General features: G+C 48.4%; 1 protein-coding gene and 1 non-coding gene across 4 annotated transcripts; both read right to left on the bottom strand.

Moving 5' to 3' along the window:
- Positions 1-10959: 10959 nt before the first annotated feature.
- On the bottom strand, positions 10960-235566 carry Pax5 (paired box 5). 3 transcript variants are annotated; one of them, XM_045142335.1, is made up of 12 exons: positions 235524-235566; positions 229926-230091; positions 223306-223503; positions 211154-211206; positions 207155-207325; positions 185068-185091; positions 171006-171059; positions 166784-166941; positions 117944-118073; positions 61616-61717; positions 22786-22872; positions 10960-16128 (listed from the first exon to the last, which is right to left on the bottom strand). In XM_045142335.1, exons 1-12 carry the CDS (start codon positions 235564-235566, stop codon positions 16052-16054), a joined length of 1263 nt encoding a protein of 420 aa, XP_044998270.1. In that variant the 3' UTR covers positions 10960-16051. The 3 variants fall into 3 exon arrangements, with proteins under 3 accessions (XP_044998270.1, XP_044998271.1, XP_004658371.1); XM_045142336.1 differs by lacking the exons at positions 171006-171059; positions 185068-185091 and having other exon boundaries at positions 166784-166959; XM_004658314.2 differs by lacking the exons at positions 171006-171059; positions 185068-185091 and having other exon boundaries at positions 166784-166959; positions 207155-207283; positions 211142-211206.
- Positions 147381-147508, bottom strand: LOC123457884. Its single transcript, XR_006635242.1, has one exon. It is a non-coding gene; the product is annotated as a small nucleolar RNA SNORA33 (small nucleolar RNA).
- Positions 235567-288358: the final 52792 nt, after the last annotated feature.

The raw sequence follows: 288358 nt of genomic DNA on the forward strand, positions 1-288358 counted from the left end.
AGTGGAGTTTCAAAGGGGAAAGTAGAGGAGGGAATTATCATGAGATTGTTTACAATTAAGGAAGTTGTCAATAAAAAAGAAAAAGAAAAAGAAATAAAAATAATTTTAGAAAATAAAAATAAAATAAAATACAGGTCCAGCCAGGCACAGTGGCACAGACCTGTAAACTCAGTGCTTAAGAGGCTGAGGCAGGAGGATAATGAGTTTCAGACCAGCCTGGGTTATATATGAGACAGATGGTCTCGGAGGGGGCGGGGGGAAGCAACACCCAGAATGCAGATCCTGACAGCATCCTGGGCCACCCAGCTGATTCATGAGGTTGACTGGAATTTTCTATTTTCCCAGAGTCAGCTGCATTAAGGAGTACTTCAGGGAGGAGCAAAAGAGTGAGCAGAGCCCCCGGGACTCGGCCCGAGGTAGGGTCAGGGTGCTAGGAGCTCTCGAGCGAGAGTGTGCTGGGTCACGTTCAAGTCTGGGCCACACTGAGTGACTGTGAACTTGCTCTCCAGTCTTAGGTGTCCTGCTCTGTAAAAGTGAGGGTGATAATTATACGTGAAGTGTTTGTGTGGATTAGATAAGACAATGCATGTGAAATCTATTTATTTATTTTAAACTTTATTTTTATTTACTTATTTGAGAGAGAGAGAGAGAGAGAGAATGGGCACACCAGGGCCTTCAGCCACTGCAAATGAACTCCAGATGCATGTGCCCCTTGTGCATCTGGCTTACGTGGGTCCTGGGGAATCAGACCCAGGTCCTTTGGCTTTGCAGGCAAACTCCTTAACCGCTAAGCCATCTCTCTAGCCCAAAATCTATTCATTTAGCAGCCATAACAATTTGGGTTTTTAAACATGACATGAGCTAATGCTCCTTTCCAGCTTTCCTAATGGTACTACATAAAGCTGTTCCTTTTCTATTTCTGGTGAAGTGTTGGGACCCGTTGCAGTCAGGTTCACATTGCTGGTAGAAATCACCCAACCAATAGCAGCTTATTGGAAAAGAGGTTTATTTTGGCTTACAGTCTCAAGGGGAAGCTCCACGATGGCAGGGGAAAACGTTGGCATGAGCAGAGGGTAGACATCACCCCCTGGTCAACATAAGGTGGACAATAGCAACAGGAGAGTGTGCCAAACACTGGCATGGGGAAACTGGCTATAACACCCATAGCCCACCCACAACAATACACTCCCTCCAGGAGGCATTAATTCCCAAATCTTCATCAGCTGGAAACCTAGCATTCAGAACACCTAAGTTCATGGGGGACACCTGAATCAAACCACCACATTCTGCCCCTGGCTCCCATGAATTGATAACCACACATGATGTAAATTACAGTGCATTCATAAAACTTTAAAAGTCCCCATAGTTTTTACCAACAATGTTCATACATCCCTATAGTCCAAGATCTTCTAACTGAGCCATAATACCAAAAATTCTCCACCCCCCCGCAAAGTCCATAATGGCACAGAAATAACATTCACACTGCAAAAGATGGCACTGGGCATAGCAAAGAAACATTCAACCAATACAAGATTTAAACAGGGCAAACATCAAACTCTGTAACTCCAAGTCCAACAACTCTAGCCAGTGACAAATCTGCAAGTCTGATAATTCTAACCAGCAACAAGTCTCTGGCATTCCAATTCCACCCCTCCAGCTAGGCTACTCACAGTCTTGGAAAACTTCATCGGGGCCGGCAGCTCCTTGGCAGCCATCTCATGGTCCCAGCATCTCCACTGGGTCTCCACTGCAAGCCACGGTTCATCCTCATGGCCCTATGGGGTCTCTATGCAGGCAACCAGCAAACCTGCTTCACACTGCCCATGGCCATTTCCAAAAAAGACCATGTTGCAAACTCAATGACTCTCTTTCCTTCATTTCTTATACTCCACGATACCAGGTAGGGTGCCAATTTGTTAATCCAGGGGGGAATAAAGCAGACTTTGAAGAACAGGACACTCCTTGAGTACTCAGACACCTTCAAAAGAGTCTACACTCTGCCTGTTGCCCTAGTGCAGGTCAGCTGGTCCAATCTCAATGGTCGTAATCTCTCAAACAATTTGCAGGTGAATGGGCAGCTGTTTAAACTAAAGATTTCATTTTTTCTTTCTGTGCCGTATCCCTCTGTTCACACCAGTCCATTTCTATGCAGTGCAACCCAACCCAACATCTCGGGACACAGACATAACAGCAAGCCTCTTAAACTGCTTCTAGCTCAGTCTAAGCAAAAAGCTCTTTCTCACCCTCATAAGCCAAATATCACAGTCCTTAGTTCTTACTGCATTCAGAACTTTCAACTCTGACCAGAATAGTACATCAAGCTGTACTTACAGCTTTGCAAGGCATCTCTTAGGCCAAGGTTTCAAATCCTTCCATAGTCCTCTTGAAAATCAGCTCCAAAAGGCCAAAGCCACAGTCAGGTGTCTAGCAGCAATCCCACTTCACGGTACCACTTTACTGTTGCAGTCAGGTTCAGCATTGCTGGTAGAAATCACCCAACAAAGAGCAGTTTGTGGGAAAAGAGGTTTATTTTGGCTTACAGGCTTGAGAGATAGCCCCATGATGGCAGGGGAAAACGATGAGCAGAGGATGGACATCACCCCCTGGCCAACATAAAGTGGACAATAGCAACAGGAGAGTGTGCCAAACACTGGCAAGGGGAAACTGACTATAAAACCCATAAGCCGGCCTCCAAAAATACACTCCCTCCAGGAGGCGTTAATTCCCAAATCTCCATCAGCTGGGAACCCAGCATTCAGAACATCTAAGTTTATGGGGGACACCTGAATCAAACCACCACAGGACCTTTATTGACACTAGTCAGATTCCAGAATGTTTTAGTAACTTCCAGTTTTTAGAAACTTAATTTTGGCATTTAGCACCTCAGCCTTGTTCTTTTTAGAACATAATTCAAAGCTGGTATTCTTTCCCCTCCTCAGAGCAAGCTGGGTTTTTTTTGTTTGTTTGTTTGTTTGTTTTTTTTGTGGCCGGGAGCCCTGTAGAGAAACCATTCGTAATCCTGGAGGCTGTTGACATTCCTTGTCACGTAACCCTGTCCACAACATGACACTGTTTCTTTAAGGTCAAAATAAGGCATCTACCTTTCTGATTCCTAGATCCCCTTTTATAAAATGGCTTGTTTAGGTCAGGCTCACCCAAGATTATGTCCCCTTCGATAAACTTAAAGTCAACTGATTGGGGACTTTAATTATACCTGTAGAATCTCTTCACCTGTGGTCATATGATAATCCCATTTATGTCTCCCTCTTCATACCTGTACCCCGTTCCTGCATGGTGGGAGACCTGGCTCCATTCTTCTGTTCCTTCCTCCAGCCCCCGCCAAAGGCAGCTTCCACATGCCCCACTGCCAGGGAGAGGCTCTCTGAGGTGGGGCTGTAGCCTGGCAGTATGAAGGTGGTGGTCACCAGTAGTATCCTCACTGCCCATACGGTATTGGCTTATACTTGCCCATCCTCCTTGCCCTTGCTTGAGTAAACCCAAGGGCAGTTCTCCGACTCCAGGTGGAAAAGAACATGAAGGAATGGAATTCCAGTCTGGCTGGGAGACGGCTAGGTGATCAAAGGGATTTGCATGCAAAGCTTGCTGAACTGAGTTCAATTCCTCAGCACCTACGGTAAAGTAGTCTCAACAAGCAGTGTATTTGGTCTGATGATCCTGATGTTCTTTTGCAGATGCAAGAAATCCTGGCATGACCCCCCGCCCACGTACAACTAAATTAAAATATTTCTTTTTCAAAAAAGAAATTCTGTTTTTTTTCCCCTCTTGAAACTACCTTCCAAGGAGTTCTCTTGAAGTCTTTGTCTCTTAGCTGATGGAGGGAGGAAGGATCTAGTCTCTCATGACCCCGTGTCTTTCCCGAGCTGTCCTCTCCTTCCCCGTCAATCAGCGTCTATTTGTAGTCAGTGGTGGGTGATGAAGAGGGCAGGTGGGGTGGCATGCTCTTGGGCAGCCAGGCCCAGTGTCCGAATTATGCCCCCAGTACTATAGGAGCTCACTGGATTTAACCTTTTGAAACTCCACAGACTTCATTGCTGGGCCTTGGTTCTGAAGTTCCAGGAGAACTGGTCGAAGTCCACTAAGGAGCAAGTGCCGGGCAGCAGTTGCAATGGCGTTCTTGCTCACCGCTCAACCCAGAGCCCTGACTGCAGGAGCAGAGAAGGACCACGAGCAGGCATGTTGTCGACAAGCCCTGAGACCCCCTTGACGCTCTTGGGGACAGGAATCAACTTGCTCTTCCAGCCTGGGGCTGCATGAGTTGAGCTTTGCACGGGGCAGCGGTGAAGCCCGGGGAGGTGGGCAGGGCGTGTGTGGGCCCTCTGTCTTTCAGTGCCAGAGAGTTGGAATGGAGTGAAGTGGCAGTGGAAATGCTCGAGAAGCCATGGGTGTTAGGAAGATACAGCTTGCATTATCCTTCCTCCTCACCACACAGCTAGCCTCAGCCTCGCTTGCAACCATGTGTGACTACAGGTTCATGTTCTGGCCAATAGAACGAGAGTGGGCATGTGTACCCCTTCCAGCCTTGAGCGCAAAAATCTCCTGTGGCATGATCGCCCAGGCGGCTCCTATTTTGGACAGCTGATGTTCTAAAAATAAATAAATAAAGAGGCGGATTTGGAAACTATATGGTAAAATAGCAGAGCCAAAAGAATAAAGGAGCTTGGGTCCCTGAGTCGCGTTGTGGAAGGCTATCTATCTGCCTTCCAGGAATGCCAGTTATATGAGCCTAAAATAGGTTTCTATTGTATTGACATTAAATTGGTGGGCTCTGCTGGTTACATTAGCTGGCATCACCTCACCCAATGCACAGGCTCACCCAGTGAAGGAGGAAAAGCGAGTGTGTCTCTGGAGTCCGTGGAAGTTTCCAGAGTTTACCTGCCATGCTCTATAAAGTATGCACGATGCTTTAATTCTACCTCACAGAAAGATTTCTTTTCTAAACCCTCTTTGGGGGCCTTCCCTATTAAAAGAGACCCATTTATAGAAACTACTACTTAGCGTTTTTGGAACTTGTTATCCTATTCAGCAGAGTCTAAGCCAGGAGGCTTTGAACTCGGACAATTACTGCTCTTGATTAACAACAAGAACTGATGAGCTGGCCTTTCCAGTGTGCTAAGCAAAGTCAGCCAAGCAGAAAATATCACTGAAGGAGAAACAACGGGAAGCGATTTTCTTGGTTACATTAGAGCTGTTGCGATATTTACACATGTTTGTGTATGATGTGGGAATCTCTGCCGCTTGCCCACCCTTCCAGGTGGCACCACTGGGCTGCAAACGCCTCCCTCCCAACCTAGACTGGACGCGTCATCTAGGACTGTAGGTAGCCAGTTTCATAGACAAACCATATATCTGGAGAGGGGGTGATCAGCTCACGTGAGTGATCCACATTTTGCCCTGTCAAGTCTTGCTCCTCCAGGTGACCCGGGGAGCAGCATCAGGCCTAGGGACGAACAGGAAGCTTTGGGCTCACAGTTGTACAGCTCGGTGGCTGTGTGGCAGAATGCCCTATCTCTGTACCCTAAACAGCATGGGTGTTCATTTCAAACATCTCTGTGGTAGGCAGGGCAGCTCATGCCTGTAATGCCAGCATTCTGGGAGGCTGAAACAGGAGGATTGCCATGAGTTTGAGACCAGTCTGGGCTAGAGTGAGGCTCTGTCAAAAGAAAAAAAAAAAATCACTGTAAAGTTAATTAAGTCTTAATCATGGGTTGAACATAAGCTAACATCTAGCATGTGTCCATTTATGATCTATGAATGTCCTTCATTAATTTCTCTGGGGAGGAAAGTAAGATTTTTCATATATCAAATACAAAATTTTTACTTATTAAGGGCATTGTCTCTTCTCAAATTTTTTTAGATTTATTTTTTCAGTTTATTTGCTTTTTTATACCTGTAAATAATACTGTCATGAACATAGACACACAAATATTAGTTTAAGCTCCTGCTTTCAATTCTTTGGGATAGATACACATGTGACAGCTAATCTTCATTGTTGGGGGCTGGAGGAATGGCTTAGTGGTTAATGCGTCTAAAATTCATGTGTGGAAGTCCTAATTCTTAATTCCTCGGACTATGATGGTGTTTGGAGATAGGGCATTTAGGGGTAACTTAAGAAAAAGAGGTCATTAGGGTGCATCCTGATCCAGAAGGTCCAGTACTCCTTTAAGAGATGAATGAGGACACAGTTGAGGGAAGACTGTGAAGGCATGGGGAAAAGGCCTCTATGGTAGGCCAAGGAGATGCTTCAGAAGGCTGTAGCCCAGTCCATACCTTGATTGTGGACTGGGAGTCCCAAGAATTGTGAAGAAATAAGCCTCTGCTATTTAAGCAAGCCACCCAGTCTGTGATGCTGCATTACTCAGCCTTGAAAACTGTTACGGCAGGGGTGGGGGGTGGGGAGAGGGTGCTTTGCTAGACGCCTTTAGGCTGGCCTAGAGCAAGGCTTGTGAGGCTCCATTCTAGTCTGCTGGAGAGACCACGCAAAGAACAGTTTTGTTGATTTTTTTTTTCCTTTTTAAAAAATATCTTGGGCTGGACAGATGGCTTAGCGGTTAAGCGCTTACCTGTGAAGCCTAAGGACCTCAGTTCGAGGCTCGATTCCCTAGGGCCCACGTTAGCCAGATGCACAAGGGGGCTCATGTGTCTGGAGTTCGTTTGCAGTGGTTGGAGCCCTGGCACGCCCATTCTCTCTCCCTCTCCCTCTCTCTCTCTCTCTCTCTCTCTCTCTCTCTCTCTCTCTCTGTCTCTTTCTGTGTGTCTGCGACTCTCAAATAAATAAATAACAATAAACCAAAAAAAAAATTTTTTTGATCTTATAAAGGGGCTGAAGAGATGGCTTAGCAGTTAAGGCACTTGCCTGCGAAGCCAAAGGACCCAGGTTTGATTCCCTAGGACATATGTAAGCCAGATGCCCAAGGTGGTGCATGCATCTGGAGTTCAGTTGCAGCAGCTGGAGGCCCTGACATGCCTATTCTCTCCCTCCCTTCCTCTCTCTCTATCTCAAATAAAGTAATATATATAATTTATTTATTTATTTATTTTCAAGAAGAGGGGAAAAAGAGAAAAAAATGGAATGTCAGGGCTTCTTGCCACTGCAAACAAACTCCAGATACATGTGCCACTTTGGGCATCTGGCTTTACATGGGTACTAGGTAATCAAGCCTGGGCCATCAGGCTTTGTAGGCAAGTACCTTTAAGGCACTTACCTACAAAGCCTAAAGATCCAGACTTGGTTCTCCAGGTCCCACATACATCAGAGGCAAATGGTGATGCATGTGCCTGGAGTTCATTCGCAGTGGTTAGAGGCCCTGGTGCACCCATTCTCTCTCCCTCTTCCCCCTTCTCTTTCTCTCAAATAAATAATAAATATATTTTTGAAATTCGGTCTATTTATTTACATGGGGGGGCATGGCAGTGTTTCTTACTACTGCAAAAAATGCTAGATGCTTACATCCCTTTTGCCTCCAACTATGTGGGCGGCTTGGGAATTGAACCCAGTGCTGGCAAGCTTTGCAAGCAAGCACCTTTAACAACTGAGACATCTTCCTCAGCCTCCAGTTTTGTTGATTTTTTAAAAATTGTTTTAAAATTGTGTACAATTGAAAAACAATAGGATATTCCAATAAGAGGGGAGAAAAAGAAACCATAACAACCTTACCTAGAGGCTTTGTCCCTCGCCTTTATTTGGCTGTCATGTGAGGGCTGCACCTACCCCGGTTACCACAGACATTGCTGCTCCATTTCTAAGGAAGGTAGGTAAAAAGCTTCTGTCCCCGGAAAGCCAAAAGCGAGGGCCTTGGTGGCTCCTGCCCTGCCTTACCCATTCCTGCAGGTCTGGGACTTGATTTTAGTTTCAAACACAGCTGCTCGTCTTTGAAGTTTGTGTTCTAAGTGGAGCATTGGAAAGAAAGGGCTGAGCTCTGGCTCTGGCGCTCTCCCTCTCTCTCTGTCTCTCTCTCTCTCTCTCTCTCTCTCTCTCCCTCTCTCCCCCCCCCCGTGTCCCTGGGGAATCATCTTCATCGTCACCATCTATTGCAGAAATGAATGGAGGCTGTGCAGCCGGCTTTATTAAATATGAATGAGTCGCAGTCCATGGCCCCCATGCGGTCACTTGCCCACTCCATCTCTGGCAATTACTGTGTTGCACACACTGTGCCAAGGGGAGCAGTGGTCCCTGCCTGCCCTTGCAGACTGACATCGCCCGGCAGGGGCAGGGCTCAGGTCTGTAGCTGCCTTGCCCCCTGATGAAAAGCCATCTCTGCCTTCCATGCAGTCCAAACACTTAGCTCTACAAGCTCAGGGACAGGGCTTCCCCCACAGGATGGTGGATCCTGGGCGCTGAGCTCAGGCCAGGATAGAGCCTAACTTTTAGAGCTCAGGGACAAGGTCCACTGGCCCGAAGTGACTTCTGTGTTCTGTCAGTATCTGGGCACTTTAGGTTGCAAGAGGCTTAGTCTTGAACAAGGTGAAAAGCACAAGTACAGGCAGATACCATTCACAGAGTATTTTACCTGTGTTAGGTCCATGCTAAGAAGCCACTAGACTATAGACCTGATGCGTCTTTGATTGCCATGGTAACTGCTATAATCCTCAGTGTTGGGGACAAATGTTCGGCCAATTTTCTGGATGAATGGATGAGTGAATGAATGAATGAAATGCTTATTACTTACCATTTGAGAGTTGAAGAAGTTGAGGTTAAGGAACTTGGGCAAAGTTTCTAAGCTATGAGTGTCACGGGAGATAAGTATGTATAAGGTCTCACCTGTTGTGCACCTTGCCAAGCTAGGGGGCAACTGGCCTGGGACCCCCCCCCCCCAGAGATGGATTGTACCAACTACACAAGTCAGAGTCCAACACATTGGATGACCAGATTTGATTTTGACCCCAATTTAAGTAGGAGCCATCAAATTCCTCACCACTCTATATGGCTTAGCCAAAGACTGTATAAGAATAACAAATGACATATAATCCTTTTCTTGAACTTAAAAAATTACTTTATTTTAGGAACCAATAAAATTATGGCAAATATTTACAAATAATTATCTCACATAAAGGTTACATAAAATCAATTCTTCACAAGTAACAGTCACTCATGAAAAGACACACAGATATTGAAACTACACCAATCTTATTGCATGTTTCTCCAACTAATCTAAATTAAAGGTGTTGCAGTCAACCATTTAACTTAAAATAAAACCACAAATTCCAGGTTTGACAAGAAAAAAAAGTTAAAAATTTAAACCAGTATCCCATCCCAGTTTCTTCCCAAGTCCCACCCCCAATCCCCTGCCCTTTCCCCAACAAAAGAAAAAAAATATGTCCAACATCTTTGGCAAATTGGCACTGCTGTAATTACATTCAAATATTATTACACACAAAAAGCAACACACGTCACTAAGAGAGAAAAAAAAACCACCAATATTTCAAGTCAGTTGTTTTCTACTAGAAAAAAAAAAGAATACAAAACATACACATTTTTAAGAAGCTTTTTTCTTTTTCAATCTGTTGGAGACAGATAATCTCCCACTTTCAAAGGCAATTCAATTGTGGTTTTTTTGTGGGGTTTTTATTTATTTTTTTTAATAAGTAAGCGTCTATGCAGGCATCACAAACTTTGGCGGATACAGTAGATATGTATGTTTTTGATTCTGGAAGGTCAATCCCTAAGACAAAGTCAATTGTCTCAAAGAATGACAAGCAAAATCCATGTGTCTTTGTGGCAGAGTTCCATTGGCAATGTAGTCTGCATTTCTACAAATACTCAATGCCCAAAGGCCACTAGTGGGTGAAAAACCAGGGCACCATCTTGTAGCAGGAGCCAGGGCCACACCAGCGTCAGAATTCCTTCCTCTACTCAATGTGGGGGCACCCGACAGCTGGACTGAGAAGTGGGGTACCGGCCAAGCCGGGCCCTCACTGCCCATTACTCACACTGTGCTGGTGGCTTGGGGACAGGGGCCAGCTCTGCCTCTCTTTGAGCCTCAGGCCAGATGACTGCCAGGTCTGCTCACCTGCTGTGAGCAAAGGTAAGGAAAGCCAGGGTGAACTGGCACAAGGAGATGCGGCCGTTTTTCCGAGTTTCAAGTATGTCCTCGTTTTCGGGGTGCGTGGGTGTGCATGTGTGCACTCACCCCCTGCACATGGCCCTTTGCACGTGGCATGGGAGGGAAAGTCAGACTCGGGAGCTCTTAGCTTTGTACAATGTTTAAAGACGATTTGGGATTTATTTATTTCCTTTTTAGCTTTACAGCAATTAATTGGCTATTGATTGGTTGGAATGTTCAACTCTCCATTTCCTCAAATACAATAAAATAGTTTCATTAAAATGTATTCATGCTTGAAAATAAGGGAGTCATTAAATGGTTTCCTTTCTGTTCCACTCCAAGGGAAATGCACCATTTGTAAATCAAAAATCCATCATCAAAAAAAAAAAATCACTTATTCTTAATGGTGCTTTTGGAAAAGATGAGGGATTCGCCACAGGGCAAGGGCAGCTCAGCAGCCATAACTAGGCCAGTGGATCCAAGTTGGGGCAGATAAGGCTGTAGCAAGGCCTCCCCTAGCTGGGCCTTAGAGTCAGGGGAGGGCATAGGACTGTCCTGTGCCCATCCCCGCTCCTGCAGTTTCACCTGCTCCCCTTTGCGCCCTCTGTGCAGAGCTGTCTAAGGCTGAAGGGCACCAGCTGAGCCCTGCTCCCCTGAAGAGTTACTGAGATTTCCCCAGTAGCGATGGGTGCAGTGTTCTCCTTGTGCAACTCAGGGATCTAAGACGGGGACAGAAGACTCTCAATTGACCAAAGGCTGGCAGTGTTGATTCACAATTTGGAGATAAGCTAAGGGGAGCCCCTGAATTGAAACTTTCAAGCAGCAGTGATTCCAAGGTCCCCTTCAATCCTGGGAGCATCCGGGAACTGCACCTCAGTGCTAAGGAATTACCAGAGAATGAAAGATGGCTGCCGGCCTGCTCCCAGCATGCAGCCTGCTCCAGAAAGCTGCATCTGCCTCAGGAGAGCGTGTGTGGAAGGGACTCACAGTGTCCTCTGTAGCTGGTCCTCAGGGACCTAGCCACCACTTTGGAGCAGCCTTAGTTGACAGTGGGGAGGTGTGGATCAGCGCTGTGGCTCCCTCATGACTATGCAAGAGGGAGTCCTGAAGTCCAGGGACAGCAGAGGGCACAGGGAGGAAGGGGCCACTGGGAGGTAGGGCAGGCTGCAGGTGGAGTTGTGGCCTGCCTGTCCAATTTTCCAATCACGTACTTTGTTACCTTTTAAGAAACACACTTGCCTTGGACTTACCAGAGGCCAAAAGCACCAGAGGAATAAACTGATTGGGAGCATGAGCATGCATGCCCCAAACCATCACAGACAGACGGAAGGTGGGTGACAAGGCCAGCTGGTCCAGCCCCAAAGCCTATGGGGTCATCCTGCTCGAGCCTGGACCTGTCCTACCCAGAGACCTTGGGTTTTTTCCTCCCCTCCTGGGCAGCTGCGTGTCAAACACCATTGCTTATTTCCAAGCATGTGTTGGGAATGCTTGGTTTGTCTCTTGGATTTGCTGCCTGAGGGTTGGAGTCAAATTTTAGCAGGAACGTCCTTTACAAGGAGGTGCTGGAGGGGGACAGTCACTCTGGGGTCAGACCGTCTCGTAAATGAATTTCACCCCTCGGTGCCCTCTGGCTGCAGTTGGGACTCTCTCCTATGTGAGAAAGGCCCCTAAAGTGGTAATTTCCCCTTAAAAGCCACCAGCTGCCCCCAACTCCCCACTAGCCACTTCAAAATCCAACCTGCCAGTGGCCTGGGTGAGCTCTGGGAGCATGGCAAGGCCAAGGTTGGCACAAAGAACATCTCACTTCTCTCTCATCTTTTCCAAATTGCAATGAAGGATGAAGAGGAGCAGAAAAGAGGGGCATTCAACGAAGATTGGAGGTCGTAAGCCAGTGACCACGGGTCAGATTTGGCTCACAGACATCTTTTTCTTTTGGCTGACAGAGTGTTTTCATGAAAGGTTTTCACTCTTGGATGTCATTTCATGGGCCAATCTTGCTTCTTGGGCATCTGGGACTCCCCACCCCACCACACCCTGTTGCTCTGTATCGTGACCAGGGGGTAGGGTCAAACCACTGGCTGACCAGGAGCTACCTTATATTTAGGGCCCTTGGGATTACAATCTGTGTTTCCTGGGCCTGTGGGTCCCCCAGGGCCTCGTGTATGTGGTCACGGTTGGTTCCAAAGCAGAATGGGCAGAGAGAAGAGGAGCAGGTAGACAGCTCGTGACATTGTCACATACCCCGAGAACCAGAGCCAGTCCATGTCCAGGCCCTCGTGGGGATTACAGGGTGGACTTCAACTGGCTCTGACCCCTTTTGAGCCTCAGAGTAGGGAAAGGATAAGGTGAGAACTTAGAAGAACTGTTGTGAATTTGGACAAATACTGAAAGTTTTCAGTGTTAATGGGAATCAACTGGGACCAGCAAGGCTATCGACTCCCAGACCCTTCATTAGGATAGAATTCAGGTCTGGGGGTTGCTAAAAGGCCGAGAGGTAGATGTTTTCAAGCCATACACTCCAGAATAGGGCCTCAGTTCTGTGGACAAATCATGGTGCTCAGGGATCTGGGAATTCATTTCATCTTCTAAATCAGCTGGTGAGCCCCAATGTTAATTTCCCCATCTATGAGCTGGGTATTCTGATCTTTGCCCCATAGGATGATGGAGGATTTCAACACACTACACGATGTCAGTTATGAAAGTACTAACTCAAACCAGAGTGTGCTGGGAAAGGGGTGGTTGGTTTGTTATATCATCAGAATTTTCCATGAAAATGTGTTTTTGTCTTTTTCCCCCCAGAAAGTCAGAGTTGGACTATGGGCCTGAAGTGCCATGGAGGAATGAATGTCCCTGGCCTCCTGCCAACGAACCAGTGGAGCCCCAGAATCGCGTTTTGCATTCTGAGTTCTTTGTCATCTACCCAGCTGCTAAGGACTTTGGGAATGCTCCTCACAAAGCCCCCGCCCCCCGTAGCTCTTCTGGGAAGCACATGGGTTCCAAACTGGCGAGAGCAAGTGTGCATGTGAGAATATCCGTGTGCTTTTGCTGTGTGAGTGCTCTGAGCTGCTCAAAGCAGGTATGCGTGTGACAACATCCACGTGCATCTCAGAGTGAGAGCTGAGCTGGTGAGAGCAGGTGTGTGTGTGTGTGTGTGTGTGTGTGTGTGTGTGTACAACCACGTGCATCTGCAGAGCTAGGGCTGAGCTTGTGAGAACAGGCGTGCGTGCGTGTGTGCACGCATGCACGCATGTGTGAACATCCATGCACACGTGCATGTGCTTTTGTGCTTCTGCCAGGCAGCCCAGGAATGATGTGGTCATCTAATGAACACAGACCCGATCCGAGGCCTGGCAAAGCCTCAGGTACAAGAGAGAAGTATGGAGGGAGCTCATGAAAGGGGCTGGGCGAGGTGGGGGACCGCTCTGGTGCCCAGCAGGCTTTTCTGAGGAAGAAAGGTGTGTGTTTTAAGCAGTCAGTGCAAATGAAGCTGCCCCCTCCAAGCAGCCTGACAGCACAGAGGACCAGGATGCACATCACAGCAAGAGAACGGCATGCAGCAGAGGACTGCACAGAAGACCTCAGTCCTGCCGCTTCCTGTGACAGGGTAAGGGAGGAGCCCCATCACATGCCTTGTCCTACCTTAGCAATACGTGGAGGCTGCAGCCAGTTCAGCTCAGCTCCTGTAGGTGGCCTCTGGCCCCATCCACCTTCCTTTTTGCACAGCAAGTTCCCTGGGTGCTATGCCTGCTGTGAGCTTGCTGGGTCCTACTTCGGGCCTGGTGGCTGATAGTCCACTGCAGTTTCACCAATGCAAACTTTACCCAGTCTGGAGTACTGGGCCCAGAACCACATCCTGTAGCCCTTGATGTTGACTCCTCTCTAGGGATAGATGCTGGGGATGGGGTGAACAGGGATCACTATATAGGGGTCCGGAGCCCAAGTCCCAGCACTATCTCTGCCAGTTAAGGTCTGGGGACTCTACTTTACTGAGCCTCAGTTTCCTCTTTTGTCCACCACCCCGTGGGAGCGTTGAGGCACAAAACACTTAGGGAGGAAGTCTGCTGCGTTTCCCTACCTGGCCCTGTGTTTCTCTGAGCTCGGTCTTGGTTTCTGTGGAGAATCAAGACTGAGTCTTTCGAAAGGCTCTCGCAGTTCTCATCCCTCAGGATGATGTGCTTGTTTTGCATTTGATCCAAACATTAGCAAGATCCAAGTGCCCACCCCTCTGCACTTGCTCAGAAGTGACAGTCTGCCCCTCTCTTCCCTGATAGATGACTCTGTCACTGCCCGACTCCCAGTGATGGAGGAAGAGGCGAAAGTGGTCAGGTGACCCTGCTGTACCAGGGCAGCCGAGGCTGAGAAAGTCAAAGGGTTTTGTTATGCAGAGGTGTGGTCAGGACAAGACCCGCCAGGCCTGATGAGCCCAAGTCCAGGTTCTGTCTATGTCAACTTTCTGCCAACCTAGTGATCTACAGACACCAGGGACACTGTCATATGAGCTGATCAAATACACTGTCATTGCTATAATTAAGCCCAGGGTTAGACGGGGGTTGTACATGGCTGGTCTGAGATGGCAAGAGAGGCTGTGCAAGGAACAGAGGCCCCAAGTAAAGAAATGTGGTGCCTGGCAACCCAAACTCAAAACCACCCCCAGGTCACACACCAGGTCCTCACTGCTTGTCCTGTCCCTCCCGCAGGTCTTCACCTGTCCCCTGAATGTTATTCTGGCCAGTCTTGCAGTGAGCTCCCCAAATGCCCTCTCTAAGTCCCCATGGCTCCTGGCCATCTCCCTGGCCATCCCAGCCAGTGCCTTGTGTCAACAGGTGAGCCTGCATAGCGTGACGTGAGGCACCTGCCCCGAACCCCAATACCTCTATGCCAGCCACACACTCGGCTCCCCGAAGACAGGCAGGGCTGCTCTGAAAGGATGTGCAGGTTCTAGCTGATGCCTGCAGGGTGTGCTTGTCCTTTAGCACAGGGGACAGTCCTTTCTGTGAATCATTGTCTATAGCACTGGGACAGGCTCCAGTTGTTAGACAGAATCCAGTTGTTAAGAGTCCTGGAGAGTAGGTGAAGTGTCCATGGCTGGTGTCCAGAGTGATTTGAACCTGGGCACGCCCCAGGAAACATATTCCAGTTCAGTTCTGTGGTTCCATGGGCCGAGGTGGCCAGGGAAGCCTTGGGCCCCTCACTGACCTCATCAGATGATCTCTTGATCCTACCAGCCCTGACATGCAAAGTCACGTTGCCATCAGCACTTGGATGACCTCCTGTGTTAAAACAGCAGCTGAGGAATGTCCCAGACAGTTCCTTTGGAGTCTTTTGATCAGGGAAGGAACAAGCCAGGTGTCTCCCCAAGCCGTACTCCTCTTGGGGGAACTCACAGGGAGCTTGCAGCATGATCGCCAATGTACATTAGAGAAGTCGAGGCGAGGAGGGGGCTGGGTATCCTGTTTCAGAGGCAGCTTTGAGCTACCTGACGGGGGCACCAGAGCAGAGGGCACTCGCGTTGCACGCACAGCTAGAAAATGTCCTTGACGAACTGTGAGGACAGGAGGCATCATGGGGCGGGCTGTCTGCTCAGCTGGACCGTGGGGCCCACAGAGAAGAAGCAAGTAGGTATGTACATGGGCATTGTGCAGCAACGAAAGCTAGCTCTCCTTTGCCAGCCTGCCATGGCTGGGACACACAGCTGGTCAGGTGGCTGGGCCGGGTTGCAGAACAACCTGCTGGTTTGCGTGACCCCCAGGGCCACCGGGCGAAGCTCACTGATTGAATCTTGAAATGGACAGGGGCCTGCAAGTCCAACAGCCCTATCATAGAACCTGGGCTCCAGGAGGAAAATGAAAAAGAGGGGACGGAGGATGCTTCAAGTGCAGGGGAGGTGGGGTGGACTTGCTGGGCCCCTTGGACTGTCTCGTGGGGGCCGGGATGCTCGCTCCCTCAGTGATATGTGTCATAAGTGCTTGGCGCCCGCCTGACTCTGAGGGTCAGTGACGGTCATAGGCAGTGGCAGCAGCAGGCGGGGCGGCTCCTCGGGCCGCAGCGCTGTAGTAGTACGGGGAGCCTGGAAGAGATGAGAAGACATGGACGTCAGGCCCGGGGTCCCCTGTCCGCCCATTTCCCCACCTCTATCCCTTCCATTCCCTCATTTGACTCAGGCCACCGTGCCCTCTCCACAGGATTTTTGCCCTGTTCTGTTCCCTGAACTTCAAGTCCCCTCGGGGCTGTCAAGGTCTTAGGGATGCTTGCCACCTGGAGCCGGGACGCAGACTGGGGTCCCTGTCCCAATCTTCCCGGCAGATCCGTGCTGCCCTGCTCACTCCTGTCGCCTGTGTCTGTCACCCCCGCTGCTGCAGTGGAACTGAGTAGTTGCCACAGAGACTCTACCTACCACCCGTGAAGCCTAAAATAGTTCACTGTTTGGCCCATTGTAGAAAAGTCTGAGGCCTGACCTAGAAGAGAAGAAAGCATCTTGGTCTTTATTCAGCTGGCAGGTACCTGGTGCTTGAGGCCAGCCAGTCGGCATGGGCTCACCTCCCACACCAACTACCGCTCTTGCCCACCCTCCATGTGACACGGAATTACAGCAGTCTCAGTCGCTCCTTAATGCCAACAGCAACCGCTGGCTAAGAATTCACCTGTGCCAGATACCGTAACCTTGCAAGGATCGTCCTCAGTTAAACATACAGGCGGGAACGGTGACCCCAGTCGATCAGATTCTTGGGCCTCCTGCCTGCAGTGTCAAGCCTGTGTGCTCGTCCTTTCTCCTGTCTGCATCTATCTAGCTATCATCTATCTATCAATCATCCATCTATCTATCATTATTTATCCATCCATCCACTGCTTCATTTGCTGCTCTTTTCCTGACTCTATTTGTTACAGTGCTGGGCAGTAATGGGTAACCATAGGCCCAACGCAGGCTAGTGTTTAGCTAAGATGGTGATCTGAGCCAGTCCTGTAATCCCAGCACTTGGGAGGCTGAGGCAGGACGATCACCAAAAGTTTGAGGTTAGCCTTAAATGGTGAAAGAAGCAAAAGAAAAGGAAAGAAGAGGAGGAGGAAAAGGGATCATCTGCCATCTGCCAGCTGGGGATCTGGGAGCAAGCTCTGAGGAGCACACCCCTGCTCTGGTAGAAAGTAGCATGGGGATGGAGGGCATGGCGTGGCAGGCTCTGCCTATGTGGCAGAAGGACAGATACGGGCCCCTACCTGTGACCTCCCCCTCTTCGGAGTTCCCCCCACACCTCTGGCTGCTCTGTTTCTTAGACATTCTCTGCACAAGCCTCCCACAGGCCTCTCTACACTAAAACTCCTTCCCAGGGATAAAAGGAGCTGCCCACCTTCCCCCAGCACCCCCCCCAAAACAGGTCAGAGTTGCTAATTTTTTACAGGTGAGAAACTGAGGTTCAGTCAAGCAAAGTTACAGAGTCCCTCAGTGCTGGAGCCTGGCTGAGGGCTCAGACTCCCCGCAGGTCAAGGCCCATCCTGGAGGGACCTGGCTCAGCACAGCAGGCAATAAATAGCCAATGGCCGGTGAGATTGTTTCACTGGGGGCGGGGCTTGCTAGCTTAATTCTCAGGTGTGGGGGCTCAGATGGGTACTGAAGTCTCCCGCAAATCCAAACCAATTCTGGCAATTCTCCCAGATACCCCTAACTGGGGACTGAGATGTGGAAGCTGCCACATACATTCTACTGCTTCTTGGTGGTGGATTGCTCTCCTGATCCTCAGGTTTTTCATCTATAAGGCGGTGGGGGGGTGGTCCACAAAAGAGCGATTGCCAGTGCACCCCAAAATAGAAATGTGACAGTGCTATGCAAATACAGCAATCCTATCAGGTAGGAACTGTTACTATCTCGTTTATGAATGAGCAGAACGAGGCACTGAATGCAATGGGGACGTGGAGCAGTTTAGAATTTGCTGCCACCCCTCTGTTACAGTCCTAGTCCTCCTCCCCCAAGAAGGCACCACGGCCTCAGACAGCACTGCCCATGGTACCTGCCGTGCTGCTCTGGCAGCTGTGTGGGGGGGGCTGTTTCAGCACTAAGGATGCCCACACACAGAGTTCCTCTGCTACCTTTAAGGTCACAGCACATCGTCCCTCAGCGCCACCCCAGAGACCTCTGTCAGTCTCCTTGGTTCTTTTCTGCAGAGGGGTGGGACGGTACCAGCACCGTCACTTCCAGAGTGGCTGCCATGCCTGTGTGTGAGGGAGCCCGGCCCATGCCCTTGCATGGGCATCACACAGAAACATGAAAATCACTGCGGTTATGTGCACAGAGGGGCTGCAAAAAGACAGGAAGTTGGGGGCTGGAGAGATGGCTTAGTGGTTAAGTGCTTTTGCTTGTGAAGCCCAAGGACCCCGATTCGTGGCTCGATTCCCCAGGACCCACGTAAGCCAGGTGCACAAGGTGCATGCATTTGGAGTTTGTTTGCAGTGGCTGCAGGCCCTGGTGTGCCCATTCTCTGTCTCTCTGCCTCTTTCTTTCTCTGTCTGTTGCTCTCAAATAAATAAAACAAACAAGCAAACAAACAAAAAAGACAGGAAGTTGAAGGCAGGGTCCCTAGAAGCACTTTGCTGGGCCATCCAAGCTCCCTTTTCCCACCCGCAGCTCCCTTCACCCGGCCAGCACCTCTGCCGGACCCTGAGGTGGCTTCCGCACAGGGCTGGCATTTACCATGAAAAATGAAAATATCACTTCGCAAAGCACTCTGTCTTCCCGGCGCCTATTAGACCTCCATCTAGAATAAACGTGTCCTTCCTCCTGTCATTTTTCCTCTCTAATTCACATTATCATCAATTTACTTCTTGACACAGTCGCTCTGGGCTGGTTCCCTCTCTAATCCCTTCCCAGCAGCCATGGGCACTCCCACTCTCATCCTAATGACCGAGGTCTCTCTTTCCATCCACCAGCCCTGCCTACCCCACCTGCCCCTGATGCCAGCCTAGGGGATAGGAGATCCCACAGGGTGAGAGGCTAAGTCGCAGCTGGGTGGTATCGTCACTCCACTCTCTGTCTGAGTTGGTAAAGGAGGCCTCAGCCATGCCTGTGAGGATTTTGGGGGGTGGCGTGAGTGGGGGCGAGCAATGATGGGATGAGCTATGGGTGCCTTCTGGCAGCAGTTCCGTGTGTCTATCACGCTCCTTGAGCCACCAGGGGCGTCACACTGACCACAGGACAGGTCTCCGCACCTCAGACTCCTCCACCCCAGATCACAGACATCATCAGACTGGGTGTGCCTGGGCTGAATTGAGCCAAAGCCCTGAAGGACGTGTGGCCGGGCGGCCCGAGTATGGGCCTAGGGCAGTCTGCAAGGCTGCGGTCAGGTCAGCCAGACATCCTCATCTTCAGGTAAGTGAGATTTTGGGTAAATATGGATTCTGAAGTTATGTGCCTCAAAAACTTCATACTCAAGGCCTGCTGGAGAGACTAGCGTAGGGACCATCTTCATTTTACTTCTGAGCCATTTCACACATGGCCAGGGTGAAAGCCTGCCAAATTCTCTAGGCTATGTACCCAGGCCATTTTTAATGCCTGCGGCCACCTCACAACACTTCTGCCCATCTATGTTGGTGTGTCCCCGTGGCCTGTCCCTAGCTCATCCGCTGGCTTCTCTTGCTCATGTGTCACCTGGATGCTTCCCATTGACTATCTTTCATATGACCTGATGGAGAAGGGAGCTGGGGAACTCCATTTGTTGGGAGTAGCTGTCACAGGCCCCCATGTCTGAGTAGGGTAGAGCAGAACTTCCAATGCCTGGACTCAAGCCCTCTGGGGAAAGCTGCATCATGAAGGGAATGTCTGCAGTCACACACTGCAGCGTGACCCGGGTACGCTCCCAGCTCTGTGTCCCATGCTGACCTCCTGCAGCATCCCAGAGACTCTGGAAACCCTGATATCCCTTAATAAAATCTGTCCACTGCTCAACTCACTCAGTGGACTCTGTTGTTTGCAACTAAAAATCTAAGATGCACCGTTAACCCGGTTGTCAGAAACAAACCACTGGCCTCACCACAGACAAGGTTTGAGTGCAGAGAACTCTCGGGCCCATTGCTACAGAGCGTGAGGCCTCCATCCCAGCTGCAGCCCTGTTCAGCCAGGAAGAGCGAAGGAACTCATGCGCTGCCTAGGGATGCAAGCTGGGCAGTCAAGGGGAGCCCCTGTTCTGCGCTTGCCTTCTGTGTGACCTGGGGTGAATGAATTAACCCTTCTGAGCCTCACTCCTTGTCTGTATAAGAGAGATAACAGAATTCTTCCCACAGGGCTTTTTAATTTTTTGTTTTTTGGGTTTTTCAAGGTAGGGTCTCACTCTACCCCGGGCTGACCTGGAATTCACTATGGAGTCTCAGTGTGGCCTCGAACTCACGGCAATCCTCCTACCTCTACCTCCCGAGTGCTGGGATTAAAGGCATGTGCCACCATGACCAGCTTTATTTATTTATTATTTAATTTGAGAGAGAGAAAGGAGGAGAGAGAGAGAAAGAGAATGGGCAACCCAAGGCCTCCAACCTCTGCAAACAAACTTCAGATGCATGTGCCACCATGTGCATCTGGCTTACATGGGAACTGGGGAATTGAACCTGGGTCCTTAGGCTTCACAGGCAAGAACCTTAACTGCTAAACCATCTCTCCAGCCACCCCCTTCATAGGGCTTTTGATAGGGTAAAAGAGTCTCCAGTGCCTGGTCCAATTAATGTGTTGATACTGCTTCCTTTTCCCCAGAAACTTTCCCCCTAAAGGCCCTGAGCATTCCCAGCATAGAATGCCTCCCCATAACATCCTCATCCCAGCCTGACAATGCGCTGTGAACTGGACTTCACTCAGACTCAGAGCAGCAAAAGCCTCAGACCTGGCGCAGTCACGAGCCTCCCCTCGCCCCTCTGGACACCCTGGGAAGTCAGGTCCCCACCTCTCTCAGCCTCATCTGTAAGCACTCCACAGACCACACAAACTCTTACCCTATCCCTGGGCTACTCCAGCTTGAGCAGTTTTCCCAGAAATGAAGGTTAATGTCAACCTACAGGACATCTTCGGAAGATTAGAACAAGGTGCTCTTCTAGGCAGGGCTTTGTGCTGCACATGGCCAGGATTTCAGCTCGTTCTTGTACTCCTTAGACAGGGCGTTCCTACAGGGACACTCTGGCCAGTGTGGTCTCCTTCGAGCCACATCCCCATGAGAAGGAACCTCCTTTAAGCCATGTCCCCCATGGGTCTCCCAGCAGCACTGGGACCAGGGCTTTGTCCTAGAGTGATTTCCAGGGAAGGACTCTTGGGCTCTGACATTATGACCCTGCCTTGCTGGGCAGTCCAGGGAGATGGTGGCCGGCCATTCCTCCAGGTGCTTACTGATGGACAGCCGGGCCAACTCAGAGAGCTCGTGTAAGGGAAGATATCAGGTAAGTGGAGACCCTAGTTCAACCCTTAGAAATGATTTTTTTTTGTTTTTGTTTTTTTGAGGTAGGGTTTCACTGTAGCCCAGGCTGACCTGGAATTCACTATGTAGTCTCATGGTGGCCTCAAACTCACGGCAATCCTCCTACCTCTACCTCCCGAGTGCTGGGATTAAAGGCATGCGCCACCATGCCCAGTGAGAAATGATTTTGACCAAACCAAAAGAGAATAAAGGAGACCAATCCACAGATTCAGGCCCTCTGAGAAACCACAGATGAGAACTTAGGAGTCTTCTGTAAGGCTAGAACGCGCCCTCACATAGGACCCGGACCTCAGGAATCCAGGAGCTCTTACTTCACTGTTCTAGACGCCACACTAAAATACCTGGGGTAACCCAAGGCCCCCCAAAAGCAATAGAGATACCGCTTCCATATTGTATGCCTTAATCACCAAATCAGGTTTGGGAAGGGGTCGAGGCTGAGACTTCATAGGCCCGAGGCTTAGCAACTTGATGTAAAGACGTCAGGTTACTGCTTCTCTAATGAAGTCTATGGTTCTCAGTCCTAAAATAATTAAGGGTCCAGGGAATTAACAGACTCACTTAAGGAGGCCTTGTTAATGTGGTCAGACAGGCCAGAGTGGTCTCAGGAAATTCCTTAGCTGACTTGGGGGCAGCGTTGCTCCCTCCAGGCTAATTGGCTGGCTCCACTCCACAGGTGGTGACCTGCGTGACCCAGGCTCTCTGCATCAGGTTCCTGTAGTGGCAGGTGCCACAGGTTTATGCTAGCAAGACAGAAGGCTCCTCTTGGACTTTGGAGGTTGATGGAGTCCGGCATGGTCACTGATGATGTTCACAGATCAGGCTGGCACTGGCCATGGGCACTCTGCCAATTTGTGGCTTGGGCTAAAGCACAAGCTGAGCCCAGCTTGGTATGCTTTGGCAGGCCTTCAGCCACAGGGCAGCCAGTTCCCAATGGGGCTGGCACCAGTGACGTCCACAGAAGACATCATTAATCAATCACCGGGCCCCAGAGCCCCTTAGCAAAATGGCTTGCCAGACAGCCACCACCAGTCAATCCATGTTGGTGTCTTCACCACCTCTTCTTTAGAAAATTCTCATCACACTAAATGGCTCTTAAGCCGGGCAGTCACTCACGGCAGACACTCTCCCTGTCTTCCTCCTTACCCCACGTTCCATGTGCTTGAGACAAACTATCCACCTTACCCAATAACCAGATGCCCAGATGTTGAGGGACCTTGGCCCAACGTGGCGGCCCAGGGAAGACGGCTGATACGGCAGGGGCGCCACAGGCGTCTGTGAGTACTCACCAAGCAGCCCCGGGTTGGGGAACCTCCACGAGTCGTTGTACGAGGAATATTGAGGGTGGCTGTAGGGACTCCCAGAAAACTCGCTCCCTAAGGAGGAGAGAGAAACAAAGGACAAACGTCAAGTGAGTTCAGATCATGCCCCGGGTTCAAGTCACCTTGAATGTGAATGATGTTCACCTCCTACGTGAGCTGCGGGTACTTTTGTAACCAATAAAGGCACATGGGGACACACACTTGTTCGTGAGTCACTTGTACTGGCACTGTCTGCGTCATCCTAAAGCTCTTCGTATCTATGGGTGAGAAGCCACACAAGCAGGGTGCCACCGGCTCATTTGATCAATGAGGAGATTAGTAGTATCCGGGTCTTATTTGGTATACCAGCCCAAGTCCAAAACTTTGGCCTGCTGAGTACTGCTGAGGTCCTCGGGGACCAGAGTGTGGATCAGCTCCACTCCTGTGACCTCAACTGTAGTCTCCCTTCTGGGTGTGAATGCGGGCGTGGCTGTGCCTGGGGCCTCGGGCTTGTCTGGGAGATGAGACTCGAACTCAGACCCAGGACCTGCGCCTGGAGGAAGCAGGCATAAAGGGACAGGCCAGAGGGCTAGGGAAGCACAGAAGAGGGGTGGGCTGAACTGGCACTGAGGAAGGCACAGCTGTCCATGGCTGGGGATAAGCTCAGGCAGGGACTGTGGGGTATGCCAGGGTGCAGGACAAGGTGGGCTCCCACGACAATTCTTTCTGACCTTGCAGCTTAGAGAGATGTGCCCTTGTCTGTGGCCCTTCTCTGGGCATGAAACATCCTCTGGGGAGTCTCTTTATTGCCAGCCGGGTCAGGGGCACAGCCTCAAGTCCTGACCCCTACACCCTTGCTTCCTGGCTCTTACAGAAGCCAGGGTCTGCCTATTCTCCTCCTGTGCCCCAGAGCGGCATCCACCCCCTTCTGTAGGGTCAGTTGGGGCTCTGAGTCCTTGCTGCATCCCCCAGAGCCTAGGGGAAGGTGGTTCCGACAGAGGGCCTGCAGCAGGGCGCGGGAAGCCAGTGGGGCGTTGAGGGGTTTTCTTACACCCCCAGGTACAGCGTGCACGCAAGGGGCTTGCCTTGCTGCGGCTGACAGGAGTTATACAGCCCCAGGAGACCACCTGTGGCCAAGCATGACTCCACGATCCCTCCAAAGGAGGCGGAGAAAGGCCAGAGGGCAAGAGGGTTTTGGAAGGAACCAGCCCTCCCACCTCCACAGGTGCAGGCAGAGTGCGCGCGCGCGCGCACACACACACACACACACACACACACACACACACACACACACACTCATGCACGCTCCTGCTCAGGCCTCTCTGGGGGCCACTCCCAGCCTGACAGGCTGAGCCTTCCAATTCTCTGTTTTTTATGCCTCAGTGGTCAGGGTGTCAGGTTCCAGCGCAGGAAGGGAGAGCTTGGTGACAGTGCTGGGCCGCATAGCCAGCTCCGGCATATCCATCAGTGCCATGGTGCCTCCTCCTCCTCCTGGGGGGAGTGAGCAGACAGGGCAGCCTGGAGTAGGGGGACAAAGCCCTCCTCCCCCCCAGACTCTGGAGCCTGTGAGCCGCCCTATCAGAGGCATTTCCTGACAGCGCCCTACCTGGGCCGTTCCAATTTAGCCGTTTCACTTCTGCTGCCAGGCCCAGCTCCAAGGTCATTTCTTCCAGGAAGCCCCTCTGGAGCTCCAGTCACTAGTGAGTCAGATCCCAGGGCCACTCAGCTGAAGTGAGTTGGCCTTGACCCCTGGAGGCCCATGAAGGCTCCTCAGCAGCACCCAACTCCTCTAGAGGGTGTGCCTGTCTGTTTCTGCCTCTGCATGGCTTCTGGGGTACCTGTCTCCTGAATCATTCCCAGAACCATAATGGCCCTATCTGAGTGAGAGCCACCCTCTCCCCCCCCCACACACACAACACGGGCATCTGGCTCTGTGATGTCTTTCCGCAATCTCAATGCCATCTCTGCTCCAGCATAATGCCCTATCCCCAGCAGAGTGGGTGCCCAGTAGATCACTAGTTGCTCCCTGTGACATAAAGGCCCTAAGGCTCTCTCCTGGCCTTCTCCTGGGCTTCAGTCAGGTGAGGCGTCTTTGGGAGGCCCTCTTGCCCAGCCTAGCCCTGTCTTGCCATGTTTTTCTCTGGAGTATAGCACGCAGCAGCCTTGCTCATGCTTGCTCTTGCTGCTCTTGGTCATCATGCTTGTCTAGTTCACGATCTGTTTCTTCCACTAGGCTGAACGTTCCTCGATAACAGAGTTTTGTAGGTGTATGTCTCGCTCCCAACCTTTAGCACAAGGCTGGCATTTAGTAAGCATGCGTGACTAGTTGTTGAGTGAGCGAGTGAATGAACAAATGAATGAATGAGCTCGGCATGGTGGCGCACACCTTTAATCCCAGCACTTGGGAGGCAGAGGTAGGAGGATCACTGTGAGTTTGATCTGAGACTATGTAGTGAGTTCCAAGTCAGCCTGGACTAGAGTGAGAACCTACCTAACCCCCACCCCAAAAAAAGAATGAATGATGGGAACTCCTACATCTAACAGGCACATCACTGCGGTGGACCTCTACCTCAAAGGGTGGCCACTGCTATTTCTCTTAGCCAGGGGTGTGTGGAGCACCTGCTATGGGCTAGGGTTCAAAGCCATTTCAGATTCATTGTCTACCACCACATCCTCTGCTCAGTGGAGGGAAGGAACCCACCAGGACGCCCACCTGTTGTGTGCAGAGTTATGATGGGGTGGGCACCTTCAGCCTGGGGCCCTTGTCCTTTGAGATGCCCAGTATGAGTGGTACACTTTGGGTAAGGGGAACTTGGCCTTCTGAAGGGCATGGAGCTAACCTAGGGGCTGGTCTGGCCAACTGTCGAGGACTCTGCAGTGGTGCCTGATTAACTGAAGTTACCACATCAAAAACTAGCAGAGTGTGAAGAACCTTCAACCCATGGGATATGGGGAGGCCAGATCTTCACTACCAAGTAATCTGACAGTCTATAAACTCAGGCTAGCCAGCCCCAAAGCTAGTAGGGAAAGAGCAGACTAGCCAGGTTTAAGCTGACATGCTACCATTGCACTCAGTGAAGTTGGCACAGGGTCTGGGACCGAGGGCTTGGAGCCAGACTGCAAGAGTTCAAATTCTGGGTCTGCTTCTTCATGGCTCTTGACTCTTGAAGATCACTCAACCTTTGTCTCAGTTTCCTGCCCTATAAAGTATGTGCAACTGACAGGTTCTCCTTAAGCCAGTGCAGCTGTAGAAAGCACATGAACTGAAGCACAGAGAAGCACACAGAGAACCCTCCTCAGAAAAATGTCAGCTACAGGGGCAATGATCCTCTTTGAGTCATCAAGCCCTTCTCAGCATCCAGAACGTCGTTAAACCTCCTGGGCATCCTGGAATGCTCACAAGGTGGGTCCAATTGCTCATGTTGCAGATGTGAGAAATCAGAGGGTGGAGGACTCGCCCCGGCTGGGACATGACTCGGAGGGCAGGTTTCTGTCTCCCAGTCCACGATGTGCTTTCCTCTAGAAGTCTACTTGCCTACCATGCCCGGGCCTCTATTTCCTATCTGTAAAAGGTTGGGGCAGATTAAGTGCTGTCCTCAAGTCCTCCCTGTTTGCCAAGCTGGGTCCACTCAGGAGCATGGGTGACACTGTTCTTCCAGTCCTTGGCTGTCTGGGGACTCTGTGTGACCCTAGGGTCCTTGGGCCTGGGACCTGATCCTTCATGTCTTCCCTTTGCTCAAACTCACCACCATTCTCACACATCTCCCTTCTTTGCTGGAATCTCCCAAAGCAATAGCTTTGAAAAGTGAGGTCTGTCCAGCCTAGAGAAGGGCCGAGTCACCTTCCGGCCCACTGAAGGAAGCAGAGGGCCTGGCCGTTATAAGGACTCTGACAGCAGAGGGAGGCAGGCAGTCCAACCCACGATGAAGGTCAGAGCGGGAGTAGGAAAGGGTATGTCATTCAATGACCAGGCCTTCCCTGAGGACCCAGGAGAGGCAGCCACAGGGCAGAGTGTGCAAAGGCCGGGATGAGGAGTGTTTCTCCCCTTGGCACTGGGATCTAACCAAAGCTGGGAGGAAGGTGGAGTCAAAGAGATCTGCCAGGCAGTGGCTGCCTCTGCACAGCAAGACTCAAAATATCCTCCAAGACAGGAGATTCTTCAGAGGGTAGCAACAAAAGTCCCTGGTTTGGGCTTTCACTGGGCCTCCATAGACAGTCAGTAGGCCCAAGATCAAAGATCACACAATAAACCTATTTCCCAATGACTTTGCCAACTAGAGGACCGAATGGGCCCTTTGCTTCTTCCTACTAACTGATCCATGCTTTGGATACCTCTTAAAGATGTTGATCCTTAGATTGGAACCATTTTCCTTGTCCACTAATAGGAACGTTCCTGTGGGTCTAAGGGGCCAGTTAGAACCCGGGGGCCTGCCTCTCACTGAGCACTGAGACTTCATTCTGGGAGGTCAAACACACATGAGCTCCCCTCAGAGGCAGCTCTAGAGTGGGTCACATGGAAACCCCTAAAAAATAAGTCTACTGCAAACAGGTGTCACAGTCCTCTCCATTCTGGTCCCCTTGGCATGGTGGACTGAGGGCTGTAGTCGGTGTGGAGAAGGGAGTCCCATGTGGCACTGGGGGAGCAGAAAGCAGGTGGGGGCGCAGGGAGGGTGTGTACATGGGGAAGCAGCATGCCTGTGGCTGGCTCAGAGCCAGCTTGCTCAGCAGCCCTTCTAGCTGTAGCTATGTGGCTTTGGGCAAGTAACTGACCCTCTTTGAAAAGGGTCTCTGTATCTTGAATATGGGTTTAATAAAAGCAGCTATGGTTTCAATCCAAACCCCCACCTCCAAAGTTGAAATTCAATCTCCATTATGAGGAATCAAGAGGGCAGACACTAAAGCCTTTAAAGGAGGCCGTAAGAGTAGGGTGTCAACACCACAGGACTCTGGCTTTATAAAAAGAGGAATGTGCCGGGCGTGGTGGCGCATCCCTTTAATTGCAGCACTCGGGAGGCAGAAGTAGGAGGATCACCATGAGTTCAAGGCCACCCTGAGATTACCTAGTGAATTCCAGGTCAGCCTGGGCTAGAGTGAGACCTTACCTTGAAAAACCAAAAAAAAAAAAAAAAAAGAGAGAGAGAGAGAAATGAGCTGGGTGTGGTGGCACATGCCTTAAATCCCAGCACTTGGGAGGCAGAGGTAGGTGGATTGCTGTGAGTTCAAGGCTAGCCTAAGACTACACAGTGAATTCCAGGTCAGCCTGGCCTAGAGTGAGACCCTACCTCAAAAAACCAAAAATCAAACAAACAAACCAAAAAAAAAAAAAAAAAAAGGAATGATTTGAAACTAGGATGTCTTGGGCTGTCATGTGATATCCTATAAGATCTTGGGACTCAGAAAAGTCCTCACCAGCAAGAACTTCACCAGATTCAACTGCTTGACCTTGAACTTCCCAATTATCAAAACTGCGAGCTGAATCAAATCTTTGTTCTCTACAAAGTACTCAGTTTGGGGCTGGATAGATGGCATAGTGGTTAAGGTGCTTGCCTACAAAGCCAAAGGACCTTGGTTTGACTCCCTAGGACCTATGTAAGCCATATGCACAGGTGGTGCATGCATCTGGAGTTTATTTGCAGTGGTTGGAGGCCCTGGCACATTCTCCACCCTCCCTCCCCCCGCCATTTTCTCTGCCTGTGTCTTTCTCATAATAATTTAAAAAAAATTACTCAGCCAGGCGTGGTGGCGCACGCCTTTAATCCATCATTCAGGAGGCAGAGGTAGGAGGATCGCCATGAGTTCAAGGCCAGCCTGAGACTACATAGTGAATTCCAGGTCAGCCTTGGCTAGAGTGAGACCCTACCTCAAAAAAAGAAAGAAACAGACAAAAGTTACTCAGTCTGTGGCATTCTGTTACAGCAACAGGAAATGGACTAAGACACCTGTCTACATCATAGGACTGGTGAGAAGTGATGATGCAATGCTACCAGAAAAACAAAACTTCTCTTCCTTTTCCCCTTGCCAAGGAAGTTGGAGAAAAAGGGAAACAGAAAAAAAAAAAATCCCCTCTAAAAATGGAATCAGGTTCTAAAAGGATTTTACAGCTTCCGCTGAGTTCTGGGATGTTAATAAGGAAGCCAAGATTGGGTTTTAGGGATAAGGGTGGAAAGAGCTGAGGGTTGTGAAGAAGTTGGAAAGACTTGACCTGAGGGAATTAATCATGCACATGCCCCACGTGGGGCAGGTGGTGTGTGTGTGTGTGTGTGTGTGTGCGCGCGTGTGTGTGTGGTGTTTGTGTGCACACTTCAGTGCAATGTCCAAGTTCTCATTGTAAACTATGCAGGTAGGAGCTTACCCTACTCCCTGCCCGTGCCCCACACTACACACCTACTATGGTCTGCACATGGTTTGCTCCCTCAAAATTTCATGCTAAGGTGTAATGGACATGTGGCTGTGTTGAGAGGTGGGCCTTCATGAGGCATTGAGGACTGATGTCCTCAAGAGAGTAGGGTGTTAAAGAGCAAGCCCAACCCCCTTTTGCTTATCTTTTCTTCCTCCATGTGTGTACCTGATCTTCCATCTCCCACCATGTTAGCGTCCCCTGGCCAGATGCCACTGCTATGCCTGTAGACTTCCCAATCTTTAGCATATGAGCCAAAATAAGCTTCTCTTCTTTATAAATCACCCAGTCTCAGGTGTTTTGTTACAGCAACAGAAAACAAACTGAGACAATATTTTGATGAATTTAGTGCTCCCCTCTGCCCCCCCCCCCACAGCATGGATGTCAGAGGTGTCAGGGTGGCCAGTGAGATGAGGATGAAAGTACATGGTCAAAGAACAATACAGATCATAGAGACTCAGGCCACGATGGGAAAGAAGCCTCTACCTGGAAACATTGTAAAGACCCCCGAGAGGACATCGGAGTTTTGCATCAGCTAGTAGATGAGGCTTTGAGTCCAGGAGCTAGGGGAGAGAAGCTGGCTATTGCCATTTATTTGAACAAGAGACAAAAATGGTGAGGCAGGAGGAGCAAAGGTCGCAAAGAGAAACCAAAAGTGGTCCAGCACAAGCCTCCAGGCATAAGCCTGCTTCCCTTTCTAGCCAGGCTAACAGGTTGGAGAACAGAGGGCTCAAGACCCTTCAGGCCGGCACTCATGGTCACATCCCATTCTTAACCAGAGCTGCCCACCACGAATGACATGAAAATGGTCCTTGGCATCACACAAACCCAGGCTCCAGGCCAGGCCGTGTCACTTGAGTCTGTGTGGCCTTGGGCATATGGCTTTGATCCTTAAGCTTCAGTTTTCTCCTCTGTGAAATGGAAGGAAGGGGAACCCCAGCTTCTTAAACTGGTGGAGAAGCTCAGGTTCATGGTTACAGACAGACGAGGTGTGCCAGCCCATAGGGGTTCATGGCTACTAGAGAAAGCACGCACAGCGAGGAAGCAGGAGCCTGGCCACCCACCCGCCCCAACGCAGCAGTGGGCAGCATTTTAGGAAGATGTCTCTGCGTCGTACCTCTCTTGCCATCAGCTCTGTCTTAGGGTCATCTGTCATGTATCTCTCTTCCTCCCTCTAACCTTCCCTATAGCTTATCATTTTTGAATTTTCAGGTAACTTGTAAATACCAACATGTTTTCCCTTAAGTACTTCAACAAGCATTGTACTAACTGAAATTCGTTATGTGTTTAATGAACGTTATTCCCCCCCCCCTTTGGGTATAAAGTTTATCCATAATGAACCAAACAAAGTTAAGCGTACTACTGCTGTGGTTTGACAAATGCATGTGCTCAATGGTATCTGAGCCTCAGCAGCACCCCACAGAGAGAAGGTTCTGTCTGATGAAGAGGGCTTGCTGACCATCTGAGGACCCAACAGTGTGGGATGTAACCTCCTCCGTGAGCTCTGCTGCGGGACAAGGCTCCTTATAGGCAGACGGGAGCCCTGCAAAGTCAATGACCAAGCTGGGGACAGGTGTTCCCTCAGAGACTCAGAAGCAGAGGCTCAAGAAGACAGAACAAGCCAGGCCTGTGCAGTCCTGTAATCCCAGCTACTGGGGAGGTGGAGACAAGAGGATCAAATTCAAGGACAGCCTGAACTCCGAAGCAAGTTCAAGGCAAACATGGGCAGCTCAGTGAGCCCCTGCCTCAAAATAAAAAGTAAAAAGAGGGCTTGAGCGGGGGCTGGAGAGATGGCTTAGTGGTTAAGGCACTTGCCTGCAAAGCCAAAGGACCCAGGTTCAATTTCCTAGGACCCAAGTAAGCCAAGTGCACAAGGTGGTGCATGCATCTGGAGTTCATTTGCAGCAGCTGGAGGCCCTGGTGTGTCTATTCTCTCTATACATCTGCTTCTTTCTCTCAGATAAATAAATAAATAAAAATTTTAAAAGAAGGCTAGGAATATAGCTCAGTGGTGGAATGTTCTAGGTTCAAGCTCTAGTACTGACCCCCCCCCCAAAAAATAGAGTACACGTGGCATTTCCTCCAACAGTGGTCTTCCAAAAACAGACGCTATGACTAAAAAACCAATGAGGTAACTAGAAATCCTATCTAAAATCAAAAGTTTTGAGGGGGCTGTACTAAATGCATTTCTTGGGGCTGCATGGGTTCCTGGGGCACGAACATTGGCCAATGGTAGGTGGGTTCATTTTCCCTTTCGCTCAAAGCTCGAAAATGGCAAGGAAGTCAGTTTCCTAAAATTCTCAGAAGTGACAGGTAAACGGAGCTCCATGTAGCTCTTAATTAACCTAAACCGACACATGCCAGATGATAGGGATTTGCGAGCGCACTGGGGGCCGACCCCGTCTGCAGATGGCGGGCTCCCACCTCTGCTCCAGACCTTGGCCGGCTGCAATTAACATACAGAAAGTCTTTCAAAGTGACTTCACAGTGAAGTTCTGTTTCTGAAGGAGTCAAACTGGGCTGGGGGAGAAAAATCTTTGCACAAGAGGAGAAAGAAGAAAAGATCTGCAAAGGGCCATGAGAGACTTCCTGGGCTCCTCCTGGTGATGTTTTAGACCAGCATGATGTGTGGTGGCTCAGGGATCAGCAGGTGCCTGTTCCAATGCTGTGCAAAACTGTGATGCGAACCACGGCATGGGGCTGGGGAGATAGTGCAGTCGGTAAAGCGCTTGCTGTGTAAGCACGGGGACCTGAGTTCAGTCCCCAGCACCCACAGTTAAAAAGCTGGACATGGGCTGGAGAGATGGCTTAGCAGTTATGCGCTTGCCTGTGAAGAATAAGGACCTCCATTCAAGGCTTGATTTTCCAGGACCCACATCAGCCAGATGCACAAGGGGGCATATGCACCTGGAGTTTGTTTGCAGTGGCTGGAGGCCCTGGCACACCCTTTCTCTCTCTCTCACACTCACTGCTTCTTTCTCTCTCTGTTGCTCTCAAATAAATAAATAAAAATAAACAGAAAGATTTAAGCAAAAAGTTGGACATGGTGGTGTGAATGTATAATTCCAGCTCTGGGGAGGCCGACACGGACAGACTCCTGGGGCTTGCTAGTCTAGCCTACTTGGCAAGCTCTAGACCAGAGACCCTGTCACAAAGAAAAGAAGGAAGCAGTCCTGAGTAAAGACACTTGAAGCTGTCCTCTGGCCTCCACATGCACACGTGCGCACATCCAACCCCCCACAAACACACCCACCTATATGTGAACATGCACACACTCACAGCCTATGCATTATTATATCACAGAACATACATATTACACACAGGCAAGATACATAATACATGTATACACATTTATACATGCAGTAGTATGCATGACACATACATAAATATGTGTGGACTCTGGGACTCTGTCAAAGCTTCTCTGAATGACCCCCAGTAACTCACTTCTCTCCAGGCCTCAGTTTGCTCATCTGTGAAAGTGGTGCATGTGCAAACGCCCTCCAAGAGGCTTCTCTTTGCTGTCTCTCCTGCTCAGGCCACAGGTGCCCACACTCCCTCTCCACAGCAGACTCCCTGGGCTCCCAGCAGGGAGGCAGAAACATGAGCTCGGTAAAGGTCAGCCTTGTCAACAGGAGCAGCCCAGCCCAGCACACATCGATCCACTGCTGGGAAAAACCTCTTCCCCTCCAGCACAGGCCAGCCAGGAAGGCGTCAGAAACACAGAGAAAAGAGAAAAACCCAGAGAGGGTGAGCACGAGGGGAGAATGCACAATGCAGTGGATCTCTGGTGCTCCTGGAGGGCTGCACGGAGCAGATGAATGACAAGGACAGAAGGCCACAGAGACCAGGCCTAAACCCAGACTCCGCCACTGGCCAGCCAGGAGCTAGTTGAATGACCTATCTGGGCTTTGGATTTTTTTTGTTGTTAAGCTTTGTAACTTTATTTATATATTTTTAATTTTTAAAAACATTTTACTTATTTATTTGCAAGGGGAGAGAGAGAGAGAATGGGTGCGCCAGGGCCTCTTGCCACTGTAAACAAACTCGAGATGCATGCAGCACTTTGGGCATCTGGCTTTATGTGGGCACTAGAAAATCAAACCCAGGTCATTAAGTATTGCAGACAAGTACTTTAACCGCTAAGCTTTTTCTCTAATCCTTTATGTTTTTTAACTTAAAGAGTATGGATACTCTAGAGCCTCCTGCCAGTACAAACGAACTCCAGGTGCATGCACCATTTTGTGCATCTGGCTTTATGTGGGTATGGGGGAATCGAACCCTGGCTGCCAGACTTTGCCAGCAAGCGCCTTGAACCGCTGAGCCATCTCTCCAGACTTGGGCTTCGTTTTTTTTCCTGATGAAGAAGAGGCTGGGGCTGGAGAGATGGCTTAGTGGTTAAGGCACTTGCCTGTGAAGCCTAAGGACTCATGTTCGACCCTCCAGGTCCCACGTAAGCCAGATGCGCAGTGACACAAGCATGCTATGTCACACATGTGTGCAAGGAAACACACACATCTGGAGTTCGATTGCAGTGGCTGGATGCCCTGGTGCGCCAATTCTCTCTTACACATAAAAAAAAAAAAAAGGCCAGCTTATTGGTCTTGACTCAGGGAAAAAAAAAAAAAAAAGGCAGCTTGGGACCCCTTGCTGTGTTGATACCTACACAATGTCAAGGCTGTTTTGGGAGACTCACTGTTGCATTGCAGTGCCTCCACCCTAGGCCACAGCATACTCCAAACCTCTGCTGGTGTCCATCAGAGGCAAGAACAGGCTTTGACATGACACAGATTGATGAGCTGTCCTGTTTCCAAGGTGCAAGTGTGTGTCATTAGCCGTAGGACCAGCAACTTGGGCCCATTGTCTCTTCTTTCTTTCACCTGCCTGTCCTGGTAGGCATTGCATGTGAAACCCTTAGTTATGAGACATTTTTACAGTTCTGGTCCATTTTTAATCTGCTTTTTTTGTTGAGGTCTTATGCCAAAAGTCTGTTCCATTTTGCCTTTATAAGCAAACACTGGTCAAGACAATATATATGGATATCCTATAGCCTCACCAGAATGCCAGAGAACACTTGATTTGTGGGTATGAGTGTAGGCCAAGGGAACTCCTGGCATCTTGATGCCTGGAGCCCTGCCATATTCTAGCTGGATGTGCTTCTAGTCTGCTCACTTGTGGGGACCACCACCCCACAAGCCCCAGGCAGGCAGAACTTCCAGCCACGGTTTCTGCCACAAGCCATGTTCCAGGCGCCAGCACTACCTTTCTTGCCCTCTTCCTGTTTAACTCCCCCAACTCACCAACAGCCAGCTCGCGTCACCTCCTCCAGGAAGCCCTTTCTGCACCAAGCCCTGCTGAGCGCATTCTGCCTCTGCTCAGTCCCAGTTCCCGGCCCATCATTGCACTTGCTGGCCGGACTCCGTGAGTCTATCCCGCTTCCTCTACTGTTGAGTCTCTGGCTCCTCTTCAAGACTGACCTTCAGTGACCAACAGATTCCCGCAGCCCTAACCGCCCCAACAAGGAACTTACGCAAGCATGAACCCCAAGTGCGGTCCACACTTGTCTTTGAGCCAGTCCTATTCAGAGCCAGAACAGAAATAAGTCCTGAAACTTGTGCTAAAAGAATTACTGGGGGCTGGAGAAATGGCTTAGCAGTTAAGTGCTTGCTGTGAAGCCTAAAGACCCCGGCTTGAGGCTCGATTCCCCGGGACCCACGTTAGCCAGATGCACAAGGGGGTGCACACTTCTGGAGTTCGTTTGCAGGGGCTGGAGGCCCTGGTGCCCCCCATTCTCTCTCTCTTTCTCTCTCTATCACTCTCAAATAGATAAATAAAAATAAACAAAGTGGTGCATGCATCTAGGAGTCCATTTGCTGCGACAAGTGGCCCTGGCGCTCCCATTAAAAAAAAAAAAAAAAAAAAAAGAATTAGTGAAACTGGGTAGAAGCTGGACATAGAGAAGCAGAGGAAGGGAGAGAAACTCATGGAAAAGAGGCGTGGCTTTGGCTTGCCTCAGTTCCACAGTGCAGAACCGTGGGTGCAGAGGGCTCTGGATGGCTGCTTTCCATCCTACACAGCATTCACAGCGGCCTCCTTTCTGCGCTCCATGCTAGCTCCCCGGGGCGCTATGTAGAATGAGCCCAGATCCCAGTCCTCAGGGTATTCCCTGAATCAGAGGAGAGTCTTACACCCTAAACAAGATACACAGGCACCAGCAAAAGGCAAAGTTGATTTAGAAGCAGAGTGGGCACTGAAAGTCATCCTTGTAGTACGCGGCTGTCATCTGGACCTCAAAGGACATTCGACCGCATCATTCACTGGGTTTCAAGGTATGACCCTGTCCACTTGCCAACCCACCTGCACTGTGAAGAGCCAAAGAGCATGGAGGGGCCTGGGGAGATAATTCAGTGGTTAAAGGCACTTGCTTATAAAGTTTGCTGGCCAGGGTTCAATTCCCCAATATCCATGTACATGCATAAGGTGGCACATACATCTAGAGTTTGTTTGCAGTGGCAAGAGGACTTGGCGTCCCCCTCTCTTTCTTTGTCTCTCTCTCTCTCTTTCTCATAAGTAAATAAACTAAATAAACTTTTTAATAATTTTATTTTTATTTATTTATTTGACAGAGAAAGATGGGGAGAGAGAGAGGGAGAGAGAATGTGCGCACCAGGGCCTCCAGCCACTACAAACTCCAGATGTGTGTGCCCCCTTGTGCATCTGGCTAACATGGGTCCTGGGGAATCGGACCTGGGTCCTTTGCTTTGCAGTCAAATGCCTTAACTGTTAAGCCATCCCTCCAGCCGCCCCCCTCCCACTTTCCTTTAAAAGAGCATGGAATGAGTCCCAAGCTCTGCCCAATCAAGAGGCCAGTGCAGCAGGGAGCAGCGTGTTCCGGTGCTATACTTTGGAGATTGACTGACCTTCCAGAGGTGCCTGTGGAGGTTTGAACGTCAAATGCCACCCCATAGCCTCCCGTGTTTGCGATGACGTCTCCTACTTCATCCCTAGCTGGTGGAGCCTTTGGGAGGAGCAGCCTGGCTGGAGGCATGTCCCTGGGCAGATCTGGAGGTCTAGAGCATCCCACTGGGCCTTCAGAGCTGGCTCACTTTTGCTGCTTCCTCCCAGTGCTGTGACGGGAGGCGATGCCTGTCATGCTTGTCCTGCCACGGTGAAATTCCCCCTGAAACTGTAAGCTGAGATGAAGCTTCCCTCCCATAAGCTGCTTCTGGTCAGGTGTTCTGTCCAGCGTTAGAATGTAATTGCTACCGTGGCCTATTGGCACTGTTAGGAGGAGCCATGGGCCTCTAAGAAGCGAGCCCTGCTGGGCATGGTGACACATGCTTTTAATCCCAGCACTCGGGAGGCCTCTAGAGGTAGGAGGATCGCCATGAGTTCGAGGCCAGCCTGAGAATACATAGTGAATTCCAGGTCAGCCTGGGCTAGAGTGAGACCCTACCTTAAAAAACAAAAACAAAACAACAACAACAAAAAAAAAAATGAGGTGAGCCCTAATGAGAGGTTTTTAGGCCTTTGGGGGTGTACCCTCAAAGAGGGTTATAGGACTCTGGTCCTATCCTCTTTCTCTTTCCTGATTCATGAATTGACCATTCACTACAATACAGGCCCAGACCAGTGGGGCTTTCTGATCCTGGACTTGAACATCCAGAATGACAAACCCAAACAAACCTGTTTCCTTTATTAGATAGCCTGTCTCTGGTGTTTTGTTGTAGGAAATCCAAACTAAATTTTATACCTGGCATAAATTAGGCCACAGAGCACCCACTCCTCTCTCTTTCCACTCCCCACCACTGCACCCACTCAGGCTTAAGACCCTGGCTGGTAAATCCAGAGACACTGACAGCTCTGAGTCACATTGTGGGTTTTGAACTAATTATAAAAAGGTGAGTCTGGTTTGTAAAAAATATTTTATTTATTTACTTGAGAGAGAGAGAGAGAGAGAAAGAAAGAGGCAGAGAGAGAGAGAGAGAGAAAGAGAGAGAGAATGGGTATACCAGGGCCTCTAGCCACTGTAAACAAACTCCAGACACATGTGCCACCTTGTGCATCTGGCTTGTATGGGTCCTAGGGAATCAAACCAGGGTCCTTAGGCTTCATAGGCAAGTGCCTTAACTGCTAAGCTATCTCTCCATCTCAAGTCAGTTTTATTTTTTGTAATAATAAGTTTTGAACTAATTAGAAAGAGGTGAGCCCATGGCTAGAGAGATGGCTTAGCAGTCAAGGCACTTGCCTGTGACGCCTAAGGACCCAGGTTCAATTCCCCAGGTCCCTCATAAGCCAGATGCAAAAAGTGGCACATGTGTCTGGAGTTCATGTGCAGTGGCTAGAGGTCCTGTGGCACCCATTCTCTCCCTCTCTCTCTCTCTCTCTCTCTCTCTCTCTCTCTCTCTCTCTCTTTCCCTCTCCCTCTGTCTCTAATAAATAAATAAATAAATAAATAAAAGTAGATCTAAAACAAAAGAAAAAGGTGAGCTTGTGTTTCTGCTCAGGTGCTAAGTGCACAATGACTGCCTCTCTGTGATGGTGACTGAAAGGCATGGAAACGCCTGGACTCGGTGCCAGTTAGTCCTGCTTTAAACCCCATTGGCCTTGGAAAAGTCATTGTGACTCTGAACCCAAGGGCCTTACTTGAAGTGTGATTACCATAATGCTCTCAGGGCTAAATGATATTAGCACATTTCAAAGTCTTTTGTGACTTATTGTGACATGAATGTTAGGGGCTGTATGATGTTTAACTCAATGCTTGGCATACACCACGTGTTTTGTGTGAGTCTTAAAACAGTGGATGTGGGGCCGGGCGTGGTGGTGCACACCTTTAATTCCAGCACTCAGGAGGCAGAGTCATGAGTTCGAGGCCAGCCTGAGACTACATAGTAAATTCCAGGTCAGCCTGAGCTAGAGACCCTACTTCAGAAAACAAACAAAAAAGAAAGAAAGGAAGGAAGGAAGGAAAAGAAAAAAGGAAAAGGATGTGCTGGAACATGCTATTCTTTTTTTTTTTTAATTTTTATTTATTTATTTGAGAGCGACAGACACAGAGAGAAAGACAGACAGACGGAGAGAGAGAGAATGGGCGCGCCAGGGCTTCCAGCCTCTGCAAACGAACTCCAGACGCGTGCGCCCCCTTGTGCATCTGGCTAACGTGGGACCTGGGGAACCGAGCCTCGAACCGGGGTCCTTAGGCTTCACAGGCAAGTGCTTAACCGCTAAGCCATCTCTCCAGCCCCGTGCTATTCTTTTTTTATGTTTAAATGTATTTCCAGGGGCCGGGGAGATAACTCAGTTAGTGGCATGCTTACTGTGCAAGCACGAGGACCTGAGTTTAAATCCCTAATACCTACATAAAACGCCAGGCGTGGTGATGCACACCTATAATCCTAGCACTGGAGATAGGAGGATCTCGAGAGAACATTCTGGACTGCCTGCCATTCTAGCCTAAATGGTGAGCTTTAGGTTCAGTGAGAAAACCTGTCTCAAAAAAATAAGATGGAGGGGCTAGAGAGATTGCTTAGTGGTTAAGGAGCTTGCCTGTAAAGCTTAACAATCCATGTTCAATTCCCCAGTGCCCACGGAAAGCCAGATGCCCAAAATGGTGCATGTATCTGGAGTCCATCAGCAATAGCTGGAGGCCCTGGTATGCCCATTCTCTGTCTTCCTTCTCTCTCTCTACTTGCAAATAAAGTTTTAAAAACTTTAAAAAGTAAGATGGGGGCCGGGTGTGGTGGTGCCTGCCTTTAATCCCAGCACTCTGGAGGTAGAGGTAGGAGGATCTCTGTGGGTTCGAGGCCAGCCTAAGACTATATAGTGAATTCCAGGTCAGCCTGGGCTAGAGACCCTACCTCAGAAAACCAAAAACAAAAACAAAAAATTGAGATGGGGCTGGAGAGATTGCTTAGTGGTTAAGGCACTTGCCTGCAAAGCCTAAGGACCCAGATTCAATTCCCCAGGGTCCTCATAAGCCAGATGCACCAGGTGGCACATGCATCTGGAGTTCGTTTGCAGCGGCTAGAGGCCCTTGCTCTCTCTCACTCTCTCACTCTCTCTTTCTCTCTCTCTCTCTCTCTCTCTCTCTCTCTCTCTATATATATATATATATATATATATATATATAATAATAGTGTCAATAAAATAAATAAATTAAAAAAATAAGATGGAGGGTGATTGAGGAAGACACCCATCATTGACCTCTGGCCTCCATAGACATACGCACACACGCACAGACACACACACACGCACAGACACACACACACACGTGCCCATACAAACCTACATGTGCACATGCTAATATATACATTTCTCACGTTTCAACAAGTGTCTTGAGGAAGCCTCAAACTAGAAATTGGATGCCCTAACCTCATGTCTCTTCTACACTCTAGCTTTGGGCATGTCTTTTGGGTTCACTTAGCCCCAGATGGGCGATGGTGGAGCCAGAGGAAGATAAGACCATTGTCTGATCTTTCTGCCACTGAGGAATACTCCGTAGCCCCCAACTCCTGGCCGGTGGCCCTGTGCTTGCTTAAATCATGGACCCGACCTCCGGCTCTTTGAAAGTGTTCTATGAGGTCTTTTAGCGGGTTGACTATAAAGCTGAGGTGAGGCCCCAATTCCCACCGCCAGCTCCCACCCTCAGAAACACAGCGCAGGCCTCTCTAACTCAGGGACCCTCTAGGCCACTGAACTCCTGGCACGTTCCCAGGCCTGGCAGGAACTCCCGTGGGCCCCATGCAAGCCCCAAACAGACTTACTTTCCTGTGGCCTTGACCTGGCCTGTCCTTCAGAGTAGTGGGGTGCGGGGTGGAGGACTCCTCAGAAGCAAACCCCTCCTCAGGCCAGGCTGGGCTGCTGCTGAGGCCTGAGCACCCTGAGGCTGACTAATGAGACTGAGGTGAAGGTGCTGGGAAGTCACAGAGCTAGTCCCGACCCGCACCGCCTGCCATCAAATTTTAATGCTGCTGTTGACATATTTATGGAATGCCTCCCCAAGTGTTTGCGAGGAGACCAGACAAGATTTACCTCCACAATTACTACCACGTTGTGAGGCTTCGCTGTGCACTGGGAACTCAGCTCACAGAGCCCTGAGACCCACTGTGCCCTGAAGAGCACACTCAATTTTGCACACCTCTCCTGCCCCTCGGCTCCGAAGGGCCTGGGACTGGTAGGTGGAGATGAATCAGACACGGTTCCTGCCCACGGAGAGCCCACCGTCTGCAGGAGGGGGCTGCGCACGCATAAATTACCTGCATCCCAGGTGGCCGGGGCCCAGCGTGATGAGACAGGTACTAGAGGAGGGCTGGGGCCGAGGCGGGGGCGGGGGCATGGGATCAAGAAGCAAGGGAAAGATCAAGTCCCTCCGTGGCCATCCAGCTGCTGTGGCTCTTCTAGTCATTCCTCTGCTCTGGGCGGAGGGGGCTCCTGGGGCTCTCCATCCCTCCCCAAACCCACCTCTGCAACCCTTTTCTTCTGTGTTGCACCCGCCCCCCGCGCACAATCCTTTAGGGCTCTCTCTCCCAAAGGAGGGAAGGGGTGCGTTTCTTTCTTGCAGCCCTTGCTGCCTGCCGCTGCGTCAACAAATCTCTTTCAGCTCTCCCCGTTCTCCCTGCAGAGCTGCCCGCACCCCCTCCGGGCAGGAGCGGTGTTCAGTGAGGCGGTGACGGGGTGGGGAGACTTGTGCCTACCTGAATGCTAGAACTACCTGTGGAGCTTTGAAACCCCAACCACAGGTCACACCCCGGATGGGGTCATCTGGGCCTCCTGAGCAGGACGAGGCGTCAGGATTTCTCTTAGTTGCCAAAGTGGTTCCAAAGACCAGCAAATTTGAGAGCCAGTGGGCATGGCCTGTCCCCAGAGGGGTGGTGCTGGTCCCTCCCAGCTGGAGCTGTTGGAAATGCAGCTTCCTGAATTAGCAAGCCAGTCTGCCTGGGAGATGTGCCCTTGACTGTGTGCAATGGAGTTTGAGGTGCACTGGTCCATGCTGAAGAGTTCCCCAGTGTCCTCAGAGGCACTAGACTTCTGAAATGGGCCCCTAACAATGCTAAGCTCTAAGAAGGCTGCCCTGCAAGCTATCCTCCAAGCAGGGCTGGCCATGTGGGAAGCCCACAGTCAGACCCCGGGGCACACATTCTTCAGAGAGCTGGGTAAGACACAGGCTCTGTGGTGGGTGGTCCTCACAATTCCCTGGACTGGTGCAGAGATAGGCACATGGTGGGGTCCTGTATCCACCCCACACTCTCAATGTCAGCTTATGAAAACCTGTTCTTTCTTACATGCCACTGACACTTACCTGTGACTTTGTGACCAGCCTATAGACCCAACTAAGGGGCAGCTTTGTGGGAGGAAGCAGGAGAGGAGAGGAGGGATATCCTTAGGAGCCAATGAAAGAAGAGTGGAGAAGCTTCCTATGAGATGAAATAACAGAGCAGGTGGGAGATCTGCCCCAGGTGTGTTGGGGAGAACCCAGAGTAAGGCCAGTATACTGCATAGGGTCAGATCTCATGCTCTGTCCATGAGCCAGGCACTAAGGGAAAGCCTGGGACTAGACATCGAGGTCACAGCCATGGGCTGATCAGATGGCACTTCTGACCAGCTAGCTTGCATTCTGGAGGAGCAAGTGACTAAGGAAGGAACACCTGAAGGAGTGGCACAGGAAATACTGAGGAGGAGGTGAAACGGCAAACACTGGGTAGGGATGGGTTCCTTGAGACAGCATCTCTGAATAAAGGGCCAAAGTAAGTGGAGTTAGTCAAGTGAATGTGGTAGAAAGGTCAGCGGGGATGGGGGGCTGCATGGCTAGAGAAGTGAGAGGAGCAGAGGGGAGGACACTGGGGAAATGGGCAGACCTCAGCCTCTGCTCTGCAAAGGAGGCCAAGGCTGACTCGGGCTCACTGGAACTGCTCAGAGGGAAGAAGCATAGGTGGGAGGAGACGTAGGGAAGCCACTGCGACTATTCAAGGGAAGTCTGACTTGTTCACAGAGAGGAAATCTCTGGGCTTTTGGGCCTGATGCCACAAGGCTAGGAAGTATCAGGTCATGTGGCCATGCCAGTGGATGGTTAGTTGGCCAGAGCCAAGTCCAGAATTGGTTTCCAGGCCAGATGAGGGCTGCCAAATGGAAAACAGGTGGCCTCGAACTCACAGTGATCCTCCTGCCTCTGCCTTTCGAGTGCTGGGATCACAGGTGTGGGCCATTGTGCCAGGCTGAGTTTGGATTTTTGTCCTGGCTCTACATGGCCCACTCGCCCTCTCTCTGAGCCTAAGAAAAGAACAGTGCAAAAGGTACCTATGAGGTTGTGGTAAGAATCCCAACAGAACATAGGTGTCGAAACTGGGTAAACCGAGGCAGGTGTGGGCCAGGTAGGCAGCCTAGAGCACTACACAAGAACACAGGGGACGAGGCGTCCCACTTGTCCACTAGGGGGAGCTTTGCAATCCTTCCTCCCGTAGAAATGAAGTTTGCAAGCCTCCATCCCAGCACATGCAGGGACTTCTCTCCGCCTAGGTAGGATGAAGGGAAGAGGACGCATGTGTCCCTGGGATGTCCCCACAGTGCTAGGGATCCTGTAGTTAGGCGGATGTGGTTTTCTCCCAAACGGCATTTTAAACAGCTCTATCAGCAGCTATGTGAGAGGTCAGTACATACAGCCCAAGGTCCCATTAGTCTTTTCCCGTGACCCCAAAACAACCTAGCAGAACAGGTGGGAAAAGGAAGGCCCCTGTGGAAGAGAAAAGCTGCCCTGGCTCTGGCAGCTGGGCTTTTTGTACTCATTGCCTGTCCTGGTCCACAGGTTATTTAAATGTTTCCTTCAGACTGTGCCCTGTGCCAGGCTCCGGGCTGCATGCAGAATATCCCTGGGACGTGGCAGTAACCCAGGTTCGTGAGCTCACTCCTGACCCCTAGAGAACCAGGTGCATCTGAGATCCTGGAACTTTTCTGGGTCTCTCTTACCTTGCCATTTATCTGAAGGTTTAAAAACCCCAATAATGGGCTGGAGAGATAGCTTAGTGGTTAAGGCGCTTCCCTGCGAAGCCTAAAGACCCATGTTCAACTCTAGATTCCATGTAAGCCAGACGCACAAGGTGGCACAAGTGTGCAAGGTTACACATGTGCACAAGGCGACACATGTGTCTGGAGTACGACTGCAGTGCCTAGAGGCCCTGGAGTGCCCTGGAGTGCCAGTTCTCTCTCTCTCTCATAAAAAACATACAAAAAAGAAACTTTTTTAAAAGGCCCAATAAGGGCTGGAGAGATGGCTTAGTGGTTAAACGCTTGCCTGTGAAGCCTAAGGACCCCGATTCGAGGCTCGGTTCCCCAGGTCCCACGTTAGCCAGATGCACAAGGGGGCGCACGCGTCTGGAGTTCGTTTGCAGAGGCTGGAAGCCCTGGCGCGCCCATTCTCTCTCTCTCCCTCTATCTGTCTTTCGCTCTGTGTCTGTCACTCTCAAATAAATTTAAAAAAAAAAAGGCCCAATAAGATGTCTTGAACCAGACAGTGGTGGCAGAACACCCGTGTAGGGATGACTAGGTCGGTCACTGGACAAGAGCAGCCAGTAAATGAGGAGTGAGACCTAGGCCACTCTCCTCTCACCAAACTCAGAACCTCCTGGAATGAGGTTCTGCTGCCCGCGAGAAGGAACAAGGTTCTCAGAAGCAGCTTGAGGACAGCAGGGGGAAACTTTGGGATAAACCCATTTGTAATATGCATTTGTGTAATATGCATATGTCTGGGTCACACTGCCAGGCAGAGGTGTGATTTGATTAAAGGGGGGAGGGGCTGAGGTACCAAAGGAGTTAGCACATGGAAGTTCTCAGTTACTGCTGCGACCAAGGCCACCCTTCTCCCTTTCACTTATATTCCCAACCACCCTGGTAGAAAGATCAGCCCAGCCGGAAGGTGCAGACTGCAGACCTGGAAGGAAGCTGAGCTGCCCCACAGTCAGGATGAGAGGAGATGAGTCCCTGTCCTGAGAGTCCCAGGCCACCATTGTGGCCTGAAGTCCTGGTTTGGGAGGGTCCAGGCACCAGGAGTGAGAAGAAAGATGTCAAGCTAGGCCTGGGAGACAAAGAAGGGAGAGCAGGACTTGAACTTGCTCCCTGTGGACGTACAGGTGCAGTAGGTACCCCCAGAGTCCCACAGAACCATATGGATCCTACTGCTTGGGAGAGTTCCTGTGTACTCACTGGGCCTTGAGCTAGGGGACACCTCTCCACTTTCACTCTGCCCCCCCCCCCCACCATTGCCCCAAGCCAGCCAAAGCCGGTGGGTCTGAGTGCGGGCCATCCTCCCCCGCAGCCCACCCGCCAGCCCGCCTCAGGCCAGCATGGTGGCTGGCCCTGCCTGCTCCCCGGGGAACCTGCCGCCAGGCCTGATGGCGCTGAAGAAAGGAGGGAGGCCGCCAAGCTGTCAGTCTGGAGGTGCCCCTCAGAGCCCCTCCTGGCTGGAGCATGGAGGGTGGGCCGGCTCAGGAGCCGGGCTGTCAGGGCCTTCACAGAGATGAGGCTGGAGAGGCACTGCCTGACAGCTCGCCCACCGAATTAGGACCATTTGCATGCTAATTTCTAGCGCTCTAACGGGCTGGCTGGGGTGTGTGGAGTGCGCAGAGAGGCGCGCACCTCCCAGCCCGCCCGCGAAGGAACAATGCTTGACTGATCTAGCTGCGTTAACGAGCAAATTATGGTAATTTTGTTATTACAAATGCATAGAAATTTCTAAAGCAGGCAGCCATTCAGGGCAGCTCCCTGCTCCTCCCTGCTCCTAAATATTGTGGACCCTGTTTGTACACACCGGCAGCCTTTGCTTTCGAGACTCTGACATTTCCATGGGCCAGGCTTCCCTCAGAGCCTTCCCAGGATGAGCTGGAATGGTGCTGACCACCAGTCACTTTGTACCTCCCTGAGGGCAGCACAGCCCCCTTCTTTGTGTAGCCCCACATGGTCCCTGGGTCTCTCATCCAGCCAAACCAGTTCAAGCTGGCCTCTCTGGGTTTTGAGCAGGAATCACAGGGAATTCTCCTCACATTGGGTCATCTATGAGCCCACACTGAATTGGGCTTGACACCAGTGAGGAGCACAGGGGTTGCCTGATAATGATGAATGAATGAATGAGAGTGAGGGAAGGGGGATGGGGGAAGGGAGGGAGAGAAGATGCAGAATAATAAGGAAGGAGGGATTGAAAGAGGAGAAAGAAAGAAGGAAGGAAGGGAAGGAGGGAGGGCAGAAGGAAGGGAGGTAGAGAGGAAGGGAAGGATAGTCAGGACTTAGCTCATAAATAAGGACAGTCAAGAGTGATCCCACCCACTTGGCTTAATGGCAGTGTAATTAAGCCAAGATGTCACCAGAGGAGGTTACATGCCAATTGGCAACCCCTTCTGGTGTTTTTTAATTGTCCACTGTAGAAATGACAATTTGCCCCAGTGCTCCTGGAGATCTTTTTGGTTGAAAGTGTGTTCTGGAAACATGCTCTGGAACGCATCCAGAGAGGCGCTGTGAGTGGCTGCTGGTTCCCAGGGAGAGCCACTCCAGACACAGGGTTGGGCACCCAGGTCTCTGCGCCACCCGTCCTCCTGTCAGAGGGCAGTGAGTTAGCTCCTAGGAGCTGGTGGCAGTGTCCGTTCCCCAGCCTCACGTGGAACCCTGATAGCCCTTCTGTTCCGTGATGGGGATTTCAGGCTGGCCTGACGTGGCTGAAAGGTCAAGAAGTTGCCTCAGATCTATTCTGGGAGTCAACAGGGAGTGAACGGTCAATTATGGAGGAAGCCTGCAGCGAGGAAGACCCACTCCTTGCAGCAGAGGCGAGCTAGGCTGGGAGCTCTTGTGAGGCAAAGACCTAGACAGAAACAGAGGCTCTGTGACCTCAGCTCAGCTGGGCTATGGTCCTTGTTTTATATTGGTCTGCCTTTCAGATTGGATCACTATTTCAAGGGAGAAACTAAACCCGGGAAAAGAAAACAATCATTGCTTTTGGTCTAACTACCTGAGTGGGAAAAGCATAGGATGGGAAGGAACTGGCACCCAACAATCCCTTGGGTCATAAGTCCTCCTGGGCCGGCTTGGGAAGGCCACCACCTGCAACCTCTGGGGCAACAGAGCTGAGGTCCATGAGTGAGGGCTCTTCAGCTGGCCAGGTCTCTGTGTCTGGGTAAGGATCTGAGCTCGGGAGGAGCACAGTGAAGGGTGGCTGGGGCAGAAATTGCCTGGTAATTTGTCTACAAGCTGAGCGCCTGGGACCATCCCATAAATACCAAGTCTACGTGACTTTGGGAGTCAACACACTTTCTTCCCTTGCTTCAGGGGAGATGGAAGGAGGGCGGGGACAAGAAGGTAGGCTGACTTTTTCATTGACTTTCCTGGTGACCCTACCCTTGTCCTTGCCCTCAGCTGCACAGTCGTGGCATGTCCATCTGTTATGGACAGTGAAGTTTCTGCGAAATGTACAATGATCTCGATGCCCTGGGGATGCATGTGTTAGAAAAGACACCCTCTCTGCCCACCCACATCCATGCCAACCACTTGCCATGCTTCTGCAGGGTGGACTCACCCAAAGCTGGGGCCTCCCTTCAATCAGCACCTTTGTGGGGCCTCCCACCTGCTTATGCCCCCATAAAAAGATCCTGGGAGGTGGTGGCTGCTACCTGTTGTAAGAGGCAGACACCAACTTCTTTGTATCCATTAACCCCCCCTAGAACCTCCCCCCAACATTCTTCACTCTGTGGGAATCTTCTACCCAAAGTGCTCTTGGAAAGGATGGACAGTTCCCTGAGTCCCAGAGTGTGATTCCAGGAGGCCTGGGCATTTGGTTGGATCCAGGACCCCTTGGTGCACCTCGCCTGTCTTCTCCCAGGTCAGCTCCACCCACCCCGTTCCCTGGTGCCACGTGGAGAAAAGCCATTTCTAGATGTGAACACAGTATGTCTAGTTAGGTAAAGTCCTTCCCTGGTCACTACTCACTACTCGCTCAGATCACTGTGTGATCTGAACAAGCCTGGGCCTCAGTTCTTTTCTCTGTACAATGGGGCTAATACCAGTTCTGGCCTCAGGCTAAGGGGAGGACCTACTCAGAGAAGACACAGGAGAGGAGAGGTTTGGGAAGGGTGAAGCCCTGTGCAAATGGGGCCCATGCTCTTAGTACTGAGGTAAAGGAGCTCAACACGGCCACAGCTGCACCCTGCTCTGGTAGGACAATGTCCGGGGCATTTCTGAGCTGTAATGTTCTTTAGACAAAAAGACATGATAGCTCAGTTGTCATTTAAATTTTTGCTTTTATCTCTCTTGCTCTTCCTTCTTTCTTTCAACCCTGGATTTAAGTCTCCTGTTCTGGGTTCTTTATTTGTGCCTCTGCACATAGACTCCTTATAAAGAAAATTCATTTGTTCAGGGTCACCGCGTGGTTTTTCATTAAAAACAAATTACCCGCATTCAGGGAGGACATCTGGGCTTCACGGGTCCCATTAATGACTATATTTCCAGCCTCCCCAGCCCGGTTGGGCTCCCCTTGCCTGTCACCCCTCGTTCCCGGCCCCCAGAGGACAATGAAGTGACAGTCAAGTAAAAGAGGAAGCATGAGGGATGAGGGCGAGAGGCGAGTCCCCTAGGAGGAGAAGGAGGGAAAGTGAAAAAAAAAAAAAAAAACTCAAACAGAGGGTAGCATGGGCCATTGTCTCAGTGTCTTCCAATGAGAAGACAGCAAATATTGGGAGGACCAAGGGAGCTTTTAAGTGGCGTGCAGGCTCTGTTTAATCATACCCTGAGCCCTGAGCCCCTGACTCCAAACAAACCAGCAAGGGAGGGGCAAGCGCGGCATGCAAATAAACGCCACCTATGAGCACCTACTGTGTGTAGGGACTGGGTGTGTTGGGGGGGGGGAGTTCCAAGCAGGACCTGACCTCAGATGCAACCTGGAGAAGAAACAGTGTGGTCACCACAGCCTGGGGAAGCAGACCATGGGCAGAGGCCTGGAGTGCATGCAGCGGGGGAAGTGAGGCCCCTACTGGGAATCAGACTTTCTGAAAGAGGAGGTATTAGACTTGGGACCTAGGAAGACAGGTCCAGCATGGACAGGTGAAGACTGACGGAGAACAGAATGTGCCACAATCTGAAATATGGTTCCCTTGTGTCCCAACGGGAAGAACCGCTGGGTCTGGAAGGCTATCTGCAGCCCCAAAGTAGCACAAGGGAAGCCATGTCTTTCCCCTGGACTCATCATCCATCAGGTAGGCCCCATGCCCTCTCAGTCTCCAAGGACACCTGGGTGAACTTGGGACAGGAATCTCCAGGCCCAAGCCCACACCTCCCGGCCTGCCTGCGGGGCGTGCTGCACAAGGCGCAGCATTGCTTCAAGCTGTTGGCTTGCCTCTGAAATGGGGGTGAACCTTCCACCCTCATAAGGAGAGGTAACTTGGAATAATAGGTACGGGCCCCCTCTAAAAGCTGTAAAATTCCATGCCGGTGCACAGGTGGGCCGGGAGGCTCTTGGTAGACTTAGCTCATGAGCATGTTGTCTTGGCTTCATTTGAGAATGCTCTGCTGGCAGGCAGGAGCCAAACCCCTCGGGATCCCACTGCCCCCGAGGGCTCTGGACTCTAGACAGAGGAGTCCCAGTTGCAGTGAGCTTCGGGGTGAGAGGTGGTGGCTCATCCAGCTGAGGGCTGACAGCTGGCCTCAGAGACAGAGAGAGGGCTGCAGACGCAGCACACAGGGCCAAACACTCATCCAAGTAAACTACTAGAGCCAATGTGCAAGGACCCACGCACAGAACCTGTCTGTGTGCCATTTTGTCCTGGCCCTTTCTTCATCCTCCCCCCCCCGCTAGCATATGTTTTTCCTTCAACAACAAACCTGAGACCGGTCTCTTGCTAGGTCCCTCCCCTGCCCCGGGGCAGCACGGGTCTTTCAGAAGGCCTTGCTGTGGCTTTCAGCTCCACATTCTTGGATGTGGACAATGGTGCATTCTCAATCTTAGCACAACTCTCTGAAGAAGCACCTGCCCCCCCCCCGCCCCCGCCAAGCCCCTTTACAAAAGTTCCAGTGCCTTCTACACCTGGGAGCCCCCTGTTCTCTGTACTCTTAGAGTCCCTGAGCTTACCGGTCACCATACTGGTTATCCTCCGAGCCCTCACTGACTTGCATGACCAAGTATCTTAAGGCTTTTGCCTGGCACATATAGATAGATGCTCAATAGTTTAAAAGAAGGAAAGAAGGGAGGGAGGGAAGGAGGGAGAAAGAGACAACTTGTGATACCTAATTAGCTCGATGCCCTGCCATTATTTACTATGGTCAATAGGGTTTAATAGGAGATCTGAGTTTGTCCCAAGCTCTTCTTCCCCAGCCACAAGGTCCCACACTATGGAGGTCCCCTTTGCCTTACAGCACACTGCATGGATCATAGTCATTTCTGTTCTAAAAGCATAAAAAGCTTATTCTTATGATCTTGCTTTTGAAATTAATTGGCCACAAGCCATTTGGTGAGGGATTAGCTGTGAGTTCTCAGCAATAAGGAACAGAGTTGGGAACTTTTACAAGGTGTGGAAATCTAACCTAAAAATTATTTTTTGAATGTGATGAAATTTTCATGAGCCCTAAATTTCATAGTCACTGAAGTTAATGCTGCAATGTGTGGACATTTCATATAACGTTCATTGATGCCAGCTTGTCAGTTTCCTTGTTGAATTTTAGTAGCAAAAAGAGGTTTGGGTTTTTTGTTTTTGTTTTTCATCAGATGTTGTAATTTCTGGAAAAGCAATTAAATCTTTAGCATGGGGCCTCTCTGGGGCCAGGTGCCTCGGTTTATGGTTCTGTGGGCCATCTAGGACAGGACACCAACTTCTTCCTGTAGGAGCTCAAGCCTGGCAGGGGCTAAGACACATGGATAATGTAAGGAAATGCAGCGGGGAAGGTAAGAGGAAGGAGTGAGCTGAGCCCTCTACTTCCAATGGGAAGACTTGTTGATGCCCAGTGGCTTATGAGGCTAGTCTAAGCCCAGTCTCCTGTGACCTGGGGAGCGCCAGTGGGGATGAGGGGGTTGTGGATGCTGGTGTGCTGCCTGGCCTGGCTCCTTCCAGGGCCCTAGCCTCTCTTATCTCACCTCAGCCCCAGGTAAACTAGACTTGTATCAGCTTTTCCTCATTTGCCCCCAGCCAAGACTCAACCAGGTAGCCAGAGAGAATTGACCCAGGCCCTCTTGGCTGACTTTTGGCAAGCAATGGTACTGGGAAACATTTGTAGCTGAGTGCCTGAAGTCTCGGGCCGACCCGGAGTCAAGCTGCCCTGCACTGCCTGTGGGATCTAGGCTGAAGAGGCCATCGTCCAATAGTGGGTTCACGTCCAGTCTATCTCTGGTCAGAATCTGAGTCAGTCATCAGGACTCAGGAGAACATCTGTTCTGCACAGGACTCCGTGTGCCTCCCACGATCCTCTCTGTAGAAACTAGACACACTGACCTCTCAGGAGGGAAGACCTGTAAGGCCCCGAACCTTTTCCTTATCTACCAAGTGTGCAGGCCTCCTATATTGTTTCTGTTTCTCTAGAGCGAGCCCTGACTGTAGTCCTTTGAAGCTCCTAAAAGGCTATGCAATCCAATCACTTGTTTTCAAGAGACACCACCAATAGAGAACAATGGATGGAAAATGCCAGTCAGGAGCCTTCCCTCCTGAGAGGTCAGGGTGTCCATTTGGCACAGAGAGGATCATGGGAGTCCTGTGGAGAATGGATGTGGCCCAATTAGGCCTTAGGCCTTCCTTGTCCTCCTGAGTCCTGATGACTAACTCAGATTCTGACTGGAGATAGACGGTCTCTCCAGCCCAGACCCCACAGGCAATGCAGGACACCTTGACTCCAGGTCGGCTGCAGACCTTAGGCACTCGGCTGTAAATGTTTCCCGGCACCATTGCTTGCTGAAAGGTTGGGAAAACACGTGACCTGGACTGATGGCAGTGCCCATGATGAAGGCATCCTCAACTACCAGCTCCAAGGTGCCCCAGTGCTGTGCCCTTTCTAGGCTGCCCAGGGACACAGGGCTTTGGGCAGGGCACTGTTTGCCAACCTCACCCCCTGATTGCATGATGACAATGATACAGTCTGTGAGCTTTTCCACCTCTCTTTTTCTAAGTTCCAGATTCTTAGTTTCTGGGAATGCATCCCAGGTGCAGAGAGCTGGAAGCCAGTGGCTTGCACAGCAGTTTCAGGGGGGTCTTCCTGACGGAGCCACAGGACCAGCACATTCTCAGGATCTGTCCTTCGGTGCCATCTTTGAGTTTCTTACCAAGTCACATAAGATGGCCTGGGGCTGCCCTTACCACTTCACAGCCCTAAATCTGAAGGGAACTTGGAAGCATTTACCGCCTTCTTTGAACACAAGTGTCAGGGATCCTGGTACCCTGCAGTCTAGTCAAGAGGTGACACCATCACCAGTTTCCCCAGCCAGTGTCTCCTGTCTAAAGAGTAGGGAGTTCCAAGATCATGCTGTAAGGTCACCCTGTGAGTGTCTGGCGGCTAGAATCAGAACTGGGCTCTCCTCAATTCAAGCAGGCCTCCAGCGTCCTTCCTACCTCGCAGTCTTTTCTTTCGAAATGCTTGGCCTGCACGGTGTCAGTTGCACCCCAAGCTCAGCGTCACTTTCAGGGACTTCAGTTATGCAGCCTGACCTGATAGGCTCGGACTCTCATGCTGTGCCCTGTGATGGAATGTAAGCTTCCGCTCTCAGACTCATGCCCCCCGCAGAGCCTGCCTCTGGGCAAGGCTACGGGGATTTCCAGGCAGTGAGCCTGGTACCCACGGAAGCCTTCCCCATTAGGCCTAACCTGCCCTTCTTTCTCTTCTCCAGTCCTCCAAGGCTTCATTCACTCTCAGCTCCTGCCAGATGCTCATGATCTCTCTTCCCTTTGGGGCTTCTCACACAGTGGTTCCTCACCTACTGTTGTCATCTTGGATTGACAAACCCACCCTTGAGCTCCAGCGCAAATGACCTCTTCTGAGAATACTTGGACCCCTCTCCACCAACAGACTCAGCAGCTCCGCCCCTGACTTCCTGGCACTACATTCCTGGGGTTTAACTTTTTTTTGTTGTTGTTTTATTTTTATTGATTTATTTATGTAAGAGTGACAGACAGAGAAAGAGGCAGAGAGAGAGAGAATGGGCGTTCCAGGGCCTCCAGCCACTGCAAACGAACTGCAGACGCGTGCACCCCCTTGTGCATCTGGCTAACGTGGGTCCTAGGGAATCGAGCCTCGAACCCGGGTCCTTAGGCTTCACAGGCAAGCGCTTAACTGCTATGCCATCTCTCCAGCCTGTGGGGTTTAACTTTTAACTTAGCACTCAGGGATGGCTATCTATCTTTCAGACTAGTCCAGAACTGGCACCCCATGTTTCTCAGGAAATGTTTGAAGAATAAACACACAAACAGGTCCCCTGCAGTTTCTTGCTGGCTGTGTGCTCCATCCTGTAGTCCCGGCCTCACCCTGTTAGGAGTGGAGGCCACGAGAGGGCAGCAGAGAGTCAGGAACAAGCAACAGGTGTGTACTGGGGAGCCCAGTGCAAGGCTGACAAGATAGCTTGGCAAGTCCCCCGACCTGCAAGTCAACAAAGTCCCAGTGAGGACTTAGGAAGAAAAATAGGGTAGGGGAAGAAAAAGAAAAAACAAGCCAGTGGTTCTCTGAGGAAACACTCGGAGCCTGATGTTTGGGCCATGGAGGCATGTAAAAGGCAGGGGTCCAACTTCTCACTGGGTGCTCCAGTCATCTCCACCAAGTTCTCACTGGCTTCTGCTCGCCCTTTCTCAGTCTTCCCATTCCAATGGATTCCTTTCTAATTGTATGAAAGGTTCTGTACACAGGGCTGAAAAAGTGCCCCTCCACCTCCCTTTGCTGGTCCCATCTACACGGTACTATGGACCTGTACAGAATTCATTTTGACCTCTGATAAAATATCAAACAAGTCCCATAGAACGAAAAATGACACATCGGACCACACAGAAGTCCCTGGATCCGCCAGGCAAGATCATGCCTTGCATTGCCCCCACTTCCCTACCCTTCAAAGCCTCTTGACCTCCACAAAGCAGGTCGGTTAAACAGGACTCAGAATCAGGGAGAGTCTTGCTATGGCCAGAAAAAAAAAATCTTCCCTTCTTTCTTCTTGGACCTCAAAATCCCGCCCACCTCATGTGGCTGTGGCTGTGATCTGCGTCACTATGCAGCCATCGTTTCCAGGGCTAGTACAAACAGCAGGCGAGGTAGGCTCTGAGAGGTCACAGAGCTGAGCACATCACCCAGCTGCTGGCACCTCAGCCATACATTCTCTACAGTGCCCTGCATTTCACTTGGCACATCACATATCTTGCCAGACCAGACCTCACTAGCTTGCTTCCTCGCTGTCAGCAGGGGGCCATGCTTGAATATCTGTTTGGTCTTCAAAATTTGCCAAGTCAGGCTGGAGAGGTAGCTTAGGGGGCTAGGGCACTTGCCTGAGAAGCCTAAAGACCCAGGTTCGATTCCCTAGCACCCATGTAAAGCCAGATGCACAAGATGCCACCTGTGCCTGGAGCTCATTTGCAGTGGCTGGAGGCCCTGGCATGCTCATGCTTCCTATCTGCCTCTTGCTTTCCCTCTCTCTCTCTCTCTCTCCAATAAGTAAATAAACAAAATATTTTTCTAAATTGCCAAGTCTACATCCTAACTTTGTCCAATTCAAAACCAAATCTAAAGTCTAACTTCATTAAAGTCTCTCACCTACTTATCAGCTTTTTCTCCAATTAGCTCCATTTCCTGTCAATCCATTTACTCATTAGACAGACAAACACACACTATTCCCAGACCCACTCAAGCCCCTCCCCCCCATACACACACGCCTTTGCCAAAATGCCTTTCTCAGCCCTACAGACCTAGGTGCCTCTTTGTTCTCTCTAGGCCCAGGGCATTCACAGTGTACACAGCCACCCCTCCTGTGTGACATTTCCCCACCAATCCATGGAGTATGTATGGGTTCCTGATGCCAGGCCAGCCTTGCTTGGCATGCCTGTGAGGCTCTCTTCACCACCAGCTCAGGCCTCTGCGTAAGCAATCATAAGCAATGATGAATTCTGATAGGGCACTCAATGTGTGCCAAACACAGTTCTCAGAGTGTTCATGTATGTCATATCATTTAATACTCACATTTATTACCATTGTTCCCATTTTACGCAAGGAGGAAAAAAGGCCCAGGGAAATTATGTACCTTGCTCCAAGCCCTAGGGCTGCTGGGAAGCAGAGCTGTGACTCCGAACCAGGCAGTCTGGCTCCACAGTCCGTGCTCAGAACCGCCCAGCCTCCTGCCACTTCACGGCGAGGCTGTCTGTCACTCCATCACCCTGGGGCTCCCCCTCCTCGGTGAGACTCAGCATCCTTGGCTGTCTGGCTACTGCCTCAGACTCCTGGGGACCACAGCAGATTGTGCCCGGGGCTCATTGACAGCCCGACCTAAAGCTCTCTGTCCCCATTTCAACTGCTGCTTCCAGAATGCTAGGAGGCAGGTGCTGGGCACTCTGCAGGAAGCAGGGACGTAGCAGTGAACCCGGCCCACAGAGCCTTGAGTGCTATCCAGTCCTCATGTACTACACAGCAGGGACAGCGACAAGAAACCCGCCTGGTGGGCTTGGGACAATACGCAATGACAACAGGATGCTGCAAGAGAGGAGTGCTGGGGGTGACCCGTTATAGCAAGGTGTAGTAGTCAGAATGACATATCTGCCACCAAAAATGTTCAACGTCCTAATCCCCAAGGCCTACGAATGTACAGGACTCCATGAAAAAGTGAAATGGACGTCTCATTAAGAATTAAGGCTGCTCACATGTTCTCTCTCATATGTGGATCCTAGCTACAGATGACTGGGCTTCTGCGTGAGAATGAAAATACTTAGTAGCAGAGGCCAGTAAGTTGAAAAGGAGACATAAAGGGTGGAGAAAGGAAGGGAGAAGGATACTTAATAGGTTGATATTGTATATATGTAATTACAATGATTGTAATGGGGAGGTAATATGATGGAGAATGGAATTTCAAACGGGAAAGTGTGGGGGTGGGGAGGGAGGGAATTACCATGGGATATATTTTATAATCATGGAAAATGTTAATAAAAATTAAAAAAAAAAAGAATTAAGGCTGCTAATGAGGGGCTGGAGAGATGGCTTAGTGGTTAAGTGCTTGTCTGTGAAACCTAAGGACTCCAGTTTGATGATCAGTTCCCCAAGATCCACATAGGCCAGATGCACAAGGTGGCGCATGTGTCTGGAGTTCATTTGCAGTGGCTGGAGGCCCTGGTGGGCCCATTCTATCTATCTTTCTCCCTCCCTCTCTCTCTCTCTCTCTCTCTCTCTCTGTTGCTCTCAAATAAATAAATAAACAATTTTTAAAAATCTACCACTGGGCACTTGGTTTTAAAACCTGAGCTAGAGTGAAACCCACACCTCAGAAAACAAAAAACTCAAAAAAAAAATTAAGGTTGCTAATGAGCCTTCCCAAAGGCAAGGAGATTAGCTAGATCGTGCAGGTGAGCACAATCCTTCTGAAGGAGTCCTTCTGAAAAGAGAGGGAGGCAAAGGAGAGAAATATAGCAACATGATATGAGATGTTCCAGTATTTTCAGCTTTGAAGAGGGGCACAAGTCAAGGATGTGGGCATCATATGCAAGGTATGGAAAGAAAAGAACAACTCTTTCCTCAAGCCCCCACAAGGTGCCCAGCCCAGTAGACATCTTGACTAGAATTGGAAGGTCATCAATTTCTGTTGTTATAGCAGCAACATGAAACTAATACATTTAAGAAGAGCTATCTCTGTACATCCCCCCCGGCAAAGTGTGTAAGAGCCAGGCAGGCTGCCACAGAGGGTCCCACGGGTGCTGAGGTGGAAGGAGCAGGTGTCTCACTATCCTGCCGGAGTTCAGCAGGCCCCTGCACCTGCCCCAGCCTTGAAGCTTTCCAGACCTCACCTCTGGCTCCCACTTTGTCCCTTTTCCTTACCTCCAACTTCCCCAAGAGAGTAAAAGCTATTAGTTCCGTAAGCATCTTAACGGCAAGGCATCTAGAAATGACATCCGCCCCACCCGTGGCTACTGGAGTGCGTGCCTGGCCATAATCTTTTGTAAACAGTGCTCTGCTCCCATCCATTGCGCTGTCGGGACCTGGCGGTACTTTGGCCGAAAGCCCCAGAGCAGGAATCAAGAGGCTGGGGAGGAAGTCTACCCTTCCTCGACTGGTTCTTCTCAAAGATGCTGCCAAAGGGCAGTAACTCCCTTCTCTTTGCCTCCAGCCTGGAATTTTTAAGAGTTTCAAATGCCATGTCAATATCTGTTAGGTTGCACAAATATCCTCAGGCAGGAATCAAGTAGTTATACACCCATCAAGACACTGGAATCTTTGGTGCAAAACTTTTGGCATTTGCTAAGGCTTGACGAAAATAAGATCTGAAAACTGTCTCCATCCTAAGCTGATATAATATGCGGGGTTTGCTTTCCTCAACATAGCTGATAGGTGAAGGGCTATACAGTTTGCAGCCCTGCAGGAATCTTCAAACGCCACAAAGGAGCAGGAAGCCATGTTCTCCGATGGTGGAGAAGATCTGGAGCCTGAGGAGCTGACCACACCCCGATGGTACCATCAGGGTTCCAGGTAAGTAGGAGTCCATGTCAGCACGGAGCTCATGCTGCTACTCAATGTGGAACAGAAAAGCCAGAGCTTTGTTCAAGCTTCAAAGTTCAAGTGCCCCTTGGCGGCAGTCTCTTTTGGCAGTCTCTTTTCTATGGATCCTGAAAGCGAACACTACACTAGAAGCCTCTGCTTCCAGACGGAAGTGGTAGCAGGTGTTTCCCAAAGCCTACTGTGGGAAAAGAGCCTTGTGTTGCAGTTTTCCTATAGCTTAAGCTTCCAGCCTGCCTGGGACAAGAGGGGAGACTGTTCTACCTGGTAAGACCCACCATCCGAGTGTGGCTGGAAAATGGAAGAAACAGCCAGCTCCTCTGGAGCCTTGCCTGTTGCTTTCTCTGTGAACTCAGATGCACAAGGGGTGAGACATCAGAACTCTAAATAAATGCCAAGTCACCCCCCCCCAACAGGGTGTGGTATAGCCACGTCCTATTCCCTAGAACAGGACACGTGAAGTGTAGACTGTGACTGTCACCTCGTAGGACCAAAGAATGGGGTGTTGGCAGATGTGTTAACATGGTATACTAAGATGAGACAACTTTCCTCCATGACCTGAGTGGAACCTAAATGCACATGGCCCTCACGGGGGAAAAGAGGAGGGAGGTTTGACACATGGAGATCTGAAAGACTTGGCCTTGGAGGGGCACAGCTACCGCAGAGACTGCTGGGAGCCATACAAAGCTAGGCCAGAGGGGAAAGCTCATTTCTTTTTTGCATATGTGTAGCATATGTGGTGGCGGTGGCAGTGTGTGTGTGTGTTGTGTGTACACATACATGTCCAGATGCAGCACGCTGTGCGTATGTGTGGAGGTTAGAAGAGAATACCAGGTGTCCCCCTCCATCGCTCATCTCTGTGTTTCTTTGAGATTGAGTCTCTGATTACAGAGCTTGTCATTTTTGTGAGCCCCAGTGATTCTCCAGCCTCTGATCTCCCCAGGACTAGAATTACAGACACGTGCGGCCTTGCCCAGCTGTTTACATGGGTGCTGGGGAATCACACTCAGGTGGTCTCCAGCCCTCTCAGGCCCTCATTCTTGTGTGGGAGGCACTCTTACTCACGGAGGCATCTCCCCAGTTCCAGGAAAAGATCATTTTTAGGGCCTCATAGGTATCTTGCTATTGCTATCCTGCCAGAGCTAGGATTTTGTCCCAGTGAAACTGATCTCAGATGCACGTGCTGCCGAACTGTGAGGATGGTTTTCTGTTGTTCGGAGGACTGAGTTTGGAATGGTGGGTTCTAGCTGTCACAAGAAACTGCACAGGTCCACATGCTGGCCCTGCCTCCATCTCCCAGCCAACATCCACAGAAACAGCTTAGGACCTGCTAGAGACTGAGATGGTGTCCAAGGTTGAGAAGGTCCCAGTGAGCGCAGTGGGCGCAGCACTGACGGCACATAAAACATCAGCCTTCCGCAGGAAACCACTTGGAAGGCGTCATGAAACAAGGGTGCTTTCCCTCAACCCAAACATGAGGTCACGTCAATGCTGGGAGTAGTCCAGTCCAGGGTTCAGAATGAGGAGCGTCACTGACAGGTAAGAGTCCAACGTGTGCTGGGAACCAGTGAGCATTTGGGGCTGGGGTAGACTAGAAGAGCAGGTTGAAAAGAAAGCTAGGGTCAGACCATCGCAATGCCCGAAAGGGAAGCCAGCCCACAGCACACCGCTCTCTTGAGAGTCAGACCCTCACTGTGCTAGGGACACAGACTACTGGAAAAAACAAAACAAAGCAACAACAACAACAAAAAAAAAAAAAAAAAAAAAAACAGGTTTGGAAATAATGTTATAAGTAAGAGTCCCAGGCTGGAGGGATGGCTTAGCGGTTAAGGTGGTTGCCTACAAAGCCAAAGGACCCAGGTTCGATGCCCCAAGACCCACGTTAGCCACATGTACAAGGTGGTACATGCATCTGGAGTTCATTTGCAGTGGCTAGATGCCCTGACATGCCCATTTTCTCCCTCTCCTTCTCTCTCTCACCCTCTCTCTGACTCGCTCTCTCTCAAATAAATAAAGAAAAATAAAAAGAAAGCAATAAGAGTCCCAAGAATGTGACATCAGTAGGACACTGAGGAGCAAGAACTAAGGGCTGGTGGTTGTGTTTGAACCCCAGATCTGGAGTACAGGAGGAAACCACCAAAGGAGATGAGAGGAAGAGGTGGAAAATGGGGAGGAAGAGGAGAAAGAGATACAGAGAAAGGAAGGAGCGGAGCCACAGAGAGAAGGAAGAATTCAGGGGCCCTCAGGCAGTAGGCTCTCCAGCCAAATTTCGTTTTGCCTCACCCCCACCTCTGTGCTAGGGGACTGAGTCCCAGGGGTCCTGTGACTGCCTCGTCCCTCTGCTGGCAGACTTGGCTAGGCTATGCCCTTGCTTGGCTACTGTGATTCTTGCTGCCACTGTTAAAGCATGGTGGCCACTGCTAGGCCCATAGCCATTTCTATGTGGAGCCTGGTGATTGGGGCTGGGGAAACATGGCTAGCTCTGTTTGGATGAACCTGAGAAAGTTCACCTGCTTCTCTGAACCTGGCCTCACTCGGGTTTGTCATGGGTTGCTAGGGAATCCAGAGTGGCCTCCCTTTCACCTGAGAATGTGCCCTTGGGACCCGGCTGGGGCTGAGGCTGCCTCCCCTGTGAGAAGCCAGGATTGATGGACTCAGACAGCCCACGTCCTCCACAGAGAGTGAAGGTTCGGGGGAGGGGTGCCTTAGCAGGGATCAAGGCCAACAGCTCCCTGACTTCTCTGCATCTAAGCCCTTTTGAGAAATGAGAATTAGACCCCTGAGCTAGCCCACCCACAGGGTTGCTATATCAGTGAGTTCCAAGAAACTCACTTCACATCCTATAAAGAGCTGTATAAACATGAGGAGCTGTTCTTGGACATGGCTTCAGATCCACTCCAGATCCTAACAGCTGGCTGAGGACCAAAGACGTGTATTATGTAAGGAACTGGGGAGGGCAATATGTCTCACCACTTCTGTTTGTCTCGTGCATGGCATTTCCCTGGCAGTTACCACAGCCCTGTCCTTGCAGCAGAAACGGCAGAGGTTTCCTCACGGAACCTGGCAGACCTCCCTGGCATTGAAAAGGCCCATGGCCAGAGTGAGCACGGAGGCCAGTTCCCGTACGCCTCATAGTTAAAAGGCATAAATCAAGCTAACAAACCGTTAAATGAAATATGCTCCATCCTCCTACCTTGTTAAATACATCTTCCACACAACCTGGAAGGCCAGCGTGGCATTTAGAATTCTGGGGCTCCTGGCTCTGTGTCAGGCTACATGGCGTGGGAAAGTCCACCTGACCATGACCTGACATGCTGCTTTCCCACTACCTGGCTTCCCTCGTCAGCAGGAGGGGCCTTGCCCGCACACACCTGCGCGATATTGGGGCCACATGCCTGAGCTCTGTCCCTATCCTCATCAAGAGACCATTCTCTGGCAGTGACCTTGGGATGACTCAGAAGGCACCATGGTGCTTGAGAAGTGACAGAGGAGAGCTCAGCACCACTGAGACATCTCTATCACACCTTCCAAGGCTCAGGGTCCATTGCGGAAGAGGTGGCAGAAAGAATGTAAGAGCCAAGGGAAGGGTAGGACTCCTTACAACATGCTCCCCCCAGACACAAAATGGCCTGGATATCCATGACGTCACAGTACCTGACACTACCTACACAAGACTATCATAAGAGGAGGAAAAGATCATGACATCAAAATAAAAGAGAGACTGATTGGGGTGGGGGAGAGAAATGATGGAGTTTCAAAGGGAAAGTGGGGGGAGGGAGGGAATTACCGTAGGCTATTGTTTACAATTATGGAAGTTATCAATAAAAAATTAAGTTAAAAAAAAAAGAGCCCGGCATGGTGGCACACACCTTTAAGCTCAGTGCTCGGGAGGCAGAAGTAGGAGGATCACTGTGAGTTTGAGGCCACCCTGTGACTATATAGTGAATTCCAGGTCAGCCTGGACTAGAGTGTAGAGTGAAACCCTACCTTGAAAAACCAAAAAAAAAAAGAGAGAGAGAGAGAGACCATCCTCATGGGTGCATGGTCCTGGCTCGTGGAGCCTGGTAGGTGGGCTCTCTTCAGGAAGGCGTTTGATGGGGAGGAGACTGAAGAGACTCAGCTCTGTAGCGCTGGGCTCACGAGGCCTCTCGGAGGGAAGGGTCTCTCGGTTCTGTGGACTCAGCCTGGTCATGGGGCAGGCACTGCAGAGCAAGGCCAGAGCTGGCCTTCCAAGGAGCGCTGGACTCTGTTCCAAATGTTGGAAACTGGCATGTTTGTGGAGGGATCGGGTTTCAGTTTAGAACTGAGTATCAAAGCCCTCAGCAGCCAACTACGTGTCTGTCCTGAAGACATCATCCTCAACCTCGAGAACAAGACCACCCAGAGCACCCCAGAGCCTTCCAGCTGGTTTGTGTTATGCACACATAGGGGTTGGGGAGAAGGTTGAAGGAGGGAAGGAAGGTTAGGGGGACCCTCCTCACTGGCTGGCCCTGCACCCCTCTGTATTTAGATGGTCCATGGGGCAAGCGAGGGGGTCAGACAAGGAGCGTTTCTCTGACGTCCTTCCCAGTGTGGCCGCTACCGTCCTGGCCCCACTGCCAACCCAGCTGCGGGGATGGGCTGAGCCAACCTCTGCTGCTGATTTATTCAGGTCCGCGTCTCCGAAGCGTGGAGGTCATCTGGGCTGCTTCGGAGGGTGCCCCCCCACCGCAACCCTGTCCACTGCCTGCTGGGGAGACGCCGACGGCGCCGACTCACCAGGCACCATCCCTGTCAGTGTTGGTGCTGAGTAGCTGCCCTGTCCAGCGGGGGGGACGTGCGGAGGGTACCCGGGGAGGGTCGTGCTCGCCAAGTCGCGGCCTGAGGAATCAAAGCAACAAATCACAGGGTGAGCATCTCTGCAGCCAGCTGCTCGCCCACAGCTCCCCGGACACGTCTCTACATTTGTCATGTCTGGTCACAGAATGCCAGCGTGCCTCCAGCTCTCTCCCCGTCCCCTGTCACTCAAGCATGCATGCGTGCGCGTGTGCGCACACGCGCGCGCACACACACACACACACACACATGCACGCATGCATGCACACACACACACACACACACACTGCCCTGTTTTCATTCTACGAAATCCAAGCCAGGACTGTGACCTGTCCCCAGGAAAGTAGCATCCCTCGGGGAGGTGGGATGAAGCAAGTACACCCACTGGGCTGTCTACTCCTCTGTGGCTTCCGGCTGGCTCCCAGCACCCACTCCACCTTTCTCCAGCTGCAAGCAGGGTCCCACCACTGCCCTTCAAGGCAGGCTCACAAGCCTCCCTCTCTTTTCCCTCACAAGCTCAGGGTGGGTGCCAGGGCATTCCTGCTTTCAGACCCTTCATCTCTATGAGTTCTCCCTTGGCCCATAGCTGTTATTCATCAACGTGGGAGGTGACTCGATACCAAATGCTGTCTTGGCAGTGGCACATGGAGGCACAGGTCCTGTTCCTCCAGGGGTGGCTACTCCAGTGGCAAGAATCCAGCTCTTTGCTGGCTCCCAGTTTCTCAGTGGCAGGGATGACCTCACCTCCATCACCGCGGCTTTGCTAGGGAAGTGGGCATCTGTGACAATCTTTCACACCCAACTCTAGAAATCTATGTAAAAAGGGCTCTAGGAACTCTACCTGGCCAACCTCCAACACGTTTTGCAGCCGAGGAAACATACCTCAGATGGAGGAAGGGGAATGACTGGCTCAGGTCCCACAGGGACAGGAGGCAGAGGTGCCTCATGGCACACAGTAGGCTCTTTGTGAATAAATCTGTGCTGTAACCCAGCACTCAAGGGGCTTCTTGTCAGGCCACATGAAAGGAACCGGATGTTGTAAGTAAGGAGGGACCCACTGTGGTCTGTGCCTCTTGAAAAAACCCTCCTGCCATTTATATGTAACAGGGTGATCACCAATACAACCCATCATCCAGACCTAGGGAAGGCATGATGTTGTGTGGTTAGTGGGCACTTAGGGGAAGACCCTGCCCTTGAGGAAGGAAGAGGCCTGGGGAGTTGGGTATAGACACTGCTGATCGGGAAGAGGCAGGGGAGCCAGAAGGGACCCAAGGCCATGGATGAGTGACTGCAGACCACGCCAAGCCAGGCTGAGTCTCTGGAGCACCTGGAAGCCTCTCCTGAGATGCTGGGCTCAGTCCAAACCAGCAGGTGGCTATGGGAGAAGGGCCATCTCTGGCCAGGGTGTGGTCTGAGCCCATAAGCAGGCCCTGGATGAGTCGTCATTAGCCCTTTAGTGCCATTGTTCAAGGACTGTTGGGGGGGATGCCCCGTCTCACAGTTTTGCTCACTTTCTAAGCCCTTTTGGACTATAACGCAGCAAGAGAGCCGTCTCTGCCCACCACCTCCCTGGCTTTGGCCTGGCCACGTTGGCTCAGGTTTCTACACATGGGGTATTCCTGGATGGGTACAAACACCCCAGGATTAACTTGGGGCCTCTCCTGTCCCTCAAGTGAACTGTATCTATCAGGGCCATTATGACTTTCAGTGACAGCCAAGATGAAATATTAAACAAAGTCAGCAGGACTGACCACGCTCAGGACATGAGCTGAGGTGATCCACCCTGACTCGGCATCCCGTGCCAATGCTTCTGCAGCCCCCAACATCTGCAGGCTGGGGTAGGGGGGGGCAGCTCCTCTCTCTGCAGAGAGAAAGTTTCAAGTCAGGTATTTGGACCCCAAGGTCGGAAGGGCAGAGACCTACCATTATTTCCTACGTAAATGAAAGACATGGCTCTTCCTTCTCAGGATTCCTTCACCACTGTTAAATAGTCAATGAGAAAAGAGATCCTGGAGCTTTCTGACCAGCCTCCTTGCCATTGCGCAGAGGGAAGAACTGAGAGCTATGATTGGGGGAGGGGAGGAATCGGTTCTGGCCCAATGAGGGACAGGTGGCAGAGTGGATACCTCAGCCCGTTCCTTAGTATCAACCCAGAACCTATTCATGCTCACAGACTTCTCCACAGCCGCTGGAGTCAGTAACCCTGGGGCTGCTGGAAAGATAGCTCAGCAAGGAGACTGGGTGCTGCTCAAGCTACTCAGCACAGGGCTGAGATGTCATGGGGCAGACTGTGAAACAGGGAGGGAAGACAGTCAAAGCCAGGGGTGCTTTAATAAGCATCATTCTGACCAAGCAGAGGAGCATTCCCTACCCTGGTCCTGCCTCCATCCTTCATCCTGATGATGACAATGCAAGCTATGCAACCTTGCACAGAAATTATAAAACGCCAAAAAAGAAAGAAATTATAAAACACCAGATGCTGCCCTAAGGATTTTTCTGTTAATTTATTTATTTTTTATTTGAGAGTGACAGACAGAGAGAGAAAGAGCGAGAGAGAGAGAGAGTGGGAGAGAATGGGCACACCAGGGCTTCCAGCCACTGCAAACGAACTCCAGATGTGTGCGCCCCCTTGTGCATCTGGCTAACGTGGGTAACATGGGTCCTGGGGAGTCGAGCCTTGAACTGGGGTCCTTAGGCTTCACAAGCAAGTGCTTAACCGCTAAGCCATCTCTCCAGTCCTGCCCTAAGGATTTTAAATGGTTAGCCCATTAGCCCTCAACAACTCTATGAGACAAGGCATGAATGGATATACAACCTATTTTGTAAAAACAAACAAAGAGAGAGAGAGAGACTTGGGGACTGGAGAGATGGCATAGCAGTTAAGGCACTTGCCTGAAAAGCCTAAGGACCCAGGCTTGATTCCCCAGTACCCATGTGAGCCGGATGCACCAAATGGCACATGTGTCTGGAGTTCGTTTGCAGGGGCCAGAGGCTTGCCCATTCCCTCTGTCTGTCTCTATTCTCTTTCTCTCTTCTTTCAAATAAATAAACATTTAAAAAATTTAAAATGAGACATCAAGTCAGGCGTGGCGGTGCACGCTTTTAATCCCAGCACTCAGAAGGCAGAGGTAGGAGGATCACCATGAGTTTGAGACTAGCCTGAGACTACATAGTGAATTCCAGGTCAGCCTGAGATAGAGTGAGACCCTACCTCACAAAAAACAAAAAAAAAAAAAAAGAAAAAGAGAGAGACATCACAGGTTTCAGCATAAGGATTAGTATTTGAGGCAAGCTTTCCAATGTCAAGGCCCACATGTTTAGACACTCCATTCCACTCCCTCGCCCATGGTCCTGTCTATGCTTATGGCCATGAGTTCAGAGGCCCCACTCTCTCTCAGCTGTCACCATGAGCATCTTCCAGAAGAAAACTTAACTGCACGGTTTTTATAGTATGTTACACTGGAGGGCACAAGAGGGAAGTCCAACTTGTCTCCTGAGAGATGGAGGGTGGTATGGTTATAGAGCCCACCTGGTACAGGTGCTTACACACTTTCCAGCTACCTGGGACGGAGCAGAGGATCGTGAGAGGGGAAGAACGTGCCCACAAAGCCAGCAGATCTAAGTAAGGCTCGGCCCGGATCTCTAGCACTTCTGCCTCCTGGGGTCTTGCTTGCCCTTCAATGGGGGCCTGCCCTTTGGGTCATGTTTGGTCAACGGTTTCTGCCACTGGTACACACACTTAAAACCTTGATCCCTCAAGCAAAGGTTCTGAAAATCAGAGCCTCACCGAAGCGCTCAGCTCAGAAGGCCAGATAAAAAAAGCAATAAAAACAAGTTGAGGAAAGGTGGAGGAAGGAATCAATAAAGGAAAGCAGAAAATAATGAATTAGGAAACAGAAAAAGCAGACACAATAATAAGTACAACCAAGAACCGTTATTTGAAAAGACCAATAAAATAGACAAACCTATGTCAAGATTTAAAAATACACACAGAAATATTATGATAAGGAGAAAGGGAAGATATAACTGGAGACGGAGAGGCAATATTGAAAAAAAAAAAGCAGGTTGTGGTGGTGCATGCTGATAGGAAATTGCTGAAGAAGCAGAGGCAGGAGGATCAGGAGTTTGAGGACAGCCTGGGCTACACATGAGCCAGGCGTGGTGGCACGCACCTTTAATCTCAGCACTTAGGAGGCAGAAGTAGGAGAATCACCGTGAGTTCAAGGCCAAGGCCAACCTGAGACTACATAGTGAATTCTAGGTCAGCCTGGACTAGGAGACCCTACCATGTAAAAAAAAAAAAAAGAAGGAAGAAGAGGAGAAGGAAAATAACTTCACACTAGTAATATGGAAATGTCAACAAAAGGTATAATTTTATAAAAGATAAGCATAATACTATGATTAATGCAAGAAACTTGCCAGGCATGGTGGTGCACACCTTTAATCCTAGCACTCGGGAGGCAGAGGTAGGAGGATCGCCAAGAGTTCAAGGCCAACCTGAGACTACATAGTGAATTCCAGGTCAGCCTGAGCCAGAGTGAGACCTTACCTTGAAAAACCAAAAAAGAAAAACTAAACAAGAAACTAGAAAACAGAAAAAGTAAATGCCTTATTCATTTAGCTTCTTGAGAAAAAATCTATTTGTTTTTGTTTGGGGCAACTTGTTTCAAACCTTCAAGGGGTATATTCTTCCACTGTTAACTGTTCCAGATATATTAACCCAAGAGACCCTTCCTAATTCAATTCACAAAACCAGCATAATCCTCACATAAACATTTAACAAAGGCGGCACAAAAAATTAAAAGCTAGCCTAATAATTTAATAATATAGTATTAATTTATTTAACTTCTTTATTCTTACTACTATGAATAGCAGCAGAAAGTCTACTATTGGGCTGGAGAGATTGCTTAGTGGTTAAGGGACTTGCCTGCAAAACAAAAAGACCTATGTTCACTTTCCCAGGACCCATGTAAGCCAGATGCACAAGGGGGTGCATGCATCTGGAGTTTGTTTGCAGTGTCTGAAGGCCCTGGCATGCCCATTCTCTTCTATCTATATGCCTCTCTCTCTCTCTCTCTCTTAAACAAATAAAATTTGTTTTAAATTTTTTAAAACTATCACAATGATTAAATATGCCATGTCCAAAGAGATCTATTCCAGGTGTGCAAGGATGATTCAACATTAAAATACTGGTCAGGACTCCCTAATGATGTAACAAGGAAGACACAAACATATGTTTGTATCAAAGATATAGAAAAGGCATTAGCTAAAAGTCAGTATTTATTCCTTATGATATATCTTAGTAAATAAGAATTAAAGTTCCTAAATCCTGCTGGTATCAGCCTACCCTCCATGCCTTTGCTCAGGCTGCTTCCCTTTCAAAGTTTCCTCTCTCATTCTCACCAGTTAAGCATCCCCGCCCCCACCATCTCCCAGGCCACCACCCTGCCCATCCCTGGAATCTGCTCCTCTGTGGGGCCCTTTCTAGGCCCTTGAGGTCCTTGTGGTGTCTGCCTCTTCCAAAGGTGTCCCCTTCTCCCCCCACCCCGCCATCCCAAAGCAATAGGAGGGTCCTGCAGGGGAACGGGCAAGGCAGAGGTATGCCCTTGTCATGATAAAATTGCTTGTATTAGACACTCGTACAAACATTAACTCTATCTTTCTAATGACTCTGGAGGGTTCAAAAAACCAGGTGTGTGTGTGCGTGTGTGTGTGTGCGTGCGTGTGGTGTTTGTGGGCATGTGTAAATGTATGTGTGCACATCTGTGGAACTAGAGGTTTGTGTCTGGTGTCTTCCTCAGTCAGGCTTCACATTATTTTTTTGAAAAATAAAAGGGTCTCTCATTGAACCTGGAACTCGCAGCTCAGCTAGACAAGCTGCCCCGGGATCCTCTCATTTGGGCTTTCCCAGCACTTGGGTAACAGGCATGTACTGCCACACCTAGCGTTTTATTGTTTTCATTTTTATTATTGACAGCTTCCATACTTACAGACAAAACCCATGATAATTCCCTCCCCTCCCCCACTTTCCCCTTCACAAATCCACCCTCTATCATGTTCCCTCCCTCTCCCCATTAGTCTCCCTTTTATTTTGATCCTCTTTTCCTCCTACTACGAGGGTCTTGTGAAGGTATTGCCAGGCACTGTGGGGTCGTGGATATCGAAGCCAATTCCTATCTGGACAGTTGCATTGTGAGGAGTCCCACCCTTCCTGCGGCTCTTACATTCTTTCCGCCACCTCTTCCGCAATGGACCCTGAGTCTTGGAGGGTCACACGTAGCGTTTTACACAGTGCTGCAATCCGAACTGGGCTCCTCAGGCTTAGCTAGTTAGCACTTTACTGAACTGAGCCTCTCCCCAACCCTCGTGAATGAAGAGGTTAAATAACCTGCCCATGGGACACAGCAGGGAGACAGAGCTGTGCTTTGAACCAAGGGGACTGAGCCTGGATTGATGGCACAAGGTACGGGGTATGGGGTGGGCAGGGACTTGAGAGTAGATGGACAGGTGACAACTAAAAGGGCAGTAATCAGGTGAGCAACAGAGTGAGCAGTTGCAGCCAGAAAAAGTGTGAGATCAGTGACAGGGCACTAGAAACAAAAAGAGAGGCGGCTGTCAGGTTCACTCAGGAACACTCTGAACTTGGTGGGACAGGGCTGGGCACCAGGTACACAGCCACACTCAGTAACTCTTTGAAGGGGGCAGTAAAAGAAGGCCACCCAAGGCCCTCTGATCCCAGTGCCACATTTGTTTCTGGGCCGCTATGGGACCCAAGTGGAGGCAAGTCACACTATCCCCTCCTCAGCCTGTTTCGCCAATTTAAAAAAAAAAAAAAAAAAGAACTCTCTGCTCAACATTCTCCCAGAGCCCACGAAACTGCTGCAGAGCTAAGTGTGTGCTCAAATGAAGGACGTTGGCTGTGATGTCACCTTGCAGGTGCCTGCAGCCTTGGGCCCTTCCTCAACCTCCCTGTGAATGTGCCATGCCTAAAGGGCTGCTGGCCTGCCCCGGGCCGATGACAGCTGGTTCTCCCCACAGAGTCTTAGCGGGGCTGTGTACCAGCTCCAGCCTTGCTCAGGACCTGACATCACGCGGAAGCTCATTCATGCCAGCCACCAGGATGGCCGTGTGCTCTGTGAGGACCTGATTCTGCCCCCGAATCCCTCCATTCAGGGGGCTCCTTTTATGTTACCCACAGCTCCTTTTATTTTTAAATCCAGAGAACGTCCCTAGAACGAGAGGCTCTGTTATGTGGCTGCATTTACGACCCATGTAGACCCAGCTCCCACAGTGTCACGGTGGGAGAGGAAGTTTGAGACTGGCAGATCCCTGCGTCATCTCAACTCCCTGTACCGCTGCTGGTGCCGGGGACCTCATCACGCAGTAGGTTGTTGGTGGACCACCATCTTATCTTCATAGATTCATACAAAAATCCCATGAAGGAGAAGGCAGAGACGGACTGCAGCTGAACCCGGGGGGCGAGGGTGGGGTGGGCAGGTAGCAGAGCAGTGCCAGGTTCCCATCCCGGCTTACCACTAACCTCCCAGCTGTGTGACCTTCAGAGAGACCCTTCAACAGTCTGAGGCTCAGTTTCCTCGACTACAAAAATACAACACTTTCCAAGTATGAGCTACGAGCCAGGCACATGCATATTCATTTAGTCCTCACAGTAATCCTGTTAGATAGCTTGAGCTCTCCTGGTTTTCCTGAGAAAGAGTGAGGCACAGGGAGTTTAATGGCTTGTTCAAGGTCACACAGCTGGTAAGTGTCAAAGCAAGGTTTCAAACCCAGTGTGGCCTGTGAGTCTGCACTTCCCACCTCCATGACCCCAGCAGTGACAGCCTCTCTCTGGCTTCTGGGAGGAATCCAAGAGAAAATTCCAATAAAATACATGGTACAATGTGGAAGGTGGAATGACACCCTCAATCCAGCCCAACCTTCCCACTGTCTTAAAAAAGAAGTGGTGAGGGGCTGGAGAGACAGCTTAGCAGTTAAGGCTCCTAAGGACCCAGGTTTGATTCTTCAGGTCCCACATAAGCCAGATGCATATGGAGTACATGCATCTGGAGTTCATTTGCAGTGGCTGGAGGCCCTGGCGCATCCATTCTCTCTCTCTCTCTGCCTCTTTCTCTCTCTGTCTGTCTCAAATAAATAAATAAAACAGATAAATAAAATGTTTAGAAGAAGAAAGAAAGAAAGAAAGAAAGAAAGAAAGAAAGAAAGAAAGAAGGAAGGAAGGAAGGAAAGAAATGGTGGGCTGGAGAGATGGCTCAGCAGTTAAGGTGCTTGCCTGCAAAGTCTAATGACCTGGGTTTGATTCCCCAATTCTTATGTAAAGCCAGATGCACAAAGTAGTGCATGTATCTGGAGTCCATTTGCAATAGCTAGAGGCCCTGGCACACCCATTCTCTCCCTCTCTCTCTCTCTCTCTCTCTGCCTCTTTTTCTCTCTCAAATAAATATATAAAGTTAAATTTAAGAAAAAAAATTCAGCCAGGTGTGGTGGCACATGCTTTTAATCCTAGCACCCAGGAGGCAGAGGTAGGAGGCTCACTGTGAATTCGAAACCACCCTAAGACTACATAGTGAATTCCACGTCAGCCTGGGCTAGAGTGAGATGGTGCTTTGAAAAAACAAAAATAAAAATAAAAGAAATAATGACACCAAAAACATAACATTAACACCCTTCCCCCCGCCACCAAGTAGAGTCTCACTCTTGCCCAGGCTGACCTGGAATTCACTTTGTAGTCTCAGGCTGGTCTCCAACTCACAGTGATCTTCCCACCTCTGCCTTCCAAGTGCTGGGATTAAAGGGGTGCTCCACCACGCCCAGCGAACCCACTAACCTGTTGTCGTTGTTGTTTAACCAGTGAATTGTGGGGAAAGCCAAAGGAGCCTTTCTAGCTCTCCCCCAGAAACACAGCTTGCTCCCCGGCCCCTGCGGGGATGCAGCCACTTCCCTACTTTGGCCAGCTGAGTGTGAGCCTGCAGCCGCAAGCGGCCACTTGACGTGGGTGTTGTCTAGGTGTGGCCCTTTGCACTTCTGTTGTCTTTGTGACACCTTGCCCTGGCTGGCCTCTCATCCGAGGAGGAGGTAAACAAGGAGCAGAGATGGGCCTTCCTCTGGGTCATCCCATCCTCAGCCAACCCCCAGAGGTGGGGTGAATGACCGCTGCCGTGGCTGTGAGTTCCCGTGTAGTTTGTTAAGTCATCACTGATTGACATAAGGCTTAGAAAGTAGGGCTCATTCTTGTCTTTCTTTTCTTGACATGTATATGTGTGTGGTGTGTATGTGTGTGTGTGTGTGTGTGTGTGTGTGTGTATGCATGCGCGTGTGTGCATTGTGGAGGCCAGAGGTTGAGGTTGATATCAGATGTCCTTAATCCCTCTCTATCTGATTGTTTTTTTTGTTTTTTTGGTTTTTGAGGTAGGGTCTCACTCTAGCCCAGGTTGACCTGGAATTCGCTGTGTAGTCTCAGAGTGACCTTGAACTCACAACAATCCTCCTACCTCTGCCTCCTGAGTGCTGGGCTTAAAGGCGTGCACCACAATGCCCGGCTTTCTATCTGATTTTTTTGAGACAGGGTCTCACTAAATGTAGAGCTCACCAATTCTGCTAGGCTGACCAGCCACTAAGCCCTAGGGATCTACCTATCTCTTCCTCCCCAGCACTGGGATTAGAGGTGACAGACATCTTATGTGGATTCTGGGAATTCAAACTCAGGTTTGTTCAGTGAGCAAGCAGTTTAGCTCCCTGAGCCATCCCCTCCGGCCCCGGGGCATGTTGTTGTCAGTTTTCTCTATTACAAGCACACTTCCAGGGGTCAGGCACAATCCGGGCACAGGAGGGACACCTGGAGGAATTCAGCCTTGAATTTGCTTTGATGGGCCTGAGCTGTGGACTTCGTGATTTCAATGAGTTTGGGCCTTTTCACCTTCTCATTCTCTCTGTAGCATGTCTAGGCTAGTCATGATGGCTAGGGGTGTCAATACAAGGCAGCCAGGGAGGTCTTATAGCAACCCCCCTTAGCTGACTCTGGCTTAAGGTGCTGAACCCGAAACAATACTTCTAAACCCAGGAAGAAATTATTTGCATCATTTCAATGACAGCTAATAATACTGATAATATATAATGAACTTGGAAAAACTAAATAAAGTGAATTGAGTTGGGATCCCAATGTAATTCCTCCTATTACAGCCCAGAAGCATATCTTGTCCAACTCACATGCAACCTCCTCTTTCTAGAAAGACCCATACAGCTAAGCCTTGCTTACTACTAGCAAGGAGTTCAGGAGTTTGAAACTGAAGACAAAAACGCAAACATGAGTTTACTCTTTTTCATCCTGGGGTGAGGGAAAGAATTGGCACTCACCCCTGTGGTATAGCAGAGGAAGATAAGGTCCAAAGAAGAGTTGTGACTGGTTCAAAGTCACAGACACCTCACATGTTATGATAGCTAATTAAATGCTATTCTGAAGGATTATTCACAATATCACTGTTGTAGTTGGGTTCGCATTGCTGGTAGAAATCACCCAACCAAGAGCAGCTTGTGGGAAAAAGAGGTTTATTTTGGCTTACAGGCTCGAGGGGAAGCTCCACAATGGCAGGGGAAAACAATGGCATGAGCAGAAGGTGGACATCACCCCCTGGCTAACATAAGGTGGGCAATAGCAACAGGACAGTGTGCCAAACACTGGCATGGGGTAACTGGCTATAATACCCATAAGCCCGCTCCCAACAACACACTGCTTCCAGGAGGCGTTAATTCCCAAATCTCCATCAGCTGGGAACCTAGCTTCAGAACACCTAAGTTTATGGGGGTCACCTGAATCAAACCATCACAATCACCATTCAAGGAAACTAGTTTCCCAGATGTTAGAACATTCTATCAGTCTTTGTACTGAAAACCACAACTTCACGTGAGTAGGATGCCAGTGTAGAAAGATGAGAAAGACCCAAGCATGGAAATCCAGCCTTGGTGTTGGACAACTGGCCAGCTGTCTCCACATGGATATGAGAGATTAGTATAAAAAAAAGAAAATGAGGCCGGGCGTGGTGGCGCACGCCTTTAATCCCAGCATTCAGGAGGCAGAGGTAGGAGGATCACCGTGAGTTCAAGGCCACCCTGAGACTACATAGTGAATTCCAGATCAGTGTGAGCTAGAGTGAGACACTACCTTGAAAAAAATAAAAATAAGAGAGAGAGAGAGAGAAAGAAAGAAAGAAAGAAAGAAAGAAAGAAAGAAAGAAAGAAAGAAAGAAAGGAAGAAAGGAAGAAGGGCTGGAGAGGTGAAATTTGCTTACAAAGCCTCCTGGCCCTGGTTCAATTACTCAGCATCTATGTAAAGCCATATGCAAAAAGTGGCATCACTTGTGTTCATCTTCAGTAGGCAAGAAAGCCTGGCACCTCCCCTCATACACATACTGTGTGTGTAAATATATATCTATGAAAGACGTGTGCCACCATGCCTGGCTAAATAAAATATTTTAAGGACTTAAGTATAAACACTAAAACTATACAATTTTCAAAACAAAACCTAGGCATAAACAGCATGATCATGGATTAGGCCATGGTATTTTAGAAATAACACAAACAATGAAAGAAAAATAGGGCACATTAAAATTTTTTAAATTGTGCTTTCAGGGCACCATTTAAAAAATCAAAAGATGACCAAAAACAGTATGGGAGAAAATATCTGCAAATCAGGTAACTAATAAAGGGCATATAGAAGCCAGGCGTGGTGGCGCATGCCTTTAGTCCCAACACTTGGGAGGCGGATGTAGGAGGATCGCCGTGAGTTCAAGGACACCCTGAGACTCTACAGAGAATTCCAGGTCAGCCTGAGCTAGAGTGAGACCCTACCTCGAAAAAACAAAAAAAAAAAGTGTATGTATGTATATTTCTTTGGGTTTTTAAAAATTATTTTAATTTATTTATTAGAGTCAGAGAGAGAGAGAGAGAGTGAGTGAGTGAGAATGGGCACGCCAAGGCTTCCAGCCACTGAAAACGAACTCCAGACGTGTGCACCCCCTTGTGCATCTGGCTAACATGGGTCCTGGGGAACTGAACCTGGGCCCTTTGGCTTTGCAGGCAAATGCCTTAACCAGTAAGCCATCCCTCCAGCCCTGTATATTGGTTTTTCAAGGTAGGGTCTCACTTATTCCAGACTGACCTGGAATTAACTATGTAATCTCATGCTAGCCTTGAACTCATGGCAATCCTCCTACCTCTGCCTCCTGAGCACTGGGATTACAGGTGTGCGCCAGCACACTGGGTTTAAGAACAGATCTTAATAAAAGAGACCAGTCAATTAAAAAGTGAGAGACTTACTGGAGAGATGGCTCAGTGGCCATGTGCACTTCCTATGGAAGCATGAGGGCCTGAGACGACCCAGACTCCAATCTCCAGATCCCACATAAGACAGCTTGGGGTTGGCCAAGCAGGTGCTGGTCACCCAAGTCCTGCAGGAGAGCAGAGATTCAAGAATCTCTGGAGCCCTTCAAGCTTCCAAATTAGCAAAAGGAGACTCCAGGTCAAAACAAGACCAGGCGGAACAGAGATGAAGCCTTTCAGCCAATGTTCCTCTCTGGTCTCTATGTATAGGGTGTCACAAGGGCACATACATGTGCATATAACACACACACACACACAAAAAGGTGAGCACAGGACATGAATAGGCATGTGTGTAGAGAAGAATGAGTGAAACGTCCAACAAGAACATGTAAAGATGTTCAACATCATTGACCAATACAGAAATGCAGATCAAAGCCACAATGAAGCACTACCTTACAGCCACTAGGATGGCTCTATTAAAAAGATAGATCAGGGGCTGGAGAGCACTTGCCTGTGAAGTGTAAGGACCCTGGTTCGAGGTTCGATTCCCCAGGACCCATGTTAGCCAGATGCACAAGGGGGCATACATGTCTGGAGTTCATTTGCAGTGGCTGGAAACCCTGGTGTGCCCATAATCTCCCTCTCTCTCTCTCTCTCTCTCTCTCTGCCTCTTCCTCTCTCTGTGTCACTCTCAAATAAATAAATAAAAATGAACAAAAAAATTTTTTTTAAAAGAGATAGATCATGAACTGGGAGTGGTGGCACATGCCCTTAATCCCAACACTCGGGAGGCAGAGGTAGGAGGAGTGCTGAGAGTTTTCAGCCACCCTGAGACTACTCCATAGTGAACTCCAGCTCAGCCTGAGATAGAGTGAGACCCTATCTCAAAACAAACAAAAAAGACAGATCAGGGCTAGAGAGATTGCTTAGTGGTTAAGGCACTTACTTGCAGTGCCTAAGGACCCAGGTTCAATTACCCAGTACCCACATAAGCCAGGTGCACAAGGTGATAGATGTGTCTAGAGTTAGGGTTAGGGCTCTGATATGCCCATTCTTCTTCCCTCCCTCCCTCCCTCCCTCCCTCTCTCTCTCTCTCTCTCAAGTAAATAAATAAAAATATTTTTAAAAGACAGATTACAACCATCTTTGGTAAACATGAACATCAGAATCCTTGTGTCCTGCTGATGGGAATAGAAAATGGTGTAGTTACTCTAGAAATGTCTGGAAGTTTCTCAGAAAGTTAATCCTGGACACATGTGACCCAGCCATTCCATTCCTAATTGTATGCCCAAGAGAAATGAGAACAGAGGTGCCCACTAAAACTTGTGCATGAAGTGTTCAAAGCAGCAGTATCTGCTAGCTGAGAAGTGGAGACAACTCAAATATCCATCAACTGGTGAATGAATGAATGGATGTTCATACAATGGAAGATCTGGCAATGAAAAGGAATGGAATGTCAATCCATGCTGCAGCACAGATGAACTCAAAATCACTGTATGTTCAAGAAGACGGTCACAAATGTCAACATGAATCTATCCAGATGAAGGTGCAGAGTCTACCAAGATGAAAACACTACTGGTTGCCTGACAGAAAGGAAGTGACTGCTAAAAAGAATGGGGACCTTCAGAGGGAAGGGCTACAATCCTTGTGTATCAAAACTGACAGGGCTTCAAGTAGCTATAGCCACCTGATATTCGATAAAAATGCCAAAAATACCCATTGGAGAAGAGACAGCCTCTTCAGCAAATGGTGTCGGGAAAACTGGATATATATCTGCAGAAGGATGAAAATAGATTCTTCTCTCTCGCCATGCACAAGAATTAAGTCCAAATGGATTAAAGACCTTAACATCAGACCTGAAACTCGGAAACTGCTAGAGGAAAAAGTCGGGGAAACCCTTCAACATATTGGTCTTGGCAAAGACTTTCTGAATACAACCCCAATTGCTCAGGCAATAAAACCACAGATTAGCCACTGGGACCTAATGAAATTACAAAGATTTTGCACCGCAAAGGACACAGTGAAAAAAGCAAAGAGGCAACCTACAGAATGGGAAAAAATCTTCGCCAGCTATATATCTGATAGAGGATTAATATCTAGGATATACAAAGAACTCAAAAAGTTAAATAATAAGGAATCAAACAAGCCAATCAAAAAATGGGCTATGGAGCTAAATAGAGCATTCTCAAAGGAAGAAATATGAATGGCATATAAGCATCTAAAAAAAATGCTCTACATCACTAGTCATCAGGGAAATGCAGATTAAAACTACTTTGAGATTCCATCTCACTCCTGTCAGATTGGCCACCATCATGAAAACAAATGATCATAAATGTTGGCAGGGAGTGGAAAAACAGGAACCCTTCTACACTGCTGGTGGGAATGCAATCTGGTCCAGCCATTGTGGAAAACAGTGTGGAGGTTCCTAAAACAGCTAAAGATTGATCTACCATATGACCCAGCTATAGCACTCCTAGGCATATATCCAAAGGACTCATCTCATTTCCTTAGAAGTACATGCTCAACCATGTTTATTGCTGCTCAATTTATAATAGCTGGGAAATGGAACCAGCCTAGATGTCCCTCAACTGAGGAGTGGATAATGAAGATGTGGCACATTTATACAATGGAGTTCTACTCAGCGGTAAAGAAAAATGAAGTTATGAAATTTGCAGAAAAATGGATGGACCTGGAAAGGATTATACTAAATGAGGTAACCCAGGCCCAGAAAGCCAAGCACCACATGTTCTCTCTCATATGTGGATCCTAGCTACAGATGATTGGGCTTCTGCGTGAGAATGAAAATACTTAGTAGCAGAAGTCAGTAAGTTAAAAAAGGAGACATAAAGGGAAGAGAAAGGAAGGGAGGAGGGTACTTAATAGGTTGATATTGTATATATGTAAGTACAATGATTGAGATGGGGAGGTAATATGATGGAGAATGGAATTTAAAAGGGGAAAGTGTCAGGGGGGAGGGAGAGAATTACCATTGGATTTTTTCTATAGTCATGGAAAATGTTAATAAAAATTTAAAAATTAAAAAAAAAAAACCCTTACAGGGCTGGAGAGATGGCTCAGCTGTTAAGGCATTTGCCTGCAAAGCCAAAGGACCCCGGTTCAGTTCCCCAGGACCCATGTAAAACCAGATGCAGAAGGTGGTGCATGTGTCTTGAGTTCAGTAGCTGGAGGCCCTAGCATGCCCATTCTCTCTCTCTCTCTCTCCCTCCCTCTTTCTCACATGCTCTCTCAAATAATAAATAAATAATTTTGGGGGGGCTTTCAAGGTAGGGGTTCATTCTCTAACCCAGGCTGACCTGGAATTCACTATGGAGTCTCAGGGTGGCCTCGAACACACAGCAATCCACCTACCTCTGCCTCCTGAGTGCTGGGGTTAAAGGTGCACCACCACACCTTGCTAATGAAATATTTTTTAAAAAACTAGCCAAACTTGAAAAAATGAAAACCCCACAAAAAATAAACAGGAAAACAATACATGAATGTAAAACTCACCATAAAGACGAATATAAGTGTTCATAAGGCATCCTTAAATGAATTGGAAAGATATTCAATTTCATTCATATACTACAATTAAAAATACAGTACATCACAGCCCCACAAGGAGGCAGATTTGGTAATGCTTAGCAAAACTACACATGTACTTTGAGAAAGCAATTTTCTAGGGATGAACCCTGAAGACGCACGTCCCTTTAGCAGTGCATAAATGAATATGTGTACAAGGTTACTTATTATGACGGTGCTAGCTAAGGAATGCTGGGAACCATTTAAATGTCACGACATAAGACGCGGGTTGAATGAACTGTGTCATCAACACACCATGGAGTGCTATGCAACTATTTAGGAAAATGAGGGGTCAATGCACCTCAGCTTAGGGCAGGTGATGCCCAGGAGAACATGCTGGCCTCCCTGGTCCCTACAGTAGTTGTCACTCTCCACACGATCCCAAGTCGGAGCTCTTAGGGAAGAATAAGGTCGGATACTAAAGAGACAAAGGCAGTTGTGTGAATTTGGATAACAATTAAGGGGAAGGCTTGACCTTTTGGGATGCATCTGTGGGAGAAGGTAGGGCTGGTCAAAACAGTAACTGACCCTGTGGAAAACGTGACCACCAGAGGGCAGCCTCGCCTTCAGGGAGGAAGATGCTGGGGCCAGCTCCCAGAGGGTCCGGCTTGAAGAGGCTCTCTTCCTCAAAGGCTCCTGTGCCTCCGCAGCACAACCTAGACCCCAGAGCCCGGCAGGGAGGGGCAGAGTTTGGAGTCACATGATTCTGGGTTCAAATCTCATCTCCACTACTTAGGTTGTAACTGTCAGACTTACGGCAAGTAATAAAATCATCCGATCCCATTCTCCTTTTATAATTGGCCCAAAGGGTATTTTTAGGGAGTGAAATAATGACACTCTGTGTGTTCAAACATATACGCAAATGCTTTGTCATCAGGGGCGGGGTCTATGTCTTCTCCCTTGATCCTGGCAGCCTTGGTCAATCAACAGAACCACATTTTCCTTGGAGGTTTCTGAGAGCCACACCTTGGGCCAGGCACTTTTCCTCCCTGATTTTTGTGGGGGTTTTTTGTTTTGTTTTTGAGGCAAGTCCAACAAATTGGACTTTTAAAAAATATATTATTTATTTATTTACTTGAGAAAGGGAAAGAGGCAGAGAGAGAGGGGGCAAGAGAGAGAGAGAGAGAGAATGGACCTGCCAGGGCTTCCGACCATTGCAAACGAACTCCAGATGCATGCGCCACCTTGTGCATCTGGCTTACGTGGGTACTGGAGAATTGAATTGAGGTCCTTCAGCTTCACAGGCAAGCACCTCAACTGCCAAACCATCTCTCCAGCCCCCATTTTTTTTTTTTTTAATGAGAAAGAGCAAATGCAAGAGAGAGAACTGGCATGCCAGGGCCTCCAGCCATTGTAATCACAGTCCAGATGCACGCACCACCTTGTGCACATGTGCAACCTTGCGTGCTTACATCACCTTGTGCATCTGGCTTACATGGGATCTGGGGAGTCAAACATGGGTCCTTAGGCTTTGCAGGCAAGTGCCTTAACCGCTAAGCCATCTCTCCACTCCTGGTCCCTGATTTTTAATAGCAGACCCAGTTCTATCATAAGACCTGTTCCACGTACCACTTACTGAGCTTCAGAGTCACTCATTTAATCCTCAGAACCCTGCCGGGTAACCTCTGTTCTCTTCCTCATCTTACAGATACAAGAACAAGGATGCAGAGATTGCCCGAGTTCTCAGCACTGACCCGAAATGGGGCCCTATCTAGACCCAGGCATCCTGGCACCAGACCCTTCCACACGCCCTAGCGCCCTGGGCTCCCATCCTCCTCCTACCTCTGGACTGGGGGTCCCCAGAGACCAACAGCTGCTCTCACCCCTCCCTCCCATGCCCTGGCCTGGCATGCAGGGGGGGTGCTCTGAAAATGTTTGCCAAGATGATGCTGAGTGAGTGACATGGTCTTCTTCATCTGAAGAGGTTCCCTCGCCCGCGTCTCGGCTAACTCTTCCTCATGAGCTCCACAAAACAAGTAGGCCTGATTTATTAGCATCTCCTTAGATGCAACTTTCTCTTTTTCCGACAGCCCATTTCTAGGTAGGCTGTATGTACACTAGTGGGGAGGTGAATCCAATTAACTTCAAATTTAGCTCATAATGAACTTATCTCATTTTGCTACCAGCTCAGTTCTCATCCTGTGGCAGTAATTAACCACTGGGGGTTGTCACTCCCAGACACATGACACAGAGATCCTCCAGCCCCTCGCTTCAAACCCTGGCAGAATTCATTTTCCTGACAGTATGCAAACCCTTCACTTGGAATGCCACGGGACACGGGCTGAACTCCCCCCCCCCATCTACCTGACTTTGAGTGGGAAGCAAAGAAAGGACAGGCACACCACACCACTCGCCACTCCAGAGGCCAGCAGTTAATTGTGAATGAGATGAGGGGGAGGGGCAGGAAACTCAGGATCGCTCCCAGGCCAAGGGAGGGGCTGCTGTCCTTGGTTCTGACATCTCCTGGCTGACGGGAAGTCCTGCACTAGAAGGGACTGTGTGCAGGAGCTGGTTGGGAAAGACAAGGTCCCTTGAAACTGGTGATCCTGTCTGCTGAGGACTCTTCATGCCCAGGATGCTTGCATATCTTGGGCAACTGCTTCTTGCTGTGTGACCTCAGGTAAACTCCATCTCCTCTCTGGCTCTTGGTTTTTCCCACCTGAGCATTCGCACGGTGGAATCCAATGGCTCCTGAAGGTTCTTCCCGCTCTAACATTCCATGAGCTGGTGGCCCATCACCCCATGGGGACAGAAAGGAAGGCTGGGCACCGGGTGCTGCAGAGTTGGACTCATCAGTGCCTACCAACTCTGGCCTTGGCACGCCTGACCACAGCACCCTATTCCTGGGGGGCCCTGAGCTTCATTCATGCAGTTTGTCATATCGCTAAGAAAGAACATTCTAGAAGGAGATGGAGCTGTTGACCTGCATGTCATTGCCACAGGCCTTGTCAACAAAAGTGGGTACTGGTGAGCAGTCCCCTTTTCAGCGAATTTTGAAGAGAGTGGGAGGGGCTGAGAGAGAGCTTAGTCAGCAAGTGCGTGCCTCACAAGCAAGAGGGCCTGAGTGTGATCCCAAGAATCCAGGGTGGGTTTTGTTTTTTTTTTAAGCCAGGTGTGGTGGTGTGTGCTTGGAGGCAGGTAGATCTCTAGGGCTTCCTGGCCATCCAGTCTAGCCTATTTGACATGCTCCAGGCCAGTGAGAGTCCCTGTCTCAGAGACGGTGGGTGACGCTCCTGTGGCACGACACCCTCCATAGTCACATATGTGCACAGGCCCCTGTGTACACACGAACATGCACAGACACACTCACGCTCACAGAGGAGAGAGGCGGGAGCCCAGGCTTTCCCTCAGTTTCACCTGGAATCATTTCTGTCTGTGAATGTTAATTTCAAACTAGCACAGTTTGAAAATACACACTGAAGGATGAAGAAAACGTGCTCCAAGGCCATGCTTTAGCCCTCAACCTGACAATTTTCCACAGTCAGTCACCTGTTCTCAAAACCTTTGACTGTATTAGATCTGCATATCCATGACCTCACAGTGCCTGACACTACCTACACAAGACCATCATAAGAGGAGGAAAAGATCATGACATCAAAATAAAAGAGAGACTGAATGAGATGGGGAGGGGATATGATGGAGAGTGGAGTTTCAAAGGGGAAAGTGGGGGGAGGGAGGGTATCACCATGGGATTTTTTTATAATCATGGAAAATGTTAATAAAAATTGAGAAAAATAAAACCTTTGAGTCCCATGCCAACCACCTACTGGCACCAGCGACTTCATCGCCACAGGCCTGGCTAAGGGCAGACGTACTGCCAAAGGGGTCACCCCCACCCTTGCTGGTGGAGCAGGCCTAACGCAGCAGGGGGTCAAAGCACCAGGGAGGATGGCTTCTTGGAGACAGGGGCAGGAACACAGCCAGGTTTCTGGAGTCACCTGGCACCTTCCTCATTTCTGTGGATGACACCCTCCAGCCTCCTGGTCACTCTGACTCCAAAGCACCCTTCCTTCTTCATGTCCAGTCATTTTCCATGTCACTCCCAAGTCTCTGTCCCCACCTCCGTGGCACTGGTCTGCCCTTGGTCACACTGTCCCTTCCTTCCTCTATCATCCTGGCAACTGCTCCCTCCCCTGCCCAGGTCCAGGCTCACTGAGAGCTCCTCAAGCAACACATGCGACTCTGTTCCATCCAGAACTATAGCTGCTTCTCCTCCTGGTATGTTCACGATATCTCTCTGAAGACTCTTTCTCACAGTCTGAGAGCCATAGACACCTTCCTACAAGTTAAGAAACACTCCTGGACTGGGGGGATGACTCAGCAGTTAAGACACTTGCCTGCAAAGCCTAACAACTGGAGTTCAATTCCCCAGGACCCACGGAAAGCCAGATGCACAAGGCGCACCTGGAGTTCATTTGCAGTGGCTAGGGGCCCTGGTATACCCATTCTTTCTCTCCCTCCCTCTCTCTCTCTCTCCCCTTCTGTCTCTCTCTTTCTCTCTGTCTTACTCTGCTTGCAAATAACTAAATAAAATAAAACATTCCTTACAAATTAAGAGATCATAAAGGCGGCAGCTAGAGCTGTTCAATGTCATTAGCAGCACAAAGGGTCGTGTCTCTGACAAAAATGAGTTCTTTACTGTATGTGAACATGTTAATGTGCAGATTTCTATCAGGTAAGAATAATCCACAATGTTTGGGCTAAAATGTCTTGTAGGACATTAACCAATTTTGTCACTATTTCAATTGTAATACTCTAATATTTGTATACATGCATGTGTGCATGTTCACATAGGGGGTGTACATGTATGTACAGGCATGCAGAAGCCAGAGGGCAACCTTGGGTGTCATTCTTCAGGAATATCATGTACCTTTTTATTTACTTTTGAGACAGGCTCTTTCATTGGCCTAGAGCTTGCCCATTAGTCTAGACTGGCTGGCCAAGGAGCCCAAGGATTCACCTGTCTACATCTCCCCAGTGCTGGGATTACAAATATGCCACCTCACACGGCATTTTTAACATGGGTTATGGGGATTGGACGCATGCTTGTGAGACAAACATTCTACCAATTGAGCTATCTCCCTAGCCCCAATCTTTTTTTTCCTTCCTTCTTTCCTTCCTTCATTCCTTCTTTTCTTCCTTCCTTTCTCCTTTCTCTCGTTTCTTCCTTTCTTTTTTTTTTTTAGGGAGGGTTTCAGCTCAGGCTGACCTGGAACTCACTATGTAGTCTCAGGGTGGCCTTGAACTCATGGCGATCCTCCTACCTCTGCCTTCCGAGTGTTTGGATTAAAGGTGTGCCACCATGCCCAGCTCCCCAGTCTTATTTTTAAAGTATTTTTAAAGTTGCTTTTTCTGAAGGACTGGGGATAGGGCTCAGTGGTAGAGCACTTGCTAAGCATACACAAGGTCCTAGGTTCAATCCCTAGCACTGAAAACAAGAGCATTTCCTGATGTAGGATATAACCCCTATTCCTCAAGGGCTTGGGAACCAGTTTACTTTTTTTTAACAAATAGAGTTAAGTCTTCAGTTTACATACTGTTCGTTTTATATTTGTACAAGCATTATGCTGTGCTTTGGATAAGTGTCTATCAAAGGTGCCTATATTGAAGGCCTGGTCCCCAGGGTGGCACTATTGGGAAGTAGTGGAACTTTAGGAGGTGAGGGGCCAAGTGGGAGGTCCTGAGGTCTTTGAAACAGACTGTGGGACCCTGGCCTTTTAGCTTTTTACTCCTGATGAGTACTGTGTTCTGCTACACAGCCCACAATTGCCATCTAGCACCTCCAATAGAGGCCCAAAGGTATGGGTCATCCCATCTGAAACTGGGGACTCCAGAACTGGGAGCTAAACACACACCTCTCTTTAGAGGTTAATTAATAAAATAGGGCTGGAGAGATGGCTTAGCAGTTAAGGCACATGCCTGTGAAGCCTAAGGACCCAGGCTCGATTCTCCAGGTCCCGCATAAGACAGATGCACATGGTGGCGCATGCGTCTGGAATTTGTTTGCAATGGCTGGAGGCCCTGACGCGCCCATTCCTCCCTCCCTCTCTCCCTCCCTCTCTCCCTCCCTCTCTCCCTCCCTCTCTCTCTCTAATAAATAAATTTTTGAAAATTTAAAAATAAAATCAATAAAATATATAATAAATAAATAAAATGTGTACGTTAATCTAGTATCTTGTTACAGCAATGGAAAGCTGACAAACACAAAATGGAATTTGAACAGTTTGAAAGTCTATTTGACACCTGCAGGAGCCACACACAAGATGGACGTAAGCTGAAGCAAGTGCCAGAGCAGATGGAAAACTGCCACCCTGGGGGGAGAGAAGCAAAAGCACACAGTCCCAAGGACTTGGGAAGGGGCTCCGTCCCGCTGCACAAACCTCTCTGTGTGTGCACAGTTGAGCAACTGCTAGGCCTGCCATTGGGGATGCCTGGATGGGGGGTGCTCTGAAGCGCCCCTTACGCTCTAGTAAGCGGTGTGCAGAAGTCACGCTGCATCTGCCCGTCTCTACCTGCAGCCAACGGTCACGCTGATTGCAGACGAGCCACACCCGGTCATCGCATCAGATCTGGCAGGCTCCTCACGAGAGACTCGCTGGCTGTTAGTTTAGGGAGTGTTGTTTACTTAATAACAACCCAAAATTTCTTTGGCAAGAACTAACTCCTCGTGTGTAACTGATGCTGACTGGCTTCCCTCTCGCTGTCCTGAGGGAAGATGCAGCCAGGAAGGCCAATCTGAGCACTCAGTCATTGGATGCTGTTTACTTTGTGATTGTCAGCAACTTCCTGTTCTCTCAACTGAGAAGACCTCATCTACTTCCCTGGAATTACCAGGAATTATCAGATACCATTCTGCTTCAGACCTTTTTGTTTTGTTGTTGTTTTGATTTGATTTGATTGAATTTGGATTTTTTTTTTTTTTTTGAAATAGATTCTCAGGCTTTGAACTTACTATGTAGCCATTGAACTCTTGATCCACCTTCTACCTCCCAAGTGCTGGGACAGCAGATGTGCGCCACCACTCCTAGCTAGAGGCGTTTGTGTGTGAGGTACAGGGGATCAGACCCAGCCAGGACTTACACGTGCTAGATGAGCCCCACCACTGAGCTGCATGCTTGGCCCTTGCGTTTTGGTTTTTGAGCTTGTGTTTGAATTGCATCTGCTTGGCATTTTTGAGCAGATCCTGGGGCTTAGTCAGTATTTCCTTCTTCATTTGTGGCATGATCTTGTTGAACAAGTAACTGTGGAATCAAGGCAGTAAGAGGACAAAAGCAGCTCTGTCACACCAGTATCGCTGGGTCTTCCTGCCAAGATGGGCCCTGGTCTAAGGACAGAAGGAAGGCAGTGTTTATAACAGGCCTCCTGTGGGTTCGCTCGTGTTTTCATTCATTCAGTCCCTCATTCGTGCTCTTACCGAGGGCTTTGTGTTACACATCACTGTGGCAGTCATAGCCACTGTAGGAGATATAAATCTTACAAATTTTAATTTGCAAGTAAGATTTTCTGCTACAGGGAGCAAGGGCTGGATGTCAGGTGAGATTCTGGCTTCTGAGCCTAGACTCCCCTGCCTTTGTCATGCGCCTCCCCTTTGCCCAGCAGCTGTGCTTCTAGAACTTTACCTGTGCAGAAACACAGAAAAGCCCACCAAGACTCATATTTAACAGGAGAAAAGGATGGAAGAAGAAAGAGTGGGGAGAACCTATCCATCATAAAGGATAGAATAAATAAACTAAGAAACTTCTGTACCATAGAATATTATACAGTTTAAAGAAAACACTGATTTAGGCTGGGGATGTGGCCTGGTGAATAAAGTACTTGCCATGCAATCCTTAGTACCTGAGTTTCGATTCCCTAGACCCAACATAAAACCCGGGAGCTGAGTTGGAGAGATGGCTTAGCAGTTAAGGCACTTGCCTGAGAAGCCTAAGGGCTCATGTTTGACTCTCCAGGTCCAACATAAACCAGACACACAGTGATACAAGTGCCCAAGGTCTCACATGCACACAAGGGGGCACACACATATGGAGTTTAATTGCAGTGGCTGGAGGCCTTAGTGCACCAATTCTCTCTTCCTCTCTCTCTCTCTCTCTCTCTCTCTCTCTCTCTCTCCCTTACATAAAAAAGGCAATCTGTTGGTATTCCCTCAAAAAAAGAAAGAAACAAACAAAAACAGAAATAAAGCTGAAGCTAAGGGGCTCTTCTGTAATCTCAGTGGGCAGCATGCAGACAGAATTTCCTGGGTGCTCACAAAGAGAATGGAGAACAGCAGCAGGAAGGAAGCCCTGTCTCAAAACAAGGCAGAAGGCAAGGAGTGACCCCAAAATTGTCCTCTGACCCCCACACACGTGGCATAGCATGTGTGTGCCCAGATTCATACGCATGAACATGCACACACACTAAACAATAACTAAATTTAAAAATGGGCGATCTAGATTTGGATATGGGATTGTGGGAAGATCTCCAAGCTGTACTATTAAATGAATAAAGCAGAGTGCAATACACTGATTCCAGTTGTGCAAGGAAAAGAGGAGATAAAAATCTATACTGCTAAGAGATGAACAACATTACTGAAAGTGTACGCAAGACGCTTTGTTAACTTTGGGGGAGAGTGTGAATGGGAGGGCTGAGGTTGGGGGAAGGAGATTTATTTTTCATTTTATATTTTTCTGTACAGTTTGAATATTTCATTATGTGCATGTATTATCTTTGATTCAAAATTAACATCTAATTTTAAATTAACATTTTTTCCCCTAAAGAACTAGGCACAGTCTGTACCCTTAGGGGCTCACTTACAGACTGGAAGGAGAGATAATATTGAATCTGAGATGCATGAGGAATAGGGTTCCTCCATGCCTGCTCTTGAACTAAACTGTCACAGGAGAAAGTTCTTGCTTTCCAAGACAGCGTCACGATGACGGGAGTGTCTTGACTGAGACACACGGGCCACCAGGCCTCCCCAGGCCAGCATCTAGCTCTTGGTGGTGACCTGTCATCTTTCTATAGTGTCCTACCCAGCAATCTCAGTGCCCCCTGTGTGGCTATAAGCAGCCAAAAGCAAGGCACAAGATCTGTCCCAGAGTCCCTCTTGGTGCCAACTCTGGCAAGTCTGCTCTTCGTGGGCATGCACTGCCAGCAAGCTCAGTGGCTTTGCTTCCTGGGGTTCTATTGGTATATTACAAACATCAAAGGAAACAGTTGGCACGAGACTTCTAGATCTTGACAAAGTGACATTAAGAGAGGGGACAGGTGAGCAACAAGGGTGGAGACAGGAAAATAACAAAAGCAGACATAGGAGTCCATGCCTCAGCAGTCAGGGTGCTTGGTGGCAGCGCCAGTACCTGTTCACAGACCCCCCCCTAATGCTTTGCCACTCTACCAGGAGGGTCAGCTATGCCTGCTTGCATGATGAGCCTAGGCACTATCATCAAAAAGGGATGCTATGTCCCTCCACCCTGATTCTGTGCATCAGTTATTCAAGACCGTCAGATGACAAAAGATAAACAGATGTAATTGCAATTAACAGGTGGAGAAGAAAACAGTTGTCCACCTGGGTCCACTGGTCCTAAGGACAGTCCCTGCATAGGGTGTGGAGACACACCATGCCCCTGTTCCTCCTTGTTTACCTGCCCAGACTAAGTGTCTTCATGACAGCTAGATAACATCAAAGATTTCTTTGACTTTGTTCTTTTGTCTGTTTGAGACAGGGTCTCATATAGCCCAGGCTGGCTTCCAATTCATTACATAGCCCAGGCTGTCCTTAGATTCCTGATCCTCCCACCTCCACCTCCCAAGTGCTGGGGCCACAGACATGTGCCACTACATCTGGCTCATCTTTGTCTATTGATGTTTCTGATTTCTGGAGTTGTGGGCCTGGTCTGAAATGTGACGGTTGCCCAGTGCTTTCCTATCCCGGGCTGACAGTACGGCTATCTCCTGTCGGTCTGTGTGGCTGTTGCTAACAGAGAACACGCTTCCCAAGGGTGCTGTCTGGAACAACTCACCTGCCTCAGAGATGGAGTCCATCTAGCATATCTGACCTCTAAATGAAGGAATGAATGCTAGAGAGCATCAAGCTCTCCAGAAGGAACCTTCTAGATTTGGGGACATTCCATGGTACTTAGGGACAAGGACCTAAGAGTTTGTGGTCTCCATTCAGATTCTGGCTTCGTATTCGCTAGCGGTGTGACCGTGCACAAGTTGTCTCTCTTAGTTTTCAGATTCATAAAGTGAAGGGTAACCCTACCTGCCTTGTCATGTTGAATGCAAGGAACAAATGCATGTAATGCCCCTGACGCTGGGCCCAGATCACTGCGCGTATTCGGTAAGGCCGCTACTGTGAACTGGCTCCCTGGCTCCACAGCTACCTTGGTCCATCCCGACAGCACCGCCAGACTGGTATTGCAAGTGTGCCTCTGTTCACATCAAGCCACTGGCACAGTCTTCCACGGCTACCCACTGTGCATACGGCAAAACGCACGCGAGCTAGAGTATGGACGTCAGAGCCCGTCTCTTGGGGTTCAACCCCCAGCTCTGCCCCTTACTGCCAGTGTAACAAAGAGGCAACTTAGGCTGAGACTGGTTAAGCGACTTGCCCCAGGTTGAACAAGCAAAAATGGGCCATGATGAACGCTATGGGGACAGGATTAGGGACCTGGCAGCTTTTCTTCTTAGATCCTAAGGCCTTTGCCAGAGCTCCAATCCAGGATGGGTCAAGCATGGTTGGAGGGTCTTATTGGTTCTTTCCAGTGAAGGGGTGAGTTCAGGGGTAGAGGATCCAGTACAAAGGTCACTGAGGCACAGCTAGCCTGTGGGTTGGAGTGAGAAAGTTCTTAGACACATAGCCCCCTTTTTAAAACATTTCATCTTGGAACTTGGAGCCCAAGGCCGCCCACTTGGGACATCAAGTAATGTTATAATAGAGGACTCAGGAAAAAGCCAATAGTCAAGTGCCTATAGCTTTGGTAGGCTTTGATCCCTTGCAAAGGGACTTGAGTCCATCATATCCTCAACTGGATCTGTGGCCAGTCTGCATCTCATCCCACTGGTCCAGGTGTCAATGCCAGAATGTGGCCTAACGTTGAGGAGACGCAGCCAGGCACACTGATATTTAGCAATGCTGACTCCCATCCCCAGCTCTTTCCCAAACCATATAGCGAGGCCAACGTTAGTATCTAACCACTGAGGAGGCCTCCGTGCAAGAGGAGAACTGGGCAGGTGTGCTGCTTGCCAGAGAAAACCAAACCCACACTGCAGAGGAGTGTCCCCAGGGTGCTCAGCAAATGCATGGACTGCAGAAAGCAGGCTTTAAATCATGCTGGTGGGCTAACACGACAGGGTTCGGGGCCCCCTCCCCTCCTGGGGAAGCTGGTGAGAGACAGGGGCTGGACTGTCACAGCAACACAGGCCACTTCTGAAGGCTCCAGTGTAATGCTAACTCTTGCTGCAAATCCCTGGCAGACTTCTCTTGTAAAAGGTCACTGACAAGCTCTGCCCTGCTTTCCTTGTGGACCATCAGGAGCCCCAAATGGGATTATAGAAGTCACACTGGCTTGTGCAATGCAGGATGCGGACTCTACTGAACAGGGAGCAATCGCATGGGAAAGGAGTACATGAGCCGACTGGCCTGGGTTCCATTTGCTGGCTGTTCACTATCTTAAGGCCCACAGCGGAGGAAGCAGGCTCCAAGAGGCAGAGTCCTGCCCGCTCTCCTATGTAACAAAGAGAGGACCAGTCTGATGCGGTGGGGCACACCTGTGATCCCAGCACCTGGGAAATTGAGGCACAAAGGTCAGGAGTTCAAGGCCAACCACAGCTACCTATTTATTTGGAGGCCAGGCTGGGCTACATGAAACACTCTCCCTTTCTCTCCATACACACACACACACACACACACACACACACACACATAAATTGGGAGGGGAAGAGCTGAAGTTGGGCATGGTGGTGCACACCTTTAATCCCAGCATTTGGGAGGTAGAGGTAGGAGGAGCGCTGTGAGTTTGAGGACAGCCTGAGTCTACATAGTGAATTCCAAGTTAGCCTGGTCTAGAGTGACATCCTACCTTGAAAAAGAAAAAAAAAAGACCCTCAACTGATGAGTGGATAATGAAGATGTGGCACATTTATACAATGGAGTTCTACTCAGCGGTAAAGAAAAATGAAGTTATGAGATTTGCAGAAAAATGGATGGACCTGGAAAGTATTATACTAAGTGAGGTAACCCAGGCCCAGAAAGCCAAGCGCCACATGTTCTCTCTCATATGTGGATCCTAGCTGTAGATGATTGGGCTTCTGCGTGAGAAGGAAAATACTTAGTAGCAGAGGCCAGTAAGGTAAAAAGGAGACATAAAGGGAAGAGAAAGGAAGGGAGGAGGGTACTTAATAGGTTGGTATTGTATATATGTAAGTACAATGATTGAGATGGGGAGGTAATATGATGGAGAATGGAGTTTCAAAGGGGAAAGTGGGAGGAGGGAGGGTATTACCATGGGATAATTTTTTATAATCATGGAAAATGCTAGTAAAAATTTAAAAAAATAGAAAAAAGAAAAGAAAAAAAAAGAGCTGGGTATGGTGGCCTATAGTCCCAGCATTTGGGAGGCTGAGGGCAGCCTGGGCTACAGAATGAGTTTCAGGCCAGCCTGGACCAAAGTGAGACCTTGCCTCAAAATGGCAACAACAAAAATAAAGAAAAACAAAACAAAAAATGATTCAAGGTTGATTCTACCAGAAGAAGACGCCAGGCCAGGCCTGGGTGGCCACCCCCTTTAGGGAGCCCGAGAGGTCTCTGATCCGCCAGCTCCCCGTCGCTCAGTGGCTGGTCCTGGGAAGCAGATGCTCCTGAGGCTGGGGGCTGAGTGCTTCCAGATGCTGGCAGAGGACTGGGAAGGTGGCAGCTGGGTATAAGGTTTGAGACTGGCAGAAGGGACCTGGGGGACTGATATCCAGGTGAGAACAGACATGCGCATCCTCTTTGCCATTCACTGTGGCTCAGAAACCTCTGCGGAACCAGGAGGCATCGGAGCCCAAAGGACGCTGAAGGTCAAGCCAGGCCTCATCCCACTGCCCTGGGCCTCCAGGGCATCTCAGGCCTCAGATTCCTTCTCTCTGCCTCTGAAGCTTACTTCTAGCTCGTTTACCTGGAGCGTCCCAGGAAGGTCCTAGCTGAACACAAGTTTCCTTGGTGACAAAAAAAAAAAAAAGACAGAGCTGGAAATGGTAATATATTCCTGTAGACCTAATTATTTGGAAGGATTCCTTGAGCCCAAAAGTACAAGACCAGCCTGGGCAGCATAGCAATATCCCATTAAACAACAACAACACCAGGGCTGGAGAGATGGCTCAGAGGTTAAGGCACTTGCCTGCAAAGCCTAAGGACCCAGGTTCGATTCCCCAGTACTCATGTAAAGCCAGATGCACAAAGTGGCGCATACAAGTGGAGTTCATTTGCAGTGGCTGGAGGCCCTGGTGTGCCCATTCTCTCTCCATATCTACCTTTCTCTCACTCTCAAATAAATAATTAAAAAAACACCCCCCAAAAAATTAAAGGCTTAAGCAGTATGTGTCTATGTGGTAGGCAGTGAAGAAGACACAGCAGGGCAAAGCCTTGTCCAGAGAGCTGAGCAGAGCCAGGTCTGGTCCCAGAGCCACGCATACCTCGCTCCACATCACCCTTCCCTTGTTTTCTCTCATCCTTCCTGGATCCCTCCTGCCACCTCCCCTCACAGAGTACTACTCAAGATCAAGAACACAACTTGGTGCTTTCTTCCACTAGTCTAGGGCACAAATATCCCTGATGAAATGAACCACAACACATGTTGTTGGGAACAGCTCAAAGAATGTTGGCATCTTCTTGGGCTCTTCAGGCATGGCCCAAGTCAAAAGGGCCCTGGGGCTGGAGAGATGGTTTGGCAGCTAAGGTGCTTGCTTGTGAAGCCTAAGGACCCATGTTCAACTCTCCAGATCCCACGTAAGCCAGATGCACAAAGTGACATAAGTGTGCAAAGGTTGCACATGCACGTTAGGGGCACACACGTCTGGAGTTAGGTTACAGTGGCTGGAGGCCCTGGAGCTCCAATTCACTCTCTTTTTTTTCTCTCTCTCTCTCTCACTTTCTTAAAAAAAGGCCAGTCTGGGGCTGGAGAGATGGCTTAGTGGTTAAGCGCTTGCCTGTGAAGCCTAAGGACCCCGGTTCAAGGCTTGATCCCCAGGACCCATGTTAGCAAGATGCACAAGGGGGCGCACGCATCTGGAGTTCGTTTGCAGTGGCTGGAAGCCCTGGCATGCCCATTCTCCCTCTCTCTCTCCCTCTCTCTCTCTGTCTGTTGCTCTCAAATAAATAAACAATAAAAAAATTTTAAAAACCAAAAGGCCAGTCTGGCCAGGTGTGGTGGCGCATGCGTTTAATCCCAGCAGTTGGGAGGCAGAGGTAGGAGGCTCACTATGAGTTCAAGACCACCCTGAGACTACATAGTGAATTCCAGGTCAGCCTGGGCTAGAGTGAGACCTTAACTTGAAAAACCAAAAAACAAAAGGGGGGTCTGTGGGTTTTTGTTGGCTTGCTTGTGTGTTTTGTCTCATGTGGTGTGTGTGTGTAATATGTATTGTAATAAGTGTGCGTACCTATCTGCATGCCTATAGAGGCCAGAGGAGGACGCCAGGTGTCCTGGATCCCTGCTCGGCTTTATTCTTGGACACAGGGTCTCTCACTGATCCTTAAGCTCTCTGTTGTTCAGTTAGACTAGTTCACCAATGAACCCCAGCAACCTTTTGCCTTAGTCTCCCCTCAGTGTTGGGGTCACAGGCATGCATGGCCATGCCTGGCTTTTTATGTAGGTTTGGGGTGTTGAATTCAGGTCCTCATGCATGCAAGGCCAGCACTTCACTGACTCAGTCATCCCACCCCCCAGCTTCTCTGGCCACCTTCACACCACTTACATGGTCACGAGCAGGTCAGTTTCCACCCTCAGTTTCCTTGGCTCCCAGATGGAGCAAACCTCATCACAGGGTTTTGAGTCTGTGCTGTGAGGGATCTGGACACACAGGCACAAAAGCCATTTCTTTTTCCATCTGGCCTCCAGGCCCTAGGCCTGAGAGGGCCCCTCCTAGGCAAGCTCCTTTTGCTCCAGCGATCCCCACCAAAACGAACCTCGCCGGGCAGGAGGACGCAGAGAATTAAAACATGCAATCAAACAGCTTCTTGACGGGAAATGCTTTGGAAATTTTCGGCTCCATTTACTTCTCAATCTAATTTTGTCCTCGGTTGCACATTATGCGCGAGATGGGATCTCATGTGGTTTGCCCAGCGCTCTGCACACCAGCAGGAGGCACCCGGAGTCTCAATTGCTGCTCCTGTCTCTTCCCACCACATGAGAGGCATAATGAGGGCACCCAGCAGGCACCGGGAGCGCTCCTGGACAATAAGGGCCAGCCTGGACACCCCAATGCCCACCAGCCCCACCTCTCCACCAGCTCCCCTTGCTGTGACTAAGGCATCATCGCAGCCAACTCCAGTCACCATGTAAATGCCCGCAGCTGCCCGCCCGGAGACATCCCTGTTCGCCTCCCGCCTTTCCCAATTGAACTCTGCCTTCCTCTGCTCCCCACTGCCTCTGGATCATGACTCCCACACCCCTTTCCCAGCCATTTTCATTGAAGTTGTATGGGGGCACCCTCTCCACGACAACTTATTCTTCCACGATTCACCTCTATGTCTTAACAAATGCTGCTGCTGCACCCCAAGCCCAGGGCCCACCCTGCCATTGTCACCACCTGCACAGACTCATTCCCAGGAGCCCTGCCCCCCGTAGGCCCATGTCACCTCTGAAGTACTCTCAGAGCCTTGCTAACATGCCCATGTCCTATAGGGCACTAGCCAGGCTTCCTGGACAGCTCGTCATCAGGACACACTGGCCTGGCACCCTCAGGCACAGAGATGGTGCCCCATTCGTTTGTTTCCTAAAGGTGCTGGCTCACTGCTTGGCACGGAGGTGGGACTTTGTGCTCATTATCTCAAAGAACATTTCCCAGCCATCCTCTGGGCTCAGCCCGAGTTACATGCTGCAGATTGTGTGAGCGTGGGGACAGGTAGCTTTTGTTTTATGCCCAGTTAGTGCCGTTTCCCATCTTCTCACCCTACTGAAGAAAATCCATGGGCTGGAGACCTGGCTCAGGGGTTAAGTCACTTGTCTACAAAGCCTAATGACCTGAGTTTGATTCCCCAGTACCCACATAAAGCCAGATGCACCAACGTGGTGCATGCATGTTTACAGCAGCTAGAGGCCCTGGTGTGCCCATTCTCTATGTCTGTCTCTCTTCTATCTCTCTCTTCTTGCAAATAAATAAATAAATGATTTGGAAAAGAAAGAAAGAAAGAAAACCCACCAGCCCAAGCTCAAAAGCCACTCAAGTCTAGTTTAAAAACAAAAAAAAATCCACTCCTACTCCGTAACTCTGGAAAGCCCCCAGGACTGAGACACGGCCACTTGGTCCTGACTTCCTATCGTCCATGTGCTCACTCCCAACCCCACAGATCCTAAGAGAGGGCTGTCCTTGAAATTCAAGGCTTAGCTGCTACACACTCCCGCCCCAGGGCAATCATCCACCCTCCTGCTTTGAATGTTTCTTGTCTACGTGTTTCTAGCACTTGTTAATCTTGGAATCAAATTCTTTAAACATTTTTTAAGGTAACAGAAATAGAGACCATTTATTAAGAGAGAGAAAAACAGCTGAAGAGGTGGCTCAGCAGCTAAGGCACTTGCCTACAAAGCCTAACAACCTGGGTTCAATTCCCCAGTGTCCATGTAAAGCCAGATGCACAAAGGGGAGCAAGCATGTGGAATTTATCTGTAGTGGCTACAGGCTCTGACATGACCATTCTCTCTCTCTCTCCCTCTCTCAAGCTGCTTGCAAATAAATAAATAAACAAAAATGTTTTAAAAATAAACAAATATTGTCAGGTATAGTGGGGCATGCCTTTAATCCCAGCACTTGGGAGGCAGAGGTAGGGGGATCACCAGGAGTTCGAGGCCACCCTGAGACTATGTAGTGAATTCCAGGTCAGCCTGGACTAGAGTGAAACCTTACCTCAATAAAAATAATAATAAATAAATAAATAAACAAATGCCCAGCAGGCAAAAATCAAGTCATGATTTTCCAGCTTCTCTTGCAGCTAGGCCGCGACATTACTGGGTCTACCAAGAAGACGCGTGTGAGTGTTTAATTCAGAAGCTAGTGACATTAAGATGCAGGCACCACGTGCAGTCTACCTGCTCAGCAGAGGGTCTAGTGGTGGGCTACAGTGCCCAGTGACCATTATGGATACTGGAGGGTCTGCGGCCACAGACCACAAAAGCATTCCTGCTGTATGACTCGGGGTTATCTGGCCATGAGGCTGTGGGCCTGGCTCTGTGGTCCACCCAGAAACCCTAAGTACCCTGATATCCTTCTCTGCTCATGTAGTCAGAGTTCTGCTGCTTATAAGCAGGATCAGGACCATGTAAGCTTCTGACATGAATAGCAGTTATCATCGACTTGACCTGTCCAGATTTCCCCTACTTCCTCTTTCTCCAGCCATGTTTGTCCCCCAGAATCCCTCCCCAGGTGTCCCTCCTCTCCATCTTCCTCATATGCATCTTTACTGAATGACTCAGAGCCTCTCACAACCTCTAAGTCCATTGCTTCTGAATCTAAGTCCTCAGCTCTGACCCCTCTCCCACTCACTGCCTCGCTCTTGCCGCCCTGATGGCTTGGACTTCTCTACCTGGGCCATCTCCACCTGGCTGTGCCTGGAGACTTCAAAGTCAAAACATCCAACCAGCTCTGTTGAAAACCTCAAAGGCCTTTGCCTTGGTCAGTGGCTCCATTATCTATCCAGTCCCCCAAATCCAGCCAGGGAGCACCACTGATTTTAGCCTAGCTCTTTTTTTTTAAATTTTTTTTTCCTTTTTATTTGTTTGAGAGCGACAGAGAGAGAGAGAGAGGGAGGGAGAGAGAGAGAGGCCTCCAGCCACTGCAAGTAAACTCCAGATGCGTACACCCCCCTGTGCATCTGGTTAACGTGGGTCCTGGGGAATCGAGCCTCGAACCGGGGTCCTTAGGCTTCACAGGCAAGCGCTTAACTGCTAAACCATCTCTCCAGCCCTTAGCCTAACTCTTAACCACAGCTGCACCACAACCAATTCTAGCCCTCAACACTTGTCCTCCAACCACGCCCTCACAGGCTAGTCTGGGCCCTCACTCTTTTGGGGAATTTTACAACTGCTTTCAGTGGATCAGGGCTTCTCAATGAGTCTCATCCTCAGTACATTGCCCCCTCTGCCAAGACTCCCCAGAGACTCACGGGGCTGGGGAGATGGCTCAGTGGGTAAGAACGTGCGCGACACAAGCATGAGGATCTGAGTTCAATCTTCAGCACCATGTAAGAACCAGGCCTGGCTGCCTGCCCGCAACTCCAGCGCCGGAGATCAGGACTGACACAGGAAGGTTGCCAGGCCTCCCTGATCAGCCAGGGTAGCTGGAAAGCAGAGTGCTCCAGACTCAGGGAGAAACTGTCACAGGCACGGGAAGGAGAGTGGTGGAGGAGGGCGCTTGAAATCTTCCCCTGGCCTCCACATGCATGACACGGAATGTGCACCATCAAGACACACACATGCACACACGCACACACACCAGAGGCGGGGAGATGCTCCTTAGTGCTTATAGGACTTAGCATCTCCCCAGCTTCTGGAAGTTCTCCCCCAGCTCCTCTGTGTTCCGTATAACCTGCTCCTTCTTCACCCCTAGCTGCTTATCTCTCTGCTTTGCACATCACCTCACCCAACCATATCATGCTGTTCCCACTTTTATTTAATTTTTTTGTTTGTTTGTTTTTCGAGGTAGGGTCTCGCTCTAGCCCAGACTGACCTGGAATTCACTATGTAGTCTCAGGCTAGCCTTGAATTCACAGCGATCCTCCTGCCTCTGTTGGGATTGAAGGTGTGCACCCCCATGCCCAGAGAACACTGTTCCCTCTTTCTGGAAGCCTTCTGTACCTCTCTCCCCAGCCGGGTTAATTCCTACCTATTTTAGTGCTGGACTGCAGTCTCTTGCAGGAAATCTGTGTATCTCCCTCACCTCCTCAGGAAGGTGGAGGTGGCTTTCCTCGTGCTCCTGTGGCATGTCACAGGCCTCTCTCCCTGTTGTCCCTGTTTTTTTTTTTCAATATAATTTAAATATTTATTTATTTACTTGAGAAAGTGGAGAGAGAGAATGGGCATACCAGGGCCTCCAGCCACTGCAAAGGAACTCCAGACACGTATGCTACCTTGTGCATCTGGCTTACATGGGTCCTGGGGAATCGATCCTGGGTCCTTAGGCTTCACAGGCAAGCACTTCAACCACTAAACCATCTCTCCAGCCCCCTGTTCCTGCTTTCACAAGTACTTCCTGAGCACTTTTGCTGGGCCAAGAGCCTTACTAAGAAATGACCATATATGACCCCATTTAATCCTCCTAACAGCCTATGAGAAGAGCTCTCTTCTCGTTTCTAGGTAAAGAAAGTGAGGGACTTGGCTAGGGTCTGTTGCTAAATGGGGGGAGGGGCAAGGACCAGAAGCCAGGACTTCCTGGATGGAGATATTCTGTGACTTCAATCCAGGGAGTTCCTCTGCATCCGCCTGGTGCTTGAATAACACTTTACTTTCCCCTTCTATAAGGCAAGGGTGGATGGAGGTAGAAAAGCAGTAGTTAAACCACCACGTAAACTACGAAGGGCAGTGCCAGAGGGTGGAGTGAACTTTTAGGAGCTGCCCCCTGGGGAATGTATTGCTCACCTTAGAACCCTAGACCTGTTCAGCTCCTTCTTCTAGGGGGAGGGGCAGGGCGAGGAGCAGATTCCCGTTCAGGGTGTCCCTGGGATCTTTAAAGTCGCCACTTAACTGTTCCCATCCCCCCTCCCTAAGCATAACTGTGACAGTCAAGCAAGGGAAGGCAAGAGAGGGAGGAAGAAAAAAATCTATAAAGGCTCTGAAAAGCAGAGGCCAATGGAATTCTGCAGCTCCTGACCACCAGTTAGTGACGTCAGGATTTATAACTGTATTAAATAGCGTGACAGGCAGCCTTGATATATCAGTTCCCCTTCTTCCCAAATCACAGACAATAAAAGCTTTGGCAGTGAAAGTCATTCATCATCATAAAGACCCGAGACATCCCAGTCATCAATTTCACTCACACCCTTAATACACTGGAGAGAGCGCAGGAGTTGAGCACCTCGGAGGGGGAGGGGAAACCACAAGGGAGATGGAACAGGAATAATTACAAAGGTCACAGAAGGGACCCGGAGGGCTCCGTGGTGACGGCCGCTTCCTGCTGGAGGTGAGCTCGGGCCATGAAGAGACTGGACATTTGGGAGGGTCAGCCTCAGGCAGCGGGTGGGAGCAGCCGGAACAGGACCACAAGACCAGAGTGGAGAGTACTGGGGGAGGGGGAGAGGCACATCTGGGGTCCAGGGCCTTAGGCTGGGTCCTATCCATGCCTTTTACTCCATCCAGAAGAGATTTTAAATAATAAACCAACAGGTATTATTTTGTCCACAACCTAGCCCCACGTTCGCCCAGTGGGCCACCTGTGTGGTCTTATCTTCAACACTGACATTCCCAATAGTAAAGGATTTCAAACGACCTCCAGGCCATGCAGCTGGCCAACCCTGCCCTCCTGAGGCACTCTGTCCCCACCTTACCCCCAATTCCAGCCACCTTGGTGGAACATGGAGGACAGGGCTCCAAAAGAGAAGAAGGGACGCTAAAGGCTCCCATTAGAGCGGCCAGCTCTCCCACCCACTCCATCTTCCTATGGCCTAGGTGCCTGGCTGGGGTTCCCCACCCCTCCCTGCCTACACCAGCACTTGGCCTCTTTTGTACTTTCAGCCAGGCAAGCAATAAAGGATAAGAAAAAAGAAGACCCCCCCCCCCGTGTGAGGATCAAAAGCTAAAGACAGCCTGGGTTATCTGAAGAGAACCACACTTTGAAGGCATGACCCTTCCCCAGGCCAGAAAGTTAGAAGAAAATGGTAACAATTATTTCTCTCTAGCTTTCTTTTCTTTTTCTTCCTGAAGACAAAACTACAGAAGAAAGCTTGAGAGCTGGAGAGATTGCCTGATGGTTAAGGCCTTTGCCTTGCAAAGCCTAAGGACCCAGGTCTGATTCCCCAGGACCCATGTAAGCCGGATGCACAAGGTGGCGCACGCATCTGGAGTTTATTTACAGTGGCTTGGAGCCCTGAAGTGTCCTCTCTCTCTCTCTCCCTCCTTCCCTCTTTCTCTCTCTCTCCCTCTCTCTCCTTCCCTCTTTCTCTCAAATAAATAAAAGAAAAGAAAGTTTGAGTCTAGGTGGGGAGTTGCTCATTGGGCCAGGCTTCCTACACTGGATGTCAAAGAGCCTATGGGTTGGGGAGTAACCCCAGGATTGCTCTGGCTCTCCCAGTAGCCTAGTCCAGGCACAAGCCTGCTGGAATGGACAGGGCCTAAGTTTCTCTATGGCTTGAGTCTGAAATGTCCCCCACAAGCTCATGTTTTGAGGTCAGGTGTATTCAGGATGGTATAGCCATAGCAGGCTGATGGCTTCAGTACTTGGGCCCAGCTTTTGTGACATTTTCTGAAGATTGTGACACATTTAGGATGTGGGATCTACTGGTGTAAATAGGTCACCAGCAATAGAACTTTCTTTTTTCTTTTTTTAGTTTTTTGAGGTAGGGTCTCTGGCCCAGGTTGACCTAGAATTCACTATGTAGTCTCAGGGTGGCCTCGAACTCACGGCGATCCTCCTACCTCTGCCTCCCGAGTACTGGAATTAAAAGCATGTGTCACCATGACTGGCTAAGAATAGAACTTTTGAAGGGTCTACTCACCCTTGGTTTCAGCCTGCATTCTGTTTCTTCTCTCTCTTTCTCTCTCCCTCTCTCTGCGTGTATGCCTGTATATTCATGTGTGTGTGTGTGTGTGTGTGTGTGTGTATGTGTGTGTGTGTGAGTTCACATATATGCAGGTGCATGTGGAGGCCAGAGGTTGAAGTAGATCGTCTTCCTCTGATTTCTCTCCACCTGATTTACTGAGAGAGAGTCTCTCTTTGACCCAGAGCTCACCAGTTCAAGTAGCCAGTTAGCCAACATGTCCCCAAGCATCCTGTCTGTGCCTCCCAAGCACTGGGGTCCTCGCGCTTGTGAGGCAAGAAGCATCTCTCAAGCCCCTGTGCTTTTGGCTTTCTCTTGGCTAGCAACATGTGAGGGCTTCTAGCACATTCTTCTGCCACCAGCGCTTCATGCCCTCCCCTCCATGCTGGGCTGAAGCACTCGTGAGATAATGAACCAAAATAAGAATTCCTCCCTTAAGTCACTTCTATCAGGTATTTGGTCACAAGGGCCAGAACAAAGTGGAACCGAGCCCCTTTCCCAAGAAAAAAGGCCCATCTTCTGCTGTGTCTGCCCATCTGCCAGGCAGACGTCTCCTAAGGCCTGCCGTGCATACAGCTGGGCTGGACCATACTACCTACTGGACTAGGAAGTGGAGTTATGGGTATTATGCCAGGTTAACTTTGGCCCCATGCAGGGCCGGGGAGCCGCCCATCCCTTTGTGTTGTGCTCTGCGCCCTGGATCAGGTTGTGCCCTACTTAGAACCCCTTTACCAGACTTCCTACCCACCCCAGGCACAGCAGGCCTGGCGAGAGCACTGTGGCTCCGTGGGCAAGTGTGTGGCCCCGGGAGGGCGGCTGCCTGCACTTGGACCCCGACTCCACCACTGACCACTGTGTGACACCCAGTGGTTTCTCTGCCCAACTCCCTCCTCAGGTTGTTATGCAGATCTGACAAGTTGACATAAAATAGCTCAGAACACTGCACGGCACAGGGCAAGTCAGAGACAAGCATGAGTGATCTCTCCTGCTGCTAGTGACTTTTGGCTGACTGGACCCTAGCTTAGACCTGCCTTGGCTGTTCAGGATAAGACCAGCTTTCTGGGGAGAGACCTTATTCTACAGGCCACCTAGATATCCACTCTCTCCAGATAGGCTGTGCAGCCACCCTGTCCTTGAGGTGGACAGGTGATGGCACCTGGTCTTGGAATAATAGAGGTGCGCAAGAGGGACCAAAGGATCTGAAAAGTAGACATTTCTCTAGATGGCCCATCCGGACAGGCGGCCAGTGTCCTTTAAGCCTCAGGTGGCTAGCAGCCTCAGCAGACACTCACAGACCTCAGGCTGGGAGGACAGTCCTACGGCCTCTCAGATAATGCATATCAAAGCTAATAGAGATAACTTAGAGAGGCTTTTGCCTGGGCTGCGAACATGAGCGGCAAGGAGAGGGCGCAGCAGATAGTAGAAGCCAATACATCTGGGAAGAAATAATAATTATGATGATATCTTAAAATCAAATGTGCCTCTTTGCTCACCAAAGATTGTATGTGAGTGTGTGAATCATATCAATAACCTTGACAATGACCTAGAAGGGTGGAGTGTATGGCGATTAGTAGCAGCCAATCATAATAGCTCATGCGTCCGTCTTGCAATCCTAAATTCCTACTGTAGCTGGAGCCCCACGAGAGGCTCAGTGGGAGGGCGCAGAGAACACTGGGACTCTCCCAGTCTAAGGAGGTAAGCGGGTACAGAGAATCCTAAGTCATAGCACAGTGGGATTACAGGCATAATGGTGCCCTGACTCAGACTCCAGAAGAGGGGATGTCCCTTCTCTCCGGGCTTCCCGGACGAGGCAGCAACTGGACACTTACTCCCAGGAGATGTGCTAAAAGCTTGTGGAAAAGGCTTGGCGAGATTGGCATGGCTACTGGCTGCAAGATCCTTCAGTAGGTGTCACGAGAGCCTTTGATAGGCAAAATCCTGTACCAACGTCCCTAGGAGGGAAGATCTGAGCACCTGGCACAGTCAAGGTGACAGGCTCTCTGAGTTCACAGACAAGGACACGGCCAGTCTAGTTCATGGGACATCTACCCATGCTTTCAGGTGTGCCTCACCACAGCCTGAGAGGAGGGGATGAGCCTGGATTCTAATTCCTTCTGGGCAGATGGGGCCACGAGGCTCAGCACGGGGAGGGCATTCTCAGAGTTCTCGGAATTTCTGCAGACTGGGGAGAAGCGCTGATCTGGCTCCAGGGCACGCAGTGCTCTCCATTTCACAGCAGGCAGCCGCCACCTCTGAGCAAACCACAGAAGTACCCCAGGCAGAAGGCCCAGCAGAAGCAAAGGCCTGACTTCAGAGTCAATGTGGCCAAGTGAGCAGGGGTCACAAGACAGGCCTGGATGGAGGCTTTCGTGGGGCAGCTCCATAGATGAGGTAGACACCTGGCAGAGGCTCTGGCAGGCTGAGAAGTAAGGACAGGAGAAGGAAGCCTCCACTTTGGCAGGACAAAAGCTTGGGCGAGGGCGATGGTCACTGGGGCAGCAGTCAGGGGTGAGAGGTCCAGAGTGTCAGTTTGGGAGGACTTGAGTCCTCCAGCGTTAGTAACCCCATCTGCTCAGTGATTGCTGCATGAGGTGATAGTTAAAAGTTGTCCATAACCAATATTCCAAAGTCTGGACCTAAGGAACCTAGGAAGGCCACTACATGTCACATGGGTGGAAGAGCCAGGGTGAGGACCATTAGGAACATGAAAGGTTCTCCCATCACCTCACATATGTTGCCCCTTCTCCAGGTACTATGGGACACTGAGTACTGAAGGAGGTTCTCTATTGGGTCCTGGGGGACATGGTTTCAGAATGATGACCCCCCCAAAAGACATTTACATCCTTATCTCCAGACCTATGAATGTGTTATCCTCCATGGCAAAAGGGACTTTGTAGATGTGATTAAGGTTGTAGAGGTCATCTTGGATAGGCCAGGTGGGTCCAGCCTGAGGGCACTTATAAAAGGGAGGCAGGAGGACTGGGGAAATGGCTCAGCGGTTATGGCATTTGCTTGGGAAGCCTAAGGACCAGAGTTTGATTCCCCGGGATACACCTGAGCCAGACGCACAAGGGGATACATGTGTCTGGAATTCGTATGCAGTGGCTAAAGGCCCTGGCATGCCCATTCTCTTTTTCTATCTGTCTCTTTCTCTCTCATAAATAAATAAATAAAAGATTTTTTTAAAAAAGGGGGGGGGAGGCAGAAGAGCCAGACTCACAGAGAGTGGATGTTTTAGCAGAAACATAGGTCAAAGTGAGGAAGAGGTTGTTGTGCCAGCTTTGAAGGTGGGGAGAGGGGCCAGGAGCCAAGGAGTAGAGGAGACCCCTGGAAACTGGAAAGTGAAGAAATAGAAACAGACAAAGAAAAGCAGTACTACAGATACCTTGACTATGGATCTTTGCACCCCAAACTAAAAGGTAAAAAATTTGTGCTGTTTTAATTGCAGAGATTGTGGTAATTTGTTACAGCAGCAGCTACAAACCGTGATACGAGGCTGATCGCATGTCCAGAGCAGGAAGTTAGCAGGCTTGCTCCACCCTGGTGCAAACGCCACCTTTGCCAGCTCTTCTGCCACTCCTTTGCATGAGGACCCCTAAGTCTGACTATGCCTCAGGCTATTTTCCTGAGGTCTAGATTTTCAAAACAACATTTAAATAGCCCAAGAGGGTACTTCATTTTTATTTATTTATTTATTTTATTTTTTTTTTTTTGAGGTAGGATCTCACTGTAGCCCAGTCTGACCTGGAATTCACTAGATAGTCTCCGGGTGGCCTCGAACTCACGGCGATCCTCCTACCTCTGCCTCCCAAGCGCTGGGATTAAGGCGTGCGCCACCTCGCCCTGCTACTTCACATTTTTGAATCATTAGCTTATTTACTCCACATGTGGTAGTTAATCTTATCAACTTGATGGGATTGAGAAATACCTAGAAGATTAGTAAAACACCTCTCTGGGGTACTGTGATGGTATTTCCAGAGATCATTAGATCCTGATTCTAACCTAATAAATGTGTTAAGCCCTTGCTGGGTTCAGAATATGATGACATTCTAGGAAGGGGTAAAGTGTAAGAATCGGGGTTTAGCTGGGTCATATCCTTGGGGGATATCTTGCCTTGGGTCCTTCCTATATTTCTTTGCTTTGCTTCCTGGCAGCTTGATAGGAACTGTTCTGCTCAGTCCACTCTCTCCCCACCATGATGGAACGATAGCTCGGAAACCATGAGCCAAAATAATGCTTCCTCCCTTCAGTTTTTCTCTCAGGTAGATTGATCACTGTGAAGAGCGGTTTTCCTAACACATCATATAACAAGGTGCTATCCCCATTTTCTAGATGTGAAAATCGAGGCTCACACAAAGCAGCTGGAAAAAAGGAGGCCACCCAGTCCTAAGCTGCAGAGCATCAACCCAAAGCCAGGAAGACTGGGCCAGAGTCTGGACCAGAGATTGTGCAATGGGAGCAGCTCCTACAGCCGCCAGAGGCCAGCACAGCTGTGCTTCAGACCAGGAGAGCTCTGCCTGGATTCCTGATGTGATGCATAGCTCACTGCTGACAGAAGAGGGGCAAGGAGGAACCTCTTCTACTTACCAGCTGAGTAAACTCAAATACTTTCCTTAACTGTTAGCAGGACAAAAATGCGCCAGTGTTTCGAAGAGTAAAGGATTAATGGCCCAACGCACATATCAAATGCTCAATAAGCAGCAGCGGTCGTGTTATTGGCTCTGGAGGCAGCCTCTGCTGCTTTCAGAGAGCTCAGGCTATTAGGAGGCTCTTTGAGGTGCTAATCTAAACCAAGCCTCCCAGTGACTCCCCCCCCCGCCCGATGGTTCTAACAGCTCCCCATCACTCTACACACACACAGCCCTGAGCTCAGGGAGGTAGCTACCAGGCCCTAAGTCCCAGCCTGGGGCCTCCTGAGAATGTTAAGGTTCCCAGTTGTCTCCCGTTCCTGGGCCTTGCCTGTCTGCAGCTCTGGGGGTCAGATATTAAGAGCTGTTAACTCCATAACCCTGAGGATACAGGCTGAGCCCAATGTATTGTTAGAGAAAAATCCACAGTGGTTCATCCGCATCATTAGACATTAGAATTTCTTTACTTACACGTAGGTTAGGGTCTCCATAAAAATATAAAGTGTTAAGACTTAAATAATATGCAATATGAAGCCATCTATAGGAAATCAACTAAGTGTGTGTAATGTGGTGTCCACTTCTTAGGCACAGAAAACATGCCAGAGGGAGACATTCTACAGTGCCAGCTCTGCCAACATCTGCAGGACAAAGTAGGAATGACACAAAGGGATCTGGTCACGGGTTATGAGCTTTCATACCGCTGAAATTCATTTTATTATGAGTTTCTATTGGGTTTTGGTTAAAAATGAATTATTTTTAAGGAAAGGGGATGATGAGCTAGATGTGGTGGCACACACCTATAATTCCAGCACTCAGGAGGTAAAAGGCAAGAGGACTGGCCAGCCTGGTCTACATAGTAAGTTCAGGCTAGCCAGGGCTACACAGCAAGACCTTGTCTCAAGAGAAAGGAAGGAAGGAATAAATAAATAGAGAGAGAAAGAGGGAGAAGAAAGAAAGAAAGAAAGAAAGAAAGAAAGAAAGAAAGAAAGGAAGGAAGGAAGGAAGGAAGGAAGGAAGGAAGGAAGGAAGGAAGAAAAGGAGGGAAGAGATAATGAAAGATTAAACCAAACTTCAGACCAGAGAAACCAGGAGGCCATGTTAAGCTTCTCTTAAACATTATCTCTTCCATAAAATTTTCCCCTCCTTATCATGGACAAAGAGAAACCATATTTCCCTCTGTCATTCCTTCATTATATGTGGCTTCTTCCAGGGTACTAATCATTTTCTTTCTTTTTAAAAAATATTTTATTCATTTATTTATTTGAAAGAGAGAGAATGGGCACACCAGGGCCCCTGTGACTGCAAATGAATTCCAAATGTATGTGCCACTTTGTGCATCTGGCTTCACACGGGTGCTAGAGAATCATACCCAGGCTTGGCAGGCTTTGCAAGCAAGAGCCTTTTAACTGCTGATCCATCTCCCTAGCCCACTGATCATTTTCTTTTCAGCTTTGTTTTTGCTTGCCTTCTACAGGTCTGTATTAGACTCCCTCCATCCTCATCAGACTGAATGTGTTGAGGGTAGAGACTCCACCACCTAGAATTGTCAACATGCCTAGCAAGGGCGACATACAAGAAGAGCCCAGTTTTGAGGGAGAGATGAGTGAGTGAGTGAATGAATGAATGAATGATGCATGGTAGCATCTCTGCAAACCACCCAGGAGCATTTTCCCCCTCCAGACAATGAGAAGACATTGGAGATCCTCTGACCAGGAGAATCAGCTAATGAAATCGCTATTTTAGGAAGATGGATCACAGCAGGTGGGTGGGAAGCTGCAGGCCCAGAGACCTGCTCCAAGGCTATTTGGAAAGGTTGGCTTCTTAGCTGCCTGCAAGTATAAAAATCTATGAGTGTATTACCAGGAGAGCCATCCAGCTCCGTTTATTTTTATCCTAACAAATACAAGGTCAGAAACAAGTAGAGCACTTTCTGCTGAAATTATTTTTTTTAATTGACACCGTACTTTACACAAATATTAATTCATTTATTCAACAAATAGTTCTTGGGAACACTGGGGCTAGCCTGAAAGCAAATCACCGTTTCTCCGATGTGCATTTTAATTATGGAGACACTTGCGTTTCATTTCAGCTTTCAAACGATCAGACCTCCGGCATCTCAGAATCTCTTGAGTACCCAGGCAAACTGTAAGATACTAAACTTCCAAGTGTCTAGGAATCTAAGAATCAATTGTTATGAGTCCCCTTTATACTGTGAAAAATATTTCAGGGCTGGAAAGATGGCTTAGCGGTTAAGCCCTTGCCTGTGAAGCCTAACGACCCGGGTTCCAGGCTCAGTTCCCCAGGACCCACGTTAGCCAGATGCACAAGGGGGCACACGCGTCTGGAGTCCATTTTCAGTGGCCGGAGGCTCTGGCGGGCCCATTTTCTCTCTCTCTCTATGTCTCTATCTGCCTCTTTCTCTCTATATCTGTCGCTCTCAAATAAAAAATATTTCAAGCAGGGCGTGGTGGCACACGCCTTTAATCCTAGCACTTGGGAGGCAGAGGTAGGAGGATTGCCGTGAGTTCAAGGCCACCCTGAGACTCCATAGTGAATTCCAGGTCAGCCTGGGCTGGAGTAAGACCCTACCTCGAAAAACCAAAAAAAAAAAAAAAAAAAATTCAAACCCCAACTGTATTCACCCCAAATTGTTTTGGAATGTAAACAGCCCTGTGTGTGGAGGGCACTTCCAATGTTGGGTGTTGAGTTTTCTTGCAATAGTGCTGTCTTGGCTTCATCTGGGACATGATGCCATAACAGGCCATTGCAATTGTGAAAGGCTTGCCACATTCTGTGTGGACAGAGTGGGATGTGTCACTGCATTGAGATGGAATTCTGCATTTCTACGTGATCCTGACAGCTTTGCCCATGGTACCCACAGGTCCTCCCACGGGCGGTGTGCATGCCCAGCTGGTCCTGAGGAAGTCCTCTCCAGGCAGGGAGCACCCTGAGCAGTCTTGAGTTCAGGGACAGACAAGGCCAGCTGGGCGGTGCGTGGCAGCCCTGCCTTGGTGCAGGGGGTTTCTACTGGGAGGATTAAAGTAAGGGGAAACCTGAAGGGCACAGCAATAGGGCTAACACAGGCCAGGACACCTGATGCCCATGGGTGCCAGCAGGCCAGGTAAGACAGAAGGCTGGGCAGGTGCTATCTAGGGCATTTAAGGAGAGCAACCACTTCTCAATCTCCCTAAGCACGGCCACATGGGCATGTTTGAAGAGGGTTCACTATGTTTCCAAGAGTGGCATTTTAATGTTTAGGTCAAATTCTCCAATGTTTAAGGAACTTTTAAGTTACTGTTTTGGTAGTTGGTAAACTGACATGGTTCAAAAACTTGTAAATGATATGCAAGAAAATGAGCTCTTCCCACATCCAGCGCCTAAACATGGTTCTATTCCTGAGAATTCTTCCAGAGTTGCTTTAAGTCACACAATACAGTATGCGCCCATATTGTCCAAATACACAGGGAACATGAAAGGCAGCCTGCTGTACGCCACTCTCTACCCAGCGTTTTTCTTTTCTTTTGGTTTTTCAAGATAGGGTCTCACTCTAGCCCAGGCTGACCTGTAGTCTCAGGGTGGCCTCAACCTCACAATGAGATACTCCTACCTCTGCCTCCCAAGTGCTGGGATTAAAGGCTTGCGCCACCGCGCCCAGCTCTACCTGGATTTTTTCATTAATAATAAATAATAAAAACAATCTCAAGTGGCCTGACATGATGGTGCACGTTTTTAATCACAGCACTCTGGAGACAGAGGTAGAAGGATCGCTGCGAGTTCGAGGCCTCCCTGAGACTACGTAGTGAATTCCAGGTCAGCCTGCTGAGTTAGAGTGAGACTCTACCCTGAAAACCACAACCAAAACAAAACAAAACAAAACAAAAAAAGGAATAATCTCAAATGTCCTTTCTCATCAGGCCATAATGAGCTGCCTCATTCTTTCCCACGGCCATACACCACTCCATCATATAGATGACCCTTTCTTTATTTTACAACCCCCCTCCCAATGAACAAGATGAGTCCTCTTATCTTGAAAATGACGGGTCTACTTTTTTAATATATTTTTTAAAAGTTTTCAGGCTGGAGAAATGGCTCAGCAGTTAATGGTGCTTCTTGCATAGCTTGATGGCCTGCGTTTGATTCCCCGGTACCCATGTAAAGCCAGATGCACAGAGTGGTGCATGCATCTGGAATTCATTCGCAATGTTAAGAGGCCCTGGCATGCCATGCCCATTCTCTCTCTCTCTCTTTGCTTGCAAATAAATAATATATTTTTTAAAATTTACTATGCAGAGTAAATAGTTTTGGGGCTGGACCCTTGGGACACATGCCTGTCTGAGGACACAGTGGTTAGTGCCTGAGTCATGAACTGCCCCAGATCCAATTTCTGTGGTTTCCACCAACTCTGAGAACCCCAAGGGTCTGTGTTATGGTCTAGGCCTGACTGGCAGTACAGACTTGACGGTCTCACTCTTCAGCCACTCATTTTTTAAAAAATATTTTATTTTTATTTATTTATTTGAGAGACAGAGAGGAAGGAAGAAAGGAAGAAAAGAAGAAAGAAAGAGAGAGAGAGAAGTAGAGAGTGAGGCAGAGAGAGAATGGGCATGCCAGGGGCTCCAGCTTTTGCAAGCAAACTCCAGATGCATGCGCCGCCTTGTGCATCTGGCTTACGTGGGTCCTGGGGAATTGAACCCAGGTCCTTTGGCTTTTCAGGCAAGTGCCTTGACCGCTAAGCCATCTCTCCAGCCCTCACCCACTCATATTTAAAGGACACTTTCTGTGACTACATCTTCTGCCAGAAATCCCTTTCTCCACATGGTCCCTAAACCTCTTATCATTTCAGATCCAATGCCGCCTTTCTAGAAAGGCCCCACTTCACCTCCTCTCCTCCATCACACCCTTACCCCTCCTCCACCACTGTTTCTTGCTATTCTCCCTCTTGGATTTTTTTCCTCAGAGCACATGCCATTATAAAATTATACAAACTGTCTCTCTCTCCCCAGCAGACAAGCCCAGAGAGGGTAAGAGCTGTGACCTGGTGTTACCACTGTATTGCCAGCCTGGCACAGAGCGATCCCAGTAAACAGTAGCTACTGATATTACCCAGTGTCTTCCATGGAAGCTCATGGCCAAGCACTCGGTTCTGGCTACCGCGCTGTATTATAGCTTTTACTGTCATTTTTCTCAGAACCTTCCAGCAGCCTGGGTACACAGACATCTCTCAAAGTCCTGCTTTCATTATTCATTATGACTTCACTCTGAGGGAAGAGGTATTTAGTTGCATCTGATGAGCCTCCAAAAGGCTCATAAAAACTGGGTCAAAGGAGGTGTTCCCGCGCAAAGATGAACAATTGGCTGTTCCCGAGCTGCCTGGCGGCAGGCCAGGGGAAACCAGAGCCAGAGGCAGAACACATCTGAGCAGGCGGCCGCCTCAGAAACCCCAGATTCATTCAGCCAGACGTCTCCCACCAGACAGCTGAAACTGGCCCTAACCCCGAAGACTATCCCAAGGTCTGGAGGCCTAAGTTCACAGGCCAAAAGCAAGTCCACGGACAGGTTTTGAGTGTGTCTCCAAATTCTCAAGTCACATAGCAGATGTCACTGGCCCCTGAGTGTAGACATGGGGACTCATTTTGCAGGGGCCACTCGTGCATGCCTCACAAGAAGCCGATATAGACCTCATCTGCTGGCCCTGCTCCACAGGTGGGGACCAAGGCTGGGGGTGATACACACCCAAGCTCAACTAGCTGGACTATGTGACGTTGGCTTTAAGCTGAAGCAGACTGGCATTCCTGATGACATTCTCAAGTAAACATTAACAGAAATGCCTCTGGAAGTTGATTGGAATCTCTTTTTTTTTTTTAATTTTGTTTATTTTTACTTATTTGAGAGTGACAGAGAGAGAGAAAGAGTGAGATAGAGAGAGAGAATAGGCGCGCCAGGGTCTCTAGCCACTGTAAGCCAAACTCCAGATGTGTGCACCCCCTTGTGCATCTGGCTAACGTGGGTCCTGGAGAATCGAGCCTCAAACCAGGGTCCTCAGGCTTCATAGGCAAGCGCTTAACCACTAAGCCATCTCTCCAGCCTTTGATTGGAATCTCATTCACATGCATCTGACCACATGACCACAGTGGTCTGTGAGAACCAGAGTCCGAGGGAAGCCCAGTCTTTGTTCTAACTTCCTGGGTGTGGCCCTAACCTCGTCTCCTCCCTCTCTGGGCTCCAGGGTCTCCTTAGCTGTGGAGTGAGTTGGGCACAGGCATCTCCCCCGCTGCTACTGTGTGGTTCGAATGTTTGCTTTGAGGAAAGCTGGGAAGCACTAACAATGGATCCTCAGTCCCTCCAACCTCCTCCCACTGTTGCCCCCCACCACACACACACTCAGATGCCCCTTGGGAGCACTCAAACCCTGCCTTCCAAGTGACCCATCTTGTTTTGTTTATTTAAATTTTTTATTTATTTATTTATTTGAGAGCGACAGACACAGAGAGAAAGACAGATAGAGGGAGAGAGAGAGAATGGGCGAGCCAGGGCTTCCAGCCACTGCAGACGAACTCCAGACGCGTGCGCCCCCTTGTGCATCTGGCTAACGTGGGACCTGGGGAACCGAGCCTCGAACCGGGGTCCTTAGGCTTCACAGGCAAGCGCTTAACCGCTAAGCCATCTCTCCAGCCCACCATTTGTTTTCAAAATAGCCAAATGAGGGGCTAGGGTGTAGCTCAGTGGTAAAGTATGACGTCCTGGCTCAGCCAATAGGATAATATCCAATAGGATAATAAAACAAACAAGAAAACACAGCCAGCTAAGGCAGGCACTTCAGAAACTGCCATTCCCCAAATTCATAGCGAGAAAAACTGAGGCTTTGAGAGGACGCTGGATTTGCCCAAAGATGGGACTGGCTGGGTGACTTAAACCCGCTCCTCTGAACCCTGTTCCAAACCCTCTGCCACCGTTCAGATCTTGGGCAGCCAACTTTGGGATACTGAGGCTGCGCACACTGAATCCAGAGCTGGTAGGCTCAAGGCGTCTGTGGACTCAGGGACTAGGCTGCCACTCTTTTTTTTTTTTTATTATTTTTTGGTCTGTAAGTAGGATGAGGAGGTGTATGCACGTGCACAGACGTGTGTACATAGACACGCACAGGTGAGGAGGTCAGAGGAGGACGTCAAGTGTCCTCCTGTGTCGCTCTTCCACGTTATTCCTTTGAGACAGAGTCTCTCACTGAACCCAGAGCTCGCCAGTTTTCACTTTCACTGACTGACCGGGAGGTCCTAGCAGCCCGTCTCCTGTCTCTGCCCCGTGGCGTTCCAGGCAGGCACAGCCACATCTGGCTTGTTACAGTGGATGCAGGGATCATCTGGGTCCCTCATCCTTGCCCAGCAAGGGCTCTGACTCGCTGAGCCATATCCCCAGCCCCCACTTTGTCTTACTAGGTCTCATCCGTCGCCCCACGGAACAGGTCTCTGTGACTTCAGAGGGACAGTATCCGGCAAGCATTAGACCCCAGAGCCCGGCTGCTGCCAGGTCAGAGTCTCCCACACTTGTTGGGCCAGAGGAGGCCTGGCTCAGCTTCAGCCTGCTAGTCCAGTTTGCTGCTGTAAAGATATGGCTCCCAGGAAAATCCATAAGGACACAGGCTGGTCTCACTCTTTTGTTCTCCCAGGCAAAAGGCGGGGGGGGGGGGGGCAGCTGGGGGCAAGACGGCCAAGTCCTTGGCCAATGGGGAAGTGGGCAGATGCTGGGAGCTTGGTACCCCACCCGCTGTCCTTTCTGGCAGATAGACCCAATGGCTGCCCCATCAGCAGGCCTTCGGCCCAAGGAAACACCTGCAGCTAATTTGTCCCAGTCAGGACTTGCCCAAACTGCTGACAGTGCTGAAGTTGGCTGGCCATGTCGCCGAGCTTGCAAATGGTGAGTTTCCGAAGCATGGCCCCAGCTGGTACAGCAGGGGTTAGCTTAATATTTAACGCAGCCTATGATGGTGCAGAGCAATCGGCTCACTCTCTAATGAGGTTGTTCCTGGGTGGCCTGGAGTGTGGGGGCAGCTTGGGGACCCCACCTGCCCTGGCGGAGCCTGCTGGAACCCGGAGCCGGACTCTGAGTTATGTGGGAAGGATGGGGCTAGGTTGGAAGACTGACTTTTCTCCAACAGTTCAGGACCTTATCAGCCAGCCACTGACACAGGTAAAGCTAAAAGAATGTCCTAGAACAACAGGGAGCTCGCAGCAGCCCTGAGGCACTTCCTTCCAGGCGGTCTAACAAGTGCTCAGTGGGGCGGTAACTGCCCCCTAGAGGGTGCTTTGAACATCGGAGAGGAATTAACTGGTTTACCATGGAACAGCCCACACAAGAACTGTTCTGCATCCCTCACCTTCAGGCAGGTGACAAACCTATTTACAGAATCTAGAACTGAACTTCGTTTACATATAAATGTGAGCCTGCAATTCCCATGGTCTCCACATTGCAGTTTCTAGAAGGCCGCTCCTGTGTAAACCGAGCAAACCTCACACTGTGTTTGCTGCTAAGCCATGCCCACAGGATGAGTGGGAAGGAGGACTGGTTCACACCGCTCACTGAGTGGGCTCAGGCCGCTACATTCCCCCTGCTCTGTGCATGTGAAAAGGCCAGGGCCAACTCATTATGCCCCACAGCATGCAGAATATGTACATATCAAACACGTGCCATTTATTTGTCCTTTCCTTCAGAATTAGGAGATTATTTGGATTTTATTTGCAAGTGGTGTGAAGATAGGCATAGCATGAAGTAGATGTGAAGGCAGGCAGAGCTCTGCAAACATTTGTTATTCCAAAGACACGGCGGGGGGGGGGGGGGAGGGAATAGGGTGGAGACCCTCTTTGACGCATTTCTACCTAGTACAGGGACTCAGTGCCTGTAGAGCAAAGGAAGGTGTTCAGAGACTTCCTACTGCTTGAGCAGCTGCTGTACAGGAGTGTGTGTGTGTGTGTGTGTGTGTGCGTGTGTGTTTCTGTCTACTAGGTCAATTCATTGGTTCCACTGACTACAATATAATTTTCATATTGTCTTATAGTTTGCATTTGTCTGTGTTATAATAGTATATTACATGTTAAATAAATGTGATCACACATATCTTTTTCCACAACTTTTTGGTCAAATGTATCTTAGACGATCATTCATGTTGGTATTGACAGCTCTACATAGATACATATATATATTTTAATATCTTTATTCTTATTTATTTGACAGAGAAAGAGGAAGAGAGAGAGAAAATGGGCATGCCAGGGACTCCAACTACTGCAAATGAACTCCATATGCATGCACCCCCTTGTGCATCTGGCTAACGTGGGTCCTGGGGAATTGAACCTGGGTCTTTTGGCTTTGCAGGCAAACGCCTTAACTGCTAAGCCCTCTACTTATATTTTATGGTTGCAGAGTGATGTGTTGTGTGAAAGTGCATAATTTACTTGGGCAGTTCTTATTGATAAAGGCTGGTTTGTCTCTATTTGGTTACCATTATAAGTAACATACATAGGCAACATTGTGCACCTAGCTAGATGTGTCTGTGGAATCATTTTCTTAAAGTGTATATGAAAGTTCTAGATCAGAAGGTAGGTTGGATGTATTTAAAATCTTGATAGATATTGCAAAGTTTCCCTCCATAAGAAATTTCATTAATTTATATTCCTATTGCAATATATGAAAATACCTTTCTCGTGCCATTTCCAATGCCACGCTTTAATCGTCAATAAGTTAAGAGTATTATTGTAGGTCTCTTGTGATTGTTTTAATTTACAGTTTTAAATTATGAGGCAAGTGCACCTCTTTTCATACACTGCTGAGGCATGTGCATTTTTGTCTAGTGAACCATGCATTCACATCCCTTGTCTAGTTTTTCTACTGATTTTTGTTCATTTTAAAGCCTTTTATTCATATAGCATTTTGTTTATTATTATTTTATTTAATAGTTACTACATTTAATATTGAATTTTTAAAAATTTTTATTTATTTACTTATTTGAGAGAGAAGGGGAGAAAGAGGCAGAGAAAGAGACAGAGAGAGAGAGAGAATGGGCACACCAGGGCCTCTAGCTGCTGCAAACAAACTCCAGATGTATGCACAACCTTGTGCATCTGGCTTTATGTGGGTAATGGGAAATCAAACCTAGATTCTTTGGCTTTTCAGGCAAGAGTCTTAATCACTAAGCCATCTCTCCCCAGCCCTTAATATTGAATTTTTGAAATGGGGTCTTGTGTAGTCCAGGCTGGCCTCAATGTATGTATGTATGTATGTATGTATCTACGAATCTATGTAGCTGAGGATGATCTTGAACTTCTCATCCTCCTGCCTCCCACCCCTGAGTGCTGGGATTAAATTGTTGTGCCACCGTGCTTAGGGTATGCTGTGCTGGGAATGGAATCCAGGGCAAGCACTCCAACTGAGCTACATCCCAAGCCCTCTTGCTCATTTGTAAAAGCTCTTGATGAGGCTAAGGAGATGGCTCAGCAAGCAGAGCCCATGCATGTAAGTCTGAGAGCCTTATCTACTCTGAGCTCAATTCCCCAGCACCCATGTAAACAGCTGGGAATGGCTTCACACATCGGTAACCCCAGCCCTGAGGGGCTTGGGGAACACAGGGACTCTAGAGAACTGTCTTGGGCTGCTGCTACTGAGCCTCAACCTATCAGACCTTGTGGGAAGCCAGTGGCCCACTAGGGGCAGCTCTTCTGATCTTTCCAGGGAAGTCAGAAATATATTTTTTCATTTTAAGCATGGGATCAGAATTTCTAAATGCAACATGTGGTTCAGCTATGCTTATCTGTGGGCTAGATCGGCCTTAGCTAACTAGCCACCGGCTCTCCACAGACAAGCGTCTTAGGAAGCCGACCGCAGCATTGTGTAGGCAGGCGTCTAAGGAAGCATGGGCACACGTGGGTGTGAACCCCGTTGCCTACACCTGTTTCCTAACTCTAGTCCCAGCTCCTCCCTCTGCAGTGCAATCTCCTCCTGGGTCTTGTTTGACCATCACAAAGACCCCGCCACACAAGGACCATTTCAGCTGAGTAAACGGAGGCTCAGAAATGTGTTCAAAAGCAGACAGCAAGAAAAGTGCCAACAATGGTATTGGCTCCCCAATTGTCTGTGTGGCAACGTGGCAGCGGCGTGGCCCTGGTGCTTGAATGTGGCACCATCGCTCACAGGCTGTGATGTTAGGCAATGAGTACTCTTCACAAGCCTCCGTTTCTTTACTTCCCAGATGGACGTCATCATGACGGCACTCTCCTCCCCGGGTCCCCCCCCCCCCCGCCGCCCCTCCCCAGAACACAGGAAAGACCCAGCAAAGGGACGGTGGCTATGACCATGAGCTGGTCCACACTGGTGTCACTCACCACCTCCACCTCCAGAATTGTCTGTGGGTCCTCAAAAAGAATAAGGATTGGGCTGGAGAGATGGCTTAGCAGTTAAGCGCTTGCCTGTGAAGCCTAAGGACCCCGGTTCGAGGCTCGGTTCCCCAGGTCCCACGTTAGCCAGATGCACAAGGGGGCGCACGTGTCTGGAGTTCGTTTGCAGAGGCTGGAAGCCCTGGCGCGCCCATTCCCTCTTTCCCTCTATCTGTCTATCTCTGTGTCTGTCGCTCTCAAATAAATAAGTAAATAAATTTATAAAAAAAAAAAAGAATAAGGACTCTGTAGACTAAGGGGGGCTTTAAGTCTACCTCTCACCCTGTGGAGTGGGCAAGTCTGGGCTGGGCTTGTGCATCTGTAAAATGAGGGTACTATCGGAGGTCTCTCTATGGACCCAGGGAACAAAGAGGCGCTCGGGGGACATCTGCAATGTCAGTAAGAGCTCACTGAGCTGGAATTCTGGTTCACACCCCATTGCTCAGAGTTCCCTCTGTGGGCTCAGCTGATTGAAGACTCTGCCCCATCTCAGATGCAGAGGGGACCACGTCACTCTTAGTCTGTCTGACCGCGCCCCCCATGCAGTAAGTGCCCAGAAACAGGGCCCTTCTGCTTCGGCCTGAGGACCACTGCCGACCTAGTGGCTCAGGTCTCACAGCCAGGCCTATCATTGGCCTGGCTACTAAGTCCTCCAGGGATTGAGCTCTTGCCCCATCTCCTTGAGTTCTAACCTGAATCCGGGGCTCTGCTTCCCTGATGCTCCCCACAGCCCACACGCATGTCTAGTTCTACTTGCCAGGTACTGACTACCAGTCTACAGGGCGTCCTGTCAAATCAACCTGGACTCCTGCATTCAATCTAAGTGGGGCCCACTAGCCACTACTACATGTGTACACCATATTCCAGAGGGCTTTCCACCTGCCAGGTGGGACACCCTCCTAGAGCTGGCTGCTGAGCCTGCCCGAGGCTTCCACAGTGCCCAGTGCAACAGGCACAGAGGAGGAGGAGGGTCCCTCTATAGCAGCAAGTCAAGATAGCTACGTTTGTTGCATGCCTACTGGGTGCTAGGCAACAGTTTAAGCTCCTTCTGTATGGGAACCTGGTCATGCTTACAACAGCCCCGTGCCAGAACTGCTTTGCCATTCCCCATTGTACAGCTGGAATTCTTGTGGGACCCATCTGAGATCACACCAGCACCCAGTAGGTTCAAACCTGGGAGGGAGTGGAGGCCCACCATGGAGCTGGAACCCAGGTCTGAAACATGCTGGTCAAGCAGTCTGCCCCTGAGATGTGGCCCAGCCTAAGGGCTCACATTCCTATTTATATACATACATACATACATACATATATATATAATATATAAAATAAAGTATATATATATATATATATGTATACTTTATTTTTATTTTATTTATTTGAGAGAGAAAGAGGCAGAGAGAGAGAGAATTGGCACACCAGGGCCTCTAGCCACTGCAAACGAACTCCAGACACATGTGTCCCCTTGCACATCTGGCTTACATGGGTCCTGGAGAATCGAACCGAGGCCCTTCAGCTTTTCAGGCAAATGCCTTAACTGCTAAGCTATCTCTCCAGCCCCTTTTCAAATATATATAGTTATTGACAACTTCTATACTTACAGACAATAAACCATGGTATTTCCCTCCCCTCCCCACTTTCCCCTTCATAACTCTGCTCTCCGTCATATCCCCTTCCATTTCTCCATTAGTCTTTCTTTTAATTTGATGTCATCATCTTTTTCTCCTATTATAAAAGGGTCTTGTGAAGGTATTGCTAGACACTGCGAGGTCGTGGATATCGAAGCCAGTTTCTGTCCGGACAGCTGCATTGCAAGGAGTGGTCCCCTTCCTTTGGCTCTTGCGTTCTTTCCTCCCACTCTTCTGCAATGAACCCTGAGGGCTCACATTCTTAATCAATACACTGGTAGTGGCAACCAAGACTGGCACTGGGACTGCCTGAAATGAAGCTGCTTGGCACATACCCAGTGCCTCTCAGCCCCTTCTTTCTGAACATTTAGATATACCTGCAGGGATTTAGTATAGTCTGCAAGGAGCCTCACTTCTCCATGGAGCTCTGCCAACCAGCAGATTTGCCCTGCTCCTGGGATAGAGGAATCCCAGACTCCTGAACACTTGGCCCCAAGAGGGCCCCACTGACCAGAGAGGCTCCCTGTCAGTCCTCCCAACCCATGGGCATTTGTTCTTCTCTGGCTCTATCAGAGCAACGCAGAGCCAAGTTTCTTGCCAGCCATGACCTGTGGCCCCAGCAGGCTGCTACTTGACCTGACGCAGGTGCTCATAACCTCATTAAAGCAGAAACAGCCAGTTATGACCCAGTGCAGCCAGCAGAAGAAATTCACGTGCATCGTCTTTCTCACTCTCCCAAGTCCCCACCCACCAGTCGCCCTTACCTGTGACAATGGGGTAGGATTGCGGGCCTGGCACACTGCTCCCAATGTCGGCAGGGGTGGGGCTGGTCAGGTTGGCCTTCATGTCATCCAGCCCTCCGGCCAGCGAGGCCATGGCCGAATACTCGGTGGTCTGAAAGAAGAAACAGACATCTGAGGGCACAACTCAGAAGCATCCCACTAAAACACACACCGCCATTCTCTAGGTTCAACACCACGCTGGGCCAGGTCATTCCTGGGCTGAGATCTCCAGGGCGCTTGGGAACATCCCATGTTGAAAGAACAGATTCAGCTGGAAGAACAAGACCGGTGTCCAGAATCGACCACCGGCCCTAGGCGAAGAACGCGGACAGGAGTCCGGGCAGCTTCTTAAGAAGTCAAACTTGACTCCATGGTCTAAGGTTCTCTGCTCAGCGCCAGGGGTCAGGGCAGCTGTCCTCCTCGACATCAGGAAGCAAGGAGAAGCAGCAATACAAGTCTTGTTGTCAAGGAGAGGGACAAGATGGCTCCTGACTTCCGGGCACTTAACTCACAGATAGAATCACGTTAGCAAGCCTGGAAGGGAACCTGAGAGATGAGCCCCTCATTTCACATGTGGGGGCTGGGGCCCACGGGCAGGACGACTGTGGGCCCAGCAGACCATGCAGGGGGTGAGCAACCACAAACTCTCACCCTAATTCAGTACATCGAGCCAAAGGAGTCACGGTGTGGGGGGTGTTTTTGGATTCTGGAAGCATGTGAGCACCCGTATGTGGAATAAAACCAGGTGCAAACCTCTGATGGAGCAGACCCACACCAACCAAGTGGCCCTGGGCTGTGGGGCACACCCTTTCTTTAAGGCATGCATGCGAGGAGTCATTGCCTTGCCATTGAAGCCACTGCAGAATGGTCTCCAGAAAAGATGCTATCTTGACTCTCTCCCTACTGAAGGAAAGGCTAAATTATAAGCATGAGCCACGTGTCTCTTCCTTCCACTCAACCCCGTTTTACAAACATTGAAGCCAAAGAATGTGGTCGTGTATGCCAAGCTTTGGTGCGCAAGGCACCTCAGGATCCTGGTATTGCCAGTAGAGGACACGCCCCTGTCTGTCTCTAAGTAGGCTTATGTCCTTGAAAGGCAGAGGCAAGGAGGCATGGAGGCTTCCGGAGTGAGTCACCAGTACCTTGAGTAGGGTGCTGCGGGCTGAGCCACTGTGGGGAAACCGAAGGAGCCACTAGGCAAGCGGCCGGCTAAAGGGCTCAGGCATCTTCCTAGCGCTCTCCTCTGCATATCAGAAAGTACTTCCTGGGCTGTTTCATTGCCAACTGGGGCTGACAGCAGCAGTGGGTCTGAGAACTTCAGTCCCAGGGTTCTTGAGATGCCACTCACCGAGGACAGCTCAGCCACAACCCCCTGGGCATATCCATCACCTTCCAGCAAGACAGATTCTGAGACATGCAGAGAAGAGCCCAGGCCCACAGCAGGCCCAAGCACTTCCAAGGAAGCCAGGCTGGGGGAGTCTACCTGCACCAGGGACCACTCTAACGCCGCAGTAATTAACAGGGTGGTATTGGCATGGGGACAGATAAATAGACCAATGAAACGGAATCTGGGCCAGAAAGTGATCCGTGCACATATGGAACCTTGATATATGGACAAAGAGACGTACAAATCAGCAGGAAAAGATGGGCTCCTTAATAACCAGTGCGGGGGCAACTGGTTATCCATTCAGAAACAGGGGAGAAGGAAGAAATTGGATCTTTACACAAGACACAAAAATCAATCCCAGGTGGATTACAGACCTAAATGCAAAAAGCAAAGGTATCTAATATGGTCGGCTCTGGGTCCTGCCCAAACTCGCTAGGCATAAGTGTGTCCTTCCTGGAGGAAAACAACGAGGGCTTTTTCTTTCTTTTCTTTCCTTGTTTTTTTAATTTTATTTTTTGGCCACCAATGCTCATACGGGACAGGAGTGAGTCACAGTCATCCTCTAGCCCTGCCTCGGTGCTTCCTCCTCCAGGAAGTCGTTTCAGACTACCATTCTCCAGGAGGCCCGAGTCCCACTCTGCACACTGGCCCTGCCAAGTGATGCCTAGCAGCCAGCCGCCACAGATCTCACAAGGGTGAGGGCAGCTCCCACTTGGCATTTACCTGCGGCTTCCCCTCTTATCCCACAGTCAGCCTTGCAGTAGGCTATTATCCCATTTCACCAGTGCAGAACCTCAAGACTTCCATTGTAGAAGGGAAGATCTGCCTGAAGCCACAGCTTCCAGGACCCACAGCCAGGATTCAAATCTGGGTCCATCTCCAATCTGTTGACAGTTACGCTGATGATTTTCTACCGTGGGTGATGCCTATTAGCAGGCGATGAAAGCAATTTGCTGGTTCCAAACCACTGTTAATGGAACCAGAAGGAACAGAACGGAAGCCCTCCAGGAAAACCACCTAGAAAAAGCAAGTCCTGTTTACATACTTCTTGCCATAAGCCATAAACAGGAGTGTTCAATAGTTGCTCACAGATTCTCCTTACTGAGCCTGCCTGCTTTTTCTGAGTTCTAACTCAGAAAGCATAACTTTGGGGCTAGACAGATGGCTCAGTGGTTAAAGGCACTTGTTGCAAGGCCTGATGGCCTGGGTTTAACACCCCAGTGTCCCTATAAAGCCAGATGCACAAAGTGACGCATGTGTCTAGAGTTTGTTTGTAGTGGCAGGAGGCGCTGCCGTGCCCATCCATCCACCCCCACCCCTGTCTGTCTCACTCAAATAAATGAGTAAAATACTTTTTTAAAGCGTAACTTTATTTTTAACCTTTCTTTCTGTTCGGATGCTGGCCCAAATCCTAAACATGCTTGTCCTGACACTTTAAAGCTCTCCACCTTTGTCTCAATAAATCTCTTTTGCCATAAAATAAATAAATATACACACCAACAAATAAACAGATAGGCAAACAAACAGCATTTGAAGAACACTGCCTGCATTCCATGCATCAGGGAGATGTTGGGAAGAGGTCGTTGTGTAAAATCCCTCCCTGTGCGGTTGGACTGGTCACGGCCTCAGCCTCTGGTTTGCTAAAAATACACTCACGAGTGAAGTCCACTGGAGACAGCTCCTTCAGGGCGCTGCTGTGCCCGCCTTCCTCGGGGTCTCTCCCATGACAGCATCTGCTAGTTTCTGGGTGCGCAGACATCGATCCCAGTAGGGGCCTGAGCACAGTGGGTATGCATTTGTCCCATCTGGTGTGGGTACTGGCGCACGTGTGTGGGGGTTGCACGCATGTGTGTGCACATGCATGTGGAGGTCAGGAAACAACCTCAGGTGTTGTTCCTCATGAATGCCTCTCCTTCCTTCCTTCCTCCTTCCCTCCCTCCCCCTTCCTTCCTTTCTCTGGTCTTTCTTTTGAGATAAGGCCTCGCACTGGTCTAGAACTCCCCAAGCAGGATACGCTCACTGGCCAGTAAACAGCAGGGGGTCGTCAGACTGTCTCCACCTCTCCAGAACTGGGATCCCAAGCACGTGTCACCATGCCCAGATTTTTGATATAGATACCAAGGATCAAATTCAAAGCAAGCACTTAACCAACTGAGCCATCTCCCCAGCCTCTCGTCCCATGGTTAGCAAGCCCTGCTGTATGCAAGACGGAGCGTGAGACCAGGCCCATTCACAAGCCCCCAGAGAAAAGGCCAAGGCCCCAGAAATCCAGTCCCAGAGGGAGAAAAGCACAGAGCGTTCATTTTCAGGAAAAATTACTTGAAGCAGGCACTAAGCAAGCCCTGCCCCCAAGCTGGAACAACTGAGGGACGAGCCAGAGGTGACTGTACAGGAGGAGCCACGCCAGGATGGGACCGTAGCTGAGGGAAAGGAGGCCCAAAGCAAAGGTGGGGGCTGGGATGCTACAGGGCCTGGAGATGGTTCCAGTGGAAGCTTCAGTGGTCAAAGACACTTGCCTGCAAAGCCTGCTGGTCCAACCCCCCAGTACCCACGTAAAGCCAAACGCACAAAGTGTCAAGTTTACAGCGAGAGGAGGCGCTCTCTCTTTCTCTCTCTTCTCCCATAAATAAATGAAACGATTTTTTAAATTTTTGTTTATTTTTATTTATTTATTTGAGAGCAACAGACAGAGAGAGAATGGATCCACCAGTGCCTCCAGCCACTGCGAATGAGCTCCAGAGACATCGCCCCCTTGTGCATCTGTCTTACGTGGGTACTGGGGAATCAAGCCTCAAACCAGGATCCTTAGGCTTCACAGGCAAGCGCTTAACCGCGAAGCCATCTCTCCAGCCCAGATGAAACTATTTGTAAAGTGAAGGCATCAAGGCATAGCAGCTGGAATTGGACCGTGAGGTGCTGCCTCCATGAAACTGAGGACGCACAGTGGACATGCGCTTCTTCTAGACCCTATTGCCTCCCAGCCAGGAGCCCCAGTGCCCCAGCCCCAGCCCTGGCCCTCAGCTGGCAGCTAGGTCTGTGAGGGAAAGCCTAGAACTCCCACAGGCAGCAAAGCCACAGTGAGGGGAAGAGAATAGCAGAAAGTGTGACCAGTGAAGATTTCCTGCCTCTTCGTGCATTTAAACTTCTATGACAAGCAAAGTTAATCAAGTCATCCTGACAGTTGGATTTAAATCATCTTTTCAAGACTTGGAATTCTCGACCCGGGTGACGTATACAGTGGGAGGAAGCCCACCATGGCAGTCCTTCAAACAACACGGGCTTCCTGAAGGCAAAGCAGATCTCTGTAGAGTTGGGCTTTGGGGACAGTGGAACTCAGAAAGCAGGCCTTGGCTGCCCTTTGTCGCTTATGCCTCCCACTGTCGCTACCTGCCAAGGTTTGTGGGGGGCCCAGCCACTCTTCTTTGGTGGGATCCCACAGCTCTTGGCTTGCGGTGTGTGAGTCAGAGGATGCGATTACTAACGGGTAGTTCTCCCCGAGTCTCTGAGCTGCCTGTGATGTTTTCTAAAACACCTGTGTTTTCTCTAACCTTCTGGGTCCCTGGCTAAGCCTCCTACGGTCTAGACGCCTCCCAGCCTCTGCCTGCTGGGCCCCGCTCAGTCACTTAGAGACCCAGCTCAAATATCACCTCCTCAGTGAACATATTCTTGGTGCTATACCCTCCAAAGAAATACTAATCTCATGAGTGGATAATGAAGATGTGGCACATTTATACAATGGAGTTCTACTCAGCGTTAAAGAAAAATGAAGTTATGAAATTTGCAGAAAAATGGATAGACCTGGAAAGTATTATACTAAGTGAGGTAACCCAGACCGAGAAAGCCAAGCGCCACATGTTCTCTCTCATATGTGGATCCTAGCTACAGATGACTGGGCTTCTGTGTGAGAATGAAAATACTTAGTAGCAGAAGCCAGTAAGTTAAAAAGGAGACATAAAGTGAAGAGAAAGGAAGGGAGGAGGATACTTAATAGGTTGATATTGTATATATAATTACAATGATTGTGATGGGGAGGTAATATGATGGAGAATGGAATTTCAAATGGGAAAGTGTGGGGGTGGGGAGGGAGGGAATTACCATGGGATATATTTTATAATCATGGAAAATGTTAATAAAAATTAAAAAAAAAGAGAAATACTAATCTCTTCTCTAAGCTTCCAGACTCAGTGACTTTTTCGGTAGACCTCTGTTATGTCACTTCTCATCACATAGAGCAGCTATTTGGCCCTCCCCCTTCAGGTTACCTTGAGAACACAGAACACGGAGCATCCCAACTGCCTCCTAAGTGCTTGTTGAATGAATGATAGAAGCTATGCTCAAGAACTGACTGGGGTTCAGACATGGTGGCACGTGTCTATAACCCCAGCACTTGGGAAGCTGAGGCAGGAATCCCCAGAGTTGTAGGCCAGCCTGAGCTACACAGTGAGACACTACCTCTAAAAGCAGAACAGGGGCTGGAGAGATGACTTAGCATTTAAGGCACTTGCCTGTAAAGCCAAAGGACCCAGATTCAATTCCCCAGGACCCACGTAAGCCAAATGCACAAGGTGGCGTATGCATCTGGAGTTCATTTGCAGTAGCTGGAGGCCCTGACGTGCCCATTCGCTTGCTCGCTCTCTCTCTCTCTCTCTCTCTCTTTCCTTCTCTATGTTAAATATTTTTTAAAAGTAAAACAAATAACTAAAAGAACTAACTGGAGAGTGTTTGAATAATAACTTCAAGTGACATGCTGACCCCACCGCCTTCCTTTTACATGTGCCCTTCCTTCACCAAGCCAGGTGACCAGAAAGCACAGTCCCTTTCCACCAGTAGTTCAATCCCCTGAGAAAATACTTCTGCTTGATGGGATAACAAGCGCTGGCTGCATGTAATACGGGCAGTGGAAGAAAAGGGCCTTAGAACTGATATGTTTAAAACCTCTAGAGACACTGCTCATTAGTGTCTCCAGAGGTTTTAAACATATCAATTTAGTGTCATTAGAATATTCAAATTCCTTGTCCATCTCTAATTTCATTCATTTCCAGGAAAAAAAAAAGGGGTGGGGGTTTCCCATGATGAGTTATTAGTTTGCCTCTGACTGAACAACCAGAACATCAGAAACCATTACATATCTCCTTTTACTTTGGCTGCCAGGAAGCTCAGTCAAATTCAGGGTTCAACCACATCATCGCTGGCTCCTGGTATATGATCTTCCCTTTCTCTACATAATTTCTGAACTTTTTTTTTTTTTTTTTTTTTTTTTGGCTTTTCAAGGTAAGGTCTCACTCTGGTCCAGGCTGACCTGGAATTCACTATGTAGTCGTGGGGTGCCCTCGAGCTCACAGCGATCCTCCTACCTCTGCCTCCCGAGTGCTGGGATTAAAGGCATGTGCCACCATGCCTGGCTCTCTGAACTTTTTTTTCAGACTTACTATGATATATCTAATTGTTTACTTTGCAGGCCACCATGAATGCTTTGTAAACAATGAAGTCAGGGAGCAATAGACTGATATACAAAGGAACATGAAAGAGCAGGTAAAGGAGATGAGAGAGAGAGTACTCCTGAGGACGCTTTGCCTGGCCACAGTGACCTCTTCTCCTGTTTCTCATAGCTACTTGGGAAGCCAAGGACTAACCAGTTCAGGACACAGAGTCACCCAAGTATGTGCCTACACCCTGGGGTACATTGTTCATCCCAGACGCCCCCTACCCTGCCCCACCCCTACCCAGCCACTGACAGTCATAGACAGCAGATTCTCCAATTCCTCTTTCCCTGAGCCTTTGGAGGTGTTTCTTAGGGTGTCATTTTAGCCTTCTTCTCCCTCCTCATTGGGGCCCCTGATGTTGTCCTTGCCCATGACCCAAAAGAAAACAAAAATTGAAGTCGGTCAGCAATTCAAGTTGTCCACTCCCCAAAAGCCAGCTAGGATAAGACCCCCGGCCTGCAGCCACAGGTTCCAGTAAAGTCTCAAGGTCAAGACCACCCTCCTCAGTTCATGGAAAGCCTCGCTGTCTCGAACATCAGTCAACGTTATCCAACCCAACGTGAGAACCCTGAGGATCACGTGGGGCGGTACTGCCTGCCGTTTTGCCCGTGTCTTTTAGAGTCTGGCTCAGTAGCAGAAAGAAACTGAGCTGGGAGCGGTCACACAGGGTTCTCGTCCCAGCTCAGCCTCTTGCATACCTCTATGGCCACTGCCAAGCCTGGCCAGTTTGGGTGGAAAGGGCGCACTGGTGAAACAGCGTGAACAGGGGTTTTAGGCCTAAGCCCTGGCTGCCTCCCTGCCCAGCGCTCATGAGCATCTGAGGGATGGGGAGGGAAAGCACCATGGAGACCGAGTACCAGGAGGTTGAAGAACCCTAGCAATGGACTTGGAGGTAGGTGCCCCACAAGAATGTGGACTGGGCATCATTTGGGTCCCTAGGAAATTACCTGGAAAAGGACTGCCTGGGGCTGCACCAAGTATTGTCTCATCAGCACGGGGCACCACTGCCATAGCATGGAGGAGAGAAGAAACAGACACGTGAGAAGGAGGGCAGCCTGAAGCAGGGCACAGCATGCGGGCAAGTCTGTCGGGCTGGCTACTCAGGTGGCCACCTCGGGTCAGGAGGCTTCCCTGTCACCTGCTGGTCTCCTCCGGGCCCACTACCAGATCTCAGAAGACATCAGGAGCTCAGCCAGACCCAAGGTACCCATTCCCATCCTGAATGGCTAGATGGACACCTGCTGACCTCCATGCCTACTCAGAAGAAGATGGAGGCTAGAGTGGGGGAGGGAAGTCCCCAGGGGTCTGGCCTGAGGATTGAGATAGGGGAAGTGGGGGGGGGCGTCTCTGGGGACTTCTATGCGGGGGACATTCACTCCATGATCTCTAAGTCCTTTTTACTGCTGACACACTTTGCAACTATAGCTGGCCCATAAGACGAAATGCAATTTCCTTTCTCAACAAATGAATTTTGAAGTGAGAAAAAGCGTCAGGAGTAGCAACAAATGAAAAAAAAAAAAAGAAAAGAAAAAAGACTTAGGGACACATCAGTTGATTGCAGTGTTCACCCTGGTTCAGACTATGAAATTCATAGCTTAAAAAAAGTGGCATGCGGGCTGGAGAGATGGCTTAGCGGTTAAGTGCTTGCCTGTGAAGCCTAAGGACCCCGGTTCAAGGCTCGGTTCCCCAGGTCCCACGTTAGCCAGATGCACAAGGGGGTGCACACGTCTGGAGTTCGTTTGCAGAGGCTGGAGGCCCTCGCGCGCCCATTCTCTCTCTCTCCCTCTATCTGTCTTTCTCTCTGTGTCTGTCGCTCTCAAATAAATAAATTAAAAAAAAAAAGTGGCATGCAATGGAACTATGTATGATACTTGATCACATTAAGGAATTTACTAACTTTTAGGTATAATTGATGGTATCAAATATGCTTTATTTAATGTCTCTAAAAGAGATCTTTGAAGGATTCATTTAAAAATATTTATGGATAAAGTGATTCGGCATCTGGAGTTTGCTTCAAAATGGAGTGGAGTGGATGTAATGGAGTGCACCTCTGTGATGCAATCCTACTTACAATATAAAGAAGCCATGTGGTGGAGGTGGGGGACTCACAAGAATTCTGCTAAGTGAAAGAAGCCTGGTAGGAGAGACTTATGTGAAATGTTCAGGAACCACAGATTTGCCAAAACAGGGACCGTCTGGAGCAGGGATTGACTATGAGCCAGCACGAGAGATCTTTCTAGAGAGATGAAATTGTCCTATGACCAGACTGTGATGAAACGCTCACTCACCACGACTGAATAAAATTATACTCCAATAAAGTTGTTTAAAAGTAGAGGGAATATGGGGATCTGGATGAAGTAAGACTAGAATGAGTTTATAACTGTCAGGACTGGGTGATGGGGCTCAAAGCTGATTGGACGATTCCATCTACTTTGCAAGCGTCCCGAAAGTCAAAAGCACACAGCCGGCTTGTGCCGTGCTTGACAGCTGTGATGATTAATCTTTATTGTCAACCTGATTGGAGTTGGGACCACCTTGGTGACACATCTCCAGGCATGTCTGTGAATGGTTTAACTGAGAAGGGTGGCTTCATACCATGGGCTGGGGTCCTAGACTGAATAAAAGGGGGGAAGGGAGCAACTGAGCTCACCCCCAGCATTCATCCCTCTCTCTCTCTCTCTCTCTCTCTCTCTCCTTCCTGACTGAGGACACAGTTGAATTCTTATGCCATGTCCTCCCCATCATAACGACTGCTGCTCTGAACTTGTGGCCAAAATAAACCCTTCCTCCCTTACATTGCCTGTATCAGGCCAGTCGCAGTAGCAAGAGACGTTAACTGACACCCCAGTTCTTACTAGTGCTCCCTGAGCGCTTGCGGAATTAGAAGAGCGTCCCAGAGGCCAGGGACAGCCAAGCGCCTGCTCTCTGCCTCCTGTTCCTTGCGCCCAGCCCTCTGGCTCTTGGGCCAGCCTTCCTGCGTCTTCGGGGGCTGTGTTGCTGCAAACGCAGGATGCACCACACCTCTGTGCGCCTGGCACTTTCCTGTTTGCAACGTCCTTGTAGGTCTGTTATGTCCTTGGGGTCCTGGGGTGTGAGCAGATGTAGAAAAGATGCTCAGGAGGGGAGCCCAGGTGTGCTCGTGCCAGCTCAGTGCCAGTCCCCAGCCCCAGAGGTAGAGTTCGAATCAGAGAAGACTTTACTACCAGGCCCAGAGGAAAGGCTCCGACACTAACCCTAGCTCCCCCTCCTACAGCTGTGGTCCTCAGGCCAGCACAGTCCTTGGTGCTAACCTTGAGTACGTAATACCTTCATCCAGCAAAGCAAGTGTTGACAAGGAATTCTGCATCGCAGGTTAGACTCACTGGCAAGGAGCCTAGAGACTGGTTCTGCCAGGAATCCTGTGCAGCCTGGGGCAGAGCTGTTCCCTCAGCGACTCCATCTGTCAGGAAGGACCCAGCTGGGAACCATCAGGACCCTCCTGACTCTGCATCCCCCCCCAGAGTCTGTGCCCTGTGAAGGCCGGTACCACCAGGCTCTCCTTAATACAGCCCCAGGCCAAGACCAAGATCAGTGAAGGCAATGCCCATTCTATGCCAGGCCCCTAAATCCAGAGGCCTGGCAGCAGTGAGGTTAAGAAGCCCACCAGGTTTAGAGCCAAAAGGATCAAGCTCATGACTTAGCCAAGTTCTTGCCATGTGAAGCTAGGCCACACGCTGCCTGTTCTCCTCTTCTTTCTTCAGTTGTAACTTGGGGACATGTGACCTATCTTGAAAGGTCATGTAAAGATACAAAAGAGGGCGATGAGAATGCCAAATCCTGGAGGGCAGGCATTTTTCTATTCATTTTTTCAGTCCCTGGGGCCAGATGTAACAAAAAAGAAAATCAAAGAGGAACAAAGAAGGAACAGGAGGAAGGAAATAAGGAACTTTTAAAACACTTCCTGGGGCTGGAGAGATGGCTTAGTGGTTAAGACACTTGCCTGCAAAGCCTAAGGACCCAGGTTCAATTCCCCAATGCCCATGTAAGCCAGATGCACAAGGTGGCATATGCCTCTGGAGTTCATTTACAGAGGCTGGAGGTCCTGGCATGCCCATTCTCCCTCTCTCTCTCTCTTTCTCCTTCTCATAAATAAATAAGTAGTTAAAAATATTTTAATAGCTGGGTGTGGTGGCACATGCCTTTAATCCCAGCACTTGGGAGGCAGAGGTAGGAGGATTGCCTTGAGTTCAAGGCCACCCTGAGACTACCAAGTGAATTCCAGGTCACCTGGGCTACAGTGAGGCCCTACCTCAAAAAAAACAAAACAAAACAGAATTTAACAAACCACTTCCTGAGAGGACTGCAGTGATAATGCAACTGTTCTGTCCACTGAGTCTTTTGATGCCAATGCCTCGGTCATACTACTGCACTATAGTGTTTTTCATTCTTGATTTTTTTTTTTTAATTTTGAGACAAGGACTCACTATGTAACCCAGACTGACCCCAAACTCCAGATCCTCCTATCTCAGACCCCCAAATGCCAAGATTATAGGTATAGGCTACCACACCCAGTTGTATGTAGTTTTTCAAATTGACATCACTGTGGAAAACTAGGAAAGGATACATGAATTCCTTCGGAATCATCTTAAAATAAAACATTAAATATTTTTAAGTAACAAACCAAAGCCAACAAGAGTTTAGCATGGTCTTACTCATTAAATAAAAATGAATCAAACTTGGAAAAACACTGAATGGAGGGGCTATGGATGGCACTTGCAAAAGTACCCTATTTTTTATTGTGGACTACTCTTAGTATTGACTAGGGGAACACAAAAGTACTCTCTGTTCTACTGTGGATTGCTGTTGGTATTAACGTGGGGAAAGGATTGTCAAGGGTTCTGGATAGCCTCCTCTTCCAGGATGGCCTCCCTCATTCCCGTCCTCGGTGCTCCTGAAACATCCGTGTGTGCAGATCTCTGCCAAGTGCTTATCAGTCTGTGTTGCACACCTCAGTGTGCAGAGTCCCCTCCTCCAACTACTGTGTCAGCTTTACATGCAAAAAGTGGATCTCCTTGGTCTCTGTGGTAAGAGCTCCTGGCCCAGTTCCTGGCTTTAAAAATCGGTGACCCAAAAAATGAGTCAAACGAACTGAAACAGGTACCACAGCCTTGCCCTGCCGACGGTGCCAATGGAGCTTCTCAGGGTCATTGGAAGATACCTGACGCTGAGGTCGTCCCACTGGCCTGAAAGCACTTGCTGGGGCCAGAATGGGCTGCAGCAGAAGCGAGGGGCTCCCAAGAAGTATGGGGAGTTTGGTGACTCATCTCCCATAACCTGCCAACCCCCCTTTGCACACTCAGAAGGCTTGTGGGTGGTGTGGGACATAAGGGACACCCCAGGGGGACAGTGAGGTCATGCAGCATGGCTTCTGTCCCAGGGAAACTTTTCTAGCAATGACTAGTTGTGAGAATTTTGGTGAGGCCCAAGTCTCAGGACCCAAGTATCAGAGGCTGATCTTTACTGATGCTCAAAACCCACCAAGTGCACAGTGTCTGGGTGATGAGGAACTTGGGACTTCCTGGTGGAGGAGGCAAAACACTGCCAGACGGTGGGCTGAGAAGTGCTCCCTTGCTCCCCAGAGGCCTCCATGGTGGCCTTAGGTGAGTTCTCCTGCTCTAGCTCCAACAAATGTCCACTGAGGCACCCTGAGTGGCCCAAACCTGGTCCGAGCCCTTGGGCACACACTCTGCTCTTTCTGGAGCCCTTCTCTACTTGAGACACAGAATACTTGCTTCTGCTTTCCTGGTGGCCTTGTCATCTGCCTCACTTACACTGTTCTCACTCCAGTCCACTAGAAATAGAAAACCATTATGCCCGTGATAACAAAAATAAAGAAATAAGGGGCTGGCCATGCAGGCTCTTCTTTCTGCACTCCACCCACCTCAAGCTGCTTCTCTGCCCCTTCTGCTCTCTGTCAAAAATGACTTTCTAATAGGCAACATTCTGCAAACACAAGCTCACACAGTCTGGGAGAGAATGCCCTCATCACCAAGATTCCCAATGTCAAGTATAACCTATAGGGAAACATCCAGAAAACGAAGGCTAAGAAGGGCAAGACCTGTTGTGGTGGTGAGCTCAGACTCCTTGGTCTGCAATTCAGAGGGTCTGACCACCAACGGTCAAGTCACTCTCCCACACCTTCCAAATGCTGGGACTAAATTGCATTTACTGCATACTTCCTACACACTGGGGACTCTTCCAAGTTAAAATGCATTAATTCCCTAGAGCTTCTTAACAAACGAACAGGATATTACTTAACCCTCCCCCCCACACACACCTTAACAAATGATGTAAATAAGCACAGGTAGGGTGGAGAGATGGCTTAGAGGCTAAGGTGTTTGCCTGCAAAGCCTAAGGACCCAAGTTCGATTCTCCAGTACCCATGTAAGCTTGATGCACAAGGTAGCACATGTTCGTTTGCAGTGGCTACAGGCCTTGGTATGTCTATTCTCTCTCTCTCTCTCAAATAAATAAAAATAAATTTAAAAATTTTAAAGGGACTGGAGAGATGCCTTAGTGGTTAAGGTGCTTGCCTGCAAAACCTAAGGACCCATGTTCTACTCTCCAGATCCCACATAAGCCACATGCACAAAGGTGAGGCAAGCACAAGGTCACACATGCCCACTAGGTGGCACAAGTGTCTGGAGTTCAATTACAGTGGCTTAGGCCCTAGCACACCAATTCTCTATCTCTCCTCTCTCTCTCAAAAAACAATAAAAATTTTTAAAAAAGAAAATAGGCACAGGGGCCAAAATAAGGCGAATATGTGAAAATCATACCCTAAGATCATGAACACCACCAAAGGTGGGCCACTTATCAGCCTCCTGGTGTTACAGATGACAGCCTGGGGTTGAGGGACCCTGAGTAAGTCACAAAGCAGGGAGTTCAACTCGGGTTCTGAGTCCAAAGTTTGTGTTCTTGTGTGTGTGCACGTGCGTGCGTGTATGTGTGTGTGTGTGTGAGTGTGTGTGTTGAAAGACAACTTCAAGTATCATTCCTTGCCTTCTGCCACGTTTGAGGCAGGGTCTCTTGTTCACCACTGCATCTGCCAGGCTAGCTCACCTGTGAGCTTCTGGGCAATTCTCCTGCCTCCTCCATGTCCCCTTGCCATAGCACGCTGGGAATCACAGGTGCTATAGCGCCTGGCTTTCCACAGGTTTTAGGGATCTAAACTCAGATACTCATGCTTGGGTGGCAAGCACTTTAGCCACTGAGCCACTTCCCAGCCCATAGTCTGCATCCTTGACTCTGATTCTCAACTGCCTTGTGATGAACCACCGGAGCTCCAAGCAGGGAACACAGACACATCTTCCCTGGGCCCATGGCATCAAGCTACTGCTGATGAAATGTTCACCCTGCTCCCTTCTCTCCTCCAGTTCTATCTCTGGGTCCCTCAGTTCCTGTCCTAACAATGATCTCTTCTAGTAAACATGCTGCTAACTCTGTCCACTATTCTTCCAAGTGACACAGACGCTCCTATGCAATAAACTCAGAGGACAGGCATGCTCAGACTGAATGTCAACGTAAGGCATTAATCTTAACACTAATGGGAAACAATAGAAAGAAAAGGTGTGGTATTCTTAGCATCATTAAGGAAAAGCCAGGCATCTGCCTGTTGGCTTGGCTCACACTCTGTTTTTGTTTTGTTTTGTTTTAATATTATTTATTTATTTATTTGAGAGAGAATATGGAATGCCAAGGCCTTTTGCAAATGAACTGCAGATGTGTGTGCCATTTTATGTGTCTGGCTTCATGTGGCTACTAGGGAATCGAACCTGGGCCATCAGGCTTTACAAGAAAAGGTAGTTAGCCGCTGAGCCATCTCTCCAGCCCTCCCTCGGTTTTTCTAGAGCATGAGCTGCTGGCTTTTAAAAAGTTGAGAAACTGAAGGAAGAAGATGCTGGCCTTAGGTTTTGGCTATTCTGGGTAAGCCCAAATTTGAGCTCATGTTAATGAGTAGAGAAGAGCTTGGCGTGGTAACAGTGGGGCTTTGCTTATGTGTCTTGTGTTGAGGTTAAATTTACTTAAGAGCCTCTGCTTTTCACTATGGAATTGTGCTTGTATTTTGCAGTTGGGTTTAATTCCATGAAGCTTTCATCTCAGAACAGGAAACAAAGCATGATCATCATTTTGGTGTGAATACCTACAATTCACTTAAACAAGCAAGCCATGTATTTGCCTTGAGACTGCACATGTAAACAAACACACTTCTGAAGGCTCGGCTGGAGCATGCTCTTGAAACATACCTTCCCCTCCGCCTGCCTCTGTGCACAGGGACATTAAATTAGCTTCCTGCTTTTCTTTCCTTCACCTCTTTCCCACAAGTGTACCCGCAGATAACATAAAACACACTAGCTAGAAACAAGCTTCACACAAACAAACAAAAGCTATCAAGCTGAAAGCAACGGAGATGGTCGCATCGCCCGTCCAACCATCTCATGTGTTGGTCCAACACAAAACAGCCTCCCTGTCCAGCTGGCTTAGAAACCTCCAAAATATGCTTGTTTTCACCACTGTGAGGGGAAGAGGTCTGATCCCCAAATGAAAGACAAGTTCAGTGTAATAGGGTGCTGGGAAACACAGGCAAGCTTCTTCTTGCTACCCTGTGTCAAGCTCACAAAGAGAAAAATCACACCATCCGACATGGTTGGGGGAGTTTAATCCAAAGCACTGCTAATTAATATCCCTGGCTTTCCAGAAGCCAGCGCCACATGCAGCTGCGAGGGCAACGAGGCTGTTCTCCCTTCAGTTTTATGGGAAGAACATTTTCATTACAAAGCCCCCTCCAGGCCCTCCTCTCCCCGCCAGATTAGCCTGGACAAGGAGGCAGGGATGATCCATCTCTCAGAACTCCTTCACTCCTCATTCACTTTATAATTTATATCCCATCTGAAAAGTTTATTGGTGCAACTCCCCATGTACCTGGCCACAGCCCTTCTGACAACAAACATTAGTGCCCTTCCTGAGACACCCTTGTCAGGGGGAGTTCGTCACTAGAATGTACCAACTCTTTGAAATCTGCCTTAGAGACAAAGCTGACTCTAATGACTACCACCTTTTCCCCCCAGTAAATATGGAAGATTTCGATTCACACTCTTTTGTTAAGTATGCGTTTTGTGTGGTCCCCAGGCCCCAGCGAACCCTGGGGGGGTGGGGTGCCCCTACCTTATTCCTCCACTCCCAGACAGGTGTCCTCAGTTACTTGGGCAGGTATGATCCTTTTTTTTAGTCCAAAACTGCCAGATCCCAGGCAGAATCTGGTGAGGCCATGTGCCTTATCATTTTATTCTCAAACTCCACGTGCTGCAGGCTGTCTCTTTCCAGCCTCCTAGAGGGACCCCAAATCCAATCTAAATGTCTTGAATTTACCTGTTTGTCTTTTATACATATAAATAGCTGCATTTCCATTCTCTCTTTGTTTCTCATTTTCATTTGGTTCTAATATCTGCATGTAAATGTCGGAAAATAGCATCTGTAATTGGAGATTATGAAGTATGGCCAGCTCCTGACAGGCTGCTAAGGAAGATGGATTATCCTCATTTTTCTGTAAATTTTGTCAATTTTGGAATTCATAAGCTATCAACACTGATCAAAATGGGACTTCACAGCTGTGTCAAAAAAGAGAGAGAGAAAGAGAGAGAGCACACACAGGCAAGAGCGCAGGAGTCTGCGTTGTGTGGGCACAGCAGATTGGATGCCTAGCATCATCGTTGCCACCCTTGCCCTTCATCCCCTCCCTTCTGTACTGGCAGCTCCCTCCGTGCGAGCTCCACTCCCCTGGCTAGATCAAATAGCTAAATCAGGAGGCTGGAAGGCCGCAAATCCTCCAAGGCGCCCACTCAAACCCGGACTTAATTTATTGCTGGGCGCTGCCTTCCTTATTTATCCCGAGGAGCCGGGTGGCTCTCTCTGCTTGGGCCTCGGAAGTGTCCCACTCCTTCCAGACCATCACGGCCCACTTGAGGCAATTGTGTTGGTCTCTCTCTCTCAATTTTCCCATTACTGGGAGTAAGTACTGTTGGGACTCTGTAATAGCCCGACTGCAGCCCATATCAATAACAGATGAGGTTTAATCGTCCAACACAAAAATTATTTAGGCGCAGTAAGGACATTCAATGTCATTTGCATAATGGCATTTCTATCGCACGCACCTAACCCGTCTTGCATAAACAAGGCCTTGGGACCATAAATAATAATAAATCATGACGTCTGCACGCCTCTTGTGGTAATAGGAGCCACTCTTTGTGGAAATTATTTCAGCAGGAAATGGGCACTGTAATTTTAAAGACATGTGGCGCGGTGAGGCGCGGTAAATCACGTGCGTTCGCACATGAGCCCCAGGAGCAGCCTGGGGACCTGCCTTGAGCCCAGAGTGCCCTCCTGGGGTGGCCAGAGGATACAAGGCATCCAGGGCGAAACATCCAAAGCCTCTAGAACTGCCACTAGAATGTGACACTGTCCCGGGAAATAGCGGGTGAGAGAGGCGGCATGCTCAGAGCCCAGCTGGAGGAGACCAGGGTTTGGACCTGCAGAGAGCTCCGAGGCCTCCAGGAACGCGGTAGCTCCCTGAGGGTACTGACTTTCGTGTGCCCTGTTCCCTGCTGTCCCCTCACTAGCTAGTGTCCAGAAAATGGCCCTGGGAATATCCTCAAGCTATGTGATGACAGGAGAGGATCCAGAGCTTATGTGCAGCGATGATGAGACAGGGTCTGAAACCAAGGTAAGGGGGTGAACAGAGGCAGGACCCCGAGGAGGAATTAAGATGAAACTGATCTTGCACTGAGCAACAGAGGGAAAAAAACACCTAGGACACTCTCAAGCTAAGGGGTGAGAGAAAGCGCGTGGGTAGGTGAGGGAGCGACCAGCAAAGCAACCAGGCCCGCAAGCTGGGGGGCCCTGTCGGGGTGTTCACATGCCTGGTAGCAGGGCTTGCTCACAGAGCCATTCTGAGCAATGAGCCAGACTGCGTACAATGTGACCCCATAGAGCTGGGCTGCCAGGGCTACTTTTCAGGGAGCACCAGACGCGTGTTCAAGTGCGAACCCCTTTTCTACATCTCAGCTCCTTCCATCCAAGAAGAACGTAATAAGGAGGTCCCTACCTACTCCCCAGAGCTGCTGAGACATCTGGGATGGTGTGGTGAAGAGCCTTGTCAATAGAAAAGGTGGGTTGCACATGTCAGATGAATATTAGCTCCTCCAATAAGTTAGGGGACAGGAAGGAAAGCTTCCCCACTCCTGCCCCGTGCCCTCTCAGCACTCCCAGTCCCTGGCCCGCACCCTGAGAAGTTCATGCTTTCCAGAAAAAAAAAGCTCTAGCAGGATACATACCCAACCAACCACAGGGTATATCTGGGAGGGAAAAGAAAGGACTGAGAGGGCCGAAGGGATGGCTTAGTGGTTAAGGCGCTTCCCTGCAAAGACTAAGGACCCGTGTTCAATTCCCCAGATCCCACGTAAGCCAAGAACACAAGGTGGTGCACACGCCTGGAGTTGGATTACAGCGGCTGGAGGCCCAGCATGCCGCCAATTTTCTCCCTCCCTCTCTCTCTCTCTCTCTCTCTCTCTCTCTCTCTCTCTCTCTCATTAAAAAAAGGCCAGTCTGTTAGGCTTGCCTCAAGAACAAGAAAGAAAGAAGGAACTGAGGCTGGAGTTATTAGCTGCTAGCCCTCCCTAGCTGTCATGAGTTGGGTTCACAAGTGGAGAGGTGCCGTGGTGTGACCGCGCTTGTGTCGCCAAGCTTGCTTTAAAGCTGGTGAAGTGGAACCGCTGTGCCTTGGCCCTCACTGTTTCTCTTCCACCGGCTACGAAAGCACAAAACACTGACAGAACAGCAACGAAGGGCCTGGGCAGAGATTTAACAGTAAAAGGTGCATTTAGGCTGGAGAGATGGCTTAGCAGTTAAAGGTGTTTGCCTGCAAAACCAAAGGACCCCGGTTCGATTCTCCAAGACCCACGTTAGCCAGAGGCACAAGGGGGCGCACACGTCTGGAGTTTGTTTGCAGTGGCTGGAGGCCCTGGCACGCCCATTCTCTCCCTCCCTCCCTCTCTCCCTCCCCCTCTCTCTCTCTCCCTAATTTTGTCTCTCTCTCTCAAATAAATCAGTAAAATAATATTTTTTAGAAAAGCTGCATCTGCTGGCATTTACCATGGGCTTGTGGGTTATGAGTCGTGAGAGCAGCAGTGGGGTCAGGGAGGAGGGAAATGATGGTGCCAACACGTGCTGTGTCTACAAAATGTTCCTACTGAATAAAAATTAAGGAGAGAAAGAAATAAGTAGCCGGGCGTGGTGGTGCACGCCTTTAATCCCAGCACTCGGGAGGCAGAGGTCGGAGGATCGCCATGAGTTCAAGGCCACCCTGAGACTCCATAGTGAATTCGAGGTCAGCCTGGGCTAGAGTGAATCCCTACCTCCAAAAACAAAACAAAATAAAACAAAAAAAGAAGTATAAATTGCATTTGTATTCGATGTACATTAAAAAAAAAAAAGCTGGGCTGGAGAGATGGCTTAGCGGTTAAGCGCTTGCCTGTGAAGCCTAAGGACCCCGGTTCAAGGCTCGGTTCCCCAGGTCCCATGTTAGCCAGATGCACAAGGGGGCGCACGCGTCTGGAGTTCGTTTGCAGTGGTTGGAAGCCCTGGCGCGCCCATTCTCTCTCTCTCCCTCTATCTGTCTTTCTCTCTGTGTCTGTTAATAAAAAAAAAAAAAAAAAAAAAGCTGTGTTTGTCTCTCAAAGGAGCCAAGAGGCAGTCAGTAATCGTTGCTTCGGAGCCCCACCTTTCTGGCTGAGGAGGCTGAGAGCAGAGCACAACGTACGGGCTATGTCAAGTCCGTAAGCGCAGCAGCCGTGACCTCTGGAAGCACGGGGGCGTCCAGCATCTGCAACCTCACCTTCAGCTTTATAGGCACACCCTGTTCTCACCAAAATAAGGAGACTTTGCTCCAAGGCCAAATGAAGCCTGGAGTTTAACTTCCAGTATTGTACTAACATTTGCTTCTTAGTTTGGACAAGTGGGCTGTGGTGGGTAAGACATTAACATTAGGGAAAACTGGGTGACAGGTATATAAGAACTCACTGATCTATCTTTAAAGGTTTTCTGTAAATTTTCAATGACTCCAAAGTTAAAAGTATATGAATGCCCAGGCATGGTGGTACACACTTTTAATCCCAGCACTCAGGAAGCTGAGGTAGGAGGATCACTGTGAGTTCAAGGCCAGCCTGGGTCAGAGTGAGACCTTACCTCAAAAAACCAACCCCCCTCTATGAATAAAAACTAGAGCTGGAGAGATGGCTTAGTGGTTAAGTGCTTGCCTGTGAAGCCTAAGGACCCTGGTTCGGGGCTCAACTACCCAGGACCCACATTAGCCAGATGCACAAGGGGGCACACGTGTCTGGAGTTTGTTTGCAGTGGCTGGAGGCCCTGGCGCGCCCATTCTCCCTCTCTCTCTCTCTCTCTCTCTCTGCCTCTTTTTCTCTCTGTGTGTCACTCTCAAATAAATAAATAAAAATAAACAAACAAAAAAACTAAAGCGGAAAAGAGACCAGACCATAGTGTGAGAAGAACAAAGTAAAACTGCATGCATCATTTTTCATCTATCAGACACAAAGGTTGAAATTGTACTATATAAAAGCAGGCCTTTCTCACTTAGGAGCATGAACCTCTTTGGCGAACAATTTGGCCCTAGGTTTAAAGTTCATAATACATGAGCTAGAGAGATTGCTTAGCAGTTAAGGTGCTTGCCTGAAAAGCCAGAGGACCTAGGTTCAATTCCCCAGGACCCACGTGAACCAGATGCACAAAGCCGCACATTTGTCTGGAGTTCATTTGCAGTGCCTAGAGATCCTGGTGCACCCGTTCTCTATCTGCCTCTCTCTCTCTCTCTCTCTTTTTCTCTCTCTGCTTCTTCTTATCTCTCTCTCTCTCCAATAAATAAACATATACACACACACACACACACACACACACACACACACACACACGTACGTACGTACGTACATACATACATACATACATACATACATACATACATACATACATATACATATTTCACAATACACATACACGGAGCCAGCAGCCTTTCTACTCCCAAGGAGTCACCCTGCAGGTACAGTCTGTCCTGTATATAAATAAATGTGGGAAAGGACTCTCGTTACAGGCAATTTAGAAAATAGAAATACTGGAAGCAGCCAATAGGAGACTTACTAAATAAGCATTAATACCCTACATAGTGAGATGCTGTTGTAGCTGTTAAAAGAACGAAGCAAAGCCGGCTGTACTGATGCATGGCTCCCAGCACTTGGGAGATAGAGACAGGAGGAGCAAGAGTTCAAGCCCATCCTTGACTACATAGAGAGTTCAAGGTCAGCTTAGGCTACATGATACCCTGACTCAGAACAAAACAAAACAAACAAAAAACCAGTAGCCCTTTATTTATATGGCACTATTGCCAATAAATGCTCGTTAATAGAAAATGGCAAGAATAGAACAATAGTCATATTATGCTAGCATCTGTGTTTAAAAGGGAGGAGTTATAGATAGATGGAGTATATAAATATATTTTTTCACATATGCTTTGCACTCACCAAAATATTTTATATAGCTACTACTCAACTTATGATAGATGTCCATCCCAATAAACCCACTGTGAATTGAAAATAAATGCATTTGATTGGCTGGGGAGATAGCTTAGTGGTTAAAGACACTTGCTTACAAAGACAACTGGTCCAAACTCCCCAGGGCCCATGCAAAGACAGTGGCTAAAGTGGTACATGTGAATGCACTTCAGTCGCAGTGGCCAGAGGACCTGGTGCGTCCACATGACCCTCCCCCTCTCTCAAATAAGTAAATAAAAACATTTTTTAAATGCGTTTAATACCTCTCATCTACCAAACATCATAGCTCAGCCTAACTCACTTTAACTGGGCTCCAAACGGGTGCCTGTGCCTACACTTAGGTAAAATCATCAATCACAGAACCTATTTCACAATCAGATGTTGAATATCTAATGTACTGGAAGTGGAAAACACAGTGGTCATCCAGGCATGCTTTGGCATTATAGACTTGATTAAATGTAAGTCAAACCATGGTAAGTTAGAGACCATGTGTGTCCATATACACTGCAGACCTATTGAAAAACAACTTAAGAGCTGGAGAGATGACTTAGTGATTAAGACACTCGCCTACAAAGCCCAAGGACCCAGGTTCAATTCTGCAGCACCCAAGTAAACCAAATACACATGGTGGCACATGCATCTGGAGTTTGCAGTGGCTAGAGGCCCTCGTATGCTCATTATGCACCCACCTCTCTCTCTCTCTCTCTCTCTCTCTCTCTCTCTCTCTGTGCCTCTTTTTCTCTTTCTCAAATAAATTTAAAAAATATTTTTTAAAAAATCTTAAGAGTGGCTGGTCAGTTGAAAGCACTTACTTGTGAAGCCTGCTGGCCCAGGTTCAATTCCTCAACACCTACATAAAGCCAGATATACAACATAGTGCATGTGTTTCTGTGCTGTGGCAAGAGCCCTGGGGTGCCCATTCTTTATTTTCTCTCTCTCTCTCTCATAAATAAACATCTTTTTTTTAAAAAAAAAACAAGAAATATAGAAACAGGGCTGGAGAGATGGCTAAGTGGTTAAGGCGCTTGCCTGCAAATCCTAAGGACCCTGGTTCGATTCTCTAGGTCCCACGTAAGCCAGATGCACATGGTGGTGCATGCATCTGGAATTCATTTACACTGGCCAGAGGCCCTGGTGCACCCATTCTCACTCTCTGTCTCTCTCTCTTCCTCTCTCTTTCTCTAATAAATAAATAAAAATAAAATCTTTAAAAAAAGAAATGTAGAAACAACTGGTTATAGGGCTATCTTAGGAGGGGAACGGGGACATGGAGAAAAGAGGGAGGAGACCAACTTTGTGTTACACACATGTGGCAGCATTTGAACCTTTAATCACTTTACACATACTGCCTATTCTTTATTAGTATTGGGGGAAATCCTCCTGCCTTAGTCTCTCTAGGATTACAGATGCACACTACCACACCAGCTACAAATTTTTTCATGAGGGCTAGAGAGATGGCTTAGCAGTTAAGATGTTTGATGGCAAAGCCAAAGGACCCAAGTTTGACTCCCCAGTACCCACATAGAGCCAGATGCACTAGGTGGTACACGTGTCTAGAGTCTGTTTGCAGTGGCTGGAGGCTCTGGCATGCTCATTCCTTCTCCCTCTCTATCTGCCCCTCTCTCTGTCTCTCTCTTTCTCTGAAATAAATAAATAAGTAAAATATATTTTAAGAATGTTAATGAGAAATAAAAGTATCACATAGGTAAGTGGCAATGCGCAAGCACCGCTTGGATTTGAGCAGGGCCATGACTGCATCTGTGGGCCCCTCAGACCCCTCCTGTCTTTGGGGTGCCCTTCATATCCCTGCATCGCCAGCCTATCTGGCAGGCAGGCGTCTCTAGGACAGCATGCTCAACAGTAGGCTGCAGGCATGTGAATCCATGTGACCAACTGTGGGCTTAGGAACCTGCTCCATGACCCAGCCCGGGGAAGGGAGCCATTAGCACAAGGGGACGCAGCTGCAAACGGTGGCTGGGCTGGGAGAGACCTGGGAGTGTCCACCCCCCATCCTGTCAGTTTTCACATGGAAGTTGAGGGGGAAGACTTGCAGAACGACAGGTGGCCCCACATCAGGACTCACTGAGAGAAGCAAAGAGATGCTCCTGGATCTTCTCCCGTACTAACCCAACAGACAGAAACGATAGCTTCTGGGCTAGTGAGATGGCTTGGTGGTTAAGGCACTTGCCTGCAAAGCCAAAAGACCCAGGTGTGATTCCCCAGGACCTATGTAAAGCCAGGTGCATAAGGTGGCACATGCATCTGGAGTTCGTAGAGTTTGCAGAGGCTAAAGGCCCAGGAGCACCCATTTTCTCTTTTTTTTCTCTCTCTCTCTCAAATAAATAAATAAAAATCGAAATATTTTTTTAAAAAAAAGAAATGATAGCTTCTGGCAGTCCTCAGATCACAAGCAGGTTGGTGGGAATGCGGCAAGGTCACCGATAGGAACGCAAGCAGGAAACTCCCCGCACATTTGAGGTACGGAAATGGAAAGGCCCCAGACGTGGGTGGCAGCACTTGAGTAGGCACAGAGTGGCTGGCATGCGAGACGCTGCTCACTGCAGGACGCACTTAGCTGCTTCCCGGCTTCGGCACTGGCCTTCACTCCAATTCAGTCAGTAAGGTGCTGCCTTTCCCCTGAGCGCAGAGATGAATGGCGCTTCCCGTGAGCACACAGTACAATTCGTTTTGTTTTGCTTTTTGTTTTTTGAGGTACGGTCTCACTCTAGCTCGGGCTGACCGGGAACACACAGTGCGATTTTGACGAAGGTCCGTCAAATGCTGCAAATGCCGACGCTGGGGGCAGAGGTTCCAAGAGAGAAGATGAATACGGCGGAGACCTGCTTTCCCCGAGTGCATGAGCGCAGAAGGACCAGACCATAGGAGGTCATCCTCGCCTGCCCTCTGCCCTGGCTCCTAGCCCTCTTTCCCTGTACCCAGCCTCAGTTTCCCCACCGGGGCCTTCGTGTCCCCTTGTGCTGACCCACTTCCAGTCCAGGCTCCCCGAGCCTTGCCACTTTCATCTCAGTGGTACCTGTGCCAACCCCACTGCTTCACACTCTTTCTCCCATTCTCTTGCATCATCGGTTTGCCTTGTGGCCTTCTGGTCTGTTTATAGGATAAGCAAGTGTGCCTCTCCAGAGACATGGCCTTGAGGTGGGTGCAGGACAGGAAGGTGCCCACCCTGCTGGTTCACCCCAGCATCCCACAGAAAGTGGCTCCAAGCCGGTTTCCACCTTCTCCCATCCCGCACGTCAAGAGGCTGTGCCTGACCTCCAGGGCTTGAGCCTCATACACCTGGGCCTACTTGAGAAGAAGCAGAGCGCCGTGGTCCAGTGCAGCTGATCTCGCTTACTCCAATGCTACCGAAGACACTGGCTCAGAATTTGTGGGTTAGTTCAACACTCACACATGAGTGTGAGCACACACACACACACACACACACACACACACACACACACACAGAAAGAGAGAGAGAGACCATATCTCGGCAAATGAGTTAGTGCTAGGAAAGAAGACCTATGATGAGACAATCAGGATAGAATAATGTTGCCACAGAGGGTTTTGTTTTGTTTTTCAAGGTAGGGTTTCGCTGTAGCCCAGGCTGACCTGGAATTCACTAGTCTCAGGGTAGCCTCAAACTCACGATGATCCTCCTACCTCTGCTGGGATTAAAGGTGTGCACCACCACGCCCAGCTCTGCAACAGAGTTTTCATAATGAAATCGGAAAAGGCACAAGGAAGATGTCAAAAGGAACAAACAAGTCTTCAAACTCTTCAGAGTTCATAATCCATTGGGTTTTTTTTTTCAAGATAAGGTCTCACTCAGCCCAGGCTGACCTGGAATTCACTATGTAGTCTCAGGGTGGCCTTGAACTCACAATGATCCTCCTACATCTGCCTCCCGAGTGCTGGGATGAAAGGTGTGCGCTACCATGCTCAACTTTTTTTTCTTTGTCACTCACTCTCTTGATTCAGTTACTCATTCTTTCATGCCTCACTGTTTTCCAGGAAAGACTGAAGGGAACTCATGATGCAAAAGCATATATGGAGATACAAAGGGAAGAAAAGAAAGCCAAAAGAACATAAAACGGAAGCAATAATAATCAACTGTAGCCAACAATGAGCATGTATGACATGCTGGCATGGCCCCCAACTTCAAGAGGACCCACAGTTAATTTCAAACAGTCCTAGAAGGACAGCACTCATTATCCCATTTTTACGGACAAGAAATTGAGACTTTGCAAAGTCACATAATTTGCCTATGACCATGAGGCTGGTAGGTGATGGAGCTGGGATAGAACCTGACTCCAGAACCCACTCTCTCAGTCACCCTGCTTCCCACCACTCAAAGCCAAGGTCAAAACCAGAAACGTATGTACTTACTAGAACAGGGGATACACTTGGTCTTCTTAGCTGCCACATGGACAGGAAAGCCGATAAGTAATTTCAGAGTCCGTGAGATGCTAACTGCCCATTACTCAGATTCTGCAGCTGACTCTCAGTTCAGGTAGCCTTTCTCCCAGGTTCCCCCAAAGAAGCATTCTACATGCATGGGAGATTTCCACAGAGGGTGTCTCAGATATCCTTCATCCAGGGTCAGGCATCACCACAAAACACAACTCACTGGAAGTGACACATGGAAGGGGACCACCCAGATCATCCCAATAGCTCAAGGGATGATTTGATTGGAGAATAACATTGGAGTAATGGAAGACGCATTGGTTACATGTTGCCTAGCAGCCATCACCAGATATCACATCAAAGCCGGGCGTGGTGGCACAGGCCTTTAATCCCAGCACTGAGGAGGCAGAGGTAGGAGGATCACCATGAGTTCGAGGCCACCCTGAGAGTACATAATGAATTCCAGGTCAGTCTGGACTACAGTGAAAACCCTACCTCCAAAAAAATATTATATCTATAATCCAAACGAATGTCATCAGTGGGGAGCATCCTGAGTCCTGTCAAGTAACAAGAGGGAAGTTTCTCTGTGTCTACAAGTAATTGCAGACCCAGTTGGGAGTGGCACTGACACCCTCTGGTGAAAGCCAAATGGTCAGTGGGGGCGCTGGGCTGGAGGTGCAGAACTTCCAGAGGACCACAGGCGGGGCCAGGTGTCTCCCTTGAAGATCGTTGTGGATCCTTTCCACCACAGACAGCTGTGGATGATGAGACCCTAAAGTTCTTTTCCATTTACCACAGTTACAAGGTTTGGATGTGGAAGACACTTGGGGCAGCTATAACCACACTCCCATCTCTGTCATTAAAACAATGAAAAGAAATAAAATTCCCTTTGGACAACTAGCTGTGACCAGTGCTGCTTTAAAGTGAAATTTATGTCAAGATAAATCAAGCAGAATGTCAAAAGGGATCAGTTCAAACAGGAAACAGGTCCTAAAAATAGTAACTTTTATGCTAGAACATTGGATTCATAGCTGTTCTTTCTGGCAAACAGCTGTCCCAACTAGCTTGTGCAACTGTCTTGGGCACTCCTGGAATGAGAGAACACAGTTAGGCTTTAAGTCCTCATCATCACAGCCTCCCAGCTTCATGGGCCTAAAATGTTATTTGGCTGTTCTGGCCCTCCATTTCCTTGTCTGCAATAAGATATTAAAAGCCCACGCCTCAGGGGGCTGTTGAAGGCATTGCAGAGCGTGCACAGAGCTGGGACCGGTGCTTGGCACATTGTAAGTGCTCAGTTACCGCAAGGCGACACGGGGAAGTGCTAGAGAGCCGTTCACTTTGTTCTCTACATGGGGCAAACACTCTACACCCTAAAAGAGAAGCATGCCGGAAACTGCACTGCTCCACCCGGAACTGATTCCCCCAGACCTGGGGCTCACAGGGGGTGTGGTATGGCTTCATGGAGCTTCAGAATTCCACTTGGCACGTGGGGCTGTTCTAAGCATTCCTGAGGTACAGATGGACAGCCGGAATATTTAAGCCAGAAACTGGCTCCTGGGAGCCAGCCAGAAATCTAGAGAAATCCAGGTAGTTGAGTTCAGTTAGTAGCGCTGGGAAAATGTCCTTCCAGAGAACCTGTGTCAGTCTCACTTGATTGAAACTTCTAAGCATGATCACTCCCAAATCTGTCCTAGATCTAAGGGCCAATGTCAGGTGCCATATGGTTTTCCTGCAGCTAAGCTCCTGGGGCATGTGGTGATCATCTTTCAAGGTCTTGTATGTCCACAGACTTAGGCGCTGTTTTCTGATTGTCAGGGACTGGAACAGAAGGCTAGGCATTGGTTTACAGGGACCCTTTATGAGTCAAGGGCATTTGAAACTTACAGGAGATACTGAGGCAACACTGTCAGGCAGGTCCACAACAAAAATTGAAAACCAGGAACCGGGCATGGTGGCGCACTCCTTTAATCCCAGCACTTGGGAGGCAGTGGTAGGAGGATCGCCATGAGTTTGAGGCCTCCCTGAGACTACATAGTTAATTCCAGGTCAGCCTGGGCCAGAGTGAGACCCTACCTTGAGAAACAAAAAATAAATAAATAAATAAAAATAAAAACCGGGCTGGAGGGATGGCTTAGCAGTTAAGGTGTTTGCCTGCAAAGCCAAAGGACCCAGGGTCAATTCCCCAGGATCCACGTTAGCCAGATGCACAAGGGGGGCACAATGCATCTGGAGTTCGTTTGCAGTGGCTGGAGGCCCTGGCGTGGATCAGGCTATTTTCTCTCTCTCTGTCTCTCTCTCTCTGTCTCTCGCTCTCTCCTTCTTTCTCTGTCAAATAAATAAATAAAAATAAAATAAACATTAAAACATTGAAAACCCATGGCCCCACTTTCTGTTTTTCGTACCTAACCTCCAGAAGCACAGTGCGTAATGACAAGTCGGCTAAACTCAGGGTTAACCCAAGAACAAAACAGGTAATGTTTTCCAAATTCCAAATATTTCATATTGATTTTTAATTTCCTTTTTCTCTCATTTTACCCAGTACCGGGGACTGGTGCCTGCGGGGCGCACTCTCTCATGGCGCTACTCCCTCAATCCCTGAAGAGGCCCAGAAGCCAAAACAGGGTGCCAGCAAGAGAATTTGCTGTGCTGCCCCAGAGCACAGACGGCATGGGACTTCTCCAGACTTACTCCATATGCTGTAATTTGGCACCCAGATTTCACTCATAAATGAGTTAATATAAATTAATATCCCTATTCCTGAAAGTGGGTGTCCCATAGGGAAGAACTACTCCTCAGAAATAGCCTCACAAAGCTGTCAGTCTACATTCAAACATTCAGAAGCAATGACTGCTAAAGTTTAAAAGATGCTAAAGGGGGCTGGAGAGATGGCTTAGCAGTTAAGGCGCTTGCCTGAAAAGCCACAGGTCCCAAGGCCAATTCCCCAGGACCCACATAAGCCAGATGCACAAGGTGATGCATGCAGCACACCTTTCTCTCTCTATCTCTCTCTCTCAAAGAAATAAATAAAAATTTTTAAAAAAGTTAAAAGGTGCTAAAAATTATACTGTATAGCCTAACCTAAGTTCAGGAGACAAACATAATGGGAAAAAAATTTAATTTTTTATATTTTATTTATTTATTTGAGACAGAGAGAAAGAAAGAGGCATATATAGAGAGAGAATGAGCATGCTGGGGCCTCTAGCCACTGCAAATGAACTCCAGATGCATGCGCCACCTTGTGTATCTGACGTACGTGGTGGGTACTGGGGAATTGATCCTGGGTCTTTGGGCTTCAGAGGCGAGCGCCTTCATGGCTAAGCCATCTCTCTAGCCCCAATGGGAAAAATTGTAAACTGCTGTGTATCAAATATCATCCCCTAGGTTTTTTCTTCTTCAATAAAAAAGACCATGCAATTTATTAACTCTTAGCTTTCATTAAACTTAGAACAAGTTACATTAGAAGTAAATCTTATGAAAATGCTTCAACATTAACGTATTGTAGCCAGTTTCAGGGACCTTAATGACCTCCACTGTCCTTAGGCTCATAACATGCCATCACTATTGCCAGCTCTCTACCTTTCTGCAGAGACACATTCAGATAAGCAGACCAATTGGCTGGCTTTTCTTTCTTTCTTTCTTCTTTAAATAAGGAAAATACTTTCCTAAAGGTATTTGTTATGGGATTGAATCAGATGGTGCAAAGTATCTAATTATATGCCCGGTCCAGATTTTACATATATGTGTGTGTATAAAACATTTCTTCATGTTAGGTATATGTATATACACATACATAAATAAAACAAATTTTCTAGAGTCATCCTCCATACTGCCACACCTTCCGCCCTGGCCACCCAGAACTCCCCCTTTCCCAGACAAAACACAGATACGAATGCTCTGGCTCTTCCTCTTTCCCCTCGCTCTTCCTTACTCAGGGCCCTCCCCACCTAGCTCACATGCAATTCTCTAGGTAATAAGTATGGGGAAGGAGTCCTGTCATTGTCATCCAGACATTCTCTGAGGATGTAAACAACATTGATCAATAACATCTCCCAGGTGTTTCCCAAGTATCTACTCAAGATTGGACCTGGTTTGATTCAGGTGTCTCCCATAAACTTATAAGTGCTGAATGCTAGGTCCCCAGCTGGTGGCAATTTGGTAATTGGAGCCTCCTGGAGGCAAGGTATTGGGGTGGGCTTGTGGGTGTTAGAGCCAGCTTCCCCTTGCCAGTGTTTGGCACACTCTCCTGCTGCTGTTGCACTGCTGGTGTTGGCCAGGAGGTGATGTCTAGACTCTTGCTCATGTCATCATTTTCCCCTGCCATCATGGAGCGTCCCTGCGAGTCTGTAAGCCAAAATAAACCCTATCCTCCTACAAGCTGCTCCTGATTGGGTGTTTTCTGCCAGCAACATGAAGCTAACTGCAACAATCAAATGGATGCCAAGAGTGGGATTGCTGCTGCTAGAAACCTAACTGTGTGGCTTTTGTTGGCCTTGAGGGACTGATTTGAGGGAGGAATGTGGAAGGACTTGAAACCATGGCCTAAGAGACAGCTTGAAGTGCTGTAAGTACAGCTTCATGGACTATTCTGGATAGAGGTGAAAGACCTGAATCCAGTAAGAACTATGGACTGTTAGGTTTGGCTTATAAGGGGAAGAAAGAGCTTTGCCTGGATTGGGCTAGAAACAGTTTGTGTGAGAGGCTTGCTGTTATGCCCATGACCTGAGAACTTGTGCAAGATTGCATTATGGAGAAATGGACTAGTGTAGGCCAGCCGGCTTTGCAAGAAAGAGCCTTTAACTGATGAGTTATCTCCCCCACCCTTGCATGTATTTTATCCACAAAAGCACAAATCATTATTAAGCCTGATACTAGCACACACATACACATACGTGCATGTTTTTCTCTCTGGCTCTTGGAAGTCGTAGCTACTTTGTCAAATCTGTCTTTTAAAACACGAGAACAGAAGTCACCATGTCAAGCCAGGCATGGCAGCTCAGCCCGGTAATGCCAGCACTCAGTGAGACAGTTACAGCGACCTCTTCAGAGGAGAGAATAAGGGCATAGAAATGGACTAGGTAGCTGAGGATCACAGGTCCCCCAAAGTAAATTTTTTTTTTCTTGCTTGGATCAAAGCAGTAAATGTCCTTGAGTCTGTAAGGAAGGGAGGGGGAAGAATTTGTTTTGTTTTATTTTATTTTTCCTTATCTCTTTTTATCCTAAAACCTGGCCAGAGGATGTGAACAAGATTTACTAGGTGCCCAAATATTTGGCATGGGATCTGGTTTTTCCTAATCTCTTCTTCCCTAAAGGAGTTCCCCTTCCCTAGAAATCTGATGAGAAGATGTAAATAAGGTTACTGGGCTTGGGACTAGCTCAGCCCCCATTCAGTCAACGCCCATAAAAGACCCCAAACAGGCTTACCAGGTAGGCTTTCCCACTTCCCATTTACCAGGTAGGCTTTCCCACTTCCCATTTACCAGGTAGGCTTTCCCATTTCCCATTTCCAGGTAGGCTTTCCCACTTCCCATTTACCAGGTAGGCTTTCCCATTTCCCATTTACCAGGTAGGCTTTCCCATTTCCAGGGATGGGTTTCCCCTTCTGCCTTACAGCAAGAGTTCTGTCTTTTTTTCTGTCTTTTAAGCTCTATAATAAATAGAATAAAATTGTCGTAAACTTCACCCTCTATGGTCTCTGATTTTCATTCATCAAATTCACAAGACAAGAACCCGAAGACCACTGACGCAGTAGAAGTTTTGTGTAACTGACCCTCTGGCACCCTGACTCCTGAGTTACAGCCCAACCCAGAGCTGAGAAAGGCTTTGTTGCCCTCAAAGACACCCCAAGTTCTCTTATTATCAGGAGGCAGAGAAGAGGATTGCTGCAAGTTCAAGGCAAAACTGGACTACATAGAGTCCCAGGCTGGTCTGTGTTACCTGAGACCCTATCTCAAAACACTAAAAAGAAATATATGAAGGGAAGAAGGAAGGAAGGAAGGAGGAAAGGGAGGAGAAACAAACAATGGTCCATATCCAGGAGCTCATTGTCTACATGGGATGCATCATACTGTCCCACTGCTCATTAGAATGACTAGAGGAGATCCTGGCCCAGGCAATGGCTTGAGCATCTCTTACAGAAACTTCTAGAAAAACTTCTGCTATGGTTTGAATGCATCTCCCCAAATTCACTGGTTATAAACTTAATCCCCAAATCCATACATTATTGGGATTTGGACGAAGAGTCTTTGGCGGTGATTAGGGTTTGGTAAGGTCATGAGAGTTGGACAAGGTCATGGGGAGGGGCGTCCACGGTGGCACTGCCATCTCTGGAAGAACGGGCGAGACTCCAGCTGGCACACTTGCTGTCTCCCCACGTGCTGCCCTCTGTCTTGCTAGAGAAAAAGAACTGATCACAGCCTCCAGACCTGTGAGCGAAACAAACATCTGTGCAAATTGCCATCTCGGGCACTTTCTTCCAGCTGCAGAAAACATAAAAAGATGCCACCCCAGTGGTTCCTCCAGCCTGCCCACTGTTCCCCCGGCCCGGGCTGTGTTCCTGCAGCCACACCGCACCCCACTCCAGCCCACAGGCTTGAGGCCCACCTCTTCCTGCGCTCAGCAACCCCACCTCACTTGCAACCTTGTCTTGGCCCCGTGACTCCCCGGGAACCCAGCTGTGCCTTGAGAGCTTCATGATAGCTGAGAAGCCCGCATCTGATATGAACAGAGCAGCTTTATGTCAATAGTGATAGTCACATACTGCGGTTGTTACTCAATAAAACCAATAAAGAAAATGAAAAAAAAAATGGACTGGTGTGAGCAGAGGGGTATAGCACAGAAAGAAATGAAATCTTTGGGCCAAAACTTCTGCCCATTCAACTGCAATTGTTTGAGAAATTACAACCATTGAGACTGGGCCAGCTGATCTGCACTGGGACAATAGGAAGAATGCACTTTTGAATTAAGGGGCCTGAATGCTGAAGGGGTGCCTGTTCTTCAAAGTCTGCTTTATTCTCCCCTAGGTTAACAAATTAGTAGCCTACCTGGTATTATGGAATATAACAAATGCAGGAAAGAAAGGGTGATTGGATACGTAACATTGTTTTGTATTTTGGAAATGACCATGGGCAGTATGAAGCAGGCTTGTTGGATTACCTGTGTGGAGACCTGACGGAACCATGAGGATGAACTGTGGTTTGCAGTGGAGACCCAGTGGAGATGCCAGGACAATGGGATGGCTGCCAAGCAGAACTGCTGGCAGTGAATGAAATTTTCCTGGACTGTGAGTAGCCTAGCTGGGAGTGGTGGTAGAATTGGAACTCCAGAGATGAATCACTGCTTAGAATGAGCAGACTTGAAGACTTGGTCACTGGCTAAAGTTACCGGACTTGGAGCTATAGAATTTTATGTTTGCTCTGTTTGTTTTAAATCTTGTCATGGTTGAATATTTCTTTGCTATGCCCAATGCCATCTTTTGCAGTATGGATGTTTATTCTGTGCCATTTTGGTTTTTTTTTTTTGGTATAACAGCTCAGTTAAAAGACCTTGGATTATGGGGATGTTTGAACATCATTGGGATTGATCAAAACTGCGGGGACTTTTAAAGTTAGACTAAATGCATTGCATTTTACATCATGGATGGTTATCAGTTTATGGGGGCCAGGGGCAGAATGTGATGGTTTGATTCAAGTATCCCCCATAAACTATGTGTTCTGAATGCTAGGTTCCCAGCTGGTGGCAATTTGGGAATTGGATCTTCCTGGAGGTGATATATTGTTGGGGGCAGGCTTATGGGTGTTATAGCCAGCTTCCCCTTGCTAGTGTTTGGCACACTTTCCTGCTGCTATTGTCCTGCTGATGTTGGCCAGGAGGTGATGTCCACGCTTTGCATATGTCATCCTTTTCTCCTGCCATCATGGAGATTCCCCTCAAGTCTGTAGACCAAAATAAACCCTTTCCTCCCACGAGTTGCTCTTGGTCAGGTGTTTACTATCAGCAACGAGAAGCAACAGGATTCAAGGGTCAGGATGACTCCAGGACGACTTCCCTTACAGCCTTACCATGTTGTGAGCCACGTGTGGCCCGTGCATGGGTGACAGTGGTGAATACCTCTGAGCCATGCGTACCTCCTTCCTGTAGGAGAGATGTCCCAAGCTCTACCAGGCTGCTCCCTCAATTTTTTTTTTAATTTTTTTGTTCATTTTTATTTATTTGAGAGTGACAGAAAGAAAGAAAAAGAGACAGAGAGAGAGAGAAAGAATGGGAGCGCCAGGGCTTCCAGCCACTGCAAACTCCAGACACATGCATCCCCTTGTGCATCTGGCTAACATGGGTCCTGTGGAACCAAGCCTCAAACCAAGGTCCTTAGGCTTCACAGGCAAGTGCTTAACCTCTAAGCCATCTCTCCAGCCCAGAATTTTTAAAAATATATTTTATTTATTTATTTGACAGAGAGGAAGAGGAAGAGAGAGAGAGAATGGGCGTGTGAGGACCTCTAGCCTCTACAAACAAACAGATACATGTGCCACCTTATGTATCTGGCTTACATGGGTCCAAATCAAACCTGGGTCCTTTAGCTTTGCAAGCAAGTGCCTTAACCACTAAGCCATCCCTCCAGACCCCTCAGAATTTTTTTTTCTCTGAGTCTGGGTTTTAATACCTCCTCTCTCTCTCTCTCTGAGGAAAATCTATGGGACTGGCCATCTCCTGTCTTGTCCTCTCTTTCAAGGTAGGGTCTCACTCTAGCCCAGGCTGACCTGGAATTCACTACGTAATCTCAGGGTGACCTTGAACTCATGGTAATCCTCCTACCTGTGCCTCCCAAGTGTTGGGATTAAAGTTGTGCGCCACCACACCCCACATATTTGGATTTATTTCTTTTTTAAAATAACATTTTATTTATTTGAGAGAGAGAGAAAGATGCAGAGAAAGAGAAAGAGATAATGGGTGTGCCAGGTCCTCCAGCCACTGAACTCCAGACGCATGCGCCCCCTTGTGCAGTTGACTTACATGGGTCCTGGGGAATTGAACCAGGGTCCTTTGGCTTTACAGGCAAACGCCTTAACCGCTAAGCCACTTGCCCAGCCCTGGACTTATTTATTAACCCATGGATTTTTTTTTTCAGAAGGTTCACTTTGTGTTTAATATTCAAACATGTGAGATTTGAAGACTGTATTTTGCTTTGGGCTAGAAGGTTTTAACTTTTTGCACAGCCATCAAAGAGCACAGTCTCTCATGGGGACTTCTGGGCTTGCTCAGACTTGCTTTCTCAGATGACGTCTAGTCACTCATGTCCTGTCCGTGCGTGTCTGGAGAGGCTGGACATCCTGTTATTTTGTCCTTGCATACGTTTGTTATGTTATTAAGCTTGTTCATTATGTTGTGCAAATCCTCTAAATATCCTTGTCAATGTTTTGTCTGCTGGAGCTGCTCATTAACCAGAGGGAGGGGTGCACAAGTCCTCAAAGTATCACGGGATTTATTGGTTGGTGATTTTTGCCATAAATATGTTGAAGCTCTTTTGCTAAACATGTATAAATTCAGGATTTGCTACATCGTCCTGTGGATCATTCTTGTTGCCATTCAATAACGATCCTCAGTCTTTGAGTACAGCTTAGGCCTTGGGGCTTATGTCCTCTGATGGTGACATTAATCACAGTTTATTTTGTTGTTTATTATTTTTATTTATTTATTTGAGAGTGACAGACAGAGAAAGAGGCAGGTAGAGAGAGAGAGAGAGAGAGAATGGGCACGCCAGAGCCTCCAGTCACTGCAGACGAACTCCAGATGCATGCGCCCCTTATGCATCTGGCTAACGTGAGTCCTGGGGAGTTGAGCTTCAAACCAGGGTCCTTAGGCTTCACAGGCAAGCGCTTAACCGCTAAGCCACCTCTCCAGCCCTAATCACAGTTTTGATTAGCATTGACTAGTCTGTATTTTCTGTCTCATTCCTTGCAACTTTTCCATATGATCTTGTTTTAAGTTATTTCCTATAAATAGCATATGTATAGGTTTTGGTTGTCTTACATATCTTTTTTATCATTTGGAAATTTTTTTATCTCCATACTTTTTAACTTTGATTTAATTAGTTGTGGAAAGACAGAGATAGAAAAGAGACATAAAGAAAGAGGAAGAGTGAGCACACCAAGTCCTCTGACACTGCAAACTCCCAACACGTGTCTCTTTGTGCATCTGACTTTATGTGGGTACTGGGGAATTGAACCCAGACCAGCAGGCTTTACAGGCAAACGCCTTACCTGCTGAGCCATCTCTCCAATCCATCAAATATTTTTACTTTTTCCTTCTACTATTCAATTTTTTGTTTATTTTTTTCCTGACCTCTTTTCCTTTTCCCCTGACTTCTGGTTTTATCCAATATATCTCTTTTTGCCTCTTTTGGTTTCAGAACTAAACATTCTATTATGTATAGTAATGGGTAACAGTGGGTACCCTTAATTTAATCACCTGCATCCTGGACTGATCCCAGTCTAAAATTCATTAACATATCTACCCTTTTCCTGATCAACATGAGAATGCTAGAACATTTTAACATAAATCAGCCTTTTCCCAACATTACATAGTATTGTTATTATATCTCTTTTGCTACTTGTTTTTAAATCCCCAAAACTCATTATTTTCACAGTCAATGTACTTTATTAGATAATTCTATTTAGAGTTTCTTTTATGTTTCAACATATTTGGTTATCATGGCTTCTTTGTTTTTTAACTTTCATTGACAACTTCCACACATTTAGACAATACATCATTATCACAGTCCCCTCGCGCCACCCTCCCTTCTCCCCGCCTGTCTGAATCTGCCCCACGCCGAGTCCCTTCTTCTTTCTAACTAGTCTCTTCAATTTTGATGCCATCGCTTTCCTCCTGTTATGCAGGTCTTATGTATGTAGTGTCAGCCACTATGAGGTCATGAATATCACGGCCACTTTGCGTCTGGAGGACAGTATTGTAAGCACTCTTTCCTTTCCTTTGGCTCTTAGATTCTTTACACCACCTCTTCCACAATGTATCCTGAGTCTTATGGCTTCTGAAATCCCATTCTCTCCTGCATTTGTACACTTCTTGCTGGCAAAACAGAATGGGACACAGAGTCTTGTGGTTTTTCTTTTTCTTTTCTTTTTGTTTTTTGTTTTGTTTTGTTTTGTTTTGTTTTTCGAGATGGAGTTTCACTCTAGCCCAGGCTGACCTGGAATTCACTATGGAGTCTCAGGGTGGCCTTGAACTCATGGCGATCCTCCTACCTCTGCCTCCCGAGTCTGGGATTAAAGGCGTGCGCCACCACACCCGGCTGTCTTGTAGTTTTTCTTCCTTTCTTTTTTTAAAAAAAAATTATTTATTTATTTATTTATTTATTTATTTATTTATTTATTAGAGAGAGAGTGAGAATGGGCACATCAGGGCCTCCCAACCACTGCAAACGACCTGAAGAATCAAACTGGGGGGCTTAGGCTTTGCAGGCATGCACCTTAACCACTAAGCCATCTCTCCAGCCCTGTCTTGTGGTTTTTCTTATGCACTCTGACAATTGCTGTTCTTTGATATTTAAGTCATTCATATTCAGGGTAATAATATATAATTGGATTAATATCTATTATGCTTATAACTTTCTATTTGGCAAACTTGTTATTTGCAAGTTCTCCCTCCCCCTTTTTAAAATTCCTTTACTGGCTTTCTTTTTTAATTTATTTATTTATTTGCAAGCAGAGAGAAGAGAGAAAGAGAATGGACATGCCAGGGCCTCTAGTTGGTGTAAATGAACTCCAGATGCATGTGCCACTTTGTGCATCTGGCTTTACTGTGAAGACTGGGGAATCAAAATCGGGTCCTTAGGCTTTGTAGGAAAGCACCTTAGCCATTGAACAGTCTTTCTCCAGCCCCCATAATTTTTTTTGTTTTTGTTTTTTTGAGGTGGGGGTCTCACTCTAGCCCAGGCTGACCTGGAATTCACTATGTAGCCTCAGGGTGGCCTCAAACTCATAGTGATCCTCCTACCTCTGCCTCCTGAGTGCTGGGATTAAAGACGTGCACCACCACACCCAGCTATTTCTGGTTTTAAATGATAATACACTGTATGATTCCATTTTGTTTCTTCTGTTAGCATTTCACTTATACTTCTATTGTTTATAAGGTTTTAATACTTTAATATATATTTATGACTCCAAGCCTACCTCTAAATAACATCACTCTTCTTAAATGGGAATATAGGTGCTTTCTAATGTTCTCACTTCTTCCCCCCTGCATTGTTACAATCCACTTCCCTTAGTTATATGCATTAATCACCCATACAGTGATTCTGCTGATTTACACAAATTGTTACCTTTTAGACAAATTAAGAATAAGAAGAATCGTGGGTTTTACTTAACCTTCATCATGCCTCGGACTCCCTCTTGTCTCCGAATGGAGCTGAGTTTCTCTGCACCTCTCCTCCTGGAAGTGCTTCTCTGAACACTTCTTGTAGGTCAAGTCTTCTGGTGAGTTCTCTCAGTTTGTGTTTGTTGGAGAAAATTTTTGTGCTGTTCTTCCATTTCACAGGATGATTTCCCAGGATCTAGATTTCCAGGTTGGTGGTTTTTGCTTTCCACACTTTAAATACTTCACTCATTCTCCTTTTGCATAATTTCTGACTAGAAATCGCTGCAATTTTTAACCTTCTTTCTCTCTAAGGACTGTTTTGTTTTGTTTTGCCTTGGGGTTCTTTCGAGAATTTTCTCTGCTGACATCTAACTATCCACATAGATATTTTGGTGTTTAATCTCTGCTTACCTTCATTTCCTTACTGTGGCTTGGGTGTTCTAATTGGGAGCTCATATTTAGTATTTATGACTTATTCTGTAGGCACATGGTACATACTAGATTGTGAAGAATCAAAGTGAGTTTTTAATACACTTCTATAAAACATCTCTGGGATTTTACTTATATAAATTCAATTTTAGCCGGGCATGGTGACACATGCCTTTAATCCCAGCACCCAGGAGGCTGAGGTTGAGAAGAATTGCCATGGGTTTGAGGCCACCTTGAGCTACAGAGTGAGTTCCAGGTCAGCCTTGGATAGAGTGAGACCCTGCCTCAAAAAATAAAAAAGTTGGGCTGGAGAGATGGCTTAGCGGTTAAGCGCTTGCCTGTGAAGCCTAAGGTCCCTGGTTCGAGGCTTGATTCCCCAGGACCCACGTTAGCCAGATGCACAAGGGGGCGCACACATCTGGAGTTCGTTTGCAGTGGCTGGAGGTCCTGGCGCACCCATTCTCTTTCTCTCTTTCTCTGTCTGCCTCTTTCTCTCTCTGTTTGACACTCTCAAATAAATAAATAAATTTTTAAAAATAAAAATAAAAATAATAAAATAAGCCGGGCGTGGTGGCGCACACCTTTAATCCCAGCACTCGGGAGGCAGAGGTAGGAGGATTGCCATGAGTTCAAGGCCACCCTGAGACTACAAAGTTAATTCCAGATCAGCCTGGACCAGAGTGAGACCCTACCTCGAAAAACAAAAAACAAAAAAAAATAAATAAATAAAATAAAATAAAATAAAATAAAATAAAATAAAATAAAATAAAATAAAATAAAAAAGTTCAGTTGGGCGTGGTGGCACACATCTTTAATCCCAAAACTCGGGAGGCAGAGATAGGAGGATCACCATGAGTTTGAGGCCACCCTGAGACTACATAGTGAATTTCAGGTCAGCCTGAGCTAGAGTGAGACCCTACCTTGAAAAACCAAAAGATAAAATAAAATAAAAATAAAAATAATTACGTTCAATTTTATATTAAGTTCCATTCCTAGGTTTCTTACATGTAGTATACAATGAGGCATCACCCCTGTATGTGGTACAGCCTTTGATTTCCACTTCTCACGGAAAACTTTATTCTACTTTGAGTGCCGTGCAGACTGCTTCTCTCAAGGCATAGGCGAGGCTGCCTTGTGCCCACTTCACAGGCAGCGCAAGTCTTCCGAGTATCGAGTTGTTGGCCAGTTGCTTCAGTCCCAGTTCTCACATCACACAGGTCTAAGACCACCGCTGTCCCAGTGTCCGCAACAAACTCCAACCCTGCTCACCAGGACTGTACTCATCTTTTTTGTTTGTTGATTTATTTTTATTTATTTATTTTAGAAAGAGGCACATAGAAAGAGAGAGAGAATGGGCGCACCAAGACCTCCAGCCACTGAAAATGAACTCCAGACGCGTGCGCCCCCTTGTGCATCTGGCTAACGTGGGTCCTGGGGAATCGAGCCTGGAACCAGGGTCCTTAGGCTTCACAGGCAAGTGCTTGACCACTAAGCCATTTCTCCAGCCTTATTGTTGCCTTTTTAATTTTAGCCCCTGGGATTTACTTTTCTTTCTTCTACTATCAGACATACACTGAAAATATTCTCTTCTTATACTTGATCCAGCATTTCTAGTGTTTGAAATGGAAAGGGAACCTGAACTAAATTAGACCTTGCCAACAGAATCAGAAATCCATGTTATTTTAAAAAAATAAATTGCAAACCAATAAAGGTTTGTGTTTCTTTGGGTTTTTTTTGGGTTTTTTTTGTTTTGTTTTGTTTTTCTAGGTAGGGTCTCACTCTAGCCCAGGCTGACCTGGAATTCACTATGGAGTCTTAGGGTGGCCCACAAACTCATGGTGATCCTCCTACCTCTGCCTCCTGAGTGCTGGGATTAAAGGTGTGTGCCACCATGCCTGGCTAGGTTTGTCTTTATTGTTGTTTCAAAGAGCATTGTTGGAACTGGAGAAAGATGGCTCAACAATTAAGGCATTTGCCTGCAAAGCCTAATGATCTGGGTTTGATTCCCCAGTACCCATGTAAAGGCAGATGCACAAAGTGGCACATACATCTCAAGTTTCTCTCTCTCTCTTTCTCTTTTCTTCTTCCTAATAAATAAATAAATGAAATATTTTTTAAAAGAAAGAGCTTAGTCAATAGCCAGACTCCTTCCAGGATACCCTCAAGATTAAATAAGCTGTAATACTGGAATTATCTGTTCTTTTGTACTTTTTATGTTTTTTCTTATAATGTTTTTGACGTAGGGTCTCACTGTAGCCCAGACTGACCTGAAACTCACTCTATAGCCCAGATCCTTCTACCTTGGCCTCTTGAGTTCTGGAATTAAAGGTATGCACCACCATGCCTGGTTCTTTTTTTTTTTTTTTTTTTTTTCAGAAAGGTTCTCATGTAGCCCAGGATAGCCTGAAACTCACTATGTAACCAACCAAGGATGATCTTGAACTTCTGATCCTCCTGCCTCCACCTCCCAAATGCTGGAACCACAGGTGTGTGTGTACCACCACACCCAATTTAGACAGTGCTGAGGACTGAGCCCAGGGCTTTGAGCTCGCTAAGCAAGTTTTCTGGGAACTAAGCTACACCTTCCCATCAGCCCTCTAATCCTTCGTTAATTGCAGGTATTGGCTGGCTTGTTTGGGGGTGGGATGTCTCTGCCTACATCATTTCTCACACATACCTTTGGCTGCATCTGCTACTGCTTTGTGCCACACAGCACAACACAGGTGGTCAATATCACTGACAAACATATCTATAAAAATTTCTTGGATGAATGAATGAATAAATAAATGAAAGAATAACCAAGCAAGGTGCAGGCACCTCTTTGACAATTCACTTGTAATCTTTAACCTCCCCCCCCACACACACACATGGAATTTGCCTGTCATCAAAAAGAATAAAATGGACAGGAGGAAAAACTGTAAACATGTCAAAACAAAAATAAAGAGATGGATTTCCATTTGGTTTTCTCTCTCACAGAATGTTAGAGCTGGGACAGATCCCGAGGATGACCCAGACCGGTCCAACACTACAAAAGCAGAGGCCAGCTCAGGGAGGACAGCCGAAAACAGTCACTGAATCTTGGGGCCCCATGCTTTCATACCACAACACCTCCCTTGGTGATTCCTCAAACATTCCCCCAACATATGAAGTGGGTGCAGTGAGTTGGGGGAATTCACCCTTGGGCTTGACCCACAAAAAGACAGAAACGCCCAGTTGCGTAGAAGATATTTTCAAAGTTTCCAAGGAACAAATGGGCATCCCCAAGTAAATCTGCAGGCTGCGAAGTCAAGAAGGCTGAAGCCCTCAGAGCCCATGTCATCTCCTTTGAGCCTCTTTGAGGTGATGGCAAGAGAAGGATAAGGGAGAGCAGAAAGTTCCAGAATCATGAGTGTCAGAATCTTGTTCCAAAGAAAGATGATATCCAAATGAACTAATTTCAAGCGAAGGCATGTGCACCCCTCTTTCCTCATCCTGGGAGAAGTGGGGTGAGAATTCCTGCCCCCTTCCTACCCAGCCATGGAAGGCCATTCCCTCTACCCTCTAGAAGCTCTCTGCCCTGGAGTGGTCACTTCTGATCCAGGCTCCTCGCTTACTGTGTGCTCTTGGCTATGGCACCGTACCAGTCTTACTGTCCTGTCCTCACAAGAATGACAGGGCTCGTTGTGGCCTATTAGGGATGTGGGTCTCCTCAGAATCCAGCCGGCACATGACAAACAGTGAGCGCACAGTGGCTACATTGCTACAGTGATGATTGACACTCAGTGTGTCTGTGACTTCACACAGGAGACAAGAGGGTGCAGGCCTCACAGAATGGGCACATTGGGTGGGGGAGGGGGCTGAGACATAGGCTGATGGAATATTCCATGCAGGAACCAGTGAGCAGCGATTTAGAGTGTGAGTAACATTAAGAAAGTGGTATTGCCAGGCGTGGTGGCGCACGCCTTTAATCCCAGCACTCGGGAGGCAGAGGTAGGAGGATCGCCATGAGTTTGAGGCCACCCTGAGACTACGTAATGAATTCCAGGTCAGCCTGGGCTAGAGTGAGACCCTACCATGGAAAATTTAAAAAAAAACAAACAAGTGGTATTAGGGCTGGAGAGATGGCTTAACGGTTAAGGCACATGCCTGTGAAGCCTAAGGACCCAGGTTTGATTCTCCAGGTCCCACGTAATCCAGATGCACATGGAGGCACACGTATCTGGAATTAACTTGCAGTGGCTAGAGGTCCTGGCGTGCCCATTCTTTCTTTCTCTCTCTCTCTCTCTCTCTCTCTCTCTCTGTCTTTCTGTCTCAAATAAATAAATAAATATCTTGGAAGGAAGGAAGGAAGGGAGGGGGGAGGGAGGGAGGGAGGAAGGAAGGAAGGGAGGGAGGAAAGGTGAGGTAGTAGGGCTGGAGAGATGGCTTAGCTACATAAGGCTCTTGCTTGTGAAGCCTAAGGACACAGGTTCAATTCCCTGGTCCTCACATAAGCCAGATTCACTAGTTGGCACATGTGTCTAGAGTTTTGCAGTGGCTGGAGGTCCTGACATGCCTATTCTCTCTCTCTTTCTCTCCCTCCCTCCCTCTCTCTCTCTCATAAATATATATATATATACACATATAATTTCTGTTTCCCTCTGAAATAAATAAAATATTTTTATAAAAGAAAGTGATAGTAGAGCATGCACAAGCCATCCCTGGTGCTCACATGTCAGCCTGGGGAGATATTGTCAGCCCTCTTGGACACAGAAGCAGCCCAGGCCAAGTAGGTCTGTGGGAGCCAGGCCTAGCCAGAGCCAGAGCTTCTGCTGGGCCCGCAAAGGGATGTGCGCCAATGAAGATCGTGAAAGCAAACAGGGAGTTCCGAGGAAGGCTGCGAGGGTTTCCTGTGCGGGGATGGGCTACAGGTACAGGGAAGAAGACCCGGATCAGCCCAGTAAGGACAGGGCAAGAGGCAAGAGGGCCCAGAGTAGGTGGCTTCCAAGGTGGACAGCATGCCACAGCCCCACAACTCTTTGAGGCACCCTGACCCCAGAGAAATATTAAACATCCTCACCTTCACATCCCAGCCCTTGGGAATAAGGGTCTTCTCTAGTGTCTCTGCTCCCTGACTCGTCACTCAGCTCATAGTTCGACTGCCTGCAGTTTCCTCCCCGGCTGGCATTCTTTCAGGCCATTGCCCCTACCATTCCTTCTGCCTAGACCTGGATCTGCCCAGCCCTCCAAGCGCAGCACAGGCCACCTCCTCCAGGAAGCCTTCCATGCTTCCATCCCGACATGGCTATCTCTCCACCCTCCTCTTCCTTCTCCATTTCCTCATGGTGGAACACAGACCCCCCTGGAGAGGAAAATGAGCTCCTTAAAGATAGGAAGCGCCCCCAGAGCCACCCCTCATGCTACAGTGGCCAGCCCTTCTGGCTCATGGGAGCTGCTGAAGCCATCCCTGAAGACCCAGTGTAGACCTGCTGGGCAATGCCAAGAAGCCAACCCCTTGCTGATTGCCAGGATGCCCACAGAAACAGGCAATGCAAAAAACCCCATTTCACTCGCCAGCCTGGAGAAACACCACCATTCAGGGGGCAAAGCCACATAACTGGTGGCTTTCTCTGTTAGACAAGGAACAGGCCTTCTCCCGGTTTAACCCCCCATGACCTTTGAACTTCCCGGGAGGTCAGCAGCACGTCCCCCTTCCCCAGCTGTCTCTGTGTCTCTGGCCCAATGGGAGGGAGGGCCCTGGGCCGGTTCCATTTTGTGCCGGTATTGATCTGCTGGCAGCAATGGGCTGGATAATTAGCCAGGAATTAGGGTTTCTATTACAGCCAGGAGGCTGCTCCAGCTGATTTATCACCTGAATAATTTACTGTGATTGAAAGGAAATTAAAATGAACTCCATTTGACAACTGTGAGCTTTTATGGGCTTTAGTGAAGGCTCAAAAGCCAGATTAATAGCCTGGTGTTGGTTAATAGTCTGCCGAGGGTAAATACGGCCGGCTACGATCAGCGGCCTTCCCGTGGTGGACAGAGGAGGGACTCCCTCCGCCACAGCCAGCGCCCGTGACAGCCAACAGCCAACAGCCGACAGCCTGCATCAACATGAGTTTTACTGAAACAGATTCCACTGCTGGACAGGTACACGCACACATGCGCACACGCACACACCACCACCACCACCATCACCACCAGCAGCAGCAGCAGTTTCTGGGTTTTCTTCCCCTCCTCTGCTCCTCCAAGGTGATTTTTACTCACTCCACATATAAGGAAAACGGAACTGCTTTTTCAATAACCATTTTGAGAAGGAAGCGTTTAGTTGCCCCAGGAGTGGATCTCCATTAACCCCTTCCACCGGAGGCAAAGGGTTTTCTAAGTTTTCCAAGCCCCGGGCAGAACTTGGCAAGAAAAGCCACAAGACAGGGCAAAGGACTCTGAACCCCTGGGAGTGACCAGGAAGACCTCAGTTTGGCACTCTCAGGAGTGGGGTGGCTAGTCTGCCCAAGCTCCTGGAATAGCACACGGACTCTGGCTGAGGAAGGCAGCTGGAATACCAGCTGCTCCAAGGACTACTCCTTGAGCCCTCACAGAGGCACACAAGTCCATGATCCCACCTTGAGCAGCATGAGACAGATCCTGCAGTCAGGGTCCAGCTCTGTGACCCCCCAACAACCCTGGCCCTAAAAATGGGGTGAGCACTCTGGAGGAAAGTTCTGATCCACACAGTGGGGCTCACAAGTCTTGCCCAGTCTGCTTAGCAGGCACACATCGAAGGTCTCATCAAGACTCCATGTAAAAGACTTTACAAAAAAAAGAATGCTGGGCTGGAGAGATGGCTTTGTGGTTAGGGCACTTGTCTGTGAAGCCTAAGGACCCAGGTTTGATTCCCTAGAACCCACACAAGCCAGATGTACATGGTGGCACATGTGTCTGGAGTTTGTTTGCAGTGGCTGGAGGCCTTGGCACACCCATTCTCTCTCTCTCTCTCTGCTACATAAATAAATAATAAAATAAAATGAGTGACTGCTACCATGCATAGGTAAGGAAGTCTTCTGTCATCACTGTTGAGTTGCTGTTGCTGTTATCAATTGTGTTTACTAGGACCATAGACTTGGAAACTGAGGTCTTAAAAAGATCAGATGGGCTGGAAAGATGACTTAGTGGTTAAGGTGCTTGCCTGAGAAGCCTAAGGACCCAGGTTCAACTTCCCTGAACCCACGTAAGCCAGATGCACAGGTGCATACAAGGTGGCGTATGCATCTGGAGTTCTTTTGCAATGGCTAAGGCCGTGACAAGCTAATTCATTCTCTCTCTCTCTCTCTAAAAACAAAAAAGAGTTGCTCAACAAGGCAGAAGTGGGACTTATGCCAAGCTTCCCTAAGCCCAAGGCCAGTAGATGATCTTTATTCCCCACCAGGCTGTTCAATGCAAGTAGCAGGAAGTGTTCCCCTCCCCCCCCCATACACACCCAAGCCACTATGATACAGAGACGCAGACTCAGGCAGTTGACTTGCTAGCAAATGGAAGAGATGGTCAGTCTCCATGGCCAGCAGCTCAGGGACACCTTTTAGGCACTGCTGCCATGCCACCTTGAGGTTCACAGGGCTGGGCATTCGTCCAGCAGACAGCAAACAGGAGAGCATTTCAAGAAACCAGTACCCTTGATGCACTGCCTTCCCTGGACACGGGCCCTTGCTCAAGCTGTCGTTTGTCCATAGTGATTGGGAATGGGATGCAAGGGTATGTCATTCATAGTCCAGTGCCCACGTGTGCCGGGCGGCCCCGCGGCCTCACCTTCCATCTCTCCTCATTACGGCATGCTACGGGGAGGTGAAGCCGATTAACCAGAAAACACTGAGTCAGTCATTATCCCACCACTGCCAGCTCGCCTGCTGGCCCTGCCTCAAATTGCATACGCGCAGGCCAGCTCCAGGCCGCAGCCTCCTGAAGGGCATTGCTGGGAACAAGTCCCCACACAGCTGGCAGTTCGGGTCTCCTCCTCACCAGGCCCCAGCCCCACCTGAGCTCGTCCCTGTCCTTCAGACCCCATGACATTCCCTCCCCAGTACTATTGCTGTTGAAGGCCCCGCCAGAGGCCAAACCCTTGTCTCTCGTTCACTCGGCAGGACCCGTAGAACCATCTCTCTTGTCCATGGTCCCCGACACTATGTCACATAGCCCCCGGGAGACTGCGCAGCGCTAACCCTTGCTTCATGACTCCATCCCTGTGTACAAGGCGCTGCAGCGGCCACAGCCCACATGCAGAGAATTTGCTGCACGAATAAGATTCTGAGCTGAGTGAATGGACACGCAGGCAGCCTCGGGTGAACCCCCGTGATGAAGCGCCAGTCTTGGGCCCCTCTTCCCAGGCATCCTAAGCAAATGAAGGGAGACCCTGCTTCGGGGCTCCTGGGAGAATCGTATGAAATGCACAGGGGCTCGCTGACACCCGATGTCTGCCGTGGTCACCCTGGCTTCATGGACGTGCCATTTGTGTGGGGAAGCTAGGTGAAGCACAGAGCGCTAGACCCTCCCCTTATTCTCTCACTTACTCCGTCCTCTCTCTGGGTTTCTAACAAACAAGGCAGTTGAACCTATGCCTCCTCTTTCCCTTCTAGTCCTGCAACTGTGCCGTGCTATCAATAGGTAGAAGGTAGATTTTTCTCCTGAAGAACATTCTGGAGGGACAGGCCAGCCTCACCTGGGATGTTTCCTCATTGAGGGTCCCTCTCTCCTGTGTCAGAGGAAGTGTGACTGCCGCCACCTCTCAGAAGCACTGGAGCGACGGGGAGAAGCCGCTCGTGAAGGAAGCAGAATCTTTTCCCTGAAGCCCAGGCAGGTGGGGTCATGCCTGGCTCGCTCAGCGTCGGCGCACAACTCCATCAGTCCCAGAAGACGTGTCATTCGGTGTATAAGAGAACGACCCACATCCTCCCACAGTCTACAAGACCAGGCCCGTCTCCCCAGCATCATCTCCTCTCTTTCCCCTTCCGGTCCCTCTCCTTGCCTCAAGGGGGTCTCTGCCCTCGCAGTTCGCTCTGCTAGGCACATTGACCCGAAACACATGTCCCTTGACGTGTTCCCCAGCACCCACAGAGTAAGTATGTTTCTACTGTGGCCTCCAGGCTGCCTTAACCTCTGCTCGGCCCTAGGCTCTCAGAGGCCTCAGACGTCTCTCCTGCTCCAAGCTCATGTGAAATCCACAAGCCTTTACGTAAGTCTTGTGAGCTGTGATTGGCCTACAGCCCTGTGGGCTTCCGGAGGGTGGACCCAAGCCTGTCTGTTCACTGACCGCCCCCGCTGACTGGCTCTGTGACCTGCGTCTGCGAGGCAGTTGTCAGTGTTTGCTGAGTGAATACGTGACTTGTTGGATGGCCTAGGTTGGATGGCAGCGGCCCAGGGAGGGTGTAGCACAGAATGAGCATCCAGAAACAGCATAACCCAGAATTGAAGGTACGTTAGAGGTACTACTTGGGCCCTGAGACTCTCTTCCTGGAGAGTTGTCTGGTCCCATCTGTACAAACACAGGCAGCGAGTCTCTGCTGGCCCAGGGACAGCAGGCTGGCTGCTCAGCCAAGTGACTGTTGGGAGTCCCTTCCCTTTCTCCCACTACCAGGTGGGACTTGTCCAACGAGACACATCTCTAGTCCCTTGGATTTGGCCTCCCGCAGCATGGCAGTGTCCTGCTGGGGGCTGACAGAGCCATGGGCGCTGGCGCCATCGTCACACTGTTCGTGGCTGTGTAGTGAATCCATGCAGTGGGTCGATATTTGTACCACGATCCCGACTGACGGGATGACAAGACCACCTCCAATGGCCCCGAAGACCATCACACCCCCCCACCCCCGTCCCCAGAGCCCTGGCAAAAGGATTCAGCAATTGCGGAGCTGCCCAACAAGTCACATGGCCCCCAATGGCCAGGGCAAGAGGCCTCAGAAACCCCAAGCCAAGTCGGCCTGGGGCCGCGGGATATTGTGAGCAAGCAAGCTTGGCCAAGAACCGTGGAAAGCTCACCCTGGGTAGAACGTGGTGTGCTCTTGTGCCCACCCTGCCACGTGCCTCTCCCCCCAGGAAACTGATTCAGGCCCGCCCCGTGGTGGCAGGTGTGCTGGACAGGAATCGTGGGACCTACCTGCTCTGGCTTGATGGGCTCCGTGGTGGTGAAGATGTCTGAGTAGTGCTGCCTCTCAAACACACGGTCCAGTACCTCCAACTGCTGCTGCGTGAAAAGGTCCCCTCGCATCTGCTTGCGGAGGAAATCTCTGCCCGGAAGTGAGTGGCCATTTGGCACTGGAGACTCCTGGATACCTTTGATGAGCATGAAAAAGGAAGGGTGAGTGGAGGCTCTACAGCCACTGTGGAAGATAAGCCAGACTGAGGCCAGAAAGCAGGTGTGAGAGACCCTCCAGGCCAGCTTCTCCCTGAGAGCAGAACCAGCAGGGGTTCTGGTAGGAGACTGCCTGGTCAAGGTCGCCTGGTAGCTACTGCAAGGCCAGCCTCCCATAGCCACATGCAAGGCGCTTTTTGTTGTTTGTTTGTTTTTGGAGGCTGGGTCTTGCTCTAGCCCAGGTTGACCTGGAACCCACTCTGTAGTCCCAGAGTCCCAGGCCGGCCTCAAACTCACAGTGATCCTCCTACCTCTGCCTCTCAAGTGCTGGAATTAAAGGTGGGCACCACCACGCCTGGCTGCCAGGCACTTTTTATAGGTGTCATCTCATTTAATACAGTGACACCCAGTGCATGTTATAGTCTGGATATGGTTTATCCCAAGGGTTCATATGGTGGAAGCTCAGTCCTCAGTGTTACTGTTAAAGACAGGACCAAGGGTTGGAGAGATGGCTTAGTGGTTAAGGCGCTTGCCTGCAAAGCCAAAGGAACCACGTTCAATTCTCCCAGGACCCACATAAGCCAGATGCACAAGGTTGCGCAGGCGTCTGGAATTTGTATGCAGCAGCTGGAGGCCTTGGCATGCTCATTCTCTTTCTATCTGCCTCTTTCTCTCTCTCTCTCTCTCTCTCAAATAAATAAATAAAATATTTTTTGTGGGTTTTTGAGGTAGGGTCTCACTCTAGCCCAAGCTGACCTGGAATTTACTATGTTTTTTAAAAATTATTTGTATTTATTTATTTGAGAGCGACAGACAGAGAGAGAAAGAGGGAGACAGAGAGAGAATGGGCATGCCAGGGCCTCCAGCCACTGCAAATGAACTCCAGACGCATGCGCCCCCTTGTGCATCTGGCTAACGTGGGTCCCGGAGAGTCGAGCCTCGAACCGGGGTCCTCAGGCTTCACAGGCAAGCGCTTAACCGTTAAGCCATCTCTCTAGCCCTGGAATTTACTCTGTAGTCTCAGGGCAGCCTCGAACTCACAGTGATCCTCCTACTTCTGCCTCTTAAGTGCTGGGATTAAAGGCCTGAGCCACCACACCCGGTTTATACATATATATATAAACTATATATATATGAACTATATATATGTGTATGTGTATGTATGTGTATGTATGTATATATATATATATGTATGTATGTATATGTATATATAGTTTATATATATATTTGGTTTTGCAAGGTAGGGTTTCACTCTAGTCAAGGCTGACCTGGATTTACTATGTAGTCTCAAGGTAGCCTCAAACTCATGGTGATCCTCCTACCTCTGCCTCCTGAGTGCTGGGATTAAAGGTATGCGTCACCTCGCCTGGCTTAAAATATTTTTTAAAGAAAATGAAAAAAAAAATAGAGCTGGAGAGATGGCTTAGTGGTTAAGGCACTTGCCTGCAAAGCCAAAGGGCCTTGGTTCTATTCCCCAGGACCCACATAAGCCAGATGCACAAGGTGGCACGTGCATCTGGGCAGCTCTCTTTCTCTCTCTCCCTTCCTGTCTCAAATAAATAACATAAAATAAAATAAAAATAAATGAAAAAATACAACAACTAGAGGGAGATCACAGAATTGGTCCCCTCCCTCTTTCTCCTTCCCTCTTTCTCTCCCTCCCTCTCCCCTCCTGCTCTACTGTCCTCTCTCCTCTCTCTCTCTGTCACACACGTGTGTAACCAATTCTACGAGTCTTCAGCAGAGTTGGGGCAATGCCAGCACTGCAGCCTTTAACTTCCAGGACTGTGCATTAGATAAACCTCTTTAGAGACTTACCTGACCTGATGTATTTCACTATACTAACAAAAAATGAACTAAAAATGAGATGTTATTATTTTCCCTACTTCGCAAATCAAAACTTGAGACCCAGAGAAATGAAATGGCTTGTTTGCCAGAGGGTCTGAGTTCGGGATGACTCCCCCCAGTGCCGACCCCGATCCTCAGACCTTCCCTGGAGGTGGTCTCTCCTAGAGCGCGTGTCCTCACCTCGCACATGCGCCGTGGTATTTTGTGACCCGTCAAGCAAACACCACTCTGGGAAGTGTTCAGGGAGACAGATACTCTCCCAAAATCTGATAGGAGTGGTCACACACCGGTGGCAGACAATGTGACAGAATCTCAGAATCGCAAGTAAATATTCCCTTTGACAAAGTGATTGCACATCTGGGAATTTAGTTCACGGACAGACTTGCACATATGCTGCAACTATGTGATGTGTGCACCAGACTTCTGCAGCAAATGCTTAAAGCAACCCAAGTTTATTTATAGGAGATTGTCTAAATAAGCTATGGCACACTTGCATAGGAGAAAGGGAGGAGGACTCCCTCTGGAAAGCAGGATGCGGAGTTCTCCGAGACATGTCGTTTTGTGGAAAATGGACAAGGAGCAGCATTCTAACGTAACGCACAGTGTTTTGTGTAAAAAGAAGACTATATTACATGTTCTTACATATATTCAGATATAGTTACATAGTCTTATTTTCTACTACATAGAATATAATCAAAATGTTATATGTAACATTATATATGGACATGATTGATACACTAGAAACAGTTAAAACACAAAGAATGGGCTGGAGAGGTGGCTTAATGGTTAAGTGCTTGCCTGTGAAGCCTAAGGACCCTGGTTCGAGGCTCGGTTCCCCAGGTCCCACGTTAGCCAGATGCACAAGGGGGCGCATGCATCTGGAGTTGGTTTGCAGAGGCTGGAAGCCCTGGCGCGCCCATTCTCTATCTGTCTCTTTCTCTGTCTGTCTGTAACTCTCAAATAAAAAATAAACAAAAAAAAATGCTTTAAACACAAAGAATAATAGCAGAGTGAGAATGCAGAGGGAGAAATCCTGCCACAAATGAGGTGAAGAGTTGAGGACCACCCAACCTGGAAGATGTCCTCTGACCTCCACATGCACGCTGTAACATTCTTTCTTTCCCTTTCTCTCTCTATCTCTCTCTCTCACACACACACATAAATAAATAATAAAATTAAAATTAAAAAAGATTAAATCCTCTGCGTTCTGCAGTGCTAACTCACAGTCAGTTTCTGGGGCTGATGCTTATATTTCAAAGAAAATACTATGAATTTTCAATAAAATAAAATGGGGGTAAACTGTCTTTCATCAGTCTTGGGTTTGACCTGTTCAAGATGAAGGCAAGCATGAGGGTAAGAGTTGCCTGCAAGGAAATGGCCTCAGGCGACCCTCATTGCCCAGGGTTCTCTAGGACCAACTGTCCCTGAAGGATTGACGGGAGGCACTGCAGAAATGCAGGCTGAAGGGGAGCATCTGCCTGCACTGTCAGGAAGTCACAAGGGCACCAGCAAGGATCAGCCCTCCTATTGAGAGGCGCCCTTGTCCAGCCTACCACCCCAAGCAGCACACAGCTGCCCTGGATATCATCCATCATGTCGAAACCCCACCCTTGTGAGCAACAAGGCCAAACTAAGGAGCAGTGAGCCCTGGGGTAGAATCTCGGGGCCTCAGCCACAAGTCAGTGCTCCAACAACTACAATGCAGAGCTTGAGATTGGGACAGATACCAGCCTTGGGTATTCACCCGAGTGCTGGTCTTCAAAGTCCCCAGCAGGCCCAGAGCACCCACCATGCTTTGCAGGAAGAAACTTCAGAGGTTCCAAGCCACCCGAGAGTTAATATTACATCATTTTATTATTATTATTTTTAGAGAGAGAGAGAAACAGAGAGAGGGAGAGAATTGGTGGCCAGGGCCTCAGCCAATGCAATCAAACTCCAGACACTTGTGTCACCTAGTGGGCATGTGCAACCTTGCGCACTTGCCTCACCTTTGTGCGTCTGGCTAACGTCAGATCTGGAGAGCCGAACATGGATCCTTAGGCTTCGCAGACAAGTGCCTTAGCCGCTAAACCATCTCTCCAGCCCCCATCATTTAAAAAAAAATTTTGTTCATTTTTATTTATGTATTTGAGAGTGGCAGAGAGAGGGAGAAAGAGGCAGAGAGAAAGAATGGGTGCACCAGGGCCTCCAGCCACTGCAAACAAACTCCAGACGCGTGCGCCCCCTTGTACATCTGGCTAACATGGGTCTTGGGGAATCAAGCCTCGAACTGTGGTCTTTAGGCTTCACAGGCAAGTACTTAACCACCATCTCTCCAGCCCCACTACATCATTTTGTTTTGTTTTGCTTTTGTTTTCCAAGGTAGGGTCTCTTCTAGCCCAGACTGACCTGGAATTCACTATGCAGTCTCCGGGTGGCCTTGAACTCATGGCAATCCTTCTACCTCTGCCTCCCAAGTGATGAGATTAAAGGCGTGCACCACCACACCCGGCCCAATTATATCCATTTTTATGAGTCTTCTGGGCTGGAGAGATGACTTAGCCATTAAGATGTTTGCCTGCAAAGCCAAAGGACCCAGGTTCGATTCCCCAGGACCCATGTAAGCCAAATGCACAAGGTATCACATGCATCTGGAGTTCATTTGTAGTGGCTGGAACCCATTCTCTCCCCCCCCCCACCTCTCTCTCTCTCCTGCCTCTCCCTCTTTCTCTTTCTCTCAAATAAATAACTAAAATATTTAAGAGACCTTCCTGTCTACTTATTGCCTTTTAACTCTACTGCCTGCATCTTTCCTGAAAACTCTGAGTGAAGCCAGTTTCCCACTTCCCAGGAAGGCCTCCACTCTCTCCCCTCTAGTCCCCCAGGGATGCTCCAGCAGCAGACCCAACTCTGCAGGCCAGGAGGCTTCTCCCAGCCATCCAGGCCTTCTCAGAGATGTCCTCAGGTGCTGCCCCTCTCCCGTGGACAAGCAGAGACTTATCTCCACTGAGGAAGCTCAGAAAAGCTTAATTCTGCATTCCTGTGAACAGGGTCACCAAGAAGGGTCCAGGACAGAGTAAAAGCTTAGCGCATGAGGACAACTCAAGTGCATGGAGAAGGTGTTTGGATGCCCTCCACCTGAGGATACCACATGCACTCAGATAGAAGCATCCTGGCTGGGACCAGCCCCACCTCTGAAAGAGGACTGGCCTCATCCTGTTACAGCTTCTGAAAGTCAGCCTTGGCCCCTATGGGCGGAGCTCATAAGAACACCAGGCAGCCTTGGTGATCCTGACACTCCCCTGGGGGCTGTGGCCTGGGAAGAGGCTGCCTCTGCAGCACGGGCCCTGGTGACAAGTGAGTGCTCTCTCTGCTCTCACCTGAAGGCCACACTCCATCCAGCTGCTTATAATCCTTGCTTTACAGAAGGAAAAGCAACCTCTGTCCTGTCTCCATCTGCATGTATGTATGTGTATGATGTGTGTGAATATGGGCCTGTGTGTGCCATGGCATACACGTGGAGGTCAGAGGACAATTTTCAGGAATCAGTCGTAAGTCTTCTACAGCATTTGGAGACAGAGTCTCTCTCTCTCTCCTTCTCTCTGTCTCTCTCTTTCAAGGTTGTTATTGATGTTCACTGCTGTGCTTGCCAGGTTAGCTCATCCATGAGTTTCTGGAAAATCCTGCAGTCTCCACCTCCAATCTCTCCATCAGCTTGCTAGGATTATGGAAACCCACTATGGCTTCTACCTTCTACGTGGGGCTGGGGATCTGAACTTGGGTACTCAACTCTATGTGGGGCAGGGGATCTGAACTTGGGTACTCAACTCTATGTGGGGCAGGGGATCTGAACTTGGGTACTCAACTCTATGTGAGGCAGGGGATCTGAACTTGGGTACTCAACTCTATGTAGGGCAGGGTATCTGAACTTGGGTACTCAACTCTATGTAGGGCTGGGGATCTGAACTTGGGTACTCAACTCTATGTGGGGCTGGGGATCTGAACTTGGGTACTCAACTCTATGTGGGGCAGGGGATCTGAACTTGGGTACTCAACTCTATGTGGGGCTGGGGATCTGAACTTGGGTACTCAACTCTATGTGGGGCAGGGGATCTGAACTTGGGTACTCAACTCTATGTGGGGCTGGGGATCTGAACTTGGGTACTCAACTTTATGTGGGGCTGGGGATCTGAACTTGGGTACTCAGACTTGAGCAGCACATGCTTTACCCCTGAGCCATCTCCTCAGCCCCTGTCCTATCTCTTTGTACCGGAGATGACTCAAGTCTGACATTTCCTTAAGAAGGCTTTGGATTGCTGGGTGTGGCGGCACATGCCTATAACCACTAAGGAGCCTATGGCAGGAACATGAGAAGTTCCAGGCTAGGCTGGCCTAGACAGAAAGATTCCGTGTCACCCAAACAAATACACTAACAACATACAAATAAGGAGAATAAAGATGATGACTTAGATAAGATACCCCTAAACACATAATTATGTAATCAATTTTAAATACTGACAGGATGTTTGTTCTATACAAGGTAATATTAAAAATTAACACTATATGGCTGGAGAGATGGCTTTGTGGTTAAGGCACTTGCCTGTGAAGCTTAAGGACCCAGGCTCAATTCCCTAGTCCCCACATAAGCCAGATGCACAAGGGGTTGCATGTGTCTGGAGTTCGTTTGCAGTGGCTGGAGGCCCTGGCATCCCCATTTTCTCTCTCTATCTGCCTCTCTCTCTCTCTCTCTCTCTCTCTCTCTCCCTCTCAAATAAATAAATTAAGCCTCTTTCTCTCTGTCTCCCAAATAAACAAGTGAATAAAATATTGTTTTTTTAAAAAAAAAAGGAAAGAAACAGAGAGAGCAAAAGGAAACCCCTAGAGGCTTGGAGGCCACAGAAGACATGACTCTTGCTAAGGGAGCTCTGGGGCGCTCCTGGACGTCAGCACCAGGGGAGCAATCACCCTGCACATTCCTGCTCCAGGGCCTGAATGGTTCACTTCATTAGGTCAGGCCATGCTTCCCAGAATCAGCTCCCAACCTGTTCTTTGGAAGAGACCAGGTACAGGTGCCAGCCAAGATGGGATTTGCATATGCAGGTGTTTGGCACTGCAGGCCACAGCAGCGTGGTAGCCACAGATGATCAGATGGACCCAGAAGCAACACAAACCACTCCTCCTTGACGTTCCATATTCCGGGACAGACACGACCTGCAAACACACCAAACACACATGCCTCTCTGCCTAGGATGCTGCCCTCCGGCCCCAGTGCTGCCCCTTCCTGTTCTTACTGCTCTGACCAGCTCTCCTGAGCTGGGGAGCAAGACTCCTGAGCCTTCATGCCCACACCGAGCTATGCACCATTGTGGTGGTTTCACTGGATGTCCCTCATACACTCAGGTGTTTTATGAAAGCCTGAAATGTGGGTCTGTACCTGCCTGTCTTGAGGAGGTGTCATTGGGGGCAGGGGCAGATCCCAGGATCCAGCCCAAAGGTGTGTTTGGGGGCAGATCTGAATTCCAGCCCAAAGGTATGCGATAGAGATGTGAGCTTTCCCTGGATCTGTACATTGAAATAAATCCCCTTCCTTCCCAAAACTGTCTGGTTTGGATGTTCATCTCAGCAACATGGAGCTGTCCAAACCAATCCCCTGCAGGGGAAAGACTGCAAGCAATTCACCTTCCATGCTGCCATAGGACATATGTGTGCAAGAAATAATGCCCGTGAGTCTCGCCTTCCCTCCACACATCTGCTCTGCAGGGTCCTACTCATGCGCGTCCGTTCACTATTCTCTCACCCGAGCTTAGTGGGTGCTGATTTGAGGGACACAGCCATGAGCAAGAGCTGACACAGCTCTTGTCTTCCTAGAGTCACATCTGGTGGAGGAGGCAAGCATTAATTGGAAAGCAATCAGGTCAGGTCAAGGTGCAAGTCTCATCCAAGATAAGCGTTCTAACAAAAAGGTGCGGGGGGGGGGGGGGTGCTGGAGAGATGGCTCAGTGGTTAAAGGTGTGTGCATACAAATCCTGATGGCCTCGGTTCTGACTCCTCAGCACCTATGGAAGCCAGATTCACAGGGTGGTGCATGCATCTGGAGTTGGTTTGCAGTGGAAAGAGGCGCTGGCACACCCATATTCTCTCCCCCCCACACACACCCGCTTAAATAAATAATTAATTTTTTTTAAAGAAAGGTGCAAGAGACATGCTAGCCTGCCTCTGGATGATACACACAGTGGGTGTACTGTTGGATATGAGCCACACGAAGAGATAGCTGTGCTCAGAGGCAGCTATAGAAATGAATACCAAACACCATCCTGGGCACGAGGGCAGGTCTGAACCCCGAGGTCTGTGGTGTCAGCTTCTATAGCGTTTCTCAGCTGCATTGCAAAGATGTGTCTGACTTAATTGGAGACGATGGTCTTGGAGACAGCCTACAGAAATGCCCGGACCCATTTTATTCCAGGGGGAAAAATCCAGACTCACAAAGTGATGGTATGCTTAAATATATGGATAGACACGGGCAAAAAGTACAAAGGTATACAGGGGGCATGGTATCTTTAAATCTTTTTTTCTACTCCAAATCAAATAATATGTAATAGACCCAGTGCTGGGCTTAGTCAACCATGGCTCGTAGAATTAACATTCTGGAAGCTAGCTTCAGGGTAGCAAGGGGCAGGAAGCCCCGTCTCAGGGAGCAAAGAAATGCTGGCTTTAAATTTCAGGTTAAACCAATGTTATTCACAACCCAGCTTTGAAGCTAAAAGCTTTATACAATCGGGTCTGGTCACGCAAAGAGGGAGGAAGCAAAATAGCCTGAGATTCCCATCTATCCCAAGAAAGCTGCCTCTTGTGTGTCTTAAAAGATCATAAAGCCATGGTGATTTCTTCAGAGCGCAGAAGGTTCAGGGGGGGTTGCATTTTTCTTGGAGGGTTTTGGCTTGTTTCTTTGAAAATTATCACACACTTTATGTTTGGAGATGCTTGCTGGGTATAAAAAGATGAAAACAGGAATCTCCAAAATCCCTTTGGGCGTCATGGCCTTTGGGATTAAACATCAGATGGACACTAAGGAGGCCCAGGGAAAGAGGCTAGAACCACTGGGCCAGCCTGTTGCTTTTCTCAAAGTCCTGCTTCTCCACAGAGCCATGGCCAACAGCAGGCTCTAACAGAGCCACCTCCACCGTTACAGCGTCTCAGCTCCTCAGCGGGGCAGCCACTGGCAGAGCCCAGCAGGAAGTGTTGGGAACCAGCAGACCTACATTCTAGCCCCAGCTCTGTCTTTACTTGCTGTGTGAGCCTGAAAAAGCACCTCTCCAATTCTGGGCTTAACAGGCCCATCAGTAAACTAAGGATGTTGAGTGAATCATTGCTAGCCAGGTGTGGTGGTACACGCCTGTAATCCTAGCTTCGGGAGTCTGAGAGGGGTCCTAGGCCAGCCTAGGATTCAGATTGAGACCTTGTCTTGAAAGCAACACAATAATGACAACAACAATTTTTTTTTTTCCAGCTAAGGTTTCGCTCTAGCCTAGGCTTAACTGGAATTCACTATGTAGTCTCAGGCTGGCCTCAAACTCATGGCGATCCTCTTACATCAGCCTCCCAAGTGTTGGGATTAAAGGAGTGTGCCACCACACCAGGCCCCCAAATTTTATTTTTAACTCTCTCCTTCACTGAGCTAGATTTTGTCTACTAAATAATATTATTTCCCATTTGTTTGGATGATCATGATCGACCCTCTCTACACCCCTCCCAATATCCATTGAATCCCTAAATGATTGCTTAAGTCAACCAAGGGAGCCTATTGTCTTTGCCAATGCTTGGTTTAGGCATGAGTATGTATGTAAGGAGAGGAAGCATGTGTGTGTGTGTGTGTGTGTGTGTGTGTGTGTGTGTGTGTGTGTTGTTGTTGGAGATACAACGCAAGGGAAGCACTTCTACCACTGATCTAGGACACCCAGTCCTGAAATCTGTCTTTTCTTCCCTGGCACACATGAATGCTGAATCTTTTTACAACCGTGACCATACTTCTCAGAATTCATTACTATGCTTATGCCACACCCCATCCTTCCCCAGGCCCAGGGTCCTCCCCAGGTCAGGCTGGTCTGCCACTTCCTACTACATTGCCCAAGAAGGTTGAGCTAGGGTGATGGGAAGACATGAACAACATCTAGGGCATCTCCACCTTAGGACAAGTGAGTCCAGACAGCTTGAAGTTGGTCTCCACAGCACAGGTGGCTGCAGTATGCAAATCTTTTTCTTTTAATATTTGTTTATTTATTAGAGCAGGGAGGACAGAATGGGTGTACCAGGGCCTCTAAGCCACTGCAAACAAACTCCAGACACATGCACCACCATGTGCATCTATCTGGCTTATGTGGATTCTGGGGAATCAAACCTGGGTCCTTGGGCTTTGCCAGCAAGTGCCATAACCGCTAAGCCATCTCTCCAGCCAATTTTAAAAGCAAACTAGCTTGGTATGGCAACATGAACCTGTAACCCCAGCACTGTGGAGGTGGAAGGAGGAAGATCAGGAGTTAAAGGCCTGTCTCAAAGAACCAAACATAAATAAGTAAATGCAACCTATATAAAACAGAGAGACCAACCCAAATCAGATCATGCTAATTTGCAACTTACAGGAAGTGTTTGAGATGCAAGTTTTAAGAATACTGCTTCAGGCAAAAGCAACTCCGGAATTTCTCCACAGGAGAGGCCAGACATGACCATGGGCTATAAAGATGGGAAGGGCAGGGAATTTGTTGTGGCGCCACATTAGCAAAGTTCCCTACGCTAGACTTATAGAGCACCGTCTGTCCTGGCTGAGAACACGGAGGACCGGCAGGGATAATGGAGACACAGGTTCCCCAGCCTCCCCCGCCACCTCCCTGGCTGGAGCTCTGTTCGGCATCAGGCACCTAGCCAAGTTATTTCCTCACCCTCTCATTTCTTTGATCCTCAGTGTATCTGTGTGAAATATGTAGTATTCTTGTCCCATTTTGATCCTCAGTGTGCCTATGTGGAATATGTAATATTCTTATCCCATCCTGTAGATGGAAGAACTGAGGTTCAGAAAGTATGCCTTTGCTACACTCAGTTGGAAGCTTGGATTTGTCCCTAGGTCCTGTCTGCAGTGGTTTCTTCACGCGTCTTCCTTCCTCGTGCCAGCTTCTAAGGCAAAAACCCTCAGTGCCATCATCTGCGGGCTGGGAACCACAGTCTGCCGGGCAAGCCCGGGGGCTTGGGTCAGGATGGAATGGGATTAGCTCCCTGACATGCTCATCGTGGCACCTACTGCCATCACCGTTTTCACGGGGAAGACCTCTCCAAGCTTCCCCTGGGACCAAATCCAAGATCCTGACCTCTACAATCTGTGCCAACGTTCAGGTCACTGCTCTGTCCTCCACAATGTCCAGCAGGCTGTCCAGCGCTCTAGCATGCCTCTGCCACTGTGCCTTCTGGTCTCTGGGCTGCTTCCCGGCGCCCACTGCTCATCACAGCTCAGCCTCAATGCAGCCTCCTTCCAGAGCCTGTCTCCAGGGCCAAAGGCTAAAAAAGCCTCCCTCTCTTGGGGTCGCTGTCAGGACACTGCACAGTCTACCACTCTGGCCTGGTGTTTACACCTTACCACTCCTCCCATGAGCCATCTGGTTTACTGGAAGTTCTTATTTGATAATCAAGGAAACTGAGAGGGAACTCGTTCAAGGTCACACATCCAATATACAGTGGGGCACCTCCAGGCGTCTTACCATGCATGGGAATGGAGCTGAGCACTGTGAGACATGTGGTTCTCCACACTAGGGAGGCCTGGGTACCCCACACTCAGGTAAGCCAGGTTCATATCCTCCCTCTGTCCCTTACTGACCCATGATATTTGAGCAACTTCATGTGTATGTGTTGGGGAGGTACTGGGAATTGAACCCAGAACCTGTGTATTCTAAGCAAGCACTCTACCATTGAGTTATATCCCCTTTCATGTTGAAATAGGGTCTTGCTAAATTGTACAGGGTGACCTTCAATTTATTCTGTAGCCCAGGCAGGTCTTGATTTGCCATCCCCCGTCACAGCCTCCTGAGTACTGAGAATTGCAGGTCTGTGCCACCAGGTCCAACCTGAGCAACTTTAACCTCTCTAACCCTCAATTTTCTTATGTGAAAAACGTTACAGTCATGGTTCCTGGGGTTGGTGAAAGGGCTGAATGAGAATCAATACTTGGCATAGTATCTGGTGCTCAGTAGGCGCATCCAAAACAAGCAGTTTCTGTGTTCGCGCCTGCTTGCTCTCCTCGCTGACAGTATGAGCTGTCTGAGGGCAGAGGCGATGGGTGACCACTGCCGTTGGTCAGTGTTTGTTGACTGAGTGAATAATGTAGGAAGATACAAGGGGCCACAGAGCCATGTGCTTCAGAACTCTGCAGTGGCCCAGTCTCCACCACAAGAGAACTCAGCCCAGAAAAGCCATCCATTGTATCAGAGATCCTGGGGGAGGAGGGAGAAACAACTAAGAGCTTACGTTCCACCTACTTCTGATCTGAAGCACTTCATAACAGGTTGGCTCACAGAATGATAAGCTACCCGGATGCAGCTGAGCCCCAGGCTTCCCGGAGTTCATATCAGAAGGCAAAAATAGCCAGCGGCCTGTTGCTCAGCCTAATGACAACAAATGCTGCTAGTCCTCCGACTGATTCGGAGGTTCTCTTCGCTGTATGGCTCTGTTTGGGGGGACCTGAGGGGGACTCAGGACTGATGAATAAATTGGAAGGGGTCTAGTGTAGGGACCATCCAAGCCAAGACTGGAGGAATAGGGACAAGGTGACCATCCAGGCAAAGGCACAAGATTCCAGGCACAGGCAATCAGACACAGCTGACGACTATTTCTAGGGCATCTATGGTGGACCAGGCCTCTCTCAAAGGAGCAGGGTGGCAGGGCTAGAAATGTCCCATAGAGTGACTGGAGTGCTGAGTAACATCTCGGTCACACCTTCCAAGGCTCAGGGTCTAATGCGGAAGAGGTGGCAGAAAGAATGTAAAAGCCAAAGGAAGGGTAGGACTCCTTACTACGTGCTCCCTCCAGACACAAAATGGCCTGGATATCCATGACCTCACCGTGCCTGACACTACCTACACAAGACCATCATAACAGGAAGAAAAGACCATGACATCAAAATAAAAGAGAGACTGATTGAGATGGGGAGGGGGTACGATGGAGAATGGAATTTCAAAGGGGAAAGTGAGGCGGAAGGGAGGGTATTGCCATGGGATATTTTTTTATAATCATGGAAAATGTTAATAAAAATTGAGAAAAAAATAAAAGAAATGTCCCATAGCAGCCCAGCCCCAAATCAATGTTCCAGGTGATTTTACACATCCTGCCCCCAACTAGGGTCACAAACTGAGGAAAAAAATCGAAGTGGCATAGAGGCAAATCCCACCGGAACTGCCCATGATTTGGCCGTTAGTTTCACTCAATTTTTCTGCTCCGAGAAGGAAAACGTGAAATTGTAAAATTGGCAAATACATTCAGGTTCGACCCGAGGGAATCTGGTTCTGCTATGAGCTACCCAGTGAGTCAGAGGTGATGGTGACGGAAAGGCCCCAAGGGCCTGAAGACCCTCCTCCCGCTCACACCCAAAGATGATGGGAGAAGGCCAAGGTATTTGTCTGAGGCCAGACAACAGAGCCAAAGAGTGCCGCGCCTGGCCACGGGGCCCCTGGTGCCTGTTGTAAGCCTCCCAGGTCCATGCATTCCTGAGCACCATGTTGGGTGTCTGGCCCTGTCCTTGCTCCAGAGCTTGACAAATTCAAGTCTTAACTCCAGCCCTGGGGTAGAAGATGCACACATTGTAGTCCTTGGAGAAGGGCTGACACCATCTGGGGTTGGCTGGTGGTGGTCTACTGTATTGAGAGCTTCCTCTCTGGGAAGCCCTGTTGCCAACACTTGACCTATTGAACCCTTGCAAAACAAAATTCAGGATGTTGGGCTGGCTTATCAGCTAAGGCACATGTCTGCAAAGCCTAAGGACCTAGATTAGAGTCCCCAGTACCCCTGTAAGCCAGATGTACATGATGGTGCATGAGTTTGGAGTTCATTGGCAGTGGCTAGAAGCTCTGGAGTGCTCATTCTCTCTCTCTCTCCCCCCCCCCTTTCTTTCTCCCACTTTTGAATGAAGAAATAAAAATATTTTGGGCTGCAGAGATGGCTTAGCAGTTAAGGCGCTTGCCCGCAAAGCTAAAGGACCTCAGTTCGACTCCCCAGGACCCATGTAAGCCAGATGCACAAGGGAGCGCACACACCTGAAGTTCTTTTGCAGTGGCTGGAGGCCCTGGCGTGCCCATTCTCTCTCTCTCTCTCTCTCTCTCTCTCTCTCTCTCTCTCTCTCAAATAAATAAATTAAATTAAATAAAAAAAGATTAAAATAGTTTTTAAAAATTGCAGCCTGGATCTTAAGGAAGAGTAGGAAGAAGTTAGCAGAAGGAACAGACACACAGGAATTACATTCCAACCCAAGACAGGGACAGGGAAGAGGAGGCGTGCTCGCAGCCGGAGGGGAAACCGTGCAGAGCCAGAGCACATAGGAAAGGCTGGCGCGGGGCAGACTCTAGGTCAGTAGAGTTAGATGCAGGGTGGGTTGGGGAGCAAAGTGCGCAAAGCTTCCCTTCCTGTCCAGCCGCCTGGCAGTGTCTCTCACTCCCCGCAACCTAGAATGCATTCTGATGTGCAAACACTGCACAAATGCATTATTAAAACTTTCATGCAGGGCGTGGTGGCACAAGCCTTTAATCCCAGCACTCAGGAGGCAGAGGTAGGAGGATACCTGTGAGTTTGAGGCCACCCTGAGACTACATAGTGAATTCCAGGACAGCCTGGGCTAGACTGAGACCCTCCCTTGAGAAACCAAAAAAGAAGAAAAGAAAAAGAAAACTGTCATGGTGTTGGTTGGAAGAGATGGACAACACGATTTTGCATGTCAAAGCATCACAGTGACCTCAGAGAACAGGCAAAAAGGAAGTGATACCTTGTGCATCGCCACAGGACAAGTCTGTTCTCTCTAATCCACACTGTCCACGTCCATTACTTCCTCCTTTGGTCCCTAATGACTCCACCTTACAGAGATATGCACACTAATTAGGAGAAATGTTAACCACCCTAGTGAAAATATTCCAAAGCAAGTGAAATATTACTAGGGGCAAAGGGTGATTTGTTTCTGTGAACTGTGCTTTTTCACTGAGAGCAAAGAATGCTAAAGGCTTTGTTTAAATTATCCTTGGAAGGACTTCGGCATGCTTCTCCTTCAGCTTTGTACACACAGCACTCCATCTCCCATTCCCACACTGTTCAGAAATAAATGAGGGCTGGAAAAAAATCATACATACTCTGATATTTTTGCATTGCCCCCCATTTGAGTTTTTAAATTACTGTCTTTATATTTTTCCCCAAGGATAATATACAAAAAAAAAAGGTTCATATTTTGAAGTGTTATCTATCTGATCATTGCACAAATGTTTTCAGGAGAAATCACTACATTTCTCCCAAGATGGGTATGGGTTTTGTCATAGATCAAAGTGAGAGGAAAAAAAAGATAAATCATCAGAGATCCAAAAATACTTTCCATTTGGAGAAAGATATCAGGCCATTTCGATGGGGCTGATGGAATCCCCGTTCTGTCTCCATTACTTGCCATAGGCAGCCCCAGCCAGGAGCCAACTGCTGAGATGACATTCCCCATAAGATGGTCCCAATATATATATAAATATAAATATATATATATATATATATGATCTTCAACCTCTATTGATTGACCAATTTCACAAGCAAAGACTGGTGAAATGAAGCTGAAATGAACATCATGCTTTAACTCATTGAACCTATCAGGCCTGAGTTAATCTCACTGTCCACTGTCTCTGATAGAATTCAATTGATCAATCATGTTTCGGTGATAGTACCATTTCACTGGCTTATTGCTTCTTCATTTCAGAGCTTGACCTGTTAGATATACTCGGACTAGCTCAACTCCTCTTGGATACACAGAGATCAGCCTCTGCCTGCCAACGTATGTCATCTCCTGTCCCAGCTGAAAAGAACTCCAGAGGCTTTTGTGTGTATTCGGGGTATGTTTTTCAACCAAACATGCGCACAAAAAGGGTGGATTTATGATGGCCAGCGATTGCAAATGACAAGAGGGACCCTTCTTTCTGCGTGGGAGCCTCTTTATTTCCTGTCTATGTGAGTTAGTTGACTTGTTTGGGCTCTGTATTTAGCTGGAGTGTATTTTGTTTCATTAGATAGGCAAGTGTGTATGACTAGGGAAAAGGCCCACCAGAAAATTATAAAAATAGCAATCTCGATCCCTCAAGCATATTCACACTGAGTATCACACATTCACCTGCGTATCTGATTCTCACGATGACCTCAGGTCATGTGCAACCACCTAGCGTTCCCATTTTACAGATGGAAATGGCCCAGAGACATGGAGATAGCCTGCCCAAGGCCATACAGCACGGTTATCAAGCCAGATGACACCAGGAGCTCCGCCACATCCACCCCTCGGTGCCGCTTTCCATGGAGGCTACCCTTTGGACAATTTCAGAATGACCAAACTGTTTCCGGCAAAATTGTTCTGTCCCTGACTACTTGGAAGAAAGAAACACCTTTGAACTTTAGTTTGGATCATTTCAGAGCTTAGTATGGATTCCAAGGTCATCTCCAACTTCCTGTAGAACTTGGAAGCCAAGTCCCCTACACACTGCACCCTCACAGGAGTCATACCTGAATCCTAGGCCCTCGACTCAGCACTTGCCCTCTTTCTCTAAGAGTTCCCCTAGTTTGTACCAAGCCACTGGGCTCTACCAACAGAGAGAACTCCACTGTCCACTGTCAACATGACCCAGCATGCTCTTATGGCTCCTTCACTACATGTAATTTCATTCTCCTCGAGCTGAAACCATGCTTTGAGCAATCAGGAGGAAGAAGTGTGCAAGGTTGGCTGCCTGGGGGAGGTGGCTCTGGCAGGCACAGGCTGAGCCCAGCGAGAGGGTCTCTGAGGAGGACCAGGCATTGGCAGTTTGCAAAGAAGCTTTGTGTCGCTCAAAGCGTGAAGTCTGCAGGCTCCAGACAGGAGCAGGGAGAAGTCATAAATAAAGCCAGCGCCTCTGGGGATGGCGGGGGAGCCACTGCTGCAGCCAGCCCCAGGGCTGGGACCTGGGGGATTGTAGATCATGCTGGGGCAGGGGCTTCGGGACACCCACCGAACCACCACTGCCTCCAAAAAAATGACAGCCCACTTCTGGGCAGCCTCAAAGCCCATAACCCAGATTCTCCGGCCTCCCTCTCAAAGAGTTCGCCCCTGATCTGATCATATTGATAGATTCACAGTTATTCCAAACACACCATCATGGTGTGATGTGGCTACAGGGCGAAGGCTGTGCTGGAGGGAGATGAGACAGAGGCCCAAGCAGGTAGGGGGGCGGGGTCACCTAGAGAAAGCTCATGGTGGGCATGACACGTGTAAAAACTGGTTAGAAGGGACCGGCCTTGGGCTGGAGAGATGTCTTAGCGGTTAAGTGCTTGCCTGTGAAGCCTAAGGACCCCGGTTCGAGGCTCGGTTCCCCAGGTCCCACGTTAGCCAGATGCACAAGGGGGCGCACGCGTCTGGAGTTCGTTTGCAGAGGCTGGAGGCCCTGGCGCGCCCATTCTCTCTCTCTCCCTCTATCTGTCTTTCTCTCTGTGTCTGTCACTCTCAAATAAATAAATAAATAAAGTTTTAAAAAATACATTTAAAAAAATGCATGCACTTCCAAAATGATTTTAAAAAAAAAGCAAAAAAAAAATAAACCTGATCTTATTTATTTATTTATTCATTATTCTTTATTATCTGTCCTCAGTAGAACACCACTCCTGTGTAAAAAACATTCTTGGCTGCCTTCCTGTTTGCTGTGTCCTTAGCAACTAAACAATGCTAGGCACAGGATAAATACTTGCAGGATGAGTGCATAAAGGTAGGGCTTCCATAGAAACAAGAGGAAGCAAAGAAGGCAGATGCTGGTTGGTGACGGACTTCCTGCTGGGAAGCAGTGGCCACCCCCTTTCTGGAGACGTGTGGAGCTGCCATATCTGACTTGGGGCTTCAGAAACAGAACTTCCTAAGAGAACAAAGGAGGTTGCCCTGCCTTGCCCACGACTGAAACTCCAGTGCCCAGGACCATGTCAGGAGCCAGTAAATGGGTTAATCCCTCCCCAGGGAAGAGGCCTGGATCCAAGGTGTAGTGCACGTGCGGGTGAGCTCTGGCTTTGCACTTGCCAGACGTGTGGCTGCCACATCCCTCACCTCATCTGTGCCGTGGGGTCAGTAAACCATCCAAGCCTGCAGCAGGTGAGCCGGCTGACGCCAAACAAGGGCGCGTAGCTAGCACCTCGTGTCATTCCGCAAAGACAGGAAGAGGAAAGCCGCATGCCTGATCCCACAGCACAAGGAGCAGGGAGGCTGGCGGTCCACACCTGGAATTCCAGGACTCTGAGGGCTGATGCAGGAGGATCCAAAGTTCAAGGTCAGCCTGGGCTCTATCTATTGAGACCTTGTCTCAAAAATTAATTTTAACTTGGCCGGGTGTGGTGGCGCATGCCTTTAATCCCAGCACTCAGCACTTGGGAGGCAGAGGTAAAGGAGGACTGCTGTGAGTTCAAGGCCAACCTGAGACTACAGAGTGAATTCCAGGACAACCCGGGCTAGAGTGAGACCCTATCTTGAAAATACACACACACACACACACACACACACACAGAGACACAGATGAATAAAAGTAAATAAATAAAATGACAAGAGAACTACCTGGCTAAGCTAAATCCCTTGGCTCAAACATTTATTTGGGCTGGGCATGGTGGTGCAAACCTTTAATCCCAGCACTCAGGAGGCAGAAGTAAGGAGGAGCACTGTGAGTTCGAGGCCAGCCTAAAACTACATAGTGAATTCAGGTCAGCCTGGGCTAGAGACCAACCTCGAACCCCTTCCCCAATAAAATTAAAACACACACACACACATTTATCTGGGGCAGGAGTCACGGAAGGGGTCCTGGAAGAAAGAGATGACATTTCCAGGATAGCAGTTGCTGGCATGAGGGAGGAGACAGAGGGAACCCCAGACAGGAAGCGGATGCACGTAGGTTGCACTCAACGATTAAGGTCCTCAGGGAGCACAGCACCCATGTAGCAGAGGCACGCAGCTTTCACAGCCCCTATCAGGCCATGTTTCTGTGTCTCCCCATTTCAGATCTTGTACAATACATGCAAATTTTGATTAAGAGACTTGCAGAACCTTCCAAAGGAAGGTACCCTAGAGAGACAGAGACCCATTTGTTCCAGTGGTTTGTGATAAGAGTAATCAGATCCAAGGAGATTTGGGGAATCGGTGGATTGTTAATATTACTGGGGAGGAGGTAGATAGAGCTGTGGGTAGAGCAGCGAGTGTGAAGGACCAGGGATGCTATCCCAGCACAGTGCGGCTGAGGGAAGAATTGCCCCAGGTGTGGTGGGTACAGGCGTGTAACCATAGCACCTGGGTGGTGGTGCATTCAGGAACCCAAGGTCCTCTGCTACATACTGAGTTAGAGGCCAGCCTGGGCTACAGGAGACCTTGTCTCAAAAAAAGAAAAGAAATTGGCTGTGCCCCATATGTTTTTGGAATGATGCATCAAACTAGAAGCTATTTTTATAAGTATGTGAGGCATGAACCTAGCTCTGTTTTCCTCATGACCACACCCACTGCCTCCTAGAAATACAACCACCAAAGAAACGGAGGGAGGGCGATGCTTTGCTTTGGCTAGAATGTTACCAGGATATGTTCACAATTTCAGAAAATCAGTTCACTGATGGCAACACCACGTCCACATCTGTAGCCGCCGCGTTCACGGTCACTCTACATGAAGCACAAGCAGCTGACTACGTCATTACGTCTTCTGCTGTGGGCACGCCTGGGCATTCACATAATGAAACACACCATTGCATTAGGATTTTATTCTTCTTTCCCCTCTCTGTTACAGTTGAGGCATTATACTGCTTCTTCAAACAATGTGTGTAGGTAAGTTATCATTTGTTTAAAATTTATTTTAGAACAGCAAAGAAAGTACTATATGGTATTGCTCATGAAGGGGAGACATTGGGTTGACAGATGTAAAATCACTACATATTTCCAGGCCTGTTCAGTTCTTCCATTTAAAGCTATCTCCTCCTGGGGAACCATCTCCTTAATCTGTTCAGCTGAAAAGGACTATCTCAGGGATGTGAAGAATTCTCCGGGTGCTAAAGCGATGGCTCAGAAGTTAAAACACTTGCCTGCAAAAGCCTGCCTGCCTAGACTCAATTCCCTAGCCACCCACATAAAGCCAGACAGGTGTTTGTTTGCAGAGACCCTGGTATGATCATACACACATATGTCCTGGGGAATCGAACCCAGCTTGTTAGGCTTGCAAGTGCTTGCAAGCACTTGAAACTCTAAGCCATCTCTCCAGCCCTAATTAATTAATTTTGAGGAGGGCTTCAAGGTAGGATCTCACTCTAGCCCAGGCTGACTTGGAATTCACTCTGTAGTCCCAGGCTGGCCACAAACTCACGGTGATCCTCCTACCTCTGCCTCCCTAATGCTAGGATTAAAGGCTTGGGCCAGCATCTTACAGACAGAAGACAGGAGCCCAAAGCATCTCTAAAAGAAAAGGATTTCTTTGATCACGACGAGTGGAAGCCTATTCCTAAAACACAAGACCTGGGTCCCTCGTCTACCTTTTGGAAAACCATTTCTCAACGCTAAGGTCAATGGTGCACACTTGTAACTCCAGCACTTGGAGGCAGAAGCAGTGGGATCAGGGGTTCAGAGTTATCCTGGACTACATGAGACCCTGTCTCAAACACACACACACACATGCACACACACGCAAACGTACACACACACGGGGAGGGAGGGGGAAGAGACTGAAAGACAAAGGAGGAGAAAACAGTCCTCAAATTTAAGAATCAGCCTAATAAGCTAAGAAAGGGCTGGGGTTCTGTAAACTTCTTCCCAGAGCCTCCTCTCAGCTGCCTAAACCCAGGTAAAGAGAGAAAAGCCAGAGGATGAATAATACAGTTGGAGCATCAGTTCACCGGATGCCTTGCAAATGTGCTCACTGAGTTTGGGGCTCCGAGAGCAAGGGCAGTACAACTAAATCTGAGGTAGGAAGTCAGAGTGGAGGGACCCGGGAAGGGGCGTTATATGCTACTTGTGCCAACTAGCAGAGTGGTTTGAGCTCGGGCTCTAAAATCAGAAGGTTTAATGGACTGGCTCTGTGACCAGTGAGTAGTTATGAAGCCATTCATATTTTCCATACACAAAAGGGAAACAGTGATACTCCCCACACTTGGGAAAACTGACATCACAGGGCAACACTAGAGGCCCCGAACTGGGAGCGGAGAACTAGCCCTGGCCCACTCTTCCCTGGGGACCACGACCGCTCCGTGGCTCTGGAAGACCATCAATTCCAACTCCCCTTTCATAGACTGAGAGACTGAAGGCCTGGAAGGGAGAGAATATAGACCAGGCTCATATAGCAAAGTTGTAGTGGCTTCTCAGTCCAGACCCCTGCCAGAGAGTCTTACTGCTTCTCAAACACAAACACGCTGGGCATCAGTGTGTGGGGCTGGTTGTCACAGGATGGCACCAGGGATCGCCACTGGGTACAGTGACAAAGGGAAAAGCCTTCAGCAAAGGGTTATTAAGTCTGCAAACTTAAGGAATTGGAGGCTAATACTCAGCACAGAGTAGCACTTGACATGTTTATCACTCACGTCTCTCCGTGGCCAGGAAGGTCACCAAAGCTGGTGTCTGCTATACCAGACTACCTAAAATATGGGGAGTGAGTGAGAGCTTGTCTCCAAACAGAAAAGGAAAGGAAAGAGGGGGCGGGGAAGAAATAAAGCAAGATTGCCAGAATGAACGAAGTCCATGTGGCAATCTTTCCTTCCACTCCGGAAGGCTTCTGGGCTGCACCCCGCCCTCACGATCCTTGGTCTAATGGAGGAGGCAGCAGTGCCAGGCAAAAGAACTCGGGGGGCAGCCTTCTCTGGGGAAGGAGGGGCCGAGTAAGGAGGGCTTCCTGTGGATGTAGACAGGGGTGGAAGGTAGGCCATCTCTCCGTGGCATAAACAGTGGAGCCGAAATGCAGTCCATAACTCCCTAGGCCCCAACACTCAAGAAGGAGACGGATACATTTCTGTCTTTTGCAAGAGACAACAAGTGAAGGCTAGAGCATCACTGATCAAGACCCGAGCCCAACCCCCCCCACCCCCAGGCTAGGACCCGGGAGGGAACAAGAGATCACAGAAGAACAGCCCCGCCGGACTGGCTGGTCCAACCAGCAAGCGAACGACTCCAGGGCGTCTCGTCCCAATTCCTCACTGCGTCCACCATCCATCCCATTCCAGGGCGGCCGGGACACCCCTCTCCAGGCCACAGTCCTCCTGGGCGTGACCCCTGCTCTGTCCTCGGCCCCCACCCCCGACACCCCTCGCTCCCCGGGCTCGGATCACCGGCTCGTCTGCCCCAGCTCCCGCTGCCTCCGTGCCCGCGCCCCCCGCCACCACCACCCCTCCGGGCCCCCGGGAAGCTGGCATCCGTTGTTACCATAACAAACTCAATTGTTCTCAGCAGGGCCCCGGCAAATAAAGTCATTCATTACGGGCTTCTCCGGGCCGCCGTGGGCTGGCTGCGCCGGCAATCAGCGGTCCGCCGGCCGCCCCCTCGCGGGCCGAGACACGCGCCAGCGCCGGTACCTGCGGGGCCAGGCCCGCGGCGCCCCGAGGCCCAGCCGTGGCCGCGCCGGCGGGGGCGGCGCGGGGCCGCCGATTAGTTTTATCTCGGAACGTCAATTGACTTATACTGATTGGCTTCCTGCCGCCGAATGTCAATTAAATTGCAAATGCTCGGCGGAGGCCCGGAGCCCGGCGCGGGGCTGTGCGCCGTGGGATGGATGTGCGCCTTGCACGCGGCGGGCGCGCGCCCGGGCGGGGGTCCTGCGGGCGTCCACCCCGCGCCGAGCCCCCCTCCTCCCCCCTCCCTCCCTCCCTCACCCCCCTCCTCCCCCTCCCTCACCCCTCCCTCCCTCCCCCCCTCCCCCCTCTTCCCCCTCCTCCTCCCCCCCTCCCTCCCTCCCCGGGGTCCCCCGGCGGGGGCTGCCCGGGCCGAGGGGGCGAGGCCTACGCGGGACCGCCTCCTTCCAGGAGGGTCACGTCGCCAGGTTGGCCTGGCACAGTTCCTGGGGTATGCCTCAAAGGCCTTGGAAAGGGACTCTGGGCGTGACTTTAAATAAATCCCTTCCTGCTCGCTCGGGCCAGAGTTTTCTCCCTCTCGCCTGGGAGCGGGCTGGAAGGAGGGTGCGGTGGGGGGGGACCTGAAGCTCAATCCAGCTGGTGTCCCAGGGTCGGTGAAGGGCGAAGGGCTGGCAGAATCACCGCATTCGCCTGGTGCCCGTTCAGCCCCGTAAAGCACGGTGGGCTTGACAGCGACAACCTTCTGAAGGAGGTACCTTTTATTGTTTACTTTATTTATTTATTTTTGTGATAGGGTCTCATGCATCCCAGGTTGGCTTTGAACTCACAGGAAGCTGAGGATGACCTTGAGCTTTTTTTTTTTTTTAATTTTTTTTTTAATTTTTTTTGGTTTTTCGAGGTAGGGTCTCACTCTGGCTCAGGCTGACCTGGAATTCACTATGTAGTCTCAGGGTGGCCTCGAACTCTCGGAGATCCTCCTACCTCTGCCTCCCGAGTGCTGGGATTAAAGGCGTGCGCCACCACGCCCGGCTTGACCTTGAACTTTTGATCCTCCTGCCTTCCCCTCCCAACTGCTGGCATTAGAGACATGGGTCACCACACCCAGTTTATGCAGTGCTGGGGACTTTTGGGGGGGGTGATTTTTGAGGTAGGGTCTCACTCTAGCCCAGGTTGACCTGGAACGCACTCTATATTCTCAGGGTGGCCTTGAACTCACAGCAATCCTCCTACCTCGGCCTCCCAAGTGCTAGGATTAAAGGCGTGTGTTTGTTTGTTTTTTAAAGCAGGGTCTCACTCTAGCACAGGCTGACCTGGATCTCACTGTAGCCCAGGCTGGCTTCAAACTCATGGCACAGCTCCTGTTGCAGCTGAGATTACTGGTGAGAGCCACCATGCACTTTGTGTGCTTTTGATCTTGTGTTGAGACAAAACAAAACAGCCCAGGCTGGCTGGGAACCTGTGAGCCTCTTGTCTCCCTGTCTTGTGAGTGCTGCAACTATAGGTGACCATCCCCTGAAAAAAGACTTTATCATTCCTCGTTTTTACAGAGGGTGACTTGAACAGAAGGTAGGAAAAATGTCCCAGAGCTCCCAGAGGACAGGCAGACGTTTGGGACCCAGACTTGGGTGGCCATTCTTCAGTTCTGGCTAGCCTCGAACTCGCTGCCTTCCAAGTGCTGGAACTGAAGGCATGTGCCACCACGCCAGCCTGCAATGATAGTCCTGTAGGCGCACAGGTTGCCGCAGCTTGCAAAGCACTTCTTCACGGCATTCATATAAGGCTTTGACTCAGTCATTCACTCTTTTTTGTAAAAAAAAAAAACAAAAAAAGGGGGGGGCTGGAGAGATGGCTTAGCGGTTAAGCGCTTGCCTGTGAAGTCTAAGAACCCCAGTTTGAGGCTGGATTCCCCAGGACCCACGTTAGCCAGATGCACAAGGGGGCGCACGCATCTGGAGTTCGTTTGCAGTGGCTGGAAGCCCTGGCGCGCCCTTCTCTCTCTTTCTCTGCCTCTTTCTCTCTGTCACTCTCAAATAAATAAAATGAAAAAAAAAATTTAAAAAGGGGGGGCCGGGTGGTGGCACACATCTGTAATCCCAGCATTTGGAGGCTATAGCAGGAGGATCAGGAGTTTAAGGCTAGCCTGGGCTTCATGTTAAGACCCCATTTCAAAAAAAATTAAAAAAGAAAAAGAAAAACTAGGGAGACAAGGCCCCGACTGGTCTGCCCAAGATTACCAGCAAGAGAGTACAGAGCCAGGACTTGAAGGCCCCAGAGCTCCAAATCCAGTGCTCCCAGCCCATCTCAAAAGGGCCTTGAATGGGGAACACAGGCTCTGCCCCCAGCCCTCTTCCTATTCTGCAGCGAGCCCAGAGAGGGGCACAGACGGCATGTAAAGTCCAGCTGGAAGATGCTCAGAGCCAAGGAAAGACATCCAGAAAAGGAGGCGTTTGCTGAGGGACCACACCTGGGCCCCCGGGAAGGTTCAGATGTTTTCCTGCCTATTGTCTTCTGGGCACCCTCCCCCTCTGCCACTTCTGCCTGCCTCCTTAAGGTTGTCTCTGGAGAGGGAGCTACGGTACGGCAGGCTCTTAACTGATAAAATGTACCAGCGTTTAAAGGATACAAACCTGACCAATCGTCCTTTTCAGAAAAGAGATGTTCACGGAACAAAAGTGTCATTCAGAAGTGCTGGATAGTGTCTGTGTCTCAGACAGAAAGAAACCGAAGAGAAAGAAAATGGAGGAGGAGGGAGGGGGCACAGGGAGGAGGAAGGAAGGAGGACGGGGAGCTAGAAGGGTTGTCAGGCTCTGAGCATCCAAATGGAGGCTCAGAAAAGGCAGGACCTCAACTGAGATGATCCAGCAATGACTGAGCCCCTACCTCTCCCCCTACATGGAGGGCTCACCCACCTCCAAGAGCATCCCTCTACGATAACTCGAATTTTTTGAGTTTCTGAAGGCTGGGGCTAAAATTATGCCTGTATAAATTCTAATTAGTACTTCCTTTTCTCCTGACCCTAACCTGAACAATCCTATCATTAGTGCTACCAATATAAATAAAACATCTACTTTTAAAAGGAAGAAAAAGCCAGGCATGAACCCCAGCACTTGGGAAGCTAAGACAGGAAGACTGTGAGTCAAAGGCCAGCCTGGATTACATATTGAGACCTTCTTTCAAAAACAAAGCAAATTTTTTTAAAGAAAAGAGGGCTAGGGAGATGGCTCAGAGGTTAAAGACACTTGCTTGCAAAGCCTGCCATCCCTAGTTCAAGTCCCCAGACACTTGCTTGCAGAGCCTGAAAGCCCTAGTTCAACTCCCCAGACATTTGCTTGCAAAGCCTGCAAGCCCTAGTTCAATTCCCCAGATGCACGGAGTGGCACAAGCATTTTCAGCAGCCAAGAGCCCATTCTGCCCTTCCCTCTTTCCCTCTCTCTCATAAATAAAAAACAGAAAAGGATTGAGGGTTCAGAAATTTTTCCACAGAAAGGTTTCATCGAAGAATCTTAATTTGGGATAAAAATGCTCTGATATTAGGAAAAAAAACAACAAATAAAATAATTCTAAAATTTGCTATGGTCAGTGCTAGTCAAAATATTACAGGTTAACATTTTACAGTAATGAGGAAAGACAGCAAAAGTCCCCCTTGAAGATAAGGAAGCCAAGGGTCAAAGAATCAAGGCTCTTGGCTGTCGAAGTAGGAACAGCTTTGCAAACCCTCCGGCCACTGCGCCACCCACCATGGCCAGTCAGCCAAACCCGAAGCTGAATGGTTGAAGGTGTGTCAGGGAAGTGTGCAGAGCGGTGTTGGGAAAGCCTCTGAAACAGGGCACCTGGGGGGGGGGGGGATAAAATGGGCCTGAACCACACCTCCAGACTTCAGTCTTTCAGGGCAAAATGGACACAAAGGTGGGACAGAAGGCCCATGCTGGAGAGAGCTGAGGATGTATCTGTCGGGACACTCAGCCTGACACTGGAACCATCCTGTTGTGACGTGCTTAGGGGTACACTGCAGACAAGTGCCCAGTGGCCAGTCCCAACACTGCCACAGCTGAACTGTGGGTGGAGCTGTGTGACCCCGGGTAATTTGCTTGATCTCTCTGCACCAGTGTAAAAGAAGGATGATGGGTGTATCTGACTGATGCCATGGTTTTATTAATTGCATTAGTGATTTAAATACTTGCCATCAACCCTCCGTCCATGCTGCTGTTGTACATTACTGCTGTTCCTGTTCAAGATCACGGCCTGTACACACCAGAAGTACAGTTCACACGGTGGCACCTGCATGCCTCTGTGTGTGTGGAGTCAAAACTGGACCAGCAGGCTTTGCAAGCCAGGGCCATCTCCCAGCCCTTTCCTCCCTCCCTCCCTTCTAGAAGGATCTTCACAGATCTTTTCTATGGGGTCCGATTGATGTGTGAGGCTCCAGGTTCCACTTGGAAGTCTGCACCCACTGACCAGAAAAGCCTGTGGACTTCTGCGACATCCTGGGCCCCACGGAGGACTTATCTGCTACGGTGCATCAAGTCCTGATCTGGGCACTAAGGCAATACGTGTGACTGCTGTAAACATGGTTCCTGCCCTCATGGAGTTCATGGTCTTGCCAGGAAAACAGCAAGTGACAAACCTGACATTTTGTCCTCACAGTGCTGGAGGGGAAGGTGGGCAGGAGAACTAACAGGAGTGAGCATCAGGGAAGGCTTCCCTTTGGAAGTGACAGTTGAATGGCTTGTAATGCCATGGGACATTAGCTGGGCACACAGGGGACAGGGGAGGGAGGGGACAGTTCTCCAGTCAGTGGAGAGAGCATTGTAACCAAAGGCTACATTTACTGGGCACTTAGCAGGCGTGCGGAGGAGGGCGGAGCTTCCGGAGTGTTGCACACGCACATGCACTGCTTCGGGACACCCCACTGCAGGCACAACCAGTGCCTTTGCTTACTTACATATAGGGAAACTGAGGTGCAGAGACAAAACAATTCCCAAAGCCACGGAAGTAGTAGTGATTGGTGGGGTCACTGACAGAATCCCTGCTAGCTTAAATTCCCCTGGAAATTATAAATAGCAACACCTCCAACTCCTGATATGCCAAAATTGGTTTCAAGAGCATTGTTCAGTCAGCTACTTTACATAAAACTGTGAGGAGATTTACTGAAAGGTATGAGAAATGACTTGTCCAAGGTCACACAGCTCACAGAGAAAGACCAAACATCTCATTCCAACTCCAATGCTCTCTATGGAAAATGTCATGCCCCCCAAGATTCATCTGTTCAAATCTCCTTGTTTTAACACAAGGAAAACAAGGCTTCAAGCTGGGCATGGTGATTCACACCTTTAATCCCAGCACTTGGGAGGCAGAGGTAGGAAGATCACTGTGAGTTCGAGGCCACCGTAGACAATGTAGTGAATTCCAGGTCAGCCTGAGCAAGAGTGAGACCCTACCTCAAAAAACTGAAGGAAAAAAAAAAACTTCACGAGCAGTGACTTGCCCAAGATCACACATCTAGTAAAGGTTTAGGGTAAACCCAAGAACTCCCAAAAAGGTTTGTGTCAAGAAATCTGAGCCATGGATGTGAGAAAGGATTAATCTCAACATCAGTGGTACAGCCTCGCCTCCCCAGCTGAGTGCTGACACTGACGTGTCAAACAAATGGCCAGTCTACCTGGACATGCCACCTTCTGCCCAGGTACAAGCATACCTGCTCCAAAAATGTCCAATACCCTTTGCTCTAACCCCCACGGCAACTAAGCTGTCCTGGGTCAATAGTGCCACCTGGTGGTTGGTGCTGGGAAGTGTCTGGCCCCTTATATTTAACCTTCCTTTCTGGTCCTACAAGGGGCCACACCTTTCTCTCAGGGTGATCACTCACAGCCTTACTGTTTTCACCACAAGCAATGTCTCTCACATCATTTCCTTTACCCTTCTTTTATTTTTTTTTTAATTTTATTTTTTATTTATTTGAGAGCGACAGACACAGAGAGAAAGACAGAGAGAGGGGAAGAGAGAGAATGGGCACACCAGGGCTTCCAGCCTCTGCAAACGAACTCCAGACGCGTGCGCCCCCTTGTGCATCTGGCTAACGTGGGACCTGGGGAACCGAGCCTCGAACCGGGGTCCTTAGGCTTCACAGGCAAGCGCTAACCGCTAAGCCATCTCTCCAGCCCTACCCTTCTTTTATACCTCTTCCTCTTCCAATATATCTAAGCTTGCCCAGAACATTCTCTTGTTCTCCATCATCCCCATGTTACTCCACCACTGGAATAAAAACACCTAGGACTAACACAAATGTATCCTATGCCAGTGACAGTGAAGAGTGAAAATGTCAACGTGAAATCACACATTTGCACACACACGTGCATGTGCACGCACTGAGTCACACCTCCGTCTCACCCATGTTCTGGAAATACCCAGAAGCTCCTATGTAATTAGAACAAAAAATCTCCTTTCAGACTAACCTTTCCAGGTGTCAAGATAAATACTAAAGGCACTTCTCTAGTTCATTATCTTAGTTCATTCTCAATCAATATCACTCAGGCTGGGGCCTGCATGCTAGTACAGGCTGAGCTGGATGAGGCAAGGGGGCAGGTTCCACAGCACCCATCCTCAGCTTTGAGGGAGCACGAGACAGCCGTCCACTGGCACAAAAGGAAACACGCGGAAGGGAGGTCAGACCTCAAACCCTATACACTTTCTGCCGGGAATGCAAAGAGCCTTCAGGGCCATGCCTCTCTGTGGGACTGTAGGCCTGAGACAGGGCCAAGAAACACTCTAGCCCATCGTGTGAGAGGAAGATTTGCTGAGCTCAAAGCATCTTGTCACTTCTTCCCCAGCTCCAAGACCTGCTCCCACTGCCTTCAGGAGCTAAGAAGAGGAGGGGCTGATGCTCCCATTCCGTTAACCAAAGCCACTTAGCTGTTCTTCCTGTCTGTATGAGTAATGCGCAAGCAGCTTAGGGTCAGCAGCCACCTGGGGCAGAAATTCCCAAAGTGTAGTTCAGGGAACTTTGGGGGTGTCCCCAAGATCCTTTAGGGGGCCTGTGTGATCTGAACTACTTTCATAGTAATGTCACGTTATCTACCCTCATTCTGATTTCTTCATAAGTACACAGTGGAGTTTTCTAGAGTCTAGAATGCGTGATATTGCAACAGTAAATACAGAGGCAGCTCTGAGAATCCAGCTGTCTTTCTTTAATTTTTTTACATATTTTATTTATTTATTTGAGGTAGAATGGGTGCACCAGGGCCTGTAGCTACTGCGAACAGACCCCAAAATCATTAGCTACCTTGTGCAACTGGCTTTACATGGAATCAAACCTGGGTCCTTAGGCTTTGAAGGCAAGAACCTTAACCACTTAACCTTAAGCCAGTTCTCCATCCTCCAGCTGTCTTTCTTTAAGGCAGACACTAAAGAAACTTGCACACACACACACAAAAGAAACTTGCACACTTGTAAGCTGGTGCTACTCCTACTAAAGTTTTGGTTTAGAAAAGGTAGCTCTTGTTTCAAAACTAATATGTGTTATTGTTTATTATTTTAATAAACTAATAGATATTTTACTCAGTTTAATTAGCACATACAAGATAAAGCTCCTTGAGGTCCTCAATAAGTTTTAAGAATTTAAAGGGGTCCCAAGACCAAAAGTTTGAGAATTTCTCATCATGCCCACAAGGCCTCCCTGAACCCTATGCACACCCTGGGTGACCAGGAGCTGGGCTCTGCCCGAGTGCAAGGCACCGGAGTAAAGTGGACCTGTAAACAGGTGGGGGTGGAGGCTCCATGGCCCTGGCTCTCATGCGAGCTCTCCCTCGCTGAATCAAAAGGAAACTTCAGAACCCAAGCTGGCAGGAACCGAAACCTGGTCCCTCACCCATGGGACAGGCCCAGGGCCAAGGGAAACCCCATGATGAACCACCTGGCCTCTTAATCCAGGAGCCCCTGGCAGTCGGCTGCCTGATCTCAGCTGAGATGCCCATGGCTGCAAGGGTAGGACAAGAGAGAGCAGCCAGCCCAGCTGGGGGCCAGGAACACAGGTCCTCCACATCTCTGCCACTAGCTGCCCTTAGGAAAAGCCCTGTGTGCCTGATCTGCCTTGTGGGGGTGTGGAGCAAATGACCTTATCCCAATCTCCTAGGTAGCTGCGGTGTGGCTCCTGGGCCCTGCCCTAGGTACCCGTCTCCCCAGCGCACCAACTCTGGCCTATGAGCCTGTCTACCTGTTCTGCTGGCTATCCAGGCGCACGCAGTTGCAAACGAGCCCGTGCACGCTGGGCCTCTTCCAGGACCTGCCTCCCATAGCCCTCCTGGCAGACAGGCCCTAAAAACGCCTTTCCTTAGGCTCTCTGCTCCGCCTCTAGAAGTGTTGGGGCCTTTGAATGGAAACGGTGGGAAAAACAACACACAACACAAGCAAGGTGCCACCCCAGACCCCGGAGGTTACCACCCAATGTTCCAGAGCTGAATTTTTCCCCACCAAAAACCATGAAACCTACTGAATTTGAAACATTTGTAATGAATTCAAAACTGTAAATCCAGGGCAAGCCAAATAAAACATGACCACCAGCCAGTCCACTGCCACCAGGCTCTGAACAGTGTCCCCAAGCAGTGAGGACCTTGGCCATGGCCTGTACCTAAATAACAAGAGGATCCAGGGGACGGTGCTCCCCTAGCTGAGAGCACATCCAAGGGACACCCGCCTCACAGGGCCAGGGAGGGGACCTTCCCCAGGTAAATGCCAAAAGGCACCAAGGCAAACGGCCGTGGCCGCCTCCCTGTCCCCCAGCACCACTGTGGGGGCTAGCGCGCCTCTCTGCGGGCAGAGCCTGCTATTCTCCAGGGCTCCTCCCTGATCCTGGAAGAATCTGGGGGTCTACCCAAAAGTGAGCAGCCCCCAGGGGAGTGGGCTGGCACTGGGCAACCCGCCAGGCTCAGCCTCCAGGTCAGCCACTGTCCAAGTGGAGGGCACTGCATGTATTCAAAGTGACACACACACAGAAAAAAAACAATAAAATAAAATAAATATACATAATGCGAAGATGAAAGAGTTGAGAGAACGTGAAGGGGCCTGTGCACACAGTGGGGTCAGGAGGCGGAATGGGAGGCCGCACAGCAGAATCAGAAGAGCTCCTAGTCAGGAGCCAGGGGAATCTGGGTCACCTCCTCCCCCTCCTCCGCCATGGGGCAATAGACTGATGGGTGGGTCACGTCTGTTGCCAGTGAGGACAGCAAATGACACCGTCTCCTTCAGGTTACCATCCGAGCCACTCTTCCTCCTCCCCCGCCCCTTTTCTCATCTCCATAACGACCATAGGGGGATCCGAGCTGGTGATCCCCCAAGAACACCCGAGACGCTCAGCTCTCCAGCCCCAGATGTTCCGCTTCTGTCCTCCACCCTTGAAGCCATCGTCCCCTGAGCCCCCCACCCCTCAAGGCGAGTTTGGCCTTCTATTCTTCCACAAAGGACTGTGGGCCGCCAGAGTGCTAAGGGAAAGGGGAAAGCAAGTGGCCCCTGGGTTCTGCAGCTGACACCTGGGGGCACTGTTACTCAGCCTAGATGCCCAGCGGCTCCCCCAGCTTGTCCTCACTCTGTCCCTTCAGTACCCACAGACCCGCTTGCTTTATAAACAGGAAGTCGGTGGCAGCAGCCTGTGAGTTTCAGCTGCCAGACAGTAAGAACTGTGCCTGGGGCCTCCCGTCCCCAGTGGCTATTTATTAAGCATTTACTATGGTCAAGCTTTGGCGTTAAAGCCTCTGGGGGAAGCCCTTTGTTTTTATCCTTGTGATATCCCTGTCCTGCACCTGTGTCCTGGCCTCAGCATCTTTAGGAGGGTTCCCCAGAGATCAGAGACCTGTGGCATGTTAGGGCGAGATCCGTAAGCAAGGGCTACCATAATCTCCTGACTCAGGGACCCCAGCTTGGTCCGTAACCACATTCCTCCTGGGAAATCTGACCGGGAGTTCCCAACTCTACTCTGCCTGGAGCGAAAGGAAAAGCTTTCTAGGAGAGACAGACTAAGGCTGGCCCACAGACAGAGTGCTGAAACACCCCCTCATGCCCCACCCCCCCAACACCCTGCACACATCCCTCCATAACACAGTCAAGTGGGGACTTGCTAGGCAAGGCTGAGCTGGGACCCAGGCCTGAATGATGGAAGGGAAGAGGAGAGTTTGGTAAGAGAGCAAAAGTGAATACACAGAAGAAAGTGAGAGTGGGCAAGGGTGATAAACAGGACACGAGCCCAGCCAGAGAACCCTGAGAGGCACCCCTCATATGCAAGGCACCGAGAGGCACACAAACCAAGGAGACAGGTACCCCTAAGCAGTAAGGATAGACAGCTATGAGAGGAGCCCCAACCACATCCCTGACCATTCCACTGAGCTCTCACTGGATAGGGCATCCTCTCGACAGACCCAGAGAACCTTCTGGGTCCTGGCTGCCCTGCCTATGTCCTCCTGAGGCAGAGGCCACTCCTAGGCCCAGAAGGCCAGGAAGTCCATTCTCACATGGGCTTCTGCCCCACAGTCCACCCTGGTGCTGGACTAGTCAGCTTTCTGAGCTGGTGAAAGGGATTCTCACTCCGCTGACCTCGTGTGTTCAGGGCCTTTGAAACTCAGAGGAGGCGGGAGGGTAGGTCGAGGGGACCTGAATGGGGGCCCCCCCAGAGACAGACGGAAGGAGGCCTCGCTAGAGATCAAAGGCCCAGGAAGCCGCTGAGGGTCTGGGGCTGCCCTTTCACCCATGGCCACTATTCACAGTCCTGCCTGCTCCCCCAAGCCCAGCCCACCACCAGCTTCCCCCAAGCCTTCCCTTCCGGAGAGGGAGGTGGGCTTCAGGCTCTGAATGCCCAGCCCAGCAGGGTTCCTGGCTCTGCTGCTCCAGTTTCCTCCACCAACGTGCTCTAGGGTAGTACCAACCAAGGGGCCAGAATGCTTCTCTCCGCTGGAGCTAACCCAAGCCTGCCTCTGAGCCTCACTCAAGACTCTATGAGCAGGCTGTGAATAAAAATGCCCAGATGTGGCCTCGCTCAGCCTCATCGACGGGAATGGCAGATTCAGAGCCAGCAAAGGCTTCAGAAGGAACAAGTGGGAACAAGGTCCCAAAAGTCACAATGACCAAACCAGATGCCCTCTTTGATTCCTCTGTCCTTCTTGTGAACAGAGGCTGCTCACACTTCCCGTGATGGGGAATTCACCGGCATTCCCACTGACGCTCTCGTCCTTGACGCAGCCTGGCTGGGTGCTGCTCTCGCCTGGGCTGTGGTCTGGCTCCCCGCAGCTTCCTGGAACCAGGCTCAGCTCGGCGTTCAGAAGCTGCAGGGACCTGACCCTGCCTCCGCCGCGGAACAGTGCCCCGAGCCTTGGACACAGAGAGACACAGAGAGGGCCCTATCCCCAAGTCTGGTCTGGAAAGCAGTCTGGAGAGAAACCTGGAATTTCTGGGCTGAAAGAGCCTCTGTCAACATGCCAGACCTCGTGAGCTCTCCTTAATCATTACGGACCTGTGTGCTCAGTGCTGCCCAATAGTTAGCCATTAGCCCCATGTGGCTGGTGGCCAGTGGAAATGTGGCTAGAACAAATGACAACTAAAATCAATTTTTTGAGGCAGACTTTTGCCAGGCTTTTATCCCAGGCTAACCTTGAACTCACTGTATAGTCCAGGCTGGCCTCCAACTCACAGAAATCCTCCTGCCTCGTTTTCTTAAGTGCTGGCATTACAGCTGTGTGCTACTATGCCTACCTAATTTTTTTAATCTTATTTCATTCCACTTCATTTAAATATTTTTTGTTTATTTTTATTTATTTATTTGAGAGCTACAGACAGAGAGAAAGAGGCAGATAGAGAGAGAATGGGTGCACCAGGGCCTCCAGCCACTGCAAATGAACTCCAGACACGTGTGGCCCCTTGTGCATCTGGCTAACGTGGGTCCTGGAGAGTTAAGCCTCGAACCGGGGTCCTTAGGCTGCACAGGCAAGTGCTTAACCACTAAGCCATCTCTCCAGCCCTTTCAATTCATTTAAATGTGTGAGACTGACGTGTTGCCGGCTAGGCTAACAAGGCTCCTTTCAATTCATTTAATTTTTTTTACATAAGCTATATAAAATAATTTTCCACTAAACACAACTTCATTGTTTTGGTAGGACTTAAAATCTTTGGCTTAAGGTTTCAGATGTTGAACATCCTGACTGAAATGTGTTATGTGTGTGAAAAGACAGCATCTTTCAAAAATTTAATTCAAAACGGAACTTTTAATTTTTAGTATTTTTAACTTTTACATTGATTAGCCTGTTTTAAATATTGATTGCCTGTTGAAATGATTAGTCTAAAAAATATATCCTTTTTCAAACTTATTTATTTATTTATAAGGAGAGAGAGAGACTGAATGGTTCCACCAAGGGCCTCTAGCCACTGCAAATGAACTCTAGATGCATGCACCACTTTGTACATCTGTCTTAACATGGGTACTGGGGAATAGAACCCAAGTCATTAGACTTTGCAGGCAAGCGCCGTAACCTCTGAGCCATCTCTGCCGCCCAAGAAAGCATATATTTTTGTTTTGTTTTGTTTTTCGAGGTAAGGCTTCACCGTAGCTCAGGCTGACCTGGAACTCACTATGCAGTCTCAGGGTAGCCTTGAACTCATGGCGATCCCCTCACCTCTGCCTCCCTAGTGCTGGGATTAAAGGTGTGTACCACCACGGCTGGTCCAAGAAAATATATGCTTAAGTTGATTCCACTTGTGCCTTTTGTGGTGAATGAGTATGTGTGTAGTGTGTGCACATGTGTGTGCGGATATGTGCACCCCATGCACATTCCTGCAAAAGCCAGAGGGAGACATTAGGCACCTGCTCTAGTTCTGACAGGGTCTCTTGCTGAACCTGGAGTTCATGCTGTTTTTCAGTTAGGCCAGCTGACTAGTGAGTCCCAGCAATCCTCCTGTCTCTGACCCCCCACTCCAGTGCCTGGCTTGGTGCTGGGTGTTGAACCCGGGCCCTCACCCTTGTGCAGAAAGTGCTCTTACTCACTGAGCCATCTCCTTAGTCCCCACTTCTTTCTTTTTCCTGGTTGTTTTGAGGTTTGGTGGGTTTTGTTTTAGTTTGGTTTTAGTTGTTTGGTTTATTGAGACAGGATCGTACATAGGTCATGTTGGCCTCAAACTTGTTATGTAGCAGAGACTGACCTTGATCTTCTGCCACTACCTCCCAAGTGCCAAGATTACATGTTAAGCCATCACCCCTGGCCTTCTTTTTACTGTTTTAAGTGTACTTTCTAGAAAGTTTTGGATGGCATTTCGGTTTTTCATTTTATTTCTACCAAATAGCACTGGGATAATCACTTCCACATGCCTCCTAACATCCAAAACATGCAGTACGGTTTATTTTTTTTAATTTTATTATTTATGTAAGTGAGACAAGTAGGCAGCTAGAGAGAATGGGCATGCCAGAGCCTCTAGCCACTACAAATGAACTCCAGATGCGTGTGCCCCCTTGTGTATCTAGCTCACGTGGATACTGGGGAGTCGAACCTGGGCCCTTAGGCTTCACAGGCAAGTGCCTTAACCGGCAAGCCATCTCTCCAGTCCACAGTTTGTTTCTTGAGTCACTAAAACTATGAAAACTGTCTCCCCTGTTCTTTTAGACTTAAAGTTCAAGAGCTTCAGTAAGTGTTGAGCTATCCAGTGACTTTTCTTTTAATTTTTATATTTTATTTTATGTTTTAACTTTTCTTTCCTCAAGGTAGGGTCTCACTGTAGCTCAGGATAACCTGGCACTTATTCTGTAGTTCCAGGCTGGCCTTAAACTCACAGCAATCCTCCTACCACTGTCTTCCAAGTGCTGGGCTTAAAGGTGAGCTCCACCATGCCTGGCTTTTGTTTTAACTTTTTATTGACAACCTCCATTCCTATACAGTGTGCCCGGATCATAATCCCCTACCTTCCTTAGTCCTCCCTCCACTGAACCCCTTCTTTGCTCTTTTGCCACCTCTGTCCCTCTCAGAGTCCTACGGCTGGGCCTCTCTGTGCACATTTTCAGTCCCAGATGGGGCACACGCTCCCTGGCCTTCGATTTTCATGTTATCTCCTCCATCTGCCCAGCCCTCCAGCGTCGCCTCTGTGAGGGAACTTCAAGATCCTCTGGATCCCTGCCTTGCTGGAGCCTCTGGTGTTACCTCACATTCTGCCCTCTGAAGGAACTTTGGATGCTCAAGCCTTGACCACCTGCCTGCTCTCCGCAGTGGGATGCCATCACTGCCCACACCTGCCCTGAGGACTGGGCAGGAAAATGGCGCCAGGAAATGTCCACAGTATAAATCCCAAATTCAAGCTGGTGATGATCATTCACCAGGGAGCTGACCAAATGACTCAGCCCTCTAAGGCCTCAATCACGACATTTTTCTGTGAGGTGCGACTCCCACTCTTCCCTGGGGGCCCTTGAATCCTGTGACTCTTCCCCACAGGCTGCTGAGGGCTCCTGAGAAAAAGGGTACCATCCTAGAAGCCAGCACCCTCCCACGGCTGCGGGATGCAGCCCCCCTTCCAAACCCTATCTGGCCACGATGTGCTGGGTCATTTCTCTGTGTCTCATCAGTGACAGGTTCATACTCCCTGTATGAGGACACAGTGTCCCTGAAGCCATGATCAGGTGTCACTGCACCAACCCCTGTGCAGCACCCAAGCCTGACCTGCTGATCAGAGGCTCTGCTCCTGCCCCAGGCTGCCTCACCTCCACCAGCCCTCTCTGGCACAGCCAGGGGCAACAGGTAGCCAGCTAATTCCAGGGGATGATGCCCCAGGGCCCTCCAGCGCCTCCAACTTCCCAGTCCACGCCAGCTGCATAACTGACTGTCACAGAGCATCCTGGGTCCTCAGTTAACGTCCCTGATAAAATAGGGGTGCCCACTCTGCCTCTTCATCTCCCCGTGAAGCCATTGCAGGGGTCTACAGGGATATGGAAGGGGGCGAGAAGGAACAGGAAGGGCACTGCGCAATGCTTCCCCACCACACACACACACCTCCCTGATGGGAGCCAGGGTCTTCCTGCTGCCTTTCTGTTCAGCCTTCTCTTCCCTCAACGAGGCAGGGCAGGAGTGAGGGGCTCACTTTACTGTCATTCTCCCATTCTTCTGAATCCTATGAGCCCCCTTTGCCCATAGCCCACAGGCTGGTGAACGTCGCCTCAAGTCTTCCTTGGAATTAAACATTTCAGAACGGCAAGGACTATGAAGAGCAACTAATCCTCTAATCCTCCATCTGATTCGTTCATTTATTTAATGAATGGAGGGTTGTTTGTTTGTTTGTTTGTTTGTTTGTTTGTTTGTTTGTGAAGCAGTGTCTCACTGCAGGCCCAAACTGACCAGGAACCACTCTGTAACCCAGCCTGGCCTCGAACTCACAGTGATCCTCCTGCCTCAGCCTCCCTAAACGGTGGGGTTAGAGGTGTGCACCACTATGCCCCCTCCTTTGTCTGATTCTTGATGCTCTTGTTTTGTTTTGTTGGTTTTGAAAGTGTCTCATTGTGTAGCCAAGGCTGGCCCTCAGCTCATCATCCTCCTGCCTCAGCCTCCCAAGTGCTCGGATTACAGATTTGCACCACCACACCCTTCCCTTGTACAGCAGTCTAGGACGTTTGCTTGCATACTCCTGGAGATGCAGGTCTCCCATAATCCCTAGAACACTCTCAAGCCCAAAGTTCTTCCTTAACCTGAGCTGAAGTCATCGCTGCATTTGCCACTGGATGACAAAGTCTCGCCTCTCTCCTTCCACGCCAGCCCTCCAAATGCTTGAAGACAATAATCCAGTCCTTCACTTCTTTGTGTCAAAACCTCCCTGAGACTGGAGGTGCTCCCCAGGTGCTGTATCCAGATCCCTCTCCACCCAGGATTTGCTCATTCAAACACAACCCAGTCTTTCAGAACTGTCCGTCTTAGAGATCAATATCCCAATGGGCCACGGTTCTCAGGGAATGAGCTGACCAGCGCAGTGTTCAAGACTAACCCTACCTGTGACAATTCCACACCTCTTTAAGCAACTGAGAGGCCCAACAGCCTCTGCAGATCAGACCATAAGCTAATATACACTCTAGCTCCACGAGCAACCCCCCCCCCAAAATCAACACCTGTCTGTTGGCAAATAAATAACTAGAAATTTTTTTGAAGCTTAGAAAGACTTTGCAATAGACTTTAAGAGAAGGAAAACAAAAGGCAAAGCTCCTGCAAAACAGGTAAAGTCCCAATTCAGTAATGGCAGAGTATTTTTTCTCTTTCTCAAGGATCTCCGCGTGGGTTTCTCAACACTGAGGAATCCTCCCAGAACCATCATCCCTCCACCATGATCAAAAACACTCAGGCTCTAGCTTGGCACATCTGCTTTGAGTCCAGGTGACGCTGGGAGAAAAGATGACACCATCAACACCATAAACCAACAGAGATGGCAGGCCCACTGCCTCCCGCGGCAAGCTGGCACAGCGACACACTGAGTTAAAGACTTTTGACATCTGTTCAGAAGTGTCGGAGCAAGGGAAGGAGACAAGGCAGGTTCCCTGAGCCATGAATCATCCCACGCGGCCCACAGCTGTAGACAGGCCACAAGGCCTGGCCCTGCCCTGCCTGGGCACACAGCCCACAGGCCAATCTACCACTGGGCCAACTCAATTTTCTAGTTACAGATCTTAAGTACTTAGGCACGTGTTCCCAAGAACATACATCCCTTACACGGAGCTGAGAAAGGGAATTGTGTCTGGGACAGAATAATTGAATCAAGATTTCTGTCACACTGCTCTCTGGCCCCAGATTACAGCTCCTCATTCCTTTCCTGACTAAGGTTTTACAAACTCCCAGGGGGTCATTTCTACACTCAAACCGATTAATGTCAGCCCAACCAGCGAACGGAGACCAGGTTACTGTTGTCCCTGTGTCCTACATGGAGATGGTGGGCTCCGGCAGCCCAGACAGTACACAGTACATGAAGGGGTTGGGAAGAACCAATCAGGAAGATTGTCATCTTTGCAATCCCCAGGAGACCCCAGCACTTCTTCCTCCCAGGCCCCAAAGCAAAGACAAGATGGTTATTCATTTCCTCCACACGGCCCCCCCACATCATAACCTCACTGAGGGCTTCTCTGCTGAGAAGTGTGCCCAGCCCACAGGGAACCTGCCTCTGGCCCCTCCACCATACATGTGCCCCTCACAGCGGGGCAGGGAGGGTGGCTTCTTTGCTCAGGCCCTCGCTCTCCTCCCAGGCTCCTCCACGAAGGAGAGGTTGGTACTGTGCTCAGCCCCGCCAGACACGGCATCCTTAGGGCATCGCCTCTGCAGACAGGGTTTGTCTGCCAGGCTACGAAAAGGCTTGCTCCACCTAAGGGATGGAGATGGGAGAGAGCAGGCAAGGAGCCACAGATGGAAACCGATGTCTGTCTGTCCTCCTTGATACCGGAAGAAAGACAGGGCCCTGGGAACTCCAGCCCTCTGCAGGCGAGAGGGTGCTGAGCAGACCCCTTGGCATCCACCCTCCATGAGCACCCTCGCAGACACCATGGAGTCCACGGCCAACAGGGCTGTGCGGCCGGCCGTCTCTTACCTTCGTCTCTCTTGCGCTTGTTGGTGTCAGCACTGGGGGACGTAATGCCCAGGATGCCGCTGATGGAGTACGAGGAGCCAGCAGAGTCAGTGCTCACCGATGACACCTGCGTCACGGAGCCCGTGGACACTGCAGAGGGAGAGGGGTGCCAGCCCGTCACAAAAGTACTCGCTACCCACCGGGCTGGGTGACAACCATAGCAAGAGCGCATGCCTCAGGACAATGACCCTGACTGAGACCATGAGCAAATCACAGAAAGGGAATTTGCTCAACTCCAGCCAGCCCAAGGGTGCCGGAGGCAGGAGGCTGGAGAGGATAGAGAAAGACGCCGGGGCCACCCCCAGACAATGCTAGAAAGAAACTTAGGTGGGACAGGAAAGATGACTCAGTTAGTGAAGGTTATGAAGACCTGAGTGTGGCTCCCCAGCACTCACGGGAATGTGGGGTATGGTGGTGAGCGCCTGGAATCCAAGTGCTGGAAGGGCAGAAACAGTAGGATCTCTAGGGATTACTGGCTAGCAAGTCGAGCCAAATCAGTGACCTTGAGGTTCAAGGAGAGACCCTATCTCAAAAAAGTAAGGTGGTATCCGGGTGTGGTGGCACACGCCTTTAATCCCAGCAGTCGGGAGGCAGAGGAAGGAGGATTGCCCAGAGTTCGAGGCCACCCTGACACGACACAGTGAATTCCAGGTCAGCCTGAGCTAAAGTGAGACCCTACCTCAAAAACAAACAAACAACACCAAAAATAAAAGTAAGGTGGAGAGTGATTAAGGAAGATATCCAGCATTGACCTCTGGCCTCCACACATGTGCACACACACACGTGCACCCATGTACATACAAGCACACATTACAGCCATCACACAAACACATGCCCAGAGAGAGAAAGACTTGGATGCGCTCAAGTCATATTTATTTCTCACTCATAATCCACTCATGCATGCAGAGATAAACACACACACACACACACACACACACACACGCAAGCAAACAAACAGCAGGCCACCCTGTCTTCTCACTCTCTCTTCTCCCATTTACCTAGAATTTATTTGTGATATTATGATGATGATAATAATGATAGTTAATGTTTTCTTGAGAGCGTATTTTGTACCGGGCATTGAGGCATTATCTTATTTAATTTTGAGTACAATCTTAGAAGCTAGATCATGTTATTAACTCTGTTGGAAAAGTAAGTGAACCAAAGCTCCAAGAAGCCAAGTGACACCCAAGGTCAACTAGCAAATAAGAGGCGGAGTAGTGATTGGAACCCAGAGACAATCTAAAGGCTAAATTCTCACTGATTAAAAATGGTGAATAATAATGCAGTGCCTTTCATTTTATTACTACAACAGTTCAGACTACTATTATTTATTTATATTTACCAAATGAGGAAATTGGGGGTTCACAAGGTGACAGGACTCAAAGTGACCTAGCTGAGAAGCCACAGCACTCATACTTAGCCTTGGGTCTAGATTTCCCCTGTCTAGAAGTGAGAGGAGAGGCCGGTGACTTACTGTGATCAAGGCCAGTTCTCTCAGTCCCTAAGGATAATAACGGCACGGGGGGGGGGGGGGGGGGGGGGGGGGGGCGGGCAGCAGTGAGCAACTTTCACATTGATTCCCAGTTCAAGGGAGAACTGCATCACCATGAGGTTCCTCTCCAGCTGGGTAGCTCAACTTCCATGGCTGGGTGTGTGGGAATTCTCTCTCAGCTCTATAAACCTATACTTCTGGGGCTGGAGAGATGGCTTAGCGGTTAAGGCACTTGCCTACAAAACCTCAGGACCCAGGTTCAATCCCCCAGTGCCCATGTAAGCCAGATGCACAAGAGGGCGCATGTGTCTGTAGTTTGTTTTCAGTAGCTAGACGCCCTGGCTCTCTCTCTCTCTCCCTCTTTCTCTCATAAATTAATGAATTTTTAAAAAGCAACCTACAGTGCAATCTCACACCCATCCCCTTGGGCTGTCACTAGCAGGAGACAGGTGGAGCCTGGCTTGTGAACGAGGAAATGACTAGCAGTGGTGACAGGGAGGAGCTATGTGTTACTTTCCTCACAGCAGACCTAGCTCCTGGCTTCTCCAGATCTGCAGGACACAGTGTCTTTCTTCTCATATTTGAGTTTGGTTTTAGATCTTCTTTAAGAGACACAGAAGCAGAAATCATTAACTTCTCTTTTCCCTCACCAGAAAAAGCTCCTCAAAATAGATATATGCAAATCTCATCACTTTTTCTATATTAAGGTGTAAAATTCAGAGAAGAGAATTGCTGGTTGATTGGCACTTCAAACAGCAGCCACAAATAAGCCAGGGTCACTGTGTCACTGGCAGAGCCGATGACAGACACATGGTTAAATATGTTGTGATTACACCAAGTGCAGTGACCCAGGCTTCATATCTGGCTCTGCCACTTCCTGGCAGCATGACCTTCGACTAATTGGTGTTTTCACTGCTCAATAAGTTTGTCAACTATGTGTGGCTTTACACATGTGAGATATAGTTTTAATGAAAAATGTCTGGGACAAAACAAACAATCCTGCTGACCTATGGTACAATTACTCCTCTAAAGCTTTTGAAAGATAGTTTGATTTTCATGCTACATGACCTGAAACGGTTAAAACCACAAGTGAAATCTCAGCCACAACACCCCCCCCCCCACACACACACACACACTTTCAGGAAACCCTCTTCAGTCTTTTCACCCAGCACAACACAGGGGGTGGCTCTCTTCCGGCTGCTCGTCAACACCCAGAACTGCTTCCTGGGCTCCATTGTGCAAACTTCTCTTTATTATATTCCCTCCCCCCCCCCCACCCCACACACACACACACTGGACTGAGAAGCCCTTGAAAGCAGGGATTTTTGTCCCTGTTTGCATCATCACAGTCAGTATTCAAGGAGTTAACACACCCTTTCCAAAAGCTGTAGTGAATGGCAGGGAGGAATTCTGTCTTCCTTGCATCCAAACAGGCAACCCCGGAGACCTCTGAGAATATGTGGTTTGTGTCCCTCCATCCACCAGTGAGCAAACCAGAGTTCCAAGAGATGAGAGGCTTGCCCAGTTCACTGAGTGAGGTCCTAGCAGAGCTGGCACCTACACCAGGCCTCTGCCAGTTTCCCCATCACCATGGGAAGCTCGAGTTTTTCCTTAACTTTTTAGTAATAAAGGCGTAATAGGAATGTTGCATATTGTGAGACTCGATTATGCAGAATTCTCATGGCAGCTGAACTTGCTAAATGGTTGCCCACTTTCTCAGAGAAGAGTAACTTTTCTCCCACTGAGCCAGAACTATTTTTGTACCCAAGTGGAGAAATGCTGTAAATATAAATAGAGACATCATGCTCAATTCTTTTTTTTTTTTTTTTTTAAGAGAAGGCAAGGGAAGAGTCTGGACTCTTGATTGGGAGGAAACAAGACTCGACCCTTATGAGGCGTGGTCACCCTTAGCCTTCACCTTGGACCTCAGCAAGCGCACAGGCAGCCCCTGACAGTGTGCAGAGGACGAGGGAGCGAAGCAAGAGAAAGATAGAAAGAAAGTTTGGGAAGTTTTGCCACCTCTTCACTCAAGACTGCAAGTGCACAAAGAATTGTAGAGCACTGGTTGATAGAAGGGAAAAAAAAAAAACACATTCAAAACTACTTACTGACTAATGATGCAGAAAATGTTATGAATAAGTATCCCTTTCTTGATTTATTACTTTAATTATCTGACATTCTATAGACCCCCATTAGTGAATTTTTTTGGCTTAGATTTCAATTTTCTGTCTCATGGTGAAAGCTATTTATCATAATAATCAGTAAAATTCAAAACCTTTTAGCAGTATTTATAAAATTCATTTACCAGGTTCAGCCCTTGGAGAATGACAAAGAAGGCGCATTAGGACGTGTGCCGAAGTGTTTTATGCAGAATTATCTGTCCATAAGAATGATTAAAAGTTCTTTAGAATATTTGGAGCCCATTAGAGTTTCAAAAAAAAATTTAAAGTTCTTACCTATGCTGTGACTAGAAGCTGGGACCGGTTGGTTGGGGGGCTGTTGTACTTTTGTCCGGATGATCCTGAGGACAGTTGGAGAAAAAAAAAAAAAAGACTATTTACCATCAAGAAGAGAAGGAATCTTAGAGCTGGGAATACAAGTCAACTGGTAGAGCACTTGCCCAGCGTGCATAAAGCCCCTGACTCGATCCCCAGCACCACCTAAACCCAGCATGGTAACTCATACCTCGAACCCCAGGATCAGCTGAGGCAGGAAGATCAGACGTTCAAAGTTATCCTCAGTCAAATGAGAGTTCAAGGCTAACCTGGGCTAAAGACCCTGTCTCACCTCTCGCCATCCCCAACCCCACAAAAAGAGGAAATAGACCTTAACCAGCTATGCAGAGGCAACAGGAAACCCATACCTGGGCTGGAGTGATGACCTGAGGTTAAGGCACTGGCCTATGAAGCCTAAGGACCCAGGTTCTATTCCCCAGGACCCACATAAGCCAGATGTACAAAGGGGCGTATACATCTGGAGTTTGTGTTGGCTAGAAGCCCTGCCATGCCCATTTTCTCTCCCTCTCTCTATCTTCCTCTCTCTCTCTCTCTCTCTAAAATAAATATGCAAAATAAAAATAAAATAAAATAAAAAGAAGAAGAAGAAAAGAAAACCCATTCCTAAGCAGGGTCATGGGATCAGGGGATCAGAATTGGAGCAAATTATGAGCCCAGAGTCTTGACTGAGAGTTAGGCATTTGGAAGAATTCTCTCCCTGGATGTCTTTGGATAACTTGGCACCTCCTCTCTGGACCCTAAATGTGCTTTCTCCTTCTCCTTCTTTTCCTCCTTCTCCTCTCTTCTTCCTTCTTTCTTTCTTTCTATTTTTTTTTTTGTTGTTGTTGTTGTTTTCTGTTTTTCAAGGTAGAGTCTCGCTCTAGCCTAGGCTGACCTGGAATTCACTGTGTAGTCTCAGATTGGCCTCAAACTCATAGTGATCCTTCTATCTCCACCTCCCGGGTGCTATGTTGTCTCAGAGTGGCCTTGAACTCACAATGATCCTCTTGCCTCTGCCACCCAAGTGCCAGGATTAAAGGTGTGTACCACCACACCTGGCTTTCTTTTTCTTTTGTGAAGCACACAGTCTCATGTTGCCAAGGTTGGTCTTGAACTCCTGATCCTACTGCCTTCCCTCCCAAGGGCTGGGATTACAGTTGTGAACCACCAACCCTGTCTTGCTTGAGTGCCTCTTTGTGAAGCGGACGATGTGCTGATGTCACAGGTCAGCACGGCTCTTTCTCTAGTTTACCTGCAACTCTGTAAGGGACAAGCTGTCCTGAGTAACTTCAGAGAATTCCTTTCTTTCTCTGGAGCTCAGCCTCCCATTTGTGAAACTAAGAAACTGAATCAAGCAACAAGTCTTATCCCTGGCAGCCTTCATGTGCTGGTTTCTTTGCCCTAGACAGTCCACAAACTTGCTGGCTACTCCTACCAGCGGGAAACTAGCAAGGGAAGAAATGCATCTGTAACTCTAAAACTAGGAAGGCTGAAAGTATTGCCACAAGATAGCATGTGGCTTGGTCCTACTAAGGAGCCCGCCTTGTACAAAATCTCATGGAAAGGATGCACAAGGCTGGGAGCCAAGGGTATCCCAGTCTGTCTTTCCAAAAGATCTGGCTCCAAGCCGGGCGTGGTGGCGCACGCCTTTAATCCCAGCACTCGGGAGGCAGAGGTAGGAGGATTGCCATGAGTTCAAGGCCACCCTGAGATGACAGAGTTAATTCCAAGTCAGCCTGGACCAGAATGAGACCCTACCTCGAAAAACCGAAAAGAAAAAAAAAAAAAAGATCTGGCTCCAGTTCTGTTGTGAGCCTGGATGGTGACCTTGAGCTAGTCCAAGGGCTTCAGTACAATTGAGGAAGTTAGAAGAGATCATTCTCAGCTCATTTTAAGCAAGCAAATTTATTCATAAAAATAAAAGTTGGTCTGGAGAGATGGCTTAGCAGTTAAGCGCTTGCCTGTGAAGCCTAAGGACCCCGGTTCGAGGCTCGGTTCCCCAGGTCCCACGTTAGTCAGATGCACAAGGGGGCGCACGCGTCTAGAGTTCGTTTGCAGAGGCTGGAAGCCCTGGCGCGCCCATTCTCTCTCTCCCTCTATCTGTCTTTCTCTCTGTGTCTGTCGCTCTCAAATAAATAAATAAATAAATTTTAAAAAATAAATAAATAAATAAAAGTTTATGGGAAAGCCCAATATGTAAACAAGATAAAAGAGGCACTGACTTCCCTTTGCTGCCTGGCTGCTTTGATGCTCTGTGGAAACTTGGGCTCTGGAGAAGCTCGGTTATAACTCTGCGCTGGGAAGAACACAAACCCAGCACATCTTTGAGTGCAGGACAGAGCCAAGTCAAAAGGCCCTCTGGGATCCCCCAGAAAGTTCCTTCTCTGGCATTTTGGAGAAGGGTGAGTCATAATAGAATGTTCAGTTTCTTTGGAAAAGTTCTATTCCAGGTCTCAAACCTTTTTATTTTTTTATTTCTTTTGGTGGGGGGGGGGCATTGAGGTAAGGCCCTCTATCTAGCCCAGGCTGACCTGGAATTCACTATGTAGTCTCAGGGTGGCCTTGAGCTCACAGCGATCCTCCTATCTCTCTGCCTCCTGAATTCTGGGATTAAAGGCGTATACCACCACATCTGGCTCTCAAACCATTTTTTTTTTTTGCATGTACATAAGGGTATGCATATCCCTGTGTGTGCATGTGTGGAGGATGGAGGCCAATTTTGGTTGACTTCCTCAATTGCTTTCTAACATATTTGAGACAGGGTCTCTCGCTTAACCCAGAGCTCACCAACTTGGCTGGTTTAGCTTGAGGTTGCCCCAAGAATCCACATACCTCTGCCTGTGAAGTGTGAGGATTATGGGCATGTGCCATTACGCCTTGTGTATACATGGGCTGTGGTGACCCGCACTCAGGTCCCCCTGCCCGCACGACAAGCCCTTGACTCACTGAGCCATCTCCCCGGCGCCAAACTCTAACCTTTCAACAGGATCTTTGTTAGAGTTCAGTTTCATTTTGAAAGTAATAATGTGTATTCATCACAGACTGTTTGGACAACATGTGAAAGCACAAGGAAGATATCTAGCTGAGAGTGGTGATACATACCTCTAATCCAAGTACTCAGAGGCTGAGGCAGGAGCATTGTGAGTTCAAGACCAGCCGGAACTACAGAGCAAGATCTTATCTCATATGAAGACAAGATAAAAATCTAAAATCACGTTTTGGGATGCTACTATGCCAACATTCCTGGGTCTGTTTAGAAATAGCATCTTCTCTTAGTAAATCAGAATTAAACCATGTACACAGTTCTATATCCCAGTCTTTTCACACAACATTCTTTTTTTCCTTTGATTTCTTGAAGTAGGGTCTCACTCTAGTCCAGGCTGACCTGGAATTCCTTATGTAGTCTTAGGGTGGCCTTGAACTCATAGAGATCCTCCTACCTCTGCCTCCCGAGTGCTGGGATTAAAGGCATATGCCACCACACTTGGCCTTCACACAACATTCCTGCCAAATCAGGGTATGTGGAAATTCATTCCAAGACAGCGCTATAATCTGAACACAGAGCCCTGAGCCCTGGCCTCCTGAGCAATGGCTTCTGCCCTTCTCTGGCGAGTCAGCTTAAGCCCTCCTCACCTACACAACATGTGTGTGTGCATGTTGGTTGGTTGGTTGGTTGGTTTTCTCCAATATTCAAGCCTCTTATTTTCACTAAGCTAACACAGAATGTATTGGACAAAGCCCTGGGAATAAGGCTCTCTTTTAATCACCTGAAAGAAATGGGCATCTGATCTAATTTTCCCATATATGTCTACAAAGAGAGAGCAAAATAGGTGAATGTACAGACATGTCAGATATAAACATAGGTGGTATGTCAGATATAAACATAGGTGGTGTGTTAAGGCATGATAAAATATGTCCCATTTCCCACTGAAGTCCAGCATAAATTTCTAGCTTTTTATTAAATTTGTATATAGACAAAACAAGCTGCATTTTCCTCTTAAGGTATCTATCAATCACTGGTAAAGCATTATCAGTGGCCATGAACTACTGCCAGGCAGCTGAAACACAGGGACACTTATGACCTTAGATTAAGGGGACAGGCTCTGCAAGCAAACCACCAGTTTGAGTCCTTGCTTTGCAGTTGGCCAATTCCATAACCTTGGAGAAATTCCTTCACTGCTACTACTATTTATTATTATTATTATTATTATTATTATTATTATTATCATTAGTATTGCTTTTTCGAGGTAGGGTTTTCACTCTAGTCCAAGCTGACCTGGAATTCACTATGTAGTCTCAGGGTGGCCTCAAATTCACGGGGATCCTCCTACCTCTGCCTCCCAAATGCTGGGATTAAAGGCATGCGCCACCAGGCCCAGCTTCATTTACTTATTTATGCCTCTGTTTCTCCACCTGAAAAATGAGGCCAAGAATCCTTCCTGCTTCCAAGAACGATCGTTGTTATTAGGGTTGAGTTTATTACCTGCTCAGAAGTAGCGTCTACATAGCAAATACCCTGTGAATGTCGCACATCATCGTTCTCCGTGATGCCTTCACAGAGATGAATGGTTAGCTTCAGCTTTAAAATATTCAGATAGTTCACATTGGTCTGAAGCACAAGGACTGGATGTGGTGGCAGACAACTGTGATCCCAGGACTCAGGAGACTGAGGCAGAAGGATCATGAATTTAAAGCTAGCCTGGGCTATGTTGTAAGACTCTGGGTCAAAAAAAAAAAAAAGGTACATACTTATACTGCTGAGCATAAGCATGGCTCTGGACAGCATATTCACATCCTTGGGTTGAGGGAAGCTTGCCAACCAGCATTATCCTACAGACGAAACTAAAGCCCAGAGTGCTCAAGTGATTTGATCAGGGTCAAACAGCAAGTCGGCCCTTACCGCCCTGCCTGAGCACTCTTCTTTGAGCCACATTTGAAACATAAAGCCTACAGGAGACATAAAGCCCATTTCGATTTAAAATCCATTCAGAATTTGACAGTTAAGTTCTAAGGGGTCTGGGAGATAGGGAGAGAGCTCAGTCAGTTTTGTGTTTGGCATGCAAGCATGCAGACATGAGTTAGATCCCCACCATGTTAAAAACAAAAAACAAAAACCAGCATGGTGGTGTGCTACTATATAATTCCAGGGCCAGGAGGACAGGGAGAGCCCTGGATCTCACTGGCCAGCTAGTCTAGCCTATTTGCCAAGTTCCTGGCAACTGAGAGACCCTGTCTCAAAAACAAAAAAATAGGGCTGGGAAAATGGCTTAGCAGGTAAGGTGTTTGCCTGCAAAGCCCAAGGACCCTGGTTCAATTCCCCAGGACCCACATAAGCCGGATGTACAAGGTGGCATATGTGTCTGGAGTTCATTTGCAGTGGCTGGAGGCCCTGGTGTGCCCATTCTCTCTCTCTCTCTCTCTCTTACTCTTCCTCTCTCTCAAATAATTTTTTTTTTTTGGTTTTTTGAGGTAGGGTCTCACTCTGGTCCAGGCTGACCTGGAACCCACTCTGTAGCTCCTTGAACTCACAGTGATCCTCCCACCTCTGCCTCCTGAGTGCTGGGTGGGTGTGGTGGCGAATGCCTTTAATCCCAGCACTCAGGAGGCAGAGGTAGGAGGATCACCATGAGTTCGAGGCCACCCTGAGACTACATAGTGAATTTCAGGTCAGCCTGCGCTAGAGTGAGACCTTGCCTTGAAAAACCAAAAATAAAAGAAAATAAATAAAAATAAATAAAAGTAAAAAGGTAGACGGTATTCCTAAGGAACAAGACCAAGACTTTCTTCTGGCTTCCATGTGCATATACACATGCACACGCATTCACACACATATACACACACGTGTGTGTGCACACACACATGCACATACACACAAAACCTCTATCATATATCATAGTACTTAAGGATCTCATTTGGTCATCACTCCCTTCCTTTGAAAAGCTAGGTCTTCTTCTACTATCCAAAACCACCCTCACAAAATTATGCTGAAACAAAATGGTGGTGCCTTGAAAAGGGGGCGACAGTGGGCTGGAGTGGAACTCCCAAAGCCCTGGGTTCCATCCCCAGCACCATCTAAAACCCGCGTGTGGTAGGAGGATCAGAAGTGGAAAGGTCATCCTTAGCTACATAGTGAGTTCAAGGCCCATCCGAGCTATCTCAGACTGAATTCTATCTCATACAAAAAAGAGAAAAAAGAAAGAGGAAAATGGAGCAGAAGAAATACCCTCAACAATGAAGCTGCTCTCAGGTCTAAAAAGAGGTGTGGATGATCAGGGTGTGTACTGAAAAGTCCAGAAACCTGGGACCCCACTGGGGCAAGCTGAGAGGAGTTCATGGTGGCACGCAGGCTGACGTGGGAAAGAAAGAGGGAGTGGGGCAGCAAGCTCAGCGCACCTGCTGCCAAAGGTAGAGGTAAAAGCAGAGTGGAGTCTGGCACAGAGACACAAAGCCGCAAGCCCGGCACCTGGGAGGCCGGAGCAGAAGGATGGCCAGTTAGTGACCACACTGGACTACAGGGCAAGACATCTTTTCAAAACAACTACCAAATAAAGTAGAATCAGCAAACTATCACTCTCGGACTGTTTTCTGCCCTCACATGGGCTATTTATTTCTGTATTTAATTGGCTGCAAACATGCCTGTTTGTGAGTGTTTCTATAAATACCTAGTTTCTAGGTTCTCTTGAAAAGTCAGAACACCTAGCAATGCTGGCCCCACTTTTCTCAGGGATATCAAATGGTTGGTGCTAAACGGAGTTCCCCTCTAACTGGGAGTGTCATTTTCCCCATCACTTAGCCCCTGACTGAGAGCTATGGAATCAAAATGCAAAAGGAGCTGGGAGCCCAGCACGGTGGCGCACGCCTTTAATCCAGCACTTGGGAGGCAGAGGCAGGAGGATCACCGTGAGTTCGAGGCCACCCTGAGAATTCCAGGTCAGCCTGGGCTAGAGAGAGACCCTACCTCGAAAAACCAAAAAAGAAAAAAAAAAAAAAAAAAAGGAGCTGGGTGTGGTGGCACACACCTTTAATCCCAGCACTTGGGAAGCAGACGTAGGAGAATCACCATGAGTTTCAGGCCAGCCTTGGCTACAGAGTAAATTCCAGGTCAGCCTGGGCTAGAGTGAGACCCTGCCTCAAAAACAAAAAAAAAAAAAAATAGGCCAGGTATAGTGGCACATGCCTTTAATCCCAGCACTTGGGAGACAAAGGTAGGAGGATCGCCATGAGTTAAAGGCTACCCTGAGACTACATAGTAAATTCCAGATCAGCCTGGGCTCGAGTGAGACCCTACCTTGAAAAACAAAAATAACAAAATAAAATAAGATAAATAAAGACAAAAAAGAAGAAAAGGCCCCATTGTACCCTGTGACTCAGTCAGTTCTGGGCAGCCTCTCCAGCTGACCCGGGCCTGGGTTTCAAGCCTCCCCTCCGCTCAGCAACACCCGACACATACAAACTCTTTAGCCAAAGAACACGGAGGCTTACATCCTAGGAAACCGCCACACACCTGGAAGAACTAGTTCAATGATATGTAGACCCATCTCAACATCATTTCTCGAATTGGTCCCTAATGACAGCAGGAAGGCACATGCCTCTAGGGTTAGACAGAAGAGAGGACAAAGTGGCCATCAAAACAGCTATAAAGGGGGCTGAAGGGGCCTTAGCAGTTAAGGTGCTTGTCTGTGAAGCCTACAGACCTAGGTTCAATTCCCCAGTACCCACATAAGCCAGATGCACAAGGTGGCGCATGTGTCTAGAGTTTGTTTGCAGTGTGTAGAGGCCCTGGCACATTCATTCTCTCTAAATAAATAAATAAGATATTTTAAAACATTTTTATTTAAATGAAAACAGCTATCATATACATACATATAGCTACTACCCACTTCCTACCCACTTGAAGTTGGGGACTAGTGAGAAATTGCCTCCATGGGAGCAGGGCTGGGAGAGAGCTGAGGACCCTCTTTCACTGTGACATTTGTGCGACAGGGCTTGGAAGCCGCATCCATCTTCATGCAACCGGGTCTTTGTCTTACTATGAAGAATAAAACTGATGCTGCGATGGCTCAGGCTTTCCGGTGACTGCAGGGAGTGCACTGACAAAAGACTGGAGGTGGAATGAGGAACCCCCTCAGACACCCCTCTCAAAAAAAGGAGCCCGGGGAAGGGCTAAGGGGCGCAGGGCTCCAGCAGACAGATGCTGGTTTTAGCCTCTGATGTGTCGTATATATAACCGTGCTATTCTGCCTTGCCCCTCTTCTCACAGAAGTCACTTGCAGAGACCAACAGGACGCTGGTGGAAGGACATCAGGCTTCTTTTTTTTTTTTTTTTAATTTTTTATTTATTTATTTGAGAGCGACAGACACAGAGAGAAAGACAGATAGAGGGAGAGAGAGAGAATGGGCGCGCCAGGGCCTCCAGCCTCTGCAAACGAACTCCAGATGCGTGCGCCCCCTTGTGCATCTGGCTAGCGTGGGACCTGGGGAACCGAGCCTCGAACCGGGGTCCTTAGGCTTCACAAGCAAGCGCTTAACCACTAAGCCATCTCTCCAGCCCACATCAGGCTTCTTTTGCCATCGGCTCTACTCCCATCTCAATTTCAAGGCCACTTTTCCTCTCTGCTCTCCATCAGGGCCTCAGCTTCTGTGCTTGTCACAGGACAGGAGGCCTGGAGGAGGCTACAGGTGTGAAGCACTCAGAGGCACAGCCAATCAGCTGCGGCTAGGTACCAGGACACTCAGGATATCCCTAAAGCACAGAACACCAGCCAATGCCTAATGTCCCTGGGCCACTCATTCAAGACCCTCCTCCTCAGCTTTTGCCATATCCTCAACCACAGCTATCTTTGTTCTATATGCTTCTTTCAAATAGCTAGGGGTGGTGGCGCACACCTTTAATCCCAGAACACGGGAGGCAGATGTAGGAGGATCATCATGAGTTCGAGGCCACCCTGAGACTTCATAGTGAATTCCAGGTCAGCCTAGGCTAGAGAAAGACCCTACCTCAAAAAAAAAAAAAAAAATCAAATAACTTACTTTTGAGTAAAATAAATGGGTTTCAAAAGGCAACTGTAGTTCCCTACTTATATAAGCAGTTGGGGGAAAGCTCACAATGTTTACAACTCAAATTCACTGGCGTGGTATGACTTAATATTTTTCTAAATTGCGTGAAAATAAATTCATCACAGGTCAAGTTTTACCCTGCATTAGAAAAGATATAAAATAGAGTCCTGGGGCTGAGGATTTGGCTCAGTGGCTAAAGGTGCTTGCTTGCTTGCAAAGTCTGCCGACCCAGGTTCAACTCCCCAGCACCCACATACAAGCAGATGCACAAAGTGGCACAGGTTTCTGGAGTTCATTTGCAACAGCAAGAGACCCTGGTATGTCTATACCTTGTTTCTCTTTTTCTCTCGCAAATGAATAAATACAAATAATCAAAATGAAACAAAATATATAAAACAGCTACTTAAAAATAAAATAAGGCTGGGCGTGGTGGTGCACGCCTTTGATCCCAGAACTCAGGAGGCAGAGGCAGAAGAATTACCATGAGTTCGAGGCCACCCTGAGACTACATAGTGAATTTCAGGCCAGCCTGAGCTAGAGTGAGACCCTACCTCAAAAAATAAAATAAATTAAAAATAAAGTAAGGATTGGAGAGATGGCTCAGCGGTTAAAGGCACTTGCTTGCAAATCCTGATGGCCCAGGTTTGATTTCCCCAGTGCCCACATAAAGCCACAGACACAAAGTGGCACATGTATCTGAAGTTCATTTGCAGTGGCAGAAGACCCTGGCACACCCATATTCTCTCTCTCTCTCTCTACTATCTCTCTCTCTTTCCCTTTCAAATAAGTATGTAATATATTGGTTTTTCAAGGTAGGGTTGCACTCTAGCTCAAGCTGACCTGGAATTCACTATGTAATCTCAGGGTGGCCTCAAACTCATAGCAATCCTCCTACCTCTGCCTCCCAAGTGCTGGGATTAAAGGTGTGCACCACAACACCCAGCAATAAATAAAAATATTTTTAAAAAATAAAGTATGGGCTGCAGAGATGCTCTGCAGTTAAAGGCTCTTGCTTACAAAGTCTGATGGCCCAGGTTGGATTTCCAGGGTGCCCATGTAAAGCCAGATGCACAAAGTGGTGCATGCTTCTGGAGTTCATTGCAGAAGTCCCTGGTATGCCCATTCTCTCTCTCTCATAAATAAATAAATAAACTACAGTACTGTATGTGGGTTATAGCTGAAATCAGTTGTCACCATTTGAGCATACCGCTATTTCACATATACAAACACACATTCACATAGAAGTCATGGTCTCTACATTATCACAAAGAATGGAAAAATTCTGGCAGAGAATCCACACTCTCGGCGGAAGCTAAGTGCTGCCCCTTCGCAGGGCAGTCTTATCTAACTTGCCACAGACCCATCCCTCCCTCCCTGCAGTCTTGCTCTTGGCCTGCTTGCGTCATGAAGTTATCTGCCTGGCCCCATGTAAGGCAGTAGAGCGTGTGACTCTCATGGTCCACTTCAGGTTATCCTGTGAACCACATCATGGTATGTGTTTGGGAAACCTGTGCGGTCCCAAAGTCTGACTAGGGGAATAGCCAAGGTTGTTCTGCACAGCAGACTGACTGTTCCATCATTGTCACCAAGGTTCCTGCCTCCACATTTTCCAGCCACCCCACCCCCATTTGATACTTCTGGTTTCATAATACCAAAATAAAAGCCTTTCTCACAAATCTTTGTTTCAATTTTAATCTTACTTATTTCTGCTTTATTTTTTTTAATTTTATTTATTTATTTATTTGAGAGCAACAGACACAGAAAGACAGATAGAGGAAGAGAGAGAGAATGGGCGCGCCAGGGCTTCCAGCCTCTGCAAATGAACTCCAGACGCGTGCGCCCCCTTGTGCATCTGGCTAACGTGGGACCTGGGGAAGCGAGCCTCGAACCGGGGTCCTTAGGCTTCACAGGCAAGGGCTTAACTGCTAAGCCATCTCTCCAGCCCATCTGCTTTATTTTTATTTTATTATTATTATCTTTTTGTTGAGGTAGGGTTTCACTCTAGCCCAGGCTGACCTGGAATTCACTATGTAGTCTCAGGATGGCCTCAAACTGACAGCGATCCTCCTACCTCTGCCTCCCAAGTGCTGGGATTAAAGCCATGTACCACCACACCAATTTTTTTCTCACTCTAGCTCAGGCTGACGTGGAACTCACTCTGTAGTCCCAGACTGGCCTTGAACTCACAGTGGTCCTCCTACCTCTGTCTCCCAAGTGCGGATCTAAAGACTTCACCTGTGGGCACTAGCAGAACCAGGACCCCAGGCTCTCAGACAGGAAGAAACTTTGAAATCACATTTGGGCGTTGATGACAGAGCTGGAGCATGAAGCCACATCTCCTCCATCCAGTATGGGCTCCTTCCCCATGCTCTCTGGATCAACCTCTGCCCAAACAGGAGGCAGGATTTTATTCCCGGGAACCTCTAAAATGAGCCAGCACCCCAAACTCGAGCCTCTCTCTGTCAGGGACAGGGACATTAGTAAAGCCCTAATCGGGACAACTCACTGCAAAGCACTCTACACAGGTGGATGGTAAGCTCAGAAAATTCTTCTCTTTTAATTCATTTTTAGTAAATATATATGAGAGAGAGAGTGTGTGTGTGAAGAGAGAACAGAGGTTGACCTTGGGTGGCTTTCTCTATCACCTCACACCTAACTCTCAAGGTCTCTCACTAAACCTAGAACACAGCTAGATTATCTAGCCAGTGGGCCCCAGGGATTCTGTCCCTCCACATCCCCAGCACTGAAATGATAGGTGTGGGGCATCTAACACGGGTTCTGGAGATCCAATCCCAGATGCACATGCTTGTGCAGAAAGCACTTTCCCCACCATGAGATCTCCCCGGCTCAGAGAGTCTGAAGCAGCCAGGGCATTGGCATAGTCTCTTCTCCCTAAGTGGAGCGCTCCTGCCCACCTTAGACAGGAGAAAAGCAATGGACAGATCCGACTGGCATCTCTCATGTTCACGAATCTCTGACAGGACAGAGAGCACATCTTCCCAGAAGGCAGACACAGAACCTACCCGACCCCTGCTCGAATCCCTAGTCACCACAAGCACCAGCCTCACCTGTTGATGGAACTGACGCTGGGCACCGTGTCATTGTCACACACTCGCTCCGCCAGCAGCCGGTCCCTGATCTCCCAGGCAAACATGGTAGGATTTTGGCGTTTATACTCAGCGATTTTTTCCACCACTTTGGGTGTGGCAACCTTTGGTTTGGACCCTCCAATCACCCCCGGCTTGATGCTTCCTGTCTCGTAGTACCTAGAACCCAAGAAGAAAGATGAGCCGTGAGCAGACTGCAAAGGGGAGAAAGATTTGAAATGTGGCTATTCTGAATCAAGATGTGTTGTAAATGGAAACAACAAGTCACATTTTTTTCCTTTCTTTTTCTTTTCTTTTTTTTTTTTTTTTTTTTGTTGTTTGTTTTAGAGGTAGGGTCTCACTCTAGCCCAGGCTGCCATGGAACTCACTGTGGAGTTCTAGGCTAGCCTTGAAGTCACAGCAATCCTCTAACCTCTGCCTCCCAAGTGCTGAGATTAAAGATGTGCACCACCATGCCCAGCAAATCATGTTTTTTAAACAGGACAAAAAGCCTAAAATGTCTCACCAGTGATTTTTGAAATACTGAAATGATAATTTTTATGTGTTGAGTTACAATATAGAATTGAAATTGATTATAACTTCTCTTTTCTTAATGTGCTGTTAGAAAAATTTTAAATTGTGTACATGGCTCACATTATATCTTACTGGACAATGCTAATAGCATGGTATGCATTAACAAAATTCTTTCACATCCACCCACCATTTTACAGTTTACAAAAAAAAAAACTTTCAAGTCAGTTTTTTTTTTCATTTGATTCCCAATAATTCGGGGGTAGGGAAGGTTTGCTTCATTGGGTGTTTTCTTCTTTTTGGAGGGTCTCAATCTAGCCCCCAAATGACCTGGAGCTCACTCCATAGTCCAGGCTAGCCTCAAACTCCATGATCTGCCTACCTCTACCTCCAACTGCTGTGATTAAAGTCATGAGCCACTACACGTGTCTTTGATCCTCAATAGTTCAAAAGCACTTAAATTGCTGTGGATGAATAAATAAGTAAATGAACAAATAAATGGTTACCCCTCTATGACATGCAACAGATTGGCAGAGGTTCAGTGGTTTCTTGCAGTCACACAGGATCAAGAAGTCAAGCCAAAGCCGGGCATGGTGGCGCATGCCTTTAATCCCAGCACTCAGGAGACAGAGGTAGGAGGATCGCCATGAGTTCGAGGCCACCCTAAGACTCCATAGTGAATTCCAGGTCAGCCTGGGCTAGAGTGAGACCCTACCGAAACCCCCCCCCCCAAAAAAGAAGTCAAGCCAGGACTGTGGCCAAGCCTCTCGAACTAAAACTCCCCAGAAAGATGGTTCAGACATTCGATCTGCTAGCTCTCCCATCCCTTAGTAGAATCTCCAGCATCCTCTGAAAGTGTCCCTATAATGGAACTTATTTTTCCAGAAGAGAAAAACAATAACCCTGTTGTAACATTAAAAGGAGCATTAAATTCCAGAATTAATGGGAAATAAGTATTGGAAGTCAAAATCCAGCAATCAGAAACACCAAGCGCATGTCTCCACAGCTCTTCCAGGGGCCTCCCCTGAGGTGAGCAGCTGTTTCTAAGGACATTTCCATGCTATCAGCTTTTCCTCGTTAACGCAAATAGGATGTCAGGGTTTTTCAGCAAAACCGAGACCAGGGAGGAGAATGGCATGAAAGAGCATTTTCAGGGGAGAACAAAAAAATGACTTGGTTCTGTTCTGAATCTGAGCTGTCACTGGATGTCTTTCTCAATATTTACAGAGAAATTCTTGGTTTATTCTCTCCCCCAAAAAATTATTTCGTAGTTGAAATTTTTTAACCAAATTCTAGAAGCGACCCATGATTTTTAAACCTATAAGAAGTAAGGGCATCATACTGGGTATGGTGGTGCAGGCCTATAATTCCGGGCCTTAGGAGATAGAGGCAGCAGGATCAGGAGTTCAAGGCCAGCCTAGGTTACTTATGAGTTGGAGACTAGCCTGAACTACATGAGACAGTCTTTCAAAAAAGAAGGAGGAAGAGGAAGAGGAGGAAGAAGTGGAAGGACTAAGGAGAGGAAGAGGAGAAGGGGAAGCAGAGAAAAGAGGAAAAATATGACCCAGAAACAATGACATGTTTGAAAACATTTTTTATAGATGCTAGAATTCTCAGCCTGGATAGGCCTAGTGAGGACCATGGGAGTGATTATTCTAGAAAAGAAGGAATAATTTGGAGACAGTGATATAGAAATAAAAACTCTTCTTTTTTCATTGTGAAGAATGAGTAATCTCTAAGTTTTGATCAAAAGACAGAGTTCAATTTATCTTCCCTCTTTCTAAAAATTGTTAGATGCCTGGAATGGTGGTACATGTCTTTAATCCCAGCACTTGGGAGGCATAGGTAGGAGGATCAATGTGAGCTTGAGGCCAGCATGGAGCTATAGAGTAAGTTCCAAGTCAGCCCGGGCTGGAGTGAGGCATTACTTTAAAATATATATATATACATTGGGAGCAATTTTTTTTCTTTTTTCTTTTTTTCTTTGTCTTTTTTAAGACAAGGCCTCACTCTAGCGCAGGCTGACCTCGAACTTACAGCAATCCTCCTGCTTCTGCCTCCTGATTGCTGCATGTACCACTGTGCCCAACTGGAAGTAATTTTCTAAAAACTTATTTGTCACAATAAGTTTGTTAAAATACCCATGGGAAAAAAAAAATTGTTTTGCTAGTAAAGTACCTGAATTCAGCCATTTAGCAACTCCTAAAGACTCTATTGTCCTATCAACTTTACAATAGAAAGTCAAATCATGCTTTAACAAGTGATTATTTAGGCACAGCACTCTAAAATTTATAGAGCCCTTCTTCAAATTGTCTTGATCCTCACCCTCAATCTTTTGAGGCCAGCGGGACTTTGTAGGAAGGAAAATAATAACTAGAAGACTAAAGGACTCACCAACTCCTAGCATATAAAGACAGCCTAGCCTTCAAAAGACACTCTGAATCCAGTGCTCTTCCCAATACAGCAGACTATCACTTTGATCGTGAGCACGTATCGGTAGTTGTGATTCTTGCAATTGTAGGGAGCGTTCCTGCTTGCCAGACATTCTCCCATGCATCTTTCATTCACTCACCGCATCTATTGTCACCCAGTGCCTGTTAGGACAGGGTCAGTTTTAAGCAAGCACACAACCCTATGACAATAGTCAAAATATGTCAGTCAAACAGGACTACAATAATCACTCAGCCACTCAGAGGGCGGCAGGATAAAGTCCCCTATGTGCGTGGCTGGTGTGTGGCAGTGCTCAGGACTCCCTGCTCACCCCACCTGAGCAGCGCCAGCCATGGGAGTCTGCAGTCTTGACATAAGAAGTCTCTGTCTTCCTTTGAGCTGACATATGGGCCAGGCACTTAGAGGGCAATACAGACACTCCCGAACCCCCAACTTGCGACCATGTCAAGTGAAGATTCAGACTTAATAGCCATCCTTTCATCTCAGCAAAACAGCCAGCCGTGCAGCCCTTTGGCTTACAGACAAAAGACAAGTGACTGTCACCAGCACAGTATCCTTCTGTGCAAAGAGTGTTAGGTTGACACTCAGGAGGTGTGTTGCTTGTCAGTGACTGGGACACCCCTGGCTGTGTGATCTTAGCCAACTCACGTGGCCTCCCCAAGCCTCGGTTGTCCCCATTGCTGTAATAGAAGAGGAGATTTGTCCTGCTTCATTTGCAGGGCTGTTGTGAAGACAAAAATACAGAATGATCACACACAAAAAAAGGCTTTGCAAAAACTATAAATAAACAGCATTTTCACAAAATAGAGTGCACAGATTGGAGATTAAAATTGTCAATTTGGGGGTTGGAGAGATGGCTTAGCAGTGAAAGGTGCTTGTCTGCAAAGCCAAAGGACCCAGGTTTGATTCCTCAGGACCCACATAAGCCAGATGCACAGGATGGCACATGCGTCTGGGGTTTGTTTGTAGCGGCTGAAGGCCCTGGCGCATCCAGCCTCTGCTCCCCACCACACCCTTTTTCTCTCTCTCAAATACATATAATAAATAATTTTTTTAAAAAATCATCAATTTTGACTGGGTCACTTGCCACCCAGTTCCAAATGATCTGACCTTCCCGACGACAGGAGACAGAAGCCTGGCTCTGGTGCTAGAACTCGGCTTCTCTTGTCTCCGAGCTGTGCCTGCCCAGCCCCTCTGCAGCTTTGAGCTCTACACTGGATGTTCACACTCCTGGAAGACCACCCACCTTCCTGAGGGGTCGGGGTCCTTGCCTACCCCCAGGGATTTTTTGCCTGTCTTACCACAATGTCTCTGAAAATTACAGCCACCATACACTTTCTATAACCTGTCACCATGCAAGCACCCATCAAATTCTTCAGTGGCCAAAAAAAAAAAAAAAAAAAAGGCATGGATTGAACAGCCCCAGTCCAGAAATTCCCAGTGACACTGTTTTAGGACTGAACTTGTTTCTTAAAAGGCAGTTCTAATTAGAGTGACATTTTGTCCACTGTGGTTCTTAGTTATGAAAATAATGAGCTATGAAATTCCAATTTATTGTTGACAACTTAAACGGCCAGGCACCCGAGCGGCGCGTAACTTCCGAGTGCCACTCTACCTAGTGACAAATCTATTCCAGGCCGTGGAAGGATGCTGGTTAGGTTTCAAAAGAGCCTTGTCTCCTCACTGTCCATAGGAGATCTGGAGGACTCTAGGAAACACCAGAACATGTGGACCCATCGTTTGGATGTTCCCTCTGAGAAAGGCTCAGTGTCTTGAAAATTTCAAGCAAGCAAAATGTCGGCTCAGCAAAGATGTCTCAGCAAAAACAAAGGAAGGGCTCTCTCTCCTCTCTCTCTCTCCTTCTCCCTTTCCCTTGATACAAAGAAACATCACAAGAAAATACCGGAGATCCTGTTCTAGAAGTCTGATGCTGACAACCTCTAAAATATTCCTCTTCTCTCTTCTTCTGTCTTTCTATCTGGTCTTCATTTCTCTACCTCTTTCTTAAAAAGAAAGAAAGAAAGAGACAAAGAAAGAAAGGGAGGGAGGAAGAAAAGCATTCCCTTTTCCCTTTGTTTCCTCTCTGTCTCCTGACTGCTACTTTCATCTGCTAGGCTCCCTCTCATCTTCCTGCCCAATCCACCATCTAACAAGACCAGCAGGCTGATCTCCTGAACTCTGGCTGGGGCTCAGTTTCTGGCTAAGTAAGAAGAAGTGGAGCCCACACTTCCACAGTGAGTGACCTGTGCTGGACAGGAAGACGAAGAATAAACACAGAATCTGGGCCTCAAAGGCGCCTCCAGATCCCTGGCCCTGCAACTTCATCCTTTGGCCTCAAGCACTCTCTCCATGGTTCTTCCACACCGCTGCTCCTTCCATCTGAAAGAATGTTGAATTCCAGCAGATGGGAGGAAATGAGCAAGCAGAGAGTCATAGTGCCACTAAGAAAGGCTCAAAAATATTTCAAAATTGTTGTTTTCTTAAAAAAAAAATTTACCCATCTGTTCTTAAACCATGATGTAAGCTACAGAACAAAGATTGTTTTTTGACCCCAGAGAAAGTAATAGTGAGGAAACACTAAACAGTTAAACCTGAGAATGTTTCTGCCTGCCAGGATAGACCTGGAGCAGTACCACATGCCCAGAAATTTTTTAAATGCTACTGCTGTATGTAGGGCTACTGGGGGACATGGACGGACATAGGTACTTGAGGCTGCATCCCAGTCCAAGTACTGACTGGCCGCTATACCTGGACCAGTCACTTCGCCTTGACAGGTTTGTCTCCTCATCTTAAGACATGTTTCCCTAGATCATGCTGAGGCTGGTATGAAAATAAACATGCACGCTCAGAGGCTATACAGCCCTCTGGGAGAATCATCATTGGTAGTATTTTGCTTGCAGCAAATTGCTGGGTCAAGTGGCAACTTTCAAATGTCAGACTCGAGAGTCAGTGTTTGCTGCTGTTTTGTTTGCCTCCTCTCTACGAAATGTGCACTTAGGTGGCCTGTCACTACAGAGGGCACAAAGCCTATAGAGGGAAAAGTTCTGCAACCAACATAATATGGTTGATGGCAACCCACAGTGGAAGATGATGGCTGGCCCTGAGTGCAGAGGGCTGGGGATATAGCTCAGTGGTAGAGCAAGTGCCTAGCATAGGCAAGGCCCTGCACGGGAAGGAAGGAATGGAAGGAGGGAGGGAGAGAAGGAAGGAAGGAAGGAAATACGGGGAAAAGGGAGGGAGGAATAGAAAGGAAACAGTCAATTATGATTATCTATTATAATTTATAACTTGTGGGATTTCCTACCCAGTCTTGCCCAGGGCCCTGAGCTTACCTTGAGCTCACCTAACAGGTTCAGGTGACATTCCCAAGAGCCTCTCACTCTTAGGTTTTTTAGAATAATTACCCAGACTCCCAGTAAACATGCTATCTGACTAAGTCACCCTATTCCATGTGTCACCTTAAACAGGGGTTTCCCATAGCTACTGTGAACTAGATGGTTTTAAAGAGCTTTACAAACTCTAAAGTGCTGTGCACATTGCCAGAGCCCTCGCTACGGCACTGTGCCATCTCTTAGATCCTTATTGGACGAACACGGGAAGCCTGGAGCTCCTGCCTTTACCTGCCAAGAATTTTGCTGACACAACCATGGCTGACCCGAAGCTGCCTGGAGATGTCGCAGGGCCTGACACCTTGATGAGCAAGTTCCACTATCCTTTGGCGGACTACATCCGGGAGTGGCCGTCCATTCACAAAAACCCCCCCAAGCTGATTCACTCCTCCATGTCCTGAAATAGATCAGAAACAAAGGGGCAAGAGGGAAGGGTGGTTAGAACCAGTCACATAGGAAAGCGCCATGATGAGCACCCAGAGCCCCTCTGGTAACAAACGGCCAGCAGGCTGGATGCCTTGTGCTTGGAGTCCAATCATGCAGATGGCATGAGGAGCTACGTTGCTATTTAGTGTCAGTCTTAGCTTTTGTCCATCTGCAACCAGTCAGTTGAGCCACTGAAAGCTAGGAAGCTCATAGCATGCTTCCTCTAGTCCCTAGCATTTTCTTTTCCTTAACAAGGGATTGTGTGAATGGAGCTCATACAGGGCCACAGCTTAATACATGATGTTGAGTCTAAGGAAGACCCTGGGGAGAAAATTAGGTTTTGAAATACATTAAATTTTAAAAGGGAAACAAATTGTAAAACTCCTTTCCTTTCAACAAATATTTTTAAAAGTGAAAAATACTATTCTAATAAATCTACATCTTGGGGGGAATTTTTTTTTTAAATAAGCAATCTAATTCATGAACTAGAGACTTAAGCAAAATTACCAGCATTTGCAGGTTACTGAAAGAAAACACAACGGCTGTCTTTAAGGAAGAAAACTTAAGTCCTTCCTGTAAAAAGGTGAAGCTGGTGTGCAGACGTGACCACTGTACCCTCTCAGAGCACAAAAGGAATGGGGCCTAGCGTATTCCACTCCACTACATCAGGATTGCTTACAAAAGCATGCCCTGGAATTTTTGGTGTGCTTTACAGTTGACAAGCAGCTTTAAGTTGGTTGGTGAGAAATAAAGAAACTGGAGAAGGCTTCTGAGCCCCAGATTGTACAAAGGCTGTGGTGTGGACTTTAAGTACAGGAGTGGAGAAAGTGCCTCTTCTACTCCTATGTTCCCTTCTTACGCAGCACAGTTCATCTGGAGGGAAACAAACCCAAGTGAACTGAAGAGCCAAACCAGTAAACATAGGGTGATCCAGTATAGCAACATCATTGACCTTGGAGCTGTTACTCAGCCACTGACTGACACTGCTGAGGAGTGGAGCCAAAAGCCAAGTCCAACTGTGAAGTGATGCTGCTGGCAGCTCAGAGGCCAAGGAAGGCGAAACGCCTCCTTCTCTGGGATGGGCTGGAGTCTAAAAGGAAAGCCAAGGCACCTCCAAGATCTCTCTCTCTCTCTCTCTCTCTTTCTCTCTTTCTTTCTCTCTCTCTCTTTCTCACACACACACACAACTGTAAAACATAAAATAGTCACTACATCTCATCCATTTCCCCTGGGGACCCATCTATGACAACCCAGGTCCATAAACAACATCTAAAAGTGAGGGATTAAGTACTCATGGCAAGTCTATATCCTTAAAACTGCCCATGCCACCCACTCAAGTTTCCCATGACTATTTCCTGAATTCTCCAGGCTCAGGCATATGTCAAAGAAAAACACTTTTGTAGATAACTACATTACTTGGTTCCAGTCTATGCTGATTTTTTCTCTGATTTTCAAAAGGTGCCTTAATCAATTTTGATTGTTATGAAACATTCCAGACATGAGAGAGAGAGAAAAAGAAATAAAGCCACACTGAACAAGATTTTACAGCTAGGATCACAACTGCACAGTTTACCAAAAACAGAAAGACTACAGGCCCCCTGGTCAAGAGCTTTGTTCTGGGGTTGGGAGTACCTTATAAAAAAGAGTTGAATACATCTTTTGAAAGAACACTGGATTTAAGCAAAAGAAAATAAATTCAAAATTGCTATGAGCTCATTTGGGGGGACAAAGGGCAGGAAAAGGAAGCTAAACAACCCAGCACACTCGTGATGTGACCAGGTATTGTGGACCATCTGCAACTGCTGCTTTCTGTACTGCTGACAATTGAGACTCCTGCCCAAAACACAGTGCCGACCTTTAGAGAACTTCAATGCCAAGAGCAGTCTTGCAGGACATTTGTGAGTTTAGGGAGCTGTTTTGTATGGGGAGGGGGAAATACCAAATGTCTCCTAGAAATTGTTCTGTCTAGGTTACAGCAGATCCTCCAGACTCCCTCCCCTTGACCACAACAGCTGAGCCACTACTAATGCATTTGCAGGGCCTGGGACACTCGTCCATATCTGACACTAGACTCAGCATGATCTAGGAGTCTCTGACCCCTCACAACTCCCTGGACAGATCCTCACATCCTCTTGGCCCTCTTGCCTCAGCCACAGTCTTACCCAACAAAGCTCTTTGAGAAGACTGGAGTCTGAGGAAAGCCACTTACCCTAGGCTTGGAAAGCAAAAATGGGTGAAGTCTGTGTGATGGGAGCAGAGGTAGGACAGGGAAATGACAAGTATATACAAAGGGTGCAGAGAGCGGGGTCTGAATGAGGCACATAGCAAAGAGGGAAAGTCTGGGCAGGAAGCAGTGGCTTAGAAGGGCAGAGGAGAAGAAAAATGAACAGAGAAGGCAACACAGATCCAAAAATGGAAAAGGGCCCTGACTCCAGGCCTGCATCTCCTCAGAGGCTCAAGGCAGCCGCTATAGGGTAGATGGGGTATGGTTTGGATGGCGATAAGGGAAGAAAGATTAAACTGTAGGTGCCCCCTTGGATGTTTGTGGCTCTGGCCTGGAAGTGGCTAGCCTTCTAAGATGTGCCTCAGGCTCTAATAAGGACATGCTGCCCACCAGAAGCCTGGCCCACATCACAAGGACCATGGCTAGACATAGATCTCAGAGAGAAGGTCTCTGTTGACTCAGCTCAGATGGAACTACAGGACCCATAGGATCACTGAAGTTCCTCTGAGATGCTCTAGAGAGGAAGAAGGAAGGAGCACACCGGCATGGAAACAGGAGCACTGGAGAAGAGCAGGGCTCCGATGCGTGGACAGGCGCTGACACACGTAACAGTCAGGCCTGTACACAGAACTGGTTGGGCTACACAGAGTGAAAGCGTTACACATGTTGTGCACACCCAAACAGTTCACTGTGTGTGTGCTCTCTCTCTCTCTCTCTCTCTCTCTCTCTCTCTCTGGAATCTGAATCCCTCCAGCAACCCTTCCATGAATCCTCAAAAGCTTTATGTTTAGGCTTCAGGAATCCCAAGAATCAGGTCAAGTTCTGCCAGTGTAATTTCTGTCTTTTGGGTCTCACTGTAAAATGGGGGAACTGGAGGTCTGAGTGACACTGGCTACAAAAGAACTTGTAACTAACTCGTCAAAGAGGCATAGGAGAAGGAAACATCTGGCAGGGGGAGGTCATCGTGCCAGTGTGGATGACGGGCCTGGAATAAGGCATGGGACTCCTCTAAGCTCAGAAGTTCACTTTCAGGCCGTGCCTGTCCCTCCTCACAGAGGCTGTGCTATCAGAAGCAGCGAGAAAGAAGGGGGGAGGGGGGAGATGATGGGAAAACTGACCACAGCCAGGAATGAAGAGCAAGAAGCTGGACTTTTCTCAGCCCCTAGTACACCAGCCACCTTTCAGTATCTATTTACTTCCCTTCCCTAATCATCAGCAAGTTGGGTGCTGAGAGCAGGCCTGTATTGTGCAAGCAAATAGGTTTGGGCAGAAGAACTATAGGTTCTCCCAGAGAAGCCAGGGGCTTGCACCAGCTCTGGAAGCTAGGCTAGCTGGGGCCCAGCCCCCACAGGGCTGCCAGAGAGGCACGGAATGGGAGGAGGGAGCACTTCCTGAGAACCAGGCAGATAGAGGGCCAGGGCCTGGAGACACAAGACATCAGCAGTTGGCTAATGGGCACCTGGAAGGAGCTGCCTTCTCCACACGGATGCACAGAGGGACAGTACTAAGTCTGATGCTATCCCCCTCCGAGCTGAAGTATGACCTCTGAGCAACAGAATGCTGGGCTTTAAGAGGCGGTGTGGAACCTGTGAGTTCTCGCCAGTAAAGAGCACTGGGGCCAGCCCTCCCCACCTTGTCCAGGCAGTCTTCTTAGCTGAGCTAAGGGCTTTCCCACTTCTCAGAGTATTGCTCCCCAACCCATTTGTTTTCAAGGCTCACTCCGTTAGCTCAGAGCCTCTGAAGAGTCAAGCTCAGGACTGCATAGGAAAGGGCCGTGGAAGGTGCTAGGGTCACGGAAAACCGGAAAACATTCGAGCCAAGGACCCAAAGCGGGTGGAATCGTTTGGGCTGGCACCACAGCCTGCGGCTTCTCTGCGCGAGATCTCCGCACCGCTTTGGAGGATTACCTCCGGACTTGGATATTTACACAAAGAGAAACTGACCTGCCTGCAGCCGGCCCCGGGGCTACCTCGACAAGCCTCCTCCGGCTGCCAGGCCTCTCGGCCCTGCGGGGAAGAGCATTCTTGCCCCAAGCTCGCCTTCTCTCCAGCCGGGTCTCTGCCGCCTTTGTTAAATGGGGGAGCAGCCACTAGGGAAGCCCGATTCCAGCCGTGTGGTGTGAACGGAGCCGGGAAAGGGCTCCTGGCTACAGGGCAACTCCTGGCGAGGGCTTGGAGGCAACTAAACCCTGGCGCCTTCCTCTGGCGGGCTCTGCAGCCAACAGAAAGGAAACGCGATTCGTTCCATTTGGAATTTCCTTGAAATCTCTGAATCGAATCCAGCGTTAACCCGCCGTGAGAAAAGTGCTCATCGCACAAGACGCTGTGTACTCTTAGGTGAGCCGGCAGGATCCCCGCGGATCAGGCAGCCAGGGCCTGGCCCCAAACCACCCTGCGGGTCTCCTACGCAGCACAGGCTTTCGGAAGACTGAGGAGCCCCGTATGTGACTAATTAGTTTCTTTCCTGTTTCTTTCTTTTCTCTTTCTTTCTCTCTTCCTTTCTCTTTCTTTCTGCATCACAAGACAGTCGTCCTGCGGAGAAGGACCCAATGGCATCTTTAAGGATTTTTCTCTGTACTGGCCAACTCCTAAACTAAAGTGTAGCCCAGGGATCAGGACTTCGTTGATTTTTCAAATTCGCCTCCTCGGCCCAGGACGCCTTTGGAAGCCAGGGGACCTGGTGTCCTCTCTTAGTTCTCAACCTCTTCCTTCACACATAGAGGGGTTGACTGACTGGTCAGGGCCTCACTTTCCCTCCAAACATCAGTTTTGATCAGCTCCATGGCTTAAAAAGGTGCATTCGGGACTGGGGTGTGTGGTGCGGTCTGAGACTCTCTGCCTAACCTCTGCTACAACTTCCTGGCCCAGTCCCGAGTCTTCTACGAGTCGGAGCCAAGGGTCTCGATTTGGCTGCTGGAGCCGGAGAGAGGCTGCAGCTGGTTGCCTCCGCTCCCTCGTTGCTCGAGGCGGGAATTGCCAACCAGGTGCTGTAAGCCAGGGCGGTCAAACGTATTATTCCACCTTCCCCGAGAGCCCTGCACTTTGCAAAGTTGTCTACGCAGCTACCAAGGTCCGGAGTCGTCCCGGACTTTCGTGCCTGCTCCGAGGTCCGGTATCCACCCCCACCCCCCAACCCGTCCCAGCCCGAGAGTGAGAGAAGCGAGCTCGCCGCCTACTTACTATGCATGGATGCAAACGGGTCGTGCTTACAGTGTATTTCCATCGGGGCGCTCCAGACTGCAGGCCGGCCCACGCCGCCGCCTCCCGGCGCCAACGGGCTGCCTAAGGCGGCCGGGGAAGCGCGCCACCAGGTTGGGGGCACCTCGCGAGCTGGAGCCTTGGGGTTGGGGTAGGGGGTGCCCTGTCCGAGGCTCCCTGCAGAAGGTCGCCGAGAGCTGTGCGGAGAGGCGGGAAACGGTGCTTGGGCGCAATCGGTCAGGGAGCTGGCACCCGACTCCACCGGCTGGATTCAGGCAGCGGCTCCCGGCCCACAGCCAAGAAGCTGCGACCCAGGTGCCCGCGGCTCCGAGGACATCGCGCAGGGGCCCACGTCCCTCCGGGCCCCGGCTGGAAGCAGCCTGGAGGCCGCCGCCAGGACACGCGGCCCTCGGTTGGTTTCACTCCGGGCCAGGCTGGTTGGGCAGCCTCGCTGGTTCCCAGGGTCCGTCCTCGAGCCCGCGCTCTCCTCCGCGCGTCCGAGGGTCGCTGGTGCCGGAGATGGGGGAGGAGGGAGCGGCTTGCAACGGGCCTCCCCACCCCCAGTTCTCCGCGCCCGGGCTCGCCGACGAAGTTGCGGAGAACTTCCTCTGTGGGCGCGCACGGGGGGCCGCGGCGGCTTCCAAGATGCGTCCGGCCGGCCGCGCAGCCCGGGCTGAGAAAATCCCAAGTGTCCACCCCACCCCCTCCACCCCGGAGCCGTCGCCCTCGAGCCCCGGGCACCCTCCTCCTCCTCCGCCGCCGCCGCCGCCGCCTTCAAAGTTCCCGCGGGTCCCACATCGCCGCCGGGACCAACGCAGGGACAACGGCGGAGAGCGGCTCCTTCGCGAGCAGCTTCTCCGCCTCTCGCCCCTACCAACTCTTCGAGCCCCGCCGCTCCGGCTCGGGTCTCCGGGAAGACGGTCTTCCAGACGCTTCTTCTTCCGGGACGGCCGCCGTGCACCGGTCCCCGGGGAAATGCAGCGAAGGGTGACAACCCGGGCCGCCGGGACTGCCGGTGCCGAGATTGAAGCCGCCGCTGGCTGGGACTGTCCACGCGGCCGCCGCCGCCGCCGGCGCTAGCCCTCCGCCCGCTCTGCGCGCACAGTGCGCCACCGCGCCGCCCCGGAGCCGCTTTCAGGACCCGCTGCGTGTGGACAGCGCCGCCCGGGGCTCAGCCTCCCTCCGGGCTGGGGGTGGGGGGGAGGCGGGGGCGGAGCGGGAGTGCGCCTGCCAATCACGGCCCATCACGCCAATCAGAACGGGGGCCAGCGGGGCCCTGGTCCGAAACACGGCCCTATTGGCTAAACAACCCACGGGCTCCGCCTGATTAGCGGATACCTGGGCAATGGGAGAGAATGGGGGGCGGGGTCCAGGCGGCGGCGCCACGTTCATTGACAAACGCGTGGGGCCAAGGCCTAGTGTGGCTCGCAGATGCCGGAGGAGGGGGCAGGGAGACCTGGACTCGCTCAAGGCCCGGAGAGTTTCCCCCCCATACTGGTCCTCGCGTGGCAAACCTTCAGGCTGGCCCAGCCTTTGTGGTTCTGGAATGTCCGGAAGGGATTGGGGACAGCCGGGGGCGGGGAAGAAGAGGGAGGGAGGGGGGAATAGTTTCCATAAGGAGAAAAGAAAAACATCCACAGATGTTGCAATAAGACGCGGAGCGTAATAGGTTATGAACTTGTGTGCCCGTATCTGCCGGTTTTGACCTCACTTTCCTCATCTGTAAAATGGGCAGAGTTTGGTTAAGGAGTCTGATGTAGGCTCCTTCCAGTGAAAACATCTTCTGATTTTATCAAACGCCTATTATGCAACAGCTGCCTCCTCTGCTTCTTCCCTTTTCTCTCTCACTCTGTCCGTAGGGGCCCAGATTCCGCATTAATCAAAGGCAGCGTTTAGGTAAAGAGGATATCTCATACAACTTTAAGGTAACCACAGCGCTCCTGAGGGAAGACTATGAGGCTTGAGCCCGGGTTGCCCAAGCACAGAGCAGTGGGCCTTCTCTCCAGGAGCTGACAGATGCCTTGGGGGCCAGTGATGCGTGCAGCTCAAGCATCTGTCAACCGGAGCTTCCGCACCTGACCTGACACGACACGAGGCCTCCTGGAAATCGGAACGAGCCCAGTCGCGTCCAGAGCTAATGGAGGTCCCTGAAGCCGCTAGCTGGCGGTTGCATCCATCCACAAGGATCTGGCAGTGTGACATCAGGAGCGCTACAAATGCTCCCCTTCCATTTGAGAAAGCCTGACCATCCTTTGCCAGAGAAGTTCACTAGGACAAAGTGAATGGGTTTCTAGAAAAATCCTCCTGACTCAGAAGAGATGTTTGAACATTGCGAGTGTCAGTTTCTCAGGAGTTATGAGGCTCTGTCTGGGGCCACAATCGAAGTCGGTGGACCTTAAAGAGGAAGTATTTTGCCTTGGTAGCTAGCTATGTTCTGTGGGCCCTATAGTGTGTGGCACAGGCACTTGTGCAAACCCCTGCCCTAGAAGCTGTGACAGTGGGCAAAATGTTCAACCCCTCAAATTCACAAGTGATGATCCTCTGATATTAAACATGAATCCACAAAAACAAGAACTGAGATATCTGCTCCAGGCATGGGCTTTTAAGGAAGGCAGAGCCCAAGCTATTCTCTCTATAACATTTCCCTCCTTTCTCATCTTCCCCTGGCTCTACTTCTCACATCTCAATACCGGGTCAGCTCATGGAGCCACCCTCGGTGGCTGCACCAGACCCAGCTGCCCCTGACAAGCAGGCAAGTTTCCGGGGCTGACACTAGTCCCCACCCCCGCCAGGGCACAGCTGCAGGAAAACGGCCAAGGCCAGTCTCTTGGGACCCAGAAGACTGCGGTGTGCACAGGGGTGGGGTGCTGACATTTTCTCTCCATTGTTTGGAACTCCTTGCCTGCCCAGATCTTTGACCCCACACCCCTGCCTTGAGCAGAAAGGTTACAACAGGGGAAGTACTGAGACCATCTGTTAGTACCCAGTGGATCAGACAGATAACAGGAGAATTCAGAGCCTCATGCCAGACTTGGAACTCTAAGCTCCCTCTGTGGCAGGAGTGTAAGGAAGTCCTGGGAGAAGTAGCCAGGGAAAAAGTCCATCCTCCTGACCCCATTTCTTTGCATGGGCTTAGCAAATCTAGATCTATAGTCTTGGAGGCAAAAGGCTTCTGAGGCTAGGCTTTCCCCCATTTTACAGACACAGAACCTGAGGCCAAGGTCACACCCAAGGTCACACCCAAATCCCCAGATGGAAGAGAGGCTGGAGACTTTTCTCACAAGTGCTTCTCCAGACCACTGTGGGGATGGAGAATTGTTGGTAGAGGAGTGACTCCAACTCAAAGATCCCATGCTGGGCACACTCACAGGAGCCTATTGTGCTGCTACTACTGGGACAAAATTCCTGGGGCACTTCTGAGAAGGGTGGAATAAAACTGCAGATATCCTAACAAGCATAGCTCAGATTCTCCTTGTCGCACATTAGGTGTTTAGCTTGGAAAGATGTTCTATTGTACAACTTCCACAGAGAGGGAAAGGAGTCCCCTTGTGCACCTTGTGACCCATGGAGCAGAGGAAATGTCCTTGTGAGTGGAGGTTGCTCACCACTCCTGGAGCAGGCCAACCTTCCATTATTTCCAATCCCAAGAGAAGAGACCAGCCCTGCTGTTGTGGCCACCTAGAGACCAGCTTGACAGGCCACAAACAACAACCAGAAAGGTGAGGTGACTAGCCTGAGATCACACAGCTATTCTGTAGTAGATAATGAGCTTCTGAACTGCAGTCCAGCCCCAGAGAAACCCATCAGCTGCAGTCTGAGGTCCAGAAGAGACTACCCACTGAATACGAACCCAGCCCAGCTGCACACCACGTTTGTGGGGCTTTTAACTACCAGCAGCAGACTTTGAGCCCAGCCCCATATTAGGCATGGAGAGCGAGACCCGGAAATGAAATCACCAAGTTTAAAAAAAAAAATTGATTTTAAAGTTTTACCATTGGGGAAAAAAAAAAGGCCCACATTCAGAATAATGTTTGAGACTCCAGAGTACCTCTGGAGAGAGCAAGCTTGTTTGTTTGCAATTAGAGACTTCACTTTATATACACCCTGTTCCTGGGGGGCTTCCTCCTCCTGGGCTCCTCACCACTCCCTCCAGAGCACAGCAAAGCCAGAGCATCAGAATGCTGGGCCGCTTTAGTGCTGAAGCCTGAGATTCCTACAGCCCAATTCTAGCCCATTCCTTTGCTGCTCTTTCTATCAGCAAAGCAAGGCCTTACAAGGGTCAGACTGACTGTTCAGTTGAGGAAATATCAGAGATACCTGGGCATTGCTACCCTAACCTGATGGTTTCTCTCTAACCTTCATGTTTAAAAGTATCATTAAGGAAAAAGCAAATGGCCTGTGGTTGAAGGACAAGTAGGACAGAGTGATTCCTGTACAATTCCTGCACTTGAACAAGGAGTCTGCCATCCTTGACCAAGATCTGTGGCAGGAATCGTGGTGGCAATGGGGACAGGTCTTCCAAGGAGTGCAAACCACCTGTATCGCGTTCGTTATCTTTACCAGCCTGTGTGTGTAGACAAGGACCACCAGAACAGACTCTCCCAAAGACTTTAGGATTCCCAGCCCTTTCTCCTAAGGCCTCTGCTTCTTATGCCTCTGATACAGAGAACAACCTCTGAGATGCTTCCCAAGTCTTAGTGAGTTGACATTCCAAGCATAGTGGACACCCTGACTTTTCCTCCTAGGCTCATTCTAGACCTCTGAGGCTTAGTATCAGTGCCCAGTGAGAAGGTGCTAGCATATCCAGCTCTCCCTGACCCATGGAACCAAGGGTTCCCACCACAGATGGCTTCTCCAATAGTTGTTTCTACTGCCCATGGGGAAAGAATGTATCTCTTTACCCAGGTGGAGTAAGGGGCATAGGTGCAGAGAGGTCCCCTTCCAGACCTAGTCCTGCTTTTTGACCTCCCATAGTTCTTGCCCCCTCTGAACCTCTCCTTCCCAACACAAGGAAGAGACCAGGCAAAAAGTTAACTGGCTCCCTACCTAGTGCTAACCTGGCTTAATCTTGGGTTTAGCACTAGAAAGACTTTCCAGATGGGAAACTGAGATTGGAAGAAGAAAGGTTAAAGGAAGCAAAGGGTAATTTACTGGCCCATGAAAGGCCTAGAAGTTGAGAGAGGGGAGAAGCCCTTATAGAAAGTAGACCTAGATGTCCTTTGAACACCAGCCTGGACAGCCCCTCAGTCCCTCCCTCTTTTTCCCCAGGCTGTGCAGACAGGCCTAAGTGTGCTCTTTCCTGATCTGCCATCCCTTTTCCAAGAAGGCAGGTGGCTCTTACCCTAACTCATTGGAAAGGGGCGTGGCTCTCCAGATTTTAAAACTCCAACCCCCCTACATTTTCCCCTTTATAAGCCCCACCCAGTCCAACAGCACAGAGGAATGAAATGCTTTATTGATTAAATGATTATTCAGGCGATTGAACTAATCAAAGAGTCCATCGACCGCCATGAATTACATTCTTTGTAGACAGCTTGTCGCAGCGCTGGGCCTCACAAACTCTCCTGACCCTCACATCCAATCCATTTCCAACTCTGGGAAAAGGAAGGTTGTCTGGGAGTTGAGGATGGAGAAGGGGGCTCCAGGTTCCCTCCCTCCCACCCACCCACACGCACACAGAACCCTCAGCTAGCAATGCTCCTGCCAATTCCTACCACCACTTCTCATGAGCTCAGGAAGTTGTCCTGGGCCTGGAAGTCCAAGTTTACTCTGCTCTGTTCTTTGACAGTTTGGGGGGGCTGGAGTAGAATTGAGGGCTCACAGATGGCCCAAGAAGTAAGAAGTGTGGTTCTTGCTAGGGTTGAGAGTATGTTTGTGTGCGGAGGTTGGCAAAGTGGCCTAATGAGCGAAGAGGTCAGCATATCAGCCTACTACTTAAAGCAATCAAAGGCCTACTGCTCCTTGCCACATCTTTCCAGACAAACACACACTGAGGCCCAGTGCCTGGGCCTCTAGGAGACACAGGGGCACCATCGCAAATAGGCCTCTGTGCATATAGGCCTCAGCTACATGCACAACCGAGTCACATACACCCACCCACAGGTGCTTTCCTCCACTGAAGCAGCACCCACATCATAAAACCTGGGCACACAATGTGGCAGCACGTGAGCGCTCACACAGCGTGTACACACACACACACACACACACACACACACACACACACACATCAGGGGCTACTCTAGGTGAAAGCAAAGACCAACTGAGGGGTGCGAAGGGAAGAGCAGGTAGGCTGCTGGCTCTCACCTGCCAAAGTTGTGCCTGCCACAGGAGACTTTGGTGAGCAAATGTTAGGTACCACCACGTCCAACCAGTGAAGCCATACACATTGCACAGCGAGGGGACTTGTCCTAAATCCCCACCTCCTGGCTCCATCTCCAAAACAACAACCAAGACCTGGAGCTGACTGCACACATTAGCACAGCAGAACCTCATAGGCCCTAGAGCCATGCCCCTGCCCTAGAGACAAGCACTTTTGTATGTACTGGTATGCACACATTGGACAGCTGTTGACATCAAAATTGGAGAGGGGGGGGTCAGAATAATTATCCCTTCTCCCTTCCAAAATCACTTAGAATATGACAGATGAACAGACCCTCAAAGTATCAGCTGTACACTGAATGTGATGCTTACAAAATACATAGAACACATTTGTATGCTGAAAAGAACACGCACTCACACAAACACCAACTCGTAAACTCACTGATACATCCACGACAGAAAGCTATGTACACAGGCACACAAACTTTTGGAGGCAAACCTTGGCATTTTAAAATACACGTGTAGGGCCACACAATCTCATTGTCACTCATGCACACCCTGAGCCCCTTATATAAACACGCGGACCCCAACTTGCACACTTCTAGAAAAACAACAACTCCAACATTCTGTGACTGGGGCAGATGCATGCAAACAGATTAGTGAGAAAAAAATATACAAACACATTGCAGATCGACACACAGTCAATCCCTTAGAAAAGGCGGCACACACACCCCCTTATCTCCGCGGTCGCCCTACCGGGGCGCCAGCGCCCGGTTGTGCCCCAGAGTTAGCACGACTGTCGTGCCCGGTATCGCGGTGGTCCTACCTGTCCTGCTGGTCCGAGGAGTCGGGTAATTTTTCTCTAAATCCATTTTGATATTTCAGGACTTGATGAAATGGACAGGGAAAAGAAGTTCCACTTTTTTTTTTTTTTTTTTTTTTTTTTTTTTTTGGTGCTAGGGGCCGCTCGCAGGTCGAAATAATTCAAGCCTTCCGCTCCCCCGCCGAGCTGGGGTAGCTGATCACTGAGCTGAAACTAAACGTTTTAGGTGGAAAAAAAGCGTCCGAAGGCACCGTGAAATGATTAAGGAACTAAAGAGCTTCTCGCCATGTGAGATCATGTCCTGTTCTCGCCAACATCACAAGATGTCCCCAGACACGCCGCGCCCCCGGCGCGCCGCCCCGCGCTGCCCGCCGAGCGCAGGGAGAGGGTGTCGGCTCCGAGGCCCGCTCCGCGTGCCAGACGGGGCGCACCGGGCCCGCCCGAGCGGTGCGGGAGGCCGGGAGAGCATCAGTGCCGCCGCCGCGCCGCCCCGGACTTTTATAGGGGTGTGTGGGGGGGAGGGAAGGCTTCAGACTGCGCCGGGCACTACTCCGCGTACCTACGGGGAAGGGGCAAACTGAAGTCGAACCCCAGAGCCAGGACTGTGGGGCGCACCGCACCCGCTCCCCAACCTGCGTCTGGGGGTTGCGGCCCTCGGCGCCAGCCGCGCTCAGGACTGGTGGGCCCGTTTTTGGGAAACCCCGCTGCGTTGAGACCAGCGGTCCAGGCTTTGCTTTTAAAGAAATTAAGCAGTCAGTCTGCCGAGCAGGTGGTGGGAATGGGGTCTGTAGCCCAGTGGACACAGAAAAGAAAGTTCCTGCATCCCCAGACTCACCTCTAGGGCGGCGCTCGCCCCCAGGGTTCCAAGCTACCCCAATCCCCAATCCCCAACCCCGTTTGCAATCTCCATGCATGTGCTGAGCCCCGAGTCTCTAAAGCAGCACCAGACCCACGCAGTCCCCAGGTCCCCAGAACAACTCTCTATAACTCATCCCTTTCTGCCCCAGAGCTGCGAAAGGCTGTTAATAAAATCCAGGCCTCCGCTTTGAAGCACCCAGGCAGAGCCGAGCAGAACCATTTCAGGAGGTTCTGGAGGTTGGTGGGGAATCCGGACATCTTACCCGGCCCCTAAATGGAATCCCATTGCCCTTAGGCCCAGAGACAGTGTGGCATCCCTGAGTCCCCAGACTCCAGATTCCAGAGGGGAAATCAGATCCAGAGAGATTGGGCATGCCCAACCCGCTCTTCTCGGCCTAGGCTCTGGTGTCCCTTCCTTTGACCCCCCCTCCCCAGTCGGAGTCCAGCTGCTGGGTTTGCCCACTGGAAGCCTGTGGAGCCCCCGAGGCGGGTGGTCACAGAGGAAGGGTTCTCCAGGGCGGGGAGGGGGGTGCGCGCCGCAAGAGGGCTCTAGGCCAGCCGGACAATGGCAGTTTTTTTTGGGGGGGGGGTGAATCGTCTCCAACCAGTGTTTTTTTTTCTTTTTGGGGGAGAGAGGGGGTGGTCACGAGGCTGGGCCTCAACCTAGGGTGTGGAGGAGATCCTAGAGTTCGAGGCAGGCGGCAGAGGGGCAGCGGGTACCGGACATCGCGTGTCCACTGAGCAGATTTCGGCGCCATCGGAAACGTGGCTGTGGATTCCCCAGCGCTCCCCCCCTTCCCCCCAAGTGGTCTGCGCAGTCCCCTTGCGCCGCCTCCTCCTAACAGCCTGTGGTCCCCAGTCCCTACTCCACCGCTTGAATTTTGGCCATTCCGTAGCGCTGGGCTCGCGCTCCGCAGCCTGGCCTGCGCCGGGGCTTCCCGCCCTCTGCTTGCCCGCGGGGAGGCCGAGCCGGGGAGGAGCGGCCTGCCGGCGCCCGGACATCAAAAGCCCGCCCGAAACTGACAGTTCACCCGGCGCTGGGGGCGGGAGTTGGAGGCCCTCCTTTTCTTTGGCTTCTCTTTCTGTTTAGGGGTTTTGTTTTGTTGTTTTGTTTGTTGCCCGTGAGTTTTCTGTTCATTATCTGTGTGTCTTTTGTTTCATATATTTGCGTTTTGGGTTTGTCTTTTAGTGAAATTGATTTTTGTAGATTTAGCTCTATAGGTCACACGGTCTTTTGGGTGGGTTTTGTCTTCTGTCCTACGTGTTCTGACCTTGTGTGGTTTTGGTACCTGGTCCTTGCAGATTGTCTTTGTGTGTGTGTGTGTGTGTGTGTGTGTGTGTGTGTGTTGTTTTGGTTTTTTTTTTTTTTGTTTTGTTTTTTTTCTTTGTTTGTTTGTTTTTTGGGTTTTTTTTTTTTTTTTTTTTTGCAAGGCTTGTCCTTCTGTGCAGTATTTTGGTATGTTCTGCTTTTCTATTCCAGGCTGTCCAGTGTGCGCTGCCTCGGTGAATTTTTTATTTATTTTCTTCAATTTTGATTCTCCCCCCCCCATGTGCTGTGCTTATTGGGTGAGGATTGAGGTTTTATGTTGTTATGTTATCTTTGGTTTTTGTGTTTGTGGGATATTTTAGTGAGCTTTGCGTGTATATTTTGGCTTTGTGAGGGCTTTGGGATTAAAGGAGAGGACACTAGCTGCTATTTCGTTCCTGCCAGCCTGTAGCGAGGGCGAGGATAACCAAGCTTCACGAATGGCGGGTTTGCCCAACTCCAAAATCCCCGTCCGGGCGCAGCGGAGCTGCGTTCGGTGAGCTCACGACCAGCGCGAAATAAACACGCTTCCAGAGGGGCCGTCCGTTCCTAGCCACACAACCCTGCATGTCCTGAAACCTCAGAACTGGGGTTGCAATTCAGGATCCCCTTCCCGCCATTCCCAGGCCTAGCCGCTACCCCTTTGCCCACCCTGCCAGCTGTGGATTGGTCTCTTCACACCTGGTCCGCGTACATCCAAATTCCTCCACGCCAGCAGCACGGTACCTAGGGAGAGCAGGGGATGAAACCAGCCGCTTCCGAGGACCTGGAATGGATGCTGTGGCCCCAGAGGTGCCCGGGGAAGGGGCCAGGACGCCTGGTGTCTAGGCGCTGAGCGGTGTGTGGCTCCCTGAGACTCCCCCATAACCTGGCCTGAAATCCTACAAACCCAACTCTCCCGAGCTCTCGGTTCGGAGAGCTCGCCCTTGTCTGCGACCACAGGTCCCTATGTCCACACCGGAACACGCAGTGCGCCCAACAAAACAGGGACCGCCAGAGCCAGCTCCTGGGGGCAGTGGCCTGCAGTGAACCAGCACCGGCTACCGCCTCAAGGGGAAACCAAACTGTAGCGACCGGAAATGTTCCGAGGACAGAATAAGGCATTCTGCCCACGTTGTCCCCCACAACACGACTACCTCAACACACCTCGGTTTGTTTAATGCTATACCAGGAAGAAAAGAAAGACAAAATTCGAGGCAGAATCGTGCTAGCTAGAAAGGAGAATGTGCAGAGAAATCTGGAATGGCAGAGACAAGACTGGGGAGAGGCAGACTGGAGGCCCCGGGAAGGGGCTGCAGCTCCAGGCCCCTGCGCGTGCGGGCGGTGTGCGAGAGGGAGAAGGCAGAGGACAGAGTGACTGCGAAATAAAGAGCCGGGGAAGGGGCTGACCCAGGCACGCCGCGAGCCTCCCTCCAGCTCCGAGCTCCAGTCTAGGGAGGGGGAGGCCGGCGCTCCGAGGCAAGTGTCCAAGTTCGGGGCTCCCGGGCTGGTGAAGCCAAGACTAGGGTTCGGTTCCAGTCCAGTGAGCTCCATCCCCAGATCTCCGGCCCAGATTCTAACAGGGATTGGGTCATCCTAAACTGCCACGGAGCCTCCTTGTGTGCAGCCGCCGGGAACGACTCTGGCCCCGGGTCTCCCTCGTGGGTGGGTGGGTGGAGAGCAGCTGTCCAGGCGGGGAGGCGAGGATGAGGCCCCGCCCTTCAGTGGGGGGCCCCAGTTCCGCCGAGCCCGTGGCCGGAGCTGGACTCGGGATTCCGGGGCGCGCTGCGCGCACGTGGTAGCGCGCCTTCGGCAGGCGGCGCCCCTCGTGCCCGGCCCCGCCCTGCCTGCTGTGCCAGGCCCAGACCACGGCCAGAATGAGACTGGACGCCGAGCCACCGCCAGGGAGAGGCTTGGGGCTTGCCTGGGGGCGGTGCCGGGAAGGATGGGGTCTCCTCTCCACCTTCCACTCCCCCGGCGCAGGGCGTACAGCTCCCGCCACTTTGCAGCCGTGGGGTTTCGGACAGTGATCCGAGGCCGAACCCCTAGTTTGGGCCCAAACACCCATTTCTGTGGTCGCTGAGGTCCTCTTCTTCGAGGGCTTCGAGGTCCTGCTGCCGGTTTTCTGGGGTACCATGTGCCAGCCACTCGCCGCCCGGAAATACTCCGGGAGCGCTGGAAATCAGGATGAGACTGTGTGCTCTGGGAACCTGCTGCTCATGGTGGGTTATCGTTATGTTGTTATACTTTACTTACTGCCTTCTCTCTCTCTCTTTGCTTTAATTAAATGGGCTGTTGAGAGAAAGCCTCAAAGAGTGCAGACCTATGTCGTTTGGGTAGCTTCATTTCAACCCAAACCCTGTAATTCAGTTCAGTTCCATGGCTAGTTTCCAGTGCCCAGGAACACATGGCAGACGTCAAGTGTATGCGGTATCCACCGGCAGAGACGTGATTTAAAGGCAACTCATAGAGAATTCTGAGATAAAATCCACTGTCCAAGACACACTCACAATATATAAATATGGAAAATAGGCCGCCAGTTGTATTTAAAATTTGCCAACACGTCCTAGTAATTCACTATGACCTAAGAATCCAAAAAGAGGCACTGTAAAGAATTGCAGACATTCTGATTAAAAATAAGTGTAAAATAGTTTGTTTCTTTTCATATTTCCTTTTAGATGTAACAATACCAGAATGTGTAAGTAATAAAACATGGTTTGGTAAAGAAAGTTACATGTAGGGGTTTTTTTCTTATCTATTTTTATACAATGAATTCCTACCCCTTCCCATTCCTTTTTCCTTTTTTTTGTATTGTAATGTTAACTTTAAACAGTCAGATGCCAGCCCAGACTTACATTTATTTAATGTGTTTTAAACTAATAAAATTTTAATGTGATATAGTTTGATTCCATGAGGTTTTAGAACAAAAAGGAACTCACTTCGCAGGCGATTTTGAGTGAGGGTGAATGCTCCGTTGCTAAACGATTTTTCAGTTTTTGACGTGGATCCGATTGGTAAATGGAAGTAAAGTTCGATTCTAAGTAGGCCCTTTAAGGTTCTGGCTTACTTCATTTTTCCATTTTTATGCAAGAACCTCAGAGAGGTGTCAGAGGACTACAGGAAGACTGGGGAACATTCCGGGAGCCTGAGTGTGAACCTGCAAATCGCCAAGCAAACTCAATGTCAAGGCAAGCTGTGGATTGGTTTTATTCTTTCTTGTGGGGGGGAAAAATGTCTTATGGGGTGGTCAGGAGACTGACATATAAACTCTGGATTTGAGGACATGTCTGAAATAGAACTGTTCTAAAAATCTTTCAGATTTCCTACTTTGGGCAACTTGACTAATAGCTTGCTGGTAGCTCATCTTCTAGAACTCATCCCAGAGTAAGATGGAAAAGAGAAGCTATTTGGAGGTTCAAAAGGCCTTGGAGATGAGCCCTGAATCTAACCCAGTGCCTACCAAGCACCAGAGATACTTCCCAAAGTTTACTTTGCACTGGTAGCAGGGGCTAGACCTTCCTACATTGTTCAAATCTAAATTTTAAAAAATTGCCTGCAAAGAAAACAGCTAGTGATAGCTTCAAACATATTTTCAGTTAAAATATCAAACTAGTATGAGGAGCTTATGAACATGAAACAAATTATAAACATCCATCTAAATGGGAACTCATGGCATCGTTTTATTCTCTTCTGAACACAGAGTCCTCCTGTAAGAAAGCTCCAGCAGTCCACCATGCTAAAGAAAGCCAAGTGTTGAAAAGACTTGAGGTCCAAGGTTAACATTCACACAAAAATCATCGTAACAAATCATTCATATAAAAATCCCGCCATAATTTCAACTAACACAATTTTTAGAACAAGTGTTGATAATTTTCTGGAGAGATGTTTATAAATTCCTCCAGAAAAAAATTGAGGAATATGTACTCATATTTTATATTCATAGTATATATTCATATAGATAGGTAGATAGATACATGTATATATGAAGTTCTCTGCACTGACTGGCTTTTTCCTTGTTAAGGACACATTTTTATAAACAACATATAGATGGTAACATTTTGGTGGATCGAAGGAGGATAATTCTTTTCCTATTTTGATACAGCAATTGGTGTCTCATTTCCCATGCAATTTGCACATAGATTCATGTACCCCATGAAGTGACAAAAGAGAATTAGGCGGGGTTGAAAACCTGCCGGTGTCTGCAGGCGGGACCTCAAAGCGCTCCTCTGGACACACGTTCATTCCTGGTGGTGGGGAGTTGGCTGCCTCTAAACCAGGCCGACCTTTTGTCTTTTGACCTCTGATGCATGAAATTAGGTAGCAAAAGAAAATGCGAAGAAAAGGATACAAAAACATGGAAAAACAGCCCTCTCTCACAATAGTCATTGTATCAGATCATAGCGGAGCTGCCCTGCACAGCCCGGAGTGCTTGTTCATAAGGCCCAGGGTCTTCCTGGCCACTGCGCTTCCTGTTCTCTTTTGTGGGAGATCTGCATTTGGTGGGGGAGGGATTAAGCACTCTTTTTAATTAAGCTCGGAGCTGGGTTTTGTCCTGGCTTCTTTTACCGAAGCCCATTTAGGGAGTTAGCTTTTGGTCCCTCCATTTCCTCTGAGGCCCTCTGTGCAGGCTGGGTGCCTGGTGGTTTGCACCAGCCAGGACAGCGTCCAACACCCAGAGGATACTTTGCCCCTGAAGCTCTTCTGGCTACTGAGGACGAGGCGGCATACCCACTTGGCAGGGAGAGGGAGGAAGTGTATGGTAGGCTAAAAGAACACACACCCCAAGTGGATTGTGCTTTCCTCTTTCTCAGACCCATCAGGGAAGCCTGAGGTACTGGGGTTCCATGTGGCCCCTCTGACTAAGGGGCTAGCATGACACACTCCACTGTCATGAGATGCAGAGTAGTGGGCAAGAACCTTTGCCGAGAAGAATTCGGGGAGCCTCCAGACAGCAGCCTTTGATAGTCACCACCACCTTGGAAAGGGCTCCACAGACCTGTGTCAGGAGCCAGGGTGTAATGTCACTTGAGTGCTAAACTCTGACCAGAAGAGACAGACCACCGCTTGGACCAAAAGAGTGTGAGGATAGCTGTAAGCAAGAGAGGACTTTGGGAAAACAGAGCAAGGTGCACAAGCCAGTCTCTGGAACCTGGCAGGGGAGGAGACCTACCTAGAGGAGTGTTGAAGGGTGAGGAGGACTTTGCCAGATGAATAGAGATACACAGAGCATAGTTAATACCCCATTTTGCAGCTCAAGCTACTGTATAGCAACTTCCAAGGAAAAGACCTGGCAATGGGGTGGGGTGGGCAGGCGTGGGAAGTGCTCCGGAGAGAAGGAGCTCAGAGTCTTGGGTATAGGGCAAAGGAAGTAGGATGGATCAGGGAACCACATCCTGACACCCCTCAGAAATTCTGGGTTCCTTTACCAAGTGGAGTAAATGTTGATCATGTAATGGCCCCAGGACTTTTTTTTTTTTTACCTACATCCAGATGGAAATCTACAAAGTTCCTCAAAAACCTCAGCCTTGGAAGCAAGCAACCAATCTCTAGCTAAAAAACGTTCCTTGTCCACCTTACTAAATCCTAGCCTGGGAGGGACCCTCCCAAGACCACAGCTGGTGGCTCCTAGTCTCTGTTCAGGCCTAACAAACTTAACCTCTCCCTTCCTGCTACTTGGGATTGCAGAAGAAAGATTTGTGCCCACTCTCAACCCTACTTCTGCTGGGTGAGCTCTCTTGGGCAGGGAGAGCTTGACTTAGGACCAGGGGACAAAGCTTGGAGATGGAGTGTCTCATAACTCCCCCAGGTGAGGCAGAAGCTCCAGCGCCCACCCGACATTCAGGTGCTGACTGCCTGAAGTTCTGGCATTCAGAAAGCTGAGGCAGGATGATCATGAATTTAAGGTTGGTCCCAGCTATGTGGTGAGACAGTGCCTCAAAAGCAACCACCATCAACAGCGGATCCCAGGTTTTTGTTTTTCTCTTCCTCCTTCCCTTCCTTTTTTCCTCCCTCCCTCCCTCCCTCTCCCTTTCTCTCTCTCTCTCTCTCCCTCCCTCCCTCTCTCTCTCTCTCTCTCTTTCTCTCTCTCTCCCCTCTGATCAGGTCTTTGACCCTTATGGAACACAGCAGACTGTAATAGTTTATGCAGCAGGCTTTGGCTTCTCTTCTGTGGCAGGTTTCTTTTTGGTAGCTGCAGCCTTCTTTGCAGAAGGCTTCTGCAGCTTCTTGACCCTCATAGGCTTCCTTCCTTTCTTACTCTGCACATGCTTCTTGCCAAAGCCTTCTCTGTAGTTCCCTTCTCACCTGATTTGGGCCCCACTGCCACCAGTACTTTGTCCACCCAGATTTTGTGTTTCCTGGTCTGATGGAGAATGGAGTTTGGGGGGCATGACCTTGGCTCATGGGTTCAGTTTCAACATGATCCACTGGTTTTTCAGAGGGGGTCTAAAGGACTCTTCTGGTGTGGTGCTCAGAGAGCTCTTTAGATTTCTGAGCTTTACGAGATTCTGCTAAGGTCTGTATTCATCTTATGCATATGATCTATATCTATCTATCATCTGTCTATCTATCTATATCTATATCTATCTATCTATCTATCTATCTATCTATCTATATATATATATATATATATTTGCCAAAGAATTTGCACCATCCTCTTGACTTGCCAGCTCCTAACTAGGCCAAGAATTTTCTACTCTATACTGCTGCTCTTATTTAACCTTTGGTCTGTAACATCCTTATCCCATCTTTTCCAATTCAGTTTTCCATACGCAGGTCAAATGATGACTCCTTTGGGAAATCTTTAAATGCCCAGTGTGGCAGTGCCCACTTGGAACTTCAGTATGTGGGAAATGGAGAGGCAGGAGGGTCCGGGGTTCAAGGTCAGCCTCCGTTCCATGGTTAGTTAGGGCGAGAAGCCTGTGGAGGTCAAAAAGCTGAAAGAAGGCTGCAGCCACCAAGAAATGAGCAGAGAAGAGGAGCCTGCTGCATAAACGATGACAGACTGCTTTGTTCCATAAGGGTCAAAGAGAACCTACTTGAACCTGATCAGAGAAAACAAACAAACAGAAAAAACTGGATCAGCTGAGGACACAGTCCTCAAGGAGATGTCTGGTAAGAGCTGTGTTAGAGCGACCTTACGGTTTGGTCCACTTACCAGTCCCAGGAGGCACCCAGAAGATCATCCAGACTGCCTTCAGAGCTTGCGCAAGACTGTCTCCCAGCGTCATCTTGGCTGAGCGAGTCCCTGCTACTTGCTTGTGAGGGCTTTTTGTGCCTGCACGGGGCCTGGGATCACTCTGTGAGTGAGGTTTCTGGGCCAACACTTCTGCGAATGTGTTTGTCACATTGTTATAGCTCCTTGCCCTCCTCTTGCCTTCATAGTATCTGCTCCATTTCTACACAAGGCGTACTGTGATGTGAAAGCCACAGGAACGAATAAATGCTGTGAAGAAGGAATCTCGCTGGACTGGGCCTCTTTAACTCTCATTAGACCTTTCTATCTCCTGCTTCTATATGCTAGAACTATGACTTCACACACACCCCACTCCTCAGTTTGCTAGCCTGCATAATGGGGAGAATAATTACCCCTCCCCCACACCTTACCTCTCAGGGTTTCTGTGACCACCAAATAAAACAAACAAATGGCTACTTGCTCCACAAATTACTGTTAAGATGACTTTGGATTACTTGGTACTGTTTAAAGAAAATCTTTTTTTTTTTTTTTTTTTTTGTTGTTGACTAGATTTATTTTTTTCCTTTGGTACAGGAACCAAGGGTCCAACATTTGACAGGAGGTTTGTATAAGATGCCGACAGAACTCATATGTTGAAAAATTGTGCTTCTCTTTGTAAAGTATCCTTTATTTATTTATTTATTTATTTTATTTTTTTTAGCACCGAGAGAAAGCAAAGAAATTCAACTCAAGCACATCTGAGGGCTGTAAGGTTAACAGCTGTCATGATACTGCTGCTGAAATTCTGAAAAGACAATGTCGGAAACAGACTGACTGGGTTAAAACACAGCTGGACAGAGCAGAAGGGGGAAGAAAGCCTGGGATCCTGGAGGGGAAATGAAAAGACATAATGGCAAGCCAATGGTGCATTAATGAGGGGACCTCGTGTGTGTATATGCACGTCTATCTAGACACACAAGCAGCCTGTAAGTTAAGTTGAGGGGAGAATTTCAAGCTGTGAGAAAGAAGGTACAGAACCAAGAGTCCTGAGGATTCTTTCTCACTCTCCTCCAACCTCCGCTCTCCAGAATTTTCCAGGGAGCATTCTCTTCAAGGAAAAGCTAACACAGGCCAGAGCTCCGGTTACGGTTTGAATGTGAAATGTTCCCCACAGGCTCATGGTTGTCCCCAGTGGGTGATGCTGTTTGGGGGAGCTTGTGAAGACTATAGGAGGCAAGGCTTAGTAGAAGAAGAAGATTCACTGGCCTGGGAGCTTTGAGAGTTAAAGCCCAGCTTCCACTTCCTGGTCTTCAGAGATGGGACACAAGAGGAGGCCCTTCCCCAAATTCCTACCAGCAGGAGCCTCATCATATGGTTTGGACCTTCTCAAACATGGCCGCAATAGCCTTTCTTCTCTCAAGTGGTTTCTGTCAGGTGTTTGATCACAGTTACTAACACAATCTCAAAGAGTAGCTTATCAAGTTATGGACTGCCAATTAAGTGATAATAAATTGACAAATGGCTCATTAGAAGCTCTGGACTTAAGCCGGGCATGGTGGCGCACGCCTTTAATCCCAGCACTCAAGAGGCAGAGGTAGGAGAATCACTGAGAGTTCGAGGCCACCCTGAGACTACATAGTGAGTTCTAGGTCAGCCTGAGTGAGCTAGAATGAAACCCTACCTCGAAAAAATCTCCCCCCTCCCCCCCAGGAAAAGCTCTGGACTTGGAGTAATAGGTCACATTAACTAAATGAACTGCTTCCAGTCTGGCTTCTCTGCCCTGCCCCAGTCACCAGAGGTCCAGCCTACAGTTGAATACTTCCAGGGACAGGAAACCCACTAGCCCCTTGTAGTGTGGCAGACCTGCTGGAAAGTATTTTTCCTCATCAAGAACATGCCCACCTCCATATACCTTCTGCCCACTAGTCTTAGTTCTGCCCTTGTGGGGTTCATTCTCCTCAGGAAAGAACAGTGAGGGTTCAGCGTGAGGGGAGTTCCAATATCTCCCCCATGTCTTTGGATGGATAATCCCAAAACAAATGTAGGGAGGATGGTTTTAGGATGTCAACTGGGGAAAATATATCAGGAGTCAAATGGGGTCAGCATCATGGGGGGGCTGAGAGCCCAACATGCATAGGGATTTGGGGAATCCCATTCCTTCCCCTGACCTGTGACACTGCACAATGCCACAAAACCTTGTTTATATTGTTGGCTGGGGGTGTATGTAGCTCATGGCAGAGCACAAGCTGAACATGTGTCAGGCATCAGGAAGGACATGCTACAGCACCCTGGGGAACCATGGGCTTCACAGACAGCCCTATAAGACCCTCCAGCCCCTTCCTATTTTACAGAGGAGCTATTAGTAAACCCCATAAAAAAAGAGTGAGCTTGGGCTGGAGAGATGGCTTAGCTGTTAAGCGCTTACCTGTGAAGCCTAAGGACCCCGGTTCAAGGCTCGGTTCCCCAGGTCTCACGTTAGCCAGATGCACAAGGGGGTGCACGCGTCTGGAGTTCGTTTGCAGAGGCTGGAAGCCCTGGTATGCCCATTCTCTCTCTCTCCCTCTATCTGTCTTTCTCTCTGTGTCTGTCGCTCTCAAATAAATAAATAAATAAATAAATAAATAAATAATAAAAAACTCACTAAGTTTTGAAAAAAAAGAGTGAGCTCAAGGAAGGGGCAAGATTAAGGAGAGTAACTGGGCTTTCTTTTTATTTTAGTTTTTTCTTTTTTGTCATGTTTAAAATTGCTTTTTCTTTCTTCTTGTTAAAACATTTCTTTTCAGCCGGGCATGGTGGCATACACTTTTAATCCCAGCACTCGGGAGGCAGAGGTAGGAAGATTGCCGTGATTTTGAGGCCACCCTGAGACTCCATAGTGAATTCCAGGTCAGCCTGGGCTAGAGTGAGACCCTACCTCGAAAAAACAAAAACAAACAAACAAACAAAAAAAGCTTTTCTTTACAGGGCTGGAGGGATGGCTTAGCAGTTAAGACGTTTGCCTGCAAAGCCAAAGAACCTAGGTTCGATTCCCAGGACCCACATTAGCCAGATGCACAAGGGGGCGCACATGTCTGGACTTCGTTTGCAGTGGCTGGAGGCCCTGGCACACCCATTCTCTCTCTTTCTCCCTCTTTCTCTAAATAAATAAATAAGTAACTTTTCTTTTTAGGGTCTCACTGAAGCCCAGGCTGACCTGCAACTGACTCTGTATCCCAGGCTGGCCTTGAGCTCCCAAAGGATCCTCCTACCTCATTTGCTTGAATGCTGAGATTAACTATGTGAGCCACCATGCCTGGGTTCATTTTTGTGTTGTTAGACAGAGTGTCACCATGTAGCCTAGGCTGCCCCCAAACTCATAATCTTCCTGCCTCAACCTTCTTAATAGTGGGGATTGCAAGCACATGCCACTCTATCTGGCTTTCCTCCATTTTACTCTTTTTTTTAAAAAATATATTTTATTTATTTATTTGAGACAGAGTCAGAGAGAGAGAGAGAGAATATGGGCACCCCAGGGCCTCTAGCCACTGCAAACAAACTCCATATGCATGTGCCACCTTGTACATCTGGCTTACGTGGGTCCTGGGAAATTGAACCTGGGTCCTTAGGCTTTGCAGCCAAGTGCCTTAACCGCTAAGCCATCTCTCCAGCCTCATTTTACTCTTTTAACTGGTATTTCTTGAATGTTCACTGGACACATACATTATTATATTTTCCTCAAAATAAATGTGTGTAGCATGTTTTTTTCCAAAATGTAAATTATACATTTTTATTATTGTCATGAAAATATAGCATTGCAGTGTCAGTGGAAAACCAAACAAAGTAATATACAGAATGCTTTAAAATGTGGAGGTACAGATAACTTTTTTTTTTTTTTTTTTTTTTAAATTTTTATTAACATTTTCCATGATACAGATAACTTTTATACAACATGTATTATAACCTAATTTATATATTGTAATTACATACAAGTCACTTATTATATTTGTTAATATCTTTCCAAAGTTTTTGTCGACCCTGTAGATCTACCTGTGAAAGTTTTTCTAATTTGGTAATATTATTTTGAAAACACATTCAACACATCTATAAGCAATCCGTAAGGTGACAATATGCTTCCTTTAAGAACTTATGGGTAAGGAATCAAATCAAAGTGTGATGAACAAGTATAGTTTTGGAACAAATTTAGTAAATAGGAAATTTGGTTCAACTTGAATAGTAGAGTATGGAAAAATAAAAGATTTATTTATTTTTTTATTTAAATTAGGTGTGTGTTTATATAGCATGTATTGTTTAATTTTTAATTTTTAAAAAGTCTTATTTGAAAGCCGGGTGTGGTGGCACACGCCTTTAATCCCAGCACTCAGGAGGCAGAGGTAGGAGGATTGCCATAAGTTCGAGGCCACCCTGAGAATTCCAGGTCAGACTGGGCTAGAGTGAGACCCTACCTCGAAAAACCAAAAAAAAAAAAAAAAATCTTATTTGAGAGAGAAATAGAAAGAAGCACGGTTGGGCGGGGGGTGGGGGAATGCCAGGGCCTCCAGCCACTGCAAACAAACTCCAGACCTATGTGCCCCCTTGTGCATCTGGCTTATATGGGTCCTGGGGAATCGAACCTAGGTCCTTTGGCGTCACAGGAAAAAATGTCTTAAGCTCTAAGCCATCTCTCCAGCTCAGTATGTTTTTTTAATGCACCTCTTTCACATTGAAGCCTCAACTGAGGCTCAGACTCTTAAGACCACACAGTGTGGAGATGGCAGAGGTGGAACTTAAAGTGCTGATTTCACAACGGAATCTTTTAGACCATTAACATTCTATCACTTCATTAAAGCTTAGTAGCCTCCCTGTCTGACCTTTGCCCTTCGTCTATCCATGTGTGTCCTCAGTTATGTCACACTAACTTTCTTTTAAAGACAGGAATTGATGTATCTCTGGTTACCCTTGAACTCTTGAGTCTCTTGCCTCCACCTCTCAAATGCTGGGATACTGGATTTCAGACTGACTTTTTTTTTTCAGGGCTGGGGATGGACCCAGAGCTTCACACATGCTAGGCAAGCACTGAGCTATATCCCCAGCCCACACTAGTTCTTAGAGAGAAAAACATTCACCTCACAGTGCATGACACTACCTACATAAGACAATCATAATTGGAGGAAAAGATCGTGACATCAAAACAGAAGAGAGAAGCCGAGCTTGGTGACACACTCCTTTAATCCTAGCACTCGGGAGGCAGAAGTAGGAGGATCGCCATGAGTTCAAGACCACCCTGAGACTAAATAGTAAATTACAGGTCAGCCTGGGCTAGAGTGAGACTATACCTCAAAAAGAGAGAGAGAGAGAGACTGATTGAGAGGGGGAGGGGATATGATGGAGAATGGAGTTTCAAAGAGGAAAGTGTAGGGAGGGAAGGTATTACCATGGGATACTTTTTATAATAATGGAAGTTGTTAATAATAAAAAAATTTGAAAAAAAAATTCAATCCAGCATGGTGGCACACACCTTTAATCCAGCACTTGGGAGGAGGATTTCCATGAGCTCAAAGCCAGTCTTGGACTACATAGTGAATTCCAGGTCAGCCTTGGCTAGAGTGAGACCCTACCTCAAACACACACACACACACACACACACACACACACACACACACACACACAATGTGTCTTCCTACACATTGTCTTAGGGAAGCCTGACAACAGACCCAGGTGGAGCTAGCTGAAATTAACATGCTCAGGTCATAAAGCAGGAGCTATTTGGAGTCCCTTGGGTCTGACTGGAACTTTGCCACCATGGTGTCCAACAGGTTGGAATGTACACAGTAGAAATGGTGACCCGGGTCCTGCTGACAAGGAAGAATAGACGTGTGGAACTTGGCTGGAGAAACTCTTAATCCAAAAGAAAAAAAAAAAAAGCGTGCATTCTTTTTCTTTATATGTTCGAAATAGAATAATGAGATAATCCTGGATTTTAAAAACTCCACTCTGGTGTTTATATTTTAATTTATTCTCAGAAGAGTAGGAGGGTCTAGAGAAAATGCGGTATGCGGGTCTTATTCTATGATTTGCTATGGTAAGCCACATTTAATCCTTTTCTTCAGTGAGGGGATTTACGGAGGATACAACAGCATGTACCTATCTGTTGTGTTCATTGCATTTTTTTCAGATTTTTATTTAGTTCATAATGTTTTAACAATATGAGAAATTAAAGGAATGAAAATTATCCATAATCCCAGCATCCTAACAAGCATCTCCCTTCTGTCCTCTCTTGTAGGCAGGCAGAATTGACGCAGGTGATTTATTGGTGGAGGGACAGCTTTGTACTCAGCTCTCTCATGAAACAGTTTATCACTGTAATGCCACAAGCTCTTAATAATTGTCATTTAAAAAGAAATGTTTTAATAAGTATTTTAATGGCTGCTTAATATCCTCTTAAGTAGATATGTCACACCCTAGTAAGGCATATTTAGAAGGACTCCAGTTTTTCCTTACTATCACAGATAGTCCCCAAGTGCATGTCTTCACACAGATTACTTCCTCCTATTTTGTATCATCTTCTGAAAATCCCCAGATCTAGATTTGCTGGGTCAAAGGGCCAGAGTTCCTGCATGATTCTTAATATATGTGGGCAAATCATTTTTGAAAGACTTTCACAAATGTATTTTTGTCTCTAGTGATGGATGGATGCCACATACCATGTCCTTACTTCCGTGCAGGGAGATCTACCAACGAATGAAGTATAATTCAATAAACAGTTTTAATTCATTTAAAAATGGTTTGACAGAACTGCCGTGGGCTCTCTCTCCTCTTAGCTCTGTTTTGAACATAAACTAAATGTCCACATCCAAGGATCTGGGGCACTGGTAAGGCACTTGTCATGCCCATTTTGTACCTGAGGAAGCTGTGTCAGCTAAGGATCTGTCCAAGGCTGCCCAGTGACTAAGGGAAGCTGCTGGCACCTTGACAATATTGTCAGTAGCTGATGTGAACCAAGCAGGCTTGCATCGTGTTTTTTTTTTTATAACCTCATGAAATATTCTCTGGGTTTTTGATGCTTGCAATTAAACCCAGGACTGTGCACATGCTAAGCATGCACTCTACCACTGAGCTGCGCCCTGAGAGCCTCTTGTTCCCTGTCACCTCTGGATTTTTGGAGAAGCTGGGAAAAGAAACCCACATCAGGAGCATCTGTAACATATTTTGATAAGCACCATAGGCTTCTTCGCCTCCAACTACTACTCAAAGTATGAGCCTTCCCTGGATAAGACCTTTGGCGAATCACTGTCAGAGACCCCAACCATCGGAGCTACAAGGGACACTGGGGGCCATCTCATACAGCTGTCACAGCAGTCCCTAAAGCCCAGAGAAGGAAAAGGACTTCCCCAGGTCCACTATGGAGTAGACAGTAGACTCAGGATCTGCCCACTGCTTATAGCCTCGAGTGGCTCACGAGAGTGGCGTTTTGTGTGATGTTAATAAATGAATTTTTAAAAAAGAATATCAGCTATTGGTTCTGTTCCACTGAGCAGATCAGTTAGTCAAATTGAGAGCAGTTGGTTTCCCACCATGGCCATGTGCCACTATTGCGCTTATAGGAGCATCACGTCAGGTTGTTTGCTGCTAAGTAAGTTAGACCATGCGTTACTTGGATAGATATTGGTCTTTACCCCCCAGTCATTCATGTAGCACCTTCGGCAGTAGACACGCTGTCTGGAGACTGACTCTCTTCCAGCCTCCAGCCTTGTTGCTCCATGCTACATACCAACAGTGGATGGTGTCTTCAGCAGTAGGGTCTTATCACTAACCTATGATGGTTCCTCAAATGCTCTGACATAAATCTGTCTTTTTTTGGGAAACCTTGTAGGTCTCTGTGATCAAAAGCTCACTGTGGATGATTCCCACCTGCTGGGATCAGGAGTTACAGGTCAGCGGCCAAGAAGAGAAGGAAGAACTGGACAAGTGATATAAACAAGATAGAGAGATGAGAGAGAAGAGGGAGGGAGAGAGAGAGAGAGAGAGAGAGAGAGAAGCAGAAATAGGAGGAGATAATGAATAGGTTTTATCGTACCCTCCCCAGGGCCTTGTGAATCTGGAGCTGGGAAACAAGTCATTCATTCACAAATGAACCCGCTCTCCACTAAACTATCTCTAAATTTTTTTTTTGTTTTTATTTATTTGAGAGTGACAGAGAGAGAAAGAGGCACAGAGAGAGAGAGAGAGAAAGAGAGAGAGAGAGGGAGAGAATGGGCACGCCAGGGCCTCTAGCCACTGCAAACGAACTCCAGATGCGTGCGCCCCCTTGTGCATCTGGCTAACATGGGTCCTGGGGAATCGAGCCTCGAACCGGGGTCCTTAGGCTTCACAGGCAAGCGCTTAACCGCTAAGCCATCTCTCCAGCCTAAACTATCTCTAAAAAACAATGGCTAACACATCTATTTGGTGCTAACTTTACTCTCCGCTGGAGAATCTGCTTCTCTTTTTCAGATAGACACAGATCCTAAGGAGAGAACCACCCCATCATACCTCAAAAGGGCCCCAGCTGAAACAAAGAATAATTGGGGAAACATGCAAGAATGCTGTTTTCTTTTTAATTTTTTAAAAAAAAATTTTTTGTTCATTATTTATTTATTTATTTGAGAGCGACAGACAGAGACAGAAAGACAGATAGAGGGAGAGAGAGAGAATGGGCGCGCCAGGGCTTCCAGCCTCTGCAAACGCGTGCGCCCCCTTGTGCATCTGGCTAACGTGGGACCTGGGGAACCGAGCCTTGAACCAGGGGCCTTAGGCTTCACGGGCAAGCGCTTAACCGCTAAACCATCTCTCCAGCCCATGAATGCTGTTTTCTTGGCGAACCAGGAACCAGCACAATGGTGAAGGAGATAGGCACAGACAGCAATCAATCCCTACAAAACCAGTATCCAGGGACATAGAGGCTCCCAAGATCTCAACACAGAAGCAGACCTAATATGAACCCAACATGCCTAAGGGAAATTTGGAGAATAGGGGGCAGAAAGAATGTCAGAGCCACATAATATGCAGAGACATTTCCTCTTACCTGAAACTAAAGGCTAACAGCACAATGCACAACCCATATACCCCAACAAGGAGGGTCCCAGTGGAGGGGGGATGACAGGGAGGAGGCTAACAATGGTACCAACTTGAATGCATTCACTGACTACAAAATTTTTTTTAAAAAGTATTTCAGGGTCAAAACCATTTGTGAGAAGCACAAGATACCTGATATTTCTTCTGGAGCAGCCTGGTGAAATAAGCCTAAGTAAAATCAAATGAAAATGAAATGTTCACTTATTAAAGGATTTCCCAAAATCTAATAACCCAAGTGACATTTTTTTCTTTCTATTTTATTTTCCCCTTGTTTTTTTATATTTTTATTTATTTATTTATTTATTTGCAAGCAAAGAAAGATAGAGAGAGAGACAGACAGAGAGAATGGGTGCACAAGGGCCTCCAGCCAATGCAAACGAACTCCATATGCATGTGCCACCTTGTGCATCATCTTTACGTGGATACTGGGGAATCTAACTCTGGTCATTAAGCTTTTCAAGCAAGTGCCTTAGCCACTGAGCCATCTCACCAATCCCTGGTTTTTGTTTTTTTTTTTCCCCCTAATTTTTATTTATTTATTTGCAAGCAGAGAGAGAAAAGAGAGAAAGAGAATGGGCATGTCAGGGCCTCTAGCCACTGCAAACGAACTCCAGATGCATGTACCACAGTGTGCATCTGGCTTTATGTGGGTATTGGGGAGTTGAACCAGAGTCCTTAGGCTTTGCAAGCAAGCACCTTAACCACTGAGCAATCTCTCTAGCCATGATGCTTGTTTTTTACTTTGAGAGAAAAATTCCTGCTAATTAGTTTTTTTGTTTTGTTTTGTTTTGCTTTTTTGAGGTAGGGTTTCACTGTAGCCCAGGCTGACCTGGAATTCACTATGTTGTCTCAGGGTGGCCTCGAACTCTCGGTGATCCTTCTACCTCTGCCTCCCAAGTGCTGGGATTAAAGGTATGCACCACCATACCCAGCTAGGTTTTGTTTTTAAATTTAATATTTATTCTATTTCTTCTCCCCCCCTTTATTTTTCAATTTTTAGAGGTAGGGTTCTCACTCTATCCCTGGCTGACCTTGAACTCACTCTGTAGTCTCAGGCTGGCCTCAAAGTCACAGTGATCCTTCTACCTCTGCCCCTTGAGTGCTGGAATTAAAGGTGTGCAACCACCACACCCAGCATATTTCTTCCTCTTAAAAAAAAAATTAGTGGGCTGGAGGGATGGCATAACAGTTAAGACATTTGCCTGCAAAGCCAAAGGACCCAGGCTTGATTCTCCAGGACCCATGTAAGCCAGATGCACAAAGGGGCACACACATCTGGAGTTCATTTGCAGTGGCTGGAGGCCCAGGTGCACCCATTCTCTCTCTCTCTCTCTCTATCTATCTATCTATCTCTCAATCTCTCTCTCAAGTAAATAAATAACTAAAAGTTTTTTTTTTTAATTTAGTGAGTAAAATCCATATGGCTCAAATTAAAAAGTGCAGAAGGTACTTGAAAGAAAATATTTTCCTCCTTATACCTGTCATTCAACCACTCAGTACACGTCCTTGGTAACTTTGGTCATCAATGTTGCCTGTACACTTGCCAAGACAGTCTGCACATATACCTAAAAGCACATCTTGTGGTTGTTCAACATTGGCACCAACAGTTCCTTGTTGTTCTCTTTTTATTTTTTTTATGCAGTTTTTTTTTTTTTTTTTTGAGACAGGGTCGTACTGTCTATATAGTCTATATGTCTATATAGCCCAAGCTGGCCTCAAATTCATGGCCAGCCTCCCGAGCGCAGGAATTACGGATGTGCTGCCGCATCCTGCTCTGCAGAGTGGGGCTTTTCTGGTCAATATGCATGTGGCTCTCCAATGGAAATGCAGGCTCTACATCAAGGAACATGTAGGCCTTTGGTAAAATGAGCTGTGTTCATTATAACTAAAAAAGGCAGAAGGAGCAGGAGTGGAGAGTGTGAAGTGTGGAGGCCGAGCAGAGAAGAGATCATCCTGAGCAGGGCTGAGGTGGGACCTGGACCCTGTGAAGGTGTCTGCCTGTGGGCAAGTCTCTGGCTGATGAGTGGTGGTAAGCAGTTATCACACACGCTGACCTTTGTTTTAAAACAAAGAAAGCTAGTGTGTGCAACTCGGGCCAACACCAGCGTTTAGATGCTAAGCACAAAAGCTTGATTTTTTTTATTAGCTATATTTGTTGCCCATATATTGGAACTGATCTTAAAGTGGGAGTCAGACCTGTATATCAGATATCATTTGCAGTAATGAGTGTATTTTCCTAATCTTTCCAACCCCAACCTAACAACTCATCTCCAGCAGCATGCATACTAATTAATTTGTTTTCCATATAGTAATAAGATTAGCAACCTCGCATTTACACGGGGTACTGAGTCATGTTCAAATAAAACAAGTTCTAATGAGAAAAATTGGATTCAGCAACAAATCATGTCCCACCCGGCAATCCAGGTTTATGTGTGTTTGTCTGTCTCTGCGACATGTATTTCTGTCAGGATCTCACTGTAAACAAGATGATTTCTCTCATGTTGGGTTAGTCTGGGTAAATTTGTTTAATGAACAACAAAGTCATTGTAAACACTGCACAAATCTGAGTGCCCTGCAGCGTGGCTGGGAATCCTTTAAGCCGCTTCAAAAACTGAAACGTGTTAACCACAAAAACAATATTGGGGAAAAACACTATTATTACATCAAAAGGCTCTTAGGTATGCAGCCTGGCTCATCTCTGTCCTGGACAACCAAAGAGTTCATAGTGGAATGAGATGTGACCTTGCGCAGTATTCTACCTCCCCTAACCTGAACCCAGTTTCTTTCCCTATCAGCTGACTAACACTGTGAATGCCCTACTAACAGCCATCAGCATCAGCTCGATGGGGAGGATGGGAAGCAGGGGCTTTACAAGTACACATGGAGGGCTGGGGAGATGGCTCAGCTGTTAAAGGCACTCGCTTGGGAAGCCTGATGGCTTGGGTTTGATTCCCCACTATCCATGGAAAGCCAGATGTACAAAGTAATGCACACGTCTGGAGTCTGTTTGCAATGGCACTAGTCCCTTGCACACCCATTCTCATTCTCTCGCTTTGCTTATACATAAATAAACAAACTATTTTTAAAAATACATATGGACAAGTTGTACTACTCAATGCCAGTGCTACCATTCCTCCCAAACTTTAATTTCTGTTGTCTCAGAATCTGTATTTAACACGTTTAAATTTTTATCATTATTATTATTACTTTTTGAGAGTGTTTCTATGTAGCCCAGGCTAACCAGAACTCATTATGTAGCCCAGGCTGGTCTCAAACTCTCGATTCTTCTGTCTTAGCCTCTCAGAGTGCTGGGATTAATGGTATGGGCCACCACACTGGGATGATTGATTGATTGATTGATTGGTTGATTGATTTTTGAGACAGAGTTTCATTGTATAGCCACAGCTAGCCTTAAACTAATGCTCTATTTGAGAGGGGCAGAATGGGAGCAGAGGGAAGGAATTATCATGGTTAATTGTCTATATTTATGGAAGCTATCAATAAAAATTTTAAAAAAATCCAGGCATGATGGTGCATGCCTTTTATCCCAGCACTCAGAAGGCAGAGGTAGGAGGATCGCCTTGAGTTCGAGACCACCCTGAGACTCCATAGTGAATTCCAGGTCAGCCTGGGCTAGAGCAAGACCCTACCTCTAAACAAAGAAACAAAAAAAGTTCATCAGGGGCTGGAGAGATGGCTCAGCAGTTAAGCGCTTGCCTGTGAAGCCTAAGGACCCCGGTTCGAGGCTCGGTTCCCCAGGTCCCACGTTAGCCAGATGCACAAGGGGGTGCACGCATCTGGAGTTCGTTTGCAGTGGCTGGAAGCCCTGGCGCGCCCATTCTCTCCCTGTCCCTCCATCTGTCTTTCTCTCTATGTCTGTTGCTCTCAAATAAATAAATAAAAATGAACAACAACAAAAAAAAGTTCATCAGGTGATTTCCATCCTGCCAGGTTTGGGACTCAATGGACTAAACAAACTACCATTAAGATCTTTTCCAGCTCTTATATTCTCTTTCTTCCTGATTTCATGACCATTAAAACATGAGCTTCTAAACATTCATCTTGGAAAATGCTGTTAGACACATCTGGGCCAAGGAAGAGAATCGTTGAGAGAAGCAAGAGCCTGCATTTCAGTCTTGGCTTCCTCTCAGGTTCACCAGGTGTCTTTGGAAAAGCTGCTCTCCTCGGGACCTCAGTCTCTTCCCTTCACAAAATAAGAAGGGACCAGCTTCATTCTGAAGCCCAATTTTCTGACCCCTTTGGGGTCTATTCAAAAGCATACAAGAATCGTCTAGCTGGCTGGAAAATAGAGCCTGGCCACAAAGTTTGTGATCAACCCCAATTACACCCCCCATTCCTTCTGAGGCTCGGGGAGTCCCCTCTGCTCCCCTCTTTATGATGGGGCCCACCCACTCCAGCTCTCTATAGAACGATCCTGCTTTCTAACTTCTGAAGAGTGGGATCACACAGGAATATTCCAAGTCTCACTTCTTTCGCTTGACACTATATTCTATTTTCTGGGCTGGAGAGATAGCTTAGCAGTTATGGCGTTTATCTGGGAAGCCTCAGGATCGAGGTTGAATTCCCCAGTATCCACCTAAGAAGTGGCACATTCATCTGAAGCTGGTTTGTGGTGGCAAGAGGTCCTGGTGTGCCCGTTCTCTCTCTCTCCTCCTCATCCCTCCCTCCCTCACAAATAGGTAAAAATATTTAAAAAATAAAATAGAGGATTATTGATGAAGATACTTGTAATATCTGGCATCCACATAGACACACATGTACAATCACATACACACACGTGCCGGCTCTATGAGGGCACCTAAGACATTGCTGTTTAATTTTCTCTTTAGGAGACAATCAAGAAGGCACGCTCTCTTTCAATTTCAGAAAAAGTTACCTGTGCATCTGCGAATGTCTTTACAAGAAAAGCTCCTTGGGAAAGCTTTTCACTTGGACATTACCTGGGTACTTTTACAGTCAGCTACACCTTCCCTGTTTTGTACCCTTGGTGACCACCTGGGCAGCAGCACAGGCTGCACATTGGCCTCTCCTCCCTTACCAAGTGACCTAAGCTGTCTGGTATTCTGTGTCTTTATATGTAAAATGATGACCTACTTGGCATCATTACTGGAGGTGGGGCAGGGTGCACTCCTAAATAAGATATGGAAACCCAACTTGCCAGATGTCTGCTTGGGCCAGAATCTGCACCCATGACCAGGTAACGGTGTGGAAAATAGAGGTTATGGACTTTATGTTGATAAAGCTGAGAAAAAGTGTGTGTGGAGGGGGGGATTATTTTCCATTAGGAGATCCAGTTCAGCAGCCCTTCAGTATTACCTGCCCGGGTGGCCTTACACGTGGCTCTGTGGGGAGTCGGGGTTTAATGAAGTAGGATAAACCACACGCACACATTAGCTAGCCTCAGCACAGGCAGGATTAACTTTACACTCCATTTGCAAGAGCAAAGCTCCTCTCCTAGAGTTTGTTATAAAGAGATTTAGAATCGCAGAGTGATAGACCTGGAAGAGAGCCTCTAAGACATCATCATAATCCTCCCCAGTCATTTGACTAAGGGTCAAACTCAAGTACAGAGAGCAGAGGGACGTGCCCAAGGTCACCTACTGAACCACAGCGGCAGAGCTCAGGTTGGAACCCTGGTATCCTGATCACCAGGCCTGTGTCCTATCCACGTTGGGGACCATTACCCAGGTCCTTTTGACCAACTGAGCCAAGCTTTGGTGCAGCTTTGTAATTGCTGTTCTCTTTGTTCACATTGCTCCTTCTCTTTTTCCTCATCCCTAAAGGACTGCTTAATGTCCTCTCTTCCAGGAAGTCCTCCCAGATCCATGCAGGCCTGTCCAATCCCACTAGACCCAGAGCTTCTCTAGGCTAGGAACCACTTCTTCCTTGCCTTCCTCCCCTCTGTCAAGAACAGGAACTGCCACATGGAAGACACACAGTAAACACTGGTTGGATGAAAGAATGACAAGATGAAAAATGAATCAATAATAAAATTCACGAATGAGTTCATGAAGAAGTCAAAAACAGGTAGGAGCTGATGTATCTCAAGCAATACTAAGTTCTTGGCCACTTGCCACTACTAGGTCATATCCTTCCTTGTGGAGTTCTGTCTTTTCTTTCTTTTTTTTTTTTTAATTATTTTTTATTATGTTTTATTTGAGAGCAACAGACACAGAGAGAAAGACAGATAGAGGGAGAGAGAGAGAATGGGCGCGCCAGGTCTTCCAGCCTCTGCAAACGAACTCCAGACGCGTGCACCCCCTTGTGCATCTGGCTAACGTGGGACCTGGGGAACCAAGCCTCGAACCAGGGTCCTTAGGCTTCACAGGCAAGCGCTTAACCGCTAAGCCATCTCTCCAGCCCGGAGTTCTGTCTTTTCTAGCCAGTTTCTGCCACCGTCATGACCCATGCATGACCAGCCACTTGAGATGAACTGGACTCTGCATATCACTGAGGCGAGTCTACCACAGCTCAGACCCTGTTGTGGAATTGCTGTTCACCAGGCGTAACATGGCCATGGCTGCCTTGGAATCAGAGCAGTTGTGACTGCCTCATGAGAGCCTCACAAAATTGGGCCCAGCAGCGTTCCCTTGCGAAGAGAAGGGATAGGCTCACAAACAGCTCAGGAAGGAAAGCACTGGAAGCTCACGAGATAGGGCGGGAGGCCCCAGCTGTCCCTGGGGATATAGAAGTGACAATGGCTGAGGGGGAAGAGAGTTTTCTTAGGTGATGCAGCTGCCTGTAGTTGCCCAGGCTCCTGTATATAAAAGCTACTACCTCATGCTCCATAAGTAACCCAGTTAACCTCACTGGTTCACCAAGCTAGACTTAGATGAAACTGCGTCTTTAGTAAGTTGTCAGTGCCTCTGGAGTGAAAAGATGTTTGCTCACATCTCTCCAGGAAAAAATAAGGCAACAGACCCCAAATAGGCCTGCAGAGAGCTATCATTTTCATCCCTGTCACTTTCTTCATCCCTTTCTCCTGAATTGGTGGCACACCTAGGAAACTGCCACGGTAGCCTAAAGCTAGACTCCTAGACCAAGTGACAGCTCCTTGGCATGAATTTCTCAGCTTTAGAAACTCTTTTAAAAAAAAAAAAAAAAAACTTATTTGCAAGCAGAAAGAGACAGAAAAGAGGCAGAGAGAATGGCCATGCCAACACCCCCAGCCACTGCAAATGGAAACCAGATGCACGTGCCACTTTGTGCATCTAGGTTTATGTGGGTACTGGGGAATCAAACTTGGGACATTAGGCTCTAAAGGCAAGCACCTTAACCACTGAGCAATCTCTCCAGCCCTCAGCTTTAGAAGCTCTTGGGTGAATCCTGGAAGATAAACAGGGACCTGCTGTAAGTACAGATATGTGTATTTGTTCATGGAGGAGACTTTGAAATGAAAGTCAGGAGACTTGGCTTTCAGTTCCAAGTGGCAAAATGGCTAAGCATATGGTCTCTGGAGTTAGACAGCTGTGTTGGAGTCCTGTGCCCGCCCCACAATTTACTAGTTGTTTAACCCCAGGCAAGTTACTTAATGCAGATGTGCCTCCTCAATAGTCCTGCCTTGTGGGGCTGGGGCTGTTGTGAAGAATCAGTGAGTCATGTATGTGATGTGCTTAGAATTGTGCCAGGCACACAACATGCAATAAATGCTAGGAATTATTGCCCCAAAACCTTAGTTTATATTCTTCCCTCCGTTTATTTAGTTCTTTTGAGACAGGGTCTCTCTTTGTAGCCTAGGCTGACCTTGAGTTCATGAACCTCCTGACCTGGAATTTACTATATAGTCTCAGAATGGCCTTGAACTCATGGCAATCCTTCTGCCTCTGCCTCCCGAGTGCAGGGACTAAAGACATGTGCACCACGCCCGGCTCCCTGGCATTTTTCACATGTAACGCCTTCTCTCTCTTTAAGTCTCCAATTCAACATTACCTTCTTGGACAAACCTTCCTTAACCTTATCTAAGATAGGTTCTCCCTCACCTTTCCTAGCCCACCCCCATTGTTCTTTTTTAAAAAATATTTTTATCTATTTATTTGCAAGCAGGGAGTGGAGGGGAGAGAGGGAGGGAGAGAATGAGCCTGCCAGGGCCTCCAGCTGCTGCAAACGAACTCCAGATGAGTGTGCCATCGGGCATCTGGCTTTATGTGTGTACTGGGAAATAGAACCCAGGTCATTAGGCTTTGCAGGCAAACGCCTTAAAACACTGAGTCATCTCTCTAGTCCCACCCCCACTGTTCTGACCTTATGATTTATGGTGGTTTGAGTCAAGTGCCCCCCATAAGGTCATGTGTTCTGAATGCCCAGCTGATGGTGGAGCCTTGTTGGAGGAGGTATGTTGCTATGGGTGGACCTTGATGGTTTATTAATCCTAGCTTGCCAGTGTTAGTTTGGCCATATATTGGTGTTGCTGTCAGCTTTGGTCAGAGATGCTTCGTCTTTCAGTGGTAAGAGCAAAGACTCCTCATCGGTCAAAGTGCTGAGAATAGGTGACTATTGAATGTTCAGCCGGAAATGGGACATTGAGGGGTAGGCGATGTGACTCAATGGGTAAAGTGCTTGACGGACAAGCATGAGGACCTGTGCTTGGAGCCCTGACACCCATGTGAATGCCAGGCAAATATGTTAGCCCATCTGTAATCTTAGTGCTCGGGAGGTGGAGCCTTGGGACCCCTGAGGCAAGTTGGCTGGCTAGACTAGCAAGACCAGTAAGCTCTGGGTTCAAATGAAAAACGGCCTCTCAATAAATAAGGTGGAGAAGCAATTCAGGGAGACATCCAACAGCAACCCCCAGCCTCCACATGCACACATGAACATGCACGTACCTTCATACACCCACATACAAACACGTGTACATACATGCACATACAGTACACATATACTAAAATAAGAAATACATAACAAATAAACAAATGAGACATCCATAAGCACCCCTCCATGGCTCAGGGAACACCACAGAAGGAGGGCAGAAAGAATGTAAGAGGTAGCAGAAGTTAGGAGAGTGGTTTGCAATATTAGCTTCCAGTATCACCTGACTGCTGCATTTTTTTTTTTTTTTACTTTTTATTTTATTTTATTTGTTTAAGAGAGAGAGAGAGAGAGAGAGAGGCAGATAGAGAGAGGTAATGGGCATGCCAGAAACTCCAGCCACTGCAAACATACTCCAGATGCATGCGTCACCTTGTGCATCTGGCTTACGTGGTTCCTGGGGAATTGAACCTAGCTCCTTTGGCTTCGCAGGCAAATGCCTTAACCACTAAGCCATTTCTCCAGTCTGACTATTGTATTCTTGAGCTCATGGAAGCTGTGATTCCCTACATAAGATCTGTACAAAACCAGGCTCATCAACATCCTCTCATGGAGTGGGGAAGAACGCATGGGGCCTCACCCCAATCCTGGGGATTTCTAAGCAGTTAATGGTTGATGGAGGAGGGAGAGTCATTTTCTTCAGTGGTACAGCCATGGGTAGGGTGGCCATGCTTCCTGTGTGAGAGGAAACCTTACCCATGCTCTTGTAAGCAAATTCTAATGAAACTCAATGGATTAAAAAAAAAAGAGGGCTGGAGAGATGGCTTAGAGGTTAAGGTGTTTGCTTGCAAAACCAAAGGACTTTGGTTCAATTCCCTAGGACCCACACAAGCCAGATGCACAAGGTGGCGCATGCATCTGGAGTTTGTTTGCAATGGATAGAGGCCCTGGCACACCCATTCTCTCCCTCTCTCTTTTTCTCTATCTTTTTATTTCTCTCTCTCTCAAATAAATAAATAAAATATATTTAAAAAAAAGAAAGGGGCTGGAGAGATGGCATAGCAGTTAAGCGCTTGCCTGAGATGCCTAAGGACCCTGGTTCGAGGCTCGATTCCTCAGGACCCACGTTAGCCGGATGCACAAGGGGGCACACGCATCTGGAGTTCATTTGCAGTGGCTGGAAGCCCTGGCACGCCCATTCTCTCTGTCACTCTATCTGCCTCTCTCTCTCTCTCTCTCTCTCTGTGTGTGTGTGTCTGTCATTTTCAAATAAATAAATAAAAAGAAAAAGAAAAGAAAAGAAAGAGTCTGGGTGTGGTGGCACACGCCTTTAATCCCAGCACTCAGGAGGCAGAAGTAGGAGGATCGCCATGAGTTCGAGGCCACCCTGAGACTACAGAGTGAATTTCAGGTCAGCTTGGACTAGAGTGAGACCCTACCTCAAAAAACCAAAATAAATAAACAAATAAAGAGAAAAGAGGGGTTGGGGATTTAGCTCAGTGGATGAGCACTGGCCTAGCAAGCACAAGGCCTTGAGTTCAGTCCTCGGCACTGAAAAGAAAAAGAAAGAAAGAAAGAAAAATTTAAAAAAAGCCAGGCATGGTGGCACAGACCATGAATCCCAGCACTCAGGACACAGAGGTGAGAGGACCACTGTGAGTTCAAGGCCAGCTTGAGACCACATTCCAGGTCAGTCTGGGCTAGAGTGAAACCCTACCTTAAAAAAAAGCAAGGGGGAGGGATTACTATGGGATATTGTTTACAATTATGGAAGTTGTCAATAAAACAATTAAAAATAATTTTAAAAAGAAGAAATTAATTAATTAAAATTTTCAAGCCAGGCATGGTGGCACACACCTTTAATCCCAGCACTTGGGAGGCAGAGGTAGGAGGACAGCCATCAGTTCAAGGCCATTCTGAGACTACATAGTGATTTCCAGGTCAGCCTGGGCTAGAGCGAGACCTACCTTGAAAAAAACAAAGAAAAAGGAAGAAAAAAAGAAGAAGGCATAGCATGAAAGTAGGAGAGCCATTTGGAAGGGAAAGGAGATCAGTGAGAGGATAAAAAAGAAGACAGCAAGGGGGTGGATGGATATGATGAAAATACATGATGTACTTGTAAAAATGCTATCATTAAATCAAGTATTGTGTCTAATTAACATATGCTAATGAAATACATGGCAGTGATAGAGAAGGGAGAGAGGTGGAGAACGGCCCTTCTACATTTAAGACTCAGCTTCACCACTTACTGGCTTTATAACTTGAAACAAGATTCATGACTTCTTCAAGTCTTCGTTTCTTCATCTGAAAACCTGGAGTAACAGTACCCACCTTGTAGAATGTATAAAGACAATTAGAAATAAAAATGACTGCACATTAGTGGACTTGGGATTATTACCTGGGCTGCCATCTTCAAAGAACAGTAAAGACTGACCTGTAGGTCCTCTTTCCTGGACCCCAAGTGGCAAGCAGAACCCAAGTTCTGAAGACAGAGCATCTTGAATATATTCAGTGGGACGCACCAGGCTGGCTAGGACCAGACCTCAAAATATGAGGAGCCACTAAGGGCCAGGCAGCCCTAAGGTCCTGAAAGGAACAGGAAAATGAGGGGAGTGCAAAGGCTGCCTTGGGCCTTTCTGAGGACCTCTGGAAGAGAGCCATCCAGTTGCTCTCTGTGACAGGGAGGGGAGGATGCTTCCAGCCAGATCCTAGGACCAGTAGCTCTGGCCAACATCTCACCTGGGAGGGGAGAGTTAAGGATCAAATCAGCACAGGAGGCAGTCAGAATGCTGGACAGTGAGGAAAGGCAGGCAGAGAAGGTACCCTGATCCCCTCCTGGAGGTGGGAAGGACTTCAAGGGTGGGAGGGACAGAGAATGCTGGGAGCCCCAGAGTTGAGAACCAAGCTGACTAGAGGGACTTTACTGAGGAACAGATATTCTGCTTCCTGGCAGAATGTTTTTCTTTTTTAAAAATTAGTATATTTATTGGGGGAGTGCAAAAATAGAGAAAGAATGGGCATGCCAGGGCCAGGGCCTCTAGCCACTGTAAATGAACTCCAGATGCATGTGCCACCTCGTGCATTTTGGCTTACATGGGTCCTGGGATTGCAAACCTGGATCCTTTAGCTTTGCAGGCAAACGCCTTAACCACTAAGCCATCTCTCCAGCACACAGAATGTTTTTCTACTGACTGCATATGACTTAAGCAGGCTTGTTTTAGGGCTGCAAGTGACAAGAACCCAATTCAAGGAAGCTTGAGGGAAAAGAGATTATGTTGGTCATGTACACCAATTTAGATAGAGTTTCAGGGATGGTGTGAACTTGAAGGATGTCATCAGATACCGCCCCCCCCCATTCCCCTGCTGATGCTCTCTGTCGTAGACATGGCTGCAGACTCCCACTTTATCTCAAGCACAGGGACCTCAACCAGAAAGACAGCAAACAGCCCTAGACAAAGCCTGTGATAGATCCCGTTTGGGTTCCGTGCCCATCCCTGAGCCAATCACCGTGGCCAGAAGTAGCACTATGGGGGCTGAGGAGATGGCTCACTGGGGATCTGAGAGGACTTGATTCATCCTGAATTCAAGTCCTCAGCACCCACATAAACAGCTGGGCATTGTTGCACATGCCTGTAACTCCAGTCCTGAGCGGGGAGATGGAGACAGGAGTATCACTGCGGCTTGCTGGTCAGCCAGTCTGATGGCAAATGACAGTTCTGGGTTCAGTGAGAGGCTATGTCTCAAAGAAACATGCAGATGAGTGGTAGGAGACACCCTACATTTTTTTCTGGCCTCCATGCATGTTCAGAGGGTACGTGCATTTGCATATATGGGTGCATAAAACACACACACCACCACCACCACCACCTCCATCACCAGTCATACTACACATGCAAAAAAAAAAAAAAAAAAAAGGAGGAAGAGAGAAGCTAGCATTATGATTGTCAGGCTCGGACCCCATATCATGTGACCCAGAAAATAGCAAACACTATGAGTATGATACTCAACAGAGGAAAAATATTGGCCAAACACAGCCACGAAGTTACTTCAGGAGACAGATACCCACGCGATCCATCAGTGGAAGCTGGAATTATAGTGGATCTGTCCAGTGGAAACTGGAGGCACATGGAAGAGATGCTCGGGCATCCAGAGAGATGAGGGAGTGTGGGGAGAAATGCATTTGCTTCTCCCTTATCACCACCCACTCTGCTGCTAATGTCTCCAGCAGGTCACACACTCCCAAAGCCAGCCGACAAGAAGCCTGGAACGTAGAGCCCAAGAGCGCAGGACTCCACTCCCAACCCCGGCAGAGCAACGGCTGTGACTGCAAGCAACAAAGTCGCTTCCTGTATCCAGGGCGGTTGAGAGCCCCGTGACTGACTGTCCGGTCATGTGGACTGAAGAAGTCGCAGGAAGTTGGTGCTGTTACTGGAAGTGGAAAAGGCTCCTGGGCAGTATTTGCCAACTGTCCAGATAGGAAATAGGGTGCTTCCTGAGATGGTGTGATGTCCATCCCTGGAGGTGTTCAAGCAGAAACCAGATGCCCCTTTGTCAGGAATCCACAGGGGCACTGCTGAGTCCGTGAGGATGGACTGGTGTCACTAAAGGCCTTTCTGTGGTTACCTGTGTGTTTCCTACAGTGTTATTATTTTTAGACACACTGTTCTTTCCTAGTCTAGGCTATTAAATACACTTATGTCACTAGCATAGAACAACAAATGTGGAAACTGTGGAGAAGCCATTTTGGTTTGGAATACACTGAGGAACCTGGCACCATTAGGTGGGCCACTGGTTGTATTTCCAGCTTGCGCCTGCTCCTTCTTGTTACATCTTTGCACCTGTGGCAGAGGCGTCATTGCCAAACTCGGTCATCAATTTTTAAGTTTACTTTTACCTTTTGGCAGAATCCCAAAGTGGATCATTAAAGTTCTGCCTTCCCTCTTTGAAACTCCCAAAAGAAAAGAAATCACAGGAACAGATCTTGGCATAGATAGAAAATGGGACAAAGAATGCAATCACAATCCTAGTGAATGGTTTTCAGACTGACATCTGTACATTAAGAATATGTAAAAATACCAATTTCATGCTCTGACAACTTATTCTGCATCAGGGGTGGGGTAATGCCTTGGGAATGCCAAATGTCAAAGCATTACATAATGTCAGCTATTCATGTGCTCCTTTGATGAGAGTTAACTGGGAATGGGAATTCCTTAAGGGAGAGCTGTTTGAAAAGGGGGAGGGAAAATAGATGGCATAAGAAAGGAAAGAAAGAAAGAAGGGAGAAGCTGTCAAGTCAGAATAAAAGAGTGCTGGTGTAAAGAAAAGTTAATGCATGTATTTTTAAACAATACTTAAAATCTCCAATCTGAGCTTTTATATTCATGGACTATTTACTTCTGTTTAACTTCCCACAGTTGGAACCTCCATGTTTATTTTTTTTTCTTTCAAATGTGTAATAATGCTCATTTTTACCTGAATATTTTTATAATATCAGTGGAAACCTAAGTGTGGCCCTTCCACCATGACCCTATTGCGCCAACCAATCAAACTATCTTAGCTTTTCTGCTCCATGCTAGTTCTCATTCAGATGCATAATTTCACAAAATGTAAAAATTCACATGCTTTCTAGGAACCTCCCTCACCCCCCCCCCCATATTATCACACGGACTTAGTAATCAACACTTTAATTAATTTAAAAGATTTCAGGGTATACTTGTATTATAATTTACTTAGCTTAGCCATTTTGTTTATTTTGTTTTGTTCTGCAGTGTTGGGGACTTATTCTTTGCTCTGACCTCATGCATTCACTCAACCAGTGAGCGACAGCCTAGCTCTTTTTCAATTTTTATTTTGAGACACTGTTGTCCCACACTGGTTCTAAGCTACCTGTGTAGCCCAAACAGGCTTTGAACTTGTGATCTTCCCACTTCAGGCTCCCAAGTGGCTGAGATTATAAACCTGAGCCACCAGGCCAGACTAACATGTAGCTGTTCTGGTGTTATGGAAGCCACTTGTTCATACCTATCTACATGATACTTAATAAGTATCTTCATATATCAAATGCATTCAACAACCTTTTACATAACAGGTACTATGATTAACAATAGGATTATCAAGAAGGTGCCTGCTTCAGGGTCCAGGGAGACAAAAATAAACACACAATTGGGACCTCCCAAGTATGGTTTACAGACCAGCAGCACAATACTTGAGAACTTTGTGGAATGGAAAATCTAGGGCTGGGGCGATTGCTCAGTTAGAGGCACTTACTTTCCAAACCTGCAGGCTCAGGTTCAATTCCTCAGTACCCAAGTAAAGCCAGATGCACAAAGAAGTGCATGCATCTAGAGTTTCTTTCATTGGCAAGAGGTCCTGGCATGTTCATTCTCTCTCTTTCTCCCTCTCTCTCCCTCCCCTCTCTCTCCTGCAATATATAAAAAATATTTTTTAAAAAAAAGAATGGAGGCAGGGCATGGTGGCATGTGCCTTTAGTCTCAGCACTTGGGAGGTTGAGGTAGGAGGATCACTTTGAGTTCAAGGCCACCCTGGGGCTACATAGTGAATTCCAGGTCAGCCTGAGCTAGAGTAAGACCCTACCTCAGAAAACAAACAAATAAAAAAGGAATGGAGGCCATTCCAGAGTGCCTGGCTGTGAGGGAACAAACCAGTAGGTCAGAGGGAAGCAAGGATGTGCACTATTGTGAGACAGGGCAGAGCACGGAGGCTCTGTGCCAGGGCAGATGCCATTCCAGGATGACTACATGGGAGGAACAAGCCAGGGGAAGGTCAGTGGTGAACTTGGATTCTACTTCTCACATCCAGCTTGCAAGAATCACCCCCTGCCCCAAATTTATCTGGAAAAGGGCTAAAATAGAGGCAACTGCCTACTGGTTCCAGCCCCCAGGAGCAGCTTGGAGCTGTTCTCACTCTAGAAAGCCAGACTGGCAATAAATCTTGGAGATCAGCACCCAGCTTGGTCAACAGTCAAGATAAGCATCCCAAAGTCCTGCCCAGATCTGTCAGAAAGTGGCACACACAAAGTAGATGCTCTGGCTCAAGCACACCTACCCCAAGCCAGTGAATAGACTTCAATCCCACACCCACAGTAATCAATTTAGAGCAGGCCACCCAGGACCGGCCATACAAGCACTGCTACTGCTGTACCCTTAGTGAGACAATTGATCTCGAGATGGGCAGACCACAACATAAAGCCAGTAACACACAACACAGCACTGGGATTCCCACCAAGACTAACTAGTCCCACAGTGGAAGCCTTCAATGAAAGGTTAGAGGAAACCCAAGGCATAGCTCACATGAAATCTCAACAAGCATTCTAATCAAACTCAATGAGACCATGAACAAATGACTGGTTGATTGGGAAGAAACTGGACAAAGAGTAATCAAACAGGAACTCCAAGAATGGCTGAAGGAAATGGAAGGAAATTGGCAAAAAGAATTTAAATAACCAATCAAAGGATGGTCCAATGAATTGGAAGAAAGGCAACACAATGAACTCAAAGGATGGATGAAGGAAATGGAAGATAATCAGCAAGAACAACTCAGTCAATGGTTGGAAGAAAACAGAGAGAATCAGGAATACTCCATAAATGGCTTAATAGAACCCAAGTCAATCCAAAAGACATCAACAGAACCTGGTTTGGTGGCACACAACTTTAATCCCAGCACTTGGGAGGCAGAGGCAGGAGGATCACCATGAGTTTGAGGCCACCCTGAGACTACATAGTGAATTCCCGGTCATCCTGAACTAGAGTGAGACCCTACCTCAAATAACCAAAAAAAAAAAAAAGTGTAAATAGAACATAAGGGAACTTTGGGACACCTTAAGAAGACCAAATATTCAGATCATAAGGTATACAGAATGAGTAAGAAATGAAGACCAAGGATATAAAGAATATCTTCAACTAAATTATTGAAGAAATTTTTTTTTTAATTTTTATCTATTTATTTATTTGAGAGAGACAGACACAGAGAGAAAAAAAGATAGAGGGAGAGAGAGAGAGAATGGGCGCACCAGGGCTTCCAGCCTCTGCAAACGAACTCCAGATGCATGCACCCCCTTGTGCATCTGGCTAACGTGGGACCTGGGGAACCGAGCCTCGAACCAGGGTCCTTAGGCTTCACAGGCAAGCACTTAACCACTAAGCCATCTCTCCAGCCCTGAAGAAATTTTTTCTGGGCTAGAGGGATGGCTTAACAGTTAAGGTGCTTGCCTGTGAAGCCTAGGGACCCAGGTTCAATTCCATAAACAGTAAAAAAATCAAACAGCTGGGCGTGGTGGTGCACGCCTTTAATCCCAGGACTCGGAAGGCAGAGGTAGGAGGATCACCGTGAGTTTGAGACCACCCTGAGACTCTATAGTGAATTCCAGGTCAGCCTGGACCAGAGTGAGACCCTACCTCAAAAACTAAAAAACAAAAAAGAGAAAAAAAGAAAAAAAATTCAAACAACCCAATAAAAAATGGGGAGCTGGGCATGGTGGTGCATGCCTTTAATCCCAGCACTTGGGAGGCAGAGGTAGGAGGATCACAGTGAGTTCGAGGCCACCCTGAGACTACATAGTTAATTCCAGGTCATCCTGGACCTGAGTGAGACCCTACCTTGAAAACACCAAAAAATGGGGTAGGCAATTCGCAAAGGAAGAAATATAAATGGCAATTGCACACTTAGAGAGATGTTCAACATCCTTTATCATCAGAGAAATGCAATTCAAAACAATTTTGTGATTTCATATCACCCCCATCAGGATTACATTCATCAAAAAATCAAATGAGCTGGTGTGGTGGCGTACACCTTTAATCCCAGCATGTGGGAGGCAGAGGTAGGAAGATCACTGTGAGTTCGAGGCCACCCTGACACTCCACATCAGCCTGGGCTAGAGAGAGACCCTACCTCAAAAAAAAAAAAAAAAAAAATCAAATGACAGCAAATGCTGGTGAGGCTGTAGGGAAAGAGGAGGCCTCACCCAGTACTGGGGAGGGGAATGCAAACTGGTACAACCACTATAGAAATCAATAAGAAGACTCTCATAAAAGATGAAAATAGCTCAACCCACTGACCCAGCTACACTGCTCCAGGCACATACCCTAAAGATCCACCCTTTGCTACAGAGATGCTTCCTCAGCTATGTTTGTGGCTCCTCTATTCACAATAGCTAGAATCAGCCCAGATGCCCATCAACTGATGGATGGATAATGAAGGTGTGGTACAGATACACAATGGAATTCTACTCAGTGGTAAAGAAAAATGAAATAATGAAAATTTCAGAAAAAAAAAGAAGAGAGTTGGAACTCACTCTAAATGAGGACACGTAAGCTCAGAAAGACAAACACCGCATGTACTCTCTCATCTGCAGTTCCTAACTGGGATCAACTGGAGACAAATGTGAATGGTGGTAAGCACCAGGAATATGTGCATAAAACTAGAATGAGACCAGGAAGGGAAAAAATAAGGAGAGAGGAGAGGAGGAGCTACTTCACAGGTTAGGGGAGGGCCAGAACCACCAGAGGGGGGTGCTTGGTGGGGTAGGGGTGGGAAGGGTATTACACAAAAGTTAAGACAACAGGACTAGAGAGATGGCTTAATGGTTAAGGCACTTGCCTGCAAAGCCTAAGGACCCAGGTTTGATTCCCACATAGGCCAGATGCACATGGTGGCACTATGCATCTGGAATTTGTTTGCAGTGGATGGAGGCCCTAGTGCGCCCATTCTCTCTGTTTCTCTTTCTCTCCCTCATAAGTAAATAAAAATATATTTTAAAAGTTAAGACAACATGAATCAGCTCCATAGAAACCCTCATTCTGGCTAGCATTCTGTACGATATAACCACCAGTAAAGGGGGACAGTACAGTCTGGACAGAAGCTGGAAAAAGTTTAATCTTAAAACCATGGACTCTGGCCAGTAAATCCTAAACCTGGGATTGGGTTGCTCATCACAGTGAGCTCTTGGCCAGACAGACTCTTTTTTTTTTTTTTGGTTTTTTGAGGTAAGGTTTCACTCTAGCCCAGGCTGACCTGGAATTCACTATGGAGTCTCAGGATGGCCTCGAACTCATGGTGATCCTCCTACCTCTGCCTCCAGAGTGCTGGGATTAAAGGTGTGCACCACCACGCCCGGCTCAAGAGAGACTCTTGAGGTCCCCAAAACAATGTAGGCCATTGTCAAAACACTTGTTTACATGCCAGAGCTAAAAGATAAGGCCCTATTGCTGCAGACACAACAGGCTACAGTTACAGAACATTGGAATATCATTCTGTAAACAAAGGGAAACTATCTTCCACCTGGAAAGTCCTGTGGGAGCTGCTGGAGGAAAACAGTCACCAATCACATGGATAAACTGAAGACTCTGCAGACTATGGAATTAACCAGCCAGTCAAGAAATATGTGCTTGTGCAATAGTGGCAGACAGCCTTTGTGGGTAACCAACTATTCTCTGATTGACATGAAGTCTGCTCCATGGGAGAGAACTCATTCTGATTCTGGAAACCAAGTCAGAATCCCATGATCTGGAATCTCAGACTTCAGAAAAAAGTTATGATTGTTCTCCAGAGAAGAAAAGTGGGCTTGCACACTAAAAAATAAAAATAAAAATAAATCGCTCAAACAACTTTGCTTTGTTTACTTATTTATTTTATTTTATTGTATTGTATTTTCTTATTTTTTTATTTTTGAGGTAGAGTTTCACTCTAATCCAACCCGACCTGGAATTCACTATGTAGTCTCAGGGTGGCCTCGAACTCATGGTGATCCTCCTACCTCTGCCTCCCAAGTGCTGGGATTAAAGGTGTGTACCACCATGCTCTGCTGTCTCAAACAACTTTGCATACCCCCTTTGACCCAGGTTTCTATCACTCTTGCTTGGAGAATCTGCTTTATTTTACAGAAGGCAGAGAAAATGGAAAACCAAGATCCATCAATAAGACAAGAAGATAGCTTGCTGTCCACCATGAGATGTTCCACCTGTACCACATCTGCTAGGGCCCAGGAGAAATTGCAGAGGAAGTGGCAACATGAATACTGCTCTTACTGCTAGCCTGACAACCAGTTTTAGGGTGATAGTGACAGATACAGTCATCAATCAGATCCTATCAAAGCAGAAATCCAGAGGCTACAGAGAACTCAACACTAAAGACCGTCAGCAGGTCTGCCATGGTTCAGGGAACACTACAGAAAAAGAGGCAGAAGCCAGACTATGATGAACCTATCCATGGTACTATATTTAATAACTAGCTAATTGGTTCTCTCTTTCTTGTTCTAAAATGCAGATCTTGATTTTCATAATATAAATATTCCCTCAATGGTTAATTTCCACTTGCCATGTGATGTCATTGAAGGCATTGTTGAGAAGAGATGTGCAGTACCACACCATTCTGTAGTATTTCCACCATAAAGATGCAATATACGTAATTTTCTTAAGTATGAAAATAGGGCTGGTGATATAACTCAGCAATATATCATTTTCTTAACATATACAAGGCCCTGGGTTTGATACTTTATTGGTTATTTTTGCATGATGGATCAAAATACCTAATGAAAACAATTTAAGGGAAGAAAGGTTTAAATGGCTCCTGGTTTCAGAGGGTTACAGCTCATCACAGGAGGGAAGGCATGGTGGAGTGGCTCAGTCCATGGTGGCAGGAGTGTGTGTCAGAGGCTGCTCACATTGTGTTAGACCAACAGGAGGCAGAGAACAGTCAGAAGTAGGAGCCAAGCTAGAACATTCAAGGCTGACCTCTAGTGATGTACTTCTGCTAGGTAGGCTTTGCCTCCTCCAGGCCCCACAACCTTCTAAGATAGCTGACACCAGAACACACATTAAGAGCATAAGACTATCAGGGACATTTTAGAATCAAATCATAATGGATCTTCCAGTCTCTCTCTCTCTCTCATATGCACACAGGCAGGATCAAAGGTAATTGTATAAGGCTGGAGAGATTTCTCAGTGGTTAAGGTACTTGCCTGCAAGGCCAAAGGACCCAGGTTAAATTCCCCAGAATCCACATAACCAGACGCACATGGTAGTTCATGCATCTGGAGTTCATTCGCAGTGGCTAGAGATCCTGTCGTGCCATTCTCTCTCTCCCTCTTTCCCTCTCTTTCAAATAGATAAATAAAATATTTACAAGATAATAGTGTAATATTATATATATAATATATATAAATACATATTGTATATAATACATATAATATATAATATATATGATAAGTAATGATTCCAAATATTTATTACCATTTGAAAAATATAATTTTGTGTATGTGCTTTTTCATGTATGTACAGGTGCACCTCTGAGTGTGTGTGCTTGTGGAGGTCAGAGGTCAGCCTTGGGTACCATTCCTCAAGAGCTGTCCACCTTTTTGAGACACTGTCTCTCACTGGCATAACACTTGCCAAGTAGGCTAGACTGAGTGGTCAGTGAGGCCCAAAGATCTGCCTGTCTCTGCTTCCTTCCTAGCATTACAAATACATATCCCCACGCCTGCATTTTATTTTTACATTATATTCTGGGGACTGAACTCTAGTCCTTATGCTTGCAAGGCAAGCACTTTACCAACTAAGCTATCTCTCCAGCATCAAAAACATAATTTATGCCAGGTGTGGTGGTATAAACCTTTAATCTCAGCACTCAGGTGGCTGAGGTAGGAGAATTGCCATGAGTTTGAGGCCAGTTTGGGCTACAGAGTGTTCCAGGTCAACCTGGGCCAGAGAGGGAGAGAGAGAAAGACAGCCTGCTTCAAAAATATATAATTTAGTTGGGCATGGCGGTACATGCCTTTAATCCCAGCACTCGGGAGGCAGAGGTAGGAGGATCACCATGAGTTTGAGGCCACCCTGAGACTACACAGTGAATTCCAGGTCAGCCTGAACCAGAGTGAAACCCTACCTTGAAAATATGTATATATATGTGTGTGTATACATACATACATACATACATACATACATATGTATATATGTATGTATATATATACACACACACACACACACACATATATATATATATAATTTAATTGTAAGTTCATATAATTTACTCTGAAATAATGACTGTGTTTAACAACTAAGCTGCAAAGCTCCTGAAAACTTGAAAATCAGGGCTGGAAGGATGGATTAGCAGTTAAGTGTGCTTCCTGCACAGACATGACGGCCTGAGGGGCCCTGAGACCACCTGAGTTTGAATCTCCAGAATCCACGTAAACAACTGGGATGACCACACATACTTCTGTAACCCAGGTCTTATGGGGAACAGAGAATGAAGAATCAGGGTTGGGGGGAGGGGTTGCTCATAGCAAGCTCCAGAATCAGTAAGAGATTCCATCACAAGTAAAAAAAAAGAAAAAAATAGCAAGCAGGTGAGTGATGGAAGGGAATGCCTGACAGTCTTCTCTAGCCACCACAGGTGAGCCCACAAGGTGTGGCATCAGCACAGGCACATGTGTAAACCACTTACCAACCACACATATCATGAGCTACTGTTAGCTAGCTGAAGCATGCAAGCATTTTACTGTTCTCATCTGTTCATTACTGTGTTACCTCTTACCTAGATTAAGGCAAGAGTCTTCTTTCTCTCTCTCTCTCTATATATATATGTGTGTGTGTGTGTGTGTAATTTACTTATTTGCAAGCAGAGAGAGAGGGAAAATTGGGCATGTTGGTACTATAGTATGCAGGGTCTACAGCCAACAGGAACGTTGGTGACAATTTTCTCTTTGCAGCCTGCATGCCTTCCAGCACTATGAAAGCTGGCCAGTGGAGAGAGAGCTTCCAGTTCAGTCCTGGCCTGATTTTTACATGTCCTGCAACCAAAACATCAGTGTCTTCAGCAATAGGGCCTTACCATCTGTGGTGGTTTGAATGGTTGTCCCTCATAGACTCAGGTGTTCTATTAAAGCTTGTAACATGGGTCACTGGGGTCAGATCCTGGGATCCAATCCAAAGACATTTTGGGGGGCAGATCTGAATTCCAGCCCAAAGGTGTGCAGAGAGGTCTGCGCTCTGGTGGGGTCTCTGCTGCTTGCTGCTTGCTTTTTGGTGTTGCTGGCTGGTGGTGGTTTCTCTCTTTCTTCTTGGATTTGTGAATGGCAGCCAGCTTCTCCCACCAAAGATGGAACTTCCCTGGGTCTGTAAGCTGGAAATAAATTCCTTCCTCCCATCAAACCGTGTTTGGTTGGATCTCCACTCCAGCAACATGGAACTGTTTTCAACACCATCTGTTTCTGGTCTGCAACCAATAGCAAAGATAGGCTTTGTGCTTTGTGGGCTTCGGGGGCCTTCTTGGCCAACAAGTCTTAGAGAAGTAGCCCATCCTTGGTACTGGGATTTTCAATCAACAGCCATAAGCTTCTTGGGTGTCCCTTGCCTCACTCATGCAGGATACCTTCCTTCAAATCAAATTCTTAACTGCTGGGAAAGCATTTCCAGATGGTTTTTCAACTCTGTAAGACCCTCAGGGGTCAGCACTACGCCACTTATGCTTACAGAGCACTGGCAGGGTGTCTGAAGAATTTGACAGAGAAACCAGACCCAGACAAAGTTCTAAAGGACAGTTTCTATTGGGCAAGCCTTTACCAGGGAGACAGAATGACCCTGAGTCTCCTCCCAATCTATGCAGCTGCACCCTGCTTATATGTTACCTGGTTAGCACAGCCACAGGCAAACTGCCCTGAGCTCCTTTAATTTTCTGCTTAGAGTGCCCAGTCACATAGCTCAGAAGTTTAACCCACCACTAGTGTAAAGAACTCAAGATGAGAGCTAGAGAGATAGCTTAGTGGCTAAGGCGCTTGCCTACAAAGCCTAAAGACTCAGGTTCAATGCCCCAGTACCCACATAAGCTAGATGCACTAAGTGGGACATGCATCTGGAGTTTGTTTTCAGTGGCTGGAAGCCCTGGTACAATCATATTCATTCATTCAGTCTCTCTCTCTTTTTCAAATAATTAAATAATTTTTTAAATGAACTCAAGATGATGTCAAACTGCTTCCCATACTGTCTATAAAAACTCCAAGCCATCAGCGCTCAGTGCTCAGGCTTTGGAAGTTATTCCTCCACGTCCGTGTCAACATAAATAAATTTTTAAAAATATTTTTATTTATTTGAGGGAGAGGGTGGGGCAGATGGAAAGAAAAAGAGTATAGGTGCACCAGGGCCTGCTGCAACTACAAATGAGCTTCAGATGAAAGCACCACTTTGTGCATCTGGCTTTACGTGGGTTTACTGAGGAATCAAACCCAGGGCCTCAGGCTTTGCAAACAAGGGCCTTCAACTGCTGAGCCATTTCTTCAGCCCATAAATAAATCTTCTGATTCTCTACTCTGTCTCTGGTGCTAGTTCTGTGAGCCTCACTTTCCCGTAACAGCACTAGGTGGTTACTGGAGTCAGCAGCTAAGGAAATAGTAAAGAACAATATGAATAAGGTCAATATTTCAGGAAAAGATTCCATCACTTCTATCAATTGTTTTCTTTCTCCTTTTGTGTTTTTTTTTAAATTATCTTTATTTATTTATTTGACAGAGAGAGAGGGAAGGAGGGAGGGAGGGAGAGAATGGGCACACCAGGGCCTCCAGCTCCTGCAAATGAACTCCAGACGCATGCTCCACCTTGTGCATCTGGCTTACATGGGTCCTGGATAATCGAACCTGGGTCCTATGGCTTTGCAGGCAAATGCCTTAACTGTGAAGCCATCCCTGCAGCCCCTTTTGTGTGTGTGTGTGTGTGTGTGTGTGTGTGTTTTGAGGTAGGTCTCACTCTAGTCCAGGCTGACCTGTGGAATTCACTATGTAGTCCCAGGCTGGCCTGAAACTAATGGCAATCTTCCTACCTTTGCCTCTTGAGTGAAGGGATTGAAGGCATGAGCCACCATCACGCCCGGCTATCAGTTGTTTTCTCAAATGAGTAATGTTGGGGACAGCGGCATTGATGGGAAACATGGCTCCAGATAGCCCTCCATAACCCACAGACATTTTCTGTAGGCAACCAGGCCTCCCATCCTGAGGTGCTACTGCTGCCACAAAGCTGCTCTGCGTCTTCCCCACCGCTGAGGGTCTCATCAGCCCTGGCCTGTGCTGCACAGTCCATCACAGGCTCAAGAGCTGAACTCCAGCTGCCACGCCTGCTGCTGCAGCTCCCAGCCAACACTGTGGACTCCTCCCTCTCCTTCTGGTTTTTTGAGGTAGGGTCTCACTCTAGCCCAGGCTGACCTGGAATTCACTATGTAGTCTCAGGGTGGCCTCGAACTCACAGCTAACCTCCTATCTTTGCCTCCCAGGTGCTGGGGTTAAAGGTGTGCGCCACCACACCCGGCTTTTTCTTTTCTTTTCTTTCTTTCTTTCTTTCTTTCTTTCTTTCTTTCTTTCTTTCTTTTTTTTTTCTTACTCTGCAGGGACAATTGCCCATCCCTACATCAAGCTTAATCCTTTTCACCTGTACCATTCTATGCACCCATCCATCAGTGAATGCCCATTACCTCTCACACGCCGGGGGCCTCACCAGGAGCATCATATACTACCTCTCTCATGCTCAGTCTCTTCACCCTCCCTGTTTGACTCTTTCCACAGGTTCCAAGTTTTTGGATCCCAGAAAAAGCTCTTCAGCACAGACCTAACTTCTACTCTTTTTCCCTTCAATCCTGCCAGGCTATTTAAAAAATGGCCCCTGCATCCATCCTGTCTTCTCTTTTATCCAATTTACCTACCAAACAAGAGAACTAATGCATAGGGCACCAGCTACATGTCTTTCCTTTTGCAATTCCTCCCTCACATGAGCAAGTTCCTGCTGGGCAGCCATCTTGGCCTCAGTTGCATGTCTTATGCATAGCACTGGCCACACAACCATTGCAACAGCTTGTTGACAATCTTTTCCCATGCATGCTGCTCTAAAGAACCACAGTGTGTAGGGCTGGAAAGATGGCTTAGTGGTTAACCACTTGCCTGTGAAGCCTAAGGACCCCAGTTCGGGGATAGATTCTCCAGGACCCATGTTAGCCAGATGCACAAGGGGGCGCACGCATCTGGAATTCGTTTGCAGTGGCTGGAGTTCCTGGCGCGCCCATTCTCTCTCTCTCTCTCTCTCTCTCTCTCTGTGTCTGTCGCTCTCAAATAAATAAATAAAAATAAACAAAAAAAATTTAATTATATATATATATATATATATATATATATATATATATATGTATATATCCCCACAGGGTGTGTGCTAGTCCTTCAACTATTTTCAGGGTGCTCCCATATGCACGCGGCAGGCCTCATTCATCAAGCAGGGGCACCACTCTGGATTGCCCCGCCCCAATACCACCAAGGACGTTCGGCCCTTGCAGAATGTGTTATTACTCATCTCAGAAGCATGCAGTCTCCACTACAGAAAAGGCACCCCATTGCATACCACGCAGGGAAAGGTAGCCGTATTGGAATTGACCCTGCAGATGCTCTCCCCGCATACCAATCAGCCTCGCTTGCGCTCATTTGCCCGGGCCATGCAGCCACTCCTTCTCAACTCGTCACTGGTTCTTGGAACGCCACTTGTGTTGCATTAACTTGTCTGATCAGACACAAAAAAGCATCTATTCACTTCAGACAGGGCAATGACAACAGGCCAAATAACAATTGTACCAAATTCCAGCTTAGTGGACCAGGATCACTTGCAAGAACATGGATAACTCAAAGACAGCTCCATCAATCAAAAGGCCCACCTGGGCTGGAGAGATGGCTTAGCAGTTAAGCGCTTGCCTGTGATGCCCAAGGACCCCAGTTGGAGGCTGGATTCTCCAGGACCCATGTTAGCCAGATGCACAAGGATGCGTACATGTCTGGAGTTCGTATGTAGCGGCCGGAGGCCCTGGCATACCCATTCTGTCTGTCTCTCTCAAATAAATAAATAAACAAAAAAAATTTTTAAAGGCCCACCCCAGCATGGGTGACTCACAGAAGGTATTTCTCCCGAGCTTACTGCATAATTTGTAGGGAGCTGGGCTAGCAAGAGACTCTTCCCCCAAGCAGCTCTTACTCCTTAAATAATGGTGGTGAGGGTGGGGAGGGTCTTGTGAATCCTGTAAGTTTCAGGAACTTTCTGAGACTTGTGAGCTATTTATATCCTTGGTTACTGGCTGAGTCTTGGAAACTCCCGAGTCTACATTTCAATTTGTAAGTTACTAAGCCTCCCTCCAGGATGCAGTGTTTAAATTCAGATGAAATTCCTGTAGCACACAAGGGATATTAATGATTGAAACACAGAATATGAAATCTATAGTTTATTCCATAAAACTGTGCTTACATTGACTACAGTAAAGCTGTGTATGGCTCATTTGGGAGTATGATTTTAATTACTCTCAAATACTGTTTTTTTCTGTTGTCACTATGAAGTTCTGAGTAGAATAAGTTATGCTAACATCGTCACAAAGACATGTCTGGATTGAAAATTGTAGGCATGATTTGGGGGTCCAGGATAGAGCTGACCAAAGCTGTGCCCTATACAATGAGACCTAAATAAGGCCTGTCTCTGGAC

Source organism: Jaculus jaculus, chromosome 1 (genome assembly GCF_020740685.1).
Source record: "Jaculus jaculus isolate mJacJac1 chromosome 1, mJacJac1.mat.Y.cur, whole genome shotgun sequence".
NCBI lineage: Eukaryota > Metazoa > Chordata > Mammalia > Rodentia > Dipodidae > Jaculus > Jaculus jaculus.

What these genes read in the sequence shown, in the direction of transcription:
- Pax5 (XM_045142335.1), bottom strand. Translation starts at nt 235,566, where the DNA reads ATGGAAATACACTGTAAGCACGACCCGTTTGCATCCATGCATA. An exon ending in AGCGTCAGTTCCATCAACAG is followed by an intron (nt 211,207 to 223,305) that starts GTGAGGCTGGTG and finishes AACTGTCCTCAG; the next exon opens with GATCATCCGGACAAAAGTAC. An exon ending in AAGCCAGAGCTCACCCGCAC is followed by an intron (nt 171,060 to 185,067) that starts GTGCACTACACC and finishes CATGTTAGCCAG; the next exon opens with ATGTACAAGGGGGCGCACGC.